General features: G+C 56.8%; 76 protein-coding genes and 1 non-coding gene across 77 annotated transcripts in view; 35 read left to right on the top strand and 42 right to left on the bottom strand.

Annotated features, from left to right (window-relative positions):
- GGS23DRAFT_88789 (A/B/D/E cyclin) overlaps positions 1–882 on the bottom strand; it is a 2,831-nt gene extending 1,949 nt beyond the window's left edge. The window contains exons 1-3 of the mRNA XM_051521374.1: positions 530–882; positions 236–324; positions 1–129 (exon numbers count right to left, since the gene is read on the bottom strand). The exon at positions 1–129 is cut by the window's left edge and continues 1,119 nt beyond it. Of these exons, the coding sequence (XP_051371418.1) occupies positions 1–129; positions 236–244 (138 nt within the window). The 5' untranslated portion in view covers positions 245–324; positions 530–882. The remainder of the gene's footprint in view (positions 130–235; positions 325–529) is intronic.
- A 1,267-nt stretch (positions 883–2,149) lies between these two features.
- GGS23DRAFT_88634 (ribosomal protein L2) lies at positions 2,150–3,743 on the top strand. Its single transcript, XM_051521372.1, has 3 exons — positions 2,150–3,385; positions 3,443–3,516; positions 3,578–3,743. The coding sequence occupies exons 1-3, from the start codon at positions 2,347–2,349 to the stop codon at positions 3,680–3,682; spliced, it is 1,218 nt and encodes a 405-aa protein (XP_051371417.1). The 5' UTR covers positions 2,150–2,346; the 3' UTR covers positions 3,683–3,743.
- An 854-nt stretch (positions 3,744–4,597) lies between these two features.
- Positions 4,598–6,755, bottom strand: GGS23DRAFT_88657 (glycoside hydrolase/deacetylase). The gene is made up of 4 exons (XM_051521373.1): positions 6,353–6,755; positions 6,119–6,289; positions 5,706–6,041; positions 4,598–5,626 (listed from the first exon to the last, which is right to left on the bottom strand). Exons 1-4 carry the CDS (start codon positions 6,541–6,543, stop codon positions 5,146–5,148), a joined length of 1,179 nt encoding a protein of 392 aa, XP_051371416.1. The 5' UTR covers positions 6,544–6,755; the 3' UTR covers positions 4,598–5,145.
- Positions 6,756–9,584: 2,829 nt separating this feature from the next.
- On the bottom strand, positions 9,585–10,640 carry GGS23DRAFT_88617 (uncharacterized protein). Its single transcript, XM_051521371.1, has one exon. It carries the CDS (start codon positions 10,275–10,277, stop codon positions 9,678–9,680), a length of 600 nt encoding a protein of 199 aa, XP_051371415.1. The 5' UTR covers positions 10,278–10,640; the 3' UTR covers positions 9,585–9,677.
- Positions 10,641–10,948: 308 nt separating this feature from the next.
- GGS23DRAFT_597487 (acid phosphatase/Vanadium-dependent haloperoxidase) lies at positions 10,949–12,331 on the top strand (the record flags this gene model as incomplete). Its single annotated transcript, XM_051518629.1, has 2 exons — positions 10,949–11,124; positions 11,206–12,331. 2 exons carry the CDS (start codon positions 10,949–10,951, stop codon positions 12,329–12,331), a joined length of 1,302 nt encoding a protein of 433 aa, XP_051371414.1.
- A 750-nt stretch (positions 12,332–13,081) lies between these two features.
- On the bottom strand, positions 13,082–15,818 carry GGS23DRAFT_571421 (casein kinase II, regulatory subunit). Its single transcript, XM_051516580.1, has 3 exons — positions 15,207–15,818; positions 14,336–14,581; positions 13,082–14,257 (listed from the first exon to the last, which is right to left on the bottom strand). Exons 1-3 carry the CDS (start codon positions 15,264–15,266, stop codon positions 13,781–13,783), a joined length of 783 nt encoding a protein of 260 aa, XP_051371413.1. The 5' UTR covers positions 15,267–15,818; the 3' UTR covers positions 13,082–13,780.
- A 370-nt stretch (positions 15,819–16,188) lies between these two features.
- Positions 16,189–20,308, bottom strand: GGS23DRAFT_571420 (RIC1-domain-containing protein). Its single transcript, XM_051516579.1, has 3 exons — positions 19,593–20,308; positions 17,361–19,532; positions 16,189–17,307 (listed from the first exon to the last, which is right to left on the bottom strand). Exons 1-3 carry the CDS (start codon positions 20,061–20,063, stop codon positions 16,609–16,611), a joined length of 3,342 nt encoding a protein of 1,113 aa, XP_051371412.1. The 5' UTR covers positions 20,064–20,308; the 3' UTR covers positions 16,189–16,608.
- Positions 20,309–20,825: 517 nt separating this feature from the next.
- Positions 20,826–23,187, top strand: GGS23DRAFT_571416 (WD40 repeat-like protein). The gene is made up of 6 exons (XM_051516578.1): positions 20,826–21,151; positions 21,265–21,338; positions 21,464–21,702; positions 21,762–22,131; positions 22,226–22,270; positions 22,341–23,187. The coding sequence occupies exons 1-6, from the start codon at positions 21,039–21,041 to the stop codon at positions 22,502–22,504; spliced, it is 1,005 nt and encodes a 334-aa protein (XP_051371411.1). The 5' UTR covers positions 20,826–21,038; the 3' UTR covers positions 22,505–23,187.
- An 841-nt stretch (positions 23,188–24,028) lies between these two features.
- GGS23DRAFT_571411 (uncharacterized protein) lies at positions 24,029–28,193 on the top strand. The gene is made up of 7 exons (XM_051516577.1): positions 24,029–25,043; positions 25,113–25,458; positions 25,518–25,595; positions 25,699–25,968; positions 26,027–26,690; positions 26,765–27,007; positions 27,072–28,193. Exons 1-7 carry the CDS (start codon positions 24,749–24,751, stop codon positions 27,765–27,767), a joined length of 2,592 nt encoding a protein of 863 aa, XP_051371410.1. The 5' UTR covers positions 24,029–24,748; the 3' UTR covers positions 27,768–28,193.
- A 3,008-nt stretch (positions 28,194–31,201) lies between these two features.
- Positions 31,202–34,244, top strand: GGS23DRAFT_571398 (uncharacterized protein). The gene is made up of 7 exons (XM_051516576.1): positions 31,202–31,916; positions 31,972–32,485; positions 32,748–32,848; positions 32,915–33,092; positions 33,158–33,238; positions 33,304–33,429; positions 33,509–34,244. The coding sequence occupies exons 1-7, from the start codon at positions 31,219–31,221 to the stop codon at positions 33,764–33,766; spliced, it is 1,956 nt and encodes a 651-aa protein (XP_051371409.1). The 5' UTR covers positions 31,202–31,218; the 3' UTR covers positions 33,767–34,244.
- A 4,984-nt stretch (positions 34,245–39,228) lies between these two features.
- GGS23DRAFT_88273 (acetate kinase) lies at positions 39,229–40,949 on the top strand. The gene has a single exon (XM_051521370.1). It carries the CDS (start codon positions 39,522–39,524, stop codon positions 40,860–40,862), a length of 1,341 nt encoding a protein of 446 aa, XP_051371408.1. The 5' UTR covers positions 39,229–39,521; the 3' UTR covers positions 40,863–40,949.
- Positions 40,950–41,243: 294 nt separating this feature from the next.
- GGS23DRAFT_88260 (uncharacterized protein) lies at positions 41,244–42,270 on the bottom strand. Its single transcript, XM_051521369.1, has one exon. It carries the CDS (start codon positions 42,153–42,155, stop codon positions 41,373–41,375), a length of 783 nt encoding a protein of 260 aa, XP_051371407.1. The 5' UTR covers positions 42,156–42,270; the 3' UTR covers positions 41,244–41,372.
- A 26-nt stretch (positions 42,271–42,296) lies between these two features.
- On the bottom strand, positions 42,297–43,098 carry GGS23DRAFT_571388 (uncharacterized protein). The gene has a single exon (XM_051516575.1). The coding sequence runs from the start codon at positions 43,066–43,068 to the stop codon at positions 42,592–42,594; it is 477 nt and encodes a 158-aa protein (XP_051371406.1). The 5' UTR covers positions 43,069–43,098; the 3' UTR covers positions 42,297–42,591.
- A 1,431-nt stretch (positions 43,099–44,529) lies between these two features.
- GGS23DRAFT_571387 (uncharacterized protein) lies at positions 44,530–44,897 on the top strand (the record flags this gene model as incomplete). The annotated part of the gene is made up of 1 exon (XM_051516574.1): positions 44,530–44,897. A coding segment is annotated over one exon (368 nt), but the record flags the coding sequence as incomplete, so codon positions are not given.
- Positions 44,898–45,438: 541 nt separating this feature from the next.
- On the bottom strand, positions 45,439–46,514 carry GGS23DRAFT_88248 (uncharacterized protein). The gene has a single exon (XM_051521368.1). The coding sequence runs from the start codon at positions 46,408–46,410 to the stop codon at positions 45,544–45,546; it is 867 nt and encodes a 288-aa protein (XP_051371404.1). The 5' UTR covers positions 46,411–46,514; the 3' UTR covers positions 45,439–45,543.
- A 4,911-nt stretch (positions 46,515–51,425) lies between these two features.
- Positions 51,426–52,430, bottom strand: GGS23DRAFT_571377 (uncharacterized protein). Its single transcript, XM_051516573.1, has one exon. The coding sequence runs from the start codon at positions 52,226–52,228 to the stop codon at positions 51,527–51,529; it is 702 nt and encodes a 233-aa protein (XP_051371403.1). The 5' UTR covers positions 52,229–52,430; the 3' UTR covers positions 51,426–51,526.
- Positions 52,431–60,428: 7,998 nt separating this feature from the next.
- Positions 60,429–61,263, top strand: GGS23DRAFT_571368 (uncharacterized protein). Its single transcript, XM_051516572.1, has one exon. The coding sequence runs from the start codon at positions 60,577–60,579 to the stop codon at positions 61,246–61,248; it is 672 nt and encodes a 223-aa protein (XP_051371402.1). The 5' UTR covers positions 60,429–60,576; the 3' UTR covers positions 61,249–61,263.
- Positions 61,221–64,144, bottom strand: GGS23DRAFT_571364 (pre-mRNA splicing factor). The gene is made up of 2 exons (XM_051516571.1): positions 63,488–64,144; positions 61,221–63,369 (listed from the first exon to the last, which is right to left on the bottom strand). Exons 1-2 carry the CDS (start codon positions 63,818–63,820, stop codon positions 61,843–61,845), a joined length of 1,860 nt encoding a protein of 619 aa, XP_051371401.1. The 5' UTR covers positions 63,821–64,144; the 3' UTR covers positions 61,221–61,842.
- Positions 64,145–65,197: 1,053 nt separating this feature from the next.
- Positions 65,198–67,631, top strand: GGS23DRAFT_88076 (cell cycle control protein). The gene has a single exon (XM_051521366.1). It carries the CDS (start codon positions 65,458–65,460, stop codon positions 67,498–67,500), a length of 2,043 nt encoding a protein of 680 aa, XP_051371400.1. The 5' UTR covers positions 65,198–65,457; the 3' UTR covers positions 67,501–67,631.
- GGS23DRAFT_88081 (uncharacterized protein) lies at positions 67,631–68,444 on the bottom strand. Its single transcript, XM_051521367.1, has one exon. The coding sequence runs from the start codon at positions 68,281–68,283 to the stop codon at positions 67,762–67,764; it is 522 nt and encodes a 173-aa protein (XP_051371399.1). The 5' UTR covers positions 68,284–68,444; the 3' UTR covers positions 67,631–67,761.
- Positions 68,445–69,450: 1,006 nt separating this feature from the next.
- GGS23DRAFT_571359 (uncharacterized protein) lies at positions 69,451–69,860 on the top strand. Its single transcript, XM_051516570.1, has one exon. It carries the CDS (start codon positions 69,541–69,543, stop codon positions 69,751–69,753), a length of 213 nt encoding a protein of 70 aa, XP_051371398.1. The 5' UTR covers positions 69,451–69,540; the 3' UTR covers positions 69,754–69,860.
- A 1,595-nt stretch (positions 69,861–71,455) lies between these two features.
- On the bottom strand, positions 71,456–74,710 carry GGS23DRAFT_571352 (uncharacterized protein). The gene has a single exon (XM_051516569.1). It carries the CDS (start codon positions 74,307–74,309, stop codon positions 72,186–72,188), a length of 2,124 nt encoding a protein of 707 aa, XP_051371397.1. The 5' UTR covers positions 74,310–74,710; the 3' UTR covers positions 71,456–72,185.
- A 1,634-nt stretch (positions 74,711–76,344) lies between these two features.
- On the bottom strand, positions 76,345–77,373 carry GGS23DRAFT_87949 (uncharacterized protein). The gene has a single exon (XM_051521365.1). The coding sequence runs from the start codon at positions 77,242–77,244 to the stop codon at positions 76,561–76,563; it is 684 nt and encodes a 227-aa protein (XP_051371396.1). The 5' UTR covers positions 77,245–77,373; the 3' UTR covers positions 76,345–76,560.
- Positions 77,374–80,862, bottom strand: GGS23DRAFT_87948 (uncharacterized protein). The gene is made up of 3 exons (XM_051521364.1): positions 79,099–80,862; positions 78,895–79,046; positions 77,374–78,834 (listed from the first exon to the last, which is right to left on the bottom strand). Exons 1-3 carry the CDS (start codon positions 80,261–80,263, stop codon positions 77,503–77,505), a joined length of 2,649 nt encoding a protein of 882 aa, XP_051371395.1. The 5' UTR covers positions 80,264–80,862; the 3' UTR covers positions 77,374–77,502.
- A 6,335-nt stretch (positions 80,863–87,197) lies between these two features.
- On the bottom strand, positions 87,198–88,424 carry GGS23DRAFT_605578 (SFT2-domain-containing protein; the record flags this gene model as incomplete). The annotated part of the gene is made up of 4 exons (XM_051519783.1): positions 87,198–87,350; positions 87,404–87,554; positions 87,865–87,985; positions 88,202–88,424. The coding sequence occupies 4 exons, from the start codon at positions 88,422–88,424 to the stop codon at positions 87,198–87,200; spliced, it is 648 nt and encodes a 215-aa protein (XP_051371394.1).
- A 7,156-nt stretch (positions 88,425–95,580) lies between these two features.
- GGS23DRAFT_87823 (uncharacterized protein) lies at positions 95,581–98,375 on the top strand. The gene is made up of 3 exons (XM_051521362.1): positions 95,581–95,604; positions 95,983–97,739; positions 98,284–98,375. Exon 2 carries the CDS (start codon positions 96,099–96,101, stop codon positions 97,722–97,724), a length of 1,626 nt encoding a protein of 541 aa, XP_051371393.1. The 5' UTR covers positions 95,581–95,604; positions 95,983–96,098; the 3' UTR covers positions 97,725–97,739; positions 98,284–98,375.
- Positions 98,376–98,848: 473 nt separating this feature from the next.
- GGS23DRAFT_605576 (nitrogen permease regulator of amino acid transport activity 3-domain-containing protein) lies at positions 98,849–101,682 on the bottom strand (the record flags this gene model as incomplete). Its single annotated transcript, XM_051519782.1, has 3 exons — positions 98,849–100,259; positions 100,372–100,768; positions 100,836–101,682. 3 exons carry the CDS (start codon positions 101,680–101,682, stop codon positions 98,849–98,851), a joined length of 2,655 nt encoding a protein of 884 aa, XP_051371392.1.
- Positions 101,683–103,634: 1,952 nt separating this feature from the next.
- Positions 103,635–104,910, bottom strand: GGS23DRAFT_87754 (uncharacterized protein). Its single transcript, XM_051521361.1, has 2 exons — positions 104,411–104,910; positions 103,635–104,258 (listed from the first exon to the last, which is right to left on the bottom strand). Exons 1-2 carry the CDS (start codon positions 104,683–104,685, stop codon positions 103,778–103,780), a joined length of 756 nt encoding a protein of 251 aa, XP_051371391.1. The 5' UTR covers positions 104,686–104,910; the 3' UTR covers positions 103,635–103,777.
- A 1,157-nt stretch (positions 104,911–106,067) lies between these two features.
- Positions 106,068–106,898, top strand: GGS23DRAFT_571319 (uncharacterized protein). The gene is made up of 3 exons (XM_051516568.1): positions 106,068–106,274; positions 106,345–106,379; positions 106,451–106,898. Exons 1-3 carry the CDS (start codon positions 106,222–106,224, stop codon positions 106,567–106,569), a joined length of 207 nt encoding a protein of 68 aa, XP_051371390.1. The 5' UTR covers positions 106,068–106,221; the 3' UTR covers positions 106,570–106,898.
- A 1,244-nt stretch (positions 106,899–108,142) lies between these two features.
- GGS23DRAFT_605573 (succinyl-CoA ligase alpha-chain) lies at positions 108,143–111,104 on the top strand (the record flags this gene model as incomplete). The annotated part of the gene is made up of 8 exons (XM_051519781.1): positions 108,143–108,386; positions 108,455–108,576; positions 108,819–108,962; positions 109,090–109,180; positions 109,284–109,358; positions 109,488–109,704; positions 109,778–110,786; positions 110,871–111,104. The coding sequence occupies 8 exons, from the start codon at positions 108,143–108,145 to the stop codon at positions 111,102–111,104; spliced, it is 2,136 nt and encodes a 711-aa protein (XP_051371389.1).
- A 260-nt stretch (positions 111,105–111,364) lies between these two features.
- GGS23DRAFT_605572 (MFS general substrate transporter) lies at positions 111,365–113,502 on the bottom strand (the record flags this gene model as incomplete). The annotated part of the gene is made up of 9 exons (XM_051519780.1): positions 111,365–111,561; positions 111,694–111,720; positions 111,750–111,836; positions 111,965–112,198; positions 112,277–112,776; positions 112,835–112,925; positions 113,062–113,158; positions 113,240–113,294; positions 113,378–113,502. The coding sequence occupies 9 exons, from the start codon at positions 113,500–113,502 to the stop codon at positions 111,365–111,367; spliced, it is 1,413 nt and encodes a 470-aa protein (XP_051371388.1).
- A 6,736-nt stretch (positions 113,503–120,238) lies between these two features.
- GGS23DRAFT_605571 (uncharacterized protein) lies at positions 120,239–123,004 on the top strand (the record flags this gene model as incomplete). The annotated part of the gene is made up of 2 exons (XM_051519779.1): positions 120,239–120,323; positions 120,435–123,004. The coding sequence occupies 2 exons, from the start codon at positions 120,239–120,241 to the stop codon at positions 123,002–123,004; spliced, it is 2,655 nt and encodes an 884-aa protein (XP_051371387.1).
- Positions 123,005–124,896: 1,892 nt separating this feature from the next.
- GGS23DRAFT_597466 (ubiquitin-like protein) lies at positions 124,897–125,326 on the bottom strand (the record flags this gene model as incomplete). The annotated part of the gene is made up of 2 exons (XM_051518628.1): positions 124,897–124,959; positions 125,084–125,326. 2 exons carry the CDS (start codon positions 125,324–125,326, stop codon positions 124,897–124,899), a joined length of 306 nt encoding a protein of 101 aa, XP_051371386.1.
- A 1,054-nt stretch (positions 125,327–126,380) lies between these two features.
- GGS23DRAFT_571214 (DUF1903-domain-containing protein) lies at positions 126,381–128,013 on the top strand. Its single transcript, XM_051516567.1, has 5 exons — positions 126,381–126,979; positions 127,051–127,098; positions 127,192–127,204; positions 127,273–127,534; positions 127,583–128,013. The coding sequence occupies exons 1-4, from the start codon at positions 126,977–126,979 to the stop codon at positions 127,449–127,451; spliced, it is 243 nt and encodes an 80-aa protein (XP_051371385.1). The 5' UTR covers positions 126,381–126,976; the 3' UTR covers positions 127,452–127,534; positions 127,583–128,013.
- GGS23DRAFT_571209 (nuclear pore protein 84/107) lies at positions 128,014–131,819 on the top strand. Its single transcript, XM_051516566.1, has 4 exons — positions 128,014–130,500; positions 130,565–130,835; positions 130,897–131,009; positions 131,060–131,819. Exons 1-4 carry the CDS (start codon positions 128,334–128,336, stop codon positions 131,386–131,388), a joined length of 2,880 nt encoding a protein of 959 aa, XP_051371384.1. The 5' UTR covers positions 128,014–128,333; the 3' UTR covers positions 131,389–131,819.
- On the top strand, positions 131,695–133,384 carry GGS23DRAFT_86726 (uncharacterized protein). The gene is made up of 2 exons (XM_051521358.1): positions 131,695–132,430; positions 132,615–133,384. The coding sequence occupies exons 1-2, from the start codon at positions 132,087–132,089 to the stop codon at positions 133,210–133,212; spliced, it is 942 nt and encodes a 313-aa protein (XP_051371383.1). The 5' UTR covers positions 131,695–132,086; the 3' UTR covers positions 133,213–133,384.
- Positions 133,385–137,205: 3,821 nt separating this feature from the next.
- GGS23DRAFT_605566 (uncharacterized protein) lies at positions 137,206–138,706 on the bottom strand (the record flags this gene model as incomplete). Its single annotated transcript, XM_051519777.1, has 3 exons — positions 137,206–137,396; positions 137,782–138,554; positions 138,621–138,706. The coding sequence occupies 3 exons, from the start codon at positions 138,704–138,706 to the stop codon at positions 137,206–137,208; spliced, it is 1,050 nt and encodes a 349-aa protein (XP_051371382.1).
- Positions 138,707–144,001: 5,295 nt separating this feature from the next.
- Positions 144,002–144,967, bottom strand: GGS23DRAFT_571190 (uncharacterized protein). The gene has a single exon (XM_051516565.1). It carries the CDS (start codon positions 144,596–144,598, stop codon positions 144,290–144,292), a length of 309 nt encoding a protein of 102 aa, XP_051371381.1. The 5' UTR covers positions 144,599–144,967; the 3' UTR covers positions 144,002–144,289.
- Positions 144,968–147,507: 2,540 nt separating this feature from the next.
- GGS23DRAFT_86572 (uncharacterized protein) lies at positions 147,508–149,573 on the top strand. The gene is made up of 2 exons (XM_051521357.1): positions 147,508–148,008; positions 148,085–149,573. Exons 1-2 carry the CDS (start codon positions 147,689–147,691, stop codon positions 149,352–149,354), a joined length of 1,590 nt encoding a protein of 529 aa, XP_051371380.1. The 5' UTR covers positions 147,508–147,688; the 3' UTR covers positions 149,355–149,573.
- Positions 149,574–150,845: 1,272 nt separating this feature from the next.
- On the bottom strand, positions 150,846–151,611 carry GGS23DRAFT_86521 (uncharacterized protein). The gene has a single exon (XM_051521355.1). The coding sequence runs from the start codon at positions 151,472–151,474 to the stop codon at positions 151,055–151,057; it is 420 nt and encodes a 139-aa protein (XP_051371379.1). The 5' UTR covers positions 151,475–151,611; the 3' UTR covers positions 150,846–151,054.
- GGS23DRAFT_86528 (uncharacterized protein) lies at positions 151,611–155,140 on the bottom strand. The gene is made up of 2 exons (XM_051521356.1): positions 154,844–155,140; positions 151,611–154,722 (listed from the first exon to the last, which is right to left on the bottom strand). Exons 1-2 carry the CDS (start codon positions 154,857–154,859, stop codon positions 151,748–151,750), a joined length of 2,991 nt encoding a protein of 996 aa, XP_051371378.1. The 5' UTR covers positions 154,860–155,140; the 3' UTR covers positions 151,611–151,747.
- A 1,896-nt stretch (positions 155,141–157,036) lies between these two features.
- GGS23DRAFT_86352 (ATPase, V1 complex, subunit C) lies at positions 157,037–158,745 on the top strand. Its single transcript, XM_051521354.1, has 5 exons — positions 157,037–157,457; positions 157,526–157,620; positions 157,699–157,790; positions 157,874–158,366; positions 158,495–158,745. Exons 1-5 carry the CDS (start codon positions 157,154–157,156, stop codon positions 158,699–158,701), a joined length of 1,191 nt encoding a protein of 396 aa, XP_051371377.1. The 5' UTR covers positions 157,037–157,153; the 3' UTR covers positions 158,702–158,745.
- A 434-nt stretch (positions 158,746–159,179) lies between these two features.
- On the bottom strand, positions 159,180–160,560 carry GGS23DRAFT_86337 (adenylylsulfate kinase). Its single transcript, XM_051521353.1, has 2 exons — positions 160,424–160,560; positions 159,180–159,913 (listed from the first exon to the last, which is right to left on the bottom strand). Exons 1-2 carry the CDS (start codon positions 160,429–160,431, stop codon positions 159,265–159,267), a joined length of 657 nt encoding a protein of 218 aa, XP_051371376.1. The 5' UTR covers positions 160,432–160,560; the 3' UTR covers positions 159,180–159,264.
- Positions 160,561–161,503: 943 nt separating this feature from the next.
- On the bottom strand, positions 161,504–162,761 carry GGS23DRAFT_571183 (Thioesterase/thiol ester dehydrase-isomerase). The gene is made up of 2 exons (XM_051516564.1): positions 162,526–162,761; positions 161,504–162,418 (listed from the first exon to the last, which is right to left on the bottom strand). Exons 1-2 carry the CDS (start codon positions 162,677–162,679, stop codon positions 161,538–161,540), a joined length of 1,035 nt encoding a protein of 344 aa, XP_051371375.1. The 5' UTR covers positions 162,680–162,761; the 3' UTR covers positions 161,504–161,537.
- A 4,257-nt stretch (positions 162,762–167,018) lies between these two features.
- On the top strand, positions 167,019–168,204 carry GGS23DRAFT_86257 (uncharacterized protein). The gene is made up of 3 exons (XM_051521352.1): positions 167,019–167,219; positions 167,320–167,443; positions 167,647–168,204. Exons 1-3 carry the CDS (start codon positions 167,217–167,219, stop codon positions 167,988–167,990), a joined length of 471 nt encoding a protein of 156 aa, XP_051371374.1. The 5' UTR covers positions 167,019–167,216; the 3' UTR covers positions 167,991–168,204.
- A 213-nt stretch (positions 168,205–168,417) lies between these two features.
- On the bottom strand, positions 168,418–171,634 carry GGS23DRAFT_605560 (CBF-domain-containing protein; the record flags this gene model as incomplete). Its single annotated transcript, XM_051519776.1, has 3 exons — positions 168,418–169,756; positions 169,817–170,958; positions 171,017–171,634. 3 exons carry the CDS (start codon positions 171,632–171,634, stop codon positions 168,418–168,420), a joined length of 3,099 nt encoding a protein of 1,032 aa, XP_051371373.1.
- Positions 171,635–172,404: 770 nt separating this feature from the next.
- GGS23DRAFT_605567 (prolyl-tRNA synthetase) lies at positions 172,405–174,579 on the top strand (the record flags this gene model as incomplete). Its single annotated transcript, XM_051519778.1, has 6 exons — positions 172,405–172,573; positions 172,629–172,669; positions 172,754–172,844; positions 172,909–172,991; positions 173,070–173,199; positions 173,249–174,579. The coding sequence occupies 6 exons, from the start codon at positions 172,405–172,407 to the stop codon at positions 174,577–174,579; spliced, it is 1,845 nt and encodes a 614-aa protein (XP_051371372.1).
- Positions 174,580–175,922: 1,343 nt separating this feature from the next.
- Positions 175,923–178,651, top strand: GGS23DRAFT_571167 (alpha/beta-hydrolase). The gene is made up of 4 exons (XM_051516563.1): positions 175,923–176,569; positions 176,641–176,775; positions 176,893–177,148; positions 177,248–178,651. Exons 1-4 carry the CDS (start codon positions 176,018–176,020, stop codon positions 178,012–178,014), a joined length of 1,710 nt encoding a protein of 569 aa, XP_051371371.1. The 5' UTR covers positions 175,923–176,017; the 3' UTR covers positions 178,015–178,651.
- A 115-nt stretch (positions 178,652–178,766) lies between these two features.
- Positions 178,767–185,896, top strand: GGS23DRAFT_571166 (ankyrin). Its single transcript, XM_051516562.1, has 10 exons — positions 178,767–179,953; positions 180,018–180,046; positions 180,105–180,654; positions 180,719–180,801; positions 180,856–180,984; positions 181,038–181,988; positions 182,084–182,302; positions 182,429–183,141; positions 183,205–184,220; positions 184,272–185,896. The coding sequence occupies exons 1-10, from the start codon at positions 179,305–179,307 to the stop codon at positions 185,372–185,374; spliced, it is 5,442 nt and encodes a 1,813-aa protein (XP_051371370.1). The 5' UTR covers positions 178,767–179,304; the 3' UTR covers positions 185,375–185,896.
- GGS23DRAFT_571157 (methylenetetrahydrofolate dehydrogenase) lies at positions 185,897–188,207 on the bottom strand. The gene is made up of 5 exons (XM_051516561.1): positions 187,963–188,207; positions 187,826–187,837; positions 187,397–187,632; positions 186,558–187,290; positions 185,897–186,434 (listed from the first exon to the last, which is right to left on the bottom strand). The coding sequence occupies exons 3-5, from the start codon at positions 187,597–187,599 to the stop codon at positions 186,342–186,344; spliced, it is 1,029 nt and encodes a 342-aa protein (XP_051371369.1). The 5' UTR covers positions 187,600–187,632; positions 187,826–187,837; positions 187,963–188,207; the 3' UTR covers positions 185,897–186,341.
- A 253-nt stretch (positions 188,208–188,460) lies between these two features.
- On the top strand, positions 188,461–193,005 carry GGS23DRAFT_571154 (Dos2-interacting transcription regulator of RNA-Pol-II-domain-containing protein). Its single transcript, XM_051516560.1, has 3 exons — positions 188,461–188,743; positions 188,833–191,324; positions 191,376–193,005. Exons 1-3 carry the CDS (start codon positions 188,650–188,652, stop codon positions 192,384–192,386), a joined length of 3,597 nt encoding a protein of 1,198 aa, XP_051371368.1. The 5' UTR covers positions 188,461–188,649; the 3' UTR covers positions 192,387–193,005.
- On the bottom strand, positions 193,006–194,085 carry GGS23DRAFT_571153 (microsomal signal peptidase 25 kDa subunit-domain-containing protein). Its single transcript, XM_051516559.1, has 3 exons — positions 193,826–194,085; positions 193,462–193,745; positions 193,006–193,398 (listed from the first exon to the last, which is right to left on the bottom strand). The coding sequence occupies exons 1-3, from the start codon at positions 193,863–193,865 to the stop codon at positions 193,057–193,059; spliced, it is 666 nt and encodes a 221-aa protein (XP_051371367.1). The 5' UTR covers positions 193,866–194,085; the 3' UTR covers positions 193,006–193,056.
- Positions 194,086–194,468: 383 nt separating this feature from the next.
- Positions 194,469–195,478, top strand: GGS23DRAFT_605554 (uncharacterized protein; the record flags this gene model as incomplete). The annotated part of the gene is made up of 4 exons (XM_051519775.1): positions 194,469–194,515; positions 194,568–194,601; positions 194,690–195,212; positions 195,297–195,478. The coding sequence occupies 4 exons, from the start codon at positions 194,469–194,471 to the stop codon at positions 195,476–195,478; spliced, it is 786 nt and encodes a 261-aa protein (XP_051371366.1).
- Positions 195,479–195,653: 175 nt separating this feature from the next.
- On the bottom strand, positions 195,654–196,786 carry GGS23DRAFT_597447 (RNA polymerase III subunit Rpc25-domain-containing protein; the record flags this gene model as incomplete). The annotated part of the gene is made up of 5 exons (XM_051518627.1): positions 195,654–195,879; positions 196,001–196,064; positions 196,189–196,275; positions 196,362–196,557; positions 196,775–196,786. 5 exons carry the CDS (start codon positions 196,784–196,786, stop codon positions 195,654–195,656), a joined length of 585 nt encoding a protein of 194 aa, XP_051371365.1.
- A 1,131-nt stretch (positions 196,787–197,917) lies between these two features.
- Positions 197,918–200,027, top strand: GGS23DRAFT_85800 (uncharacterized protein). The gene is made up of 3 exons (XM_051521351.1): positions 197,918–197,999; positions 198,148–199,013; positions 199,087–200,027. The coding sequence occupies exons 2-3, from the start codon at positions 198,223–198,225 to the stop codon at positions 199,937–199,939; spliced, it is 1,644 nt and encodes a 547-aa protein (XP_051371364.1). The 5' UTR covers positions 197,918–197,999; positions 198,148–198,222; the 3' UTR covers positions 199,940–200,027.
- A 1,468-nt stretch (positions 200,028–201,495) lies between these two features.
- GGS23DRAFT_605552 (ribosomal protein S8e) lies at positions 201,496–202,349 on the bottom strand (the record flags this gene model as incomplete). Its single annotated transcript, XM_051519774.1, has 2 exons — positions 201,496–202,278; positions 202,347–202,349. The coding sequence occupies 2 exons, from the start codon at positions 202,347–202,349 to the stop codon at positions 201,496–201,498; spliced, it is 786 nt and encodes a 261-aa protein (XP_051371363.1).
- A 419-nt stretch (positions 202,350–202,768) lies between these two features.
- GGS23DRAFT_85785 (uncharacterized protein) lies at positions 202,769–204,130 on the top strand. Its single transcript, XM_051521350.1, has one exon. The coding sequence runs from the start codon at positions 202,897–202,899 to the stop codon at positions 203,536–203,538; it is 642 nt and encodes a 213-aa protein (XP_051371362.1). The 5' UTR covers positions 202,769–202,896; the 3' UTR covers positions 203,539–204,130.
- Positions 204,131–205,059: 929 nt separating this feature from the next.
- GGS23DRAFT_605551 (kinase-like protein) lies at positions 205,060–207,943 on the bottom strand (the record flags this gene model as incomplete). The annotated part of the gene is made up of 2 exons (XM_051519773.1): positions 205,060–205,950; positions 206,051–207,943. 2 exons carry the CDS (start codon positions 207,941–207,943, stop codon positions 205,060–205,062), a joined length of 2,784 nt encoding a protein of 927 aa, XP_051371361.1.
- A 523-nt stretch (positions 207,944–208,466) lies between these two features.
- On the bottom strand, positions 208,467–210,003 carry GGS23DRAFT_571124 (60S acidic ribosomal protein P2). The gene is made up of 4 exons (XM_051516557.1): positions 209,783–210,003; positions 209,421–209,594; positions 209,195–209,333; positions 208,467–209,130 (listed from the first exon to the last, which is right to left on the bottom strand). Exons 2-4 carry the CDS (start codon positions 209,577–209,579, stop codon positions 209,084–209,086), a joined length of 345 nt encoding a protein of 114 aa, XP_051371360.1. The 5' UTR covers positions 209,580–209,594; positions 209,783–210,003; the 3' UTR covers positions 208,467–209,083.
- Positions 210,004–210,836: 833 nt separating this feature from the next.
- GGS23DRAFT_85685 (uncharacterized protein) lies at positions 210,837–212,344 on the top strand. The gene is made up of 2 exons (XM_051521349.1): positions 210,837–210,950; positions 211,025–212,344. The coding sequence occupies exons 1-2, from the start codon at positions 210,945–210,947 to the stop codon at positions 212,249–212,251; spliced, it is 1,233 nt and encodes a 410-aa protein (XP_051371359.1). The 5' UTR covers positions 210,837–210,944; the 3' UTR covers positions 212,252–212,344.
- Positions 212,345–213,223: 879 nt separating this feature from the next.
- Positions 213,224–215,540, bottom strand: GGS23DRAFT_597440 (PARP-domain-containing protein; the record flags this gene model as incomplete). Its single annotated transcript, XM_051518626.1, has 5 exons — positions 213,224–213,346; positions 213,523–213,675; positions 213,739–214,548; positions 214,667–214,879; positions 214,977–215,540. The coding sequence occupies 5 exons, from the start codon at positions 215,538–215,540 to the stop codon at positions 213,224–213,226; spliced, it is 1,863 nt and encodes a 620-aa protein (XP_051371358.1).
- A 691-nt stretch (positions 215,541–216,231) lies between these two features.
- Positions 216,232–218,943, bottom strand: GGS23DRAFT_571114 (asparagine synthase-domain-containing protein). The gene is made up of 4 exons (XM_051516556.1): positions 218,165–218,943; positions 217,678–218,097; positions 217,076–217,621; positions 216,232–217,016 (listed from the first exon to the last, which is right to left on the bottom strand). Exons 1-4 carry the CDS (start codon positions 218,825–218,827, stop codon positions 216,942–216,944), a joined length of 1,704 nt encoding a protein of 567 aa, XP_051371357.1. The 5' UTR covers positions 218,828–218,943; the 3' UTR covers positions 216,232–216,941.
- A 417-nt stretch (positions 218,944–219,360) lies between these two features.
- GGS23DRAFT_t57 lies at positions 219,361–219,432 on the bottom strand. The gene has a single exon. It is a non-coding gene; the product is annotated as a tRNA-Met (tRNA).
- Positions 219,433–220,382: 950 nt separating this feature from the next.
- Positions 220,383–222,674, bottom strand: GGS23DRAFT_605548 (sulfate transporter 4.1; the record flags this gene model as incomplete). The annotated part of the gene is made up of 3 exons (XM_051519772.1): positions 220,383–221,225; positions 221,373–222,268; positions 222,350–222,674. The coding sequence occupies 3 exons, from the start codon at positions 222,672–222,674 to the stop codon at positions 220,383–220,385; spliced, it is 2,064 nt and encodes a 687-aa protein (XP_051371356.1).
- A 908-nt stretch (positions 222,675–223,582) lies between these two features.
- Positions 223,583–225,114, top strand: GGS23DRAFT_571106 (uncharacterized protein; the record flags this gene model as incomplete). The annotated part of the gene is made up of 2 exons (XM_051516555.1): positions 223,583–224,738; positions 224,916–225,114. A coding segment is annotated over exon 1 (494 nt), but the record flags the coding sequence as incomplete, so codon positions are not given.
- Positions 225,115–226,982: 1,868 nt separating this feature from the next.
- GGS23DRAFT_571100 (Bicupin, oxalate decarboxylase/oxidase) lies at positions 226,983–229,462 on the bottom strand. Its single transcript, XM_051516554.1, has 3 exons — positions 228,446–229,462; positions 228,043–228,382; positions 226,983–227,930 (listed from the first exon to the last, which is right to left on the bottom strand). The coding sequence occupies exons 1-3, from the start codon at positions 228,833–228,835 to the stop codon at positions 227,239–227,241; spliced, it is 1,422 nt and encodes a 473-aa protein (XP_051371354.1). The 5' UTR covers positions 228,836–229,462; the 3' UTR covers positions 226,983–227,238.
- Positions 229,463–230,552: 1,090 nt separating this feature from the next.
- Positions 230,553–231,686, top strand: GGS23DRAFT_85501 (uncharacterized protein). Its single transcript, XM_051521347.1, has 2 exons — positions 230,553–230,945; positions 231,057–231,686. Exons 1-2 carry the CDS (start codon positions 230,669–230,671, stop codon positions 231,650–231,652), a joined length of 873 nt encoding a protein of 290 aa, XP_051371353.1. The 5' UTR covers positions 230,553–230,668; the 3' UTR covers positions 231,653–231,686.
- Positions 231,687–232,038: 352 nt separating this feature from the next.
- Positions 232,039–234,111, bottom strand: GGS23DRAFT_605545 (drug resistance protein; the record flags this gene model as incomplete). The annotated part of the gene is made up of 5 exons (XM_051519771.1): positions 232,039–232,077; positions 232,196–233,277; positions 233,371–233,461; positions 233,550–233,813; positions 233,905–234,111. 5 exons carry the CDS (start codon positions 234,109–234,111, stop codon positions 232,039–232,041), a joined length of 1,683 nt encoding a protein of 560 aa, XP_051371352.1.
- A 2,234-nt stretch (positions 234,112–236,345) lies between these two features.
- On the bottom strand, positions 236,346–237,923 carry GGS23DRAFT_571095 (Aristolochene synthase). The gene is made up of 2 exons (XM_051516553.1): positions 236,870–237,923; positions 236,346–236,814 (listed from the first exon to the last, which is right to left on the bottom strand). The coding sequence occupies exons 1-2, from the start codon at positions 237,436–237,438 to the stop codon at positions 236,481–236,483; spliced, it is 903 nt and encodes a 300-aa protein (XP_051371351.1). The 5' UTR covers positions 237,439–237,923; the 3' UTR covers positions 236,346–236,480.
- A 690-nt stretch (positions 237,924–238,613) lies between these two features.
- GGS23DRAFT_597433 (uncharacterized protein) lies at positions 238,614–242,261 on the bottom strand (the record flags this gene model as incomplete). The annotated part of the gene is made up of 4 exons (XM_051518625.1): positions 238,614–238,736; positions 238,802–239,669; positions 241,182–242,110; positions 242,217–242,261. 4 exons carry the CDS (start codon positions 242,259–242,261, stop codon positions 238,614–238,616), a joined length of 1,965 nt encoding a protein of 654 aa, XP_051371350.1.
- Positions 242,262–243,395: 1,134 nt separating this feature from the next.
- On the top strand, positions 243,396–245,011 carry GGS23DRAFT_85397 (uncharacterized protein). Its single transcript, XM_051521346.1, has 3 exons — positions 243,396–244,366; positions 244,445–244,603; positions 244,706–245,011. Exons 1-3 carry the CDS (start codon positions 243,989–243,991, stop codon positions 244,832–244,834), a joined length of 666 nt encoding a protein of 221 aa, XP_051371349.1. The 5' UTR covers positions 243,396–243,988; the 3' UTR covers positions 244,835–245,011.
- A 493-nt stretch (positions 245,012–245,504) lies between these two features.
- Positions 245,505–247,025, top strand: GGS23DRAFT_610352 (uncharacterized protein). The gene has a single exon (XM_051520327.1). It carries the CDS (start codon positions 245,708–245,710, stop codon positions 246,710–246,712), a length of 1,005 nt encoding a protein of 334 aa, XP_051371348.1. The 5' UTR covers positions 245,505–245,707; the 3' UTR covers positions 246,713–247,025.
- Positions 247,026–247,277: 252 nt separating this feature from the next.
- Positions 247,278–248,635, top strand: GGS23DRAFT_85381 (uncharacterized protein). Its single transcript, XM_051521345.1, has 2 exons — positions 247,278–247,560; positions 247,668–248,635. The coding sequence occupies exons 1-2, from the start codon at positions 247,509–247,511 to the stop codon at positions 248,531–248,533; spliced, it is 918 nt and encodes a 305-aa protein (XP_051371347.1). The 5' UTR covers positions 247,278–247,508; the 3' UTR covers positions 248,534–248,635.
- Positions 248,636–248,722: 87 nt separating this feature from the next.
- GGS23DRAFT_85377 (sphingoid long chain base kinase 4) lies at positions 248,723–250,712 on the bottom strand. Its single transcript, XM_051521344.1, has 3 exons — positions 250,488–250,712; positions 249,333–250,408; positions 248,723–249,262 (listed from the first exon to the last, which is right to left on the bottom strand). Exons 1-3 carry the CDS (start codon positions 250,606–250,608, stop codon positions 248,912–248,914), a joined length of 1,548 nt encoding a protein of 515 aa, XP_051371346.1. The 5' UTR covers positions 250,609–250,712; the 3' UTR covers positions 248,723–248,911.
- Positions 250,713–251,081: 369 nt separating this feature from the next.
- On the bottom strand, positions 251,082–252,660 carry GGS23DRAFT_85367 (thioesterase-like superfamily-domain-containing protein). Its single transcript, XM_051521343.1, has 3 exons — positions 252,522–252,660; positions 252,244–252,451; positions 251,082–252,151 (listed from the first exon to the last, which is right to left on the bottom strand). Exons 2-3 carry the CDS (start codon positions 252,335–252,337, stop codon positions 251,313–251,315), a joined length of 933 nt encoding a protein of 310 aa, XP_051371345.1. The 5' UTR covers positions 252,338–252,451; positions 252,522–252,660; the 3' UTR covers positions 251,082–251,312.
- Positions 252,661–253,984: 1,324 nt separating this feature from the next.
- Positions 253,985–255,225, top strand: GGS23DRAFT_571077 (uncharacterized protein). The gene is made up of 2 exons (XM_051516552.1): positions 253,985–254,744; positions 254,842–255,225. Exons 1-2 carry the CDS (start codon positions 254,668–254,670, stop codon positions 255,041–255,043), a joined length of 279 nt encoding a protein of 92 aa, XP_051371344.1. The 5' UTR covers positions 253,985–254,667; the 3' UTR covers positions 255,044–255,225.
- A 394-nt stretch (positions 255,226–255,619) lies between these two features.
- The window catches only part of GGS23DRAFT_597427 (uncharacterized protein), a gene marked incomplete at both ends in the record, with an annotated part of 1,162 nt that continues 1,159 nt past the window's right edge, over positions 255,620–255,622 (top strand). Inside the window, one exon of the mRNA XM_051518624.1 lies at positions 255,620–255,622. This exon is cut by the window's right edge and continues 409 nt beyond it. Coding sequence (XP_051371343.1) covers positions 255,620–255,622 — 3 coding nt within the window.

The raw sequence follows: 255,622 nt of genomic DNA, 5'->3' as shown, positions 1-255,622 counted from the left end.
AAGAGCCTGCTTCGCAGGCTGGGAAGTAACATCGACCTCTAGAGCAGCGGCCTTTGCACGCGTCATACGCGTAGAGTTGCTATTTTCATCATTCTCGTTGGAAATGACGCGCTGGCGAGCAGGACGTCCCTGTGGCCGCGACGTTAGCCGCTGTGGAACGACGCGTCGCGCCCAACTCGAAGTCGCGGATTTTCAAGGCAAGTAGGCCAAGACGGAGGCAGCATCATAAACTTACTGGAGGCATCTTGACGAGATGAATGAAGACGAGATTGTTGAAATGAACACAACGGAGCTTAACGAACACTAGGTCGAGAAGTTAAAGAGCTAGAAGGGGTTAGTTAGGTGCAGCCGGAGACGAGCATGCGAGGTATGAGAGGATGGTAGTGAAGGGGCCCTGTACTAGCCAAGTCGCGTCGTGGCATGTTACAGAAAGACGTGACATAGATAAGTAGGAAGGGGCTGGGGGCAGGCACAGTTGAAGCCGTAGATGGGAGCAAAACAAGGAACAACAACAACAATAACAACATACCTAGATCCTCTTCGGTTCTAGCTTGGATGATGAAATAAGACCTCTGCACGTCAATGAGCCGCTGGCTTGAGCATCAGCGGCTGGCCCGACCCGAGGCAGAGGCGACGCGACGACGCGAAGATGGGTATCACGAGAGACAGAGAAGGAAGCAAGAGGCGAGAAGGAGGGACGAGAAATGCAAGTGACGATGAAGGATAGGAGATAGAGGCAAGAGAGAACTGGAGAGAGAAGTAGAAGAGGTGGATTTCCCGGTGGAGGGACGGCGTAGGGACGGCGTATGTTTTGGAGAGCAGCAGGATGTTTAGATCGGGGTTTGGCAGCGGGCTTTTTGTGTTGAGAAGAAGGAAGTGGAGGCAGCATACCTTGAACGAGAGAGGGAACACCAGCAGAAACTGCTGCTGCTGTAAGGTACACGGTCCTGGACGCGAATTAGAGCCGACGAGGAAAGCCGACCCCTGTTGCGTGTCTCCCACTGCTTCTTTGGGTAAACCAGACCGGGTCGGGCGCTGGGTGTGCTGAGTATGCTGGGCTACCAGGGTGCTGGGGGGGGGGGGTTACTGGACGCTACACGATCCAGCAAGTCAGTGGGACGCGATTCGGCTCCAGCAGCTCGAGCCACCGCAGTCCAATGCTCCAGACAGGTTTTTATGTCGGTATGGAGACCTCGAGTGACGGATCTGACGAGGAGGATACGACGAGGAATGGTCGACAACAGGCTGCGCGGGCGAGACGTATATCAATTGGGGCCGATATACCGTTGGGGCGACGAGGGCGGGAAGAGACACGAAGAGGGATATAGGGAGGATGGGAATGCGAGGGAGGGGAATTGGAATTGGAAGAGAGGAGGGAAGAAAAAAAAGTAGAGGAGGTACGTAGGTATTTGTGCGGCAGTGGGAGGAACAGCAGTACAACAAGCCAGGGCAATGATTAGGTCGTGTATAAGACGCGATCTGGCTGACGAGCGGGCGCTACACGGTACGAGGCTACTTCAAAGCCCGCGACGCCAGGCACACAACACGCCTGCCACTTGACAGCGAGGACCCGCACTTGCCGGGGAACGTGACTGGCCCCACCCGACGCCCTCATCAACAGTGGCAACCGCGGGGCAACGGGCCTTCCATTGGCCATGCCGCGGCGGGCCCGGGGCGCCCTCTCTCTTCCGACCAATCCGCTGACGTGATCCCGCGTTTGCTGCTGCTGCGAGATCCATCGTGTGTGGCTTGAGCGTATCCGATTTATGTATGCATATATATCTGGTTGCCCCGATAACGTGCCCGCATTGTTGCCCGTGCATATCTCCTCAATAGAGAGACCTAGGCAGGAAACCAAAATTAGTGCAGAAACCTGCGCGAAACGAACCGTCATTGTTATCCGTCGCGGCGGGTTAGATTCTTGTCAAGCCACTTGGTATGTCTGTTTATGAAGCATACGAGCTGCCTAAACAGGCAAGGTACCTTAAGTCCATTGCCTGTTATACGCACGACCGGGTATGTGCGTACGCAGAACATGTATCAATCTGTGTTATGATGCAAAACGTGTGGACTACCTATGGCAGAAGGTCGGCCCGTAGCTTAGCTTAGCGTAGCGTAGTGTAGCTTAGGTCATAGAGAAACTGGCCCAATTGGAGTCGATCCCCCGGCTGCCCCTCAGCCGACATCCTTGCAAGACCTCAGAATAGCTTCTCTTTTTTTTTTTTGCCTGGGGAGCTTACCAGCTTACCGCCGTCGAACCTCACCACCCTCCGAGGCTGGGCTAGCTCTTCTCATTTGCTAACTGACCCGCCACGCCCCCCCTCCCCCTCGCCCCGAAATGACACGATGATACAACCGCGAATCTTCTCCGCCGCCGCCCGGAGGGCGCGGGCGGGCAGGGCGCTGACTATCTGCCAGCCCTCGCCCTCGTCCTCGAGCCTCCCCCTCCGGAGCTACGCGACAGTTCGCGAGGCCGCCCCACCTCCCGATCCCTCTCTCGGTCGCGCGCCCCGGGCTTCCAAAGGCGAGAAGGCCCCCCCGCGGCCTAGGAAAGAGTACAAACCGCCGTCCGCGTCCGGTAGCGACAAGGAGTCGACGGTGATCATGCGCACGTACAAGCCTATAAGTCCCGGCCTGCGACACCTGAGGCGGCCCATCAACGACCACCTATGGAAGGGCCGGGCCTTTCTTCCACTGACCTTCCCGAAGAAGGGCATGAGCAAGGGTGGGCGCAACAACACCGGCCGCATCACAGTCCGACATCACGGCGGTGGCGTGAAGCGAAGGATAAGAACGATAGATTTCCACCGCTGGATCGCTGGCCCACATACCGTCGAGCGTATCGAGCACGATCCGAACCGGAGCACGCATATTGCGCTGCTCAACGAGGAGGCTACCGGCAGGAAGTCGTACATCTTGGCATCCGAAGGCATGAGGGCTGGCGATGTGGTGCAGAGTTTTCGGTCTGGCATCCCTCAGGAGCTGATCGACAGCATGGGCGGAACTATCGATCCTGGTATCCTAGCCTCTAGAACGGCGCATCGAGGGAACTGCCTGCCGATGCATCTCATTCCCGTCGGCACGTCGGTGTTCAACGTCGGGTCCCATCCAAAGGGAGGCGGCGTCTTCTGCCGAAGCGCGGGCACTTTTGCCATCGTCGAGAGCAGAGACGAGGAGACGACGGACGATGGCGTCAGGGTCATGACCGGCAAATATGTTACCGTCAGGCTGCAGAGCGGGGAGGTTCGGAGAGTCAGCAAGGACGCCTGCGCAACCATAGGCGTTGCTAGCAACCCCCATCACCACTACCGACAGCTTGGCAAAGCCGGCCGGAGCCGGTGGCTGAACATCAGGCCGACCGTCCGCGGTGTGGCCATGAACAAAGGTGTGTGGCAGATGACGCATCGCTTTCCCTATGAAAATACTGACGAGTTCTTTCTAGTGGACCACCCCCACGGCGGTGGTCGTGGTAAGTCGAAGGGTAACCGACACCCTACCAGCCCTTGGGGCAGGCCGGTACGCTCTACCCACCTCTCCAGGACAATGTGGATATCCGAGTGCTAACCTGTTATGTTAGGCCAAAGGTGGTTACAAGACCCGTAGGACTAGCAACATCAACAAATGGGTTGTCATTCCTCGGACGCGGAACATGGGCAAGCGCAGGAACAAGTCGTCCGTATAAGAGAACGAACTACCCTCCTGCTAGCCGGACCCTGGCAGACGCTGTCCGTATGTATAACATACCTATATATACTGTCTCGGTGAGCAGGGCGAGACCCGATGATCAAGCTGTACTATATCCGATCAAGACCGGGCTTCAGCTTGTCCTTCTGCCGTTTCACGGCGTCCGTTAGGTTGTATGGCCCTATCCATCTGAATGGACGCGCTGTCTGTGTCGCGATCCAACCCACCGTCAAGTTCACCGCCTAGCAAGCGATATATACAAGCGCTACATCTTGATAGTACCGCGTGGGATTCCTGCTTCCCAGCCTGCCTTGCTAGAAGCATCGGGCCCCCCTTCCGCCATGCTTGGAAGTAATATACTATCATACCGACCCCTACTAGTAGAGTATATGTCGATTATAGTCCGAAGCTGAGACATAGCTATCTACAAGCCACCACGCGGATTCTATGTGGGCTAGAGACAGTGAGATACCTAGATCTGCAAGCAGACAACCGAGAAACCCGGCTACAGGGTATCGACAAGGCGTCTTGAGCCACAGCCAAGAAAGGAGAGTGCCATAGTGCATATATATACGCACATAGACCACTCTTTCTTCAGGTGATGTCTCACACTAAAGCGGCGCCCTGTCGCTCTTCGGATGCGCCTAGCTGCCTTCTAATATGTGTGTCTGACCCACACCAGAGAGCTCCTGAATACGGTATTCAGGGGTTGTGCACCCGCCCCCTATTGCGCGGCCTAAAATGACTGCTATTCGCGTCTAAAACGACTGTGCACCGCCCATCTCCACAATCCCTATTGGGATATGCTAGGGAACATGTTTAGGCGGGCAGGAATATTGACGACAGGGTTAGCCGGTTCCAGCTATGTGGGTAGGATATAATCTGTCCGGGAAAATAGGGATAAGAGGATGGACACTTGACATATCAAGTGGTGATTGGTAAGTAGAGATAGGTAGAAAAACAGTCCTTTTGGGGATTTCGGACCTCTACTCCTAGGTTCAATATACCACTGAGTACATACACGGACTCTCCCCCACCTTCTGCTATAGGTTTCAAGCCACAGCGGATTTCTTTTCTCCCACTTCCTTTTTTTCCTTCTTTTCTTTTTCGCTTTTCTAACCAGCTACATACATACCATTCGTCGTCGTCTATCTATATTTAACAGCGTCCTAGGGATCCTCCCAATGCTGGATATCTACCCGCCGGCTCATATATGCAAATGTCCCGGGACATGCAGTCATCCATAGAAGGACTACATACGTGTTTCCGGGGAAACAAGCCATCTTTATGTACGCAACAATGCAATCGTGACTCCGTCGCTGGGAAAACGTGGCGCAACTTATATATACGCATTATATGCCCACCCCTCTGCCTCCCTGTACCTTTTATAAGTCAGGGGGTTCCGGATGCGATGCCAGATGGGTTCCCGCCAGAGCGGAACCAGTCGGTCGGTTCGCCAACTTAGGCCGTCCTGTACCAGTTCGCGACGGGGTCCCCGAGGCACTCGCCGACAGTGACGGCGCGGTAGCCGCGGCTGTCGATGCCGCGGAGCATGTACTCCGTGAGGTTGCGGACGGTCTGCTCGTGGATGTCGTGGGCGATGGCGAGGGCGGAGCGCGGCAGCGACGTGCCCGCGAAGAACCTGTCGAACGCGTCCTTGGAGTTTTGGATCTGGTCCCGCGAGGAGTTGGACCAGTCCGCCGTGTCGAGGTCGAAGTAGATGACGTGATAGCGCAGCGCCGTCATGTCGCTCCAGCACCCGCTCCCCGATGTGCACGAGCTGTATGGCGGCCGCATGTACGTCGGCGCCATCCCGAGGATGTTGATCAGCGCCATCTCGTTCTTGACCATCTCGTCCCTCCGCCGCCACGCCGCGATGTTGCTAAGATCAGCGTGGGACCAGGAGTGCGAAGCGATCTGGTGGCCTTCGTCGTGCATGCGCCTGGGACAACAAAGGTGAGCTTGGATTCCAGTCTATCGATATTTTGAGCAGAGAGGGGCGAGCGCGGGTGGCTTCTTACCTGATCAAAGCCGGCCATACAAGACTACCATCGTCAATCTGCCCCTTACTGTTGGTGACACCATTGACAAAGAATGTAGCTTTGGCTTGGTATCTCGCTAGAAGGTCCAAGAGCTCTTCCGTATAACTGGCGGGGCCGTCATCGAATGTCAACGCGACAACGCCCGCAGTCTCACACTGATAGATGCCTTCGCCTCCGACGGAAACGTCACCTAGCCGGGGACGGCTCCAGGTCGACGTGTTGGTGCCGGAGGGTGTTTTGTTAGCGTCGCAAGCGGGCCCGTAGTCGAACAGGCAGTCCGGGGCAAAGCAGTGTTCCGGAGTGGTACCGCAGTACCTATTGGCGAGAGACGCGTCAGTGAGAGCCTCGGCAATGGAGGACGATCGGTACAAGATACTGCCGGTAAGGCTTACCCAGAGAGGGAGCAGCACTCTGTGCTACTACACACGGCACCCCCGAAGTCGGGACCACACCGCCCGTCGACGGTGCCCCCGCCGTCGCTGGTGCCATTCCCAGGCACACAGCTTCCAAAGGAGGCTTGGCAACCGGCATCGCAATAGTCGGATGAGCTTCCGCAGTATCCGCTAGACGTAGGGTTTCGCGGTCAGCTTCGTGAGAGCGCGACGATCGCATCTGGCTTCACTTACTATTGCGAGCAGCACAAGCCGGTCGGGCAGGTGTAGCCGTTTGTCCCAGCTCCTGTCCTTCCACACGTCATATCAGGAGAAACAACAGGGCCGTTAGCCTGGCGGGCTTGCCATCTCGACGGTGCCGAAGCACAAGCAGCTTGGAGCCCCGCCGCTGCTAACACGAAGAAGACCGGGCCGTGGGATCGCATCTTTGGAGTTGCTCCCAGAAGGGGGAGGGGGGTTCAACGGAAACGAATGAGGTTTGGTGTAAGTTGCTTTTCGTCGACACGTGTGGCCAGCTCGAAGAAAGCTTGGTGATCAGGAGATCCGTCGCTTAGTTGAGTGGTAGGCATAGACTTAAGCATATACGCAGTCAAGGCTGGACAAATCGCAGCCGGGTCGGGTTTATATACATTAGGTAGCTCTGGCGGTGTGCTGCAGAGGCGAAAAGGAAATCTATTCAGGACTTAAGAAAAGAGATCGTCTGATCGCGTATGTACACGGGTGAGAAAAAAAGGAAGGGGGAGAGGGAAAAAATAAGCCGACAGCTACGATGACCACTGAGCTCTCGCGCCGGCCACGACCGCCGACGCCAAACAAGCCCGCGAGCTCGTATTTCTGCATTGTCATTACCTAAATAGCAGTTGGATTACACTGAGACCAACGTGGTGGTGCCGGTGATGGAGTCGGCGCATGTACGTAGGGCAATATTTCGACGCCCCGGAGGAGAAGGCTTGAGAGTAGGGGACCGGGGGGGGGGTCGTCGACGGCCAGGTACGAGGTGACAACGAGCTCGGCTCGACCCCTACAAGAAGCCGAACATGCATACATACTACACACACATACTACCACACCTACATATCATGCCTACATACCATGCCTACAATACATAAACACTACTATAGCTGGCGGGCTCGTCTTCTTCGTCGCATGAGCAGCTAAAAAAAAAAGCGCGCGGGACTCTCTAGGACCCGACGCCTCTTAGCTCGCCCTGCTGGCCATCCCCATCGCCTCGAATCCAAACGACGCCTTAGCGACACATCCTGTCGTTGTTGTTTTTTTCCTCGTATTGAACCAACCAACAAATCAGCGTAGGTCGGAGACGTGTGGCGTGTGTGGGTGACCCGGTTCTGGGCGGGAGCTGAGTTGTCTCTCTGGGTTGCCAAGCAGCGCGCACGGCTGTCAAGACATGAGATTGTAACTGCAAACCGCGCTTCTTGTGTTCTTCCCTTCGCTCGCTCGCTCCCTGATCCTTCTCCCGCCCCCCATCTACTCGTATTCGCCCGTCCTTTGCCTCCCTCTGCCCTTCGACTCCTTCTTGTACCACGGGCAACCTTTTCCCCTTTCGAAGGTCCTGACGACAGACGTGAAAGTTGGGCCCATGGTTGTGACTGCGACTACTGCGTAGCGCGTACTACGTGTGGCTTGGCGTACGGACTTGGTGATCGCCTCGCCTTCCAGCCCCCAAGCCCGGAGGGGTTAGTTGGTCGGGGTAACTAGGCAAAAAGCTTCTCTTGTAGAGAAGGCCACGGAGGATCCACCGCCCTGTTGCTTATCATGGCTTGTCGGCGCCTGGGTATACCACGGTGGAAATTGCGCCCCCGCTTCCACGGTAGACATGAAAAGGTGAAGGCGAACGTACGGGTGGTCGAGGGCAGGTGTTGTCGACGCCTTAGGCTTGGGACTGGTATGTGTGGTGCCCTGGGGGCCCAGGGGTTATATATGCATACCTACATCTATGTATATACCTATATATAGACTTTAGCATCGATGGGTGATGCCCGGAAAGCGGCGCCGCTCTCTACGGACCCGACCCCAACGTCCACTGATCCCGGTTTCCGCGAGCGTCCGGGACCAATTTCCAACACCCCAAACAAGATTCCCGGCTTAGGTTAGGTAGGTACCTGAGTAAGGTGGTATTGGTATGTTTATGTGCCTAAGGCCGGACCTGTTGTCCGCCTATTGCAGAGCTGCGATAGCATGGGGGGGGATCGGGCTCATGAGCAGATCGCTGACGATGGCTAATATTCCGTGTCATCGGTGCCACTTCGATAGATCGTCGTGAAACCAGACGAGAGACGATGACCAGCATCGTCACGGCTGGACCCCGGCGATACACCACCGCGTAGACAGTACCTGCCGACCTAGGTAGCCTTTCACATATACCTATGTATATTGGTACAGGTATATGCCTGTATCCTGCACTATAGTCTGTGTGCATGCAAGTGGTTGAGTGGGTTCACGTAAGGAGGCCGAGGACCTCGAGATCTCCCAGAGGGGCTGGCGGCGCATGAAGAGGGGGGGCGGTTCCGAAGATCTTGGCACCGCGATGGCAGGCTATTCGTTTTACTTTAGAGTACACGTCGTACGGGCTAACAGGTACCTCCTCTGAGAAGTTAGGTTAGGAGGTACCTAATGTAAGGAGGCACCTCAACTGCCTGAAGTACTTAAGGTTATGGTAGATACCTCCTAGGTAGCGTGAGTAAGTGCAAGTACGTAACGTACGTGTGTCTACGTCCTAGGCACCTACCAGGTAGGTACCTACCTAGGTAGGTAGGTGGATACCTAAGGTATCGGTACGCACGTGAGCGCATAGAAACAAGTCTAGCCTAAGTATCCTGCCCAGACATGCTGTATGTGTCGAATGGTTTCGTATTAAAAAAACACGCCTACTTTAAGTGCCAAGTACATAGGTAAGTAGCCTACCCGGTATGTACCTACCTACCTCCTACAAAGTTGTCTCCTGCCTTAGGCAGGAGATACTTCCTACCTGTTTAGGGACCTACCAGGTACCTACCTAGGTAGTATCCGCAGGTTGAAATACGGTGTATTTTGGTCATTTTGGGTATGCACGACCGGAGTCGGGGCCACTTTCTAATGCAGTAGGTTGGTAGGCACGGTCTTGAAATCCAACCCTGCCAGAGCCGAGAAGATACCAAGGGAAATTTGTATGAGTATCTGTGGCATATCCCTCGTCCTCGTGCCATTATATGTAGGTCGTGCGCGCGCCCCGTGTGCCTGATATGCGTGCTTACTTACCTAGGTACCTAAAGGTAGCTGACGATTGACGCTGCCACGGAGCAGATCTTGCCAACCAAGCCCCAGCCACCATCTGCTGACGTACCCTCAGATCAGTAGGTTACTTAACGAAGGATAGGTTCGATTCCTAACAGCGCTACTTGGTAGTCTTCGCTACTTAGCTCATCTCCCTCCTCCTCTAGTCGGGCCATGTACCTGCTACCTATGTATTTTACGTAGTCCTTGTTTAGGTCAGGTAGCTTCACTGCCCAAGGTCGCCTGAAGCCCATGCGCCAATCTGCCGCAAGGGGGCGTCTACCTAACCCTAACATACCTGATGTAATGAGTACATGAGTACATCTTCATATAGGTACCTATATGGTAGGAATCTACGCGGCAGGCGCACCAGCCACACCTGTAACCCTAGGAAGGTGCCTGATGGATAGCATCTTGAAGTGCCCGAAAAAAAAAAGGGAACGCCATGACTAGTTGAAATCCGTTTCTTCCCCCAAAACCGCGAGCACCATCCGCCCTTCACCACCCGGCCTATTCCCTGTCCTCTCTGGAGGCAGATGATGATGCGCTGGCGCGTCTCGGTATTGTAATGTCTGACAGTTCTGAGTCGACTGGCTGCTGTGCTCTGCATGCGATTTCTACCATTGCCGCTGTCCCGGCGTGCCGCTTTGCCGCTGACAGGCATGAGCCCCGGGTTTAGCAAGTCATTCTCGGCTGCATAGCCTCTCTCTTGTCGAATGAGAGAGACACGGACAAAGAGAGACCTAGGGGAGAAAGGGGGGCCCTTGATTATACCTACGATGATCGCTAACCTGGCCACCCCCCCTGGAGCCCTGTTGCCCGCCCAGCGCCAGGAGAGATCGGACGGATTTAGGTACGTAAAGTGGTCGATATTCGGTTGGCATAGCATCGCCCGCCGGGGTACTCTTCTTATGCCGTCTCCCTTCGCATCCTCGCGCCCACTGGTTTGCTCCCTTCGATCCCTTCTTTTAGGCAAATAAAGCGAGAGAGGAATCACGATCGTCTCCAGCCACCGACGATCCGGTCTCCTAGGTGCCGCGCTGGCGTCCGCACTGCCACATTGGTCGTCGTTATTTGACGTGCCTGACTCCCCCCCTCCCGGTGCCGCGCGGCTTTCCCGTCGATTCTACCTATATGTACATGTACCTACTACTCCCTATGTAGCAGGAGACCACGACGTCGAGACACCACCGCCAAGAATCACCCCCTCGGGACCCACGCGACCCATTCCCTCATCGGGTTCCATTGGCCGTCTCGAGGATTCTCAACGCTCAGGACAACTCGCATACTGCTGGGGCCGTCCAAGTACTGTGGAAAAGCAGGGAACCCGGCGGCGAGAGAGGGGAGAAAGAAAGAGTAGATAGCGCCCGCTCCTGTTCTAAGTTCGGGCACTCCTTTCTCTCTAATCCTTGGCTCTTGGCCCTCTTCTTTCCCCGTATTTCATTTGCGCTTACGTCGAGGGGAGGTGGCCGACACCTCGTTGAAATGCTGGACGACGACCGCGCCAATCCGGCGCTCACTACTCCCATCTCTCCTCTCCTTTCCCATCCCTATACCAAAATGCCCGATCACGGTTTCTCGAGGCCGCAGGGCCGCAAGAAGAAGATTACCCCCGTCGTCATCCTCTCTTATGTTCTCGACTGGTTGATCCTCGTCGGCGTCGGCGTCTTGGGTCTGTTCCTCGGCGAGGTTACCCCCAACAAGCGCCACTTCAGTTTGCAAGACCCTAATATCTCGTACGTACTATGGGCACTATGGCACGCGGTGGCCCCTCCCGATTCCCCAACCCGGATCGCGAGCTGACTCTGTCCCTGTAGCTTCCCCTTTACCGTCAGGGAGACCGTCAATTCCACCCTGCTTATGATCTGCAACTCTATCATCCCTATCGGCGTCGTCCTCATCGTTGTCCTCCTCTTCGTTCCGGGACCAACCGTCCCTAAGGGCACACCGAAGTCTCTCATTTGGAAGCGGAAGCTGTGGGAACTCCATACGGGATGGCTAGGTTTGGCGCTCTCGCTCGTGTCGGCCTGGATCATTACGCAGGGCATGAAGAACCTTTTCGGAAAACCGCGACCCGATCTGCTGTCCAGGTGCCAGCCCGACCTCACCGACGTTGCTAAGTACATCGTCGGATTCAAGACCCTCGCCGATGACGGTTCCCTTGACGGCCCTTATAACGGCCAGTTAGTCAGCGCAGACATCTGCAAAAACCCCGATCACGCTTTGCTCGACGACGGCTTCCGTAGTTACCCCTCGGGTCACGCCAGCTCCGCCGCCGCCGGCCTCATCTACCTCTCGTTCTTCCTAGCTAGCAAGTTCGCCATCACGATTCCGTTTGTTCCTCGAGATCCGCAGTCGAGCGACTCGATCGCGGTCACGGCCTTCCCGTCGCGCCTGCGCGCCAGCGGCCCGAGCCGAGCTTACGAAGCCGTACGATCGGCTAATTTTGGCGATCGCGTCGATTCCGCCACGGTTAAGGAGATTGGCGCTCACAATTCTGCCGTGCAGGCTATTCGCACACAGGCCGCCGCCCCGCCGCTCTACCTCCTCTTCATAACCGTCCTCCCTTTCTTCACGTCCATATTCATCGCTAGCTCGCGCTGGTTCGACTTCCGACACCACGGATTCGATATCCTCTTCGGCTTCATAATAGGAACGATCACGGCCTGGTTCTCCTTCCGATATTACCACCTCCCCGTCCGATCCGGCGCCGGGTGGGCGTGGGGCCCGCGCAGCCACGACAAGGCCTTCTGGGCCGGCCTGGGCTCGTGGAGTTACGCGACAGACAAGAATCACTGGGACCGACCCGGCGACGAAGAGGAGACGTTCGCGGGCCATCACCACGACGACATTGAGTTGGGCGTGCGATATAGGCCCAAGGCTGAGGACCCGCCGCGCGGGGAGGGCGCCGAGGCGGCCGGTATGAGAAGCGTCGCGCTCTGAGGAGAGCGAGGTGACCACATTCTCGGGGTGGCATGACAGGACTGTTGAGTATCGCTGGCGATCCGTTCGGCGTACGAGGTTTTAGGACAGCTTATTTTTATGTACTTTGCGCATCTATTGTGCATGTAGTGAGGAGTGTGCGTGCGTGCGTGCGTGCGTGCGTACATATATAGATAGCAGAGATCTAGGATGGCTAGATCTTGGCTCTCTTATCGGCGGAATACCAGAAGAACATATCCCCCCCCCCTCTCCTTATCTCAACTCCCTAGTTCTAGTGTTGAGACGACTCTGTTTGTCCTCGCCGGATCGCATCCAGTAAGTAAAAGCAGGATAGGCCGGGGAAGAGGGCGTTTAGCTCCGCGAGTGGTCTAAAAGTAGTAACGGATGATATGTACAGCGCCGGCAATTCTGCGGCTGGGGATAGGAATCCCCGATTCCCGCGCGATACTGGCCGATATCAGGTCCCCGCGCGCTCCCTTCCTCCCCCGGGCGGGATCCGATCTATTCCTGACTACTTTCGGTCCCCGCCTCGCCACCCGGGGTCGGCCCTGTCGCTAGGGAGGTCAAGCGCGACGACGAGACTCGGGACTTGTCACATGTATTTTTCTCATCCTCAGCGAGGCCCCGTCGGTTACCTCTTCGGGTCGGCGGATGACGCGGATAAAGCCATACACGGCTTTATAATAGCTGTAGGTGCTCATACATACACGCTCTGCCACGCGCCCCGATGGCACTAACCCCCCCCCCCCCCGGCGAACCGACTTTACACACTGAGACAACTTTGCCGACCCCCCGTTACCCTTGTCCGCTGTCCTCGAAGTTCGCTGCCCACCCGTCCACTCCATCCGATAGGCCACCCCCCCCCCACCAACAGCCGCGGGTGATGACACCCCGAGATAGGGAGCAGGAGCCAGTGGTCTCAGTCTCTCCCCGTCCCGTTCCCTTCTCGTCCTATAGGTATATATGTAGAACCCCGTCCTTTCAAACCATCCATCTAGTTCGACTCGACCTAACCTGGCCCAATCCGTCTTGAATTTACCCCGCATACCCCCTCCGTGAAGTAGAATTAAAATCGAGTTCGTATTGATCCGACTAGAAGAAACGAGAACTTCCAAAAAAAAAGACACCACGTGGAGCCTTAGCGAGAGGAAACAAAGAAAAAAGAGAAGAGGGAGGGAGGCATCATGGTATCAATCAAGTTTTGTTTGCGTCGTACTCGTATTGTTGTCTCCTTTCGAGTTGTGGAAGGGGGGATGTTAGATTAGCTTTGCTGTCGCCGTCATTCGGTATAGAGGTCCAGGTATATGCACTCGTGATGGCGACACACATACCCTTCGGTCCCTTTCAATTCAAACTTCCACTCTTCTTCCTCTTTTTCTCTCGGCCTTGGCCCCTTCACTTCTTTCCTTCCACCCCTTCGCCACTTCTTTTCGTCCATGGGGCTGCGGCTTAGCCCACGACGTGCATAGCGTCTCCCTCCATGGCCTCTGGGTCGACGTCCTCCTCGTCTTCCTCTTCATCGTCGAGGTCCTCGTCGCCAGCGTCCTCCTTAAAGCCGCTCTCGATCTCGAGCTTCCGCAGCCGACGAAGCATGTCGACACGCTGCGTGTTCTGCCAGCGGATAAGGGCTGCTGACGCATGCACCTTGAAGCCGTAGACGCGCGGGATGTATCGTTCTACGCTCTTAGGCGGCACAAGTGCCGGGTAGACCTGAAACATGATGTTGTGGAATGAAGTACCGAAGTAGGCGCCGTCGATGGCTGCGTGTCGCGATGACTTGGGGTTGTACACGTCCTCGCACCGCACACAGTAAAGCTTCACCGGCTTCTGGTGAGGGACGTCGGTCTGACCCATTGGCAGCAGCGGGTGGGAGTGGCAGAAGACACGGGGACACTTGCCGAAGTCGGCCTTCTTGTATTTTTCAAGCTATAGAAAAGGGGGGGTTAAAAACACTTCCGGCTAGCTCACAGTGGGACTGTTGAGAATTGTCAGCATTCCACTCACCATCTTAGCGAGGCCGCGCGTAGTGACGATGTAGCGGGCGTGGATGAGGCCATACAGGTGGCGGGCCGACTTCTCAATAGTCTCTCTCATCTCATCGTCGCAGTCGAGTTCGAAGACGTCGGTGATGAGGTCGAGAGCATATTGATAGTATTGGACCTCAGTATTGAGGCCCGTCAAATTAAAGCGGTCGGTGAGGTAATCCTCGTCTATCTCGCAAAAGTACTCGTTCCCACGAGATGAGATGAACTAGGAGGGCGGGGAGTTAGCATAGGGCTAGGAATTGACGATGACATGTTTAAACAGAGTATCCGAACAGTCTTGGGCCGGGATCCCATCGCGGGACCGTTTCTGGCGGCCACAGTGAAGCGGGACCGCGACAATATGCTTAAATCCTCCCAATCTAACTCCCTCCCTCAACGTAGCTGTGCTCAATAGACGAAAAGGTTATAGATTGCCACTCTGAAAAAAATTTTTTTTTTTTTTCATCTCGATTGGCGTTCGTCGGCGCCGAATCGCCCACGGTGAAACAGTTAATGGCGCGGATTGAGGACAACACAGGCCCTCCCATAGAAATCGAGGACTCGTAATGTTTCTCTAGAGGCAGCATGTCTCTGCATTGCACATTGAGAGGCCAACTGAGGGGTAGGGTCTCTCAACCTGGGGGCATTCGGAGAGTAGCCAGGAAGGAGCCGTGTTTATAGGGGAAACATCCTTAGGCATGGCACCCTGGCGTGTGCTTCTTTGTATCCCCTTCTTTTGGGGTATTCGCTGGAATTGGACAGCCGACCGACAGGCGAATATCGGATTCGCCAGCCAGCCAGCCCGGCCGAACTCGAAAGAGGGGAGCGTGGGGGAAACTATTTGCACTTACCCAATCTCGCCAATAGCTGGTGTAGTCGCTATCGGATTCTGACGCGAACTCGTCCATCATGGTTGCCTACGGGAGGATGAGGAGGGGGGGGAGAAAGAGGAGGCGGGAGAAGACACAGGAGAGAGAGGCAAGCCGGAGCGACGGGCGGACTGTCGTCTTGCCCGCCAGGTGACCGGGCGGCGCTGTATGTATGTCTCGTGGCGCGGGTGCGGATTCCTGCGACGGCAGGAGAAGGACAACAAAAGGCAGAGAGAGAGGGGAAGACGAGCCCCGGGACAAAGCGAGACGGACTAGTCGAACCCGACAGGCCGCGCAGGGAACAGAAGCAGGCCAAGGGAGCGGATGGTCTGGCCGGGGCACGGGGAGACGTCGTGGTTCGGATTCGGGCGCAAACAGAATGGCAGGTCAGTGAGACTTTCGAGGTTGACGAAATGCCGTCGACCTGGATCCCGTTTCAGTGGACTAGTGGGGCCCCGTTCTAACAACCGCCCCCACCAGAAATCATGGGCGGGTCCTCGGCAGAGCCTCGGCAGTCTCGAGTTGTCCCTTTCCTAGCCGTTGGCAAGGTTCTACGGGATCAAGGAATGCGCAACTCTATCTTGGGTGCCTTCCCGTACATTCTTTGTACATACGTCAGGTACGCACGCAAGCACGCGCATACGGTACCCTTGACGTACATCGGAACCTATAGGCAAGTTACGTATTGGTGCCTTAGATGCCCGGATAAGGTACACCCTATCAATCTTGACCTGACGATCGACGCGGAATGTACAGACCTGCATACCTACCCAGGTACCTACCTAGGTACCTCTACCTACCCAGGTAGGTACCCACCTAACCTTGTAGCGTATTACCATTACCTGGAAGGCTCAAGGCTCAAAGGATTCGGCGTACCCTAAGCAGGTACAATGCAGATAGGTACATACATACACGATACCTCGGGTATCTGTCTCCTCGTAAGGAAGGGTTGTTAGATATACCTACCTACCTAGGTACCTAGGTATCTTCTGCTACAAGACAAGATGTGTACGGAAACAGATTTAAAAGGGCCTCGGCGGTAGGTAGGCAGGTGATAACAGCTTGAATCATCTGTATTGAGGTCAGGCGTGTCGATTGTGAGGACACGGCGGGATATCGCCGCCGTCTGTATTGCTATACACACAGGTGAGGGATGCCTAGAGCGAAATCACCTGTATATGTGTGTATATATATATATATATAAGCAGGCGCGTCATCCCTCACTATCGTCGAATACGTATCGCCGACAATCCAAGGCTGCCGTACAACTCTTCTTCCCCAATCATCATGCGGGTAGTGCAACATCAAAAGAAGAGGGAAAAAGACGAACGCCTTCCAGCCCGGCCACACCTGTATCATATCCTAAACCGCCACCGCACTGTTGCTATATCGGGCTCGCGGTGCTGATACTGCTCATGTCGCTGCCCGATTGCATGTCAGAGCTGACATCCGAGTTCTGTCGCGTTAGACGCAAACTGCCGTTAGCTTTCCGCGTCGGAACCTCGAGTCTCATCATCACGTCGCCGTCGTCCGACTCTTGCTTGACGCGCACGTTCACCAACTCCATAGCCCCCTTGAGCGTCTCCCCGCTTTCGTCCATCGCCGCCAGAAACCGAGCCAACTCCTTGCATAGCTCCCAATCCTCTTCACGAATCGCTCGCGAGAATAGTCGCACCGATTGTTCCGATGCGGCGTCCAGCTCCTCGAACGTGTGTAGTATCAATAGGTAGCCTCCGGCCGTCTTCAGCGACCCGCGTTGGAGCGATTCCTCGAACAGCTCTTGCGGCGGGGGCAGGTACGCAAAGAGCGTCCGCCATGACCTGACTTCGGTTTTTCTCGTACACTGAACTACTATATCCAGGTATTGCTTGAACGAGGATAATAAGGAGAGCACCCTTGGCAGGATCGCAGCTTCTGGCTTCGGCGCCAAGTCAACCTCCTCGTCGAGAACGTGGTGGAGTAGCACTTCTAACCCGTGTGCGAAGTACTCGAGCGTCTCGTACTGCTGAGCTAGTTTGAGTGCCGCGGCGGCGTTGTTAGCCACGAGATGGAACCGCAATATCTCGGGAAGAAAAAGGTGAGTCTGTAGTCCGTTCGTTAGCGTCGTCTCCGAAACGGAAGAGCACCGTTACGAACCCGGATAGAGAAGCGGAAAAAGGAGAAGCTGATGTCTCTTCGCTGCACTAGTTCCGGCTCGACCCCTAGAATAATCCCTTTGCCCAAGAGGATAGAAAGGGGGTAGAAGTCTATCGGCATACAGACCGTAGGGGGCAACCCCCTTGCCGGCTCAACCGAGGTCGCCCGCAGAACTTCTTGCACATCGGGCCACACCTTTAATTCGTGGCCCTCATATACCCATAGTGAATTGCGAAGACTGCTCTCCTCGTTGCTAACCGGGGAGCGGGAGCTACCATCTTTCAACATGCTGACATATGACTGGTCTCTCATACTTGCGTAGAATTCCACGTTGTGAGATATGAGGCGCATGTCGTATTTGAGCTGTCCTTCGTGATTAAGCGACGGTTGGAGGAGGACGAGCTTCCCGTCCACAAGGAAAAGTACCGATGCAAATGCGACGTCTTGTGACGGGTCGCCGTCCGTCATCTGGCTCTCGGGTAGGATCCAACTCAGCCCCCTCACCCTCGCGGGCGACCTGACAATACCGTGGAAAGCGATCTGGCCCACTTGTATAGGTCGTATAGCGCCAGAAACCGGCGCAAAGACAAAATGGTAGAGGAGATTGTCGTAGGTATAAGCCAGCAAGGAGTCATCCCCTGAAGGAGTAATTAGAACGATAGGCGCTGGCATCTGCTGCGTGAACATCACCGTCGAACTTTCGAGCGCTGCTTCTCTCGAATACAGACGGAGTTCGTACGACCGGTTGGCCTCAACAGCGGCTACAAGGATATGCTGATACCAACACATCCCGCCCCTAACCTGAAACTCGTTCTCCATAGCCTCATTCGCAAACGTCTTCCACCGACCGCTATTCACGCTGTAGTGTGCGAGGCCCCTCTTCCCGGCAACCGCGACATACCTCCCGTCGGAGGATATGACGGTACACTTAATCGGCCATTGGTTTAAAAGATAATTCGAAGGTATCCTCGCATTGTGCCAAAGGAATGGCTCGGCAGATATGCTGGTGAGGTCCGGGAGATCATAACCGCGGTAAACCATGACGCTGGATGAGCTCTGCAATACGGTGCGGAAGAGATTCGGGGGGCTATAGCAGCCAGTCACAGCACTCCGCGCCATCTCAAGCAACCAGATAGCCTCGCTCTGGGGAACGACCATTAATATCTCGCAAGCCCCGCCGATCCAACAAGCTTCCGTTATACCGTCCAACCACCCTTCCCGATTGGCAAAGCTAATCGAAGGGTTGGCGCTGAAGCTATGACTAGCCGTCTTGCCAAACACACTCCACGTCGCCCACCCGTTTTCGTAGCCGGCAAAGAGGCAATATCCATCAGGTGAATAGCTCAGAGTGGTAAGGGGACCTGAGGCTTCCGGGGAGACCGGGAGTCGATGGACGTGGGAAGAGGGGATATTGCCGGCATAATCCCGGGCGGAATATACGCGGATGCTCCCGTCAGCACAGCCAACGGCAATCAGTGAAAACCGAGCGTTGACGACGGCTTTCGTAGCGTGGTCTCCGCCCCTCTGTGGAGAATGGAAGCAGTAACCTTTGAATAACTTCTTAGGATCGAACTCGGCATTATCCTCGGCTTGACGGGCCGAGATTCGTTGGACCGCGTAGGCTTTGCCGTCGCTCGTGACCCAAGTAGAGAGGTTCATGGGCCGATCATGGGTCATTTCTTTGATCGACACCTTCTTCTCTAACCAGCCCATCCGACTGACAAGCTCGGTGCTGGTTTGATTGCCGGTGCTGTCCGGGGTCCACCGAATACATTGCACAGCGGCCGGCTTCTTGGTCGCCACGACCAGCTCGTCATCGAGGGCGATAGCACACTGAATACCAGCATCGACTTTGATAACCCTCCGAAAGCGGACGCTAATATCGCGGACCCCAACCCCTTCGCCCGGTCCTAATAAGATCTGGTCGGGGGCGTTGTTACCGGGACCTCCGAAGTGGCTTTGCCGCCGCCTTTGTATATTGCTGTGATCTGAGAAGTGGGGTTTGTACACGCGGGATTCGGCATCGGTCGCGAGCGAATACGTTATCAAATACCCCAGGCTAGTCTGGACTACGAAGATAACAGAATCGGGTCTGAGTAGAAGCGCTACGTTGGTGCCGTAGGATTTGACGGATGCTTCGGATCGGACGACAACGGCCTGGATTACGGTCGGCTGCGAGTAGGTATGCCGATTAGCATGTCAAGTGACGGCAGTATCGCGCAGGACACCGACCTTGGTCTGCCATATTGTCATGGTAGTGGCCGTAATAACGGCGAATAGGTGGCCTGTCCTAGATACCTTCAGCGCAACGACAGGATCCGAAGCTGGGATGCTGGCGACCGGCCCAGACGACGGAAGAAACTGCTGAAAGCCTTGCCAGCCCCCATCGTGATAGGTATCATGCTCTACGGAATTTACGGCTGGCGTAGCTGGGGTTCTGAGGCCTGGCGTGATGGGTGGCGCGAGGGTGTCTGGCGCAATTCTGTCGGGCAGGTTTCGGTCTGGTATGCTGCTTCGATCCGGTTCATCGTGTATTATAGGAGGCGGAGGCTCGATACTGGACAAAGATTTGCTGGACAGCGATTCATTGTCGGCGGCGGAACCGGAGGCGATGCCATCGTGAGATAGGATAGGATTCGAGGTCGAGGTGGGAGCTTGGGTGGTTGTCGCATACACTCTAGGGGTTCCGATAGGCCAATACATGGCTAATCAAGGCTGTTGGGACCTTCATCCGCATGCCCAATTGTCGGGATATCATAGGCAGGGAGGGACAGCGAGGATTCTGGCAGCCAATTAAGCTGCTATCTCAAGGCTTCGTCTGCCCGCAACATGGCGAGACGTAAAGATGGACGGCGCGTTCTGGAGAGGGCTGGCCTACAAAGAGGTAGGTAGGTAGGTAAGAGGTAGGTAAGTAGAAGGAACTGGAGGTGTTAAATGCATGTATGATGTATTAATGTACACATACCTGAGGTTCTGGGTTGACCTGCAATTGATGTCAATCCGCGGGAAGACCGACCAATCAATTGTGCCTGTCATGAGGAGTGGATCTGGGATGAGTAAGTACATAAATACCTACCTAGGTAGGTAGGTAGGTACCTTAGGTAGGTATCTGCTTACCTCAGGTGCTTTAGATACCCAGGTACTTACCTCTACATACCTGCCTCATCATGCTTTGTTGTTGTGTGATTTATTCTACAGGCTTTGGAATTTTATTAGGTTCCTACTTCCCTAACTCTCCATGTGTTATTAGGTAAATGGGCTACCTCCAGGAGGCAGGTACCTACCTAGGTACCTACCTTGTAGGTTATGGGCACTGCTTAACTTGTTTTAAGACATATTTCCGAGATATAGCATTAAAACCCTATATTATTTACGTATATATCCATAGAAGACCTGGCAGCCCTACATTATTTAGTTATGCAGTATGATGCAGCGCCCAGCAGCACTTGAAGTAGCAGTTGGAAATACAAACATTACCTTACCTACCTACATACGCGGCCATACCAAAACTGAATCAGAGGGGCAATATCGCCTTAACTTCCCTGTCTATATATTCTCTGCTTCTCCCAGCTAGTAATTCTTCTCCGTTAACAGCTCTAGGATGAAGAGTTATTGAACCCGTCACGCCGAAAGCTAGACTTGCAGCTGTCTTTGTCTCCAATCGTCAAGGGCTAAGAGATGGCGCGCCTACAACCCAAGACGTCTGTTGCGCCTGAGAGGCTCAAGACTCTCTTGCCTTCTCTGAAGCCGACCATTTACCACGACCCAAGCGCGAAACAAGTTGCAAATAAGTAGGCTGACCCTTTTCTTATCTGCCCGTTAGCTTATGCCGTGGACTTGGATTCCACTGCCCAGTATTGAAACCGAATAGGATTCCATTAACTGACCCACTCTCTTTGTGCAGCATCCGCACCATCGCCTGGAATCCCTTAGGGACGTACATCGCTACAGGCTGTTTAGACAAAACTCTGCGCGTCTGTATGCTACTCCTTCTCTCCATGGGTGTTTTCCAAGGCCCTCTGGGCCTGCCGTTCTGTTCTGCACACGGGCCCTGTGCAATTTATCGAAGGCCTGGGTTGCTGATTTATATCTGCTGGTTTTAGGGAATGTGGACAAGCCCAATGTCCGCCAAACAACGGAGCTGAAGGGCCACGCGGCGTCAATCGAAAAAGTGGCCTTCAATCCTGTGAAGGAGCATGAGCTGTGTAGCGTAAGTAGTGACGGTGTGGTTAGATTTTGGGATGTGAAGATGAAGCAAGTCTTGAATGAGGTTAAAGGTTTAGGAGAGACCTTTACCCTGGCTTGGGCACCTCATGGCGAATACGTCGTTGTCGGAAACAAGGTAGGCACTTCCCCACCTGGTTCGGCTTCAAGACTGACTCCCTCTACTCTGGGCTGTAGGAAGATAAATTGTTTGTCATTTCGCCGTCTCAGGACTCGCCAATCTCTTCACACCAGCAGCCTGTGCAGACGAACAACATCGTATTCTGTTGGAGTGGCCAGAGGGTTTTCGCCACTACCGGTGATGGAAAGACAAGAATCCTCTCATTTCCCGATTTCGAGCCCGCATATCAATTCAGCTATAAGGAAGGATCAGAGGCCGAGTTCATGTTAGCTGGGCATACCTCATCTTGCATAGCGGTTGAGCTCCATCCATTCAATCGCTATTTAGCTACGGGTGGGACGGACTCCCTCATCTCACTCTGGGAAACAGCGGAATGGAACTGTGTTAGGACGGCTACTAAAATGACCGGCCCAGTTCGAAGCCTGAGTATGTGACAGAAGTTGAGGATCAACAGCCCTGCTGTTCCTTCCGACCCGTCTCCCTCTTCCTCTCACTTAACATTATTGACACTATGGCGTAGGTTTCTCTTGGGATGGCCTCTACATCGTAGGTGGAAGCGATGAAGGTCAGTTCTAAACCCCAACCTATGTGTTTACCAAGGTATTGGCTAATATTCCCAAACCTGTTGTTTGTAGGATCTGGCCTAGAGGTTTTCAACTCAGAAACGGGTGAGCATCTTTGCACATACAAGACCACCACGCCTTCTCCAATCGTCGCCTGGGCACCGAATCGATATGCGCTCGCGTTTGCGGATTCTGGAAGTCTTCGCGTAATAGGAGCCAGCGCTGGGGGGAAGTAGGATATCCCCGAGGTCAGCCTTTACGACATTTCGGACGAAAGCATATGAAGCTTTCTAGGGCAATGACGCAGCACGAACCACGGCTAGGATTCCATTCATCTACAGGGCAAGTTGCGGGGCAGTTAGATTCAAGCACGGAACACTCTCGTCTTCGTTTCGCGTTGCTGCTGTGGCTTTGGAATTCTTCAGAGCCATCCGGTGGGATAGCTTGGGGTTGATGTGGCCAGCATTGGCGCTCAGCCCGTTTTGGACTCTTCGACCGTCCCGGCCACTTATTCTCCGCGATAGGAACTTCTTCTCCTGCAACCGAGACACGATCATCATCCGAGCCGCGGCCCCAGGTGAATATATCACGCTTAGAAACGTCGAGGCATGGTGTATGATGAGCTTATGGGTCTAGAGGGGTGTGTGTGACCCCCATACCTGTGTATTTAACTAGGCCTGCGAGGCAGAGGGCGTATCACATGAACATGTCAGCTCTGTGAGGTCAACCGAGTGATTGGCGCAATTAGGTGCCCTTTGACGTTTTCAGCAGGTAGGCTCTACGACGTAGGTACTGGTATCTGGCATGGGCCATGCATCAGCCCCAGGATTCGTTCAACTCGTCGCATACACGGCATTTTAGGAGGTGTGCCTCCATTTAGGTGGCTGCCTTAGGAGACAAATCGCATCCCGTCAACACAGCAGGTATATACCTACCTACCTACCTCTGTTCGTGATGGAGGACAATGCATGTATAGGTAAGGGTGGTGTAGTAATTCCGCAACTACGGGCTGTGAGGCCGTCGCGGCCTCCACCGCCTACGCTAGGTTGCATGCATCCATTTGTCAGAGGAGGAGTCGGAGTCGTGAGGAGTTTTAAGGTTGGGTGGTATCAACTCGCTTAAACGGCCTTGATATGGCTTCCACATGGTGGATGGTACCTACATTAGGCATGTACATAGGAGGTACCTGTGTGGTAGATATATGCGCTTAAGGTACCTGTCCTCGCCATGTCCCCGAGCGGTAGCATTATGTACCTACCTAAAGGCAGACGTTATCCGAGTTGCTTAGAAGAGGTATCTAGGTACCTAGGTACGCATACACATATTACCTCTTAGGTACCACCGGCCCTGTCAGCCCTAAGGCATTAACTCAACATAAGCCCCCTTGGGTAGGTACCTAGGTAGGTGGGTATGAGTACGTATTTTCCATGCAGAGCGTCAATTCATGGCCCGGAGCTAAGCACCATTACCATTACTAAGCATATCCGTCTCGTCCCTTCGTTCCCGCGCCTGATTGGCGGGTGTCCCGCTCCCACATCTGTCCATCCGTTACCCTAGGAAGGCAAGTCCTGGCTTCCCCAGTTGTTGCATTCGCGTCCGGGCCCTCTCGTCCTGCTGCCTGTTGTTTCAACTGTCGCGCCTGCTCCCAGGACTTCCTGACCCGGTGGATGACGGAGCTGATAAGCATCGGTTGAAGCTGCATGCGTTAGGTAGGTTATGTCGACATATACCATATATGAGTATATATATATATATATATGCGTGCATAAAACCAGAATACAGCTCCATCATAAGCAGTAGCCTGTGGCTGTGACCCCATTTTCTTGATTCGTGATAACATAGGCCCGGTCCCCTTCCCTTTTCCTTGCTGGGTCTTCTTTTCCTCTTCTCCGTTTCCAAACCTGCCGTCGTGGTTCTTTCGCTCGTGATCTGGCGTTGACCATGAATTGAATTAAGCATAGAATCCAATCGTGGCGGCCCTTCAGCCTTAATTGCTTGGCACTTGACCAGCGTCTTCTTGGTGACGGTACCGGCTCTTTATCCCACTCCCCGCCTTGCCGGATTGAATCGACGGCCCCTTCGCGGCCTTCCTCGCGCTTCTACTTCTCTCTTACGCTAGATTTCGTCGGATCACAACACCGTGTCGGACTTCTCACCGTAATATTTAGGCCGTCTCACCACGCAGATTAAACCGCCGATGCGAAAACGTGGAAACTGAGCACCGGAGCAGGCAGAGAGTAGAGGAGAGAGAGCGAGAGCGAGATTAGACTAGTTAAAGGCACGCTCTCTTCCAATTTTTCCCATATTCGATATCCCCTTTTTGGCATTACCGACTCGGTAGCGGCGCGATCAAGCCGGTAGAGTGACTTGCGGCCGAAGCCCGTCTCGCAACACGCCTCCCCGATCCAGACTCTCCCCTACCCTACCGGCGGCAACACCTTAGCCACTCTGCGCGCTTGCCTTAGTTGCGCTTCTGAACAATGTCTGCTTTACCTCGCGACGATGGCAAAGCGCCACCAAACGATGCTGGCTCCCAAGATCCCAGCAACAGTCCCACTGCCGACGGCCCTTCTCAATCTCAGAACAACAACAACAACGTTCCCAGGCCCAAGCGACTCGCGTGTATGATATGCCGGAAGCGCAAGCTTAGGTGCGATGGGATCAAGCCCAGCTGCAGCACCTGCAAGAGGCTGGGGCACGCCTGTGCGTATGACGAAGTGAGGCGGAAGAGTGGCCCGAAAAGGGGCTATGTGAAGGCGCTGGAAGAGAGGCTTAGTGAGTATCAAGATGCCTGCCTATTCGAGTCGGGAGGTTGAGAGGCTAAGTCTTTTTATTTGCACACAGAGCAAGTTGAGACGCTTCTGAACAAATCCCAGGAGTCGACATTCAATGTCGGGTCTGATGTGAACAATACGCCGAATGTCGCCTTTGAGCAGAATCGCAACCAACGGCCCGCTGCGACGCCTAGCTTCGCCGTTACGAATCCTCCAATCGGCATCTCCAATGACCGTGACCTGGACCGGTGGCAGTTTAACGGAGAATCACCACAAGCTGGCAATGGTCTCGACGACTTCAACTTTAACGGGAACGTGCCGCTGGGCATCGGCGGCATGGACAACAGCTTCACGTGGGAGATGATCGGTCTGGGATTAGAGGAACCTCTTCCCCCTCAGGAGACGATCGATGACTTGTAAGCGGCCGTACGCTGCCGCGCAACGCACTGGGAAACCACTAACGGCCGATTCTTAGACATCAGATCTATTTCGACAAGATTCACCCTTCCTTACCTATGATTCACAAATTCCGGTATCTAACGGCGATGAATTTGTACGATACCCTCGCCTCGCCCGTCTTGCTCCATCTTTACTCTTCTCCTATCTCTTTTCCTTCTTGGCACCGGCTGACCTTTCATGCTCGTCTGTTCGCCTAGAGCACCGAATCATAGGCCGCCTGTCGCGCTTCGATACGCGATCTGGACGCAGGCTTGCGCAATAACCGACAAGTATGCAGATTTGAGGGACCTGTTTTACCAGCGCGCTCGCAAATATATAGAGACGGATTATATCAAGGGCTATGGCGAACACATGATCTCTGTAGCCCACGCCCAGACTCACATATTACTCGCCTCGTACGAATTCAAGATGATGTACTTCCCTCGAGCGTGGATGAGCACCGGTGCTTCCGTGCGCTTATGCCAGATGTAGGTCGCGAGGGTTGGACCTGGCTTATAGATACGCCCATGCTTACGCAGTGTTTAGGATCGGGCTGCACAGGATTGATGGAGCCGGCCTTGATGTAAAGCAGTGTCTCCCCCCCGCTCGCGATTGGACGGAGAAGGAAGAGAGACGGCGGACGTTTTGGATGGCCTTCTGCCAGGACCGATACGCGAGTATTGGAACGGGTTGGCCTATGACGATCGACGAGCGGGATATCATGACAAATCTGCCTTCTTCTGAGGACGCGTTCGAGAACAGCCGGCCGGAGCAGACCCAGTCGCTTGCCGACTCGATGAGCCCTGCTGGAGCTGCCAAGCTCGCGTCCTTTGGGGGGGTCGTGTTGATGGCGTGCCTGTTCGGTCGCAATCTCATCCACCTACACCGTCCCGACGCCGATGATAGAGACCACGATCTCAACGGGGAATTCTGGAAACGACACAGGAATATGGACAACATCCTCCTCAATACTTCTCTCTGTCTGCCGAACCACTTGAAGCTTCCCACCGGCCTTTGTAACCCCAACATCGTGTTCACCAATATGAACATCCATACTTCAACCATCTGCCTCCACCAAGCAGCGATTTTCAAGGCGGACAGGAACAAATTGCCGCCGTCCGTCGGCGCCGAAAGCAAGGTTCGTTGCATCACGGCCGCGAACGAGATTGCTAGCATCATGAGAATGGTGTCACATCTAGACTTGTGCGCAGTAAGTGCCCCTTGCGTAAACCAAAATAGGAGGTTGGTGCCCTCTCAGATATACGAATGTCTAACGCGAAGCAGATGAACCCATTCATATCTTTTTGTCTTTATGTCGCTGCGCGAGTATTCGTCCAATACCTAAAGAGCCGGCCGGACGATAGCCAGTCGGCGGACTCGCTCCGATTTCTTCTAGCTGCGATGAATGCCCTCAAGAGGAAGAACCCATTGACCGAATCATTTTTGGTACAATTGGACGTCGATCTAGAAGCGTTGGGGGCGAGGATACCCAAACTCAAATCGGCCTTCCCTAAGAGTGCGGATAGTGTAAGTCTCTGGCTGGATGACAGCCTTGCCACGCCCACCGGCCGTGTTTGCTAATAGCTCGTAGCCTGGTTCGGGGTTCAAAATGCCTAAGATGCATGGTGCTGACGCGGGATGCGAGACCCATGAGTCCGGCGGCGGTATTCTTGCATTTAACAATGCGAAGATGGTGAACGACGATCCCCCAAGCGTTCCCATCATTGCGCAGCCCGGGGGCCACACTTCGATGCCGACTAGGCAAAGGGCAGACGACTATAATTCCGGCCACGGCTGGCTACCTCCGCGCGAGCCGAGCCCGGGCCCGGACCAGCGCAACCAAGGCATAATGTCGCCCATGATGTACACGTCGGGAATAGTAGACGGCCCAGGGAGCGAGTCGAACGAGACGGACGGGCCGTCGAGTGGACGGACACCGAACTCAAGTACCGGGTCAGACAATCGCCAGAGCACGACAGGCGCAAGCCACTTGGCCAACTCTAGCCGGACGTCCTTCGAGGCAAGCCCCATCGGATCTCACCAAAATCTCGGGCCGCCGACGGAAATTGGCGGCACGGCGGCGGCGGCGAGCTTTTTTCACGTATCGAACGCCGGTCCGAGTGTAACCCCTGGACCGGCTTTTGGCGCGACGAATACGTCAGGGAACGTCTTCACGATGCCGAACGCTTGGGGCGAGCAAACGGGAATGACGCCGGTAGCCGAGGGCGTTCTTCAACACCTCTTGGACATGCGCATGGATCTAGGGGGGTGGGAGCCGGGCCCGTGAAGCGCTCGGGTAGGCGAGATCGGCTGAGCGAGTGGGGGGAGAATCTGTCAAGGAGCGGAAATGTACGGGCGCGAAAAGAGGGGGGGCACTCATTTTGGCTGGCTTGTGGGTTAGGATACCCACCAACGAGCTCTTTGCTCCCTCGCGCGATCCTGTGGGCGTTCTTGGGGCTCGGATACCTACGGCGGAGGTGGAGGCAGACAACTTGTGTTGAGGTGTGCGTAGTTGTACACGAGGGCGATGCGGCTTGAGAGATGTATTACTATTATCGTTAGCATACATACGTACATAGATATATACGATCTGCCTGGGTTGGGCAGGGTCGGTACCTGAAGTAGTGTAGATAGCATGTTAGAGGTAGTAGGCATATTGCCGGTGGACAAGAAATCCCACCTGCCGCTCTGTATACCACGATGCACCACACCGACGTGCTCTCGCCAGCTATATCCATAATATACCTACCTAGATTGGGCGGAAGGCCAGCCATCCGTGCCGTACCGTACCGCGCCTCCCAAGGTCCACGTTTACCAGCATAATATAGGTTACCTACACCTCCGATATGCCCCCGAAACTGCTACATTCTGTCCGCTGGTATGCACCGAGTATGGGGAGGGAGGTTACCTGGGTTGCCCACCTCGGGCGCTTAGGGATGAATCACTTGACCGGCCTGTCAGCTTGCCGTTAGGCTGGGTGGTTAATAATAGCCAGTCTTATCAGCCACGCGATGTAGAATGGCACGTCAAGTCAAGTCAGGTAGGCAAGTAGGCTACTCGGTAGGTAGGTCGGCCGGACTGCCTTGTCTACTCCGTAGGTGGACACCTTGGAATCCATGCTGCAGCGCATGCCATCCCCCATAGCCTGCCTGCGTATCCCGGGCGACGACCCCATCTCGGTATCGCAACAGCTTCGTTACCAAAAGAAAAAGAAAAAAAAAAGGGACGTGATTGCGTGCCGGACGATGACCGGTCGTCCGTACAAATTATACCTGGCGTGCGTCTCGATGGACAGGGATGCAGACGGTCGTAGGTACGCCCGCTCGTAGGGAAGCGAGCGAGCGAGCGAGGGGTGTGCACGCGCGCGCATGTTTTGAGCGCGCGAGTGTGTGGGCGTGCGAGTGTAGTGGGTGCGTGAGCAAGTGACTAACTATATGTACGTGTAGATGCGCGTGGTATGCGTCCTCGTCGTCACCGAGAAGGGAGAAGAGGAGGGAAGATGTGTCGTGCTGTGAAGGCTCAACGTGTCTGTTAACCAGAGGCCTAGTGGAAAGGGAGGGGGGGGATCCAGGATCCGAGACGGAGAGGGGGGAGGCTAGAAGAGCGTGGAGAAGGTGAAGAATGGAAAGGTGGGGGGCGGGAAGCAGTTCGTTGGGGAATCGGGGGCCGGTCGGAGAAGGCAAGAGAATAAATACCCATGCTCCGTGCTTACATTGGCAAGATGGGAGGAGGTCGGTATGTAGGCAGGACGAAGCTGGCTCGCCCCCTTGCCTACATGGCGATAATGGACGAGAGATCTGGGATCGCCAGGGTCCAAAATTCGGCTGTCAGCGGTGGTGGCAGCAAGCGTGTGGCAGTGGGCGGCGGCGGTGGTTAAGGGGGCAGAGGGCGTGCGATTGGACCGCAGTAATAGGTGCTGGGTATTATACATGTCCTGGCCCCCCGTTGGGAGGTCTCAACGTTCGCTACGGACCGGATACCTTAGGGATTGCAGCAGGTGACTCGGTGGCCAATCTAGGCCGGCTGGCATCCGATTAATATATCTCTTGCCTATGGCCAGACACGCAAGGCACATACACGCCAACGGCCACATCTCGTCCCCGTCTGTACAATGTAGGTGCGTAATCGTGTATCTGATCTTCGGCGCCGGCGCCGGCCCATTGACCATGTTGTCCCGTAGCCGTAGGGAGTGAGTTGCTAGGAGGGGGGCGGCGTCGGCTTACCTAAACACACGTATAGGCGGGGTTCTAGCTTACCCCTAGGAAGTAGGTTAGGTACCTGGCGGCGGAGGGGTGCGGTGTCGCCTAGGTACCTACCTACCTCCTAGGTAGGTACGCAGCGACGACGCGGGTAGGCTGTATCTGAGACGGGCGCCGCACCCAAGCACGGGCGGCCGATGGGAGGCGGGTACACGAGGTCGCGGCGGGTGGAGGTACCTCGCTCGGTACCTGGCCAGGCATCGGACAGGTGTTCGTTTGCCGTTTCGGGGCTAGGCTGGGCCCTGGCGGATCTGACCCAGGGCAGAGTCGGGGGCGGCCAGGGTAGGCCAGGGCAGGCAGGGCCTCGGCCGCGCTGGACTGCTGGGATGGCCAGGAGCGAGAGAAGCCAAGGGAAACGAGCCAGGGCCAAGGCGGGGCAACCTCGCGAGCTGCAACTTTTCAGCTTCCATCGGCGCTTTTGGCCCTTTTTCATCTTGATACTCCCTCCGACCTTCACGTTCCCAGCCCAGCCCGGCCCCGTCCCAGTTCCCCTTCCTGCTACCATCACCACCTCCTCCTCCTACTGCTGCTGCTGCTGCTGCTGCTGCTTGCTGTTGTCGCGATACTGCTGCTTGCTGCTGCTGCTGCTGCTGCGGCTGCTGTTACGACCGCTCTCCTCCTCCTCTCCTCCTCTCCTCCTCTTCTCCTTCTCCCCCGTTCCCTCTCCCCAGCCCGCCTCAGCCTGCCCGCCTGTCCGCCTGCTCGACTACCTACCTACCTACCTATCTACCTACATAGGAACACGCATCCGTTCTCGCCCACGCCTCGACCGGGGAAGTAATATACACTACCTACATATACCCATCCATCCATCCTACCATCCATCCATCCGTCCATCCACCCACCCATCCATACCGTATCGACCTACATACGTACGCACGCACGCACACACGCACATACACACGCAACTTATACCTACACGCACGCCTATCTCTATACCTGGTATCTGCCTATCCATCCGTGCCTGGGTCCTACATACCTCCCCTACCTCTCTCCCCTCTCTCCAGCCCTAACTACCGTACCTATCTCTTACTTTATTTTTACCTCCCTCCTCCTCCTGCAGCTCCTCTTCTTCTCGACCCTACCCAACCCTACCCTACTCCGTACCTCCAGGGCACCACCTGGCTGCCCACCCCGTCTGCCGGTCTCGCCCCGATTCGATCTAATACGAGACTAAATCCGCCTGCCCTGGACCAAGAAGCCCACACACCCCCTTCCGCGTTGACCAGAGCCCGAATTATGACGGCGAAAACGCTTCGCCCACGACAACCGACCTGAGAATGGGGTAGAACAGGCTGGTGGGCTGCGCCGGATCTGTTCAGAGGCACCAAGCAGCAGCACCAGCAGCACCAGCACCGTCAGCAGCACCGGCAGCGGGCATCAGATACGCCACCACCCGCAACACCAACACCACTCTCCGCGTCCTCTCGCACGATCAGCAGCACCAACGATACCTGCCCGAGCAGCATTGTCAATATAATGGACCCCGCCTCTGTCCATTTCCCGCCGCCACCACCGCCGCCGCCGCCGCCGCCGCCGCTGCCTCCGCTTCCCCCTCGCTCCGCAGCGGCCGCGCCAGCACCAGAGGCGCCGCTCCCGCACGACATCCACCATCACGGCCACCACCCGCAACCGTCGCATCTCTTCCGCCTTCCCACCCTGCCGTCCCACCCCGGCCTCGACCTGACCACGCTCGACGCCCCCGATCCCACCCTCTTCCAACACCATCTCCAGCGCCTGCACAATGTACCCACCGTCCCCGTCGTCCAGGACGATTACGTCTCTCACGCCCAAGACGGCTTCGATCGCGAATCCAACTCGGCTCATATGCTCCAACATGTCCACAACCAATCGCCCACCGAGCTCCGGCACACCCCTCACCAACGCCACGCAGCTCTTCCGCCTCCGTCTTCGCAGTCTACGCCACCGGCACACGGCCAATTTGGTATCCTAACGCAGAGCGCCATACCCCAGGCGGGGGTCATACCCCAGCTTCAGCAAGAGCAGGATGTGTTCGCCCGTCAGGCCGCGCAAGCTGCTTCCGCCGCTGCCGAGACCTCTGAGCAGCGGCCGCATGGCCAATTGGTTAACAGGATAGTCGTCGACCCCCCCGATCTCCAGGTCTGGCGCGAGAAGCTGTTCAATGTCGACGACACCATCACCTTGACCAATGACCAGTAGGGAGCTGGATGCCCCCCTGGGACTGAATCCTTCACACTAATAATCCGCTAGATTCGAGACTTACTTCCCCCACATCGATAATGTCTACTCACATCGCTCGACGCAGAAGTACAAGCGCAAGCCTTTCATCTCGCACTACTGGGACTGCCGGATGAAGGGACGGCCGCCGGGAACGCCCAAATCGGACGACCCCTCCAAGAAGAAGCGCAAACGCCAGGCGCGCGAGAGGGACCTATGCGACGTCAAGATAAAGATCACCGAGTACTTCCCAGGTGCGACCATCGCCCAAGGCGACGGCGAAGCGAGCCACAACCTCTCCCAGCCGAGCACCTTCCCACCCTCGCAACCGCCCCTCTTCCACGACGGACTGCCGCAGCCTGCAGACGTTCGCCTTAACGGGGAAAAATTCTGGACGATCCAAAGAGTGAATGGCAATGGAGGGAACGGGAAGGGCGATGGCGTCGCCGGTCCTCACAAGCATAGCCTAGAGAAGAGCGACGAGATCAAGAAATCTACCGTGCAGAGGTATATCGCCGCGCAAGAGAAGGAAGCCAAGAAGACACAGGTGGGTTTCGCCTTGTATTATAGCCGTGCTGGCTCGCCTCCACGTCTGATTATATATATGGGGAAATCCTGTTGAGCTGGCCATCTTTACGGCATTTCGCCGTCTTACTCCAACATAGCGTGGGGGGGCTGAGGGAGGGAGAGGATACTTCATTAGAACCCGGAATACCCCCCCCCCCCCATCGCCTGACCACACCCTTCTCGCCAATACCTACTACATATGAACATGGAAACACCGTTGCTAACCGACCATGCTGACCCAGACTCAGAGGCCTTTACAGAGGAAAATTTCCGGCTCCGCGTCCGCAACGGCAAAACGGCACGCCAAGGAACATGAGCTCAAGCTCTACGCCGCCTGTTTCTGGTAAGTGCTAGCTCTGGAATGCACATCGCTCTCCTTTGTTGATGGTCGTCTTTTTTCTTTTACCAGCCCCTTTTCCCAACGAGTATGGATCGCACTGGAAGCGAAGGGCATGCAGTACCAATACTGCGAAACGGACCCATTCAAACGACCTACGCAACTCCTCGAGGCGAATCCTCGGGGGCTGGTCCCGGCCATCCGCGAAGGGGATTGGGCGAGCGGCGAGAGCACCATCATCCTGGAATATGTGAGTCGTCGGAACCATGCGACACGAGTAATCGAATCCGATCGTTGACTTGCTCCTCCTGCCAGCTCGAAGACCATGACCGAACTGTGCCCTTGTTCCCTACAGATCCGAGGCTGAAGGCGAATTGCAGGCTATGGATAGACCATGTAAGTCGTAGTCGACGACTGCCGCGAACGCGGTGATATGGGGACGTCGGCTAACCCCGTTTCAGATCAACGCAAAGATCGTGCCAGCGTTCTTCGCCCTAGCGAGAGCGACGGACTTCGCGAAGCAGGCCGAGTGCACGGATAGGCTTCAAAGCGAGATCGAGGCGCTGGTCCAAGCCGCCGACGAACGAGTGCGTCTTCTCCCCTCGAGTCGTCCGTAGTGCCGTAGAGAGAGGGTTACGGATAGATATATACTCACCGTTCCTCCAGGGCCCATACTTTCTCGGGGGAGACCTATGCCTCGTGGATATCCACTTCGCACCCTTCGTTCTGCGGCTGTCGCGTATACTGCGGGAGCTGCGCAACTGGCGTGACCCCATGCCGGGGTCGCGCTGGCAGCAATGGGCCGCCGCCCTTGAGCAGAACATCCACGTCCAGGCCACGACCAGTCAGGACGAGCTCTACGTCGAAACGTTGGATCTCTTCTTGAACAGCCGCCAGCCTTACGGTGACCCTCTAGCACGTTGACGCGTACGGGCTCTAGTAGATGATACTTACCGGCGGACACCCTCCGTCTCCTTCACTACTTATTTTTTTTCCTACTACATAATTAGTTGAAACCACGAATACGTATAGACGAGAGTTTGGGGGAGGGGGAGAAAGCGTTTGCATACAATATTATTCCCGTTTATTATTTACATTTATTATATATACATACACGTACCTTCATATCTATAATAGGACCAGCAAATTTTTGATACGGGCCGGGCATCCCTTCCTCCCCTCCCTCCCAGTGGCAGTTTAACCCGGAAATAGGAGGCGGAAAGTGCGGGAGGGTGGTTTGGGGGAATTTCGCAAATCAACACGGAAATTCTCTCGAGTTCTGGTTTCCAGTGCTCATGGCTGTAATACTAGCGAAAGAAGGATAATCATACTGCTCGCACATATATATATATACACATAAATATATATATGTGTGTGTGTGTGTGTGTGTGTGTGTGTGTGTCGAAATCTACACATATATACGCATGGCCGCCCGTCACGGTCGACAACGCCGTATCAGTGGAACAAAAAAAAGAAAGGAGGTTGAAAAGGACGTCCGAGGAATCCTATACATCTCGAGTACTTGATAATCCGTTTCCCGTAGGAAGCTATATATGCCGGTGTCTTTCTTGTGACATCCCTCCCTCCCCTCCTTTGCGTATCTATTACCGCATCTCTCGCGCTGTTCGTCAGTTCGCCGGAGCAGTACCAACGGTACCTGCCGGCTGCGAACCTGGCCCAGCCCGAGCCCCTGCGCTTTAGGCCTGCCAGAGAGTAGAGAGGGAGAGAAGGGAGAGAAGGGAGAGAAGGGAGAGAAGGGAGAGAAGGGAGAGAAGGGAGAGAAGGGAGAGAAGGGAGAGAAGGGAGAGAAGAGAGAGAAGAGAGAGAAGAGAGAGAAGAGAGAGAAGAGAGAGAAGAGAGAGAAGAGAGAGAAGAGACGGCGCGTTAGAATTCCTTAATCCGTAATGTCGCAGACGTACATACGTACACGACGCGGTTCTACCTCTCTGCCTTCTCTCCTCCCCCCCCCCCCCCACCCACGCACCCTCCAGTCCGGCGCGTCGCAACGGGACATCATCATCTCCTTCCGTCGGACGGGCGTGCCGCGCACGGCCAGGCGGCCATCGAGGAGGCGCCAGCGCCCCCCCCCTCCCCCGACAGATAGACAACCAACTCTTATCTCCTCCCGGCGGCGTCTGCGGATCGATCGATCGACACCTAGACCCCGCCCGCGGGGTGCCGAGATGCAGAATGTCGTCGGGGGCGCTGGCTCCCCGCGGCGGCACCCGAGAGGCGCGCAGGAGCAGGCGGCCGCGCTGCCGGGGCCGGCGGGCCGCGGCTAGGAGGGCGCCCCGAGCCCGTCGGCGGGAGCGAGCAGCCCGGGCAGCAGCGGCGGCGGCATTGTTTCTACCCGCTCTCGCTTCCGCTTCCGGCTTCCTTCGATGGAGGGTTCCGCACACGGGTTCGCCCGTGCTGGCGAGGTCTGGCGAGAAGAAGAAGAACAAGGCCGACATACCTACCTAGCAAACCGCTGGCCGTCGCCGCGCCCCGTGAGGTAGGGGCGGCGACTCGCCTCTGCGGAGCGGAGCACGCGCCCCACGGGACGTTCGCCGCTCCGGCCGGTCGGACGGGCGGCGGCCGGAGGGGGGGAGGGGCATCTGTCTTTCTAGGTTCTTCGAGATTGGCATCTGTACCTAGGTATCCTATAAAAGAATTCATCAAATATAGGTATAACCGTTACTATTTAGACCACTTTCCCTATCTCTTTCATATTCGGTTTCTTTATAGTAAGTCTCGGACGGGATAGCAGTCTGCATCGAGCTAGTATCTACTCAGAGGTATAATAGCACCGAGGCTAGAGGGCTATACAACCCCTATAGGCGTACCTATGTTCCCGTTCCCTAGTTGCCCGGCGTGTGAGCGAAGTCCTGCTTCTACGACGCCGGCGGCACAAAACATCACCAGTATCTACGCTTCACTTCCCAAAGGCATCTAGACTCTTACGCTCGGGGTAGCGGTTGTAGGAGTGCCAACGAGGGAGGGATGTTTACGCTACGATCCCGACGCCTGCCCAGCTCCTTAGTTATGGCATGTTGACCGCGAACAAACCGATATCTATAACAACCCTTTTCATCCCATACCCAACTGCTAGCAGCAACTACTCATAGCCCGACGCAGGCAGGCTATAGGAGAGCTACGACCGCTGAAGAAGACGACGCCAAGTTACGGTCTACCGGCACGGCGCGGCACGGCGCGACCCGCTTGTGCTGACTTATACTACTATGCCGACCTGCCCATCTGGGCTGGGTCGACCCGAAGATGCGAGCGGTATAAGACACGCAGCGAAATATTGGCCGACTCGCCGAGACCTGGGTGACATCTATGCAGAAATAAAGCCCTTGCGCAGGGGAGACCCTCAGACCTAGTGGCGCCTCATTTCTCGTACACAATCTTTTCGTCCAACACAATATACCTAGTCTCCGAGGCAGGTTCCGTGAACTTATTAGCCGGCACGGGAGATGTAGACGTCTTGACCGTTGCCCACCTAACAATAACGCCATGCTATCCAACCTGTATACCAGTATATGCCGGGCATAGGCAGCTATGCCAAAGCACTGCTAGCAATGCCCTGTTTCGAGGTCCTTCCCGATGTGTTCGGACTCAACGGACGAGAGGCACTTCTCCGAGGTAGGTATATGCACACACGTGTGCGCCGTGCTCTCCTATCATATACGGGCTGAACGAAAGTAGTAAAAGCAACGCGTCTGAGCATGATATCAGATTAGTTGCTTACATATCCCGAGAAGCCTCAACACGAGAAGGACTTGTATACAAGCTTCAACGGGACAACTCGTCAGGGAGGAGTGTGCGTCTACGACACAAAAAACTATAACCAATCCTAGGATAGCCAACCTATCTCGTAGACAACCGGGGTGAGAGTCACGAAATTACAGGATCCCCAGTAACTTCTTTTTTTTTTTCGCTGGGGCAGTGAATCATGACTTGCCTCTTACCGTTCACGAGACTAGATGACGGCTCCAGATACAACCGGCTACGAGTGATAGTCGTACCTACTTGGGTCTGGCAGTAACCAACCGTCCAGGACGACGGACGGGGGTTTGGGCGGGAGTCCCTCCGCTGTTAATACGGAGCGTCCCTTCTAGGCCATGCGCATTCGTAGTTCTTGGTCTAGGTCTGGGTGAGAAAAGCCGGCGCAATCACACATCGGCTCTACAGAGTCGTTTCCGACACGAGGACGTCAACGATAGGTCGGCCGCTTTCCGAAGATGACACCCCCCAAACAAGGTGGTGAAGCGAATTTGCGATATGGATTGTCGGCCAGGAACCTTTTTCTCGTCATCTGAGTCGGCCGGGCGAGCCGGGAAACTCCACCGTCAACTGGATCCCAGGTAAGGTCGCATTGCGGTCAGGTTATCGCCCCGGGGGGCGGATATAATGCGGGTTGACGGGGACGAGGAGGGAGGAGAGCTGGACTTGGACGACGGATCCTTACCCCGTTGACGATAGGCAGGTAGATCCTCGCAGGCAGGGCACGACCCTTGCCGGCTACCTATCCTGGGCCAGTCAGGTAGTGAGGAATAATACAGGTACGTCGGATGCGGCAGATATATAAAACATATATATGCATGCTCCGCACACGAAGATAAGTCGCATTTCCCATCCCATCGACCGAATTTGCCATATGCAGAAGAGAAAGAGAGGCCCGTACCCAACCAAGACGGTCGTCTGGTTTTCCCGCATCGCTTCTTTGGGTGGGAGGGGAGACCGGTCGAGAGAGAAGATTCGGGGTAGCGGCTGGACCAGACGTGTGACCCTCTCATTCATCTTCAATCTGGTTCCGTAGCAATGCAGAGAGCTGCTTGCAGCGGTTGGTGGCGAGACTGCTGTGATTTCGCATCCGATCGACAGATGGTAATTCTCGAGAATCCTATCAGGTCGAGATGCGAGATGAGAGGGAAAAGGAGGGAGGGACGGTGGCGAAAGGATGGGATGGATATGCAAGTCAGTAAGTAGTTAGCATCTCCATTCGCTCGTCGCTCCGCTTCATTCACCCATCCCCTCGACGGCCGCCGCCCTACGCATTCGAGCGCAGGAGGCCGCAGGAGGCGTCCGGCCGGTCTGCTGGACACACGTGTATGGGTTTGAATCGGGGATGGGCGCGCCACGGCTGTCCGGGAAGGGGGGGAAGACGGCGATTGGCTGCGGGCGGGAGTGCGGATTGCGTTGCGGGTGTATGTGGTATCGCTGGCGCGGCGTATGGTAGAGAGGCATGTGGATAGGTATGTAGGTAGGTAATAGGAGGTAGGTAGGGAGAGGAGGAGGAGGAGGAGGAGGAGGAGGAGGATGCGGGCGAGATTTGGGGGAGGGGGAGCGGGAGGAGGGGGGGGGGGGGCAGGAGGAGAAGGGAGAGGGGTGTAGGTAGGTTCGGGGTTGGTCAGGCCACGGGACGTCATGGGACGATCATGCCATGCACGTTATCCCGCCATTAAGTAATGCGACGGTAGGGCAAGTACAGGATACCTACCCAGAGCATGTACGCGGCGCCCGGGTAGGTTAGGTGCGTATGGTGGGCGGCCAGGGTGTCGGAGGTACCGAATACCTACATCCGGACGTACCTGTCGACATACGATGTGGTTGCGTAGTCTACAGGTATGGAAGCAACCGCCTGAGAGCAGCCGTTGCGAAAGCGAGGGAAGGACCGGCGGAGAGCGAAGAAGGCTATGCATCCAGGTCCCTTCGCATGTACATGCCTGCCTTCAATGTTAGGTGGTCTACACAGGTAGTGCGCAGGGCAGGGCAGGGCAGTTGCGTGTTGTAGGTAAGACGTGTTGTGAGAAGGCCCGTTTGCCGGTTAAACCCAATAATGGCCCTACCTTTATATAGGTACCTCTATAAGTATATACATGTATATATAGAGAGAAAGGGGAGAGAGGGGGGAGAGAGGACGAGAGAGAAGTCGAACGATACGGTGTACGCAACACTTGTAGGCATCACTTGTTGTAAGCACCGCTTCCACGCATTACTTACAGGCGGCGAGTTGGCGAGGAATAACAATCGGAAACCGACAAGTACCCGAAGAAGAAGGGGGGAAAAAAGAACGAGACAAGAGAGATACTCGCGAGGGGGCTGTTAACAATCGAGTCGTCACCATCGCCGCATACACTCACCCCTAATCCCGCCTATAACCACATATTCCACGTATATTTACGCAATACACACCTACCTGCGTTACCACCGACACGACAACCCAGCACATTCGCGCTTCGAGTACCTGTACACGTACCTGGGGCTAGGTACCTGACCACCGACACCTATACGTGTACCCAACGCGCACCTACACAAGCGGCACGCACCATCCCACGATACACCACAGCGACACACGGCGTCAGCGAGAACCTCGACCGGGCCAATCGAAGCGGCGCGAGGGAACCGACCACTCGAGGACACCGAACCCCTCGCTACCAGATCCGGATAGCACGTCCCACCGGGGTGGCAGCACCCTGACCGCCCGCTTCTACCCATCCCCCCCCCCCCCTCCATCACGCACACCTCGCACACACACACCACACCCGTGCACGCACTCCATATACGCACCCCATATACCCAAATCCATCCGACGCACCGTTTCGGAATACGCAGAGAGCGTTACACTCTGTAGATAACCTACCTCTCCTAGGCGACGTAGCTATCGAGGGCACATAAACGGTGGCCCCCCACCATGTCCGGTCCTGACCCCGCCCCCGCCCCCACCCTCGCCGAAGGGCAGGAGAAGATCATCCTCGCCATCAACGCCGGCTCGAGCTCCGTCAAGATCTCCGCCTACGCCGCCCGCCGCGGCCGCGAGCCCCGCCAGATCGCCGAGGCCCAGGTCAGCGGCCTCACCGCCCCGCCCGCCCGCCTCACCTACACCCGCGGCGGCAAGGGCGCCGGCGTCCGCGTCCGCGACGGCGAGGAGCTGCCCCCCTCCGACTCCGACCGCGGCGCCGTCACCTCCCAGGACGAGGCCTTCTCCCTCCTGCTCGCCGTCTTCGTCGACGACCCAGACCTGCCCGAGATAGGCTCCGCCGCCGACATCGCCATCGCCTGCCACCGCGTCGTCCACGGCGGCGACTACGCCCACGCCGTCACCATCACCCCCGACGCCCTGCACCGCCTCGAGCGCCTCACCGACCTCGCTCCGCTCCACAACGCCACCTCCCTACGCATCATCCGCGCCTGCACCGCCGCCCTGCCCGCCTCCGCCCACAACGTCGCCCACTTCGACTCCCAGTTCCACGCCAGCATCCCCCCCCACATCTGCACCTACCCGCTCGACCCGGAGATCGCCCGCAACAACCAGCTGCGCAAGTACGGCTTCCACGGCATCAGCTACGCCTTCCTCGTGCGGGCCGTGTCGCGCTTCCTCGGCAAGCCCGCCGACGCGCTCAACCTCATCGCCCTGCACCTCGGCAGCGGCGCCAGCGCGTGCGCCATCCGCGGCGGCCGCAGCTGGGACACCAGCATGGGCCTGACGCCGCTCGCCGGGCTCCCCGGCGCGACGCGCAGCGGCAGCGTCGACCCCAGCCTCGTGTTCCACTACGCGAGCGACGTCGGGCGGCTGTCGCCGGCGTCGACGCGCGAGCTGCACATCTCGGTCGCCGAGGAGATCCTTAACAAGCAGAGCGGGTGGCGCGCGCTGACGGGGACGACCGACTTCGGGCACATCGCCGCGGCGCGCGCGTCGGACCCGGCCTGCAGCCTCGCCTTCGACCTGTTCGCGAACCGCGTCTGCGGCTATGTCGGCTCGTACTACGTGGCGCTGGGTGGCGAGGTGGACGCGCTCGTGTTCGCCGGCGGCATCGGCGAGCACAGCGCCGCCCTGCGCGCCGCCGTGGCCGGCCAGGCCGCCTGCCTCGGCTTCGCGCTCGACGCGGCGCGCAACGAGGCCGGCCCCGCGGCCGGCGACGCCGTGACCGACGTGGGGGCCGAGGGCGCGCGGCACCGCACGCTCGTCTGCCAGACAGACGAGCAGTACGAGATGGCGTTCGGCTGCGCTGGGAACAGCGAGCTGTGGGCGTGATCGGGCTGCTGCAGGCCCGGGGTTGCTGCTTCGCCTGCTCTGGGCCTGTTCCCGCCTACATGCCTATAGCTGATAGTGACATATGGGCCGGGTCTAGGCCGGGTCAGGTTCGGTCAGACGGCGCATTGGTAGGTTGAGCGGTGTCGGTGGCGGGAGGCAAGGGAGATCATCAGCTTTACACGGGTGCCCGGGGTCGTTTACAGGGTTCAGGGGTCCCGGCAATGACATATGCATATACGTATATACGTCCATAGAAGCAGTAGAAGAAGAGGATATGTCAGTTTTACGTGCGGTATTTTAAGGGAGGAAAGGGAGGGGGGCGGATGAACTCTCGAGTTGGATGGACAGTAATGCGGAGTTTTTCTAAGGACTTAATAGAAAAAAGGGTCATGTAGGTATACAATCGAGTCGGGTAGTTATAAACGAGGTCATGCGACAATGCCATTGGCGAATTAGCATCTTCCCGTTTCCCTTGGAGAGGGGGGATTTTTGTTTCTTCGCTTTCTCCTTCTAGGACAGACCGAAGACGTGTCGGAGCGCATGGTAGGTAAGAAAAAGTAAAAAAAAGAAATTGAGGCAAAAAAAAAAGACAGGCCTACCTCCTATAAGCCTGTTGTCCTGGTTGGCCGCGCGAGGACATGATCGCCGCTTTACTTGCTCAAAAGACGGTCGGGATGGATCTTCCGGCATGGGGAGAGGGAGATGTAGGTAGAGGAGGGAGCGACAGGGAGGAGCTCGGTGGTGTAGGTGCGCGTCGCATTTGTCGAGCCGGAAGGGGGACAAAGCAGCAGAGCCAGGAGGGGACGAGTCGCGTCGGTCGAGTCGTGGCAGAGGCGACGAGTGGGCAGCTGCAGCGCGACGGGCTGGGCTGTGACGAGAGAGAGAGGGGAGGATGAGGAGGATCGCGGCGAATAATCCAGACTCCCGTCCCCTCCTCTTCGCTCGTTCACGTCGCTCCGCGGCCGCGTCGGGCGAGACGCAGTCAGCACGGCGCAGAGAGTCGAAGCAGCAGCACGCTGAACACACGACACACGCACTTATCGCCGCACTCTGCACGCGCCCAGCCGGCCAGCCAGGCTGCCCGCCAGACTGGTCGTCGGGTGTTCTGGTCGGTAGGTAGGTAGGTAGGTAGGTAGGTATGTGTGCGCAGGATGTCGACAACAATGCGCGCGCACGTGCACCCTCTCTTGTTGCCCTCCTCGGCCACACGCGGAGCGCATTTCCTGCGCCGTCGGCGACGCAGCCAGGCCGCGAGGGCGCGAGCGCCCAGATGTCTCCCATCCATCCATCCATCCATCAATCCCTCCATTCCGCCCCTCAGTCTAGAAGCAGCTGCCGTCGCATCGAGCGACCGCACCGCCCAAGCCCAAGCCTAAGCCCAAGCCTAAGCCCAAGCGCATGCCCCATGCCCCATGCCCCATGCCCCCATGCCCACGCCTGCTGCCCCGTCCGCACGCCCTCCTAACTCGGCCTACATATGTACGTAATCGCAGCCCACACAGCGCGCCTCCTCACTGGCCTGTGCCACCAAACCCGTTCGTCGCGAGGATCACTTCCCAACCCGAAAACTCCCATTTCCCATCTTCCCTCTTCCTTCGCCCCCCCGTACCTTGCCGTATCGTCGCATCGGTGGCGGCGGCGCCAGCGACTTGCAGGCGCGCACGTCCCTACGATACATGGTAGGGCACGTACATGATGTGTGGGTGAACGACATGTCACATCCGTGTGCTTACTTACCCTTACCTACCTCTCCCTCCCTCTGTGTGTCTCTTCCTTCACTCTCCCACCGGGGAGCGGAGTAAACTCCGCAGGAGCTGGCGAGGCTGGCTGTTGGGGTTCGGTCGGAGAGGGGACAGAAGCCAAGGGGGGAGGAGGAGGGGGAGGCGGGAAGCTCTAAGCGACCGCTGAGCGCATTGCGCCGCTGCACACCACGATACGTACTTGGCGGGAAGGGAAGGAAGGCTAAGAAGAAGAAGAAGGAGAAGAAGAAAAGCGGCAAGACGGCAGAGACAACGGGGGCAGATAGGAGGGTAAAAGGGGTAAAGACCCCGATGCGGGCGCGAGGGAAGGGATCGTTAGGGGACATGGGACGCTGACCGGCTTCGCGAGCTGAATAAAAGGAAGAAAAAAAGAAAGAAAAAAGACGAGGGAAATAGGCAGGAGACTGAGAGCGAGAGACAGAGCTAGAGACGAGAACCAGAAACATAGACAGAGGCAGAGACAGATAATTATTGCCTATCTATTACTCTACTCATCCCGCCGCGCAGTAACGATGACGATACGCCGCTGCAGAATGACGTCGGAGCTGAGGCGAACGCGCCCGCACAGCACGCACCTTCCTGCCTGCCTACCTACCTACCTACCTGCCTACCTACCTACCTCTACCTCTTTTACACGTACGTAGGCGGTACCCCAGGTACCTCACCTTGCCTTACGGTGCCTTCCTCGCATCAGCACCACCGCCAGGGGCCCTCGAAGGCGGCTGGAGACGGCAAGAGCAAATCGCCACGGGAGAGCAAGAGCAGAGAGAGAGACACACACACAGAGAGAGCGACAGAGAGAGGAGACACGGAGAGAGTGCGTCAGGGTCCGTGGAACCATAGGGGCACCAACCGGAGCCCTCCCCACTGGGGCTCCCTTTTCCCATCCCCCTCCCTCACGTTCTCCCCTAGTCCCAACGATGGGATTCACTTACACATACCTATCTGTCTACCCACACATATCCGTATATGGGGTGTGCGCGTACGTGTGTGTATACACCTACGTGTACACGTCCACACGCAACCCCATTCGAACCCTTCCCTTCTCTGCGTCTTCGAGTCCCGATTCCGTGCTCCAGGCCGGGTACTACTCCACCGCGCGTACCTACCACGTTCCACGCCTAGTAGTAGGTACCTACCTAGCCTACGAGGTATGTACGCATGTCCGTACGCGGACAAGCAGACCCCAGGTGAGTGAGTTGCCGGCCAGTAGCAACACGAGCCGGGGAGGGGGAGAAGGGAGGAGGGGGAGGGGAGGGGAGAGGCTTCGTCCGGTCTATCCCCCTGGCTCCTCCTCCTCTGCCCTCTCTTCCTTCCCCCCTCCCCCTCAAATGCTAGACCCCTGGTTCGACGGGAGAGGAGAGGACGGCAAAACCCGAGCAGACAAGAGAAGAATATGGAGAGACTGAGAGAGAGTGTGTGTGTGATGTGTATGTGTGGTGTGTGTGTGTGTGTGTGTGTGTGGGTGCGATGCTACTCATATGCTATGCTTGCCCTCCCCATCGCCGTGGTACCGAAACGGAGTGGTCCCCGGTCGTACAGCATTGGCTGCCACGCGGTGTATGTGCTTTATGGCTAGGAGTGCCCCCCCTCCCCCCCTCCTCCTCCCCCTGCTCCCCCCGGTGTTTCCCTCTGCAGTGTCGTCGTTACCGTCGCGTACCACGTGAGACCTGTGCCATACACCCTCCCCTCCCCTCGACGGCCCCCTTCTCTCTCGTATAGACGCCCATGTCACCCTAGAGGGAACGGAGAGCGGGACAGTGAAGAGGGAGGGCGGATACTAAAAGGAAGAGGGTGAGGAAGAGGGCGGGAAGCGCTCAAAGACATCAATAGTCACGACCAAGGCCGCCGTGAGGATCATCAGGGTCCTCTGCCAAGATCAGGGGCAATCGCGTAGCCCCTGATCCATGATGGTCCGCCGCCCCGTCCGACAAGCTCCCCCAAGTCCGTCTAGCACATACTCATACACACTCATCCTCCACCTTGTCAGCCTCTGGAGGCCTGACGCCGCCGCGAAAGCTCCCTCGGCTAGCTTACTGATCACTACCTCGATTACGGGCGGATCTGCTGCACAGGATGCCTGTTATTCCCTTGTCGGGTTGTTGGTCGGCCGTCGGGAGGCTGGTCACACCATTCGAAATACGCAAAAACATTTACATAGTACCACTGTTAGTGGTAGGCGAAAAAAAGGCTCCTTTTGTATCATTAAACATTGCGTCTCATTTTTTCGTATGCCACCCGCCATTCTCTTTTCCGGGCGGACGTTGGTATCTAATGCCTAACCCCCCCCACCCCCCCCCAACTTCACGTATATATATGTATATATATATATATACTTGATCAAGTAGAGAAATTGCCGCCCTGCGCGGCGTCGTTACAGACTCCCGATGACGAGTCTCCGGCGCCGATCCGTATGCGCCTGCGAATTAGTACGTGTGAAGGTACACGTATACCCGCCCTTATTGTTGTTTAAACAGTCGCACCGTCCTTTTCCTGAACGAGAAGTGAAAGAAAGAAAGGAAACAAGGAAAAGCCGGCGAGGTCCAGGGTGATGAACGGATCCGCCCCAGCCCACCGCGCCATGAGAAGGAGAAGAGGTGCGACAAAGTAAAACCGGGCTTCTCGATTACTTGCCCCCGCCGCCGTTCGAATATGCAAATTTGGGTAGGTGCGCCATCGTATGCTTGCCACCCGTGGTATCCGTACTGTCATTCGTAGAATCAAAACGCCTCTCCAGACCCAAGGAAAACCAAAACGCCGGCCAGATCGGGACCTGTCGTCCGTTCATAGACCCCCGCAACACGAAAGACAAAACCGTTTATCACCTTCCCGTTTCGTAGGCGATAGGTCCCCACTCGGCATCAGGCCTGTGCCACGCCGTCCCCTCCGCCTCTAGACTGAAAACGTCGAGGCCGACCACGTCAAGCACCTTCTTGACAGGCGATTGCCGCGAGAGCGTCCAGACCGCTGCTGGTTCTCACAGCGACCGGACGACCCATAAGAGGGATGTTGAGGCCGCGCATATCCCAAGCACCGCCTGGAGACGGGAGCGGTTGGACCTCAGCCCCGTACGGGTCCGACTCCCACATCTGGACTTCTCGCGACGGCACGCTGCTGTGGGGAGACGACGACGACGACGACGACGACGACGACTTCGAAGACACCGAGCTGCGCTTCGAAGTCGAAGAGAGAGACGAGCTCTTAGATTTCGTCGAACTACCGGATCTCGACTTGTCCTTGAAGTGGGTCTCGAGATGCTGCTTCATGTTGTCTGCCCGGGTGAACTTCTTGTGGCAGCCGGGGTAGGTGCACTGAACTGCCTTCTCGGCAGTGTGAATCTTGGAGTGGCGAGATGCGTGGCCCGACGTGGTGAAGGTCTTCTCGCAGCCGTGGCTCTCGCGGTACCGGCAGGGATACCGCTTGCCGACCTTCTCGGGGGCGGCAGAGCTAGCCGAGCTGTCGTCTTCGTACGAGTTGGACCGGCTGGTAACGACGTAGGCGGGCCGCTTCATGGGAACCTGGTGATCCGCGGGAAGATAGTCTTCGTATAGCTGCCGCGCCGAGTAGTCATATAGTCCCTGAGGGGTCACGGGCGAGTAGGCGTCATAGCTGGCGTTGGAATCGTACGAATCTGAACGCAGAAGCTCTGGCGTGTGGGGCGGCGGCGATTGGTCGCATGCACTCGGGTAATGGCTAGGCATGTGGTACGACTGGTGACTGGCGTAGGGATCATCGTTCAGAAGGGAGACCTGGCGGCCGGTGGCGTCTCGGGCTTGCATGGTGTGCATTGTGAGTTGTGCGTTTTTGGGTTTCTTTGCTTTTCTTAAGCGCCCAAGAGACCTGGGGTGAAGATTTTAATTGCTAGATCGAGGCTGCCTGCGTCGTGTTGGCAGCCAGGCGTCTCAATTCGGCCAATTCCTAGCAGGCAGGCTTCGTCGAGAATGCCGAAGCTCACACCGCTACGATTGAGCAGGTGACAGGGGAGAGCACGTTGAGATGCGGGTGGGCTCAACTCTGCTCGGGGTACGCGGGCACACTCAATTAAGCAGGCCCCGAACACATGGAAAGCTTTCGCGTCTGGGGCGGATAGCCAACGTGGCAGACACGTATATCGGGGACGCGGGAGAGAAGAGGGGAGGGGGGGTGAGGGAGAGGGAGAGGTGGAACGATGCTCGGCTGCGTCTGGCTGCCGGGTTTGCCTCTCTCTCCGGACGGAGGCGACAGGAGGGGGTGCTGGTGATGGTGCTGGTGGTGCTGGTGGTGGTATTGGTAGTGGTGCGATGCGGGCAACTAAGCTCAAGGCTAAGTAGTAGACGGGCGGAGATTAGCTCGTGCGGTTGAAGAGCGACGACAATTGTGCCGGATATTGTCAGGTGGGATGGGAGGAGGTGTTGGGCGGAGCGTTGAGATAGTATTTGGTGTAGGGGAAGATTGAGAAGATGGGAAGGGAGGGCAGAGAGAGTGAAGCAGCTTTTCGAGAGTCAGATAGGCTGGGGAAGTGTGTTGGTTAAAAAGAAACATGGGAAAGGCATGAATCCCATCGAGTTCCAGTTTCCTCCACACCCGCCAATGTGTGGTGCGGGCAGGAACGTGTACTTGGACAGATGTATGTGCGGTAGGTGGGTGTGGGCGTACAGGAGGTACCATGTAGACGTACCCATGTAGCTGTACCGTGTTCCATGTACCACGGTATCTGTGGGTGGGGCGGATGCCCCAAGACTTGGGACCCACCCTGACCTCTAGAAACCTAGACTAAAAAAGGCACGTACTGCATGGACCGATCCACTGCCTTAGGTAGGTATAGTGTACCTGATGTGTTACGATGGACCGACGGTACGTACCTGGCCGGGCGAACATACAGCATGCCTGCCTGTGTGCGTGCGCACATGTGTACACACATAGGTACCTGCCGATACTCGGTATATTGATTGCACAGGGATGCATGTTGGAGGAGGAGCCCTGGAGAGGGGAGAAGAGAGGAGACCGGTACGAGTGTACATGACCGAGGAGGGGCAATGCTGCCGTGCAGCGCAGCTAACACCTAACATGCCTACCGTGCCCGTGCTACCTAACCTCATCACCTCCCACATCATATACCTATATACACACACACACACACACGTATACCTACCTCCTAGCCAACCTACGTACAGGCGGGACCTAGGACAAGGCGTAAACCTCTCAGGGACCCCACGCAGGGGCCGAGGTAGCTTAAGGAGAGAGCACCGTCCGATCACGACAGGCAGCGGTACATATAATCTCTAGAGTGTGTCAAGACAACATACTATATGTATACGTGTGTGGTGGTGGTGGTGGTGGTGTATACCTACTCATACAAGGTAGGTAGGTATCTTGGGTGCCTACTTTATGTCTGTACGTATCTAGGTATATACCTATACTACCAGACATACACACAAGTCTGGTCGCAGGGGGTGGTTCTGGGCTGACAGGGGTCGGGGTTGCTGCTAACGTAACAAATGGTTCCGAAAAAGCAGAAGAAGCGGGGGCGGTTGCAGATGCATGGGACTCGATGTGTGTGTAGGGTACGGATCTGTACCTGACCGAGTATCTCGCAAGTACCCTTCCCGCATTACCGCCCCCAGCCCGCCCTCACTAATACCGCCAATTCCTGAACGTAGGTATTCGGTAATAATGTGGGTGCGGGTGAGGTACCTCTCGTATAGGTGCCCGCCTAGGTAGGTACATCCACGCCCCCTCCCCTTCTCTACCTACCTAGGTACTTACCTCCCTACCTACCTACTTACCTACCTCATGTATGAGTTAAGTGCATGCCTGCCTAAGGTATGCCTGAAAGAAAGAAAGTCCATGCTCGCAGCTTCTTTCTAATGCTTACCGCATGGAGGGAGGGTGGCGTCTGTGTGGTACTGCTAGGCTAAGTGGGGGGGGGGGGGATGGGATGGGTCACGTACTGAGGTATCTCGGGCGGCCAAGACATCACGCCTAGCTCCCACCCATAACAAACTGGGTACATACGTATACCTTAACCTTGTCAGTATTTATATACGCCAGCGTATGTAATGTAAGATGTAATTAATATCCGCGGGCATGTCAGATGTGGCATTGGTACCTACTAGCATGCTTTGCCTGCGTAGATGTAGGGTCGGTACGTGTTCTCCTGTGTACGTGTATCTTGTTATGAGGTAGGTAGGCTGGCAGGCTATGAGTAGGTGTGTGCATGCAACGTAGGCAAGCGATTTGTGACAACCAGGACGAGAACGGATCACTTGTCAGCAGGTGGGTATTCTAGAACGTCGCCAGGACCTCTGGATCCTCGGCTATCTCGAATCTCCCACCCAGTCCTCGTATACGAAAACCATGATAGGACGTCTGTCATCGAGATGATGCCGAGATGGGCAACGAGTTCGGTCGAGAGGCACGATAACGTTCGCTCTAGCAACTCGGACGCGACAGGAGAACGGGCAGCCTGACTTGGGTGCTGAGGAGAGACTTTGCAAACTGTGCTCGCCGGGTCGAACTCAATTCCCTCTTGCTTGGACCCTCCTCGGGAGGAGGACGAAAGTGGAACTGACTCGCCGTACCGTAGCGTTCCGGGATAATGGTTGCCGGAAAGCTGTACCTAGCTGTCCCTTGGGGTGGCCTCAGCTCCCTTCTCCCCTCTCTCGCCCTGGCCGTCCTGGTTGATCCGTCCCATGCGAGCACGTCAAGCTTCCAACAACAGCATCGATGCCACCCTATTGCACCGTACCTAACCTACCCCCGCTAACCTGACCTAAATACCTACCTACCTACCTACCTACCTCCTACTACTAGGTAGGTAGGCAGGCAGGCAGGCAGGCAGGCAGGCAGGCAGGCAGGTAAGTACACCCGCCTACACCGATGGCATCCCGCCTACCTACTCATACCTCTCGAAGATGTGTCAGGTCGGGTACCCGAGGCGTCGGACGAATGGCACGGCCGGGCCGCGTAGGCGTCGTCCTTGTCGGCTCTGGTACGTAAGCGACCTGCCGGCTTCTTTGCGGCCGGGTACGTACTGGTGATCAACAGGCACGTTTACATGTTGCATTGCTCGGATCTGCTTGCTAGCATATCTCGCTTGGCCTTGGGGTGCGGCGTGTCTGCTGTTGCTGGGGGGTTTGGGATGCCAGCGTTAGATCGATCGTCGGGACCCCTGAACAGCATTCCGCGCATGCTCCCGTCCGCGGCTGGGCAGCCCGTGCCGTCTTCTCTTCGAAGCCCGCGTACGGGGAGAAACAAGACTCCTCGGGCAGGCTGCCAGACAGCTGTTGGTTGGGACGACCCGGGCAGGCCAGCTCGGTAGCTAATCAGGCAGGGCGCAGACCACGACGCCGCTTTGCGAAGAAAGATTGCAGGTACCTACCCAGGTAAGCCAACGTTAGGTAGCTGACATGACCACGGGCGAGAGGAGGCAGGAGGAGGTACCTCAGCTCCAAGTCCGGTAGGGGTAAACGCACCTAGAAAACGTACATACCTGCCCCCTACGTGCCTATATGTAGGGTATTGCGCCAACGTCTACGTGACGTAGGTGGCCGGTGAGGCTACGGGCAGGTACCTTCAGATCGGTTTACCTATGACTGTACTTGCGAGCAGGAATGCGCTACATGCGTGCCTTTCCTTTTGAGGACACCGGACTACCTACGTCGAGGTACCTTGCCTAGGTTAGGTAGGAAGTAGGTACTGAACCCGGGTAGGGTTGGCTTGTATACCTAGGTATTACATGCCCAGGCTGGCAGGGGAAGCACCTCGAATCCCACTATAGACATCAGACATGCACATAGAGAGCCTCTTCGATCCCGTCAAGGGTTCTCTCCTCTGCTGGAAACTCTCCACCCTGAATTCGCCGTATACCTACCTAAGGTATCTACCTACGTATATGGGGAGGTACCTTGCCTGCTTTACTATTCCGGCCAGGGCTGCGAGGCACATCGAGTAAAAGGTACCTACTTCAGGGACCGGTATTAGCGTAACAAACTCTGGGCTGAATAAACGGAGCAGCGCTCAGACACCGGGGAGCAAGACAAAGATGCGTACCTGTAAAGTAGTCGTCCCGACTCGTCCCCAGGCACGCTACCTCGAGGTACTCGTCTGTCTACCCACACCGGCCTGTCGCAAACGGCACACCCAGGTACCTGTTGGGTGGGGGGCTTGGAGAGATCTGTTGAGGGGTCCTCCTAGCGGCGCCGCCCTATTCTCTTCGTTTCTTTGTTCTGGCGCCCCGATCTGGGCTTCCGCCCTTCTCCCCCTTCTCCTCTTCTTGCCTCTATTCAGTTCTACGTTCGAATGCTGAAGATCCCGCCCACCCAGGGGCGGACCGGTGAGCACTGCATACGACCACCTCGACGTATACGGGGCGAGAAGAGTAGAGGTGATTAGAGGAGGCAGCTCTCTCTCTGTGTGCAGGATTCGCTCAGCGGCGCCAAGCAAGGCTGCTGCGTTACGCACGAGATGTACATACATGGCCGGGGTACATGGGGCGTCTGGCACGGGTACATGGCGGAGAGAGCTTGGGTGACACGCGAACCGTTTATGGCATTCTTCTCTTTGCAATGCTGCTTTTTCAGAATTCGATGCTTCGCCGTCCCCCTCCATCCACTCACCCACCACCATCTCGATCGCGAGACATCCTGTTCCCCTACGTGTGGACACAGAGCAGATAGCGCACATTAGCCAGCTTTACGTTCGGGTCTTACAGGACGCCAGCTCGGCAAGTCCATCGATGCAACCTAGGTGTTGCCAGTCGTCGACTCTGTTAAGGGTTCCCCTCCGGCCCCCTCCCGTCCTTCTTCCCTCCCTCCCCCCCCTACCTGTACCAGACCCGACAACGTGGTGACACGAAGCGTATGCGTCGGAGTCGAGCGTCGGGTCCTGACAGAGCGTAAGGAAGGAAGGGAAAGAATTAATGAATCAAAAAAAAAAAAGGAAAAAAGACAAAAGATGCGTATCTGGCCGAGAGGCGGGCCAGTGATGCCGGGCCGGGGGATCGGCGCGTGTAAAAGAAACGGGACGAAACAGGGAGAAGGTAATGATGTCATGCGGATGGAAAGTAGGAAAATAAGAAAAACAACGATGCCATCTCGAACGGATCCAGGGTGTGTAAAGCCAGCAGGGAAGATCGGGAGAGGAGGGGAGGGCAGGGGGGCGCGGGTCTACCAGACCGGATACCAAATCGCGGCGGCGAGCGGCGGCGAGTGCGGGTGCAAAACGTGCGTGGATAATGCGTGTATATGTGTATACATAGGTATGTATGTGTGTGTGTATGTGTATGTGTAGATGGGTAGGTCTGTGTATGTCTGTGTGTGTGTATGTGTGTGATGTGTGTGTGAATATAGGAGGTATGCCTGCATGGGTTTCGGTTGAGAGTAGCAATTGCTGTCTTGATGGCCCCCGAGCATTCTGAGGCGGGATCGAGATTTCGCAAGCGATCGAACATCGACCACCACCACCGCCGGTGCCCGCCTTGCTGGAGGGCCGCAGCGAGAGACCCGCCTTAGAGTGCTGTGGATCCCCCGGGCAAGGGGCCGAGCTGGAGCTACCTCCATGGTACCTCTCCCACTCCCAACGCAGAGCACAAGGCCCCACATGGGATGGGCATACGACGTAGTACATGCTCGGTACCTAACCATGGATACTAGGGAACGGCAACGCCTTCGCTTGGAGCCTCCCGCCCGTCCCTCACGCGGTGCTGCTTGTCCTTCCTCTCTCCTTTCCGCAGGCGGGCCCCGGCCAGGGGGACAGCTTAGGTAAAGAAGAAGAAGAAGAAGAAGAAGAAGAAGAAGAAGAAGAAGAAGAAGAAGAAGAAGAAGAAGAAGAAGAAGAAGAAGAAGAAGGGAAGAGACTTCTTCACGAAAAATTTTAAATAAATAAATAAAAATTAATAAAAATTAATAAAAATTAATAAAAATTAATAAAAATTAATAAAAATTAATAAAAATTAATAAAAATTAAAAGACGGAAAAGAACCGGGAAAAAAAGTCCTGACGCAACGACAGAGAACAGGCTCCGGGCAAGCCGTTACGGCATCCACGGACTTGCATTCTCTCTCCTCTAATCCGGATCCAGGCTAGGCGCGCCAGAAACCCAGCCTGATTCCATCACCGCAGACACCACGGGGCTGTCAGATTACATAACAAGCCAGCACTACTTACGTAGCACGCCCACGCCGTCGCAGAGGAGAGGAGAGAGAGGACAGTACGCAAAACGGACGAGCCGCACAGAGCGGGGTGGACATCTTGGTGCGATCCCACGGTGCGTAGACACGTCCCGGGACTGTGCTGTGCCGGTATCAGCAAAACTCCCGCCATCAACTGACCAAAATTCAGGGTTCTTCAAGCACGCGCTAACGAGCCCCCCTTGACCCTGCTGATACCGAGCAACAGCCCTGGTCGCGATCCTTCTACACATTCTTCATTTTTTTTTTCCCTTCTATTTTCCCCCTGGAAAATCGGTATTATCTCGCAATCCGGCGGGCGTGGCCGGGCGTGGCCGGGCGTGGGTATGGCATGGGTACGGCATGGTTACGGCAATCCGACCAGTTGGCCTCGACTACGTGCTTAGCAGGTTGTCGGCGCTACTACCTAGCAGGAAACAGGAGGAAGCGAGAGGGCCCGGATCCGTGCATCGCTCCCAAACCCGACAGAGCCAGAGAGAGATTCGATAAGTACGACGGCCCGGAATGGCCTGCATGCACCCAGATCAATCAGATGAGGCGAGATCAAATGAAATGGGACAGATAGAATCCACGATCCCTCCAATCGCGCCAACGACCAATATTCCAATCTGCCAGTGGCAGCGGCCTTCCTGGTCTTCCTCGAGTTCTCGATCCGGCCACTAGCGACACAAAGATCGAAACAATGTTGGGCAATCGTCGATGGCCGGCCGATCGTCAGCACATTGGTGGGCACCTCACAGGAACACCCCTCTGGCGGCGCTTGGCGTTGGCTTCGTATCGCGCGCAGGGCTGGCCCATCACTTATCTCTCTCGACTCGGAGAGCGAGCGGCCAGGGGTTAGAAGGGCGGAGGGCCATGCATGCTCCCCTATGAGTAGATGCGACTTTCATTACATTCCTTCTTTTTTTGGTCTATCGATGATCGGAATTCTCATGGCATCTGGCGGTCTGAAAATACTACCTACCTCTCGCTCCCATCGTCGGGCCAATCGATGGGTATCTCCACGCCTCTCCCCTACCCATATAATAGTGCGGGACCCTGGGACGATCGGAGGTTTTTCTCCACGCGCCCAGCCAACCCCGGCAACCTCCTCTCGAAACGAAAAGACCGAAAAGAAGAGGATAAAAAACAATTTTAAAAAAAACTGAAAAAAAAGGGAAGAGGAGGGAGATGATGCTAGTTGAGAGAGGAACTAACTATTTGGGTAGTTCCAGACATTTGTCTCGTTAGGCCATGTCGCTACAGGCACCACTTACCTGCTACCAATGACAGCTTCTAGGCATGTTCGCAAATGCCGCCGAGACAAAAGAAACCATCATCCCAGAGGCAGCCCGAGAAAAAAATATTCGGCATGTCATCGTAATCTAGTTGGTCCGCCTCCGTCCTGGTGACCAGAGTAAATATTTATTTGCACCTATCGCATGTGACAACCTCTACATACATACATACACGCACACACATAAACGCATACAGCGAACACATAGCCAAACTCGACTACAGAGATTTGGCTGTGCGGTGGTGTAAGCCGCTAGAGATAAAAGAGCGCAATTTAATGCCTGGCGATACCGCGACGTGGGTAAGGACGCTGGCGAGGGTCGACAGGTGCGCTTAGCAGCCGGAGGGAAGCACATATGCCATACGCGCGCGCACGCATGCACACACACACACGCCGACGGGTTCTAGAGAGACCACGATGACGCAAATGAAATTTGGGAAACCCTGCTTGGACTGGTGACGAAGGAGGCGGAGAGAAGAGAGGGAGAAGGGGGGGGGGGAACAACCGGAGCTTTCGATGGTCAACTACATCGTACACTTATCGGCCGAGGCTCCGAACGTCCGCATCCTTGGACGTTCATCCACGCCCGTGGCTGAGGTTTTGCTGGGCTGCCTTGTTTCCGGCTCGGCGGCCTTGGCCAAGGCAGTTGGCGATTCACACGCCCCGAGGTCATCGTAACGAGTCTTGGAAAAGGCTTGGTTTTAGGGGCCCAGGCCGATTCTTCTCGATGCGGTCTGGTCCGTTTGCGTCGCCTATTCTCTCACCCCCCTCACCCCCCCCCCCCCCCCCCTCTCTTCTTCCCTCAATACGTCCTGGTGCATCGCCAGAGTCTGGATCGATCTTGTTGCCTGACAAGTCGCCCGTTTCGGGGATTACCTCTCGAACCAGTCAGGCCACGAGGTTGGACCCGGATGGAAGAACCCCGTTCAATACCGAGCAAAAGGCGGCTTGCGCTGCCCAGCCAGGAGTTCCAACCCTGCTCGTTCCTATGCACACAGCCTAGACTCTCGTCGAAGGGGGGGAGGGGACCGTCGAAGGCTATGCGAAACGTTCGAGCATCAGTCGATAAGGAAAACGAGCGGAAAAGTCGTCGCAAGCGAGGAGTTATCGTGATCTGAATCCCATCTTATCCCCACACCATCCTACTACGACAGCTTTTTTTTTGGTTTGTTTTTTTTCTCCCGATGGTCTTTAGAAACTGCATGCTACCTCACACCCCTTGCCAGGTTCTTTGATACCCTACCGTACATGCCCTACTTGCGTACATATGTATGTACAAACGGAACACCGCCGTCTTACCTTACCGGATCTCGCTGCCTCGGACGATCGCCTACATACTGAATCAGGTGTACGTTATCTATGCTGCCCATCCATTATCGCACAGGATGACTCGCGTTACAGGGAAGTTTGACCAGGGTACGCGCACGCAACCTCTTCTCCGGGTCTTACATGGTATATAACTAAAGAAGGGTTATACGTGCGTGGGCGCGATAGGGTGGATGTTCTAGATGGGTAGATACAACCCACTTAGCACATATTCAAGATTCCGTTAGGGCACAGAGACGCACATATCCACGAAGAATAATCGAAAGAGAGCAAGATATACAGGAGGAGAGAAGATGAGAGAAGCGCAAAGAAAACGACGAGCCATTAAGAAGTGGGTAAAAGGTGGTGGTGTTCGTAGGGATCACCACGATACGATGCAATAAGACAGGCAGACGACCGAGGCCAATAGGAACCGATCCAAATCCGCCCAACGAGCGAGCCGCGAGGTAGGTACTGCAACGATGGGACTGGCATACACATACATATACGCACGCACGCACGTACACGTACATACGCATACGCATACGCACATCTACGCGTCTACGCAGACATGCTGGTTGCTCTGTGGGTATAGGTAGTAGGGATCTCGCCTTCGCCCGCTCTCCCTCCCTTTGCCGCGCCCTTTTCGGGTTCCTACGCTACTACCGGTTCCAGTCCGAACTGCGAGTCCGAACCGCTCGACGTATGCAGGTCGGCAAGGCAAGCCTAGCCCAGGGAGAGGTCGTCGGCAAGCCAGGACAGGATAGAGGGGGCGGATGGGATGATGATGAATCAAATGTTTTTTTTTTCCTCTGCCTTTTCGCCCCCTACCCTGGCTCGAGCCGACATCGGTCGATCCGGAGGCGTCCGTGACGCTGGGTGAGTGGGAAGTCCCGGAGCTCCGCGGCCGTGTCGACCCGATTGACGATATGCGCGACAGCCGGCCGTCCCGCAGGGGCACCGCACGGCAGGGGGGTATGGTAAGGCGGCACAGTAGCACCCGTAGTGTGCGTTGCGTAGCGGGCGGTGGCAGTGGTGGCAGTGGTGGCAGTGGTGGATAGGGATGTAATAGTCAGCAGGTAGGCAGCCGGCCAGCCAGCCAGCCAGCCAGCCAGCGATACCCGACCAGACGCGAGGCCATACCGGTCTGGGGATAATGCGTGGCGGGCTTCTTTCGGTTCTATTTGCGTCCCGCTCTACCGGGTATGGCTCGTATTCAGCGGGAGCTGAAAAGGAAGAAAAGCAGCCCTACGGGCGGCCCCCCCCCTTCCCTTCCCTTCATCCTCCTCTCGTCCCCCATCCCCCTTTCGGCGAGTGCAGTTCTGTGCGTGGCTCAGGCGAGTGCCTGTCGAGATGGCCTCGGTAGAACGAAAGTGCACAGGCGAGTAGAGATCGTGGGGGGCGAGACGTGGGCAAACTAACCGACGAACGGATATTACCTACATTACACCCTGTCCTCCACCTTGCCCTACTCAGTTCCGTCCGTCTGGTCTATCCCGTCAACCGGCCGGGACTCGGCATGGAGGGTCCGTTGGGAACTCCGTCTCGTCTCGTCCTGCTGTGTACCTACCTACTATACACTTAGCTGCCTCTTGCCGAAGGCTAGGGCGAGGTATAGACCCTCGTCGAGACTCCGTCGATCCGGAAGAAGCCAAATCCAAAGCCAACGAACCGGCCTCGGCGTCCCATAGGCGCGCATATATGTAGGTAGACACACACACAACACACACACACACACACACACACACACCCGCAGACGTCGACGCACACACACTAATTACATAGTGGCTATGTAGCTTAGCTGTAATCCTGTAATCCGTCTGCGATGCAGCCCGGCGAACTAACTGACTCGACAACAGCTAACCGACCCAGACGAGTCTGTCCCGGGCGACGGTCTTTCGAGCCGGCCGGACCCAGGTGAGAGAGGTGTAAAAAAGCCCTGGTTTTAATACTACGCCGTAGAGTTACGTTGGGTAAAGTCATGATATGATGGCGACGCACGCACACACGCACGCACGGCCGAACGTACGAAACGAGTAGCGACCTAATACCCCGCGCGAAGCCACCACCTTCGCGCTGCTCTCCATACTCCTTACTCGCCTACCTTTTGCTTCACCTTTGCTGTGCCGTGCTTTGCCGGCCTGGGCGCTTGGCCTCGTTGCCTCCCTCCTTGCAAAAGGACCAGCCCCAGCTGCGGTCCACCGACAGCCAAGCTACCCCTCCACGTATGGGAGGCCGTCGGATCAACCGCTGCCTCGCGAACCCCCCCTCCCCCGTTCCCTTCCCTCCCGTCTAACGAAGCACCTCATCTCTCGTGCTTGTCTGCTGAGAAGCACCCTACCTCTCTTGGCAGGTGTCGCAAGTTGTTTGAAAAAGATTGAAAAAAATTGAAAAGGTGTCGTACGTCATAAGGCGAGACAAGATGGGATGAGGAGGGGAGGGGAGGGGAGGGGAAGGGAAGGGGGCGATCACCGTTCCGCATGTTTAAGCAAAAGAGGGTAGGCTACTTGAACCGCGTACGAACCAGCTCGGCGGGTGCGCCGGGGATGCATGCACAGGTGAACGACTGAATGGAGGGGTCTCGAGTGAGGGAGAACCCCGACGTTAGACTAGCATCGCGGTCTCGAAGTAGACCTCCGTAGAGGCGTGACACCGTTATACCTACCCACCTACCTACCCATCGTGCACCTACCCGTCGTACGTTTCTTCCCGCGGGCAGACCTGCACCCTGCGTGTAGGTAAAGCCGATAGGGGACGCCCCAAGAACATTGGCGAATGGATGCGGCACATATCGGCCGGGAAAGGGGGGGGGCATACCCCTGAACCCTATAACAACCACGTCCCCTATTTACCGCTGGTACCACCTATTACCACGGCTGCTATTGCTATTAATATTATTAGTATTATCACTGTCGCTATTGCTATCATGACTACGGTCGTCATCAAGGCCAGGCCGCGCATCCTACGCGTAGTTAAAATATGCCTCGGTAGATAGGCAGGGTAGATATGGAGGCAAGATAGATAGAGGCGGCCGCAATCAGCCGACGGTGAGCCGCGCCGGCCGCATGCCGCCATCGCATGTACGCATGCTGGCTTCCCATGCGCGAGCAGCGATAGTCTCGTCCTCCCCAACAGAGCAACACACTTGCGCCTCGGTCCGGCAGCCGCCTCTCGATCGAGAGACGCCTCCGCCGCCCAACAAGACACCGCTCTACCCAGGCGGGCAGCGCGGAGGTCCTCCGGCGACACACGCAGACGCCGAGACAGCCACGCAATGTACGAGCACTCCCGCATCGGGACGCGCGCATATACGCGCGCATCACGGGACGGCATCCCCAAGCGGTCCGCACATTGTCCCGCGGCACAGCGCGAGACTGAGTTCGCATCGCGTCTCGACACACACACACATACGCCCACCCACACACACGCACCTACACACGTCCCCCCCCCCCTCCTCTCCGGCGTCTACGAACAGAATACCGGAACCGCGCCCTCGCGCGGCCTTCTTCGACCGTCGGGACCCAGGGACCAAGGGGCCAAGGGCCAGATTCGCCCACCACGACGCCCGGATCGCCCAGATCGGCGTCTCCGCCGCCGCCGATCGGCCGCCCCCCCCCCCCCCCTGCTCCCCCTTTTCACCCTTTTCACTTAACAACGCCCGCACACACACCACATACCTAGGCAGGCAGGCATATACATACCATACCTAGGTATGTACACTTTACAAACACGCTCGCACTCCTTCTTACCCACCCACCCACGCATATGCCGCCTGCGCGCGCGCGCGCGCAGGCACGTCGGCGAGCACGGCCTGGGTCCCACGGCGCGACGCTCCGCTCGCACCCCCTTTCCCAGCCGCCCATCTCTTGCCCACGCCTCCCCTACCTGCCTGCGTGTGCTCAGCGGCCTAGCCTCGCCGTGCAACCTCGCACGACGTACGGGGGGCCGCGGCGCCGACGAACGCTAGGACCAGGGGCCAGGGGCCAGGGGCTGGGGCCAGGCCAGTCCGTCCGACGCGGGCTGGCCACCCTGTCGCCGTGTTGTTTCCGCCTCTGCTTCTTCTGCTGCTGCTGCTGCTTCGTCTAGGCCCTCGCGCTTACCTACCCCCCACCCCAACCCGGCTCTCTCTCTTCCCCCCCTTTTTTTTTTTGCCGAGAGGCGAGAGAGGGAAGGGGATTTGGGGGCGAGGGATATATATGCCTGCCGCGGCCTAGACCTAGATAGCCGCCTACGCGTGGGCGCGCGTTTCTGCGGCGCTTCTATTACGCGGGGGGGGGGGGGGGTCGTGTGGTAGAGGACGAGGAAAAAGGGGCAAAGGGGGGGGGGGGGAGGAGGTAGAAGTGCGAACATCGTGCCTCGCGTGAGACCGCACCGCACCGCGCCGCGCCACGCCGCGCCACGTTGCGCGTGCCGGGACGAACGAGCGGGCGAGAAGAGAAGAGAAAGAGGCGGCGACGGCGGCGGCGATGATGACGACGATATGCGCCGCGGCATCGAGATCTGTGCGAGCCTCCGCCGTCGTTGAATGTGGTACGGATGGGGAGAGGGGAGCCGGGGGGGGGGGGGGGTTATTTATGAGTATGTACGCCCTGACGGTCAGCACGCAGAGGGGAGGGAGGCTTAAAAAACCGCCCCAAAACACTTTTGTGTCTGTCTGCTGTGTCTGGGATGCGTGGAACGGCGCACCGCGCGCGCGCATAGGTCTCAGACACGAAGGCTATCTTGAAAAAAAAAAAAAAAAAAAGTGAGAAAGAAGAACGTGAAAAAGAAAGAGAAGAAGAGAAGAAAAAAAAAAAGAAGTACCGCGGTAAGAAACCACGCGTCCTCCTCCAGCTCCCCCCCCATACCTATCCTATCCATCTATGAGTACGTCTACATCTACATCTACACAATCACAAGCTCGCGCGCGGCCGCCCAAAACCCCCCAAGACCGCGGTATCGGATCAGATCGGATCGGATCGGACAGGCAGCGCCGCGCAGCGCTCGTGCCTCTCCCTGGCCCTCGCCCTGGCCGCCGCCGCCCGCGGGTTCCGGCTCCGCATTCTCCCCCCTCGCCCCTGCAGCCGAGCGACCGCGCGCGCACGTGAGAGAGAGAGAAGGGGGGGGGAGGAGAGAGAGAGAGAGAGAGAGAGAGAGAAGGCCCGACCCGTCAGGAGCGACGGGCGACGCGTCACTACCTGGGGACGCGCGCGCGCAAGACGGGCGATGAACGAGCAAGGAGGAGGAGGAGGAAGAAGAAGAAGCAGGGCGGCGCGGGCCCGCGGACCGTCCGAGGCAGCGCCTCGGCGCCGACGCGCTGCGCGTACGCGTAACATGCTCCACACGCAAGCCTACCTAAGCTTAACCTGCCTGCCTGCCTGCCTTTGCCTGCCGGCCGGCACTACGCAGGGGGCGTGGGGAAAAAAAAAAAAAAAGGGGTTTTTCGTCTACGCAGTCTGCCCGCTGCGCGCGCGCGCTACGGGTAAGAAAAGGGGGACCTCTGCTTCCCTGCGTCCTCCCCCGTGCCTCCGAGGGTCTACCTATATGTACCTCGGCATGTCTGGATGGCGAGGCGTGCGGAGACAGGCAGACAGACAAGTAGACGAGACTGTAACCAAGGTAGTCGACAGGCTCGCGGACCCCGGCCGTCGGCCCTACGCGGCATTCGCAGTAGGCTATGTGTGTGTACCTTTTTTGCGCACACAGGTGGGCTCACGGGGTCGTGTTAGCCGAGGCGAACACGTGCCGCGTTGCCGTTTCGTTGTGCTGATGCCGTCGTCGTCGCCGTCGGAGGCAGGTGTTGGGGATGCGGGCGGTTTGGGTCTTGGGTCTTGCGGGGGACGAAGGGTGGAGGGGGGAGGAGGGGGGCAAGTAGACAGACAGGCTATAGGCAGATGAGCAGATAATAGACGGAAAACCGCGAGAGCAAGGGAGAGAGATAGGTCCAGACCCCAAAGACGCGGACCAAGATGTAACTGAGCTGCTACGGCAGAGAAGCTAACGTGACCCTTCGAGACGCATGTCCGCCCAGTTCGCAAAGCAGACGCCCTTCTCTTCCCCCCTCCTGCCCGTCCGAGAAACGCCGTGACCATGCGACCTGCGATCCCTCCTATGCTGCGCGAAACCAAGACGGAAATAGATTGGTGACTGACCGAACCCTTCTCCCCTCCCCCTCCCTCTCACCCCTCCTCTATCTTGTCCCGGCCTCATCTCCGCCCCTGTCAGACGCCATGCGTACCTTGGGTTGTGACATGCGACTGGTGACCTGCTGCAACCTGCCACCTGCAAGTCTACATTCACACCACCACCACCACCACCATCACCGCTACTACCGCTACCACATCAAACAACTTCTTTTTTTTCTCTCTCTCTCCCTTCTTCCTTTTTTTTTTCTTTTTTTTACACCGAGTTACATCCCCCCCCCCCCCCGGCCCCAAGGCCAAGGCGCGAGAAGTGGGCGGTACGTCTCGGCTACCTCGAAGACAGCTCTACTTACTTCGTACCCGGCAGCGACGGGGGTCCCATCTTACCGGCACCGGTGTCGATCTTCTTGCTGGGGGGCTGCTCCGGCACCCTGAATCCTCCTCCATTGGCGCCGCTGCTGCTAGCGGCGCCACTCCCACCCACCTGGGTAAAAGTACCGCCCTTAAACCAGCGATCCTCCTCCGCTTTTCTCTTACGATTCAGGTCCGCCTGGACCTTGGGGTCGACGAGCTCGAGTCCCTGGACCGGGGTGAAGGCCAGAGACGAGGCCGTCCCCGCACCCCCTCCTATCGTGGATCCCACCCCTGACGTGCGGAGACCCTTGCCGCGAAGGTCGATGTTGCTGCCTGATTGGCCGAAGCCGCGTATCGACGAAGCTGAGCCACCGATCGGCGTAGCCCCTCCCCATCCTTTGTGCTTCTGGCTGAGCTTCGCCCGTGTCCGGTTGTCGATCTGCATGCCTCGAATGCGCCCGTCGTTGGTCTGCCCGATCATCCCCATCCCCGTCGTAGAGTCTCCCGTGCCGTAGCCCGTCTCCTTCTCCTCCTTGCCGAACGCCATGCGGTTCTGCGCCTTTCGCAGGTCTGTCATCGCCGTCGCCTCCTTTGCCTTGCGTGCCCGGCGGCCGCCTCGCTTCCGCGACGGCTTGTCGTCCGGGGCTGGCAGCGCTCGCTGGCCCTTGTTCGGCGGCGGTTCCGTCATCTTGTCCAACCGCTCCAGGCATTGGCCCCTGAGCTCCTCGCCGTACGAGCCGTCGGGGTTCGCGTGGCCCGTGTCGGCGCGCGCGGCGAGGACCAGCTTCGCTGCTACCGCCTTCATCGCCTTCTTCTTGAGGTCGGTCGGGATGCCGCGGATGATCGGCGAGTGGTATAGATAGCCCTGCTGCCGTATGGCCACGTTGGTGGCGAAAGCCGTGTTTCCCTGCCGCTTCGAGCCCCAGGCGGGCAGGTTGCAGGCAGGCGTCCGCGAGAGGTTGGTGAGGCCGCCGGCAGAGTTGATCAATTGCGCAGCCGTCAGCGAGCCCACTATGGCAGTCAAGTTGGGCGCGAATATGTTCATGCGAGACTGCACGTAGTCTGTAAGTGTCTTCTTGGCCTTGTCCATCTTGATCATCATGTGGCAGGCCTTCAGGATGCGCTCGAGCTCCTCCTGGCTTATCTCCTGCCCTTTGGTCGTCGTAGCTTCGACCGTGACGATCATGAGCGAAGGGCCATCGAGGACCGACTTGAGCGATTCGCCGAGGGCGTTGTCGGCCGAGCTCTGGAGGGCTCGGATGCTGTCCGAATCCATCGGTCCGTTTCCGAGGATGGCCACGACTTTAGCATACTCGATGGGATTCTGCACGAGGGTCTCCAGTTCGGGAAACCGGGCCGAGTAATGGTCTCGGATGAACTTGTGGACCTTCATGATCTCGCCGTCGATCTGGGTGGAGAGAGTGTTGGATTCAGTGAGGATCTTATACTCGGGGTTGTCCTCGATGTTACCTATATTCGTCGTCTGTGGGGCGAGAGGTTTCGATTGGTAGTAGGCGATGTCCTGCAAAGTGGTAACCAGTCCGTCAGGTCTATTGCGCAAGCCGCAAGATGTAAACACTTGATCACCGTTCGCAGTGTGTAGCAAAAAGGGAGGGGGGAGGGGGAGCGTGTGGACTAACCCTGAGAAGAGGCTCCAGCCTGTCCATGACCGTGGTGACCTTCCGAATATCCTGGATCCGGGCCAACGACGTCTTCTCGACCCTAGCCCTCGTCACCTCCTCGTCCTCGATCTCGTTGATGGCGCCGCCGTTCATGCCCCCCATCTCCTCGTCGGCGTCTTCGTCAGGCTCTTCTTCCTCGTCGCCGTCGAGCATCATATCGCCGTTGTCGTGGCTCGACGGGGGGCCAACAGCCGGGCCGTCGAGGTCGAGGCCGGCATCATTCTGATCGTCGCCATTCTCGGACCCGGAGTCCTCGAAATCCTGCAGCAGCTCTTCGGCTAGGGTCGACATGACGCCGGAGTCGACGGTCGCTGCACGCGACGGGCAGGTAAACACGACAGGATACGCTCGAACAGGGGGGAGATGCGAAATTGGGACAGGCTCGAGCCGAGTCGAATGTGTGTTGATTATCTGGGTCGGTAATCCTAGGCACCCAGGTATGCAGGGGGACTATGTGCGATGAATAGACGGATGGCCGGCTGCGACGGCGAGATGGGACGTGAAAGATTTGGGCGTAAAAAAATAGCAGCTCCAGACGGGGTCTTGCGTCGCAACTTCTTCGGGATCGCGATGGCAATTTAATGTGGGGCTCGTTTGTCTTTCCTCACCTAGGTGACCGATGTCGGGGAATCCATTCTTCCGAGCGCTCTCGAATGTTATCCTATCCGGAGGATAGTTATAATACGCATAACCCCCTGTCATGCTGATTAATTGCGGGGTTAAATACCCCTGTAAATAGCCCTGTAAATAACCCTGTAAATAACCCTGTAAATAACCCTGTAAAGGGGTTATTTAGGGGAAACTCTGTTTTTACTGGCTAAAAAACGCGCTATGGGTCCCTAAAAATACGTGCACCCAATAAAAACGGCGGGATAAATGGAGTCTTATAATTTGAAATCCTTACGTATATTTACTGACGCGTTTTCTACCCCTATTTCCTGACCTTTTCTGACGCGTTTTCTACCCTTATTTCCTGACCTTTCCTAACCTATTTTGCCGTGACCTTTCCTGACTTTTCCTGACCTTTCCTGACCTGTTTTGCAATGACCTTTCCTGATCTTTCCTGACCTTTCCTGACCTGTTTTACAGTGACCTTTCCTGACCTTTCCTGACCTGTTTTGCAGTAACCTTTCCTGACTTTTCCTGACCTTTCTTAACCTGTTTTGCAGTAACCTTTCCTGATCTTTCCTAATCTTTCCTGACCTGTTTTGCAGTAACCTTTCCTAATCTTTCCTAACCTGTTTTGCAGTAACCTTTCCTGATCTTTCTTAATCTTTCTTAATCTTTCCTAATCTTAGATTTTAATCCCGTTAAAAATTATATATAATTTCTTACGTTTTCTATGTTTTTTATTATAAATAAGGTTCGTAAACGTAAAAATGGTTATTAAATAAACTAAGTATATTTATATAAGTTTTCTATATATAATTTTTTACGCTTTCTATATTTTTATTATAAATAAAGTTCGTAGCTCTAAAAATCGTTATTAAATAAACTAAGTATACTTCCTATATCTCTCTATCCTCCGGATAGGTTATTATTTTTAGCGTAAATGCTAAAAATAAGCCCGAATTATTCTGCGAAGCAGAATAATTCGGGTCTTATTTTATAAGCCAAATCCTGACTTCAGTAAAGGTCTATTTCCTCCCGCTTAGGTAATCTCTAGCCGGAATATACTCGTACAATTTGTGGGGCACAGCAACACTCATGTTTTCCAACGTCTGTAGGTATTAATTTCGATCGCGACCAGGCTAGCTCTTCAGCCTCGCCCGTTTCTTGGACGAATCAACATTCGACTGACGACTGACGACTGACTTTCCTTTGCGACATCGTATCTACACTACCGCCGCAGCTCCGCTTCCGGAACGCTTTCCATCCCGCGCTGCGATTCTAGTACGAGAAGAACGCCCGCCTCGCGCCCCGTCGAGATGGAGTCCTCGCGCGGCCCCCCGCGGGTCAAGAACAAGGCGGCGGCGCCGGTGCAGATCTCGGCCGAGCAGCTGCTGCGGGAGGCGGTGGACCGGCAGGAGACGTCGCTGCAGGCGCCGACGCAGCGGTTCGGCGACCTCGAGGAGCTGCACGAGTTCCAGGGCCGGAAGCGGCGCGAGTTCGAGGACTACGTCCGCCGCAACCGCGTCAACATGAACAACTGGATGCGCTACGCCGCCTGGGAGCTCGAGCAGAAGGAGTTCAAGCGCGCCCGCTCCATCTTCGAGCGCGCCCTCGACGTCGAGCCCACCTCCGTCGTCCTCTGGATCCGCTACGTCGAGGCCGAGATGAAGAACCGCAACATCAACCACTCCCGCAACCTCCTCGACCGCGCCGTCACCCTCCTCCCCCGCGTCGACAAGCTCTGGTACAAGTACGTCTACATGGAGGAGATGCTCGGCAACATCCCCGGCACCCGCCAGGTCTTCGAGCGGTGGATGTCTTGGGAGCCCGACGAGGCCGCCTGGGGCGCCTACATCAAGCTCGAGAAGCGGTACGGCGAATACCAGCGAGCGAGGGACATATTCGCCCGCTTCACCCTGGTGCATCCCGAGCCGCGCAACTGGATCAAGTGGGCCAGGTTCGAGGAGGAGTACGGCACGAGCGACCTGGTCAGGGAGGTGTTCGGCGGTGCCGTCGAGGCGCTGGGCGACGAATTCGTCGACGAGAGGCTCTTCATCGCCTACGCCCGGTTCGAGACGAAGCTTAAGGAACTCGAGCGTGCCCGGGCCATCTACAAATATGCGTTGGATCGCCTGCCCCGGTCCAAGTCTATGGGTCTGCACAAGGCTTACACGACCTTTGAGAAGCAGTACGGCGACAGGGACGGCGTCGAAGATGTCATCCTGTCGAAGAGGAGGCGGCTCTACGAAGACCAGATCAAGGAGAACCCCAAGAACTACGAGATATGGTTTGATTTTGCTAGGCTAGAGGAGGCCTCGGGCGACCTCGACCGGGTTAGGGACGTGTACGAGCGAGCGGTGGCGCAGATCCCGCCCACCCAGGAAAAGAGGCATTGGCGCCGGTATATCTATCTGTGGATATTCTACGCCATCTGGGAGGAGATGGAGGCCAAGGACATCGACCGGGCACGGCAAATCTACAAGTTGTGCCTCGAGCTGATCCCCCACAAGAAGTTCACGTTCGCCAAGATCTGGCTGCTTAGGGCGCAGTTCGAGATTCGGCAGGGCGAGCTGAGCGCGGCGCGCAAGATACTCGGCCAAGCCATCGGCATGTGCCCGAAGGACAAGCTATTCAAGGGCTACATCGAGCTAGAACTAAAGCTGTTCGAATTTGTGCGATGTAGAACCCTGTACGAGAAGCACATCGAGTGGAATCCGGCCAACTGCCAGACCTGGATCAAGTTCGCCGAGCTCGAGAGAGGGCTGGACGACCTGGACAGGACCCGGGCCATCTTCGAGCTCGCCATCCGCCAGCCGGTCCTGGACATGCCGGAGCTGCTGTGGAAGGCGTACATCGACTTCGAGGAGGAGGAGGGCGAGTACGACAAGACGCGCGACCTGTACGAGAGGCTGCTGGAGAAGACGGACCACGTCAAGGTCTGGATCAGCTACGCGCACTTCGAGATCAACATCCCGGAAGATGAGGAGGAGGCGGCGGCGGTTGGCGAGGGAGAGGAGGAGCGGCCGGTCAGCGAGGAGGCCAAGGCGAGGGCGCGCAGCGTGTTCGAGCGCGCCCACAAGCACATGAAGGACAAGGACCTCAAGGAGGAGAGGGTGTCGCTGCTCAACGCGTGGTTGTCGTTCGAGCGCACGCACGGGTCGGCGGAGGAGGTGGACAAGGTGCAGAAGCAGATGCCGCGGCGGACGAAGCGCCGGCGCAAGCTCGAGGACGACACGTACGAGGAGTACATCGACTACGTCTTCCCCGCCGACGACGAGCAGAAGCAGGATTTATCCAAGATGCTGGCCATGGCGCAGGCCTGGAAGCAGGGCGGCGGGTTGGTCGGCGGATCCAACTGATCGCGTTTTACTGCCCTCGCTGCCACCGCTACTTATCGTTGCTATTGCTACCGTGTGTATAGTACTGGGGGTAGCGGAAGGGGCCGATATGTGTCGATGATTCGATGCTGTGCCGTATATGGAAAAAAGAAGAAGGAATAGGCTAGGTAGGCTAGGCTAATTTGCTGATAGACAAGCGGGAGCTAATCGAATCCGGCAACGCGCTGGCAGGATATAAAATTGCCCGATTTGACGTGTACTATCAATCACACCTCGGTGTATCTAGGGGGGCCATTCCCCCTTCTCTCCCTCCTCACCTGTAGATGTCCTCCCCGCAGGAGTCGCGGGTCTTCTACAGCGCAGTTGACCAGCTGTGGCCGAGGACGACGAGCTGAACCGATGCCCTCCGGCCAGAAAATAGTCGCCACCAAATTGTCTGTGGCGTACATGAGCGACGGGACGGCCCTCTCGTAAACTCCTGCCGGCAAGACTCGAAGGGACTTGTCCTGAAGCTCTGCCCCCGCTCGTTCCTGGGAAGATCCCGGCGCCGCGGGAGAAGTTCGGGTCCATTTCCCTCTTTTTTTCCCCCTTCCTTCTCTCTCCGGCAGTAGATACGGCATTAAGCAAGGTCATATACAGGTCCAGGGGCTGTCGACTGCGCAGGGCGGCACAGCAACCGGAGTATTCGTTCCTCAGTCGACTGTGTTGGTTCTTCCTCTGGGACCAGGAAGTGGGTCGGAGGAGGAGGAGGAGGATGAGTAAAGGCAGCGCTAGGTCGGGAGATATACCTAGGCCGGCGGCCATCGGTCCTCGCAACAAACTGCCCTACCGCGCGAGCCGACAGGCAGACCGACAGGCAGGGCGAAAGGATGGGCGTGCAGCGAGACGGGCAGACGAAGACCCTGGCGATCCCTGGTAGTAGGAATGGCGGACCCGATGCCATACGTACTGTAGTATTATAGATGGCCCCTCTCCCCTGGCCATCGCATTAACCGGCATGGGTGGGATTCCTTCCTTCGCTCCCAACCCGAAGACACGGCGTCGGTGGTTTGGGTCTGGCGCTAAGGACGACAAGCCTGAACCACGGGACTCGGTCTGGGACGCAGCTGAGCAATCCGCACCCAGCCATGGCATCATATCACGTCGGTGGCGCGGCATCATCATACTCCCTCCTATCTCCATCCTTACCCCCTCGCCCGGCCGGGTTAGGGTCCAAGGCCAGAGGGCTAGGGTCCAAGGTCAGACCTTTCCTCTCCTGGGGGAGGGGTGTGGAGGATCGGGGAGGGCCACGTACCACGACGTAGCAGGCAACCTGGGTAGTCGGGATGGCTCTCGTAGGATTTGGGATCGCACACCTGGCAACCCCGCGGTCCCAAGGGGGAGGTCGACGGGTCTGAGCTTGGGGCGGTACGATAGGGGAATGAGGGCCAGGCAGGGGGGGGGGATCGGCTTTCTGGGGGTTGGGACCGTAGGCGGAGTTGGGAGAGGAGGCTTCTATCGAGACGTAAGCAGGTAAGGCAGGGGGATGTGTGGATGTATGAGTAGGTACACCTTAGAGGTAGGTAGTAAATGCCTACTCATAAGTCCCTGTACCCAGTGAAGGATGAGCCTGCCTGCCTACCTTACTAGGTACCTGGCTACCATCTCCTTACCTCTTATCCTAGCTTCCTTACACGCCCCCCTAACCTTTGGGCAGTACCTACCCACCTACCTACCTATATTACTAGGGCAGGTATGTACCTCTACTAGGCGCCACTGGGCAGTGGGTACCTACACCTAGGCACCTTCCTCGTAGCAGAGCGGTCAGCGATGATGACATCACGCCGCAGCGCCCGGGTCCAGGGGGAAGGTTACACAACGCCCCCCCTTAGCCCCGTTTTTGTACGACGTAACCACGGTTGGGCAAGTACCTCTCTCCGCGCGCCCAAGTATCTCCAAGGTACCTACTGCTTAGGGTGTCTGTCCGCGCGAGTTGCTGCTCACAGTTAGGGGGGCCTACCCACACCCAACTGGCACCTTGGGCACGCCTCGGGAGCAGATGCTAGGTGCTAGGATGCCGTGATGCCACTGCTTACTTGCCTGGCTTTTACCTCTCTCACTCGCCTCTTCCCCTTACTAACAACAACTTATAGACGTCCTGATCCGTGTCGGTGTCTGGGCCGACGTTACGCGCCTCGAGGAGCAGACCGCCCTGCGTCGACGTGGTCAAAAAGTGCGTGCTTTACCGCTTGCAGATCTACCAGCCTGCCTGCCTACCCGCCTACCAACGCATGAGGTTCCTTTTATTTAGGTACCTACTTACACACACACACACACACACATGTGTATATATATATATATATATGTATGGGCGTAGGGATAGGGATAGGGATAGGCACAGGTAGGTATATATATCCATACGTAGGTGTGTATTCGTCTTTATGAGTATATGTGTGCGGGTTTGAGAACCCGTAGGTATTAGAAAACGGTGGCGATAAGTAGACAAGCCCCCTGAGCCAGCTTACCCATGACAATACACACATCTGCAGATCTGACCGTGTCCTCGTAGAATACAGTAAAAACAACTAGGCAAAGCGTAGAAACCCGTACGGATTCGTAGACAGATTGCCGCCGTGTGTGTGCTAATACGTATCTCCTTTGCCTGCCCGCCTGCCTGGTCGGCCGGCCTGCCGCTGGGTATCTACCTACCTATATCTTCCCCAGAACCGTGTAATTCCTCAATCTAAACGGGCTTGTCAGTTCCCTTGCCTTACCTGCCTTACCTCTTTCTCGGCTTAAATAACTCCATCACGCTTGTCTCTCTGTCCAACCGGTTGTCCGACCTAAATCGACCCCCCCCCCCCCCTTTCCTGTGTTCGCAAGAAAATCTAAGAATACCAGCATTATCAGGTATATCAGCGCCAAACGTTTCCCGCTCGGTAGGTCAGCACAGATATGCTAGCAGAGAGTGGGCCGTAGTAATAGCAGCAGCAGTGGGAGGACAGGAGCAACCAGGTTGTCTGGGGGAGGGAACGTAGCGAGAACAAATCGGCCATTCTACCTTATAGTAGCAATACGTACATCTGCATGTGCGACAACCAGCATGTCTAACCCGACTCGTATCGATAAACCCAGACGAATATGAAAATCAAGACGCAAGGAAGGAGACGCAAAAAAAAAACCCCCCTCATGTACGTCATCCAACCACCGAAAGAAAAAAAGATCCCTCTTCGCGCGTCATCGTCATCATCATCGTTGTCGTCATCGTCATGAATCATCACCGGCAACTCGCCGCTGCCTAGTGGGACAAGCAAAGCTGAGCTGGCCATGTCGAAAAATGAACAAACAACAATGATATGCCCTTCCCCTCCCACATATTAAATCCCCCTTCGGCATCTCCCCCATCTGTACCAAATTTTTGCCCTGCCGCCGCCCTCCTCTTCCTCCGCCAAACAGGTATATCGACAGGTACGCAGTAGGTATAGCAGGACTGAGCGAGCACACAACGACGAAAAGATCGACAAATCCGCCGCACCCCATTCGCCGCGTCACCAATCCCCTCCTGCGCGCCTGTCTGTCTGTCTGTCTCACCTTATCCGACGTGTCTCTCTATATACGTGTATGTGTATGTGCCACGCACCCTCCCCTAACCGTCAGTCCTCGGTCCGAAGGGCCCTCCAGTTCCGCCAAAAGCCGCGTACCCAGCCTCCGATGCCACGTAAACACAGCAGAAAGGGTGACCACAAAACCAATCCCTGAAGACTATATACCCTTCCATCCTCCGCTCGCACCTAAGCGGTCATCCATCTGCCCTACCGCCGTTTGGCCCTCGATGTCTAGATTTGCGCCGAGGCCGGGCGAGGAAAGACGGGACGAGGGAGATCCCGAACGAGAAAGGTAAAACAAAAAAAAAGGACGAGTTTCGTCCAGATATCCGACGATTAGTGGTAGACCAAAAGGAGAAGAGGAGAAGAGGAGGGGGGGTCGCCGGGGGGGGCACACGAGCTAAGCCCGCCACGTTCCCGGCAGTGAGATCTCTTCGCTGTCGTGCGCCTGCCCGCGGTGTATATCTATCCCGCACCCCCTATATCGGCCAACCGGGTGCCTTCGCTCGTACACCGTGCCGCCCTTGCATGGGGTCCCACCCCGGTGTGTTGCCGCTGCGGTAGTCCTCTCGTGAAATCCTGTAAATACCTACCGTCTCCGTCGCACAAGAGACTCCTCTCGCCTCCTCCAATCGCGATATCCGAACCGGCTAGGTGCATTAGTGGTCGTGGTGGCGGCGGTGGCGCCCATCTGTTACCAGTTGAAGACGCATTAGTGAGAAATTCTAGCTTATGGGAATGTATCGTCATATATCTGATACACCGTTGGAAATTAACAATGAAAAAGGAGATTCCGATGAGTAAGATTCTGCTTCTACATCTCAAGACGACGATGGGGTCCCAGAATCAAGGCAGTCTGCGTCCCAATCCAGATTCAAAACGCCCACTCGTATTCCAGTCCTGTACCGTCCAGAGCAGAATCGTAGCAGAGGAAAAATTCATAAGCTTCATAAAAGGCCGTAAGGCGGGAGGGGAACAAGGTAGGCGTGTATGCGTGAGCGGGCCGTCGGCAGTGGTTGATCTCGGTTAGAGAGGGCCGACAGCGATCGGCACAGGGGACTGGCGCGTCATGACGGAACCCTCAAGATGGGTAACGCGAGGTGGATCCGTCACCCTTACCCATCACCGCCTATCATAGCCGACGGGAGGCGCGGGTAGAGTGGCAGAGTAAGGGTTCCCGTCGGTGTAACGAGGCCCCTCGTCGTACCGGCTCTCCCGCGGCGGAGCTGAGGCGTACCGCTTCTCGGCCCCCGACCTGCCGCTGGGGCTGCGGTGGGCCCGCACGAGTCGCTCCATCCGCCTCTCGTGGCGTCTCTTCTTCTCTTCTTTCCACTCGTCGACGGCCTTGACCTGTTCTCGGGCATCCTTGAGCTCCGAGATGGCGCCCTTGACGCCCAGGGCGGCAATTCCGATCGAGGCCGCGTCTTGCAGCAAGGCCTTGGTCTTCAATTTCCGGGCCTCCTCGGGCGACAGACGGCCCTCCTTGACCGCCTTGTGCCTCGCGTTGCGCTGCCCCACGCTGCCGTACACGTTATGGGCAGCGTGGATGGTGGCCACGGTTGCCAAGCCCGCCGTGATCAGCTGCTTACGCCGCATCTTCGACGTCGTCTTCTTGTCCTCATCGGAATCTCCAAGATCACTACTAGAAACAGAACTAGACCTACCTCGTGAACGGGACGAGCTCCTGGCTCGGCCGCCAGTAGACCTCTCCTCGGCGTCGTAATCGTCGTCATCGTCTTTAGACGCGGGCCCCCGGCCGCCCCTCATGTAGCTACGGGACTTGTAATCGTCGTCGTCGTCGTAGCGGTCGTCGGACGGACTCCGGTGACGACTCCGGCGGGTGGGGGACCGACCGCTATCTTCGTCGTCGGGGCCGTTGCCGATGCCGATCTTAGCGAGGCTGCGCCGCGCCCCGTCCACGATGCTGCGGCTGCGGCTGCGGTGTTTCGGCGGCGGCGAGCGGTCCCGACTATCTAGGGAGTCAAAGCTTCCCCGGCGAGAGCGGGACCGGCTGCGGCTTCGGCTTTCGACGAGTTTCTTGGCGCCCAGTGCGCCCAAGCCAGCGGTGGCCAGTGCTGCGAGTCCGACGCCGCTCTTACCGCCTTCGGAGCGGGCGCGGGAGCGGGATCGGCTCCGACCTGTTCGTCGGTCCTCCTCGATGTCCTTCCTCGAGCCATTCAGCATGCGGTTCCCGACGAGACCGCCGATGACAGCCTCCATGAGGTGGCGCTTGCTGTCTTTGGAAGGGTCGTGAGCGGCGTCGATGGTGGCAGCACCAGCGGCCGCGGTGAGAACTCGCTTCATCTTCTCTCCCTTCCAGCCGCCCGGCTCCTTAGCAACGCGGAAGGCTTCGGCCGCGCCGGCGACGAGAGAGGCCTTGGCGGCTCTCTGCATGCGCTTCGAGGGATCGTCGCGCGAACGACCGCTGTCGCGCGAGCGGTAGGAATCCGGGCTCCCGCGACGGCTTCCGTGACGGCTCTTGGTGTCGCCGTCGGAGCCGGCGCCGGTCAGGGCCTTGATGGCGCCTCCGAGACCGGCGGCAGCCAGGGCATTCTCGAGAAAGGACTTGTTGCCCTTCCGATTCTTGGGGTCTTCGTCGTCATCGTCTGAGTAGTACTCGATGACGCGACCGTCACGACCCTTGTGGGCGATATAGGTCGACTTCTTGTCTTCTTTGCTGGCGTGCTTGTTGTAGAAATCGGCTCCCTGGTACCCAGCCAAAGCGCCGGCAGCGCCGAGGGCAGCCGAGGCAGCGACGTTGCGGTGAACGTCGGTACCGTCCTTCTCAGCCTCGTGGCGGTCCCAGAGCTCCTTGGCACCGGCGGCGAGCAGACCGCCAGCGACGGCGGCGATGATCTTCTCCTGCTTGCTTAGGATACGTCTGCGCGCGCGCTCCTCTTCCTCGTAGTAGGCGCTGCCGGGCTTCGCACGGTAACGGCGGTCCCGGTCGTGGGAGCGGCGCGAGTCATAGTAGTCATCGTAGCCGGGCTCGGCCGACCGAGCCCTGCCATCTCGAGAGTAGCCGGGGGGCGGGAAGTCCCGGTGGACTTCTTCGACGGAGAGGTCACTGTCCTCGCGGGTCCTGGGGACGAGGGCGGTTCTGCTAGAGCTAGAGGGATTTACGCGGTAGTAGGTTTCCTGGGTCTCGGCATAGCGAGGGCCAGCAGCTCTCTCGCGGCGTTCTTCCTGGTAGTACCGGCGGGAATGCTCGCGCGGTGGCGGATCGTACGGGTCGTAAGCCGACATGGCAGACGCTCTCCTAGTGCCGAGCGGGAAATAGTAAAGCGAATAGGACGGACAACGGGACAGACGGTGGATGAATCAGTCCAACTTAAAATGCTGGTAGTTCCCAGCTGGCGCGGTGTCAGACGAGTGTGTGGTGGGGAGAGAGTTTAAAGCGAGCAGTGACAAGCTGTGGAGGGGGGGTGGAGGGGCTAAAGTAGGAGAAAGCAGGTGACGAAGTCGCAATGTCAGCAAGCGATGGGTTGTCCGAGTGGCTCTCGAATAATTTTGTATCCGCGGCGGCGAAGAACCGGTAGAAAGTAGTCGGTAACAGGCTTTACTCGATGGGGGGAGTTGTCGTAAGGTGCTAGCGCCGGCGAAGGGGGAGAGAGAGAGGGGGGGGGGAGGGAAGAGAGAAAAAAAAACCCCAGCTTGGGGCGGAAGGGTTAGGGGGACGAAAGGAGGGGGAGGCGAAGTGGGCCATCGGATCTAGATTTAAACGAGACCCAATAGAAGGGTTAGTGTAGGCTGACGTCACAACTCTTGTAAGCGAGTCACAACCCCCCGCTAGGAGCACATAGGTACCTACCTAGGTAGGCTACTGCTAGTGCCGGGAGAGGGACTACGATGCGCAGACGAGGCGCGAGAGGAACAGCAGGAATACGAGAATAGCAAAAATTGAGAATAATCACAGCTACGCAAACACGCCGATAATCCCGCCCCTAAGACCTAGGGCAATTCTGGCGGGAGAGACAAACAAACAGGCAGACGGGACGGAGGTCCCAAATCGAGGCACGATGCCGTTTGCCCCGCGCAGAGCACAGCACACGCATACGCGCATACACGCATACCTGCATACGCAACTAAACCCAACCAACATCCGACTGACTGCGCCTCGCGGCGAGGGCGGTCCGCGACGAGTGAGGTGGCAGTGACGTCCCTCGTCGCCGTCGGCCACGCCCGAACGCATGACGCACCTGGCTGGGCCTGACGAGACGGCGCGCCTGCCTTACCTACCTACCTACCTAGCGCAGCAGCAGCGACAGTCGAGAGAAAGGGCGGGGGCTGGCGCCTCGATAGCTTCATAATACCTGGTCGCTTGCCGAGCTGCCCGCCGGGGGTAGGTAAGGTAGGCAGGTACGTACTTAGGACCGAGGCAGGCCCCTCGGGGTCCTTGAGGCCCGCCTTCCCGACAACACACGATGTAGGCGTAACCAGCGAAGCCCTCTCTCTCCCTTCTAGGACTTTACGAGGTACCTACCTCCTAGCGGAGAGTAACCCTGCGGATACGGTGTGCTACCTGGATACCCTAACCTACGTACCTCGCCGCAGCCTCAGCATCTGATCGATCGGTCGGTCGTTCTCTCGCCCAGCCGCAACGCAAGGACGTAAGCGTAGGTACCTACCTAGGTAATACCTAATAGTACGTACCTATGCGTTTACAAGGCGTTCGCAGCAGCCGGCGTATCCCGCGTCAAGTGCGCATCTGCAACGGCATCACGACCCAGGCAGGCATCCCGTCGTCACCGAGTCCTGCCCACGTGGCACCGAGCGCTCCTCGCCGACTCCAGGCCGGCCGGCCGCCCTGTGGCTGACCCAGTCGCCCCTCCCGCAAGGAGTCCGCGAGCGAGGGATGCAGAGCCGGAGACGCGCACGCTTTCCCGCCAGCCAGCCGCCGCGCCGGGCAAGTTGCGTAGGTTGGGTATCTACACCTAAGGTAAGAGGTAAGTAGGAGGTAGGTAGGTAGGTCACGTACCTAACCGGGCCACTAACCACCACCAACGAATACCCCCCCAAGGTACCGTAGCTAGCCCTTCCGGAACAGGCGGAGACGAATGAAGCATTGCCCTTCAGAGGGCGGACCTCCCAATTTAGAGCACCAACACTGCACCGGCATCATCACACACGTCCACGCGGTCGATGGCCCATCCCACCGCAACAATGACATTTCCTTCTTCTTCGTAGTATTGACATACGCGTGACTTTACTCGAATAACGGCATTGGGTTGCGTCTTAGTCTTGTAGCTGCTACTCATACACGAATATAAAACTCCCTAAGCATGATCCATTTTTTGTTTCTCCTTTTTATGACAACGACGTCGTCTAATTGCAAGGATTCCTTGTCCCCCTTGAAGCCGCCTTCATGCGAATAGTCCACGCCTCGAATGCAATTGCGAAACAGAGAAATGAATAAGAAAAAAAAAAGAGGAGAAACAAACATCATTGCCCCAGACTTTTTTTTTCTAACAAAATCATGTCAAAAGTCCGCGAGCGATTAGAGCCCGACACCCGCCAAATATGCGTAGGGGGGGAGCACGTAGGCGCAGGACCGACCTACATCGACAAGACACCTCACCGAGCGTACATCTGCGACCAGCTTGGCCATTGACGCTCGGTAGGTTCCCCGTCCTACCACCATGACAGAGCCTTCATGGCCTTGGTCTCCATCTTCTGCGAGTGCTGCCACCATTCTTCGTGGTCGACAATGTTCCGACCAATAGTCTCTGGAAGGAAAATAGCGGTGGTCCCCAGTCTCTAATGACCAGGCCCACCGCTGTGGGTTCCGAGGCAAAGACGGCTGACATCTTCGTGCCGCCGCGCCTGCTTCCGTGTGTGCCGCAACCATACTACCAAGTAGTCCGGCTGGCGGGAGCGGACCCTGTAGTAGGGCAGGGTACAGGACCGTCGAGCCTCGGCGTACGTGCGGCTTCCATCTCGCCGCTGTACTACTTTGCTTTCTGTCAAAGTTTCTCCTCTTTCTCCCCTCTAATGTGTGTGCTGTATTGTTGCCAACATGGCGAGTTTCGTCAGCCTCAAGCCCAGGATTCAGAGAGGCTCGTGGCATATTTCGTTTCGAGCCTGATGTATCCAGGAGACTTGGCCATTGAGAGTAGTCGGCCATCACGAATGGGAGGATGTTCGTCCCGTGACCGTACCAAAAGAAAATTCTCCTTCTCATCTTCGTGTACCGCCGCTTGATTCGTCGAACCGCAAACCGAGACTAGAAACCATTATAGGGGTTCTCAACAATTCAAGACACCGAAAGCATCAACTCCACTCTCCCAGTCCCCGGTTTCCCTTCATTAAAGACTCGTTGCGCTACTGAGGTCGAAGCAAAACTTCAAGTAGCTCGTGGAAACGATGGATTTGTGCTATCGGCACTCAAGATTTCCCACCAAGTCCCACTGTCCATTTAGAGAGAGCAAGCGGAGCCGAGTTAGTAGCCCTCTGTCGTGTGGCTGCTGGCGACTCCGTTCGTAGACGGCGCGTCACCGAGGGCAGCTTGCTCCACGTTACCGGGCAGATGAGGGCCGTTCGGTAGGCCCGCTGCCTGATCCGGAGGAGATGGGGTAGCAGTCTTCTTACCGGTGCTTCCCGACCTGGGTTCGTTGCCGACAGCATCTTGCGGGACCGCCATTTGCTGGCTCGCAAAGTTCATACTGGGGTTTCCGGTAGGGGAGAATTCCGGTACTGCCGCAGAGAGCTGCGACTCCGAGGAGCGGGGGTGACCGTTGGCGCCGTTGAGTGTGGCGTATGTTGAGCGGTTCGCACCATTCACGTAAGGAGCGAAGTTGGAATCCGTCGCGATTTGCGGAAAGGCCGGGGCCGTCTCGCCCCCGTACGGCATGATCGGGGGATAATACGCCATCTGGCTGCTGAATGGGTGCCAACTCGATGGTCCGTCGTTCTGAGCGGTAGGGTGTCTCTCCGACATTTCAAGAACCCACGGCTCCCACTTGTCTCGACGGCGTACTTTGTCTTGCCCATCATCCGTCCAGACAAATTCAATGTGTGGAGAGTGCTCGCAGGCAATGCGAACGATCTGGTAGTCCTGCGCTATCTCCTGCATCCTCTTGAATGAAGCGATGACACTCAAGGGAACAAAGCCTTGAGAGTCCATGTACTTCCTCAAGTACCAATCCTTGCAAAGATTGTTGATGGAGAAGTAATACTCCACCTGTGACAGCACCACCTGTAGTATGTGTCCGGGGTCGTTATAGCCAGGGTACGCGCCGTTGCCGTGGGCGTACATCGCAGGGTCGAATCCCGTACCTGGCATGGGGAAAGGTGTCGCCCTCGAAGAACGATGTCCCCCGTTACCCTGAGGACGGTTGCTCCCCGAGCTGGGCCGGCTGCGGTGATGATTTCCAGCCGTCTGTGGGGGGAAAGCGCCGCCATATGACATCGGCGGGTACCCGGCGCCGGTGTATGCGTGGCTGGCTTGCCTCTGGGATGCGCCGCTCGGGTAGCTGAATCCATTGACACTCTGGCCATATTGGGTCTGCGGGTGAGCGGCTCCGTTCATAGCGGGGTGACCCCCTCGACCACGGGAGCCTCTTGTGCGGTCATTGCGGTTTACATTATTTTGCGCCTGGCCATTGGCATCTTTCGTGCCTTGGAACCCATTCTCTCTCGCTGGCTGCGGCGCTCTCGTAGCCTCGTCAGCTTTCTGGCTCAAGCCCAAAGCGCGGGCGGAAAGACTCTGGCTTGTTGTTCCATTGACCAGGTCAGCCTGGCTCTGCTTCGAAGCATCTGTCTTCGGAGCCGCCTACGTGTTTAATCAGAATCAATGTCTACTTGTCAACCTCGCAACCGGCCTGAAACTTACAGATAGATTCTCTCCGGACGCTTTCCCGGATCCCATCGGAGCCTGGAGCCTTCGGGAATCTCGAGATGTGTTCACATCGGCCGAGACGCGCTTGGAGGTGGGCGCTGCCGGTGTTGCCCCAGAGGATGCCGTCGCAGGATCTACAGCGCGGTCTTGGGAGACTGTTAGAGAATCCGTCGCGATTTAGATGCCGGATGTACATACCACTCGAGCCTGGGGTGCCAGTTCCATGGCCTCCTCTCGTCGCGGAATCTCGCCCGCCTCTGGTGCCACCGGCCCGGCCGCCTCGCGAGCTTCTCGTCGGTATAGGCGTTTCAAAATTAACGCTCGGTACAAAGAGAATTTGCACCCACTTCTCCTTCTGTCGAGGCTTGCTCGGGCCGGCCTCCTCCTTGTCATCCTTCTCAGGTTTCTCGGGTTGAGTCTTGGTCTTGAGGCCGTTAACCGCTGTCTCAGGTGTCGGCCATGACGATGTGTTATTTACGACAGAACCCAAGGCCTCAAACGCGGGTCGATCCTCTCCACCATGTGCCTTGGCATTCCGGGGGTTGGTCCTACGGGAAGTTTGATTGCTGTTGCCGCGCGACTGATCAAAATCTTTCCTCGAGGGCTTTACACCACTAGGCAAGGACCCATTTTGAGCTGTGGTAACATCGGCCCCGTCGTTCTGAGGCGCCTTCTGCTTCTGATCTGCGAAGGTTGTATTTGACGAACCATCGTGCTGCCCTCTTGCAGTGTGGTTTGAACTGCGTGGCGGGGTGGCTGGTAAAGGCGCTGCTTTAGCCTTGGCAGCTCTGGCCTCCTTTCTCTGCGTCCATATGTTCACGGCCGGCACCGGAGCCTCGGACAATTCCGCCTTCGGGACGATGTTCTCGTTCTTGTCATCATCCTGGACTTCGTCTGCGTCCTTCTCGGCTGCCTTGCCCTTCTTGCCTTTCCGAATCTTTTTGCCATCATTGCCATCCGTCGCCTGCGAACTGGGATTTGGCGCTCGCCCTCGCCGTTCGACGCCTTTCGGTACGAGGTCCTCCGGCGTCTTCTCGGAAACGTTCCGGGTCTCGCTGGGAGAGGATGATTCGATCACCTTCTCGGTGGCTGGGGCGCTGCCCGTGTCGGTGTGGACCAAACTCGAGCGTTCCCGCTTCGTAGACGAACTTCGAGTACCTAGGGGGCCGTCAAGCTCATTCGAGGTTGTCGAAACCGCGACAGAGGGGGTGCGCGTACTAGGGGTGGCCACAGCATCTCGGCTCTGTGTGCTTGTTACGGATGGCGCTTGGCTCTGAGCCACGCTCGACTGGGATCCAACGGACTGGGCCGTTGACTGGCCTTTCGCGGCCTGGGCATACGAAAACGTCGTCGGGTTTGACATGGTCTCTAGACGCAACTCTGCAACGCTTAGGAGCAGGTTTGTGACTGGGTCGGTTCGTAGGTATGCGCAACAGGGCGGCCGCAAAGTGGCGATCTGTTGCGTACCTCTAGTAAACGAGAGGGTGGTTCATTCAAGTCTACCGATAGGCCAGACGCTCGACCCGCCCCGGAAAACTTTGCCTGCGAAAAAGAATTACCCCAAGCAGACGCCAACACGGTCGGTTGAGCTCCCAGGGATGGATAGGGTCCCAGATGGAAAGGGCGCGCAAAGAGGGGATACCGAGAGGGGATGTTGGGATACGAAGGTGTCGGCGGGAGGGAAATGGAATTATGTGCCGGAAGCAGCCGGCGAAAAGTTTGAAGTAACGATTCTTGCCAGGAGAAACGACGCAGGCAAAGAATTTCTGTGAGAACGAGCCGATCGTACGGGGCCAATCACTAGCGATGTCCGAACGAGAAATGCGAATGCGGGGTGGGATCGAGAACCCCCTCCCCCCAGATGCAGATGCAGCAGCTCGACTAAGGAACACGACGATACCGGCGAGCCCCTAGGAATCCGCGTGAAGCAGGGGCAGAGGAGAAGTAGCCGAAGAACCACACACCCGCTGGGAAAAGAAAAATTGGTTCGACTTTGGCGGAGTGGACGAATTGGTCGATTTGGCGTGCGAGGAAAAGAAGGAATTTGCCGTCGTGGAGGTTGGAGGAGACGAACGAGGGGTGGAAGAAGAAGAGGGGGAGAATTTTTATTGAGGAGGAAAACGTGACACTTATCCGAAAGGCGACCGTGTGCGCGCCGCAGCGTCAGGTGTGCGGTGCAGCAGTGTGCTATGCTGTGGTGGTGCCGTGCCGTGCTGGGGGTGAGCCGGATTTTGGCTCAGGGAGTAAAACCGATGTGGCCTGACAAACTCCGACCTGCTCAGTTAGAAAATCCCATGAATCAACTTTCGTGTTGGTCCGGGTCAGTCATCGAACGCTGACCGAGGGGTGAATGGAGGGGGAAACCAGATGAGGAGGGGAAGGGGGGGAAATGGTAGGGAGCTGGACGGAGGACGGCTCGGACCGCGAAAATATCGGCGGCACTTTTTGTGCGTGCTGGACGCTGCTGGAGCTTCGCTTGGTAGGCGGTACAGCTGGCCAGAGGAGGCCGCTGTCGTACTGTATGCACCGTAGACGAGGTCCAGCTAGGTATCTTGCTAGGTATGTACCGTACGCGTAAAGTAGTGTGTGGTGCTGCCGCCGGCGGTGATGGCGAGATTCAGGACCCAGAAGGAGCTAAAGGCAGCGGATGGAGGGGAGGGGAAGGGGGGGCAGAGAGGGAAAACAAAGGCTGCTGGCGTAGAAGATGCGCGAGATGCCTCGTTTATGCGAATCGTTTGCCCGTCCTTCGACGGAGGGTCATCAGAATACGCAACGCACTCTGGACGGAGGCTCGGGTGGGTTTTTGAATGCTGAGACCGAGAGGAGCAGGAGGAGTAAGAGAGGGAGAAGGGGAGAGGGAGCGGGTTTACGATTGGGAGGGAATTTTGTGCCTGTGTATTAGTCTGTGGGTATTAGGTGGTGGGGTGGTGGGTGACCGGGCAAGGGAAAAAAAAATTTATATCATTTTTCTCACGTCTTCCTTCTGGCTTCCGGCTAGGTAAGGGAATTGGATGAGACGTTTATTAAATGGGGAAAAAAAAGAGGCAGAGAGAGCGCAAAACTAACGCCGCCCGGGTAGCCGGTTGTTGTATGGGTTCTAGGTTAGTCCGCACTAAAACGGCACGCCGCGGTATATTCTATTTTATTTTTACCTATTCCCCCTCCCCCGGCCAAGTGGGTGCTTCAACAAACTGCGCAGCGCCGACTTGGAAGCGCGTGCAGGCCGGAGGGATATTCGCCGCTACATAGCCTGGTTTGGCTTGGACCGCCCTTCTGAGCGGCAGTTCCCCAGGCTCCCCAGAGCCGGAGCGATGACTGGCTTTCATAGGAGATCGGTATGTTCTGCATAGGAGGTACTGTAGGTTCTGGAGGGGATGGATTGGTCGTGCCGGCCGCCGAGCACTGTGCCTTAGGTACCTAGGTTAAGTACCTAGAGAGTCGCTACCTAACCCCGCGGGCCCTCATTTTACCTATATTGATACGGTAGTAGGTACCTCTCCAATTATCGTTGAGCGGCGGCTTATGGTAGGTACCCGCGCGCTGGAAGCTCAATAGAATCATCTTTCCTCCACTTCGCCCCTTGCCCTGCTCATCCTTCCTATCCTTCTCCCACCCTGCCTACCTGTCCTGATCATGCTGGTGCCGCTGCCCCCGCTCGACCCCGCTACGGGATTACCATCGCCATCTCCCACTGCTTGCGCCAGATCTTCTCCCCCCCTCCCCATCCAGGCAGCCTGTCGTAACTCTCTGCCTTCGCCATCCGCCCCGAGCTGTGGCTTGTCGAGGCGCCCATCCATCTCCATGTTCTATGGGGAGTTTGTTCTGTTCTAGATTCGCCCGGAAACAAACACCACGGCGTGACTCGTTTTAGGGTAAGACCGACACGTACAACGATCTGAGTCCTCTGCAGGGCGGTCATGAGAGTGCTCTAGCTAGACTAGTTCCGTAAGCTGTAGAGAATGGGACAGTCGTCGGGGAGAGAGACGATGCGCTGGCCCAAGCTGGCCGCAAGACCCATCGACGAGGCGGCAAACCCTCTCGGCCGATGCAAACTCGAGTGCCCGGTGTCCTAGACGCCCTCGGGAACACTCTTACGCCGTTTCGCAGCATCGCCCACAAAGCGTGGGGAAGTGCCCGCGAAGAGAGAGAGAGAGAGAGAGAGAGGCGGGCTGGCATGCCGACTTAGGTATACCTATGAACACGCCTGCACAATGGGTGATATCGAAGGGTTCCCGTGCTTAATTCTAGGAGCGGCCCTCTTTCGGGACTGAGCATGCCCTGTACTTTATATATCCGGTTATCCTGACCCACCCCCTTCGGCGGTGATGCATTTGTCTTGCTGGGCAGACAGGTACATTGAAGGTGCCTCCTGAGTGGGATGTTTTCCGCGCGCGTCCACGTGAACGCCTATGTGGGTAGGTATCTAGGTACCTAAGTATAGGAAGCGACAGGAGGCAATGAGAACAAGCTCAGGCGCTAGTACTAACCCTAAGCACTTCTTCTTCCGCATCTAGGTAAAGTGCCTGTGTAGGTACCTGGGCATGACTCAAGGTAGGTAGTAAATAGCGCACATACGAGGCAGGTACTTGAGGCACATACCTACCTTAGGTAGGCACATACCTAGGTACCTACCCACCACATGTTACATAATGTAGGTACATGAACACTCTGCAGGTAGCAGGGCTTCAGGGTTCCGTAATGGCTACCTAGAGGTAGGGGACCTCGGTTGAGCTTCGAACCGGTATGAGGTTAGGTATCTACCTATCTATCCCACATCGCAGATAGAAATCTCCAATACATGCTGGCCTTTAGTTAAGTAAGTACTCTAAAGTAGAAGAAGAAGAAGTATATTTAACGTCACGCATTCTATCTACCTAGGTGCTCTGAGGTAGTGTGTGATACGTAACGCGTAGGTCTAGGTACCTAGGTATTAGTGGGTAGTGCAGTATACGGTAGGTACATCCCACTCTGGCCTCGCTCGGCACGCGGACGAGGGAAGTTACCTACCTACCTAAGAAGGTAGGTAGGTAGGCAAATAAATAGCCCAGGCAGGTTCTCCTCCACGGCTCTTGCTCGGCTCCAGTCGCAGGCTGCTAAAGCTGGCGGAGCGGGTGCACAACCCGGCTCGGAGGAGCACGAGCGAGCAAATTACCTAAGTATTAAGTATCAGGTATCAAGTACCTAAGGTAGGTACTATGTACGTGTATGAGTGCAATCCTACCAAAGCGAGAGTGGGAAGGAAACGGGAGGGACCGGAGGCGGCGGGATAGCCAGCGCGAGGGCGTGCGAGGGCGTGCGAGGGCGCTATTACTACTACGGTACACCTTAGGTACTCACCACTCACTAGCGTAGACGCGCCGTTGGCCGGCGGTCCATCGTATGCACATACGGACAGATATCTGCCTACATGATACATCTACCTACATAACCTAACTAACTAATGTATGCATGCGATAACACAGAGCGGAGAGGACCTGTAAGGAGGCGGATATATATACCTAATGAGCCTGCATATACATGTACTTGCCGTCCAGATATGTATATCCCATCGAATTAAGATGTAAGGTATATCAGGTAGAGGAGGTAAGGCCTTGGCATGTGGGTACACAAATACCTACATACATACAGACGGCCTATGAGTCTGAAGAAAAAAAATGGGGGAGGGGTTCACCGTCGTCCTCGGCAGGTGCACGAGGTGGACCCCAGCAGCACCTTAGGGATACATCCTTAGGTAGCCGTGCCGTCACGCAGAACACGCAGAGTAATAGGCTATGTAGGCGAGGTAGACGTCGAGCTCGCACTTTGGAGTCGCCCCGACTACTCATACACAGGCGCCCGAGGACGTAGGGATGGATATAGGTAGGTAGGTATGCCAGAGGTGAATCGCCGACACGAGTCGAGGCGCGCAAACAGGTTTTCGCGAATCGAACCGGTGCTGGCAACTTATGCGCACCTATATGTATGGCTGTCTCGCGTTTCGTCGTGTTTAATTATCTTGTCGCCTATCGTTTTCACACTGCCGCAGAACGGTCTAACGTCGCTCACCACCCGGGATCCGATAACCCGTATGTCTCTCCCCCCCTCAAGCCAGGGTCCCCCCAGGGTCCCACATGGATGTAATAGATTGCTGTGAAGCACCCAGGACGGCAAGGGAAAAGGGAGGCAGGCATACCACGCGTAACTTAGGTATAGCTCTGCGCAAGCAACTAGGAGGTAGTAAGGGTGATACCAGGTGGTCGTTTGCCAATGCCTGTGAATCCGCAGCGGCTTAGGTAAGATAGCAAAGCTCGGAGAAATCGGCTGGGATGAACAAGCGTCTTCCTGGTCGGCATCGGGAGATCCTGTCACGGGCCGTAGATGTGGACATATTGCCCAGCGCGTCCACGCATTGTATTGCCCCCTGCGTTATCTTGTGCGTGTGCCTTGGCAGACGGTGGAAGTGAAGTTAGCTAAGTTCGTCCTTATATGGATGTGATAGTATCCTCCGTCCGTCCTGACGGAGAGACCCGTCGGTTTACCACATCAGGTATATTGGATGCCTGCCTACCTGCATACCCTCCGTTAGGGAACCCACCTCCTGTTAATTGCCTACGGGTAGCCTGTGAGCTGGCTAGCTATTGTATCCAACCTTAGGCACTCTATCTCCTGTATATACATTTACCACGGCGTTGGCGTGCGTTTGCGTATGTATCCATAGATTATATATATCTGATGCCTTTCTCTTTTTTCCGCCGTTCTAGACCCCGTGCCACGGAGACAGCGAAGACGGCGGCGGAGAAGAGCATAGATGCCCGCCAATCCGCCACCCCTCTTCATCTCTCCCTTCTACGCTCTCCTGGCTCTCCTGTCTCGTGCGGGGGGACAGATCTTGATTTCTCTTCTCTGCAGCATTTGGGGTCTTCTCTGTGCGAAATGACACAGCCACTGGTGCTGGGTATCATTCGTTCATCCGTCTCCTCCTTCGCCTTTGCGTGGGGGTGAGACAGAAGTGATTAGAAACCGCCACTCCGCGTAATAACTCGAGGCCAGGCGTACGAGTAGGTACCTTGGGTATCGGGATGGAAAGGTTCCATTTTTAGCACACCGAGAGTGTCGATGGTCCAGTGTTATATGCCTACGTACATATACGAGGAGTTCTTTACCTGGTCAGCCACCTCCGATCCCGCGTTATCTGCCCAGGCAGGCAACTAATACGCGGCAACAACACGCGCGCCACGCCAGCGCCAGCCAGCCAGGCCGAATCGGATTACCTGGCTTTTTTACACATAGTGCCCTACATATGTGCCCTACGCATGTGTATTCTCCCGGCTCATCCTCTTGGCTACCTCTACTCTCCGTGGTTGTTCAGTGTCCCTGCCAGTCCTCGATCCCTCGGCAGCGTAGTACGGCAAACTGTTTACTACCCCTGGACCCCGTTCGTCACCCACCTTGCCCGTGCCACGTCGAGAGCCAGCCGTGATTGTGGTCGTGCCCGTGATTTCTTCTTGTTCCGTTTATCCATTCGGCCAACATCCGCCCGTTGTATGCCCCTACCTGCCTACCGATCTACGCGACGTAGGAAGTACCTTAGGTACCCCTCAGAGACACCTAACTTGATACCTCTCTAAGGTATGTCTCATGCACTATGCTCGAGTGCTGTATAGAGGCGTTCCGGACGGAACCTGTTCGACGCTTTCTGCCCCGTGTTCTAGATTCTACCCGTCTTGCAGATTCCCCCTCCACCATTCCGACGGAGGGCCTCCGATTTGTCACTAGGCGGCGGCTACAGCAAGTTAGATTGCGTACACGACCAGGAAGTGTTGGTCAAAAAAAACTCCCTTATTTTGGGGGCTGATACTCCTGTCTATGCCTGTTTCCTTGGGTGGGTTTTGTTAGGGGGTGCGGGAGGGGGCGTTCAAATACACTCTTATCGCCTTCTCCCTTTGGTCGTAAACCTAGCACGGACACTAGTTACTGCAGGACCAAGGAGGTCAAAAGACGAAGCCAATGTATCCTGGCTGATTTACTCCCAACTCTGGTTTTGACGACCCGGTCTGGGCAGGTTGGGGGTCAAGTTCGAAGCTTTGCTAGATGCCCGGGCGCCTTTCTTGCTCATTATCTACAGCCCAAGTCTTTCAAAGAACACACGAAAATCGAGACACATGATCCTTACTAAGGTTTGGCCCTTTCCCTGAATCATGTGCTATGAGGACCCTCTTCGATCTGCCACGATGGATTAAGTGGTGGTGGCCAGGAAGCGACGCCAAGAAATATCGGACCTCAGCACGACGCAAGCACGCTGCAATGTCCAAAAATATCTAGCCCGTCATCCAAGATGCTGCCCTCCGTGCCCCAAAGCTGGTGGCGAGACGGAGGCTGCTTGAGCCCATCGGGAAATAGCTGACCAGGTACCAAAGAAGACATACGATTTGGACAATAGCCGCCAGCAGAGTCAAAATCGTGTTGTGAAGCTACAACAAGTCAGCCTCCGACGCCGACCTCTAGAGACATACCCAGCACTCACCCCGACGGAAAAATATATCGTCAACGCGATAGAGCCGAAGTAGGCTGCCGTGAAGGGCAGGCGCGAACCAGAGGTCAGGTGCTGAACATACGCCATGGGGCCCATCATAGCCGCGAAGGAAGAGAGGAATAGAACCGATCCGAAGGACCATCTAGGAGAGGGTAGATTGTCAGCATACCGTCCGTAAGCGGATGTCTGTAGGTGCTGCTCAGGTGCGGCAACGATAAAGATTGCACAAGGGGTAGTAGGAAGAAGGTTAGATCCACCGGCTGATCACCCGTGTCGGCATGCAAGATTGATACATATGCAATAGCGGCTGGTTGCAGAGATCTTCGCCTTAACCCAAAGCCGTCAGGGAGGGGGCTTGCCATGTCTAGCCACGAGGACAGGTGGACAGGGGGGGACGGGTGAGTGGACAGGAACTTGGGGGGGGGGGGGGGCTTAGAAAGACTCGGCCTTACAGAATGACAAATTTGCGAGGCGTGGCCATCAGGACTGGCCATAGGACGAAGCACAGAATAAAGCAGGCGAGCGCGCCGAGATTGCAGGCGCCAAAGATCAGCATTCGATCCCAGCGACTCACTAGGTATATGGGATACAGAGATTTCAAATCAGCTTCTACACAGTCGTAGTGGGTCGACTCGTCCATGCGCAACGGTGAAACATAGCTCGCGGAAGATGCATACGTTGTTACTCGGTCGAAGCAGGCCGCAAGACGGAAACTAGGTAGAGACGGGGACGGGGACGGAGACGAAGGGCAAGGACAAGGACAAGGAGGAGGGGCAAGACGGGACTTACAGGCAAACCACCCTTCTTCCTCGTCGCGGCGGTTGCTGGCCGGCAAGGGAGCGCCAGCGCTCTCGGTGGTAGGGAGTTGCACATATCCACGGTCGCCAAACGGGTTCAGCGACTGGATCGAGGACAGGAGACCCGATCGCTGCGACGTGTTGACAGGGGAGTCTCGATCGCGACGCGACCAGCCCAGCGAGTTCATCGATTCCCGAAAGGACGCCGAAGCCATCGCGTCCGAAAATATTCGCACCGCTCAGGAAACTCGCCACTCCAAGTCGGGTTCGATAGATTTCCAAGCAGCCCAGGCGGCGCGGTGGGAGAGGAAGAAAGGGAGGAGGTATTCGCGCTCGGGTCTCGGTGTGTGCGAGTGCGGATGGGCCGCTCGGTGGCTGCTGGGTAGTACTCGAACGAATGAGGTATGGGGTCGGTCGAGCGAGAAGGGCTACTTCGTAATGGATGCGGCCGGGTGTGTCGAGTGACCCCCCTTCTTGGTGGTGCAGTCGTTGGGCGTCGCTGGTCGGGGACGGGATGCTGTGGGTTTATGGGAAGAGGTGTTCTGCGGTGATGTCGCGGTTAGGGAACGCTAAAAATGGGTGTGGTACGTGTGGAGTTGCGTAAGAAGCCAGGGGGAGGGGGAAGAAGGAGGAGGGCATCAGCCAGAGGGCAATCAGCCACACGAGGTCAGGCTTGGGTGTGGTCTGTGCGAGTGGGGGGGGGGGGGGGAGAGAGTGTTAGTCTGATGGTTAGTGTACGTCATTGGCAGGCTGGTCTCGCATGTGGCTTTCGACAGATCCCGGCTGATGTCCCACTAAAACGGGGCCGGCTCGCGGCCGTGAGTGCCACTTTTCCCATCCAGATATATGTATAAACTACGAGGTACTATACCCGCTACGCACGTACATAGACTACATCCCTGATCCGGCTCTGTCTTAGTACCTCCGTATGTGCCTCACGGCGCCTACCCGAGGAGGCACGTTTAGACATACCTACCTCCTAGGAGGCGCGCGTGTCCCAAGGCCCCAAGTTAGGTACGTACGTGTAGGTGCCTACCTAGGTACCTACTTAGGTACACAACCTGACCTAGGCACCTAGGTAGGCGCCCAATACGAGGGTTGAGTGGGAGAATGCGTACCTAGGTAGGTACATGTAATTAGGCACAGAAGGTACCCAACCTTGCCTACCTCTTCTAGAGGTAAGTATTACGGACCCTGCCAATGCAGGTAAGAGAGGTAGGTTCAAGGCAGGGGGCTTGCCTCATACGTGTACTACTATGTACGTTAGGTATCTGTATGAGAGGTAATAGGTCGTATGTAAGAGGTATGTAGGTACCTACCTAGGTATCCATGTGTACATGTAGTGCACCCATGCCTGTCTCATCCTAAACATCGAACCTCTCCACCTGCCTGCATACGCCTGCCTGCATACATCGATGATACATACAAATGTACATACATCGCGCGTAGTTGGGCTGGGCGCCCAGCGTGGGTAGGTACCTAATGTAAGGACCGCGTGTATGTAGTCGGCAGGTCTCAAGTTGGGTAGATCTAGCGGACGAGTCTGTCTACGTACGCAGTCGATCGGTCTCCTCTAGCTAAAGTCTTGACTGAGCTGACTCTCAGACACTCCCGCTGGACGCGTTCTCATCACTGCCTACACAGAGATGGGAGAGGAGGGAGAGGAGGGAGAGGGAGGACTGTTTCCTCGAATGTCGATGCCGTCCACCCGAGGGGCGTGGCGAGGCAGAACGCGCAACGTTGTGCTATATTCATCGCGGTCCTCTGCCTGCTCGCGCAAGCCAAGCCAAGCCAAGACGAGTCGACGCGACCCACACCCGCCTTGGTTCGGTCCCCTTCGTCGACGCCCCCCTCGTCGACGCCCCCTCCAGAGAAATCCGGGTTCTGGTCCCTACGTATCCGCTCCACGACTCCACGGCCCCCCGTGGGTGTGGAGGGGCAATTGTCAAGCAGACCACTCTATCTTCATGCAGCTCCGACGCAAGTTCCGACGATCGCATAGATTCTGACAGTTGCATGCCCCTTATCCCTCGACCGGGGACACACCGGCACCCGCAGCTACCTATCTCAGACATAAGTTATCACTTGGGTGTGTCGGAACGGTGGCCGCTGATTGGTTCGCTGGCGGGGGGATGATGTATCAACAGTCGATGTTGGAGATAGTTATCCATGCCGCGCTCTCTGATGGTTGCAGGATTGCTTGACTGTCGACTTTGAAGGGGGAAAAAGAAGGATTGATGGTGCGGCGGCGAGCGCGCTTGCTCTCGAGCCGGAGCGATCTCTCCAGCAACGGGAACGTTACGCGCAGCGCCCGGCCTTGAGCCCGGTGAACCGGTATTTTGAAGCCATGTACGTGTAGGTAGAGAGGTACCCCCTGCGCCATCGACATGGCGAGATGGATGCCTCCCAGCGGGCCCTCTCTCACCAAGCTTCGTCCTACGCGTGGACGTCTCGAGTCTCAGAGGCGTGCATATGCATGTAGGTGCTATCTTAAGTGGCACATATGGGTGTGCGCATTCTGGTTAAACAGGCGGATGTGCTCGGTGCCATCCCATCCCCGCTGGCAACCGTCCGAAGTCCCGGGCGCGCGACGAGAACGATTGGCCCTCTGCCGTCGACGCTGGGAGGCAGAAGCTGTGGATCGTCATGGGGAAAGCCACGGTCGTCTTGTCGAGAACCTGCAGGCTTGCGTTACATCGGAGCAATCGCCGGCCGGTGGAAGCTCTTTGACCTGCTCTAGCTCCCGCCCGCATCAACCTATTATCTACCATCACACGGATTCCAAGATCTACCCCTCCATTGCCGACAGATCATGCCACGTTCGACGCGAATAGTTTTTCCCTGCCCTCTCGGCGGCCATGACCTCACTGTTCACTGTCTGAGCCAAGGCAGGCCGCCGAAATTACCTACCTCCAGCGAGAGACCACCGCTGCGCAGACGCCGGCACGCGCGTCTGCCGGCTAACCTCTCCCCTCCCTCCCTTCCGGGCTCCCTGCCGCTGCCGCTGCGGGCGTTTTATGCGTGAAATCTCCGACGCTTTTATCTACGACCGAGTGGAGTTCTGTCAGCCTAGCACGCCGCGCTTTCTCCCCTCTTCCGGTCCTGACAGGGGCCCGAATAATAAGCAGCCTGCCAGGGAAGAAGGGGAGGGGGGTAGCAGAGGGGCAGAGGGGGGGGCAGAGGGATGGGATGGATAGAGAGGGACAGAGGAGGGAAAAAGAGGGGAGAGCGTTTCCCAGTTGCTACCCAAGCACGTAGGTAGATGTAGGCACAATGCATGCACGAACTCCCTAGGTAGGTTAGGCAGGCAGGCAGGCAGGTTTCGGTGGGAAGGGTGCGTGTCAAGCTGCTGCCACCTCTCCCGCTATCCTAGATCCCTCTGGAATGGAAATGGAATATGGGTGCGCTTCTAAAGTCGGGCGGGTGCCTCACCCTACCACTCCGCCTCGCACGAGGCGCCAGACTTTGGCCGCCTTCGACCAACAGGACTCGCCGGCTCAGCACACGGCCGCGGACTTGTGAGTCAGTGAAGGACAGCCGTGCGATCATGTTCTTGCCCATCGTCCCGAATCCCATCTCCCTGACCACGCTTTCCCTATAGCCACTGGCTATCGCCAGCTACGCGCAGAGAGGGTGGCATCGTGTCTCACCTAGGTGGGTGGGTTGGCTGACTTGGGTCGGGTCACGAGTCGAAGTGCCGCCCACCCAACCCTTTTCCGTGCTTCGCGACCAATGCCCCTCTTAATTACGGCACCCCGGCGATAAGATAACGCTGACAAGCGCGTACGTGGGCGGGATCGCGCTTCGCAGAGGAGGACGGAGAGGGGGGACGGCAGGCACAGTATGTATAGGGGGCAGGGAGGGCATGTGTCTATGAGGTAGGTAGGTATAGTCTCGCCGGTCTGGTGAGAGTCAAGACAGACAGGGCATCTCCTTCGACCACTCCCCCTACACACCATCACGCCGGGACTTGTTCCCAGGTCTCCAGAGTCATCAGACGCACCAAGAACTTGATGGGGCAGAAACGAAACGCGGCCTGCCGGTTCGTCATCTCGCTGGAGTTATCCGTATTTTTAGACGGTTATGCAGATATTCGAATATAAAAGCGATGCACCCCACGGCCGCAACCCAATAAGCGGATTGTTTCCCTCGCCTCGCCGTTTGCGAAAACACCGACGAACCCGACAGGACCTAGTGGTATTACGCCTCTCTCTCTCTGCTTACCAAGAGACGTTGGCGACAGCGCCACCGCGAACCATCATCCGACTTGTCGTCAGTACTAATTATAATCCTAATAATCACTACCTACAACAACCATAACAACAACAACGACCACAACGTACCCTTGACAGTAGCTATATGTGCCCGGATAGCGCTCCAACCGTCGAGGATTGTTTGGTCGACTTGGACTCGCAGCCCGTCCGGAGATCTGAGCCTGGGATTCGAGCATCGTGCCACGGAATCCGGCCAGGTATACAACTCACTCCCCCCAGACGGCGACAGGCGATTTACATGGACGGCCCCGCCCGCGCGCACTGGACAGTCTCAACTTCATCGCCGGCGCGGCAGCAGGATATTTGCAGGCAGACATTGAGGCCGGACATCTGGTCGGCTTGGCTCGAGCGGTATCTTGGAACAGCACGGAAGCTCCGGCAGGGTACGATCTCGCTTTGCCAGCTCGTCTTCTCGTCACTGCGACACCTAGCTCTGCGGAAAGGTGGTCAGCTTAGACCCTAGGTTTGGTCTCGCAGCTCGGGCGGATCCAGATCGGGAGTCGGAACCGCGACGGGTGTTGTAGGCGTGGACAGGCTGCCAGCTTTTGGCTAACTACTTACGCAACCGGCCAAGGGCACGTCGTCGCGCTAAGCCGCACCGGGTCCCTCGAAGGTCCCAGACAGGTACTCCCCTCGGTACCTCTCCCACCCGCCCAACCTACATACGCCGGGGCGGCACTCGCACGGCTATCCAACCGAGCTTTGGTTTCTGTCGGAAGGATACCTGGTAGGTACCTGTCTATCCTTGCTTATTTCCTACAGTCAGTCAGCTCCTTCAACTCGCGCCTGTCCCTCTTCGTCCCCTCTGTCCCTCCGTCCCTCTCACTCTCACTCTCTCTCTCGCTACCTCTCGCTACCTCTCGTGTCCGCCGGAGGCTCGGCGCAACACCACGCACCAGAGAAAAAGTACGTACAGGATCCGCTCTAGGGTTTGATCCTAAGTTTAGCGGGCAGCCGATCGCTTGGCGGACTTCCTTGGGAAGGTGCGCAAGCGGTGCCGCTTGCCTTTGGCTCCTCAGTGGGGTGTCTGGGTACCTGGGTACGTCTAGTGCAGGTACGTAGGTACCTACCTGACCTGAGGTATCCGTGCCGCACAGCTCGAGCGAGCCCACTGCCCTCGCATCCGTCGCTGTCCCCATCCATGCCATCCCATTCCGTCCGCTTTACTCACCTTCGCCTTGCCCTATCTCGACGCCGCATTCTCCCACTTGCCTTGTTCCACCTGGATCCTCGGCGTGGCACAGGCTGCTCGCTGTCTCTACCCCGGAAGTCCTTTTCGCAATCGCCTATCGTCTTTTCCAGCTTGAGGCCGTCTGCGTGCTGAGCCCAGTCTCACCACGCTTCCCTCGGTCGCATCTTCTCGGCTCGGTCTTGTCGAACCTGATTTATTATAGTATGTTCGACGCTGCACACCATACTGCAACCCGCGGACGTCTATGGCCGGATGCGCACGTTGATATGCACACCTACCCACCCACCCACACATGCGCTCTCTCTCTCACACACACATACACACACACTGCACACACATACATGTCGTCGTATCAGGCCAGACCAGCGCCGCGGCCCCCTCTGAACCCCGGCGTGCTCGGCTCGGGCTGCGCCTACAGGCTGCACCCTCTCGATCTGGACTCGACCGGGTTCCCCCCCCCCTCCTCCTCGTCCCTCTGCCTCGCCCAACCTTTTCCGCGCTGCCTGGCACCTGTCATCGCCCCCGGGAACCTGCCTGCCTACACCAGCCAGTGGGTAGGTACCTAGTTACCTACCTCTTAGGTACCTCTTACTCGCCTGAGGGTACTGCACGATACATACCTCTGTACCTCAGGTACCTACCGCTGCACTCTACGCAACCCGCTATACAGCTCGTTTATTACCCTACCCAGGCTAGGCGGCCTGCAACCTTCCCTCGAGTCCAGGTCTTGTCTGGTCCTTTCCCTTCAGCCTTTACCGCCTCTACTAATGGTGCTTTCTCCATCCCCCCCCTCCTCTCCCTCGCGCGAGCGCGCTCTCTCCCGCATCTGCCCTGCGACTCTCGCTCCCATCCTGTAAACCCTTGTCATTTCCCTGCCCTCTCTCCTCTCGCTCTCTTACTTACCATTGCTCATATAGGTGGATTCTTCTTCGAGCCCAGGGTTCCCAATCCAAACCTGCCCGCATTCCTCTAACCCTCTCTCCGTCACCGAGTCCTCCGATCCATAACCGTGGACGATCCGACTGCACAGACGCTCTAACGCCTCGACTTATTCCGAGATACGACCCGTCAATCCGTGTGCGACCGGCAGCGTCTAAGGACCGAATAAACCCGAAATCGCCTCTCGGCTTGCTGACGATCTGACGAGTCCCGTCGCTTTTGGCAGCGTGTGTGGTCCATTCCTGCGCAGTGCGACGTACCCTGCATTTGGACCACTCTTCTGCCTCTCCTCTGAGGTCAGAGTCGCCGTCATCAAGAGCCACCAACCTTGGCTTGGCAGCTGGTCACATCTTACCGGCGTAGGGATTCTAGCAATACCGCCTTTCAGATCCGGCGGAGCGCACACAGCTCTTTTCCGCGCAGCCAGCCCCGAGACGACTCAAACCCGTCCTTTTTTTTTTCCCTCCTTCTTCTGATCCCCCCCCCGGAACATTGTTCTCTGCCAGACTCGCTCTCGCACGCTCTCCCCCGTTGGCCAATAAATTATCACGACATTTATCATTGGTTGCGCCCGCGCATTTCGAACCCACGTTACCGTACCTACATACGTGCATTCATACCTTACTAGCCCTCGGCCTACCTGGCCTGTACGTATGTTTCCACCCCCCCCCTCGGCCGCCAAACCCTCTGCACTTCGGGCTACTTTGCATCGAGTTCAGCACAACCAGGTGCAAAAGCAAAAGGAGGGAAGAAGAAAAAAATTGAGGCCGAACGGGAGATGCAGATTCGGACCCAACCTTCGTCGCAGATCTTTCTAATTCCCGACTTTCTCCAGATGCGATTCCTTCTTACTATCTCATAGCTATCGACGCAGTCTTTTTTTGAACCCGCCTCTTTTACGTTTAGCGGAAACGACATCCCCGCGACATCCTTTCCTACCTGCATGACTACGTAATCAGCAGTCTACCTACTCACCAGCCCTCGAAGCAGGTACGGTACCCATAACCTCTCCTTTCTTCTCTTTTTCCGGTTCTTTATTTTCCCCTTTTTCTTTTCGTCGACTTCGCTTCGGTTCTCAGTGGTCTTTATTGTTGCGGTCGCATACAACAGATCGGGATCCTACGGCGTGTCCACCTAGGCGTGCTTACCGAATCCCCCTCTCTTGTCGCTCCCACCGCCCGACCGAACCGTTTCTGTCTCCGTGGATGATCGTCAATAACCCTCAGTTCTCCTCCCACTTACTACCCCACATCACTCACTACTCTTCCCCCCCCATTATCCACCTAGCCAACCAAGGTGCGGGGCCTACTCGCCCGGCCCTCGACACTTATTAGAGCAATCTGAGACATATATCGTCGCTGGCTGCAGCTAATACCTTCAACCACTGTAGATACCCAGCAGCCAACCACAACCGGGATTTACTACGTACTCGTCATCCCCCGTATCCAAGTCCTCGTGCACCGCTCTTAGGAAACCTCGACGAGATGGCCCATCACGGCTTTGCCCAGTTTGGCAGCGGCCAGAGTCACGGGAGCGTTGGTGCCAGCGTGGACCCGAACGACTTGGCCATGTCCGGAACCTATGGGCCTTCGTACTCGAACAACTTCAACGGGAACAACAACACCTCTAACTTCTTCGGCGATGACGAGCTGCTCGACACGCTCGGCAGTCCAACCGATCCCCCCCCCAACCAACCTGGCATGCACAACCAAGGCCAGGACTTTGGGATGAATGACATGAACATGGGCTTTTCGCAAGGCATGTACGCACCGCACCAAGGAAGCCACGGCTTGCCCATGGATGGATCGCACATCAACGGCTTCTCCAGTACCCCAGATGGCGACCCGATCCAGAGTCCATTTGTGCACAGCTTCAATCAAGCCCAGTTCCACCAGATGCAGCAGCACCAGCAACCATTCGGCAACTCGCTTCAATCGCCGATATCCTATTCCGGCTCGCCCCTTGCCGGCTCCGATTTGAACAACGATGGTAACGATCCCAACTACCTCAACGCCAAGTCTCGCCCTCAGCTGTCGCACACGATGCAGCGCAAGGCGTCTAACACGAGGAGCCCTCTCACACCCAAGACGGCTGGCGCGCTGTCCAGCCTACCAGTCAACTCTCGAGATTCGTCGGCATTTGGCGCCCAACCGATCCGGACCCAGAACGGCCATCACGAGAAGTCGCCGTCGGGCCAGTGGATGCATACCCCCAATAGCCTCTCCTCGTTCCCAGGCTCCGGCTTCCCCTCGCCCATGCAGCATGTCGGTATGCAGAACCCGCAGATTACGGATGTGCTATTGAAGGGCGGTACATCCATGCCTGCTAAGCTTAGCGCTCCGCCGAATGCCGTATCGTCCCAGGAGATGAAGAGGAAGCGACGCCGAGAATCTCACAACCTCGTTGAGCGTCGCCGTCGTGACAATATCAACGAGAGAATACAGGACCTCAGCAAGCTAGTGCCCACCCACCGCCTAGAGGACGAGAAAATTCGCAAGCTCATTCAGAACGGCACCCCTGTGTCTCCTAGCCTCACCGGAATCTCGCATCCGGCGCAGGCCACGTCCGGGCTCGCCGGCCCAGGAGCCAAGCGGGCCACCGGGGTCGGCAACATTACGACCGGCCTCCCCCTCGAGGAGAAGGACAAGGGTCCTAACAAGGGGGACATACTCAACGGGGCAGTAAGCTGGACCCGTGACTTGATGTGGATGTTGCATCTCAAGCTCCAGCAGCAGGAGGAGCTCATCAACACCATCGCGGATCTCGGTGGCAGCGTACCCCTCGAGATGACAGAGGATGAGAAACGGATGCAGACGGAGCTGATGGAGGCTATAGCGAAGAACAACCCACACAGCTTCTCGTACTCCCGCTTTTCTGGCTCGGGCCTCCGAGTACCCCACCATACCGACTACAGGGGTGAGTCGCTCAACGGGTCAGACACCGCTACGGCTGGACCTTCGGTGAGTCCCGAGGGCCCAGGCGGATCAGATCTAGCCGGAGATTTGGGTGACGCTGGCCAATTTTGGAACGATCCGGACGACAACGGCAGCGGTACCCCATCACTGAACTTCAAGGAGGAGGATGAATTCGGCATGGACCTCTCGCATTAAAGCCCGACGGCCTCGGCTTTTTTTTCCCCTGCGTTACAGCAGCATTTTCTGGCGTTTCGTGTGCCTTAACAATAACTCTCGCGTCATTTTGTCATGTTTCGTCCGACTATCATCACATCCTCCGTTCCTTTCGGGTACTCGAGCCAAGGTCATATCTGCTGCATAAGAGGGGAGGGGCCTTTTCTTAAGGGGGACCGGACCGGCGTTTTGCTTCGTATCGACCGCTTGAGAATATTTGGTAACGACAAGATGGCCGGGGTGGCTGATGTGTGCATGATTCACGTTTGCCATTTCGGTATGGACTTTGTCATTGGCCCTCTACCTCTCCCTCTCTCTTCTCTCGACTTTTCCTATATATCATCTCACCCTGCCATTCTCTCTCCATTTCTCGTTGTCCATTCACGGTAGGGTTTGTCTTTTCCCCAATGATACCTCGAGGATAACGGAGTTTTGGAAGGCGCGACTTCTCGAGCAGTTGATTTGTTCTTTTTTTTCTTCCGCATTTGCATCGTCATCATCATACCATTGGCTGGGTGGGTTTTCCATTTTTATTCTCATTTTTTTTTTTCCCCAATTTCTGCATGTAGCCTGTTCAACTCTTAGGATGAGGGTTTGGGCATCATATATGTATGTCGTTGCGTAACAAAAGAAACTGGGCTGAGGGCTGAGAGGGGGATTTTGCAGCCTTTCGTGGGTCATACACGCGCCCACGGACAGTATCTTTGGAGTAATAATCGAACTACAACCTTTAACCAACTATGGTGTTGCTGTGCCGTATGAGTATCTCTTGTTGCCGTAAGTGGCTCGCCCAATCGGTTTTCCATCTCAGCTATAGTACTCGCTACTTGTTGTGATACCTAATTCTTGGCCTCTACTTGGTCTAGGGTACGTCTGGATACAGAGAGCCTCTTTCTCTTCCCATCTATCTCTCTGCGTATCCATCAGTCTCTCGGTCCGACTATTTGGCGTTCCCGCCTCCATCTCTTACCCTAGCCTCCAACTCGCCTAAGACTAATCAACCAGGCAGCCACTCACTCTCTCTCTCTCGCCTCACGCCGCGCCCTCCTACTTACGCCTACTCTCTGTCTCTCTTTCTCTCTCCGCGCCCGTCGGCGCCCCAGTCATCACCAGTGGCGGACGCAGAGCAGGTGCTCGCTCATGGCGGCGAGGAGGGCCCAGGCGTCGCGGCGGCGCAGGTCCTCGTGCAGCGCGACGCGCTCGAGCGCGCTGCGGCCGTCGAAGTACTTCCAGAAGACGGGCCAGGCGGCGGCCGGGTCGAGGGCGGCGTGGCGCGGGGGGGCGCGCGGGCGCGCCGGGGTCGCCGCGGTGGTGGTGGTGGTGGTGGTGGCGGTGGTGGGCGTAGGGGCCGGAGCGGGGATCGGGGAAGGGCCCCCCGCCGCCGCTGCGCCCGTGTTGGGGGTCGCGGTCGTAGCGTCTGCGGCCGCAGCGGGGCCACCTGCACTCGTCGTAGTAGCAGTAGCAGTAGTAGCGGTAGCAGTAGCGGCGCCGTCGGCGCGGGCCCGCAGCCGCTTCCCGATCGCCGACAGGTAGTGCGAGTCGCGGCCGGCGGCGCGGCCGGCGTCGACGATGACGTAGGGCGACAGGTGCGCGAGGTGCGGGGCGTCGTTGGTCGAGGGGTGCGGCGTCGCGCGCGGCACGGGGCGCCGCGCGTGGTGCGCCGCCTTCTCGGCCGCCTTGCGGTGCGCCCGCGTGGCGATGCGCTCGAGCCGCGCCTGCTCCGCCGCGCGCTGGCCCGTCGTCGTCGTCGTCGTCGTCGCGGCCGACGGGGAGGGTGAGGGTACCGGCGAGGGGGCTGTCGCTGGCGTCGTCGTCGTCGTCGTCGTCGTCGTTGTTGCCGTCGTCGCAGATCCAGCAGCAGCGCTGATGCTGATCGCCGGGCTGCCGGCACTGTCCGCGCCGGCTTCGGGGCCCAGGGACATGGGGGAATGCGCGTGGACCTCGGGGGAGGAGAGGGGGCCGGGCGAGGAGGAGGAGGCGGCGGCGCGGGAGGCGGAGCGGTCGTCGTCGGCGGCGGCGCCGGAAGACGAGGACGAGGCGGCGACGTCTTCCTCGTCCCGCAGCTCGTCGTCCTCGGCGTCCCCGCGGTGGCGGGCGGCGGCGGCGCGCAGCTCGTCGGCCTCAAGCTCGTAGTCGACCTCGTAGCGGATCTCGGGCCAGACGACGACGTAGGCGAAGGTGCAGAGCTGGGTGACCCAGCCGCCGCGCATGAGCCAGGCGAGCATGGCGAGGTAGGCCGGCCGGTGGTTCTTGCTCGGCGCGAAGAGCTTGTAGGGGCGCGGGGCGGCCGACAGGACGGCGAGGAACTCGGGCAGCGGCGGCGCCAGCGGGAACGCCCGCGCCCACGCCTGGCTCGCGCGCGGCAGCCGGCTCGTGTCGCTGTTGGGCGAGAGCACGTACACGTCCCGCGCGTGCAGCGGCGGGATCGCGATCGCCCGCCGCCAGAAGATGAAGTGCTGCGCGTACCTGCGCACCTGCGCCGGCGACAGGGCGGTGCCCTGGCTGATCTGGTAGAACCTGTGCGGTGGCGGAGGAGTGTGTCAGGAGTGCCCCATGCTGCGAAATAGATATTTGGGGGAAGAAGGGGGGAGGGGAAGGTGGGTTGTTGGCGATAGGATAGGCAACTTACGAGGTAGTCGGCTTCGAGAGCCGCACGAACTCGATCATGGCGGCTGTGGTCTCGTCGGGGTCGGCCTGGAGCTCGGCGACGATCTTCTTCTCGTCGCTCATGAGGAGCAGGGCGAAGTTCTTGTCGAGGAAGGCGGGGTCGTTGAGGTTGTCGCCCTCGATGAAGGAGTTCGCGGTCGTGATCCACAGCCCCTTGGACCCGCTCTCCTCCTCGGGAGGCAGGTCGGCGAGGTAGAAGGGCACCGGGATCTGGACCGAGTGGGTGATGCTGCCTTCGGCTGTCTCGAGCTGCAGCGCGGCGATCTTGTTGTGGGAGACGGCCTCGTAGACGTCCTGTATAGACGCGGCCAGGGAGGAAACGTCCAGGATCTCCCTCCAGAGGGTGCTCATCCTGGTCTCTGCATCGGGCTCGTTAGTTTGACGGCTTATCATAGCGATATATGTCACATGGCTGCATCGGCGTACTTGCTTCGCGCCCCTTGTCCTTCAGGGTTAATATGCGCTTCGACTCTTTCCAGACGAAGTCGCTCTTCTGCTGGCTGTACTTGTACGGCTTGTTGATTTTCTTTATGATGTGGAGGTAGAGATTCTCGGCCAGCTCCCTGGCTTCGTGCTTCTTGGGGTTGAGGATGAAGACGAGGTTGAACATGGTCATCCCACTCTTCTTCTCGTCGGTCTCGACGTCGGGGGCGCCGCTCCCGGCGGCAGCAGCACCGGCGCCGTCCTCGGCCATGTCTCGGGTCTCGATCTGGAGCACGTCGCTCGCAAGAATGGTGGAGTCGGCCATCTTACTGGCGGCGTCCGGGTTCTCGGGCGACTTGGGCGGTTGGTACCTGGGCTGCTTCTTCTTCTTCTTCCGCCAGACGCCGTTCTCCGGAACGTAGATGGGGTGGGACACAAAGCAGAGCTGCTCGAGGGAGACCTGGAAGAGCCTCTTGTGGAAGGCACGGCTGGGCGTGAGGAGGCTCTCGAGGTCCTTGGTGGGGTAGCCGGCGACGTGCTCCCAGGGTACTATCTGGGAGCCGTTGTCGGTCTCGAGGTGGTCGTCGTGATCCCAGTTCTGCAGGTCGACGGGATTCGGCAGCGAGCCGGGGGTCGGGGCCGCGAAGGCCGGGCGAAACGTCTGGCTCAGTAAGGGGTCGTCGTCGTCGTCGAGCTCATCCCGCGGCGCGTCGCCGGGCGCGACCGAGGCGCACGGCTGCAGGATGCGCGGCGGGTAGTGGAAGACGAACAGCGGCCCATCGCGCAGCCGGTTGACCACCAGCGCAACGCCTAGGAAGTTGGACGTGTTTGGCAGAATGGGCGAAGCCATGGCTATCCAAAGTAAGGGGGAGAGAGAGGAAGCGGAAAACAGACAATAGAGGGACGAGAACCACTACCGTTGGGTGGCGTCACAAGCCTTACTTAGGTAGAGCGTGCCTATCTGAACAGCCAACATGTCAACACGGCCCCTTTCCCTCTCCCAGGCTATCTACATAGACATCTGTGTGTGTAGTGTATACACGGCCTATTCAGGATATCAGTTAGCTATGTTACGGGGGCGTCACACGGGAACTAAGGGATCTAGGTAAGGGATCCATGCAGGTAGGTATTTACTCGCCCTCGTTGAACCGTCCGATCAAGTGCACCATCGACCACCTGCGGCTAGAGACTCGTTTTTGCAGCGCAACCGGAATAGTTCCATCTCATAGGCCCTGTTTCGAGAACGGGACGTTTTCCATTCTCCTCGTCTGTTGCCGGGGATAATCTTAAGGCTAGAGACGTTGTCGAGACGAGGATGACGGGGATGCCTGGAAAGGTAAAGAACAGACGGTACGTACCTCGAAGCTGTTTTCTCTTTTATGTAAGTAACCACGATTTGATCCTGGCCCCGTAAAATGCATATGTGTCCTGCTACTAATACAGGCAAGTCTTCGCCTGGGCCAAGCAGGAGGTTTACGCCATATAAATGCTTCACGTTCACTCATCAGCATCGAAATTTATACAAGAGGTTAGGTAGTGATAGATCTCAGTTAGAAAGTCGTTCCGCTATAGCATCTATCTATCTAAGGTGTGTAAGCGTATGATGTGTATGTATATATACTCATGCTGAGTGCAAGAAAGATCACTGCGTAGCTGGTTATGCCTGGCCGGCTCATTTCTTGCTCTCCTTGCTCTTCTTGCAAGTCTTGGGCTCGGGGGCAGGGCCGTACTCGTAGCGCGTCAGGAAGCAGGCACTGCATCTGGTGTGAGTGCAGCCTATGCGCGGACACGCGAACGTATGGTACAGCATGTCATTGTTGGTCCTGCAGTCGCAGCAGTTCCAGGTGATGATGGTCTTCCCAGCCTCAGGCATCTTGTTTAGTGGTGGCGTGTGGTTGCTGTTGTTATCGGAATACAATGCAAACGCTTGTGTATCTGCGCAAGCCTTACCTTTCTCGAAAGTAGCAGCTATTACTATTCTAGACCAGGAAGGTGAATAGAGTGGTGGTTTGAGAGTTGTTGGTGTTGTTGGTGATGGTGATGGATTGGAATTGGACCAGATCGAGGCCGAGTCTCCGGTCTATATACACCTTCGGATCCCCTCTCCTCGCCTTACGTGCCGCCGAGCTTTGCTTACTTTCTCGGGACTTGCAAAGAAACAGTTAGCAACAAGCGCATTATCCAGCTCGCACCCCGGCTAGATTGTAAGACACCGTTCGATGCGCCGTCCCTGAAGAGAGTCCAGTATAATCGACCCGTTTCATGTCCAGGCTTGGTTCTTTGTGGGAGGTAAAAGAAGGCGTTTGAGATCTCCTTCTCTGGCGCTCTGTCGTCAGCGTGGGTGCTTCGAGTTGTAGTACGCGAACTCTCAATACGCCGACTCTCAAAGAAAACGTATCACAAATACTGCAGGCGAGAAAGCGGTCAAGGTGACTGTAGTAAGCGTCCTTACGGACAGTACGTCGTGTGTATAGAATGCCGGTTTGATATCATTTTTGCCTTTGTTCATGTCGCTCGATCCCTTTGAAACCGGCGTCCACCGCGAAAACCAGATCAGGAAAAAATCTACCCACACCACAACCAACCCTTGGGAGCCTCAAAACACTAACCATGAATAGGAGGAACAGGGGGGGAAAAAGGGGGGGGGATGGTTTCTTCATCCGTAACAGTCATATGTGCAACCCTCACAGAATCCTACGCCAGAGGAAAGGGGGAAAGTCGTATCTATAAACGCCAACCAGCCGGGAATATACACATGCATTCAGGGAAAGGTGGTGAGGGGGCATGACACTCATAACGTCGTTCGATCTGGGGGTAGGATCGCCGGGGTGTGAATATGCATGTGCGCTAGCAAGTAGCGCGGGACGGGAATCAGTCGGTGTGAGCCTGATCGGCCGGCCCAAGGCCGGCCCGATGACAGGTCTACCCAGCCTCTCTCTCTCCTCTCAGAAGTAGTCGCGGGCGACTAAGCCGACTCCGGCTACGACGCCAGCCACACAGGCCGCCGCCGCCGCCGCCGCGGTCGGGCGCGGGGCGCCGTTGTCGCCGTCACCGATTATGAAGCCGGAAGCCGAGGCGACAGCGGCGCACTGGGAGCTCTGCAGGCCGTAGCAGGCGCGGGACGAGAGGCTCGAGCATACGGAGGTGGCGGTGGGCGCCGGGAGGGCAGCGTTGGTGGCGGCGACGGTCGTGCCGCCGCCGCCGGGCACGATGATGGTGACGCCGTAGACGCCGCCCGCGGCGCTGCTACCGCCCGACAGCCCCGACACGCACGCGGCGTAGTTCCGCGAGCACTGGCTTACCGCGGACGTGCAGGCCACCTGGTTCGAAAACGACGTGGGGATGTACGGGAACTGGAAGTACGTGTTACTGACGAAGGACGGCGTCGGCGTCGACCCCGTCGGTGCCACTCCGGTACAGGTAGCTCTGAAGATCCGGCCCGCCAGGTTGGGGAGGCGGTCGCGTTAGCCTTGGGAGTACATGGAAAATCGATCCTTTCTTTTTGTTTCTTTTTGGGGGGAGGGGGGTGAAGGAAAGGCACACATGGAACGAGAGGATCAACCAAAATAAAGACATACGTGGTGGGGCAGCAGGCGGCTTGGTCTTGCGCGTCGAGGGCGCAGAGCTGGCCGTTCCCGCAGCAGGTGCCGGCGAAGGCCGGGCCGCGGTCCTCGCAGCTGAAGTAGCCAGCGGGACAGTTGAGCTGGCGGCGCTGGACGGGCGAGAAGTTGGCAAGCTCGGTGTACCCGAGCGGGTCGACGACGGCGACGGGGTCTTCGGCGAGGGCGGACGTGGCAGCGACAGCTACCGAGACCAGGGCCGCCGCAGCATGATGATTGGACTTCAACCGCATCTTTCTCTCTCTCTTCCTTGCCGTAGGAATTCGCGCCGACGCACCAGGCTTGGGCGCGATGATTAGTTTTTGGCCGATCAATGCCTTGGACAACTATACTGATAGGCGAGGTGTGGTGGTGGCAGCAGCAGCAGCGGTAGCAGGGATGAGGAAAGCTGCGTGTCGTCGAGGCGTCTCTCTATATAAGCCTTTGCACGGCACCCTCGTCCGTAGATGCGTCTGCACGTAGGCGTGGCTTGGGGTATTATGCCCGGACCAGGTGCTGCACGCGGCACTTCTTCTATTCTAGTTCACCGCCGGCTTATGGCGCTGCAGACACGAGGTGAAAAGAACAGACGGGTAGCGGTTCGCTACTGGTAGGGGACAATACTGCTCGGCGGTAAGTAGGTGTTGCGTGTTGTTCCCGTACGTATCGACCGAGTCGACGATGAGAGAGTAGAAAGACACACAGGCAGGAAAGGAGGAAGAGGAAGAGAAAGACGCAATATACACATACATATGCCTAAGATCCGGTCTTGAGGTGAAGCTGGGCGATGACGGGGTTACGGGGGGTGAAAAGGGCCTAAAACAGGCTTTGCTACCAAATAAATGGAAACCGATACGAGCTTCTCGATCGGCTGGCCGGAGAGAGGGAGGCGGACATAGATACAGACCCTACATGTTGTGCAGGGCGGAAATCCATTAGATAATCGGCGTGGGCGGCGTGCGAATCAGTTGGCTGCTGGCCAGCATCGCGGGAGGTGGTGTCAAGCCAATGGGTGCCAGATCTTGTTCGCCGAGCAACGGCTAGCCGCGACCAGGGTTTGGGTACCCAGCAGGCCACTCTAGGCGCTTAAGATACCTGAGGGGACCAGCGCCGAGCCGCCGCGGGTCTGCCTCCGCTTCTCAGGTACCTTCTGCACCTAGGTAAGGTGCATCAGGTACGTGGACCTATGCGGGGTGGAGGGGTCAATCTGAGGTGTTGTATACCTTGCCATCCTCCTACGTACATTAAGTACCTAAGGTACCTGCCTAGGTGTACCTGTCCCTGCCCTTCCCGCTTGCCTGAAGGTCACTTTTCCGACTACAGGAACACTAGGTATGTACGGATACATACATAAGTACCTGCCCAGGGTAGGTACTTGTCGTAATAGCCTATGTAGGCAGGTACCTACCTACGCAGCGAATCCTAACCTGAGGAGGTGCTACGTGAAGTAGGTGCCCCTTCTTAGGGCAGCCACTAGGTGCCCGGATATACCTTAGGTACTTACGCTAGGTATTACCTAGGTGGGCACTTGTCCCCGACACGCAGTGGCTTCATGGCTCTATCTTACCTCCCATTCATACCATTCCACATGCTAGCTTTTCTACGCCACAAGACGACGACGACGACGACGACGACGACAAGGCACCATATACACAGAAGAGCGTCCTCTCTGGCCCCAGCGTATTCGTTCCCGAGCCCTACCCTAATCCACCAGCTAGCTAGCCGATAAGTGCGCTGCGTCGTGATACTCTCGCTGCTCGTACCAAGCACACCGAAGCCGGTCGCCTCTCATGAGCTCCTTCGGCAGCCCGGGCGCGGGTCCCTATACCGGGAAGCCCATCCCGTGCGCCTCCCCCTTTCCTCCCCTCGCCGGCGAGCATCTGCCTTACTGACCCGGCCTCCCCCATGCCCAGGCCAGAGCGCGGCAGCTTCCCCTTAGATCACGATGGTCAGTCGGCCAGCAGGAAATGCTCATCCACGTCCCCTGTGTTGACACCTGATGGGTTGCGCCCACGCCAGGCGAATGCACGGCCATAATGACACAGTACCTGTCGTGCATCAAGAAGGTCAAGGGCATCAACGACCAGGAGTGCCGCAACATCGCTAAATCCTATCTATCGTGCCGCATGGACCGGTAAGTCATCTCCCCGATTCGCCCACCCACCAACCGGTACGCACCTATCGGCTCCTAGGAGGCCTGTCCACAAGCGCTTGGCTCACTGTGCAGGAATCTGATGGCGAGGGACGACTTCAAGAATCTCGGCTTCGCGGATACGCCCCCGCCGGATTCGGAGTCTCGGGAGCAGCCACGGCAGTAGCACGACGGCAGCTAGGGCGCAACATCAGCCCGTCGCGGGTTCGAGTCTGCAAGTCCGACAGCGGGGAGCGCGTTAGGGGCAGCTTCGAATACCCCCTTCTGGTGCGCGTCTGTGTATGCGACTATTTGTTGCCGCACAAAGTCCAGCTTGTGAGATGCGATCCCATCTCCCCCGGAAATTAGGAGGTATCACCACCCTAACTAGAGCCTCAGATCATGACAGCTCTCCGTAGCGACGAACGGCGAGTATATATATGTATATATACGTTATATATTTTGTGTTCAAGTATCGGAAGATATCGAACCGTTCCCCCTTCTCTCCGTCATGGTCAATGTAGCCGGCTCTGCCTCTCTCTGCGCCACCCGCACGTCCATCGGCTGCCTCGATAGCTAAATGAATAGCATCCTCACAATGGGATCACACATGGGCATCGGCCGTCGAAACCTGGGCAAAACTGGTCCGTTTCGATGCCAAGAGCTGAATCGATTGTTGGTGTTACCTAGCACTCAGCCAGTCTTTGATTTCGTTACCTGGGCGTTACAACCACTTATTAGCTACCGGTATCGGTTGTATTATCGAGCACCAAGTGACACTAAACTATTGTCGAAAGGGGGCAGGAAAAAGAAAAAAACAAGACACGCAGAGGGTGGAAGACGGGAGAGGAAGGGAACATACAACCCGGTATGCCCGGTTGGTTCCCATCGTCTCTTTTTACTTGTGGTTTTCATTTACCTCCATCACACCCCAAAAGCGCCCGCCCACACGCACACGGATACATACACATACTGAAGTAAGGAGGTAGCCAGGCTCGTCGATGCCGCTTGGCCGGCCGCTTCGCTACCGCGCCGGGACAATTGGAGCCGGTTGGGCCGGACCAGACTGGGACTGGCGCCCTCGAGAAAACCGGCAGAGAAGAAACCGGTCCATCCGCCTATACCGATACGACTTAACCGTCTCTGAGTGCCCCCCTCCGCGCATCCCCTTGCTTTTTCCTAACTGAAGTACGTCTAAGTCTGTACGCATGCATGTACCGAGGCCGAGTTGGTCGAATACTCCTTTCCCACTTATTTCCTGTCCTTGTTGCTTGTTGTTAACTTCCTCTCCCTCTCTTCTTCTTCTCCTCCTTACTATTTCCCTGCTGTTGCTCTCCTCCTCGCCACGCATGCATATATATATATATATATATATATATATATAAGTAGACACACATACACCTGGAGATATTTGCACGCATCTTCGCGTATGCCCGTCAGTGCCCCTCCCCCCTCCCTTCCGGCTCTCATCGCGACAGTCCGGCTCCGCGCCTGAAGACCCACGACCAACCGCCTGCTATTTAAATAGGGCTGCTAGACCTTTGTGCTCAAATTGGCTAGATAGGAAACCCAAAGCAACTATGCTCCGCAGCATCAACCGCAGCAGCAGTCGTAGCGCCGGTATCGGCGCCGTCGTGTTCCGGGTCCGGAGGCGGCCCCCGGGCTCCCCACCGAGCGGACAACGCGCCGCCCTCCGCCTCGACGCCGCCCTAATCACGCTCCGTCGCCACTATTCATCATCGCCGGGCGACAGCGCCTACGACTCGACGCTGGAGAACCTGCGGGTCGGCAGCCACACGCGCGTCATATTCCAGGGGTTCACCGGTTTGTCACGCCCTCAACTCTCCGCACGTTATCGCGCGCCCACGTGCTTACCTCCTCCCCGAAAATAGGAAAGCAGGCGACGGCCAACGCCCGCGAGTCCCTCGCCTGGGGCACCCGCATCGTCGGCGGCGTCACCCCCGGCCGCGAGGGCGAGCACCTCGGTCTGCCCGTCCTGCCGAGCGTCCGTAAGGTGCGTGCGCGACGTTTTCATATTCGTTTCTTTCTTATATATGGCTTCTTACAACTACACATGCCTGTCTACCAGATATGCACGTCGTTGGCTCTTATTATGGTAGTCTTGCACGGTCACGTTGGTAGGATAGGGGGAAAAAAAGGAGGGGGGCATTAGAAGAAGATTCTAAAGACCGAGGTTTCAAGATTTAGAAAGCGGGAGCGGACACAGTAAAACAGAGACCTGACCCCTACCGACAGGCCGTCGAGACCCTCAAGCCCGACGCCACCGGCATCTATGTGGCGGCGCCCTACGCCGCCGCCGCCATCGAGGAGGCCATCGCGGCCGAGGTCCCGCTCCTCGTCGCCGTCGCGGAGCACATCCCCCTGCACGATATGCTTCGGGTAAGTCCTCTTTTGATGCGGTTCTGCCATCTCCCTTCTCCCTCGTCAAAGTACATTGGAATGGGTACATAGATATATACTACATCAGCATACTCTACGAGTAGCGTACACTAACCAATATACATAGATTCACGCCATCCTCAAGACCCAGTCCCGGTCTCGACTAGTCGGCGCGAACTCGCCAGGCCTCATATCGGCCGTGGGAAAGTGCAGAATCGGTCAGCGGCAAGTTGTTGTGTGCATGATCAGGGGCTACCCCCGCCCCTCTTCGCTGACCAGACCCTCTTTTGTGCTCACCCGCCTTTCTTCTCTCCTACGCAGGTTTCCAACCCCTGCCGTGCTTCGAACCCGGGCGCATAGGCATCATCGCGAGGTCGGGGACACTGAGTTACGAGAGTACGTCTATTCGGTTTCTTTGCTCCTTTTCGTCCCGGGTATCCATGACTATACCCCATTCCCATCATGCAAAACACACATTTCTATGTGAAAACTTGGTATACATATAATTAACTCCCCAACTCCCAGCGGCCGCCTCGACCCTCAGGGCTGGTCTCGGCCAGAGCATGTGCATAGGCATCGGGGGGGACATCCTCCCGGGTACAAGTCTGAGAGAAGGCCTGCAGGTCCTCGCGGAGGACGCCGACACCGAGGGAATCGCGCTGATTGGGGAGATCGGAGGGGAAGCGGAACTCGAAGCCGCCGACTGGATCAGGGAGTACCGTTCTCGGACTCTAAACCCGAAGTAAGTGTATCTACGTAGATCCCGAGAGAAGGAAGCACGCCCTTTAGTGCTGGGTCTGACAACGATGGAATAGGCCCATCGCCGCCCTCATCGGAGGCATCCACGCCGTCGCCGGCCGTATCATGGGCCACTCGGGCGCGTTTGCCCTCCCGGGCGAGCCCTCTGCGCTAGACAAAGTGAAAGCCCTCGAAGCGGCCGGGGCCGTCATCGTAAATCATCCGTCGCGGTTCGGGCCGGTTCTGAAATCCATCCTAGGTAACTCGGCGCCCGGCACCGGCCCTAGCGGAGCCACTGCCGCCTCTCAGCACAGGGGCATGCACACGGCAGCCGCCCGTCGGCCTATGCTGACTCGACAGGCATCATCGCACCTGAATCCCAGGACTCAGGGACGAAGCGTGCATCTAACCCAGAGCACCGCCTTCGACATGCTACGCCAGCGTGGCATCCCCATCGTCGAGAACGCGGGCTCTCGTCCTGGGAAGCTTCTCGCAGTCACCGTCAATAGGTCCACCAAGAGCCCCTGCGTGGTCGCTTCACCGACTGATGACGTGTCCGAGGCCAAGAGATTCGACTTCGCCTGCGGCACGACAGGCGCGCAGGACATTCCCGTGGCAGACATAGCGCAGCACCTCAGAATTGGCGCTGGCGCCGCTGAGTCTCTCGGGCGGGTGATCAGCAGGCTAGCCGCGCTCTTCGTCGAGAAGGAGGCCTTCCTCCTCGAGACCCGGATCGTGACCGGTGCTGACGGCACGGCAGTCGGGGTTGCCGCGGCGCCGCGCTTCGGGTTCGACGACGCGGCCTTCCGCAGCGGCAGGCGGCAGGCGGATGTGCAGGCGCTGCGCGACATGAGCGCCGAGGACCCAGCCGAGGTCGGCGTCGAGGGCGATGGCATCGTCTACATCAAGCTGCCCGAGGGAAACATCGGCACGCTGGTCAACGGCGCCGGCCTAGCCATGAACACGGTCGACGCGCTCGCGGACGCCGGCGGCCACGCCGCCAACTTCCTCGACACTGGCGGCAAGGCCACGAGCGAGACAGTCAAGCGGAGCTTCGAAGTCATCCTGACGGATCCGCGGGTCAAGGTACGTCTGTCTTCTCGCCTCCCCGCCCCATCAGAACGGCAAGTACACTTAACTAAGCGCCCGCCCCGGTTGGTCGCCTCGTAGTGCATATTCGTGAATATCTTCGGCGGGCTGACGCGCGGCGACATGATCGCCCGCGGGGTCGTGATGGCGTTCCGCGACCTGCAGATGTCGGTGCCGGTCGTGGTGCGCATCCGCGGGACGAATGAGGAGGAGGGCCAGAAGATCGTCGCCGAGAGCGGGCTGTCGCTGTTCGCCTACGACGACTTCGACGAGGCCGCCGCCAAGGCCATCGAGCTGGCGAACGGGGAGCCGTAAATGGCTTGACTGAACCTCCCCCCTAACCTTCGTCGTGTCTGATCGACTTATATATTTATAGATATAAACGTCATGTAAATACCTTGTACGTTGTCTCGACAAGTTGGTACGAGACAGCAATAAACGACGCGCACGGCTTATTTATCCTCGATAGATATACTAGCATAGAAAAGGAGCGGCCCGAACGTGAGCATACGAAGCCAACAAGGTCGCGTATTAAATTGTTGTAGTAAGAACTCGTTAACCAGACGTTACGGCGTTTATACACGTACAATAGCCCATAGGCCCCGAAAGACTGCTCGCCTCCGCTCGGCGGAAGTAGGTTTCTGGTTGGCGGCCTGCGGTCCGTGTTCTAACGACGCCACCACGCCGTCGTCGCGGGTGGCCAGTTCCCGCTGTTCCTTGGTGAGTTGCGCTTCGCCGAGTTCCCCGACCTTCCAAGCTCTCAGGGCCCAACCTGTGCGCGTCAGCCGAGAAGCCCAGCCAGGCAGGGGGGAGAGATGAGAAGTCGTTGCCTTGGGTGGTAGTAGTAACAGAACAGGAGTGTGCTGGCGTATGTGGGGGACTAGGAAGGATGGTCGCAACTTACCAAAGACGAATGCGCCGATGTACATTGCTGCGGTGAAGATTTGGACGTCGAGATACCCCCGGGCCCGGGCCGCCGGAGCGCCACGGCGCTAGCCTCGGCGAACGTCGCCGGCAGGAAGAGGACGAGCCAGGTGACGGAGAGCGCTTCTCGGAGTTAGCAGTCGCACGGATGGGAAAGGATAGGCAGATGGAGAGAGGATGACTGAAACAGTTTTGTGAATTTCATCCAGGTGCTGGGGGGGGGGGGGAATGTCGAGAGGGACAGAACGAACCGGAAGGGATGACGGCGATGCCGACGATCTCGGCGCATAGCGGGGCGGCGGTGGCCCATATGACGCCAGCGACGCTGCCGCTCAGCACGGCGAAGACCATGCAAGCTGCCAGGCCCTTGGCGGCGAAAGTCCAAAAGAACATGCAGATCAGGCCGCAGAACAGGGTGCAGATGTTGGCAATATTCAGACGGCCGACGGCGTCACTCGACAGTCCTATGAGGGGCCGGCCAATTCCTTGGAACACTGCAGTACTCACCCCTAGTCAGCCCGTGCAACCTCGACCCCGACCCCTATCCGGAAGGCGGAACTCACGGTTGAACAATGCGGCCGCCAGGGAGGCCTGGGAGGCGGACAGGCCGACGGATTGGCAGTAGTCGACGATGCTGTAGACGAGGATGACATAGGCGATGAGGGAGAGGAATGCCCAAGCCTGGAACAGGAGGAAGGGGAGGCGTTTGAAGAGCCTCCAATCGAAGGCCACGTGGACGGAGCCGATGGCCTTGTTGCGGTCCCTGATGAAGTAGCTAGCGGCGCTGTTCACCACGAAGCACACGATGGCCAGGATGCGGAAGGTCCAGGGGAGGCCGACCCGAGAGATCATGGCGTTCGTGGCCAGCGAGTAGCACAGGCCGCCGAACCCGGACCCAGAGGCGGTGATGGCGCTGGCGAACGACCGGCGCTTTACGAACCACTGCGGGGGGACGGCCGCGGACGGGACGAAGCACATGCCCAAGCCTACGCCGAAAGACAGGCCCTGGCTGAGCAGGATGTGCCATAACTCGGTAGCGAAAGAGGAGCCGACAAACGCGATCCTAGGGGATGTCAGCGGCCGGCCGGCCGACGCCCCGGAACGATCCAACGACAACTCACGTCTCAAATACGGCCCCGATGAATATGGTGAGCCGCGTGCCACATCGCCCCCACCCCATAAGGACAGTCGCCAACGGGGCAACCAAAAGGGCTGCAACGTGGTTAGCGACAGCGACGAGCCATAGTCGGGCTTTCGATGTACGGTATGTGGATGTGAGATGGGCCAACAACCAACCGAGCCGAACAATGCGCATGAGGAAGAAGGGGAAGCGGGGGGGAGACTCTACAAATAGAAATGGATAACCCTCCAACGAAGGCGTACCCGAGCTGGCTGTCTCCAAAGACGCCAGTCCTCAGATAGTGGGCGAGAAACACGGCATAACTCTGCGAAGGGAAGGGCCACGAGGCGGTTGGTTAGCAGGTTGTTGCCGAGGCGGTGTCGCTGTTTGAGGAGGGCCTCCATACAGAGTTGAGACCCCACGTATGGGCGTTCAACATGAACACGGCGAAGACAACGACCCTAGAACCGCAAGGCCGTCGGTGTCAACTCGACATTATCCTGCCCGTATTGCGGGTTGTCAATTTCGGTAAAGGGGCACTGACCAGCCATAGCCACCTTCTTTGAAGTCGTCTTCCTGGCGCTGAGGACCTAGCTCTACCGTAGGATTCTCCGTACACGAGTTGTCGCCGGTTCCCCTGCTTGCATGTCGTTTGTCGGATCCGGCCATGATGGCAATCTAATAATATTATAAGCAATGCTAGGGTTTGTGTATGTATCGGCACCGGCACCAGACGCGTCGATCGCTACAGGCAATAGGTAAATATCTCCGGCGGGACGCGTCTAGCTCTAGGAAGAATCCCTCCTGCTCTCCACCTAACTCGACAAACAGTGGCAACACTCACAAAAGCCGCCCTCGCTCCTCTTTAAAATAGACCTGGGGTTGGGCTCACGTAACACAGAAAAATGGTATCCCAGAGGGGGCACACATACGAGGTTTATGGATGGCCCTGTCTGTCATCGCCGTAAAGCCGGCCGGGAATAAGAGCGAAAGGAAAAAAAACATAGGCCTGCCCTACTTGCGCTGTTACCTACCGACGTAGCGGGCAAAGCACAGCACAGCAAGCTACGCCCGGACTGGACGCCCCGCGGGGCGCGGTGGCTCCAATTAGGTAAAATCCGTAGGGGGCCTCTCGGGATACTTGGCCGGGATCTCTGCTGGAGGAGCAAGCAGCTTTTCCATAGCGAGAGTGGCTCACCCCCTTGTCTGCGCACATACGTGTACATATACGTGCTTGTCCCTGTCCTTTGCAGTCGCTCGTAGCGTAACCCATGAACCGATGTCGACGCCGCGCGCGCGAGAGAGAGAGAGAGACTAAGGGGGGGATAAGGAGAAAGGGGGGGAGCTCGCGGTGTCGGTAGCACGCTGAGATATATACATGCCGATCGCGCATAGGGAGCATAATCTCGAGCTTGGATGGACCCGGCCCGTGGAGGCGACCCCCCCCCCCCTCCCCCCTACACCGCAAAGGTCGGGAGTGGGAAAACCTGGCAAGCCCGGGCCAAGCTGCGTATTTCTAATATTGGAGTGCAAATGGACGCCGAAGCGAAGATCAGGCTGTCGAGCGGGTCCGACGCAGGCATGCGCCGCGCATCGTGCGAATCGGCCGATATCGAAGGGGGGGGAGGGGGAAGAGAGTTCGCAACTCGCCAGCTTCCCAGTAGACGAGAGAGAGAGAGAAAGAGAGAGAGAGAGAGACGTGTGCGCGCTTCGCGAGCCGGACAGGTGTCAGACCGGCGAGGGAGGGGGGGGGGGGGACGACGAGAGGCTCTCGATCCTGTTCGAATGATTGGGCTGAGTACCTACATAATCGTAACTGTGCCGGTGCCGGCCTTGCGGCCACGAGGGTTTGCTGTCGAAGCCTAATGCATCCCATCGGGGGAGACAACAACGTCGACCCTTTTGTCGTCCCCCCCTCTTCCTGGCTATCTGGCTATCTGGCTGGCTGGCTGGCTCGCTCGCTCGCTCACTTCCCCTTCTCTCGCATTGCGGGTCTGCGGCTCTTGGGAGAGCAGGGAGCTAGCTAAGGAGAGAGCAAGATAGATAGATAGGGGGGAACCAGGGAAAGGGGAGGGATAATAATGTCTATGTGTAGGTAGGTCGACGGATGAGTGCACGTGTTGTGTGGCGTCTGCAGGCACCGGGTGGTATCGTGGTGTGTGCGCGTGGAAATGTGGTGTTGCGTCCGGTCGGCCTGAGGAATCTAAATACGTGTATTGAAGCATGGAGATATGCATAACGGAAATACTTTAGGTAGTTAGATAGGCAGGGCCACCGCTGCGTTAGCTATGCATAAAAGGGTATTAGGTGGATGCATACATAATAGTATAGCTACACTTATGCGTGTTGTGTTAGGTACCATACAGGGAGGGGGGGGTCTATTGACATTATGTCAGCAATCCTTTCTATGACTGGATATAGTATCTGCCTCGTAATAAGAGTAAGTTAAACTCTGGGCTAACATTATTACCATTTCCCGACATAGTTACCATCCGGATATAATGTCTTTATTTTTAAAAAAGGTATATTCCATAGGATTACCCGGTTACCTCTAGGTTACTAAGTACGTACCTTTATACCTTTATATCTTTTACGTCTATTACCTACCTCTCTTCCATAGGTTCGAAGATAGATTTAAAGATAGATAAATTCTACGTACGCGAACTAACTCCATAGGTTCGAAGATAGATAAATTCCACGTACGCGAACTAGCTCCTATAGGTTTAAAGATAAATAGATAGATTCCACGCGCGAATTAGCTTCTATAGGTTTAAAGATAGATAGATTCCATACGCCTGAACTAGCTTCCATAGGTTCGAAGATAGATAGATTCTATACGCCTGAACTAGCTTCCATAGGTTCGTAGATAGGTTCGTAGATAGGTTCGAAGATAGGTTCGCAGATAGGTTCGAAGATAGGTTCGTAGATAGGTTCGAAGATAGGTTCGTAAATAGGTTCGAAGATAGCGCGAACTAGCTCCTATAGGTTCGAAGATAAATAGATTCTACGCGCGAACTAGCTCCTATAGATTCTACGTACGCGAACTAGCTTTTATAGGTTCGAAGATAGATAGATTCCATACGCCTAAACTAGCTCCTATAGGTTCGTAGATAGGTTCGTAGATAGATAGATTCTACGTACGCGAACTAGCTCCCATATATTCGAAGATAGATAGATTCCATACGCCTAAACTAGCTCTTATAGGTTCGAAGATAGGTTTAAAGATAGATAGATAGATTCTACGCGCGAACTAGCTCCCATAGGTTCGTAGATAGATAGATTCCACGTACGCGAACTAGCTCCCATAGGTTCGAAGATAGATAGATAGATTCTACGCGCCCGAACTAGCTCCCATAGGTTCGTAGATAGGTTCGTAGATAGGTTCGTAGATAGGTTCGTAGATAAGTTCGTAGATAGGTTCGTAGATAGGTTCGTAGATAGGTTCGTAGATAGGTTCGTAGATAGGTTCGTAGATAGGTTCGAAGATAGTGTAGTGGTGCGGTGGATCTAGGCCACGTAGCCTTTTCGATGTGTATTTATATGGGTCGCGCACTCATATTTTCATCAGTCAGACTTAGACCGGTAGACATCACGACCTACAGCTATTCACTCGTTTCTTGCCATGCCTTTCTAGCTATCCTCGTCTTTGCCTTTCCAGTCTCCTTTCCCAGCTGCCGTTTTCAGCTGGCCGATCAACCGATTACAGCTGTTTACAGCTGTGATCTTGGTTGATCGGCACTGGGCCAGTTGTTGGCAGTTGGGCAGTCCTTGTTTCGTGCCTCCGTCAGCGTGCCCACGCTGCTCCTGTTCAATAGGTAGTAGATCATGGTATTTATAGAAAAAAGATAAAGATAATAGGTCTAGGTAGGTAGGTCTAGGTAGGTAGGTCTAGGTAGGTAGGTAGGTAGGTAGGTAGGTAGGTAGGTACCTATGGAATATATAGACATTATATCCGTCTAGACATTATTATATCCGTCTGGACATTAGTTCCTACGTAGTTATAAAAACTATCCTGAAATTATAAGAAGGAAAGGTAATAAGGTCGGTACCGTAACCCTTGCTGTAATTCTTTTAGCTCCTCTAAAAGAATAACTAGCTAAGGTAACCCTTACTAGATTTAGTTACCGTATCCGTACCCCGACTCTATTGCTGACATACTGTCCATAGACCCCCCCCTCCCTGTATGGTAGGTAGGTAGGTATCTTAGGTACCCGCGTCTACTATATATATCTACACGCACACATTAGGCAAGGTATGGAAGAGGGTCCTGTATCCGTCGAGGCACCGCTACCACTACGAATCCATCCGTGGATCAGCGGGCAGAAACGGTATTGAGTATGAGTAGATGAGGCAAGGGAGGATGTAGATGTATGCACGTATTATGTACATAACGTAGGAGCTCGAATCGGCAGATGTAATATTGGCAGCGCTCTCTCTCTTCTCTGGGTTGAGATGGGGAAAACAGGTGGACCGATCCTGGATGTGCTGGTGAGTGGTTCGTGCTAGGATAAGGTGGCCCCATGCATGTCCACCCTCGCCGTCGTTGTCGTCGTCGATAGAACTCCTAAAGGAAACAGGAGGCGAGTGCAATCTGGGCACCCTTGTACTCGTGCGGGCGCTTGGTGCCGCAAGGGCCTGCGGAGATTCCCGCGCCGCTTTAAGCAAGGAGTCCGACGTTGTTCGCATACCTAGGTAGCGAAGGGCACGTTGAGAATATCATGGATCCAACCCGTAGTCTGCTGCGCGATGACGAATGCCCGGTAGCGGAATGCCTACTATGTAGGCATAGTAGGTATTAAGGCTCCGCTAGCTCTAGGACTCCCCGAACACGTTAGCGATAGGAAAATGAGCAGGAATAATAGAGCACGAAGCTTGTGAGCCATTGCCGGCCGAGACGCCAAGGCTCACTAGGAAGTACCCATTCCGCGTTCTAGATAGTAGGACCGGTTGCGATCACAGGGTATGTACTTCGAAAGACAATGTATGCGAGAGGGGCTAGATGGCACCGTACTCCCGCGCCGGGCCGCGAGTTTCGGCACTGTTGTTTTTACGTCGGCCCTCACGATGTCACGAATCTGACGACAGAGCCTCGCCATCCCACCGGGGGGCCACATCTAAGCTGTCTATCAATACCGTGAGCACAACGCTCGCTGCTATATCTCCTCCGAACTCGTCCGGACACGCTCCAACCTTGGGATGTCGCGTATCCTATCGTCGCAGATCCCGGATGCTTTCCTGGAGTCTCTGAGTGCTCCCGGCTTCCCAGGGACGTTGGCGTGTTGGGAGAGAGGGCTAGGGCCACGAGCAGTTGACGTAGGTGCCGAGACCGGTCCGGTTCCCTCTCAGCCTGGGCTACGTGGGAGGCCGGTCGCGGCCGGCCAGTCATCCGAGTCTTTCCCGACGGCCCTCATCCGACCACTCGGCCGAATCACCGGCTACGCTGGGCTCTACCCGACACGCGATGGTCTGGACAGCCGGATTCTGCGAGAGGCGGAAGAACTACTCCTAGGACGAGTAGCAACGATATTTGATAACACCTTGCAGCGCTATGAGTGCACTACGGTATCATAATGCCGTGTCGCACAGATGCAACGCTACATATACATGTACTAGGTAAGTCTTGTTTCTGAGCCGCATCCAGGCCACGTGACGAATACGCCGAGGAGCGAGAGCCGGGTCTCAATAAAAGCAGCAACGGCCGCTAAGCCAGACGCGTCCGTGGTAGAAAAAACCCCCGCCAAACGACCAGAACCTTCCATCCGGGTTCCGTAGATCGGGCGGTACCTGATGTACATTACAACATGTGATATCTTAGGTTAGGTACCTACCTCAGGTACCTACCCCCCCTATATCTTATATGCGCGTATGGACTGAGGTGGTTTCTGCTGAGGTGGCTGCTGTCCAGTCCATTCCTGGGACGGACCCTGCTTGTCTTGCGCGGGCTGCAGATGACTCTTCGGAGGAGCTTGGTGGGCGCTGCTGGGCGCTGCTAACAACACGTTAGGCGGCCAGCCGAACAAGCTGAAGTGTGCCCCGGTATCTTGAGCTGTCTGCCCTTGTGGGATGTTTCAGGGCGCGCTCGCCCACCTGTCTTAAGTACCTCCTCTCTACTCCGACACGTGAATAAAGTACATACCTCCTAATTGCACGTGCCCGACAGACCGTAGATGCCGTATCGTAGATGGTACCTGAATGAAAGGCCAGTGCCTTAGGTATATCGGTACCTCTGGCGGCAAAGCTGTGTTGATAAGATACCTACCTCCAAGCGTATGAGCAGATGCTATCCGCTGGGCAGGATTGTATCCATATTACCTAATGTACATACGCAGCGGCGTACCCAGTACCTACATCCAACCTAACATAGGTAGTACCTGGGGCAGGAGCGGGGGACCGGCAGGGCCAGCTGTCATACCCTAGTCACCTACCCGGCTGCCCTGGCAACGACGTGCGAGGAGAGGTGGGAGCAAAACATTGGCTGGCCTATTTCCCCCCTCTCCCTCGAATGGAGCCCTACTTGGGTATTAAAAGAATCCCAGCCAGGGGTGGGACACCTCATCATGCGTTGCTCTTTGTTCTCTTTCTTTTTTTCCCTCTCTTCGCGAGATATCCACATGCCAACCCTTACCTTACTTACTTACAACTACTACCACTACTACCACTACCAACCCTACGTGCATCGTCGGTCCTGACCCTTCGGACAACTTAGAGACCAAGACACCCTACCCAACATCCGAAGTGTACCCGTACATATCCTCCCAAACACTCACACGTCCGAAACGCCAGCGACTCATATCTGTGTGTATGTAAGTGTGTGTATTGTGTTGTGTGTGTGTGTGTGTGTCAATGTATGTGTGTGATATAATACCCGTCAGGTAGGTTACTACGACGTATACACACCCATGTCCATGCTTGAATACCCGTATCACAAGCATACCGCATGCCTCGCTCACCAGCCTTTGACTCACTCGCCCGCCTCCCCCTAGCAACCGAAACCCCTCCCCTCACACACATGCCTAGATAACATATCAACAACAACAACACATCGTCTGTATGCCGTCAACCTCTTGGAATAAAATGACTGATCCCATCGCAACCAGCCGCCAATAACTTATAGCACCAATTCCGTCCGTTTCCATCCAGCCGCTCTCCCCCTCCTTCCCCTACAAAAAACCAGCATCGCAGAAGAGACACGGATATCCCTCCTTATCGTCAGGAAATCGGCCTGCCAAGCTTGAACCACCTCCCCCTTTCTCCAAAAAAAAAGTTACCTCTGCCGTTGGCCCATAAATATATAAAGATAAATGCGCTAGCAACTTCTCCGGCCGAGCCAACAACCACAAGAGAGAGAGACACACACGCGCGCGCACACATCGCTCCGCTTCCCACGCCTTGTTCGCCACGGGCAATGCTGCGAAACAAGTCCAAAGAGCGGTCCTCACCTAGGAAGGTGACGCCGCCGTCGCCGTCATATATGAGCAGTGAACAATTCGGTTCGCATCACCCCGCCCCTTCCTCCTCTCCAGAATGGCTCTCCCTGTCGCATCGGGTCTATATGTCTAGGTGCAGGTCTCGACGCTAACTTCCGTCCCTACGTCGTGCAGCGACCTACCTGGCGGGCCTCCGTGATAATCGAGTCAACCGTCCCGGGGGGGCCCGGCCCCCGCCACCCTCCATGAAATTGCGCCGCGAGTCCATAGGCCGTCTCTCGCTCGGAGCCACCACCTCGGTTCTATCCGAGGCATCGACCAACCACCAGAAGGCCCAGTCAGACGAAATCCCGAAACCAAAACCGCGGGGCAGTCGCCCGAGCATGGCCGGCAGCGTGCTCTCTCGCTACTCCACCACAGCATCCGCCGGCAAGGACTACCACCCAGAAAACTCGTCTTACATCGCCCCTCTGAAACCGGGCGAGGTCGTTCCCAGCGCCACTTACATTGAGCGTGGCCAACGATGGATGGAGAGAAAAGAAGCCATCTCGCTCCGCGAGGCCATCGACGTTATGGACGCCATGGACTCTTTGGATCTTGGGGCAGAAAAAAAGCATAAGGAGAGGGATAAGGACAAGGCAAAGGATAAGAAGAGTAAAGACGAGGGAGTTGAGCAGCATGAGGAAGAGGATGACGAATCCCGACTCTATGATGCGGCCCTTAACGAGGCAGCCGAGTTGGTCTGGCAGCATCAGCATGGTGTGAAGGTGCCCGAGGCTGGCACCCCCTATCGCTATAAGTCGCATATGCGCCAGAACAGCTACGCCCGTGCTCGCGCGGCTAGCGCCGGTCGACGCAACGAGGATGTCGGTAATTCTGGCCTCTCTAAAGAGTCCGTCCCCTCTCTTTCGGGCAGTGTATCCAACAGTGAGCGAGGTTCCTCGCAAGGAAGCCCCCGTACGAGCCTCGAGCAGCAGCATACGCACTCCGTTGGATCAAACAAAACGAAATCGTACGGTGCGCTCAGCGGCACGACACGCGCAGACCCTAGCACCGGTCGCCGGAGCAGCATGAAGCGCAATATTAGCGGCGAAATCGAGAAGCCGTTCTCGGGCGACCAGATCTGGGAGGAGCCGGAGGGCAGCACGGTCAAGCGGACCGCGAGACCATCTCGCGCCGCGGTGAGCAGGCGACCCATCGGGCTCAAGGCTAGAGGCGTCCCCAACAGGGTGCAGTTCGCCTCCGCCTCATCTGATTCCGACGACGACACCGAAGCGCAGACGGCGGCAAAGCCTGTATCCCGATACGAGATCCACAAGAACCCGCCGTCGCAGTCGCGCAACCCCGCGTACACGACGAACAACCCGGCGGGTGCGCCGCGCACGTCTCAGGAGGTGCCGACTAAGAATGGCATGGAAATTCGTAGCGATGACATTCGGCAGGCGACCAGCATGCGGCTCAAGGACCGCAGCGTAAAGTTGCCCACTCCGTCCGCGGTCAGTGACAACCCGGGACGCCCCATCGTAAGCTTTGACCGAAACTGGCAGCCCCCGGAAGAGGCAACTGATTCCAAGCCAGAAGAGTCCAGCGGCGGCGGCAGCAACAGCCGAGTCCCTGTCGTCGGGGTCGTCAAGGAGCGTGCGGGCTCGCAACAAATTCCGCCTCGTCAACAGCCTCCCCCTGCTATCGCAGTTACGCCGGATGCTCCGGTCCCGGTGGCGTCGTCCGGGCGCGCCCTCCCCTCCACGCCGAGCATCCCAAGTATTCAGGTAAACGATAAGGGTAGCGGTAGCGGCCCGCAGGTGCCAACTATTTCCATCTCGAGCGACCGCCCGGTCATACCCAGCATTGTTCTCCCTGGCGACGATAACGATAACAGCACCAAACCACCCACCAGCAGCATCCCCGCCATAATCACGCCCGACGACAATAATGACGGCAGAAGGCCCTCAGCAAGGCCCCTGCCGGACCCCAAGGCAGTGCAGCGAAGTTACGACCCGCTACGAGACCCCCCGCGGAGCCACTGGTCGCCGGCCCCCAGCGGAGTCGGACCCGCCGGTCGGCGCGCAACCGCAACCTGCCACGAATGCGGGCTAGCGATCGAGGGCCGGTTCGTAGGGCTCGCCGGAACTTCGGAGCGGTTTCACCCGCAGTGTTTCCGATGTTACGCGTGTGGGACGGCGCTAGAGGCGATGGAAATCAGCCCGGAGCCGGACACCTCGCGAGCAGAGCGGCTGGAGCGGATCCGGCGGCGGGCGGCGGGCGAGGTCCTCGAGGAGGTGCCGGGAAAGACGATGGCCGAGGACGGGGACACGCGACTGCGCTTCTTCTGCCACCTCGACTGGCACGAGCAGTTCGCGCCACGGTGCCGACACTGCAAGACCCCTATCCTCGGGGAGCATGTGGTGGCGCTGGGAGCACACTGGCACTACGGTCACTTCTTCTGCGCCGAGTGCGGAGACCCGTTCGAGCGGGGCGATACGCACATCGAAAAGGACGGGTACGCCTGGTGCGTCGGCTGCCAAACAAAACGGACCGAACGACGGGCGCCAAAGTGTCGCGGTTGCCGGCTCGCAGTTGTCGGCCAGTACGTGCGCGCGCTCGGAGGAGAGTGGCACGACACCTGTTTCCGCTGTTCGTCTTGCGGAGGTGGCTTCGAGGACGGGCAGATCTTCCCGATGCGCGAGCGCGGCGAAGGAGTAGTCTTGTGCACGCGCTGCCGGGCAGCGGAGCTCAAGATGTGAGGAAGACAGACGGACCGGGGAGTGGGGAACGGGGAAGAGCATACGCGAGCACGACAAGACAGTGTAGAGGGAACAGAAACAGGCAAAGAGAAGGAAAAAAGAACGCATCGCTACGACGACGCCCAAGCGACGCGAGAGACGCCTCAGCTCGGCCGATCAAGTCGATCATAGGCTCGTGGAACTAACTCAGGTTTGGCTCGCCCCCCTCCCCCCTCTCTTTCTCTCTCCTGTTCCCCCTGTCTTCTCTCCCCCCTACATGTCGAGTTGGCGTCGGAAATTGGGGAACAAGGAGAAAAGGCATTGCGAATGGCCGGGCGGCCGGGTTGGCACGGATCGATCATAATACGGTGTTTGTGTCTTTTTTCCCCCTGTTACTTCCTGCCTTGCTTTTTGATCTTATTCCGGGTTCAATCTAGTATGGTGTGGCTCGCGGTAATGGGTGTTTTTTTATGCGTTTCCGCATGCTGCGTCTTGTCCTGCGTTCCCACCATCGGCGGCATAACCACATTCATCATCGAGGCGTGTGTGCGGGTTTGCGTTTTTTTTTTCTTTTGCAACTTTAGGCTTTGTGTGTTCGCGCGCAATTCGGAAGCAAGTAGAGAGAGGCACAGGGCGAACAAGGACGGACGGACAGCAGGAGACCGGGGGAGGGAGAGACCAACTAGCTAGGCGAGTCGGCCGGGTACGGAGCAAGTGTTCGAGTAATTGATTAATCGGTATCTGTCTTTCTACCAAGACGAATCCTTCGTGCCTCGAAGCGTGACCGCGAGTGGCCGGCTGATCTGGACCGAACAGATGCCGGACAGAGACACGCAGAAATGATGGTAAGGGAGGAGACGTGAGGTGAGGATCACAATACATACAGATATATATACCCACCTGTGCAGGTAAAACACCTCCCTCCCCTCATCCCACTCTCGCCTTCCTGAGTCTCGTAAGTCAGTAGTCATCACCGGCTAGGTACATGTATGCTGCATTGGCCGTTTACCTCCTGCCTAGGGTACCTGATACGCCTTACACACCCCCCCAAGGCGGTAGTAGGTATTTACACGTATCTCAAGGTACTTACGCCTTTCCCTACCCCGACTTCCGTACCGTCATCCAATATCCCGATGTTAAATAACGGGTCCCTACCTAAGCAAGACGGCCTCGCCCTGTAATCCGACGATAACAGGAGCAACGGGCTCGAGATTGGCCCTGTTATTTTTCTTTGATGCGGGTACTACTCATAGGAATAGTTCAAATTCTGTACGGTGTTTTAAGTCAAACGAGCTGCTCAGGGCCTTGCCGTATGCAAATATCGAGAATCGGAGTGGCCTCGTGAAAGTAGACGACGATGGCGCGAGGCTGTCTAGCCTAACAACATTTACTAGACGCAGACAGAGTTAGGTGCAGGTAGCCAGAAACAACCATCGGCTATCCTCGTCAGCCATCCCTCCTCGGCTCTCCCGAGCGGGAGAACAGCAGACGGGAGAAGATTGATGTTCGAAGGACCAATCGATAGCGGCTAGCGAATAGCCGGAAGGGTAAAATGAAGTGCCCGTAAGGCAGACAGGACGCAGCAGGTAGGGACGCGGGTGCGGCAATAAAAGCGGCCTTGGTGCGGGATGGGCATCCATCTCGATTAATAGCATAAAGTACTTATCAAAGATTCGTAGAGTAAGAATCTAGCATGGTGGGATCCTCAACTAAGGTCAGAGAGTACGAGGAGCAGCAAATCCCCTCGGAGGCTGATAGCGGCAACGTCGGGGTCCTCCTAAGATTCCACTGGAATGCGATTTAACTCGAATACATCGCGATAACCCTCTCCGCACCGAACCCTACGATCCATCCAAGCTTCCGTGTGTAAGGTGGTATCGGCCCACCAACTAGGCTGGAGCCGGTCGGTCGCATCAGCAGGCGCCTCCCACCTGCTCCTGGTGGACCTCGAGCGTGTCGCCGTCTTGCATCTCAAGCTTGAGGACGGGAGGATTGAAATTAGCAAGCAGAGAGAGAGAGAGAGAGAGAGAAGGACGGGGGGGGGATGAGAGGCGGTAGAAGGGCTGCAATGGCGCGGGTCGGTGTGTCGTGTCTGCTTACCGAGTCGGGGGTGTCACTCTTCTGAACCCGCTGGCCTTCGAAGAGAAACCTAACCGCCTCAACACTCTTCCCCTGCCGCTCGCAGAAGGCGGTCATCAACTTTTCCAGTTTCGTCGAGCGCTTAATTTTGAAAAAGACTTCATTGTTGTTATCTGTGACCTTAATGTTTAAGTGCTCGCTGGCACCAGCAGGCGCCTCCTGGCGTTCGGCCGTAGGGCTTCCGCTATCGTTCTCTCGGGACATTTTTGGTTGTAGGGCTGTGTGTGCTTGCTCCGAGGGACGGTTGGGCGGGTGGTTGTTGGCTTCTATCGCAGGGCTGACTGTCTAGACGCCTAGGTGTTACTCGTCAGAACGCGATCGATGCAGGCGTATGGCGTGTAAAAGGCGCGTAGGCTGCAAGACAGATAGATGGGCAGATAGATGGTGCGCAAGCCGCAGGTGCCTGGGGGGAGGGAGGGGGTGGTAGGGAGCGAGCAGTGTGTTTTACGACGATGGCAACGGGATCTCGTGGGTAGACTCACAGATCAAAGGAGCCTCTTAAGGTACGACGTTCGGGATTCGCGCAGGGATGCAGGTCTAGGGGGGTTATGAACGAGACCGTGGACGAGAGCGCCTGGGGAAATAATGGTGGGAAAAAGAATGGGGGAAGGAGAAGAAGAAAAGTGAGGAAGGGTGATGCGATGGTGGTGGTGGTGGTGGTGAGGTCTGGAATCAACGCGAAGGGATTCCTGGAGGCGCCGCAAGTGGGAAATAAGGACTGTGATCGCTGCTATATAAAGGCGGGGCAGTCGCTTGAATACAAAGGCGTCTCGCACCTTCCTAGCGATCACTTTCCTAGGTGGGCTGCATACATACAGCCTTAAGAGGTACATTAGGTACCTAAGGTGCCCTCCAGTAGGGTAGCAGGTATTGTACCTACGGCGCCTATGTCCGCTAGGACTTTAGGGAACACGGGTATATTCGGGTGGGTATCTTTACCTCGTCGAAGAAAATGAATACTTTTTTAAAAAAAAAAAAAAAAAAGAGCAGTTCCAGAGAGCCCTGCACTGTAATCAGGGACTGGAGGTACCTAGGTAAGTAAGATGGATGTCTTCTGATGAGGCTAGGTACCTCCTATAGGTACTCATAGGCACCCACCTCTGTAATAATTAATTACCTAAGGTAGGTAGGGACCTAGGTAGGTATCTCCTAACAAGGTTCGTTTCCAGTCGACGGCGCGGCCAGCCGGAATACGCATATGTACTGTACACCCCTTACTACCTACGAAGCAGGCGTCTGCTCTCACGCTGTAAATCTACGATACGATAGCTCGGACAACCCCCAGAGTTTTCCGCAAGGCTCCCCGGAGGCTATCCTAATCTCATACTTGAGAAGGGTGTGTCCACTAACGTAAACCTGAGTTTCTTGCCCTGGAATTGCCCGTCGTAGATACCAGCCTACCCTTCGAAAAGACGTATGTACGTAGGACCTGGGTCCGAGGCATAGGGCTCGGGATCTCGCTCCGGCTTTGATAGGAGAGAGAGAGTTGAGGTTATCCTCAACTACCACCCGGAGACCCGATTGGGTCGCCTTTGCGTCTACCACAGAACCAACTAACCGGCCGGTCCATATCGTATGGATTTGATCAACTCAAAGCATACCTACTACACAGTGTATCTATCTACACGTGTGCGCGCGCGTGCAGATAGAGATACTACGTGGTAGGTATACGCATCCGAAGTGGCAATTCAGAGTCGAAGCAACCAATCAGGCCCAGCAGCTCCAAGAGTCCATCCTGTCTTTGCTGAATGCCGTACAGACATTGCTATAATTTCCCCTCTACAATACTCCCTAATCAAAATACATCACATTCCCCTACCGACCCGTTGAGACCAACCTGGCGAGACTCAAAAGATGGTAAGCTGGCATTTCAACAATTTGATGCTAGCGGCTCGCTATGCATGCAATTGACACTGCTACTGCTCTAGGTGTCTAAGGAGGATCTCGGGTCAAACCCCCCATGCCATCCTCGTGCGGTAAGTTTTTGAGGTGCGTTCTGAGGCGATCCTATCCAAGCACTGGCAACGATATGCGAGAGACGTCGTCTAATGGACCACATACGCCCTCAGTGTGCTATACAAGGTAGGCGAAATCCAGCCATCCCAGATCGACGAGCACCCGCAGCGCGAGACTGGACCTAACCTAAGCAGACTGCCTCGAAAGGAACGGGTATAACGAGGCCAAGTGCTCTCTTCTCATCGACGCCCTGTACGAATGCTGCGACGCCTTCTACCGGAAACACGGCGATGATGCAACCAGTGCCAGCTGCCCGAAGGCGAGCCTCCTACGGTTGAAAGTGAAGCAGCGGCTGGCCGAGCGGAACAAGTGAGCGAGGACTCTGTTGTTAGGGTTCTAGGTATATGGGGCCGGTCGGCACTACCATCTCCGAGTACTATACGTCGTCCTCTACAGGTGTGTGCGGCATGTTCTACATCTCCCTGCCCACGTTGACCCGAATAGAGGTAAATATCAGGCAACAATAATGAAGAGTAGAGGTCGTTCTAGGCGATCATTGAGCGCGCGAGAGATCCGCAGGGGACCTGGATAAGCATGGAAGCAAATAGGTGGCTTATCCCGAGACTCTAATATGAATGCCGATGACATTGATGAAGAAGGAAAAAAAGAGATTTTTTTTTTCTTTTCCTGTGCACGATGATTTTAGGCATGTAGGTACGTTGTACTTGGTACTCTTACCAAGCCACAGTGAATCCCGACACTAGTGGCTGCGCCCCTTGCTCTGCGTGGCTGGTGAGGACTACTAAGGGCTGACGTTGATTGGCCAACATCTTACGTACCCCTGACGCGCACAATGGCCAAGTACCTTTTGCCTATTTACCCAACTAGAGAGGTACCTTATCTCTGCAATTCCGGCCCATCGCGTATGGTCTGGATGATTTATCCAACCTCGAGAGCTCGCATCGGCAGCTCCCATCATCAAAGAAAACAAGTACAATACATCAACCACCTCTCAGCACCTCGACGCCCACATCCACACCGGCATACCCATTTCGCCATCTCGCAAGATAGCCAGTGCCGCAAACTGTAGCCAGCCACTCCGCGATCTTGTCGCTACCGCCCTTTCGTTGCGTTCGTACAAGTACCAGCGAGTCGGAGGATGCTGGCTTCCGACCAGCTCCTCCTCAGTCGACGATAGTAGCAACAAACCCTTGCACCAACTGTCACCCCTCGATCCCCGCCGACACCCGACACGATGCCGCCGCAGAGGTCCCAGAACGTTTCCGGGCTGCAGTTTGGCATGCCGCCGGCTTCTCCCGACTCGATTGGGCAAAGTACACCACCGCTGCCATCTGTTGAATCCGACGAGTCGTTTCGGACTGACTCTGACGCTCCCACAGTGCCCTACGACGACGTTGAGGAAGAGTTCTTGCGCGATGCTGAGGAGTTCGCTAGAGGCCTCGATTCCTTGACCTTCGCTAGGACCGCCCCTGCCGATAAACGCGCCGAAATATTCAGGCTCGTGGATACGTATTACCGGTATGCCGCCAACAAAGTCCACGCTCTGCGCGAGTCTAGAGTGCAGCAGTCCAAGACCGCTCTTCGCCGCTTAGATGAGGCGTCGAGCCAGGACTCGATGGACCTTGACGATGTAGACAACCGGCCGGAGTCGCCAGCCGAAACCGAGAAGCTGAAGAGTTGGGAGCTAGAGGCCCAAACTTGGGACCTGCTACGGCGCCTCCTACCGTTGCGATACCCGAACACCAAGGACGCCTTCGAGCCGACGCACCACGGCCTGTCGAGGCTTCAGTCATGCTCGGAACTGTGGGGCGACTTCTTACGGGCGGACCCCACAGCGCGGGAACGCAAAGCCATTCTCGAATGCCTGCAGACGAGCGCCGACGAATCGCGCGTGGACATCGACGAATTGGTCCGAGATTACCAGCAACGCGCAGAAAGGGGTGATATAATTGCCTACGGGTGGCTCCACACACGTTCTGCCATTAAAATGCAGAAGAAGGTTAACGGCTGGTCCGGCGCACTAGATCCCAACGCCTCCGACGTTAGCCAAATCCTTCGAAATGGATCGAACCCTCTAGTCACCCAGCTCGACCCCGATGTGGCGACGAGGCAGGGCCGGAAACTGCTGCCAGAAGACGAGTACTTCGAAAGAGCTATCTGGCTCGGGTGCTACGAATTGTTGCGGAGGGGGCGAAGTATGGCCGAGATTCGAGATTGGTGTATCGAGAGGACGGAAGTCTGGAGAGCCGTCAGCATGTCGGCCATGCCGCTGTCCAAAGACGGGAGTGGAGACAGTTTCAAGTGCGGCCCTCTCTCCATGCTCCTCTGGCGACGTACCTGTTTTGCGTTGGCGCGGCAGGGCGGCACCGACGACTTCGAGCGCGCCGTCTACGGTATACTCTCTGGCGACATTCCCAGCGTCGAGAAGATCTGCGAGGACTGGGACGACTTCGTCTACGCTCATTTCAACGCCCTGCTACGAACGCAGTTCGATGCTTACTTAACGAAGCGATCGCCGCCGGATGCAACCGCTGCTATCACGCAAACCTTGCCCGCTTTCAACGCTGTCCAGTTCCACGGTGACGCCGCTTCGGTTGGGGAACGTCTGGTCAAATCCCTGGAAACGAATCCCAAGACATCAGCAGAAGCGAGAACGCCTATGAAAACCCTTCAAGCAGCCATCATCTCCAACGGCCTCGATCAGTACGCATACGAACTTGGCCTGGCCCTCAGGAAGTCGGCAAACTCCGGGGACACTTCGGTATTGATACCGAGCTCCGGGCAACCTGACGGGCACATCGACGAAGACCAGTTTATCAAGCTTACCGATCATAATAGTTTGCGTATCCTAGTGCACGTCTATCTGATCCTGTCAAGCTTGGAAGGGCTCGAAAACGGGGCTCACCTACAGACCGGGGAGCGTCGCGAAGTCCAGGAGAGCGTGATCTCGGCCTACGTCAGTACGCTTCGGCTGACCGGCCTTACGGATCTAATGCCGCTGTACTGCCATCAGCTGCAGGGAGAGAAGGCTCTCTTCACGCTCAGCCGGAATGTGACCGGTGTGACCAACCAAGAGGACCGAGAGATCCTGCTGAGGCTCATGGAGAAGCTCGGCATGGACATTGCGGAATTCGTCCAATTCCAACCACGCTCTCTTCTGCAGCGGCACCCCGACACCGAGGAGCGCATATCACCGCTTGGCAGATTGTCCATCTTATCAGCCGACCCGTCTACTCTGAAATACGGTCGGCCCCTAAAACCCGATTTCTTCGGGGAAATTCCGGAGAAGCTCAACCCTACTGACGAAGAACTCATCCAGTCTCTGGAATGGTTCCTCCTCATCGACGGCCTCTGGCACGAAATGTTCCAAGCCGGGGCCGCCATCTATAAGCGATTCCTCAGTAAGACGCCATTTTTCACCCCCTATCTGCCGTGGTCACCACCACACACTAACGCCGTACCCAGAGCAATTCAATTTGCATGCTGCACGTGCCTTGTCCGAACGAGTCCGTTGCTCGGAGATATTCATCAAAAAGGCGGGCATTTCTGTGCCCGACGATTCAGACGTGGCATGGTTCGGGGAAATCCGCGCGAACGCTGCGGCTGGCTTGCTGGAGGACAATGGACTCGGTGACGAAGAGGTCGCGGCAGCGCAGAATTTCTTCGAGATGGAGTGCCTGATTCGGGCGCTAGATGCGATGGAGACCATCGCATCCAGCGAATTCCTGGCCCAAGAGTATGTTCCCGTCGCCATCCGCCTCCCTGTCCCGACGCGGTGAAGCTAATCTGCCATCTAGCCCGGGAGAAGCGGTAGTACGGGATTTCTGGTCTAATCTAGGCCGCGAGGTGAAGGTGGTGAAGAGCCTAATGGGTCCCATCCTAGGTCATTGGCTGCTGGAGAGTGCCGAGGGTATGTTTGTCCCGATTGTCGAGAGAGAGCATTTCTAACCGGGTGACAAGGCGACGTCGAAGACTTTACCTACCTTCGAGATGCGTATCTGCCTGAGACAATCATAGGATATGTGAGCGTGCTGCACTTCGCGGGAACGACACTGACTCGAGACAACCTTCTCGAATGTATGGAGCTCGCTTCCGTAATCGCCAAAAAGGACTCGGATGTGGCGCCGGTGCTCATGAGATCGGGGCGAATGAAGGAGCTCGTCGAAGGCTTCGCGAACTGCAGCAAAGCGCTCGCAGTAAATAGCAACGACAAGAAGGGCCCCGGCGGTAGCAGCAAGAGGATGCGGGAGATGGGGTGGACGAGAGAGTTGTGGTCGGTAAAAAAATGAGAGAAAAATAAGGGGAGGAAGGGATTTATTTTTTTAGAGGCCCCCCCCCTAGGTGGGTTTCTGAAGCGGCACATCTAAGACTCTTGAGTCCGCTGGCGTTAGAGGCTCTCGGGGAATCAGACGACAACATCGGTGACGGCTGTCGGACTAGGCACGAGGGCGTTACAAGGTCATGTAATAGTGCGTCCGCAGTGTATAGCAGGGCCAAGCTAGGCTAGTGGACTAAACAGCATCGAGAAACGTTTTGCTACTGCCTCGCGATAGGATTTTGCCGATCCGTGAAAAGAGGAGTGAGTTCATACGCCCCGTAGACTTCATCAGGGGAAAAGGGGTCTGTTTTGCCCCTATTGAACCTAGCTAAAGTGGGGGAGGTTGATAAGATAAGACGAGCAATAGGATGAAATGGGCTAGGTGAATGCCTAATTAGGCACACCCACCGCGAACGTCAACGTCAACGTCAACATCGCCCTACTTACCTACTCAGAACAACATCACAACCTCACAGTCACTACTACGCTACAGTCACTACTACGCTTTGGGTAGCAGGGGAATTCGTAAGAGCGAGCAAGTGAGCGAGCCCACTACACAGACCGACCGACGGGCGGAACCGAGTTCTTCCCGGCTGTAGAGAACCCCCGAAAGAGAAAGAGGCAGGGAGTCGGAGGAAGAGTTGGAGGCACAGGTAGACGGACGGAGATATGTACAGCCCGCCACCTGTCCCGCCGCCCAAGCCGAGCAGCCACGATGCCAGCCGCCTGGGCACGCCGTCCGCGAGTTCTTCCTCTCTGGCGCGGCCGCTGCCACCGGACGATCTCGCTTACTCCTCCGCCTCCTCCTCCTACCAGGACGAGGGCAAGGCCAAGGCCACTCCCGCCACAGCTGCTATGACGACGACAACAGATGCGTCGGGCCTGATACCCGCCCCGACGGCGGAGAGTGGTGGTGCCGATTTTGCGGCTGGCGGCGGTGCTACGGAGAGAGCGCAGCCGCCGCCGGAGGATCCCGGCGATGGCTGGTTGCCGAAAATTCTCGAGGATAAATCGTACGTGGTGGTGCTTTCGCAGATGTGTCTACCTGCTACTAGCCTTCCATTACCCTCATCTCCGTTACTTCACCTATACAACTTCTCTCCCACCTTGGGTGTGCCCGTCAGCCCCCTCCTAGCCAGTCCCCACCGCCTACCCGGTCACTAGGCTGCCCACGCGCTAACACTCGACCCCTCACAGGAAGCAGGACCTGGCCGAGATCCTGGGCAACCCAGCGGCGCTAGACGCGCTGACCCACGCGCCGTCGGCGACCCACCCGTCGCTAGCGGCTTCGAGGGACGCCCTGCTAGCCGCGCTTGCCGACAACACGGCGCTCGCGGGCCGGCTCACCGAACTCGAGGCGCGGCTCGCCTCCCGCCGCGCCGCCGCCCAGGCCCAGCTGCTCGCAACCCACGCGCTCGAGCGCCAGTGGCGCCAGAAGCAGGCCGAGATGGACGCCGCGCTCGCGCCGTTCGCGCCCGCCGCCCTGTACGCACGCCTCGGACAGGCCCTCGCCGAGCAGGAGGCCGTGTGCCGCGCGCTCGAGGAGAGCTTCCTGGAGGGCGGGGGAGGGGGAAGTGGTGGCGCGGGCGGCGGCGCGGGTGTCGGCGGCAGCGGCGGCGGTGCGGGAGAGAGGGGAGGGGCGGCCGGTGGAGGGAGAAGAGAAGGCGGAGAGGTCGCGACGGAGAGGGAAACGCTTGATTGGGTCCGTCGGTACCGCGACGCGAAGAAGCTTTATCATCTCCGCCACGAGCGCCGCGAGAGGTGGAACGAGCACCGCGTCGGGGGGTGGCGGTGAGGGGCCTCGCGTTTACTTTTATATGTTGCTGTCCAGGTGCGACACCGATACGTTCAGGTCGCGGAGACTTTTCTCGCGATCCCCGCCCTGTCGAGAAGATACTTCCCTGTCTCAACAACTTAATTACTATTAAATCATCCCTAGAATTCTCTTGACACGCCCAAGCGCAGCTACCGTCAACAATACCATCTACGGACAGGTTCCAACCCTCCAAGGCCTACGGCTCGGATCCCGAAAACCGTTTGAATAACCGAAGCTTCTGTCTTCGGTCATCGCTACTGATGCGCCGTATTCATCTTACGGGATTGTGTCTCACACCATCGGTTTACGTGTGTATGGTATCATGGGAAAGTCCCTTTCCAGGAATTCCTGCTCAATCCGCCTGCGGAAGCGAGCGGCTTTGTTTACCGGCGCTCGAGGACTAGCGAGAAGAAGCCGAGCAGCCATGCTGGCGCTCATACTAGGCGCCGGGCCGGGTGGACAAGAAGAACGCAGACGCGGAGACTAGATAGCAGGGTGGGCTCGGCAACTCGAAGGCGTCGGAGTCGGAGCCGGTCAGCAACCGGCCCGGCTACGGGTAATTACCTCGTCTTCCCACGACAGATTTGGCCACGGTGCATTCGGCGACTTGGCAAAGCCCCCAAGCTCGGGTCTCAGCCGCTCAACCTCATCCTTCATCCTGGGGGGGCTAGAATGCGACATACAGCATATACCTATATATATATATATATATATATATCCATAGGTGCATAGTTAGATACGGCTGGTGCGGAAATCATCTAGTCATTCGGTCCAGAGCTGAGCGTGCGCATTTACCCCCGAAGGAATCAATCGACCGCCTGAAGCAATCCGTACTGTACCTGCGGGTAACTGGCAGGCAGGCGGACAGGCGTACGCAGGTCGCATAAGCCAGCGGGACATTGCCATGGCGTAGCCTAGATGGCACGCGGGAGTGTCGGAACGTAGCAGATCGCATAGTATTGCCTCCCCCCAGCCCGGACGCAGCACACGGACACGTCGTGACGCCCGCGTACGAATGCGCAGTAGCTCGACGTAGGTATAGTTACCTGGGTATATGCCTACGGCTTATACCCACGCGGCGCGTACATGCCCCTGCACATAAGGCGACGGCGCATAGCTAGCTACGTAGTGTAGCCTCCTCCTCTCGTCGCCGACGGAGCCGAGGGTCTGGATACATGGTGCACACACACACACACACACACACACATAGACAGACAAACTCCGCCGGCTAGGTACGTTATGTCGTTCGCATAGCTAGCTAGTGAGTTTTTTTTTTTTCTGGGCTCAGTCGCCGCCAAGCCGGTCGCGAGTCGAGCTGAGGCGAGTCCAGCTGGGCCGGGGTGCGAGCGAGAAGACGAGAGAGGAGACCGCCAGAGGGGAGAGAGAGGTGGTTGGGAGGAGCCAGCAGCAGAGGGAAATCTCGGGGGGACCCATAGCCATTCGGACCGATGAGCCCCCCCCCCCCCCCAGCAAGCGCCCAGGTAGATACGTGTGTAGACAGACAGACAGCCTGGCTCCGTATCCGTACGCACGCGTATGCGGTAGGAGTGCGTGCATTACGCGCACGTATGCACGCAACCTGTGCGCGCGGGCGCGGTACGCGAGGGTGTAGGTAGGCGTCTTCCTTACCTACCTACCTACCCTATCGAACGGACCTCGCGCGCCGCCCCGACGGCAAGGGACGAGGTCTAGACGTAGGTAGGTAGGTAGAGTACATGCGAGCGCGCTGCCCTGCACTGGCCCGCGTCGGTAGGGGCCGCGATGCGACCCGCGGCCCCCTTCCGAGCCGGGGGGGGTAGGCTTGCTTACTTACTCTGCCTGTCTTACTCGCTGGCTCGCACTCGCGCTCCACGCGCCCGCACGTGGCCGTCCGCCGTTCGACGCCGGCGGGCTTTAAGGAGGGGGGCGAGGGCGGCCACGAGGCGTGGCGTGGTCCTGAGACGACAGCGGGCGGCCGAACGCGCGGAGTTGCCTATTCGAGGGGGGCGCTCGGCCGCGGATAGGATGTGATAGGATAGGGAGCGGTTGTCGGCGAGGCGAGGCGGAGGGGAGGGCGGAGTTGTGCGTGGGAGGGAGGGTGCGTGGCGCGAGCAGCGATGACGATGGCGGCGGCAGCGGCAGACGCACGCCAGACGTCCCACGCATGGCGCTGGACGGGGTGTGGAGGGGAGGCGAACGCGCCGGCCTGTCTAGACACGGCCGCGCTCGCTCGCACGCTCGCTCAACTAGCTTACTAGCCAGTCGGCTGGCTAGCTGGATAGCTCGAGGGGCGGAGCGGCCTAGCCGGGTCTGTCTCAGAGACCAAGCTAGCTTCGGCCTGTCTGTCCCGCCCGTTCGTCTGGCGAGCCAGCGGAGCCACGCCTTCTATCTGCCCGAAGAGCGAGCGAGCGTGGGGGGTCGGGGGGGGCTAGGGGGGCGCGGCTGGGACGCCTACACACACGCCTGGCGTATTGTTGACGCACGTACGCTCATAATGACACGCGGCGAGTCTCTTCTGGAAAGCGAGGGGGGGACGGGGGAAGGACAACTTTGGCGAGACGAAGATGTCCTGATGCTCGTGTCCGGGTGAGCTGATCTGAACAATTGCCTCTCTCTATCGTGCAGACACGCGTGGCTAGGACAAGCGGACGATGCCCGAACAGGCAAGCAGGCGGCGGACAAGGAGACAGCTGTGTGTGCGTGTGTGTGAGATAGAGAGAGTGAGAGAGTGAGAGAGAGAGGGCGAGAGAGATAACGCAGGACATAGGGCATGCGTTCACACGCCCGCGCGCGCACAACTCACGCTCCCACCCATCCCACCGGGCCGAATACGCCCTGCCTGCCTGTCTACCTCCCGACGTCTCCTCTCCCCTACGCACCCAGCTGGGCACGGCATACGCACACACCCTCCACGCGAGGTCCCAGCCGTCTTACCCGGCATTTCCGTCTTCGGATAGGCGCCTACATACCTACCTCCTCGACACGAAGGCACCGGAGGCGTAGACGGCCTTGCTCCTTATTCCCTCACCCCTTACCCCTTTACCTCCTTTCCGCCCCTCCGCCCTGCACCGGCCCCGTGCTCCTTTGCGTTCCTCAGTAGCCACGAGTAGCTCAAAGGCTAAGCAAGACGGCGTAGAAGGTAGATAGTATCTGCGCCTGGCGGAGAGGTAAGGTGGTAGTAGCCGGGCAGGGAGAGCACGTTCGGTATGTGTGCGGGCGGACAGGGTATCTATTTACGTATGCGTGCATGTATGCGTAGCTATGCGTGTGTAGGCCAAGCTAGGAGAGCCTACGTTTCCCCCCTTCTCCCTCCTACCCCTGCGTAGGATGCGCGCGCGTACAATGGACAGCGAACGGGGACAGAGGCAGAGGTAGAGACAGAAACATCTAGATGGGACCTCCTCCTCTCGCGTGTGGCCACACACATACACATATACATACATGCACATGTACATACATTCTAACACATCGTACCCACAACCCCCTTAGACAGCGCCCCCGGGACTGACGTGGCCTACACATGCAGTCAGTGAAACTCGCGCGCCGAGCCCTTGACCCATCTTTGCTCGCCCGCCCTGGGTTGCGAGCTGCGCACTTGTATTATCATTATACAGGGGCTAGCAGGACTGCTTTCTCTAGCTGCGGGGAGATGTTCCCGGTTCTCTTTTTCTCTTGGCCTTTTTTTTCCCTGCTCCCCTCTCCCGTTTCGTTTCTTGCTCCTCGCCTTACCGGAGTGGCGTGCTTCCTACGTATCTCGCTGCGTCTCTCATCCGTCGTTTAGGCGTGCTATCTGAATCGCTTTCCTGGCCGTACGTACATACATACATATAGGTATATATATATGTGTGTATGTATATATATACACCTACTAAGTATCTCCTCCAGTGTGCCCCTCCTCTCTTCACAGCAGCATCCCTATTCCACGGCTAGCACCGCACTGGGATAACAATGCGCTGTGTCCCGCGTGTGCGAGGGGTACGTACGCGCTATCCCTTACTTTAGGAAGCTAAACGGACTGGTCTTCATCTCGGGGCTGCGCGGGCTCATCGGCAGCGCGAACAGCTCGTCCTCCGTCTCTTTGCTCTGTATCTCGGGTGGCGGCGCCGACCCCTCCTGCTTCCCGGCCTCGCCCCTGGAACCGCTCCCGAGAACCGCGTCGAGCGACACGACGCCGGCGGCCCTCGCTGGCGGTTTCGGCGGCGGCACGGGAGCGCGGAGCTCGGGGGCGCCGTGGTGTTGCTGGAGTGCGAAGTGGGTGCCTAGGAGAAAACGACGCCGCCGACAACGACGTGAGTATTAACCGAAGCAGAGCGGGAAATGAGGTAAGCGGTTCGCCAGGGAGGGGGGAGGGGGATGGGGGGGTTAAGGTGTGAAGGAGGCGCCGTGTATGTGTTGCAGAGTTTTCTCGGATGCCTCCAAAAAGGGGGAGGTGCGGAGAGGGAAAAGGGGAGCCAGGCACGTTTGTTCAATTAAAAAAAAAAAAAGAAAGCAGAAAAAGAAAGCGAGGATAAGAAGAAAGCGGATTACGAGTGCTCGTCATAATGAAAAAAAAAAAAAAAAATCACCTACGTAGAGGATTTGCCAGTTCTGTCGGCGAAGTCGCCAACTTCAAGCCTTTCAGCTTCTCGCCTAAGCGGCCGCCGACGGGGGACCGCGGGCTCTGCGGTGAGACGGGGGGGCGCGGCTCCGCCTCCGACCGCGCGCGAGATGCAGCAGCGGCGCTGGCCTCGGCGAGCAGGTCGTCGAGCCCGAAGTGGTCGATGATCCACAGGCGCTCCTGGACCGCCATCTCGAGGCCGACACTCTCGCTGTTGTCCCGCAGCTCGCGCCGGATCTCGTCCTGCAGCTGCCCGGCCCGCAGCCGCGCCCAGGCCGTGTGCAGTACGCCCCGCCGCCCCGCGTCCCGCGTCCCGATGCCGAGGCCCGGCGCGAAGATGGCCGGCATCGACCGCGCCGTCAGCGCGCGGCCTGACGCCGCGTGCGTGATCGTCACCGCCGGCGGCACCGTGGCGCCCGACGGGAGCAGGAAGTAGATCCGTTGGCGTCGCTGCTGCTGGTGTCGACGCTTCCCCCCCTCGTCGTCGCCGTTGCTCTTCTTATTCGCTGCCCCGTTTTTGCTCCCGTTCTCGTCCCCGTCCGGCTCCACCCGCTCGCTGACGGGAAACGTGGCCCTTTTACCCTCCCATGTCACTACCCAACCATCCTCCGCCGTCGGCGCCGGGTCCCACTCGACCATCAGGATCTTGGACCCGTCGTTGCCGCGGCCGGCCTCGAATTCGAACCGTGCCAGGGCGTCAGGGGAGGCCGGTGACGTCGGCGAATCCACCACCTCGGCGACGTCGCTAAACTCGGGCGCATGTCCACTACCGGCGCTGGTGTTGGCGGCTCTGAAGCGTGGTGCTGATGACGGTGACGACGAGGGAACGACGTCTGAGGGCTTGGGAATCCGGAGGGACCCGGACCCGGACCCGGTAGCGCTAGGTGTAGGTTCCATGTTTCACCCGCCCACCCGCGGCGTGTACCGTACGGGGCGGCGGCTCGCGGCGCGCGCGTAAGTATGAGGTGTACGAGTGTAAGTGACGGCGGGCGCGAGAGGAGGCCCGCTTTCGGCGGTGAGCGAGCGCGGGTGACCTTGCTCCGAGGCGTGCGTGTCAGTGGGAGGTAGGTATAAGCAGAGGAGGGACCAGCCGCCGCTTCGTCTACAGGCGCATCGAAACACCAATGGAGGCGGCTCAGTGCTCAGTGGGCGGGTTCGAAGGGGGAGAAAAGGGAGGGGGAGGTTCGGCTAGGAAACGAGCATTCCCGCGCGTCTGTCGCAAGAAAGGAAGGGGGGGGGGGTGCAGGAAGGGTGTGAGAGACCGAAGGTGAGCCAATCTCTCTCGGACCACGCGCCGCACGCATACACAGACACACACACCGACATGGACACACAGGCGCATGCACGAATCACCCGCCGATAGACTCAGCCGCGCTACGGCGGGGAGAAGGGGGGGGGAGGGGGGTGGGAAGAGACGTTGACTCGGGAAAATAAACTCAGGAGGACGGATGAATCTACTGGGTAATATCGGACGGCAGCGGGCTCAAGCAACAGAGATAGTGTATACATTTTGCCCCTGGTCCCTACCGCCGGGCATTATATAAGAGGAGACATCGGCAGTTGGGAGAGCAGCAGAGCAAAGTAACGAAATCGTGGTAGAGATAGAGAGGAGGGAGGGGGAGCCAAACCTGCACTGATTAAGAGGCGAGTGTGCTTCGGCGTAAATCGCGACGAAAGCTGTGATGTGTGAAACGTAGGGCGGGAATAAGACCTAGAAGGCAGGGTTTTGATGATGAGAGGAGCCCTCGAGGAGCCCTCGAGGAGCCCACGAGAAACAGAGATGGAGAAAAGAGAGAGAGAAAAGAGGTCTCCCGCGCGGTCTGTCCCGGATGGTGGCCGGTGGTGGATTACCGAATTTGGCAACCTGCCCAACCTTGGTCTCGTAATAAGACCTCGAGAAGGACGAGAGCGAGGGAGAAAGAGACAGGTCTAGACTCTCCCGCTGTTGTGCGTGCGTATATAGATGGGAAAGATAGGCGGGTAGGTAGGCGGGTAGATTAGACGAGGAACAGGCGCGCGGGGAAGAGAAAACGGGATAACTAGGACAAGGTGTGTGAGAAGGGACAGATGGCTCTCCGCTCTGCGCCTCCCCCCCTATCCCCTCTTAGTGACGATTACTCAGGGTGGGAAAAGGGAATGCTCGACGTCTTGGCGGGCGACGACGACGATGGGTAACGTGGCAAGGGACCCCGTCCGTCGAGGGTTCGAGTGAGGCTGGGGACCATCTGACGCGATTTGTCCTGGCCTGTCCGATTTCCCAGTCCCTGCTCCGTCTCGATCGATTTACATATCAGTAGAGCCCGCAAGCACTGTCTGACTAACTATCCAACACTTTCTATCTACAGTGAGGTAAAAGTAGCCATCGGCGATGGAGGTGAGAGAGAGAGAAAAAAAAAAGGAACCAGGCAGAGCGAGGGAAATCCAGGCCCATCCCAGCCCACGCCCAGCCCATGCTCATGTGGTTGCTAAAAATAGACCGACGCGAGCAAGCCGTTGGCTCGGGGCATCTCGCTTTGCTTGTCCGTCACCGTCATCGATCTATGCCAAGGGGCCACCTGAAATAGGTGCATGCACATAACACATACATGCCACACACACATGCGTATGTATGTATGTATGTATGTATGTAGTGTCGATAGCTGCTAGGTAGGTGGTTTGGCGTGCGTATGAGCTCTCTCACTCTCTTGCCTTCTTCGTCCAAGACCCTATGTGGGCAAGCAGATATGCGTACCTATTGGCGAGAGGGGCGGGGCATGGCGCTTTATCCCCTTCATAAGGGACTTCGCTGGTCTATCCTAGACCCATCCTCTCTCTCTCCCTTTCCCTCCTTCTTCCTCGCCCTGCTTACTGACTTACTAGGAGCGCATGCCTAGCATATGTAGGTGTACGGGACTCACCCTTGACCTCCCCTCGGCCGGGTGCTTGGCTCATGATACCGCTCAGGAAAGGAAGAGAACCGACCGTTCAAAATCACGAGAGTAGGCTACCACACGGGCTCGCATTTCGCGCCAGTGACTCGTCGACGTAGACGAGGCCTTGGTCGGATCGGATATGTTAATATTGGGTCTGGATCAGACTTTGCGAAGCTGATTGATTTTGCGATAGGGACGACCCTTTCAGACAGAGGGAAAAACGCCTTTCGCGTCGTCGGTTCTACTGTCGCTGGTTTGGTTTCGGGAGATCCTCTCTCTTTCCAACGCGGATACTAGTAAGCCAACGTCACCGTGTGTGTGAGAAACGCAGTTTCGCCATTGGGCTCAGAGAGCCGAAGACTGAAAAAAAAAAAAAGAAGAAAAAACCCCGCGGCGCCGGGGGCTTCGGTTGGATCAGCTAAGTGCATCGGATACCTCTTGAAAGGAGGGGGTGGAGGGGTGAGAAACAGGATCCTGCCGGAAAAATATCGGCCGGGAGAGGTGAACGGAACAGGCAGATGTGAAGGCTGTTCTGTCCCGATATCACTCATGACACGATTCCTTGCACCAACCCGCGACATGGGCGACGTGCTCCCCTTGCGCCACAAGGAGATTGGATAGCCTGATCCTGTCTCGGATCTCAATCTGGGGTTCGTGGCCCAACCCCCCAACGGGTTCGGTGGGTGTGCGAGTGGGCGAGTAGGTGGGTGGGTGTGCGTGAGAGAGTACGGAGTGTGAATTATCGGCGCGAGTGGGTGTGTATACCGACGCCCCTGATAGCCAAAAGAGACAAGCGACGCGCACACGAAGAGGCCTCACAGTCAGGCGAGCGGTAGTATCGATCTAATATATTAAAACATACCATGGTAAGCTGCAAGCGACAGCCCACTCAAGCGAGGGACTGGGCCTGGGCCGGCTTCTAGGGGGTGGCTTTCGTAACGACTCGCGCCCAGCTCCGGAGATTGCTGTCTAGGTGTTACTGTGACCAAGTCGTCGAGCTTAGGGGCGAAGAGGGCCGTGTAGGACCGCGCAGACTCCGCGGCCCGAGGACAGCCTCGCGTTCGAAAGCATACCGCACGTAGCTCGAAATCAGGAAGTGTTACACGATCGGGTCGCAGGATAGAGAGAGGGTTGGAGCCGGGCCCTCGCTTCGACGTCTCCCGCCGGAGTCCAAACGTTTGCGCCTGCTCGGTCCAATTACTTTCCACAGGTCATCGCCGTCGTCGGTATGGGTTTGACCGAGCGAGTAGATCATCGGTACTGTGCGACCTGCCAGTCAGTCAAGAACCACTACATTTACCGACGGGGCTCTGTCCGACCGGTCGAGCCATGGCGGCATGTTGCCATCGCTCGAGCGGAGTGGGCACATCACCATTAGGCATCGGTCGTCTCGGAGGCCCGACTCCTATGGCATATGATACTCTAGGTTTTAACGCCTTGATCCGACGAGGAGGTCCTCGTTTTGCCCGCTATCAGAAGCATGACACAAATATCACGTTGCACTCGCGTAAACTAGTTGTGTCCGCACTCCTCAAAAGCCGGCGTGTCTCGTCACCGAGCACTGAGGGGCGAAGCCGAAATCGAACTGCGGCTACTCTGTACCTATCTACTGCCGCGCCTAGCTTGGTAGGGGACGTGTTCCACTCGGGCTGATTCGAGGTCGTGTCTTGACAAAGGGTTTTTTTTTAAAAAAAAAAAAAAAAACCCCCCCCTCCCTATGAATTCCCCCCTTCGAGGAGAGATATTATGTGTCAGCGTAGGCAGGTAGAGCGGTAAGGTAGGTTATCGTTCGTCGCTGTGTGAGACATGACACAGGGCCTGGATCTCGTTTGCCATAAATAAGAGAGAGGTAGAGGTGGAGACAGGGCGCGGCGGACGAGCGCGAGAAAAGAGACAGGCCTGGTTCTCGTCTGGAAAGATAGGCTGCGTGTGAAGGGGGATTGACGGTGACAGTGACCAATGAGAAAGAGGGCGTGCCGTAGCCAGGAGGAACTGAAGAACGACCGCGGTAGGGCCGTTGATCCACATGGGTAGCCTTTCCTTTTGACGAGCGACGGCTCAACCACGGGGAATTCCCACGCCCTTGTCTCTCCCGGTTCGCTGACAGTAGTGGCGGCTTGCTAGTAGGTACATTACATCGCAAACGGCGTCCCTGTCGAAATCAGGCGTTGTAGGTATGTAGGTATGCCGTTGGAAAATGACATACGACACGGCCATCGCCTGGAGGATGACGGGTGCTGAATCAGACGCCAAACAAATGCTCCGCTACAGGAAGGAATAACAATCCGCGAACCCGCCGCTACTCGGCCGGCTTTATCGCCGTAGAGACGGTAGGCGACGAGAGAGGACGAGACGATTGATTATGTATCCCGGATAAATTACGTGGGCTGACAGGAACACCTCAATACCAGGAGGGTTCCGAAGAAACAATTGTTCATGATGAGAGGACAAGCCGCTCCCTAACGCGCTTCACAGGCGAATAGTTGTGTGTGCTGTACCGTATCTTCCCGTAGGGTTTATTTGACTCTCCCGTTGCCGTCAATGAGACTTGACGATTCGGACAGAAGGCGGTGGTCATGTGTGCAATGTGTACATGGTGAAGGGTAGCGGACGGGTGGTAACTTGGGTTGTGTGTCCCGTATGCATCCACCGCATCATCGTAGGGTACGAAAAAGGGGCTCCTGACCCCATTGGGAAAGAAAGAAGAAGAAAAAAAAGGGTGCCTAGGTGGCATGTAACATTGCGAGGCCGAAATGAGAAAAGCAACGAGAAGTGCCGAAATCAATGCAGATCTTTCCCGAATCGCGCTCAGATCGCTGCCGTTGGCGAATCGTGAGATTGAGAGCAATGACCCCCCTTCTGCCCCCGTTTACCTGCTTCCTCGACGGACTGGCTCTGCAGCCGTCCAGCGTGATGCTGGGTATCCCGCATATACCGTTTGTGGTCGAAGGCGATGTGTCGTGTCGCGCACGCGCGACCGGAGGCCCGTCTGGTCTGCTTCTCGCTCGACCTCGACGTCTCGGTCCAAGGAGGAGAGAAGACGAGAGAGTCCCAAGTTCAGACAGACGCTCGGCCAAATCCCGCATATGCCAAGTGTGTTACGGCCGTGCCGATGGCCAGGGAAGGGAACAAATCGTGACCCAGTTACGCACACGTCTCACATAGGTACCGTATCTCCTCCAGACCCTGCGAGCCTTGGCCGGGAATCAAATCGGTGCTTTTCTCGGTACTGGCCGCATTTACCTATTGGGAGCTTCCCCCTCCCCCTCCCCCCCCGGCCCCCCAGACGACACGACCGGAAATCACGAGGCTTCGAGAGGGCGACTCTGTCTAACCCGATGTTATGACAATCTGCAAGCTGCAGCCGACCTTGCCATAGGCTAAATAAGGGGTGGGAGAAGGGGACGTAGGCCTGCTCGTCGTGCCTCGTAGCCAGTACTTCTAAGCAAGGCAGGGTTGTTGCCAACGGCCAATCTATGGTTTGCGCCGGCTCTACGCGTAGAGGAGCGTCGGCGTTAGGGGTCAGCTATCAGAAATGAAGCCATCCAGACGCGGATAGGCAGACATGCTATGTAGGCATATATGGATGATATGTGGTGTGGATGGAGGGATGGAGGGGACTAGGGGAAAGCAAGAGGGAGACGGAGAGGGGCCAGTATACGGGCGGAGGCATTGGTGAAGGTCGAGAGGAGGAGGAGGAGGAGGTAGGGGTTAGACAGGAGGCTCTCAGTGGACGACCGAGAAGTGTATACGACATTTGCGGGCCGATAGGTGGGTGGCATCGCGAGGGACTCCGGCAGGATGTAAGCAGCCAGATCAATGCGGAGTGGGCCAACCAAAGCGCTGAGACGATGGGATACCGCATGGAGACTGCCATGCAGGTATGACTCGGCGCGAAAGGGCGAGTTATGGCCGTCTATGGCCGTACGACGGGGGCCGAGTCGCGGAGCCGATCTAACTTGACGACTACATGGCTGTGTATGTAGTGTGGTGTGGTGTAAGTGTACTGCAGTGCAGCGTTGTAGTGTAGAGTGCACAGCGCAGGCAGATGGGCAGGCTGTGTGGGTGGTTTTGGGGTTATAGAGGGTAGGAGAGAAGGGAAAAAGGGAGAAGCAGCTGAGGACGATGACGACAGCGACGACGACGATGACGACGACGGCGGCGGCGACATTGGTTCTTCGCGGGCGAGTCCTAATCTATCGCGGTCACCGCCATTATCATTGTCATTGTGATCATCGCCGTGTGCCGTCACCATCCCCTTCCCCATCGCCATCCACTTCCCCATCCCCTTCCCCATCACCATACCATCACCATCCCCGTTGTCACGACCATGGATCGGGTCGGTGGGTTTGGTCGTCTGTGCTCCAGAGGCGTATGAATCGGGTACACGACATGACGGTCAGTATTTATGCCGCAGAGGAGGGTGCTTTTCACGTCAGTAGGTAGCGTTATGTAGTAGAAGTGCGCAGGGACGCCGGGAGGTGGGATGGGCTTGGGCACGCTGTCAGTCTTCGTGGATACTATGCGGATGGACGGTAATAGTGGGAGAAGATGTGGGGAGACAAGGCGAGAATCGGTAGAAATATCGAAATAATGGGTGTGCGCATACACACGTACGTACGTCACATCGCCGAAATAGGTACCTGATGTACGCCCGTCTGTCCCTCTACCCGAGCCACCGACCGGCTACCAGAAGAAGAAGGGGAGTACCAAATTGAAGGGGACGGATAGGGTACCTACAGCGCCTACAGCGCGCAGAGAGGGCACCTATAGTACCTACAGGTGCAGCACTTACAGTACCTATCACGGCACCTGGGAGTACAGAAAGGAAGTACCGAGGGGCCTGCCGCAGCGGAATTATGGGAAGAGGGAATGCTTGGACAGATCGGGCTCGACGTGAGAGTTGCTCTGATGATAAGGCGCATAACAGAGCGGCATAACGACATATCACTCGCTGGCCATAGGTCGGCACCACTCCACTATTTGACCGGGCAAATCGCCGCCAGTAGTGCTTAAAAGGGTAAACCCTCACCCGGGGGGGGGGGGAGGGGTAGGGGTACTAGGGGGTACGGAGAGAGGAGACCCTTATTGTATCTTTTAGCTCACGCCACGCCACGCCTCCCTTTCCCCGCGGCCGCAACCCCCCGAAAGAGAGAGAGAGAGAGAGAGAGATAGAGAGAGGTGTATATATAGAGGATGTATATAGAGAGATAGATCGAGAGAGAGGGAGAGGAGGAGGATTTAGGTGGTCTCTGCGTAATCACCACCAGAGGTACCTAAGCTACCTAGGTACCTACCTAATGCTGTGCACGGCGTGGGGGAACCTGCTAACCGGCCCGGCAGAGGGTACCTGACAGGTTAGGTAGGCGTCTGTAAATGAATACCTTAGGTACTTGCTCTAGGCCCGTAATCGCGTGCTGAGCAGGTACGTGGAGATGTCATATGGAGAACAGGCTACGCTGTCGAGGGCGAAGGCGATGTATCTAATATACCTGGTGGGAGGTGGGTGGGGACCTACCTACCTAGGTACCTAGGTACCTGGGCAATACCGCAGAGGTGGAAAAGGGCACCGGGACTAATTTCCCCACATGCAACCCGCCTCGTCGCCCAGGGAGGTACCTCGCGGTACCTCTGCTGGTCTGCCGCGGGCGGCTTGGCAGGGAACCTTTCCTGCGGCAGGCCCTGCAGCCCTCCCGATGCCATCTCTCTCTCTCGGTAGTACCTCCGATGTACCCTGGCTTTTCCCGCCGTTTTTCCCAGCCAGGCCCACTCCCGTCATCTCCCCGTGAATCCACCCTCAATCCATGTACTCTCCCTATGTACTGTACATATGTACATGGTCCCATGTTCCCATGCCGCGCCCTTCTTCCCTCTCTCTCCCTCTCCTCTCCCTCTCTCCAGACGACCTCCCAAGACTCAAGAGTCCCCATTCCCTCCACTCCCTTTCTCCCCCCCCCCAGAAGTCCCATAGTCCGCACAACTCGCGAACTAGTTCCAACTTGGGATCTCCGCCACCTTCACGTTCTCGGCCTCATTCTTCCCTCCCCAACCATACTACCATTCCTACCACTCCGCTTCCTCTGTTCGCGTGGTCGACTATATGGGTCTTTCTTGTTCCTTAGCATAGACCCTATGTAGGCCCTTTAACACCCATGCGACCTTGATCTCTTCTGTTCACCTCTGCCCCCATCCTCTCTTTATCTTCGTTTGTCACCTTTTCGAGACACCATCCTTATTCCTTATTACTCCATACTTGGACGCTTCCCGCATCTTGGCCTACGAACCGCAAGTTGCGCCTCGTCTCTTAGCCCTCACCCCCTCACCTCTTCCCGTCCCGACGGTGACTACACCCCCATCGGATTGTCGGTCGATGCTCTTCTAATCCCGTCACGATAGTTCTTCCCCTCGAGCTGTCCGTTCCCGCCGCATCCGCCATAATACCCAGCGCGGGCACGGGGTCTGCGACGACCGTCCACCAGCGTTGTGTGACCGCATCGTCCTCGACCAGAGAGACCCGACGCTCCAATTCCGCCCCGACGATCGAGACTGGACCAACCGGATCGGCGTGGAAACCAGACGATAGGTGCAGAGCGCTTGGTCGTCATTGCTATCCCCCCCTTCCATACATCCGACGTCGCTCGCTTTTCGCGCTTTAATTGCTGTAATTTCTCAACCCGTCGTTCATTTACCTATCCTCCTCTGGCCTCGGCTCGGGCGTTACCCCATCGTGGCCCTCGACTCGAATTCTTGCCGGCGACGGATTCCGGTCTCCTTGAAAAGCGCATAGCCCTCCCGACGCTCTCCGATGTCTCAACATGTTTGATATGCGACTGACTATCGTCGATACCATCGAGCTCGCCGTCGCCCTGCTTGTGCCTGCCTTATAGAGGACAAGCGTGCGTTACGGGCATCGCCTGTCCTCCCATTCCGTCCCGGTGTACCCGCGCAATACCCGGGAACTTCTCACATGATGGACCCCCCACATATGACCGAGTTTGCTTCGCGAAAATACTTCGACAAGCTCAAGCAGCTCAGCGAATCTAAGGACCACGCTCATGCTCACGACGATGCTGTTATCCCGCTGGATGGCCCTGCCGTAACCGAATCCTCAACATTCATTCTACCTATCGGGGGAGCAAAGCCGATAGATCGCGCCCTGCATGATGTTCAGAAGGCAGAGAAGGAGAAGCGCCGCGCCAATTTCAGCCTTAGAACTATTCTGCCGTCACGCAGTTCTACCGATCACGAGCATCGGAGACAGTCTAGTGATCCCCCCCCAAGGAAAAGGTGAGCCCGTCTAGCCGCTGACGATGCCGAGTCGGCACTGCCCGCCCTCCCTTCTCTGCTAACTTTTCACCCTCAGCGTTCCCTTCGACCAATTATTCTTGGCGCTTCCCAACGAGTTGAAGATCCAGATTATCGCGTCCTTACCTTTGTCAGACATACTGAGTCTTCGCCTGGCATCGCGATCGTGGCATGCTATGATCACGATCAACGAACTTCCGATCGCGCGGTACCACCTAGTACATCACGTCCCGGCCTATGCGAAACGGTTATATCCGGCACCCGATCCGACCGCGATCCGACTCCACTACCTCTGCGGAATCTGGCACCGATTACACGTCGCTGCTAAACTCTCGTACTTGATATGCGAGAGGGTGACGAAGGAGATGTTTCTCAGGACCACCGAGGCCCAATTCCTCGAATTCAAACCACAATACGAACGAATGCGACGCCGATTGATCCCGCTACTCTTCACCATCTTTCATTTCTTCGAGATGTACCGGAAACTGCATGTCGAGTACATCAAGGAGCACGGGCACGGGCTATTGCGGGATCCCTATACTCTCAACCCTATCGAGCTGAAAATAATGAGCATGTACGATGACCAGACCTTACTACGCGTTCACCAGGTGTTTCCGCTGGTTGTATCCTCGTTCTGCCGGCGCCTCCGGCCTCCTTCTTATGTCGGCCGCTTCGAACGATCCCTGAGGGGTTACATGAAGGATCCGCCTGCCGACGAGGTCTACGTGGCTGCCTTGTGCGTGGGCGGGCTACGGCAGGTGGAGCGGTTCTGGGAGGTCAAGGGGTACAACTCTAGGAGAGGGGTGGTTGAATCATGGTATAATTCGGTTACGAAGGAACCTGCGGATACGACGACGCCGAAACAACGACGGGGTTTCGGGCGCCTCTCTAGGAAGAAATCGAGTACGAACGACCCCGATTTCTCGAAGTCTACCGGGGAGGCACACGGGTTCAACCGTGTGCGGCACGGGTTCGATTACGACCGACGGGGGAGTGAAGTATCGGCAACCGACTTTCCGGAAAGCTTTGTGTTCAGCACCAGCATGGCGCAGGGTATGCCGATGGGTCCGCTCTCACGGGAGCACCTCAAGGCGGTGCTTCCCGACCTGCCGACGCTGCACCAGATCTGGTTGCCCACCGCCGAGGCCCTGATACTGGAGAGGAAGATTGTCGAGCGGCCGCAAGACATCAAGCGAAACGCGCAGGTCATGCTGGACCTGATCCGCGAAGATGGTGCTGCCGAAGAGGACGAGTGGTGGTACGGGCGATCGGCGCCCGAGTCGGTACGGCCACCCCTCGAGGCCATCGAAGAGGATCCCGTCGAATAAGAGCATTTTTCCACGCCAGCGAATCGGGTTTTGCGTTTTTCCACGGTCGGTTTGATGAGACTTATTAGCATCGGCGCTTTAGAGAAGGATATATATCCGGGAGGTCTGGGCTGTGCGCGCGCGCGCGTCTAGCCGTGTCGTATTCATCGTCATCGTCGTCATATCAGCATTTACAGGGCGTTTTTGTTTTGCGTACGTCATAAGGGTCGGGAAACAAGAAGTCCTACTTTTTTTTTTTTACTTCTTTTTCGGTCCATCTATCGATACTCTGCGACATAGCTGAGGAGAGGAGGCGATGAATATCTAAATTACCCGGGATTGCTTTTTTTTATTTTGTCCTCAACCAAATTCTTTTCTCGTTTTCTTTGTCGACTTGCCGTCTCCCGGGACGTTATATATATTTATGGCTTGGAAAGAAGCATTGGATAACTCGGCGCATGTGTGTATGCTCGTGCGCACGCGAGAGCATTGCGAGCTTCTGTTTCCTTGACTCTGTCACCATCGCAAGGGGGTGTGGAGAGAGGGGGGAGGGAGAGGACACCGTCTTTACATTAGGAGAGGGAGGTACTCAAGGCGGGGAAGTGGAAGCCGGAAGATGGGGCCAAGGGAGAGAGCGAAAAAAAAGGGGGGGGAGATGGGAGGCCGACGGGGAACGCAGCGAGGAACGGGGAGATTTGCCAAGGCGGAAGGGGGAGAGAGAGAGAGAGAGGGAGATAAAGGGGGTACCTTCCACCTGTGTTCGGTTGTCGAGAGTGGATTTTTTTTTTATATATTACTATTGCCAGTTCCACCATTGCAAGTTGTCGTGAATAACAAAAAGGTTCCCTCACGCTGCGTCTTCTGCCTGCCTACGGTTTGGTGCTGCTCTGGTGCTGTGAAAAGCCCGAGAAAGGGGGGATACGGAGGTAAGTAAGTAGTAAGGCGAGCGGACCCGCCGTGGCGAGGCGCGAGAGATCGACGCGTCTTGCTGAGCCGGGCCCCGCCCGACTCGGCGCCGTCGCTAGCTCCCGCTTCCGCGCCGGGCTTGCCGGCTGGCATCTCCTTGCCACGCCAGGGAGCTGCCCCGAGCGCCTGCCCGCCGCAACGCGAGGCGGCGCAGGTCCCGCGAGGCATTGTGTGCGCGTCGGGCTGTGAGTGAGAGGGTAGCGGCACCATATATATGTGGAGTTGGGATAGAAGATATGTATCTATATATATATAATATATATATGTATGTGTGTGTTTGTGTGTGTGTGTGTGTGTGGGCGTGGTGTATATCTCATCCATCATTAAATACTACTACTTACTACTCGTCGACAATCGTTAACGTGACGCTCCTGATATAACCCACGTGTATATGCGTACTCTCTCTCTCCCCCTCTGTCTCTCGCGGTCTTCTCTGGATATCCCCGAAACCCACGCACTCTCCCCTCTTCTCTCTCTCACCCACACTATAGAAATCCTCTGCAGCTGAGGCCTCTCTTCAGCCTCTTCTCCCCCCCCCACCCCCCCCTCGCGCCCCCTTTTTTGCACTTACCTAGCCTGCCCGTTATAAGCCCGGCCGAGTGGACTCCGTTCCCCGTTCCCGTCTCGCCCCCCTTCCGATCCCGACCCATCTCAACTTCTCCCCTCTTGCCTTCCGAAGTGGTGAGTATTCCCCAAGACGTCCAATCGCCGTCGCTGTTCATCACCGCTGTCGCCGTCAACGTCACCCAGGTAAATCACCTTTTCGTTCTCTTTTCGCTTTTCTCCTTTCTTTTTTTCTTAAAAAAAAAGAAGGAAAGAAAATAGGAACCGGCGACGCAAATGGTATATTGAAAACACACACGGAGAGAGAGAGAGAGAAAGAGAGGAGCAGCAACAATACCAGCCAACCAAAAAAACCCGTGAGACGCGTCCCGCGAAAAAAAAAAATCGAAACTCCCGCTCTTCTTGGTCCACGCGATTCCCCGTCTCGCTTCCTCGCTTCCCATCCCTCTCTTTCCTAGCTCCCTAACACCGAACGCGATTCGAGAAAGTGAAAACGGCAAGAAATGAGAGAGAGAAATGATGACGTTTTGATACCTTTCGACGTTGTCCCGCCCATCGAGCCTGAAATGAACACCTACTGTCCCGATTTGATGTGCCCTCCATTCATTCATGAGAAACGAGTCGGCTCCTGTCCCTTTCCTATCCCGTATGAGTATATCTGTCGTGAAACATATAAAGCCCAAGCATAAACAAACGGGCCTCCCTTAAGCTTTCGCTTCCTTTCATATCTCAATCCGCTTGCAAGAACGCCATCTTAGATTTTTTTTTCGTCCATTCCTCAAAAAAATAAAATAAAAATAAAACGCCACGTTCCGTCATGTATCATACGTCAATCAGATTATAGCGGCCCTTTATTTCCTACGTGTCCCCGTCCCGGGACCGAATCACGACTGCCACCTGTTTTGAGCGGCGCGGCCGACATTGGAAGAAGAGAGATAGGTACTAGTCATACCTGCCGCCGAGGAATAGAGAGAGGCAGCGCCGGAGCTCGTCGTTCGCTGCTGTGAAGGCATGCCGCTGCCACCGAGCCCGTACGAGCCGGCGCCGAGGCCTAGCCCACCGTGGGTACCACCTGGCTCTAGGCTTTGCATATCTAGAAAGGTGGAATCGTAGGGCGCGAAACTCGCCATCGTGGTATGCGGCGTGCTGTGGGTCGTCGTAGGAGGCTGCCGCGCGCCAAAGTGAGGGGAATGGTTCGAGACGTTGTGACTCGCGGTGCTGGTTGTGCGGTAATTATTATCGAGTGGCGAGGCCGAAGGCGTCCGTCGCGGCGGATACCCAGTATTGCTATGAACCAGCGATGGCGACCCTCGGTAGCTCGAAGTGTCCCCTTGCATGAGAGGCGAGTTGGACTGGGCGCCAAACTGAGGGGAATTGGACATGTGTTGCACGAGGCCGGCGTTGGGAGACCCGGTAGCCATGTGCTGAGGCTGGCGCTGACTCGTGGAATACGTGGTGGCCTGTGTGTTGTACGAGGAGCCGAGGCCTTGTGTTGGGGGATAGTAACTTTGCGACGTCCTAGTCTGCTGGTGTGAGCCTAGAGAAGAGGGCAATTGCGGCGTCTTTGAAGCCTGCGACGGCAGAGGCGACGCGCCTTGAGCGGCGTGTTGCTGTATCTGCTGGCGATTGGCAGTCTGTTGTCTCACATTGTCTTGCTGGGGTTGGAGACTGGTAAATCGTTCAAAGTGAGCCTCCAGGCCCTCAGCATGGTGAGAAGGTATGTTGCTCCCGATCGGCATAGTAGTCGACTGGTGTTGTTGCTTCTGGGCGCGGCTAGAATGTTGTGTCGGGCCGTTGCGGTTATGTGGTGTAGATAAACTATCGTAAAATGCATCAAGCCCCTCGGTTACCGGAGGGTTTCGCGATGTGGCTGAGGCTTGACCGGATTGCCGGGGTTGATCCAGCGAAGCCGCAGTGGATTCAAGGGGGTTCTTCGACACCATGCTATTCGGTGTCGGCCGCTTTATTGCTTGCAATGTGCCCGACTCTTGAACCTTGCGGGGGCGTTTTGCCGCGGGGGGAACGTTGCTTCCAAGTGCAAACTGTTGGGCGGGCTGGCCGGCCGAGGAGTGTACTTGAGACATCGAGGTTGGAACCGCCTGGGAGACGCTAGGCTGTGTCTGCTGGGAGAGTGAGCCTCCCGCTGCGGTCCCAGAAGTCCCATCCACTTGAGGATTTGCAATACTAGCGGGGGCAGACTGGCGCTTCCGCTTTTTTCCTGTTATTGATGACTCCTTGACTTGAGGAGTCGGAGTTAGGTTGCTAGACGTAGTGGTTGCTAGAGTGGCGAAAGACTCGGGAGGCGGAGGGGGCAGCGTTCGTTTGTCCTTCTGAGAAGAGATGCCATCGCTGATAGTAGGCAGATTGCTGTCACCCGAATACAACGAGGTCGCCCCCCCCCCTAACTGGGCGGAGTGCTGGTCAGTGTGATTCGACGGACCCGGCGGCTGCTGCTGCGATGTGGATATATTTCGGCTTGCCGAGTCATTGGCAACCTTCGGTTTGTTTTTCGAACCTTTTGGCCGCCCGGCGTTGGCCTTCTTTTTGGACTGTTCACCGAGCATGGGGACCGGCACTGGCACGGGAGTTACTTTCGGTGGCGGCACCGACGAATTATCGGTCGGATTAGGCGTACTCGAGTGGGTGACGGTAGATTCTATCGCCTGGCCCGGCTGCGGCAGATTAGAGCCGTCTTTAGGCCGATTCTTAGACCCTTTCGGTCGACCACGCCGTTTCGCGCTCGACCCAGGGACCGTCGCGGCATCGTTGATAGACTTGAAACCACCGGCCGAACCGGGTGCGGGCGTATTGTTGAACGGCTCCCCTTCGGGAGCGCGGGGGGGTGTGCCCGGGCCATTCCCCGGTGGCCCGCCAAGCTCAACTATGCTATCTCCATTTATTTCGTGAATACTGTCGTCCGCCTCAACATCAATCCAGCCGCTATCATCCTGGGGCTCTTGGGCCCGATAAGCAGTTCCTTTGCTGCCTTTTTTGATTCCCTTGTCGCTTCGTGATTTGCTAGCTTTGCTCCCCTTGGGTCTTCCCCTCGGCCGTCGCTGGTTGACGGGCTGGGTAGGCTGGGGTAGAGGCGCAACTTGTCTTCGGGACTCGCCGAGATTGGGAAATATCTCAGCGATCCATCCGACAAATAAGGAACCCGAACCGTTGGCTTCGGCGCTCTCGGGGAATTTGCCGTCAGCGGGGGGTGGGGCAGCGGGTATACCGCCGAAGAATGCGAGCGCCTTACATAACTGGTCGACGACGGTGTTGGGAGGGAGAGTCCTGAGTAAGGTGAGCAGTCGAGCCTGTTCCGTCTTGGTCTCCGCGATGCTGAGCGGCCGATTCAGGTCGGCATCAACGGCTGCGGGTTCGGCCGAAGTAGATTTCCCCGGAGAGGTGAATTGTTTTAGGCCTGGCGGCCGCGGGTAATTTGCCCTGCGTTGATGGGAGACGTAGCTGTCCGTCTGCGCCAGCTTGGCCTGTAGAGCGGTGCTTTCGCTGGTCCGCTTCGCGGCGGCATCGCGACCCTCACTGGCACGGTGACTTGCGACGTCCATATGCATGACGCTGAAGTTCCCTTTCATCTGTTCATTGACATCCTTCAGCTTGCTCGGGACCGGGTTCCTCAGGCGCCCGTCTCGAGGATATAGCCTTAAGTCAGTGTGCACTGAGCCGTCATTCGAGACGGTGGTAGTAGGTAGGAGCCCATTGGTGCCCCCATTGGTCGTAGAAGCAGCCAGAGATGGGGACGGCACAGTCAGACCGGGCGTGGGAGATTCAGAAAGCGGTTGTCCGTTAGAGCTCGTGGCCCTGGCGGAGATGGAGGTTGAATTTTTTGCCAAGTTGGCGGGTTGTTGGCCTGCGATATTCGGTCAGTCAGCCGAGGAAAGAAAAACACCTTTACTATACAATGGGGGGGGGGTAGATGACAGAGGAAAGAGAAGGGGATTTTTATTCTTATAAAAACGAGGGAAACTTACTGGACGTGGTAGCCATTTGATTTAGACAATGGCAACCATGACAAGAGACGAGTAGCGCAGCCTGGATCGGGTTCGTCGACTAGGACACGGCGAAGACTCGGCTTATCTCTAGTTGTTGGATGTAGGCGAGTTGGGGGGATTCCATGCTCATCGGCGGCATACGACTGGGTGCAGAGATCACCAGCGCGTCATGGCGAGAAGTCGGTGCGACGTCGTCGAGAGTCGGATCGAGTCGGGGAAATGAAGGCAATGCGCCGAGAGGGTGTGAATAGACGGGCGATTCTACAGTTGAGGAGGTTGGCAAGGGCAACAAGAAGGCGGAGGTAGGTGGTAGTGAGGTAACGAGGCAGGGAGGTTTACCTAAGACCGGAGCGATATAGAAAGGGCGGCGACCCGTCTATCGTAGACGGGGTTCGAATGGCAGTCTTCCCACTGCGGTAGCGGGCGGAGCAAATGGAGGCGGTCGGATCTCGAGCAGGATAGTGACAGGTGGTCGGGCTTCATAGGACTGGCTGCTTGCTGATGCTGGTGTAACGACGACAGGGCGAGGGGAGCGAGGGACGAAGACGGACGACACGGCGATAAGTACACACAACACGGACGGATGTGAGACAAGGCACGAGCGGGCGGGCAGACCAGCTAGACGGCCAGAGAGCGAGAGCGAGAGGAGGCGAGGAGCAGGAAGGGAAGGGCGACGGCGGCGGGAGCTATCTGTCTATCGATCTCGAGATGAAAAGACGGACAGAGAGGAGGCGGGCGAGGTAGGGCGGGCTTATGTGCGCGTATATGTGTGTGTAGGTGTGGGTGGTCGGCGTGTGCATGCGTGGGCGTGCCGTGTGGGCGCAGGTGGGTAGGGAGGCAGGTAGGTAGGTGTGTAGGTTATGTGTAGGTACCTAAGATATGTGTATGTGTAGGTAGGTGTGTGAAGGCGTGCATGTGTATGCGCGGCTGTCTGTCTGTCTATCTGTCGATGCCTCCGGGACTGGCGATGTTTTTGGTGAGAATATACGGATTCTCGTGTCCCGGCGGTTAGTGGATTTGCACGTCGACGGCTGTAAGGCTCTCGGGATGTGCTATGGGGGTTTCAAATCGTGGTAATCTGCATTCGTAAGAAATGGGGTTCGCCTGGCAGAGAGGTAGGTTAAAGCGGAGAAGAGTCGTCGCGAAAGATGGGATTGTTTGGCGGATTGATTCGACGACAGGCTTGGAAAGGGGACGGCCGGCGTGGGATGGGGCGAGGAGCAGGGATGCATGTATGCAGGTATGCAGGTAAGGAGGTAGGTAGGTGTGTCACTGTGTGTAGGTATATAGGTACCTACCTGTTGTGTGTGAAAAAAAAAAAAAAAAGTGAATATACCTATGCAGGTAGGGGTGTATATGCAGCTAGGCAGTTATGGAGGAGGTGCCTGCGGTTCGTGAGAATGACAGGGTTCGGTTGGCAGACGTGGCGGTGGGCTTGTGTGCGGGACTTGTGTGTGTGTGTGGGCGCGCGCGCCTACGTCAGGCACCGAAACCCGCCCACCTTGCAATTAGGTGCCTTCTGTATCTGCATAATATACCTACCTGCTTATTGCCATGTAGCTGGTATACGCATATATTTATAAATGGAGGTTTCTGCGAGCCTGGCAGCAAACTCATGGCTACAAAGTTATAGAACCCCCCTACCCCCCCTGCTGGCATCCCTCACTCTAACTGGAGGTCCGTTAGGTACTGCTAACCTACCTATGAGACCGCTAGGTACATCATCCTCGACTTCTTACCAGAGGTACATGCGTCGGTGTGGACTTGCGGGCAGCTCCAACAGGTACCTAGGTATCTAACCCAGGGTGCTAATACCTTACTTACCTGACAGGTACCTCTGCTAAACCCGGAGCAACAACATGGAAGCCAGCCGGCATTGCTTTCACCTATACTATACCTACCTCTACCTACCACCTACCTACCTTAGGTGCCTCTGGTATCCTCCCACCGATGAAATACAGCATCACCTACGTACCTCCCATCTCCATACGAGCCCGTATCACAAATATTTACCCACCACGTACGGGACATATATGTACGTAGTAGTTCCATAGATGTGTTCGCCATCGCCCGGTCTTCTCTGCGTATACCCCAGGGCTTGCTGGCCAACTCGACCCCAAACCGTCCATCCTTGAGAAATCCTCTCCTGCGTCTCGAGCTCCGTCCCAGACGAGCTCTCTTCTCGACCCGACCCCAGCCAGCCAGCCAGCCGCCCCTCGGCTTAGGACGCATTCCACGGAAGCCCGAATAGAACATACCCACCCAACCGATCCCGCCTGCTCTGCCGCTATGGCTCCGACCCCGACGAAGTACATCCTCTTGTCGCTGCCTCTCAGCACCTTCGACACGGGCGACCGGCGAGAGGCTCTCGAATCCCTCAAAGCGACGATTAACCCCGAGAACGGGACCATCTTGCCATTCGCTGTCCCCGATCTTAAGATAGGGTCCCTAGACGCCTTGGTACAGCAAGCCGATGATCTGGCGAAGCTCGGCAACGCCTGCGACGGAGTGGTGAACAAGGTCGGGGAATCGTTACGTGCCCTTTACGGAGGCAACGACGACATGGCCTCCCAGCAGAAGATGGTCAACGACAGTCCGTGCCTCCTCTCTCTCCGACCCCCGGCTCCTGACGTGCTAGCATATTAACGGGGAGTTCCCCAGAGCCAACCGACCAGTACCTCCGCACCTTCAGGTGGAACAAAGTCCGCTACCGGGCCGACCGGCCCGTTGGCGAGCTCGTGGATATCTTGCAGAAGGTACTACTCCGCTCGGCTTGGGATCGCTCCCATCGAGCTCGTCGGCAGCTATGCTAACTGGGGGACGCGCCCCGGCAGGAATTGGCGACGATCGACAACGATGTCAAGGGCAAGTTCAATCAGTACAATCAAGTCAAGACGAATCTCGCCGCCCTGCAAAGGAAACAAACGTAATGCGCCTCGAGAACACCCAGCTTCGATCAACCCCCCTCCCGCCTCCAGCACATGTACTGACGTTACTTGATGGCCTCAGGGGCAACCTCGCGACCAAATCGCTTACGCCGATCGTCAACCCCTCCTTGCTAGTAAAGGACTCTGAATACCTCGAAACCCACCTCGTGGCCGTCCCCACGAACCTGAAGAAGGAATTCTTGAGAAGCTACGAGACGCTGTCGCCTATGGTGGTCCCTCGCTCGTCCACGCAGGTCGCGCAAGACGACGAATTCGTCCTGTTTGCCGTCACCACGTTCAAGAAGCACAGCGCCGAGTTCCAGCAGAAGTGCCGGGACCAGAAGTGGACGCCCCGCCCGTACAAGTACGTCGAGGGCGGCAAGGAAGAGGAGCGGAAGGAGCTAGACCGCGTCGAGCGGGACGAGAAGAAGCTCTGGGGCGAGGCGCTGCGGCTCACTCGCACGGGGTGGAGCGAGAGCGTCATGATATGGGCCCACGTCCTAGCCCTCCGCGTCTTCGTCGAATCGGTGCTGCGGTACGGCTTGCCATTGGAGTTCGTATCGGCTATCGTACTAGTATGTTCACCCGCCGCATAACCTCTGCCCCTCCCCCCTTTTCCCCCCCTTGATCTCCTGAGGGGAGGATATGTCGTATCTGTGCTGACTCGGGGACCTTTTTTTTTTCTTCTCCCCCACGCGAGCAGACCAACGCAAAGCTAGCTAAGAAGGTCAGGACGGCGCTCGACGCGTCGTACTCATACCTAGGCGGGAACGCCTTCGGCCGGGACAAGCGGGGACGGATCACCAAGGACGACGCAGCCCTGACGTCCGAGATGGCGGCGGCCGGACTCGGCCACGCCGCCGAGGGCCACGAGTACACGGCGTACGTGTATTACGAGTTCGAGCTATAGACGGGGCGTGATCGCAGCGGCGGACGCCAGCTGTCTAGGCGTCGGGTGGATTATATATATATATACGAAGTCATTTGCCATGTCATGTCAGGCTAGCCAGCATCTACTCCTACCGAGGAGGGGGGAAAGCAAGGAGCGGGGCATCGGGTGATCGATTGCCGTTAGCAAAGGGGGAGTGGCGCACGCGTGTATGGGGGGGAAAGAGTTGGTGAGGTTGGTGAGGCCTTTCTGTGTATATTCCTCATCATCATCATCGCGGGAGGCGAGACAGTCAGATATAACCTGTCCATAACAACTCATGCATGCTATCGAAATGTCCCACCTCCCCGTCCGTCCTTTGCCAACGCTGCCGCCGACGTGGTGCTTAGGCGATGAGATATTCCAGTTTAGCATACAGAAAAACTAAACCACCACCCGCTCTCATCTTTTTTTCCCCTTCTTTTTCCTACCCTCCTTTCCCCCTTCTTCCGCACCATCGCTACTAACGCCCAACCCTACGGGGCGACATTGCCCCGCGGCTAGCTAGCTAGCTAGCCAACCGGCCCCCGCCGGGGGGGGCCGGCTTAGGGGGCGGGCGGGACGTCGGCGACGGGGGTCTTGCCGGCGGGGATGAGGCCGCGGTCCTCGAGCCAGCGGACGACCTGGGCGACGCAGTCCTCGACGGAGGCCTGGTCGGTGCGGAGGACGATGTCGGGGTTCTCGGGGGGCTCGTAGGGGGAGTCGATGCCGGTGAAGTGCTTGACCTCGCCGGCGCGGGCGCGGCGGTAGAGGCCCTTGGGGTCGCGGGCCTCGGCGACGGCGAGGGGCACGTCGACGAAGACCTCGACGAAGGGGAGCGGGCCGTCGGCGTCGTGCTCGTGGCTCGCGTGCAGCGCGCGGGCGAGCTCGCGGTCCGCGCGGAACGGCGAGATGAAGGACGCGATGGCCACCACCGCCGCGTCCGCGAACAGCCGCGCCACCTCGGCCACCCGCCGGATGTTCTCCGCCCGGTCCCCGTCCGAGAACCCCAGGTCCTTGTTCAGCCCGAACCGCACGTTGTCCCCGTCCAGCCGGTACGCCGCCACCCCCAGGTGCAGCAGGTGCTGCTCCAGCGCCACCGCCACCGTCGACTTCCCCGACGCCGACAGCCCCGTGAACCACAGCGTCAGCCCCCGCTGCCCCCGGTAGGCGGCGCGCTCGCTGCGCGACAGCGACGGGTGCCAGGTTATGTTGCTGCGGCGGCGGAGAGGTTAGTTAGTCTAGGCTGGGTGGTGTGCGTTTTTGCTCCCGGCTTGTAAGCTGCGGTGGGGGGAGGGCCTGTCTCTCTAGGCTTTGTTTTATCCGAACCCTTATTTTCATTTTTGATCTTGCCTTTTTTTTGTCTTCTGGTCCCGTCTCTACTTGTCGAGTGGCGCGCGGGTTGCCCCTCTGCCTACCCTCGACAGAGTATCTCTACCCGTCCGTGTATCGGCATCTGTTCTCCGGTGCCGTGGCCGACGCAGGTACCGTCTGCAGAGCGAACCGGGTTGGTCGGCCAGGGCACCGGCTGGTGGGCTGGGAGGGAGAAGGAGGATGGCGAGGGAATGAATGGATGGATGGGTTGGCGGGGGAGGGGCAGAGCGGGAATCGTGATTCGCGCCGGATGCGAGGGAGGGGGGGGGGGGAGAGACTGTGTAAGTGGAGGGGGAGAGGGAATAAGGAAAAAAAAAGAGCGGTACAACGTCGGAATCAGGAACCACTTACGTTGCCATTGTGCCGGTTTTTGATGTTTTAATTTATATGTTAATCGCTCTCCGGCGGGGTCAACAACGGTAGATCAAAGATGCTGGTTTCTTCTGGGTGTTCGAGGAGGCGAAGATGGAAATGGTGGAGGGAGATGGGAGAGGAGAGAGGGAGAGAGGCAGAGGCGCCCAAGGTATAAATGCGCCCCAACCTAGAAATGTCGAAGCTCGCGCGTGTCGAATTCCATCACCGACAGAGGCGCCAACTACGCCTTAAACTGCAATTCTTATGCTATCCCGAGCGGCCACAGCCAGACGCCTACAGCCAGATAGCCAGGTCGGCCAGCGGCATGATGTCTTTCCAAGCTGCCGTTCACCATCTCGGCACTCGGATGACGTGCTTCCACCGTCCTCCGATTCGCCCGCCGCCCATCTTGGAAATTCGACGTCCCCACCTTCGCCTTAGCCAGCCCGTCTATCGCGGCCTGTATAGCAGTGGAAATACCGCCCCCAGGGCCCCTAAGGATGGCCCCGAACTAAGGATGGCCCCGGGGATGGCCCCTATAACGACTAGGGCTAGCTAACCTAGGCACATACCCACCTCAGTATTGCTAGGCAACACTTAGGTGCGCGCTGCGTACCTCCGGAGTAAAACAGCTTTCATCAATTCTCCGTCTTGGACTTGCGTGCTAGAGTCGATCGACACCTATGTGTATCCACCCCGAAGACCACTCGATAGGTACATGCCCGGTACGCACCCCCGTGCTTTTCGAAGGGTGTCTGGGGAGCCAGTTCGGCGAAATCGTCGGTATCCTAGCGCACCGCGTTAGGGGCGCTTGGGGTTGGACACGATACACTGGTCCTGGCATCTGAGCCCAACTAAACCGCCGTTGCTAACACCAGAGCGCCTCACGTCGAACTCTCGCAGAGCTACAACCCAGCAGTCACCCGAATCCCGTAGAACCAGAAACACGCAAACCCATGCCCGACCCAAGCTGTAACTCCTCGCCGGGCGTAAAGTCTGCCCTGAATCCTATGTTGGTTGTCTAATGAAATCAAGTCTATATGCTCATCTGTGCGCTACCGTCTCGCAATCACGATGTGGGGTACACGTTCAACATCATCTGCGAGACCAGTCAGCAAGTTCCGACCCGTTGGTAAGCTACGGCGTAGGTGGGTTCGGGAGGATGGGTAGGACGGCTGGACCAGGTGGGTGATACATAGAATGCGGGGAGGGGGGGGTAGTCACTACTCACCGCGGCCTGCTTCGGTGAGACGAACAGGGCCGTCGCCTCAGCGAGGACTACCGGCTGTTCGCCCTCGCCGACCAGCGTCTCGATGCGGCCCTCGACCCAGGCCTTGCGGCCCTCGACCTTGGTCGTCTTCGCGCGGAGCACTACGTACGAGCCTGCCTGCGCCGGGGCACGGTAGTTGATCGAGAGGTTGGCCGTGAGGCCGACCTTGTGGGGCAGCGCGGCGAAGCAGCAGCGCGCGAGGCCCTCGTCTAGCATCGTGGCGAGGAAGCCGCCGTGCACGATGCCTGGGTGGCCGCAGAGCTCGTCGCCGATGTACGAGATCGACACCAGCGAGCGCCCGCCGCGCTCCGCGAACGTCACCGGCGGCACCACCACGCGCCCGGGCCCCATCAGCGTGCCGCCCGTCAGGTTGTAGCCGCGGAACGGCTGCGGGATCTTGAGGTGTGGCCGCGACTCCGAGAATTCTGCCCGGCTCCGCAGCTCTCGCGTCAGCGGGTGGTTGTCGATGAACTCCTCCACCTCGCGCTCCTGGTCGTGCTCCGGCACGAACATGGCGAGCGTCTCCTCGTCCGTTGGCGGGTTCAGCACCCCCTTAATCGTCGGAATCGCCGGTGCTATGCTCATCGCGAACCCGATCGAGGTGCAGACAATGCCGATGACTAAGACGGTGGCAGCGCGGCGCTTGAGCGAGGGTTTCTGGTGTTGGTGCGGTTGCGGTAACGGTTTTGGTGGTGAGTACGTCGTCGACGGATCTCGAGCCGCTACTGTCTCTCTCCCCCCTCTCTCTCCGTTAGCCCAGCAAGAGAGGGTTGTGAGGGCGATATCCGGTTTCGGGGACCGTGTATGCTTGGGGGATAGCGTGACGCACCTGGAGAAGAGGATGTGCTGCTGGCCAGACAAGCAGACAGCGGGCGGCCCGGGCGCAGAGGCAGCCGCATATTTATACCCGGATAGGACGGGAGCTGGCGCCAGCGCGCCCCAGCGCGCAGGACCTGGGACGGCATTGGCATTCGAGGGACCATGTTTGTGTTGCGGATGCACGACAGCGAATGCGAGGCCGGGCGGTGGGGGAGGGGGGGGGACACTTCCGTAACCGGTTGCGCTAGATCTGGGTAATGCTAAGACGACTCCCTCGTCGACATATTCGCGACGATTCGTCGTCGTCTTACAGTCAGAGGCCGAGGCACGGGAGGGTGGGTGGTGTAGAGACAAGTTGTTGAGGGCGACCAAAACGCCGGGGTGCTCTTAGCTCCGGTGGGCGGGTGTGGGTTCGTTGCACATGCTCTGCCCATCGACGCCCCTTTTCCTTCCTATCGATAGCATCGCGATAAGCGCAAGACAACGTCTAGACGGGTAGTGCCCCCTGCTATGCACCGGTGGCACACGCATACTATGCAATATACCTACGTGATTACCATGATTACCAGCCTATGCAGCTATAGAGTATGGGTATAGGTAGTTGGCGCCCGGATAATGGCACCCTCACCGAGGCGTCTTGCCGACGACGCATACGTAGCACTGCCTATGTATTTCGTCGTGAACGGGTGAAGATGCATGCCTGCTACGTAGTACCTATATCTCTGCCTGCTTACAAGGTGGCCGAGTTCAACAAATAGGTAGGTAGGTAGGCATTACTAGACTAAGCGGTCTACCTTAGTCTTATACGCGGCCTTATCCGGCTCGCATAGTCTCTGTCTTTACCCATAAAAGGTCCCAACTTCTTCCCTCTGCCCGTCCGTGTTGGGGCTGATTAGGTAGGGATCCCTTCTGCTAAGCTCGGGGAGGAAATGCCTCGGCACATCTAGCCCGGTCGACGGGTGTTCAGTAGGTAGAGGTAGGGATGTCGAGCACCATGAGGTGTACCCCTTTTATCACATCAGTTGGCAATCTCAGGCCTCGGCGAGCTCCACGGTTGGTTTGGGACGTGGCGGCGCTCGATTCAACAAGACTAACTCCGATTCTCCCTACATCCAGAGTCCGATAGGAGCGCTGCCTAAGACATCTACGCACAAGGCCAACAAGAGCTGATCGATTTCTAATAATAGGAGGCGGCTACTCCATCCGCACTTGTGACTCTGTAGGGAGTTGCCTAGTTCGAATCGCCTGTTCGGCTTTACGTGGTTACCAACTTGTTCGTAGGCCAGCGCAAGAGACATACCATCTATCACATGACCACGGGCCACCCCCCCGCGGGCCACCCCTCAATACACCAAAAAACGCTAAAACAGGCCCTTTTATAAATTAAATAGCTTACCTAAATAAATTCGAAAAATTATAAAAACTAAACCAGATTAATACCCGTTACTTAATTAATCCCTAAAGCGCGCCGGAGCCCTAATTACGCGCGGTAATCGGACGCGTTATAGTAATTAAATATCTTACTTATCCTCGCTTAGTAGGCTTACAGCCTCTTCCTAAGCTACCGTTACTACTACCTTTTCTTATTACTATTATTACTCGATTACGGCTTCTAACGTAATATTAAGTAGCTATTAGCTATCCTAATCGTTCGCTAATATTTCGCAAAGGGATTAGAAGTGCTTATTTAGGTTAGGAATAGCCCTCCTTCTCGGCTAGCTTTTTAGCTCTAATTAAGCCATTAACGAAGAGATTTAGTAATCTGTCACGGAGTAGTTGAACTAGCCTATATAAGCCTACATATTAAGGAGGAGCAGAGCGTACGCGATGCTAGAGACCCGGATAGGTTTACTCGAAAGTACATTCTATCGAAGACTACAGTACGTACGATGGTCCAAAATAAATGAAACTAGTACCGCTATACTAATCGAGAGATAAGGAATTTAATGTAGTTATCGTATCTTAGCTATGCCCCTTAGTTATAGAGATATAATAATCGCTAGCCCGAAGGCATAAGAGGTAAGGAAAGAAAAGAGGTAAAACGTAAAAGTTACTTATTCGGCTATAGCGATACGACGAAGTAACTTAAGCGCCTATAATTAAAATAAATATACTAATCGGAAAACGACGAATCTAATAATAAAAACGAATCTTTAATTAAGGTAAAAATAATAAAGATAGTAATCTAGCTAGGTAATAAACTAAATAATAAGTATGGTATAGCCCGTACTTACGGGAGCTATAGTTACTTTATATAGGCATAAGGCCTATCGTAGCGTATTACGTAATGCATTAAGAGGGCATGTCTTACCGTACTACTATAATACCGCAAAGCGTAAATGTAGGCGTCTACGTTTTACGCGATATAATCTTTAAAAGCTAGCTTCGTATAAAAATCGTAATAATCGTTAGTAACGTTTTTAAGCGTTACGCGAATATTGAGGAGGAGTAGAGCGTACGCGATGCTGGAGACCCGGATAGGTTTACTCGAAAGTACACTCTATCGAAGACTATAGTACGTACGATGGTCCAAGATGGATGAAACTAATGTCGCTATACTAATTAAAAGGCAAGGAATTTAATGTAGTTATCGTATCTTAGCTATGCCCCTTAGTCGTAGGGATATAGTAGTCGCTAGCCCGAAGGTATAAGAGGTAAGGGGAAAAAGTAGTAAAAACACAAAAGTTACTTATTCGGCTATAGCGGTACGACGAAGTAACTTAAGCGCCTATAATTAAGATAAATATACTAATCGGAGAACGACGAATCTAATAATAAAAACGAATCTTTAATTAAGGTAAAAATGGTAAAGATAGTAATCTAGTTAGGTAATGAACTAGATAATAAGCATAGCATCTCCCGTACTTACGGGTACTATAGTTACTCTATATAGGTATAAGGCCTATCGTAGCGTATCACGTAATACATTAAGAGGGCATGTCTTACCGTACTACTATAATATATAAAGATCGATTAACGGCGAATTTCCTAGCCTTATTAATCGCGTTTAACGTCGAGACCTATACCTCTAAGCTCTCCTTTTTAAGGTTCTTTCGTTAGCTCGTTTTAGCTATATCTTTTTCCTATTAAAGCTTGAGGTATACTAATACCTTATTACGGCTTATTAACTAGTTCTTAATTACCCTAAAGCCGGTATAAACGTTTTTCTCGGTAAAGGTATCGATTCTCGCCGCGTATAAATAACATAAGAAGTTTAGCTTATTAATCGGCGCGGTACTCGTTAAGAAGTATAACTAATGTAGTGGTGCAGTGGATCTAGGCCACGTAGCCTTTTCGATGTGTATTTATATGGGTCGCACACTCATATTTTCATCAGTTAGACTTAGACCTGTAGACATCACGACCTACAGCCATTCACTCGTTTCTTACCATGCCTTTTCTCGCGATCCTCGTTGCCCTTTTCTAGTTCCCTTTCCCAGCTGCCGTTTTCAGCTGGCCGATCAACCGATTACAGCTGTTTACAGCTGTGATCTTGGTTGATCGGCACTGGGCCAGTTGTTGGCAGTTGGGTAGCCCTTTTCGTGCCTCCATCACAGCGTGCCCACGCTGCTCCTGTTCAATAGACATCGAAAAGGCTACGTAGCCTAGATCCACCGCACCACTACAATAGCTATATAATTCTATTTACTGCTGTTTTTAGCTAATAATACCTCCGGTAATACGTATCTGATTTAATCCGAAAAAACGCTAGATTAATAATAAAGCTCCATACGAATCATATTTATAGTATTTCCTAAATAACTTCAAAACTAATGGGAAGCGGTATAATCCAAAATGGCCTGTTTTAGCGTTTTTTAGTATATTAAGGGGTGGCCCGCGGAGGGGTGGCCCGTGGTCATGTGATAGATGGTATATGAAGCCGCTACCGACCTGGTGAACTAAGGGAGATGTGTCTAGGTATGTAGGCAAAGAGCCGGATGGCATCTCACTGATCGTCTACAGGCATCACTTCCGTTGGTAGGCAAGTGGTGGGTGGTTTGTATTGGTGGCAGTGGTGTTAGAATTAGTAGAGGTAGCTATCTAAATGTAGGTATTCGGCCTGCCTCTATGTATCTCAAGACTATAAGGCCGGTATTGTATATGCCTTCCCGCTGTCTCTATCCCGTCTCTTACCTGGCTAGGTATAAGTAGGTAAGTCAGGTCTCCCATGCCTATCCTGACAGGCAGGCAATTCTGTGTATGTAACCGGCAATGGTCACTACGGCGGACCGTAGGATCGGCCTACTGCCTCCAGCGCCTGACACACGACGCGGACGCCGGCGCTCGCCAGATCGGGAACGCATGATCTCATGGCGCCGTCATGACCATCACGTCTAACCGGCTACTTGGGGAAAACCTGCGCCAGCGACGAATCCAGCGTCTTTTCCTGCCATCCTTCCTTTCCCCATTCCCGAGTCGATTCTGGGATACCCTCACCTCACACCACTCTCGCGCGACCTCTAGGTCGAGTAGGCATTATTTGAACCTGCCCGCCCCCAGCACAGCCAGATCAGTACTTGGCCTTCGGACAGAAGCGCATCTCTGCAACTAACCGCAGCACCGTTTCTAAGCTCACCACCATTCGAATACTATCTTCGACTTCCCCGTCTACGATTCGCAACCCGCCAATCTTCCTCGCCAGACACTACCCGCCTCCAATCTGGGCATACGTACAGTGGTAGACGAGAGACCGCCACCATCATGGTTAGTAGCGACGCCAAACCTCCATCCCGCGCTCGGAATTGCCGAGGATAGTAAGGCATCGTCATCATCCCCCGCTGACACCACCCCCGCGCTCGCGCAGGCCACCGCCGAGACCGTCGAGCTGGGCGAGCCCCACGCTCCCCGGGAGGAATCCATCAAAGTGTTCAACGAGATCGAAGCCGACCTCAAGAAGACGCTGCTGCACATGAAGCACACCTATCTCAGTAAGCATCCCCCCCCCTCCCCTCCCTCTCTCTCGCCACCCCACCCCGCCGTTCCCCGCCGACTCCGGCGTCAGCGCGGGGGCGCAAAGGCCGAGAATGCGCCCGCACGTCGCAGAAACGAGAAATACAAAGAACGAAAAAAGAATGAAGCCACAATCGGCAAGGCCATCTCCAACCACTCCGCTCCCGCTAACCTCCGCCAGAGCACGAGCCCGAGTACTTCGCGGCGGTGCAGTCGCTGCCGGACGCGGCGCTGACGGGCTTCGGGGCCGTGGACCTGGAGCAAGTGCGGGTGGGCGCGTCGGCGTACGGCGTGCACCTGTTCGGCAAGGTGCGCATCCCCGCCGCCGGCGACCCGCCCGCCTACCTGCACTTCCGCGCCTTCGTCGGCGGCGACGGCCACGACCGCCCCGGCGTCGCCACCCTCCACGCCATCCACACCGAGGAGCGCCTCGTCCCCGCCGACGGCGACGGCGACGCCCCCGCCGACCGCCGCTACCGCGCCGTCTTCACCCGTGACGACCCCCTCGAGTGGTTCGATACCTAGCCTGCTGCGCCGGAACGGGGACCGGTTGCGAGGGGGAGGAAAGGCGTGGTTAGGTTAGATATTAGGTAGTGAGGGAAGGGAGAGGGAGAGGGGGAGATGAGAAAGTACCTACAACACGAAGAGAAAAAAAAACAGATATTGCTCAGCTTACACTGGGTTCTTCCCCTCCATAACCTAACGCGAGGCCCATTTAGTAAAGAAGCGCATCGGGTATCTTTTTATTTATCATTGCTGCAAGCTACCTGCCATCTCCCCATCCCTTGCTACTGCGAAAGGCAGAACGAGCAAACGGAGGAATTATGAGAAAAAAAAGCGCCCCTCCGTGACTATTTGCCATAAATGTTACCTACCCCTTTTACGACGGATATTCGCCACGCTATGTAATTTACGCCAATGGCGGCACGCGACCACCGCTCTAGGGGTCCTCCTAGTCCTCCTCCTCCTGCGCCAGCAACTCCGCGTAGTCGTCGACGGACGCGAAGGTCGGCAGGTTCTTGAGAGCCTTCCTGCGGGCGCTGCGCTCTGATAAGGGTTTCTTTTTCTCCTGCTCCCCCGCCCCCTCGTCCGCCGGCTCTCCGTCGTCGTCGTCGTCCTCCTCCTCCTGGGAGTCGTCCCAGAACTCGACGCCCCCGTCGTCTTCCGATTCTTCCCCGTCCTCCGCCATCGCCGCGCGCTCGTCCTCCTCCGAGTCGTCGAGCCCCATGAGGTCGTCGAAGTCGGCGTCGTCGCTGTCCGACTCCCCTCCCACCTCCGGGCGCGACAACACGAGCGCGTCCCAGATCTCGTCCTCTCCCACCTCCCCCAACCCCTCCCCCTCTCCTTCTGCGCCGTCCGCGGCCGCCTTCTTGCCCGCCTCGAGCTTCTTCTTGCGCTCCGCCTGCTCCGACTTGCCCACCCGCGTGAAGTACTCGTGGAAGAAGACGTCCTCGGCGGCCACATCCCCACTCTTCTTGTTCCAGAACTCCGCCGAGTTCAGCGACGGTCCCGCCGTCTTCGTCGATGCCCGGCTCGACAGGAGGATGTCGCCCTGGCCGCCGGCCGCGGCCGGCTGCATGATCGATACGCCCTTCGCTGCGTCGCCGGCCTTGGCGTTGCGGTAGACGAACTTGTCTAGGAACGCGATAAGCGTGTGGCTGGCTAGCTCCGGTTTCTGGGCGGCTTTCTGCCCGTTTAGTAGATTTGACGCGTAGATGCCCACCGAGGGGTGAAAATGTTTGAGGAATGGCAGCAGCTCCCACAGACAGCTGCGATGCGCGTTGCTGTACTCTGGGTCCCTCTTCCGCCCATCGTACGCGTTCGCACTCTTCGTAAACTGGGGTCCGAGTCCGTCAGTCTTATCCTCCGCCGGCGCATCCGAAGCTGGAGCCGGCGCGACCTCGTCCTCGTCTTGTTCCTCCGGCTCGTTCGTCAGCGTTTTCAGGTCCGGGAACGTTGCGGTGAGGTCGATTATGAGATAAAGAATACCGCAGACGAACGACGGTTGGTGCAAATTCAGGACCTGGAGCATTCTCTTGACGAATGCCTTTACGCGACGAACATCTACGTCAGACTTCAGGCTCTTGTACAGGAGATTGATATACAAGGCTTGCTTAGATGAGGTGAGAACGCGCGGGTCGAGTAGAGATTCGTAAAGGGTGCGGTAGAACCTGTCCGTGGCGAGATGTCGGTTGACTGCAAGTTGCTGGATGAGCATGAGAGCCTGGATGCTGGTATTGAAATTGGACGAATGCGTGATGCGGAACAATGTATCAAGATGAGACTCGAGTCTGGCAGCCGTTAGTAGTAGGTCTACGAAGTTGGTGGATATTGGGACTTATGATACTTACGTCGACTGCTCTGTTTGAGAGAACGGCACAGCCCGATTTACACCGGTGAGGATTGCTGACACGAGCTTTTCCGCAGACTCACGCTCGGGCGAATTGGCGGTATCCTTGTCGATAGGCTTCTTCGACGCCTTGCTCTTCAAGCCGCGTCTGTGCCTGTCTCCCTTAGAAGGTTCGGGGTCCATATCCTGCTGGCTGAGCTCTCCGTTCTTGAGCAAAGAGACGAAAAGACCGAAGTAGATATTGAGAAGAGAGTCCGCCGTCTGCGGTTCTTTGGCGCTCAGTATGGTTTGATTTAGAGTGTTTATGGCGTAGTATTTGGCGCGGATTTGCTGTCCGGGCCGAAATATGACGTCCTGCTCGATGTTGCGTATGACCACCTGCTTCATCCCAGGATGGGTATTCAAGAGCTGGAGAAGTAGGTACGAGGCCCTCGAGGCGATCTTGCGCTCGCGGTCGCCAAGCTTGTTCACAAGAAGGCGGAGGAGATTGGATTCTTGCTCGGGCTTATCTCGTAGCAAGGCGTACACCAGGTCGATAGCTTTGGTGCGGGCGTAATCGACTTCGTCGTCGCACCATACCTCCAGATTCTGGATTACCTTGAAATACGCCTCTTTCAGCCAGTCCTCAAAAATCCACGAGATCAAGTGCTCTTTGGTGATTCTGCCTGGAAGTTCCCGGCCGACCGACCAAGTTCTCAGGCCCTGCTTCTGTAGAGTCCCAATGAGGCCCAACTGCGAAGGGAAGGGGCGTAACCGCCTGTCTGACGGCAGGATCATCCCGGGCCCGAGAAGGTCGACTAGGGCGGAAAGGGCGGAAATAGCCTGTCCGCGACTCCTTTTTGCTGCTAACCCCATCAAAGTCTCTAGGGCCTTGATGTTATGAACTGGTGATTCCTGGATGGCTAAGGTTAGGGCAGAGACTTTATCTGACATGGTACCGGAGGACATGATGGTAGACATGAATTTGTGCGACGAGGATGCGGATAAAGTCTTGTTATACGCAGTGCTATCTTCCTCCAAGACGGACTTGGCGTATGCCTTCAACCCGGCTATCGCGGCTGCATACGGCGTTACGTCGTCAGAAGCCGGCGTTGGGAGCGTTCTTAAACCGGCAGCATGCCAGTCAGGGCGGGGCTCGAAGGCCTTTAGGAAAATTAGTCGAGCCCGGGCAGAATTCGAATCTCGAGAGACGCTTACTGACCGTCTTCCTTTTCGGGTCTCTCAGGGGCATTTTGTCCGGGTTCGGTTCCGGCGTGGCTGACTGTCGATCCTCGCCGCCACCATCGTCCACGTCGTCGGGGGCGTCCATGTTATCATCAGACTCTTCAGTCTCCGACTCCGGGTTCACGTTCTCGAAGCCAAGGCCGGCAGCAAATTTGGCTAGCTCGGCCTGTAAACTCTTGTCGGTATCTTTCTTTCCCTTGTCATTGCGGAGCTCTTCATCGTCAGAGTCTACATCCCCCACCAGCTTCAAGTCGTCCTCATCTCCACCTAGGGCTCTGATCTCATCCAGGAAGGCATTGGATGTGGCTTTCGCGGGAGCGGCGTTCGGCTTGTGGCTCTTTGCTTTTGGAGCATTCTTGTGGGTGTTTTTAGCCTTATCGGGATTCGAGGTATTCGTTCTCTTATTCGGCCGGGCCTGAGACGAATCGACTGTCGGATCGCGTTTCCTCTTGCCGTGGTCCTTCTTGCCGTGGTCCTTCTTGCCTGGGTCCTTCTTGCCTGGGTCCTTCTTGCCTGGGGGCTTTGTAGGTACAGCAAGCCTGCTGTCGATCTTGGCGGTCAATTTCGCTAGGCTTGCTTCGTCAAAAGTGGCCATTGGAACGGAGGGCGTGAGTCCGGGGTGGTCGGTTAGTTGGCGTAGCAATAATGATGGGAGACCCGGGTCGGAGGTTCGGGTGGGCGTGATTTAGGAAATAATCATGCCCGGCGCGCGCACCATCAAGCCTGAGGTGAAAGCTGTATGCGTTCCAATACGAGCGAGTCTGGGAAATTTAGACTGTTGCTAGGAAGGGGAAAAAAAAAAAAAACCTTGGAGGGGCGAGGCTGACTTGTCACGACTAGGCCGACATTGACCAATAGGAGCGGATTCTCTACCAACATCCTAATGCAAGGCTTTGAGAATTGCCCCATAGTAATAATTTCGGCGTTGTTGGCTGTGAAGATGTCTCACCTAACCCAGCGTATTATGTCAGCGCGAAAAAAAATACTTCGGTACCTAGGTACCTACCTACCTGTACTCTTGAGAAGGGTCATGGAAGTACCAAAGTACCACTCTAGGTACCTAAGGTACCTAGATACCCAAGTATGTTTTTTTTTTTACTTAGGTAGGTACAACTTTCCTGTATGTGGGCTTCGAAAGCTCCCAATGTCTCGAAGTTTTTCATATCGAGACTCGTAATTTTCTCATAAATAGGCCAGGTGACGGACGTGCTTCGCTAGAGTGCCTCTTTTATAACCAAATCTTTCACGCATCTTATATCCGAAGGATCGTGCGGCACTCGCGATACCTAGGTAACTTAGTTGCATCTCGCCTCGACTAGGAATCTCTTTACTTGGCCTGGTACTGCTAGCGATGCGAGGACCGAGATGATGCGCCTGTCACGTATCCGAGGGAGACGACATCCCCCCATATTCCAGCTTCTGAGAGCCGAGAGCACGCTGGCCCCGGAGTTTGACGGGCCAACAACCTCTCCATTCACTCGCCGGTCCCGGTTCTGGACACCTGTGGTGGGGATGGCTTGCCCTAAAGATGAGGGCATGTGCTTTCTGTTCCTGTGATACTCGGGCGTCCGTCCTAATTTTCAATCCAGATTTTCATAGTCTGTTAATTCGCGCCGGCTACCTTCGTCAGGTGGGTGTCCAGAACCGCTGGTCGCTTTGCTCTGCGTCTCTTTGCTCCGCGTCGCTTAGTAGAATCTAACTGGCCGTGTCAAAGTCCCAATCGGGGATATTCCATATGCTGCCTCTAGGCCTGAGGGTAGAGAAAAAGCTAGAACGGTTGATAGACAAACATATGGCGATGATCGGTGAGACTTGCTTGGCCCGAGTCCGACACGTTCCTTATTACTTACCGTCTCTGTCGGTTGCAAGGTGCGAGCAAGATTTCCCTATCGTCGATCTCATCCCAAGCACTATGGGAAACAACGGGTCGACTCGAAGGCTATGGTCCGGAGGTACTTATGCCCTACCCGATCCTCGAGAAATGCCTCCATCTGCAGATATATCGCTGATGTATTATGACATCTACCTAGTTATTTCGGTTTACCGACAGGAAAAATTACCCCTACTTACTTGCACCCACCCACGAGGAAGAGATTACTGCGCTTGTAGCGAAGACCGTTCAATCCTATAAGGATCTCCCCTTGAAGCTCTACCAGATCGGCAAGCAACCTTGAAACCCCTACCTCGGATTTTAAGCTTACTTTGCCAGGTCGCAAGTACCGCGACGAGATCCGCCCGCGCTACGGGCTGCTGCGGTCTAGGGAGTTCGTCATGAAGGATCTTTACACCTTTGACTATTCCGTCAAAACCGCCCTCAGGACGTATGCAGAGGTGGGAGCCGCGTATTCTCGACTCTTCCGAGAGTTAAAGCTGCCCGTCTTAGTTGCCGAGGCGAGTTCCGGTGATATCGGGGGGGATCTGAGCCACGAGTATCACCTCCCCACTGCGATCGGGGACGATGCCGTAGTGAGTTGTAGCAGCTGCGACTATGTTGCCAACGAGGAGCTCGCTACTACGCGCCCACTGCCCCCCCTGTCCGCTTCTTCTGTGAACCCATCGCTAGACCTCTCATCCGCCTATGTTTGGCGCGGCATCTCCAAGGACAGGTCGATCTTGGTGAATGTCTGGTGTCCCGCGTCGTTCTCATGTGATGACGTTAATATGTACGCCATCAAGTCAGTTCTTCCCGAACTCGACTCTAGCCTCAACGACTCGGTGTCATTCTGGCATTCTGACGGCTACAAAACCAAGACCTCCGGCTCGAGAATGCCAGTAAAACTGGTCAACCTTGTGGACCACAGATTCGGCTCCCGTTTCGCCGATATCGTCATGGACGGTTCGAATCGAAAATCGCTACTACCGGAAAGCAGCGATCTCGACACCGACTCCCTCACTGTCGAGTGCATAACCTCGACGGCCCAAGGCAGGCCTCTCAATCTTATCCGCATCCGCGACGACGACTACTGCCCGCGCTGCGATTTCGGGAAGCTTAGGATCCAGAAGGCAATCGAGCTCGGGCACACGTTCCACCTGGGGACGCGGTACTCGGCGCAGCTCGAGGCACTGACACGGCTGCCGAGTGACCTTGTCAAGGAGAAGGGCAGCCACCGCGGTTCGACGATGATGCCGCTGGAGATGGGATGCTACGGGATCGGGCTGTCGCGCATCGTCGGGGCGGCGGCGGACTACCTGGCAGATGAGAGGGGGCTCAATTGGCCGCGGGCGATCGCGCCGTTCGAGGCGGTCGTGATCGCGACGCCGGAAAACGAGGGGGACGCAGCCACTGTCGCGCAGACCCTGGCCGCGGGCCTGGGCGGTCGGCACCCTCTCATCGACGTCTTGCTCGATGACCGCCATGAAACGATTCCCTGGAGACTCAACGACGCGGACATCATCGGCTACCCCGTCGTCGTCGTTCTCGGCAGGAACTGGGTCAAGGGGCGCGTCTGCGAGGTCCAGTGCCGCAGGCTCGACCGCAAGGAGGACGTCCCGGTCACTGACGTGCCCGCCCACGTCACTAGGCTCCTCGCTCACCTATAAGGAGGAGGAGGAGGAGATGGACACCCGACCCCTCCACACTCTCTCGTAGGATGTTCGCGTCCTGCTGTGCCCGAATACTAAGGGCGCGGAAAGGAATCTAGTGTAGAACCGAATCCGAGGTCCCGCAACTCGCGCCTGTATTATACCCCGAACCGCGTGCGTCCCTTTATTGACGTGCGTGAGACTGTGTTTTATAGATAATTGCAGATGGGGCAATGCGCCTCGTAGAATACCTCGTAGAGCCAACTTTCTACATATATATCTCCACGGCTCAACCGAGCCAAGTTTGGATAAACTAGAACTGTGCGTCCAGACTCCTTCTCCATCACGACATATATGTATCTAGCCGCCACCCCTGAACAAGATAAATATATGTAACAGTACGAGGTGTCTCAAGTATCGCGAGATCGCCTCGCTTTTGTCTCTGCATCTGTCTCAATCTATCGTTGGTGTGATAGATGGTCTGCATAAATGTACCGGCATCCCTTGCAATCAGTCTTCAGCAAGTCGATCTTAAGAACCCAGGAGGGTATCAATCAACGGATCGCACCTTAGGCCAAAGTGTTGATGGCTGCTAAATAAGTCAAGTATATTACCTATACCTAATAGTGCAAGCTTCGTATCTAGTCGTCATGGTGCACACCCACGTTTGTGCAGGCCTATACGTTAGCATATTCGGACTGGTCGATAGGTTATTGTTACTACTCGGTAGACAAAGAAACGGAATGGAGTGTCTGCAATGTATGAGGTGGCCGGCACAACGCGACACGATGTCTTATGAAGATGCATGGGTCCCTGTCAGTCTAAGCGAGCGCCCGTTACCGACTCGGCCCCCCGCGGCCACCACCTCTATATATCTACTTCCGCATCCAAATTAGCCCGCTCGCTCGCGGTCGGGGGTTTGGGCGGGGGACGCGCTCGGCGAGCATACCGACGGGTGGCCTAACAGAGGGAGGAGAGAGAGGGGGAGAGGAGAAGACGAGGGGAGGGGGTGGCCGTGGCTCTCCCGCTTTCAGTCTGGCGTGCTTCAATAGCACGAATGTTGGCATCCACGCAGATACGACCTTCCTCGGTAATCCGCGGTGAATCTCGGAAGATAGAGAGAGAAGGGCGAAGGAGGGGGCTATATAGGTGCAGGCATATATCATCTGGTGGTAATGTTGGCTAACATCGATCGAGGATTCGGTTGGCCGATATAGGGGGGCGATACTTGAATGGCCGATGGCCGAAAGCGTCGAGTGGGTTGTGTAGGATTGACTTGGCTGCGAGAAATTGCGCGAGCTCCTCGACAATCCCAAGAATCGTGCAGCTGGCGGTTTTGGCCTCCAGCTTTACCTCTTCGCATTGCGCATGGCGGTCCTTGAGGTTTCTATCCCCGCATTCTCCTCACCAATATATGTCGAGATTGCTGACAAGCCACCTGCCTTTATAGGGCGACATGCTGATGGCTCCCTCGAAGATTCTTAAGAACCTGCTGGCGGCGGTCTTATACCGCGAAGTAGTGGCCGTAACAGCACTCCCGAGGGCGAACCCCGTCGTTTCGGTGCTGAACGGTAGCTACGAAGGACTATACCTCCCCGGCTTTAACCAGGAGGCGTTCCTCGGCGTGCCCTATGCCCAGGACACAGGCGGTTGGAACCGCTTTCGGATCCCGCAATCCTTGGATGAGACGTGGTACGGTACACGAGACGCTAAGACCTATGGTGATGCGTGCCCGGACTACAGGCCGCGAAATGATGCCTATGGCATGAGCGAGAACTGTCTCAGTATCAACATTGTGCGGCCGGCCGGCCTCGAAAATAACACTGCCCGGCTTCCCGTCATGCTGTGGATCCATGGCGGTGGATACCAGTACGGAAGCAGCGGGCTTCCAGCGTATAACCTCACATACCTGGTGCAGAAATCGGTAGAGATCGGCCTGCCCGTCATCGGGGCCAGTATAAACTACAGGAAAGGAGGCTGGGGGAACTTGTATTCCATTGAGATCCAGGTGAGCGGGTTCAACGCCCCGCGAGGCTCAGCTGTGCGGGAAAGAACTGTTTCGCTGACCGGAGCGTGAAGGGATCCGGAAACACCAACCTGGCGGTGCGAGATATGCGCAAAGCGTTAGCCTGGGTTCAAGAAAACATCGAGAGTTTCGGTGGCGACGCCTCGTCGGTGACCATTTGGGGGCAGTCGGCTGGGTCATTCGCTGTGGTACGTTCAAAGTAGCTCGTTCTCGTGAGAGGATGGCCCTGGGAGCAGACTATACGCTCGTAGGTGAGAGGCCGGGTCTGCGAGACGGTGAGCTGACGTGCAGTCCCTTCGGTATAGGGTCAGCTCTTGATAAGCTATGGAGGGAAAACCGACGGACTTTTCCACCGGTCCATCCAGCAAAGTGGCAGCGCGACGACTGCGTGGTGCAATGGGTCGGACTGGTACCAGCCGATCTACAACAACATCGTCAACCAGGTCAACTGCAACTTGGCGCCAGATACACTAGAATGCTTGCGGACGGTCGACTACGAGACCCTGTACCCTTTCCTGAACTCGTCGGCCGTTCCCGGCCCCGGCTTCTATCCTACGGTCGGTGGGTTACCCAGCAATCCCCCCCCCTTACACCCCCCTAGCTGCAGATCGAGGGGCAATGATCTGGAGGCGAGCGCGTCCATGCTGACGCATAGAAAAGATGGCGATGTCCTCCCGAATTATCCTTCAGAGCTCCTGCGAGCCGGGCGCTTCGCACGTGTTCCGCACATATACGGCATCACCACGGACGAAGGGACCGACAATGCGCCTGTAGGTGTCATCAATACCGATACTGACTTGCGGAAATACCTGCTCCACGGTGTAGGGTTTGATTTCCCGTCCACAACCGTCGACCACATCCTGGAGTTGTATCCGGACGACCCAGCGCAGGGCATTCCAGCCGATACGGGCGCGGAACGCTTCGCAGACCTGGGGTGGCAGTACAAGCGCATTGCGGCTATCGTGGGCGACATCTTCTATCACGCGCCGCGGAGATACGATGTGCGTAAATACACATCCTGGGGCAACCCGACGTATTCATACAGGTTCAACACGCGGCCGTGGCGTGAGAACACCACGTCCACAGCACCCGATAGCAATGCTACCGGGGGACTTGCTCCCGCGTCGGAGGGTGTCGCGCACTTCAGCGAAGTTGCTTTTGTCTTTGCGAATCCGACGACGGTAGGACCCTGGCCGGCGTATCGGAGGCTGAGCGACCAGCTAAGCAGCCAATGGATTCGTTTCGCGCACACCGGGAATCCGAACGGACCAGGACTGCCGAAATGGCCGCGATACGACGAGAAGGAGGTCGGACTCAACCTGGTGCTGCAGACAGAGACCCAGGGCGGGACATATGTCGAGGAGGACACGTACCGGCTCGCAGGCCGCGAGTACCTGACGCACTGGGCAAGGAGGAGACATGTATAAGGAGCAGGAGAGCTAGTTCGAAAGCACAGAGAAACAAAAATGCCCCTTCTGTCACGTCGGGCATCCGTACGGTGTCTACGCTGTCGCAACTTGACACACGATCTTGTGGGGTTAGCTGGTTGACGGCAGTGGTGGACGTAGATAGACGTTCTCAGCGGCAGGCAGACGACGATCCGACCGCCGCCTAAGGAGGCCCTGCACCTTAACCAGCCGTTAGTGAAGCCGTCATTCTATACGAAACCGTCGATACGGTGTAAATCGGAGAGGATCGAAGGGAAAGCGCAGGCAACAGCACCCAATGTGAAATCAGCATTGCCGTAAAGAGGAAAAGCTCGACTCGTTGATGGAGTGGCTCGTGTTGGGCTTGATACGACGGTTGGAGGTTGCGCTAGGAACAGAAGATGACGGTCGAGAGATGCTAGGTACCTAACGTAGGTGATGGTGCTGGTTATCGGTGCCGCTACTATAAGAGGTAGTAGGATAGGTAGGTACCCAGAAAGTACCCGACCCGACGAAGTACCTACCTGACGAAGCACCTGAGGCGGGCGGAATATATGAGTGGAGCTGGAGCATATGAAAGTTCCAGGCGGGTATTGTTGACTGCAAGAGGTACCTGAGCCAAGACACCAAGTCACAGGACCTCGCGACCGCTTCCAGGCGCCCCCCCGCATCTGCCCGCTGTTACCCCTGTAGATGCAGTGAAAGCCCCCTGTGGGCGACTGCATGCCGCGCATTTCTCTAGGCTACCGTGGCGCCAGGCAGCTCCGGCCCCTCGACGGTGCGTTCAGCTACTCAACAACCCGTCCAGAACCGCCAATGTTAGCGCAACCTCTCGTCTCCTCCCTCTGCTACGCCATCAATACCATGGCGCCACATCGTTTCCCGCTTCCCGTCCTCCCTTCAGCCCTCCAGGCAGGTCTGCCTGATCTGCCTGATCTGCCTGGTCGTCGTGACACGTTCTCTCCTCGATCACTCGCTCCTGCGTCTCTGTGCCCTCGTTCGTCCCGTCGAGATCGATGGTCTCTACCCTCTATAAATGAAGAGGCATCGCCCAGCTCGTCCCATTCTGTTGACGTAAATGCCCTTCGTTGAAGCTGCTCGCCTCTGTTCTGTGCCCGGACTTATACCATCGCTGCTACGTTCTGCTATGCCCACATCCTACTCCCGTGCTGGAATTTATCTTGAATACACACGCGCGCATATAGATTGATTCCCTTCCCATCCCTATTATCATTCTCCCTCTGCTATTTGAATCCCGAGCTGAGCCGAGCCGAGCTCAAGCCGCTCATCATGACTGCTACCGTCCTCCCCAAGCTACCCGTGGCTCACGATGAGCTGGTCAATTATATTGCCAGCCACCCTGAGGTCCCCGTGAGGCAGCTGATGGAGCCCTATCGCCAGTTCGAAGCCAAACTGCGTGAGGTCTACGCTCAGGAACGCACCAACCCCATCCTCGACGACCCCTACCTCAATATCTTGCCCGTTTTCAACGAGAACACGCTCAATATCAAGACGCGTGCCCGCAATCCCGAGGCCGAGCCTCCCGCTGAGAGGAACCGGTACATCATGGTTCTGCCTGACGATAAGCGCCGCAAGAACGGCTCGCCCGCGGTCGTCGAGTCTCTCCGCGAGTTCCGTGACAACTTTAGCGTCTTCTCCGAGTCGTCGCTCGCCGATATGGACTGGAGTAACATCGTTGCCGCCGGCTCCTCTGTTGTCAACTGCCTGCTCCCCGTCCCCGTGGAGTATAAGAAATCCAAGAGAGCTCTACGCCAGTACTACCATGAGAAGTTCTGCCCAGCTTCCGATGTGGATCTGTTCTTGTATGGCCTCACTGAGGAGCAGGCCATCGAGAAGATCAAGGATATCGAAGCCCGCGTTCGTGACGCGATCCTCTCCGAGGTCACCGTGGTGAGAACCAAGAATGCCATCACGATTTGTAAGTTGGCCGCCGTCCTTGCCTGCGTCATGGTGATGACCTAATACTAGTCGCCAAACAATAGGCAGTCAATATCCCACCCGCCACATCCAGGTACGGATCTTCCTACGTCGCGATGCTCTTTGATCGTAGCTGACAGCTCTCCTTTCAGATTGTCCTTCGAGTGTACAAATCTGTCTCGGAAATTCTCACAGGCTTTGACATTGACTGTTCCGGTGCCGCCTATGACGGGGAGCAAGTTTACTGTACTCCTCGAGCTCTGGCTTCGTACATTACCCAGATCAATCCGATCGATCTCAGCCGGCGAAGCCCGTCCTACGAGAACCGTCTGTCCAAGTACAGCCATCGGAATTTCGAGGTGTACTGGCAAGAGCTTGATCGGTCTCGTATTGACCCTACCATCTACGAGCGCAGCTTCCAGAGGACGCTGGGGCTTGCCCGCCTACTCATCCTGGAGCGTTTGCCAACCACGAGCGCCAGGGAGGAATACCTCAGGAAGCGACGAGAGGAACGTGGAAGGCCAGGAATGGGCTACCGCTACTATCACCGCCTCGCAGGAAATATCAAGGACAATCATGAAGACGAAGTCGCCGACTGGGTGGACGAGGAAGAGGTCTCCAACTACCATACCTTCACCGTCCCTTACGGCGCTAAGTTCCACGCCAAGAAGATCGAAAAGCTCTGCTATACTAAAGATCTGCGTGAGTGCCACCGCTCCTTCTCCTACCATATTCCATGGCCCCGGTGGCTCTAACCATGACGTAGTTCTAAATGCCGAATGGAATCAGCCCAAGGAAAGGGAGATCTACCTCCATAGACACCCTGCATTCTTTGGACGAGTTAAAGATGTAAGTCATCGCGGCACGGCGTCTTGATACGAAGCCGATTCTGACAGGCACAAGGTCATCGAGGACTGCTGCGGAACCTGCCCAAAGGCAAAGACTCCCGAAGAGGTTGAGCTAGCCGAGAAGGAAAGCGAGATTTATGTGTCGGGGAGGGTCTCTTTTCGCATTGACGATCCGGGTAGACAGGTTAGCGACCCTTACGACCAGACGCTGTCTCGCAATACTAACCACATCCGCAGCAAATCGGCTCATTCAACCCGCTTACAGAAGACGACTGGACGGAGATGGCATACGTGGGCAATACAGCTCGCCTATGCCAGGCTATCGTTGACGAGGACCTCGAACATGTTGAGGATTGGCTTTCCCAAGAGGGTGCCGATCCCAACAGGAGAGATTACACTGGCCGAACCCCGTTGCATCTCGCCGTCATGAGCTCCACGCCCGAGATCGTTAAATGCCTGGTTGATCATGGTGCACGTCTCATTGCTCGCCTGGCCGACGGTCGCACCGCGCTTCACCTGGCTGCGGGACGCGGGAACGTCGAAATAGTCAAGGTTCTCCTGGAGAAGAGTGCCGCAAACGAGGAAGAAGAAGAGGAAAAGCGGGATCAGCGCCGCAAGGCCCTCTACGCAGCACATAAGGAGGCCCAGGAAGACAATCCGGAAGAGGTGCTGGGCGTTACAAGTCCCAATCGCGATTCTGACCACGAGGACTCTGATGGGGAGATGGTAAGCATAGCGGCGTCCGACGATGACGTACAGACGATCACCACAGCATCGTTCGTCAAAGTCGACAAAGACGACGCTGCGGCGGGGGGTGCCGAGCCAGCAGCTCTCGACGACCAGGGAGAACCGGATTTCTACAAGATCGATGTTGTTGCTTGGGATTCGCACTGCAGCCCCCTACACCTTGCCATCCTCGGCGGTCACTGCGAAACCGTCAAGCTTCTGTGCCAGGAGTTTGGCGCCGACGTCCTGCTTCCCATTAAATTTGGTGAAGGGACGTGGGACCATCCCCACGTCGTGATCCTCTCCATGGTTTTGGCCTTGGCACTCTCGGTTGATAAAGCCATACGTATGACCGAGACTTTATTGAGCTTGGGCGCGACGTCTTCGCAGGCCGACATGTATGGTGTAACTGCGTTCCATCGGTTTGTCCACAACGGAGTGCCCGAACTGATCGAGAAACTGGTATGTCATCTCTATACTGATATCCATCCCTCGTGTGTCTTTCCTAGAGCCTATGGTACTACTCGTGAATCTTCACTGACATTGGCTTGTCCTAGTGGGAGAACGATAAGATCGGCGTCAAGGCAGCCCTCAATCACCTTGCCGTTCAGGGAACGTACTATAGTAATGGCCCTTGCGCCAGCCCGTTGCTGTCGGCTATAGAAAATGGCGACGCAATCCTAGTTCTGAAATTACTTGACGCAGGAGCGAAGCCCCAAATAGAGTATGACTCGTGGCTCAGGGGTGCCAAGCAGGTCTTTGAGAGGGATCTCCGAGTAAGTTTATATACTCTTCGCCGCCGTTTCGCTTTGGCACGCACGCGTCGTTAAAAAATGCATGAGAAGGCCATTCACTTCCCATTGACCCCGACACGTAAACACCTACTTACTAGAAACCAACAGGACTACGGCTCGAATCTTAAGCTCTTCCGCAAGAGTGCTGACCAACCCCTGATAGTGGCAATTAGGTCACCAAATCCGTCTGTCGCTATCGATTTACTAGAGAGGGGAGCAGATCCCAATGCTCTCACCAAGGTTGGCCATCGTGCCTTGCTGGATTCATGGGCTTATGCGCAGAACAAAGGCGAATCTGCGCTCGATGTCACTCGCAATTTGCTGGACAAATTTCGCGAGTATGCAGATGAGCTCTCTGGGTTGGAACAAACGTCTGAGCCCGGGAAGCCACCTGCTTTCTACAGCACCGTATTGGGTAAAGAGTTAATACCACCACTGGAACCTTTGGGAGCTCCGGAGTTCCTAGCTAAGTTCACCGAGGGGACATACCAGCATTGGTTGGTCTCCAGGGATATCGCCAAGGCACATGACACCTACAAACAGGAGTTGGAGACGTTCGGTAAGCAGAGAGCAAAAGCTCTCAGTGGAGGGGGGTTGAAGATGAAGTTGGAAGCCGTTGAGGATATTATTTCTCAACTTGAAAGGGTTGAGAAGGCCCTCGAGGTGAATGGAGCAAAGACTTTCAAGGAACTACATCCTCAGATCCAAGGGCCGATCACAGGCACGCCTCAACATCTCGAGCAGAAGCCCTATTCTCTAGAGTTTACGTTTGGCAACGTCGTAGACATCACAGACGCACGAAAGGCTGCCTATATCAAGCTGTAAGCCCACCCCGACGGTATTCTCTTGTTTTCGTCCTACTAATGTGTTTTTCTTTTATTCAGCTTCGAAGCGGCGTGGGCTGGCGATCTCGAAACGATCAAGTCTCTAACCCTCGCTTCATGGGACGCAGACCAGCAGGAGCCGCCCTTAAAGGTGGCTGTGTGGGATAATAGTCATAACAATCCCGTCTCACTAGCGTTTCTTAGGGGACATTATGCGGTCGCGAAAGCGATACTAGAAATCGCACAAGCACAATGGGCACCGGCGGATGAGAAGACGACTCGCTTCACGATGAATGGGGACCCTGAGGGGGAATCGGATGGAGATTCGTACAACTCTGATTGCGACTCCAACGAAGACGGACTCGGAGTACGTGAGAAGGTCATCGAAGATCAATTCACAATCGAGAACGTTGGCCAAGTGTCCATGAAGGTAAAGAGTCAGACCCTTGCGAGCGCCGTCCTCACTTGGGCAACCCCAACCTTCACACTGCGTGACGGCGTACTGAAAAACACGGACCACCGGGAGAACCTAATTACCTTCGCCATACGTGAGAACGACGTGGAAGCGTTCAAATTCTTAATCAACCTAAGCATCCAGCTCGCCAGAGAAGAGCCTGTTACTGATAACGAGTCGAGCCGATTCTACACGCTTCCTCGGAGCGATTTCGACTATGCCGTGCGCCTTGGCCGAATAGAAATGCTTGCGGAGGCTATCAGGCGAACTGGTGCTGGCATCCCTCTAGAGGACTTGGTGAAGAAGACGGGCACAGAATTAAAGGTAAAGCCGCGCTATTACCAAGGTTTGAACGTGTACGGGAAAAAGAGGGCGGATTGGGCCAATGCTGGCCGCAACCTCATGCATAGGCCTAGAGGCGGCAACGAGGCCCCGCCGTTGCTCACTGCCGCGGCTGAAGGCTCTCTAGAATCCGCGGAATGGTTTATCAGCGACGCGCCGATGAGGCACTACGCAGAATTCGGCAAGTCGAAGGTTGCTAAGGAGGACCCCCGTCTTAAACATCTCAACGAGGCGCGCGGGGGGTTTGACAGAGCTATCGCTAAATGGCTTGGTGTCCAAAGTGAGTCTGGATTCTCTTGTCATGCTTTCTCTTCCCTCTAACACTCGCTAGATGATCTTGCCATCCACTGCGTGGTAATAAGGGCCAAGGAAGGGGATGCCAATAGAGTCCTCGAGTACCTGATCAGGGTGTGCCCGGCTTCCTTGGAGGCCAAATCCGCCCAGGGATATACTCCCTTGTTCCTAGCCTGCCGCCTCGGGAGAGTCGAATTCGTAAAGGCGCTCATCGATGCTGGCGCAGACCAGTCCGTTAAAGACAAGGAGCTGAATACCATCGTCCATGCCGCTCTAAGGAACAGGCCGCATCTGATTAAGCTACGGGAGCTCTTAAACCTCCTTGATCCTGATCTGAGGTCTCACATGTTCCTTCAGCGAAACACCCTCTCTTCTGGTGGCAATACACCCCTGCACTACTGGCTTCGGGAAGCCAATCCACTCATTTACACGTGGGACTACAGCGCATATTCGAGTCCGAATAGATGCCTCGACCGTGAGAAGGCAGAAAACGTTGAGGTTTTGCGCCTGATACTCGAGTTTTCGGGTGGAGCTGAACTCGATATCTTAAACGGTTCTGGTGATACCATTCTGCATACTGCCGTAATTCTTCACCTCCCAGAACACATTCGGGTGATATTGGCGCAGAATTTCAACCTCATATATCGCGAAAACGCAGTCGGCCGTACTCCGAGCGAGATCGCCTACGACATCTGGATCAACTCTCGGGTAGAGACGGCGGAAAAAGTCGTGGCCAGCAGCGACGACGGGACTGAAATCACGCGGCTAAAGAAGAGATGCCCTAGGGACTTCCTTGAGAATGGGTCGAAGGGGGCAAAGAAGCCTAGGCCGGACCGCAAGAAGCTCACGTGGGATCTCTTCGAGGAACATCTTGCCAAAGGAAGCGCCAAGCGCCGTCTCGTCAGTCTGAACGAGGCAAACGACGTGGCCAAGAGGCTGGGCGAGCGCTATGCGTCGCAGCGATACTTCTGGAAGGGGCCAAAGACCGAGGAGGAGGACGACGAAGAGCCGAAGCCCCAGCAGGAGGAGGAGCAGGTGGCGGATTATGTCCAAAAGAACTACGCGGATTCGTCAGCATGGCACTACCCCGTGGAGAAGCCCGATGCTTATTACTGTTTCGATTGCGAAACATACCACTAGTTGGATCTCTCTCTCTGCCTCCCCCCCCCCCTCTCTTCTCTTTGTCATGGACTTGATTTTAGATCGGCAGCCAACCAGTATGGCAAATCGTAGACGCTCGAGGCCGTGTCACTTGCGGACGGCTTCGAGAAGTACCAACGAGATGGACCAGGGATGAGCGGAACGGGAGGGTCGCATTCCTTGACATGGTTTACGATTGGGGTCTCGCGTGTTTCTATCTCTCTACCCAGATTACCAAATTGGAAATTCAACTTGGTCACTATCTTCCTCCCTAATTGTAACCCTCGCGCGTAACTGGCCCGCCTTTGGCGACGCACCCGCGACTTGATGGTTGAGGGAACATGGGAGGGGGGATACTGATTCAACCCAACTCCTCCATAACAGGAAGGACTGCGGGCTTCAGCCAACATGGTATCTCACTACTAAGAATAGCGTACAAGAGAAATAGTTGCCTAGCTAATATAGCTATACTTAGGACCGACTTTCATTCATATCAGGAAGCGAGAGGCCATAGAGGGAATAGGTTTGGTGAAGTGCCACGGCCGGAGGCTCAGATTTATAGGCCAAATATATATCTAAAAGGACCCCATGTCTAGTTTCTACGCACATAAGAAACCCGGGTAGTCATAATGCTACCCTCGCCCAGCCTCCAAGCCGGAGTGATCCCTATATCCCTCTCAACGAGCGCAAGAAGCGAGGACACATCGATAAGCCAAGCTACTCTCTATGTTTATTCCCCTCCTAAGTTTTTTTTTTCCCTTTTCTGTAACCAAATCCAACGCGTTTACCAAACGCCAAAAGTTCTACACAACTTCCTTCCCACATTCCCCTATCTCTATTGCGTTCCCTTCCACAAGGAAAAGAAGAAAGGAGGCGTGAAAAAGAAAAGAACTAGGAAAATCTATAGGTACGGAGGACGAGAGTGGGGCAAAGGGTGGGTATTAGCTACTTTCGGGTTTCTCTCGCCTTAACCGTCGACGAACGCCTCGTTCTTAGCCTTCTGCGTGGTCTCGTCGGCGCTCCCGTCCTGGTTTGTCGAAGGGCGGTTCGCGATTAGACGCTGGTGTTGGGCGGGGATTGCGACTGTCAGCGCTTGCTTCTCTAGGGGAAGATAACAGAGCAAGATGACGATAGGAGGGGAAAAAAAAACAAGGAAAATGGGAAGATGGAGAACGGGACGTACCACGAGGTTTCTCAGCAGGACGGCGATGGTGACCTTGCCGACGGAGGGGACGTAGATGGCGGCACGCTCCTTGACGGCGGGGCCGTCGAAGTTGCGGAAGGAGGAGAAGTTGATGCAGACGGCGCCGTCGCGGAGGAGGTCGACGGGGACCTTGTAGGACTCGGCGGGGACGCCGGCGACGACGACGTCGCTGAGGGGGAGGCAGTCGGCGAGGGACCAGCCGGGCTTGTCCTCGACCTGGTGGCGGGGGTGGCGGATGCCGCGGCCGCGGGTGAAGAGCTGGACACCGGTGAGGTCGACCGAGTAGACGGCGGCGCCGTCGTTGGCGAGCAGGGCGGCGAGCGGGCGGCCGTTGACCTCGGAGCGGTTGATGACGGTGACGGTGCGGCCGAAGAGGCGGTTGCCGGGCGGCAGGATGGGGTTGTAGACGCGCAGGTGCTCGAGGATCTTGACGACGGCCAGGGGGGTGCACGGGAGCAGGGACTTGCGCCGGCAGGCCGGCGGATCGAGGAAGCGCACGTTGTGGTACATGTTGTAGATGTGCTGGTGGCAGAGGCCCTCGACGTCCTTGGCCAGCGCCACTGTCTCCTGCACGTACCGGTCGTGCGCCGGGTTGCCCGGGAAGATGGGGTAGTAGACAATGATGCCGTCGACGCGGCCGTCCTCGTTCGCGCCCACGATCTCCTCCTCGAGCCGCTCCTTGTCAACCCGCCGCAGGTCGAAGTTGAAGCCGCTAGGAAGGGCGGTCTGGTCAGCGACATGACGGCAGTAGTCTTGGTTTTTTTTCTTCCTCCAACGAGATATGGCTATACAAGCCAGGTGAGGGGGGCGTTCCCTACTTCTCCTCGCAGGTCTTCTTAGACCACTCGGCGTACTTAACCGCGGCCGGGTCGTCGTTGGCGAGGAAGGCGACCAGCGTCGGCGGGCCCTCGCTGCCCTTCTGGATGGACCTCAGCGTGTCCTTGACCTCGGCGAGGAGGCCCTTCGCGATGGTCTCGGCCAGGATGACCTTACAGGTCTTGGGCACCTCTTGCGCAGCCATCGCGGGTGGACGAGATGGGCGTGACCGGCGGGACTAAGGCGTGTGACTGAGTCAGTGAGTCGGTCCCAGGTCCGCAGCGGAGAGGAGGGCAGGGCGAGAGGATTTAAATATGCATAGGCTATGGGTAGGTGATGCGGCCAAGGGCAGGGGAGGGAGATGGTGTGGCAGGGGTGGTTAACTATGATGCATCGCGGGTATATGCGAATAGGTAGGGGCCGCTATGTACCTATCGAGCGTGCTAAAGTGGCTATATTAGGTACCTAACAGGCTATATGATATAAGGGAGGGCGTGCTATGCTATTCTAGAGAACACATGCGAATACCGAGAACCCAGGAGGACGCGAAGTCGAGATGAAAACCCACCTGCCCCACTACCGGTATAGCTGCATCGGCCCCTCGAAGGGAAGACGGCGATAGCGCGTGAACGCTAAGGTAAGCGGGATGTTGCCGCAGGGAACGCGTCAAACGAGAGCGGAATTGTTGGCGCAACAAACCAGAGGGGTCTGGAGGACCGAATCGAGAATGCGCGGTTAGCAATTGAGGACTGACGAGAGGTATGAGCCTCATTCTTACACAATATATGTGTAGGTCATCAGTAGGGGATTTTTTTATTTAAAATTTTTTTTTTGGCCTGTGAGATCTTACCCCTCCATAGTAAGTACCTAAGTGAAAAGGCGGGGGGTGACCCTGGAAATTTTCATTACCCCTCCTACTGTTTACAGCATAGATCCGCAGGGTGGTCCGTACCTGCGGGACGAGGTCAAGTAGGTGCATGCCCTAAGTACCTAGGTACCTGTAATCTATGAGTACTCTTGCATTACCTACCTAGGTACCTACCTCACCAGCTCTGCGTTCCTATATCGGCGAATATCCTCCGCCCAATTCACCGCAAACCTACCGCCTGCTCGTCGAGAAACTTCTTGCCGACACGGGAATCGCAGAGAGTCATAGGTAGCAGAGAGAGGCCACGGCATCTCGTCACTCACTGGGCCCGGCAACGCCGAATTCGACTGGGCTGGGTCGGATACCGTCAACCGGACCAGGCCTAAAATGGCACATCCCAGATTCGAAGATCTCGCCCTGCAGTATGTTCTCGCCGATGAGCCCAGCCGGGAACTGGCTATAGCCGAGAAAGCCGCCACAGGTACGCTGAGCCTTCATATCCATCTGCCAAAACAAAGGGAAAAAAAGGAAGACAATAAGACATACTGACACCAGTGCCGCCGTACAAAGCAATCGAAGAATCCACAAATAGCCGAATCGCTGTAGGCCAGTGGGTGGCTTCTATCAACCGTTGGATTCAACCAAGCGACGACCCAGGCGATGACAACCTTATCTCTCGCGCCAAGGCCCTGGAGTTCCTGGCCAGCACTCTCGGCGTCCTCGAGAAGAGGGAATCCTCCTTGAAAGCCGACCAAATCGCCCTCCTCGTCACTTTCTTCGGCTCCCTCTTCTCGAGCGACCACCGCGGCGGTATCACGGCTTCAGCTGGGGCCCTGAGGCACCTGGTTAGCATGAAGTCCTTCCAGCCGACTTCGGCGACAGACATAATTGCGAATGTATGCAAGCTAGGGGACGACTTCAAGTTGCAGACGCCCGCCACGCGGCTCGAGGTCTACCAGCTATTCCTCGGCCTCCTCCGCGACCCTGCGGTGGCCAACGATCTGGAATATCGGCATGGCAGCGCTTGCGGATTCATAGCCAATGTGCTAGATCTGTGCAAAAATGAGAGAGACCCGCAAAATCTTCTCAAGTGGTTTGAAACTCTCCAGATCTTTCTGCAAAGCTTCTCCCCTTCCGCAGACGTCACATCAGAAGTCTTTAAGACCTTTTCCGCCTATTTCCCCATCTCCCTCCGAGCCTCGGCCACGCCGTCAGGCATCACGGCCGAGGACCTCAAGAGTGCCGTGCGCTCGTGTTTCTCCGCCCATTATCGCCTCGCCGGTCACGCGATACCGTATCTGCTGAATAAGCTCGATCAAGGAGAGGCTGTGTCTGTTTCCGTCAAGGTTGACATCTTACAGACACTTGACGCTTGCTTGGTGCAGTACGAGCATCCCCAGCAAAGCGTCGTCCCGTTCGTCAACCAGATATGGGGCTCGCTCAAGTACGAGGTCCGCAACGGTGAGGTCACGGACACCATCAAAGCCACCTTGAAGGTGATAGGGTCTCTGACCAAGCGGCTGGACGATGCTGAACTTCTCTCGTTCCTCTCTAACGCCTGGGGAGATTTGGTCGAGGACATATCTAATGCGACATATACCGCCCAAGCTGGTCGTCTGTTAATTGCAATCGCCGGAGCCAGCGCTCGGTCGTTCGCTGCCCTCACTCCTAAAGTTTTATCCCATATCAAAGCCACAGTTAAACAGACCCAGTCAACATCGCACAAGCGAGACCTTATCACCTTATTGAATTCAATTCTCATCGTACGATCCCATCTAATTGACAATTTGGAGAACGATGCGAGTTCTGAAAGGGAGTTGGCCCCCCTGAAAGACGAACTCTTCGGCGATACCCTCTTTTTCGAATTCTACCTCCCTATGTGGGAGGAGAGCTCAGATGGCCGAGCGGCTACGGAACGAGTTGGGGCACTAAAGAAAGTTATGGAAGGACTTGCTGTTCTCGTGGGCCAACGTTCCAGCGTGCCCGATTCTTCTCACCAACTATGTTCGGTGGCAACCTGCGAGAAGATCTTCAGCTGGCTCGCAGGGCCGTCCGTTATCCGCCCCTTACAAGGCAATCGGTCCGTTGGGTCAGTCGCTAACAACGATACGGCCCAAGACATTCGAGATGCCGCAGTAGCAGCGTTAAGGGATGCCGTGCCCCTATACCCTCCTGCATTTCAACTCCTGCTCCAACAGTACCTTTTGTCAATTAAGGCGGCGTATCAAGAACAGGTTGCAGCACACGACCTCCCTCTAGAGATTAAACTTGTGGCGGTAGCTTTATGTGAGATTGGTTGCTCAAATACCCCGGATCCGAACCGGGCTGTTGCGTTGTCGAATCCGATATCCCTAATCAGCGTCTTGTTGAAGGGTCTACTGTGGATGCTCTCGGAAAAGGCGCCGCCGCGGTACTGGACAGCGTTTATCTGTTCGATTCATTATTCTGTTCTACAACTTTTATCCCCTCGGTCGAGCAAGCACCCCAGCTCCCAACATACTAATTCGCAACACCTCATCACCAAGGAGTGGCTTATACAGTGCACTAAACAACTGGAAGAGGCCGGGTCCCCCCAACCTGATTTAGATAGTGCCGTGAATCCTAACTTGACAGTTAAAACACCCGGAAATCTGGATACAGGCGGAATTGGTGTTTACCAACAACTTTTAGCATATTCGTTCTTGGTCGTGAGACAGCTATATCGTCGTTTTACCACAGTCCACTCTCAAGCCGATGGGCTTAATGATGGTCAACCGCGGGTCGGATTGAGCCAAGATTTCGAGCAAGGGCGTGATCTCGTCATCGAACAGGATATATGCCTCCATCAACTGGGCCTTCTAGCTGCGTCCGTTGTTCGAGCGTTAAGCCAGGAGGAGCAGAAAGCCTTAGGGCTGGGCACCGATATGTTCACTCTCTTCCACAACTCTGATCTCGATGGTATTTATACTCAGGGAGAACTCATCCCTGCAATATTTAATGTCAGCTCTCTGGATAATTTCCGCACAGCGCCGCTCTCCATGGGTATATTACAGGGTCTCTATCCTGGGGTGATGGATTCACAGGTGAGAAAGAATTTCCGCCCGAAACTGACGCTTTGCTAACCTTCTTTCAAGCATCATATCGCGGCTTTAAACAATCTTTGCGCTGTTCTCACATCAACCCCGGCGCCCTATTCCGATACCACAAGAGCTGCGTTGGACATCATACTGACAACGCTGTCAAATAAATTGCGTACTCGAGATGGCGAACATGGCGAGAAGTATCTACAACTTCAATATGATCTAATCGATACCTTAACCACGACCTGGGACATGCCTTCAGTGCCCGGCCAAGATTTCTCCACGACGATTCGCGTTTTCCGTAGCGTCCTCCACTTCTTGGCTGGCGATGTGGCGCGATTCCAGTCCAGCCCTAGCAACCGGAACCCGCTCCTCAAGATGATATGCGACAGGGCCCCCTCGCAACCAGTGATCGGCCGACAGCTGGCGCGGAGCTTCGAGGTTCTCGCGAGCCCGAAGGAGTGTCTCGACAAGGAGAACCACGCGATCCGGAAGCCGCTGAGCGGCGAGTGGCTGTACTTCACAGCTGTGCGGCCGTACCTGAAGGACTGCTTCCCGAGTCCGGGAGGCGGCGGCGACATCGACGCGGCCGTGGCCACCAACCGTACTGCGGCTACGTTTGCGATCCTCAAGCACCTCACGTATGAGCAGTACGCAAGCGACGTCGGGGAGGTCGTCCGCGTCGCGATCCGGGCGCTCTCCACGTCCGAGAGAGACGGCGACGCTGCCGCCGAGACGGCCGCCTGCCTTGGCGTGTTGCTGCGGGTCCTGGAACACGAGCCCGCCGCTCTCCGTGAGCACCTCGCCGGCCTCATCACCGGCGCGGCCACGGCGTACGAGCGGGCGGTAGCAGGCGAGGTAGCCGCCGGGGCGAGGGATCGCATCCTCTGCCGCAAGTTCGCGCTCGAGTTCCTCTGCCGGCTGCCGCCGTCGTACGCGGCACAGCACCTCGTGCCGCACCGCCGCCAGCTCCTGCGCCCCTTGTCGGTCGCGTGCGGCGACCCGGTCCGCGAGATACGGCGCGTGGCGCTGGCGGCGAGGAGGGCGTGGGAGGGACTGGGCTAAGTAGCAGAGCGCGCGCGTGTAGGTGCGGATATATATGTAGCATTACTTATGCGTGTCGCTTTCTTGCTAGTCGTGGCGCTCCGAAACGAGGCACCGGACAAGCAAAACCAAAAGAGTACCCTCTCTCCGCGCTGGCTCGCGTGCTAACGCAGTCGCTGGGTTCTGGAGGGATCTATAAGTGTGTAACATAAGTACAAGTAACATTTGTTCCTGTACACAACACCATTTAGTGCGGTGGGCTGCGCGACAGTATGTTTCGGTCGTCGCCGTGCGAGGGTAGATGGTGCCGACCGCAACTCGGGCCAGGTGACCTTGGCACCGTGGACCTAACAGGTGGTACAGCGGTCGTGGCATGCGGGCCATTCTAGGATAGGCCCGAGGAACAGAGGACACGATGTGATGAAACCAGACAAGACAGGAATATAGATTCGTCTGATATATAGGTAGCCAGTGGTATCATCATGTCATTATCTCAGTGGCGCCATTTTCCCTCCCCCTCTCTTTTCTGCTTTTTTTTTTCTACACGGACCGCTGTTAGACCTTATCCCGTCCCATCCACGGCTCTCGCAGCGACACGACTCGTGTGCCGCCGCGGAGACAGGCGAGGCCCCACCCCCTCCCCCTTTTCTTTCTTTCCCTGCCCCTCCTCCCCTTTTCCTCGCACAGGCTATCACGCCTTTCTCCGCTTCGAGGCGGACTTCTTGGGGCTCGCGGTCGTGGCGCCGGTAGAGGCGGAGGCGGAGGCGATGGCGTCGAGGAGCTCGGGGGCGAGGGCCTGGGCGGCGCGCTCGGGGTGGGCGGCGCCGATGAGCGGGACGCTGGACGCGAGCGCGGTCTGGAACGGCGGGGCGACGAAGCGGCCCTGCACGTCGAACCACTCGGCGAAGGAGCGGGCGAGCTCGAGGGTCTGGGGCGGCGGCCGGGGCGCCTGCGGGGAGGCCGGCGGCGGGGTCACGGTGATCTTGAGGTGGTACGTCGGGATGTTCTTCTGGGTCGAGGTCGCGATGGATATCTGGACGAGGTCAGGCGGCAGAAGGGAGGAGGGGGGGGTGAGGAGAGAGAGAGAGAGACGCACCTTGGAGCCGTCGCGGGCCCGGCCCTGGTAGACGACGCCGCGCTCGACGTAGGCGACCCAGTAGGTGAGCACGGCGTTGAGGAGGGCGTAGAGCCCGACGGCGGCGGCCGTGTAGCGCTTCGTGGCCTCGAACCCGAGCTGGTAGTCCCAGGCGAAGCAGGCGGCGGCGACGGCGAAGGCGCCGTACCCGAGCGCCAGGCGCGTGTCCACGAGCCGGTGGTCCTGCCGGAACCCCAGCGAGTTGAGGTAGTTGGGGATCGCGTCGTCCGAGGTGTTCTTCAGGTCTGCACGGGGGGAAGGGGGGGAGGGGTGTTAGTTGGTTCCCGGCAGTGGTGACGACGGAGGGAGAGAGAAGGTTACCTACCGGCGAGATTGTGAACGGAGATCCGTTCTTGGGAGGCCATTGCGGGTGAGCTTGGTGTCGTATGGAGCCTAGTGTCTTCGGCGACGAGGAGGGAGAGAAGTGGGAGAGTGAGGGATGCGTAGGTTGCATGTGACTTATGCGAATTGGGTGTTGAGAAGCGGCCTGGTGGTATAAGTGGTGATGCTGCTGGTGATGGCAAGCTTAGGTGGCTTCTTGGCTATTGGACGCTGGCTCAGGTGGGCTTATTCTGACGGTCCGACAGGGTCTGACAGCGAGCTGTGGGTACCTGAGGCTGTACCTAGGATTCTTAGCTACATCGGTAGTACCTTAAGTACAGGTAGGTACCTAGGATCCTTTCCGCCTGAGGTATGGGTTACATAAAGTACAACCCTCCTGTGCAATTTACGTGTAGAGTAGTAATGCTGCACAACAATTTATGCAGCCCGTGCAATTGGCCAGGTGCAGGTACCAACCAACCATTTATTCGCTTTGGTGGACTGAACAACTCTCACATAATACAACTCCGAGCCACAACAAGCAAGGCGCCGCCAACAACTTCTCACCACGCCTACGACCCGCGATCGTCTGGCCTTCCTCTTCGCTAGGTCTACGCGTAGAGGCCAGCGGCCCTATATACTTCGTCATGGCTCAATTAGCGCCGCAGACGATCCATCGGGATCCTCAGCTCTTGTAGGTGTCGTCAGCGAGCAGCCTCTCCAGAGATACTGACTGTGTATCAAAGCTACTGGATCCTGCTGCCTATTACGGCTGTCATGGTAAGCTCGTCGCCCTTCGCGTGTGCCGTTCCAGCCCCCGAGGAGATGGTGCGATAAGGGGAGAGGCTCGCGCTCAACTGGACCACAGATCCTGACCGGCGTTCTGCGACACTACGCCACCGTCCTCATGGCGACGACGCCTAAGAAGCTCGAACAGAAGGCCATGCGGGAGCAGCGGTCTCTGCTGCACGGCGTGGCCGTGCGCGGAAACTTCCACGTGCTGTCGGAGCCGTCGTTCCGCACGCGCCGTGACTACCTGATCAACGCCTACGAGAGCGGCGCGTTCCTCAAGGACCCGGACCGCCGGGGCCAGCCGCCGCCGAACCCGATGACCGACCCGGGCGCGATGGACGGCATGATGGGCATGATGAAGAACAACATGGCCATGATGATCCCCAACACCCTCATCATGAGCTGGATCAACGCCTTCTTCAGCGGCTTCGTCATCATCAAGCTCCCCTTCCCCATCACCATCAAGTTCAAGAGCATGCTGCAGGCCGGCGTCGCCACCAAGGAGATGGACCCCCGCTGGATGTCCAGCATCAGCTGGTACTTCCTGTGCTACTTCGGCCTGCAGTTCGTCTTCAACTTCCTGCTCGGCAGCGATAACGGTGAGTCCCCCCCGCCCCTCCCCCTGCGCGACGTCGTGGTGCCCGAAGAAGCAGGCAACGGGAAGCTGACGACGCAACGAATAGCCGCGAGCCAGATGGCGCAGCAGATGGCGGGCATGGGACCGCAGGCACCCGCCATGTTCGGGCCCGGCGTCGATCCCGACAAGCAGTTCAAGACGGAGGCCGAGAATCTCGCCGTGGTCGAGCATTACTCGGTGCTGGACGGTGTGGAAGATCGATTGCTCCAGGGTATCAGGTCTAAGTAGTCGAAATGCAAGAAGAGGAAGGAAAGGCTTTAGAGAAAGTAGCCCGGCAGCTAGATCTAATATGAGCTGCCGCAGCGATTTCCAAACTCCCATATATGCACGCGTCGGTGATGTCCGTTATCTTGCGATAGATTGATACCGGGCAAGACACAGCTAGCCGGTCTCGTCCGAGTCCTTAGCCGTCCCACCACAAACATACACCCAGGCCTTCCTTGAGCATGGTTCCTTGGATGCTATAGGGGGATAACTTCTTGGCCTTTTCGATAGCTTCCTGCTCCGTGCTCTCGGGCGTCTGGTCCTGCCACGCCTCGTCGACCACCTGGAAGCGCACCATCTCGTTCTTGTCGTACCACATCGCCTCGCCCTCGTAGATCCACGTCCAGGCTGCCTCGTTGTGGTCGCTGCGGAAGGGGTCAGATCGACCGAGTTGGGGCATGGGCGAGGATAGTGAAAGGGGGGAGAAGGAAAAGGAGGATGTTGCGGAGCCAGTTTCCCAATATGGTAGAGGAGACGGAGACTTACTACTGCGTGTTCTCGGGGAGTTCCTTGTAGGGCACGAAGATCTCCTCGAAGAACTCGGTTCGGACTGCGCACCGGGTTTCTTCTAGTTAGCTCAGCGCTCTCTCCCTCTCCTTTCCAGATCTGCCTTCGTCATCGGCGTCGCATACGGACGATTGAGAAAAAAAGGAAAAAAAGTCAGGGGCACGTACTGCTGATCCCGTGGATGGAGGAGCTGCTGATCCGGCCGAAGAGGGTCTCGCCCTTGAAGGGCCGGAACACGATCATACGGAACTCGACTGCTCGCAGGAGTCAGAAGCTAGGGAAGGAAGAAGAAGCGTGGTGGCGGCAGTGATGGGGGGGGGGGGGGGGGGGGGGAGAGTACCGTTGACGTTGACGACCCCGGTGCCGTGGCCGATGAGGCCGTCCGACGCGTCCAGCAGGTCGTACATGCAGACGCACAGGCCGATCCGCTGGATGACGCGGTTCGCGTACTTGGCGTTGATGCTGTCCTCGATCGAGACCCGGCTCGGCTTGCCGAACTTGTCGGGCGCTATCTGCACCAGGTCGGCGATCTTGGTCTGGCAACAGCACTTTGGTTAGCGCATGGGCGGGACTGGGGATTTTCTTTTTTTTTTCTTTTTCGTTTTCTTCCTCCCTTATCCCCTCCCCTCCCCCCTCTCCTCCTATCTCCTTGAGATCCAGCAAGACAACCCATCCGATCTATTCTTTATTCCCTTGCAAATACAAAATATAAAATGAGGAATCCGGGGTAGTCAATTGGGATTTATTACTGACCAAGATGAACATTATGGCAGGCGGTTGGCGAGATGACTGTGAAGGGGAAATCTCACGACTTGGGGGGAAGGGAGTTTGCCGTGCCTCGCCTATCTGTACATGGCAGGCGGTCCCTACAGGAAGTGGCACGGAGGATAAGTCGTTTGGAAGTGCTTTGGGTAGAGAATCTAAGTGTAAGTGGCCTTTTGGCTGCCGTTGCGAAGCGTATCTGGGTGTCATGTAGGTAGATAAAACTGCGTTACTGGATATGCCCCGACGTTTTCTAGAATATGCAATAACACAGTCTATTAATGCGGGTGGGACGGATCCGGGGTGTACCTTCGCTTCCTGCGGCTGAGATGCTGCTGGCCATTTTATGCACTGGTGAACTAGCATGCATATTATCAGCCGCGGGCTTCTGTTGATGAATGCCTACTACATATACATTGGGTACTTAGGGGTACTTGGGCACCTATCTAACCTAGCGTAAAACCCGATTTATATGTACCTCTCTATAGCGGTGTGGTAGGGAAGATACCTACTTGCGTAGCCTCTTAAGGTAAGTCTGTACGTACCCACCTATTATATATTGTACCTGACCTAGGTGCCCCCTCTACCTCCTATTGGATGGACTTCGCTATTCTGCATAACCCAAGCAGTACGTAGGTACCTACACTGCTGCAATGGTCCGTGCTGCGGGTAGGTGCAAGTGCCTAAAGGTGGTCCATGTCACCTCCTCGCGCTGCCCATTTCAAAAATATTTCCATTCCCACACAAATCCGTCTCCCCATCCCATCCCATCCCATCCACCCCTTCATCAACACAGCTTCAACAACCAGCTTCAACCAACTCCATCCATCCTGCCGTAGTCCACCAGTCGCATCGCCCCGTCACGCCGCCATCGTCCCGTCTCCCACTCGACACGCCCGCTCCACTGAGCACCCTTACTCGAACCTCTTATTCCCCCGTCTCTCTCTCTCTCTCTCGTCTCGCGTCGTTGCGTCATTGCGTCCTGTCTGGGTCTCCTTGTCGACTCGACTCGACTCGACCGGTCCAGCACGGCCTTGCCTTACCCAGTCTCTACACAGCCTAGCTGCCGCGTCGTTCGTCCATTTCACCACCTGCGTGCTTTGGCCGGCTTCATCCCCACCTGCCTGGTTCAACACCGTCTGTTCTGACCTTCCCCCGTACTCCAAAGTCCTTGTCGCCCTACAGCAGCTCTCCTGCGATTTGGGCACAATCACCAGTTAGTGCTAGCTCTCCTACCCCTGCCGATACTCTGTTGGCTCTGCCCCGGCCCCCTTCTCCCTCTTCAGACTGCGGCAGGATGCCTCTTTTGGCCTCCTTACCCGCACGCTCTACCGTGGGACGCTTGCTAATACGTTCCGCCGTAGGGTTTGATCCGTCTCATTATAAGTTCGCCGTCACTTTCAGAGCTATACGACGGACGGGTTTGCCCAGTCGACAAAATGAGCAACTATCCATATGCCCCCCCTCCCCCTCCCCCAGCGCCGTCGTCTGCTCCTCCTCCTAGTACCTATGGTAGACCGCATCACGGCCACCACCAGGGACCCAGCCGCGGCGAGTATGGCTCGTCTTACTACCAGCAGCAAGACTACTCCTCCCAGAGAGGCGCGCCATACAGCGCCCCGCAGCCAGCTGGCTACTGGCAAGGAGCTCCGCCAACTGGCCATGGCCATCCCGCTGGCTCCTCGCTGCAGCCCGGCTATCATGCCAACTATCCGCCACAGCCATTTCACCCACAACCAGGCCAGCCCTATCAGCCCCCCTACCCAAACCAATCTTCTCGTCCCACGTATGGGCCGCCGTTCGGCCAACTGCCGAATGAATATCCCCAGCCCCCTCAGCGTATGGGATACGAGCAAGCTTATCCCGCTGCACACCAGCCCGCCCCTTATCAGCAGCCGCCCTACGGCTACCCTCCTGCCTCCGCACCGTCATTCGCAGGAGCTCCCCAGTCGCAGTACGGCTCTAGTTACAAAGGTCATGGTCGCGGTGGCTTCCCTCACGCTAGCAGAGGAGCCCATGCACCAGCCGGCGACCGTGGCGACAAGTTTCGCCATCGTGACCAGAAACCCCATCACCAGGTGTTCAACAATCAGAAGTCTGATCCTGCTGCCGCGAAGAAAAAGAAGCGTAAGACCAACACGCTCGGACTGACCCCTGGGGATGACGATTCAGATGCGGGTGTTGACGAGGAGAAACGCCTCGAGGAGTTGCTCGGCGCTGACGCCCCAAGGTGAACCTAGACATCCCCCCCCCCTCCCCGCCCCCTATTTGCCCGATCTGTGCTGACGTTCTTCGCTGTGTAGCGTCCCCGATGGTGATATAGCTAAGTGGCTAGCGGCACGCAAGGAGAATTTTCCGACCAGAGCCCGCATCGCAGCTAAAAAGGAGGCTGGGCTGATCCCCAAGCCCGAGGCCGACACCAACACGACCAAGGAGGCTGTCACCGTTCAAGTTGATCCGGTAGAGAAGGAAGCCGATCGCCTGCGGAAGAGGCTGGCTAAACTTGATCGCAAGATAGAGAAGCGTAAGCGAGCGCCTAACGACGAGGGTGATGATATGCGCTCCGAGTCCTCGGACTCGTCATCTGATGACGACCAACCCGAAGCGCTCCCCACTAACAAGTCGTCTGCGGGCTTCTTACCCTCTTCCAACGCCCGAGCTGACCCCTCGAACCACTGCAAGTACTACTCTACTGGCGGTACCTGTGGTAAGAAGGGCAAGTGCCGTTTTGTTCACGACCCGGCTGTTCGCGAAGCTGCGCTCCAGGAACGAACTAGGAATGGTGGGCGCATGACGTTGAAGCAGCGCCTCCTTCTTAACGACAAGGACCAGGATGACATGGATTTGATCAAGGAGATCGTGAATATGCGCTCCAATGGACGTCTGCACGATCCTCAGAACCCGCACATTCACGCAGAGCGCCAAGCTAGGGAGCAGGCCGCCATCGCTGCCGTTTCTACGCTCCCTACCGCCCCTGGCGCCGCCAGCCTACCCCCTAACCCTTACGCACACCTCAAGAACGGGGATGGTGCTGCCCGGTATCGCAAGCCTAAGAGGCACAATGATTGGTCGTCTGCCGTCAAGTACCAGGGCTGGCCTAAGCTCGTCGGTTACGGAGGGGCAGGCGTGCCACCTAAGCAGATGTCCCAATCCTAGTTTTGTTGGGAGAGCGCAAGCTTGACCACTCTTCTCGAATTCTCTTTCAACACGCAGTGCTGTCGCCGGTCGCATAGAAGCTCCCATCAACGTGGTGGGGCGACCGAACCGAAGTGTCACCATGTGGCACGGGGCAAATTCTAGACTGCGTCTTTCGGATTAGTATCCAACGAGGATGAGGGCGAGGCCCAAGTTGTTGGTCTTTCGACACGTCCTACGTCGTCAGTGGAGAGAAGCCATGCATCTCGGCGCTTATCTGGCAATTTCACGCCGTCCGTTTATTCATTGGTCAACAATTGTTTTTAGATTCTCTTTTCTATTCTTCACCCTTTCTTTCTACAGGAGATGTTGGCTACGCAGTCCAATAGCCCCCATTTGTGTTGATAGTTGCTCGGTATTATTTCGTCGTACCAGTCTACGGAGCCAGTCTTGGGAATTCTGTGTTCGTGTTCAAATGTCCACGATCGCAATTCACTCAGCGTTTGCGGTACAATTCAGCGTCAACGAGGGTGCGTGCGTAAGCCTTTCTAGTCGGAAAACTTTGGGATGGACGAGTGGTTATAGGCAGATCGGAAAGGGTGGGCGGGCAGGCGGACGGATAGATCATGATAGAAAGGCTGCTGGGTTTATAGGCTGTTTGTAGGAGTATAATAGGCTCATTGGTGTTCGCGTGTCTCGTCGACTTGTGTCGCATGCGTGTTTTTATCTATGGTGCCAGTAACGAAGCCTTGATCCGTCGCTACGTGACGTGGCCAATAATATCGCTATGAATCACGAACTTAGCATTCGCGGGATAAAATATAGAGGATACACGTCGTTTCGGAGTTTCTTGGGCGAACGGTGACATGAGAAGCCTTGCTATTTTCTAGTTCCGTATACCTCGCCGGCTGCAGCCAGGCGAAGAACAGCAACAGCGATAGATCAACAAGAACTGCGCGAAGTTGTATGAAATACAGGTATCTATCTCAAATACGTTCACATCTAGTCTATTTTGCGTCCCACACCAACGGGCAGCCCATTATCCGCCGCGGCCTGACATGCTTCCAATACGCACCGGACCTCACCGCTCGACCGCCGTTCCCGTATTTCCGCCCTCTCGTAGCGGTCCATGTTCCCGGACGCCTGACGCCGTAAAATGCATTCGTTCCCGTCGTCGTGGCGACGAGAGTCTACCCCGGAAAGTGTCCCCCCTTGCTCATCTCCTTTCCCGTCTGTGGTGATGTACGTGTTGCGCGCGTGTGTTTGGCTATAGAATCCCTCCTGCGTGCGTTCGTGCTTCGCTTCCCGTCCACGCCACCCCCCCTTCTACGCGAGTGCATCTCGGCCCGCAGTAGTCCGCGCCCCACGGCTGGCCAACGCCTCCGTGCTTTGTCTGCTTTCCGGCCGAGCTCGTGTGTGCTCGGAGCCGCGGACGAAAAAGAAGTCGGGAACCCGAGCCGGAGGGGGGGAAGGCGGGAGATAGCTGGGCCGACGGGAGCCGTGGCCACTGTGCATGCCAAGGGGATGCTGGTTGCGTTGTTCTCTCTCGGCCGGAAGAGTGCCGGAGGGTGGGTGAATCAGACGAGCAGGACGGCGTTGACGCAGCCGTCGTTCTCGCAGTTGTTGGTGATCTGGGCGTAGCGGCCCCAGGCGACCTTGCCGCCGGCGGTGACGAGGCCGAGCTCGGAGACGTTGACCTCGAGGATGGTGCCCTTGCTGAGGACGCCGAGCTGGGTGTAGAGGGGCTGCTGGGGGTTCTTCTTGACGCTGAGGATGGGGAGCTGGACGGTGACGCCGAGCTCGGGGTGGGTGACGTTGGCCTTCTTGTAGCGCAGGCCCATGGGGCGGATGAAGCGCTCGTACTTGACCGGGCGGCGGGTGAAGTCGGGGCCGACGAAGGTCGGCTTCGTCACCATGCGCTTCCAGCTCTTCTTGGCCGTCTTCTTGCCCGTCGCCACCACCTTGAACATCTCCTCCTCGCTGATGCCGCGCACCTTGGGCAGCGGCACGGCGAACTTGGCCGCCTTCTCCGCGCGCTTGTTCTTCACCGCCGAGCTGAGCGCCTTGGCCTGCGTCGGGTTCGCCCGGTCGAGCAGGTAGTTGGGCAGCGGCGTCTTCGGGTCCTGGTCCGCCGGCGCCGACCGCACGTTGCGCTCCTCGTGCGCGCGGATCGCCTTGCGCATCTGGATCTTCTCCTTGCGCCGCTTCTCCTGGTACAGCTTCGCGCGCAGCCCGCGCAGGTTCTGCGCGTCCTTGCTCGCCTTGTGGCCCTCGCGCGCCTCGCGCTTGCGGTGCCGCTCCTCGTGGTCGAGACGCCGGCCGTGCGTCTTGCGGAAGCGCTCCATGTACTCATTTTGAGGCTGTCGTCCGCCCGCGGTCAGCCTGCTTCTCTGGGAATGCTGGGAGGGATGCTGGGGGGTAGCCGTACCATGATGGGTGGGATTCGCCCTCGAGAGGGACTTGGAAGGTTGACTACGTGATGGGCTTTCTCCTCGGCCGGGTGAGTTACAGGAAGTTATACTGTAATTTGGGTTGACGGAGAAGAATGCCGATAGGATGCCGGTGTCGTCGATGTAGGCGGTTGGTGGCATCGATGGGGGAAAAAAAGACTGGAGTCCCTTATCGATTGAGGACGTGTGCTACTGCTTATCGATAGCTCCAGCCACACATTTTTTCTTTTGTAATTAACCGTACTTATGCATATATGTAGGTATACGACCATCGCACAGCCACACAGCTGAGAGTTGTTGCAAGTTCCGCCACTACCTGCAACTTTTCTTCCTCAACCACCAAAACCTGACTAGCTGGAGAATCGCAAGATTGGGAGAGATTGGAGGGAGCTCTCCCAGTCAGTCGGTCGACCGGTCCACTCCTATGACTTCGTCAATTGGATTTCTGTGGACGAGTACACTTCCATAAGCATACCCGGAAGTATCTACGATACACAAAGGAGGAAAAGAGGGGGGACGAAAGAGAAAATGAGCCGACTACTCCTCCGCTCTCTGCGGGAGCTGGGCGCGACCACCACAAGGCTTCCGCCTACCTTTCTCCTCCCCATACACGCGAGGGGCCTCGCGACAACGACTCCGACGACGCCACCGACCGGAAGCTCAGCGCAGACTGGTGCCCCGCCTATAGCGTCCTCAGAGCCTGCTCAGCCGCCTTCGCCCTCGCCATCTCCTCCATTGTCGCGACTGCCGACGGCGCCCACGGCGCCGGCAAAAACCGGGGCGACATCGACCTCGGTAGCGGAGATGTACCCGTTACTGTTCGCGCAGCCGCGACACTACATCACGGTGCTGATCCACGGGCGGCCGTACCTCGTGACGGAGGGAGACAGCATCCGCCTGCCGTTCCTGATGCCGGACGTGCTGCCGGGCGACGTGCTGCGGCTGGACCGGGCGTCGACGCTGGGCTCGCGCGACTTCACGCTGCTCGGCGCCCCGCACATCGACCCCTCGCTGTTCGAGTGCCGCGCCGTCGTCCTCGGCGTCGAGACCGAGCCCCTGCGCATCAAGTTCAAGACGAAGCGCCGGCAGCGCCACGTCCAGCGCGTCAAGAGCAAGCACCGCTTCACCATCCTCAGGATCAGCGAACTGAAGCTGCTGCCGCCTCCCTAGGGGCCTACAAGCGGTAGCGGCGGGGCACAGAGAAGGTGGGGTGGAGATGAGTGCCCGAACTCTCTTGGTTGCAGACTCGAACCCTCCTGTTAGGGTTGGCCAGGCCGTGCATGGTAGAAGAATGGACACTCGTAATATCTGGGGTCAGAGGGGTCACAGGTATTCGATCTCTTCTAAATGTTAAGTCAACTCGTGGCGACAGAAAGGTGCTGCGTTAGGAGATAGAGCGTCAGGACAGCCGAGGCATATGTGTATACTCATGGCATGCTAACGATAATTGTACATACGATGGGCAAGCGAGTCACATAAAAGCCGGGTTAGGACGAGGAAGAGTACGCGCGAAGCTAAGAGCGTATACAGAAGAAGAAAAGCTCCAAACAACTGTACTATACATCGCCAATTCGGCGGGTTTTATGTCCGCTTCGTTATTGTCACGGCCATGATCGTAATTTTGTACATCGTAGGCATTCGGAACCTTAGCTATTGAGGAGACAGGTATCTTCGAGCGAAGAGCAAGAACGACAGTAGGGTATTTCAAAGCATCAAGAATAAAGTAACAAGGTCACCCCCTTTCCCTCCCTCCTTTTTGGTTCTCCCCCCTCCTCGTCTCCAAGCAGGATGGAAGAGAACGAAAGGAAATAAGAAAACACCACAACACCACCGCTACCGCCGGCATTATATACCAGTTGCGACGGCCGCAACAAGCTCGTACTTGGTATTCCAACATGGGCGGACAGACGGATGGACAGCCACCCCGTTTGCCGGGGGGCGGGGCGTCTCTCCTTCCCGCCATCGTCTCGCGTCTTTATAGAAATAGGTAAGAAAAAAAAAAGGTACATATCGAGCTAGGCCAACAGGAGAAAACAAGTAGAATATAATAAAAAGGGGGCGCGGAGAAAAGTAACCCCCCGGTCCCCCCCCTCCCCCCCGTGGTCCCGAACACCGGAGCTGAGATGTGACAGGAAGTGAGAAGCAGAACGGTGCCGTGGCAGTATATACAGCTGGATCCAGACGCCATGTCGGGGGGGTATTGCCCGGGGAGTTGGCCGTGGTGGGTGATGGTGAGGGAGTAGGGGACAGAGATGACTTTATTGGAGGCATCGTCTCTCTTCTCGTCCCTTCTCTTCTTTTTGTGTTGCTCTTGTCGAAATCGAGGGCGGAGCCGGACCGACCCGAAACTCAAAGCATATGCTGTCTTTCTTCGTTTTACGCTTCTCTGCTTCCGCCTCTCTCTCTCTTCTCCATATCCCCCTCCTGGCCCCCGTCACTCTTCCCCTCCTTTTCTCTCGCTCCGTAGTTGGCCGTTTTCGACGGCTTGGATACCGCAATCGGGCTCGGGACAATCGTGTAGCCTTGGTCTCTAGACGAGTGTCCCCTCCTCCCATCCCTCCGCACCCTCTCTCCTTTTATTCGTCGTCGTAAGCCACACGTACTCGTCAACCTCCTCTCTTCATTCAGTTCCCGACCGATGGTTTGTCTTAATTCGTTCCTCTTCGCATTAATATTCACTCGCACACGAAACTACCTTCCGGCGCCGTCTGTGGGACCCGCCCGCGACGACGGCGGAGCTGCGCCGCCCACCCCCTCACGGCCGACGGCCTTCATGATGCTGGCCCAGTAGGCCTGGGGCCAGACGCCGAGCGCCTCGGCCTCGGTGGGCATGCGCTCGCGGCAGCGCGCCACGACGCTCTGCACGATGCGCCCGAGCAGGTCCTCGGTTACGGGGAGGCCGAGGCCCCCGTCGGGCGCCTCGGCCGGGTGCAGGAACGGGTCGGCGCGCGAGAGGAGCTCCGCGCACGTCGGCCGCGCGTGCTGGTCGCGGCTGAGGCACCGCCGCATCGTGCGCAGCAGCGACGGCGGCACCGGCTGCCCGCCGGCGCCCCGGTCCCGGAACTCGATCTCGTACTGCCAGTTGATGATGGCGTGGCACCGCGCCATCGGGTTCGCGATGTGGCCGAACGGCGGCGTCCCGTACACCATCTGGTACAGGATACATCCGAGGCTCCAGATGTCGCTCGGCTTGCCGAGCTTCATGAGCTTCGGGCGCGCGAGGCTTCCTGCGCCCGCGCCGATCCGGTGGTGGCGCGGGTCCGCCGCGTTCGAGTCGATCAGGCTCTCGGGGCTCATGTAGTTGGGCGTGCCGATCTGCGTCTCGCGGTGCACGTTCACCGTCTCGTCTGTCTGGATCGCGTTCGCGATGCCGAAGTCGATGAGCTTCAGCCGCCCCTGCACGAGCACGAAGTTGGCCGGCTTCAGGTCCGAGTGCACGATGTCGTGCGCGTGCACCGCCGCCAGGCACTCGAGCATCTCCTGCCAGTAGTACCGCACGAACACTGGGTCGAACCGCGCGTTCTCCGGCGACAGCCGCAACCGTAGGAGGGTGTTAAGGTCTAGCTCGCCCATTTCCATAAGCTATACGTAGGAAACGGAGAACACCGCCACGGTTAGCCAGGTGCGACGTCTTCGTCAAACTAAAGGGGTTGGGTTTCGTCTCATGCCACGCTTCACTTACCAGACTGAGGACTTGCTTCTCCTCGTTCATCTCATAGTCGTACAGGGTGATGACCCGCTCGACGTTGTTTAGCTTCTTGAGCAGGTCGATCTCGCCCTTGTAGCCGCGAACCGTGTTCTCGTCGGCGCCCTCGAGTGAGACACGCTTTAGTGCGAACATCTTGCCGTTGTCCGCTGCCACCCGGTACACCTTGCCGCTGCCGCCTCGCCCGAGCGAGTCGAGTCGGGTGTAGCATTTGCCGTTAACCTTCATATAGTTCCGCCGCTTCCCCGCCGTGGCCGCTCCCGCTGCCGACGTAGCCGCGTCGAGGATCGACATCTTGGGCGGCGGTGGCGGTGCCGCCCTACGCGGTGTGTTTTGGTTCAGCGAGCCGAGCGCCTTCCGCTCAGGTGATGTCGGCCGCAACGCGCCTACGTCCGCGCCCAGGGGCCGGGGGGGCGGTGCCTTGGGGATTTCCCTCTCGAGAAGGGAGCTCGTGGACGGTTTAGGTCTCCTAAAGGTCGGTGGGGCTTCGTTTTCCTGGTCGTTTCGCGCCGGCATCTCCGGCCGCGGCGGAGGGATTCGGTAGTGCGGGATGGGAATCTCGTCGTGGTCGGGCGACGCCTGCCGCGATTGTGGAACCCGCGCGTCATCTACGGCCGTGGATGGTTCTCTCCGATGCGATGGTCGCGTAGAACTCCTAGAACTGACGGGACTGCCTGAGGCTAGACGATCCGGTACGTAGTATGACGAGGCGAGGTTGTCACCCAGTTCGTAGTCCGCGGGGTCCCGAGGTTGCTGACCGTCGGCGTCCTGGCCAGAGTGTAACGGCTCGCGCTCGTTCTCGGCGTCTTCCTCGCTCTGCCTTCTCCGTCCTCGACGCGCCGGCCCGCTGAGGAAGCTGCCGGGAACTTTCCCTACTCTCTTGACACGCATCGCGCTCTGAACACCTTGACTTTCGTCGATTCGACTTCTGGCACCGTTTGAGCCCATCCTAGAGGCACTCCCTGGATTCGAAGACCCCTTGTCTCGGGGCATGGTCTGAGGAGCTTCCGGTGCGCCGTCCTCATCGGCCTGCCCGGCGTGGGAGAGGAACGAGGCCGAGTCTGCGTGTCGCGAAGAGGATAGCGCCGACGAGCCGGACGAGCGAACCCTACTCCCCGACGAACTCATGGCGATCCTGACAACACGTCCCTGCTGGGCGGGCGTGTTGATGTCCTTATCCTTGATCTCTGAAGCATTGGCCATATCTTCCGCGACGCTGTCTCGGCTCGGTGGGCGATTCCTACTCTGCGAATGGGAGAGCGACGTCGATGTGGACCTCCTCTTCGCGGGTTTGGCTTGAGCAGCTGTAGCAGCAGTGGCGATCGTCCCGGACGTGGAGCTCAGTCGAACCACTCGCTTCCTAACGGGGCTGCTCTCCCTACTAGGCTGGCTCTTCACGGGCGAGGTCGGTCGCGACGATGTCTGGGCGCTGCTGGCGCGGGTATGTTGTCTCCTCTCCTCGCCCACCGACGTGGACGAGCTCAACACGCTGCGTCTCTTTATCGGCTTCTCCGGCTCTGCGTGCGCGGGCGAAGGGGGGCGGTGGCCTCGTGCTCGGGTCCTGACACGATCGTGTTCCCGCTCGGGCTCGGCGCCCTCGTCGTTGAGGAGCGCCTTGGTGAGAGCGCTGAGCTTCATAGGCACGGGGATCTCATCGTCGGAGCTGTCATTCACCGCGTACTGCGACTTGGACCCATGGGCGGACGGTAACGGGTTCGACTCGGCGCGCTCGAGCTGAGATCGTGACGGGGCCCTCCTCAATCCGGACGATCGTAACGAGGACTTCCGGGTCAGGACAGCAGCCGCTGCTGGGTGGTAGTAACTATTACTGCTTGACCCTGCGGGGGTCGGGGATGCGGCAGAGGCCATCTGTATGCCTGCGGTGCGAGCCAGCTGCTGATCTTGGGGGAAAGAGAAGAGACCGACCGGCCTAGGGGGCGGAATTGGGAAGCAAGCACAAGCAAGGCCAAAAGCGGGTTTCTGCGGAGGGAGCGCGTCGAATTGGCGGTTAGTATTTTTCGTGTTTCGTGGATTTAATGGATGTTTTACGTGTCGGGGCAAGTCATGGTCCAAAACATTGCAATCTGGTAAGGAGACGGGAGGAACGGGGCGTGTGGGATGGGTGGTGATGGACGACGGGATTGTTGAGGGACGTCGACCGGCCACCGAGCTTGGTTCAATTTCCCCCCCAAGTTTCCCTCCCCCAAGTTTTTTTCCCTCTTTTTTGCCGCTACTGTTATGTTGTCAGGGGCAACGGAGACATTCCGAGGCTGGTAACCAATCAGGGCGCCCCGACGGTCGTGGTTGTTGACAGCTGGCAGGTTTATGAACAACAACGCGCGGTGAATAATGTGCACAACATGCATAATGCACACCCCCGCGCACAAGTGTGCGTGAGCGGGCCTATGAGCGTTCAAGCCTGATGCTCTGCATAAGGATACGGCCCATAATTCATCCCTCCCTTCTCATGCCATGCATCCCACGATGCCCCTCCATATCGAGATGGATGGATCTAGCCTGGCTGCATGCGCGTCCGATTGGGATTTAACCGATGCTTAACTCAGGCGCATATCGCACCTCGATTTTCTGTTCGGTAGGCGTGTATGTGTGTACGTGGGTGGTCAGCAGGAAGTATCATGTTTACCACAATCTCTACGGCTTAGCGGATCCAGTTGACAAAAGCGCATCGTCAAGTTGACAACCTGCCCACGTCACAACGTCGACTAGAGAGAGATACGTGGGTTGGGGGAATTCAAAGCGCAATGTGCGTCACGTCACATCCTTTGCGGGCCACCATCGATTCGGATAGGTGCGAGAAGGAGAAGCAGGACTGAATTGGCCGAACCGTCTCTAGATAGCCTAGTCGAACCCGATCCTTCGGGGGCTCATCAAACGAAGAACCATCCACGCCGGATATCACGCAAGACCGCCACAGCCAGTATTTCCGCCGCTCCTCCGAACCCACATTGCTTCCTTTTCTTCGTTGTCGTAAGCACATATGATGGGCGTCTAGTCGAACAGACCGAAGCCCATGTCGTCGTCCGACTCTTCCTTCTCTGCAGGACATTGGGTCAGCATTACCGGTCAGAGGGGAAAGGGAGAAACCGGGCTCTGCCGTACCCTCTTCCTTCTTCTCCTCTGCCTTCTCCTCGTCAGCAGCAGCAGCGCCGCCAGCGGCGGCAGCACCACCGGCAGGGGCGGCACCGCCGCCGCCGCCGGAGGGAACCGACGCGAGCTTGGTAGTGCCCTCAGCGATCAGCTATAGTGCCATGTTAGCCGGGAGCCCCAATATTCTTATATACACAGGTTTGTCGGTGGTTCGAGATTTTCGCAAGGGGAGTCGAACCTCGTTGAGGTCCTTGCCATTGAGCTCGGAGATGAGAGTGTTGAGGCGGTCTTCGTCGGCCTCGATACCGACGGAGTCGAGGACTTCCTTGATGTCCGAGGCAGAGGGGGAGTTGTTGCCAGCGAGGCCGAGGAGGAGGTAAGCGGCAAGGTGCTTCATCGTTGCGGATGTGGTCTGTCCTAGGGGTGCGCACAGGTAGCGGTTCGGTTAGAATGATATTCTGATCTCTCCGTTCATGGCCGAGCGCACTTTTTGCGATCAGGGCAGCGGGAGGGAGGGGTGGATTCTTGGTTGGGACCGCAGCATGGTCGAAGGGCGTGGAGGGAGACAAAAAGGGAATATGGCGTGAATCGGCGACTTACGGAGACGGGAAGAACACGAGAAATCAATCAATTTAACCGCGAAGTTGGGGCGGAGACTGAGCCTTCGAGTTCTGTGGGATGTTCGGTGACGAAGATGAAGGGAGGAAGAGGTATCGATGTCCTTGTCGAGGAAGAAATCCGGGCGGAGGGGGAGATAAAAAAGTTCCCTTCCATTTCAGGTGCGCACGGCGACTGTGGGCGACGACCGGGCGGGTCCCTTTTCGGTTATCACCTGATTAGGGCCACCTCCCGACATCCAGCCTCGATTGACATGTACCCAGGTATATTCGTATATCCGTGGCTTGCGTGTAGGTTAGGTACCTTGTGCATGTACTGCGTTAGGTACCAAGGTACCTCCTCTAGGGGTGTCTATCGCGGTCAGCTCGCCTGTTGCATGTACCCAGGTACGCAGGTATACAGTGCCCGCCCATACTTTGTTACTATAGCGGGAGAGGGGTGGGTCACCAAGGCAAGGAGGTTGCAGCATATACCCATATTTCCACATGTGAGTACGTACCGTGGAGCTAACGGACCTAACCTAGCCCCAGACAGCAAGTCCCTACCGACAACTGAAATGTGGCTGGAATCGCCACCCGCCGGCCAGCTGGCGCTGCCCGATGGCGAGTGGTTGACACGGGATGACGTAGCTCAGCCACGCTTGGCTAGCGCTAACTACCAGCTGCAACCGCCCAACCAGCAGCCAGCCAGCCCAGCGCCATACGAGTTATGAGTAGGTATACATGCATGTACCGTATATACATAGGTACCTAACTCGGTACGATTGAATTTCTACTGGAGAGCGGAACAGCACGAGACTTTCTTTCTACCAAACCTCTTATCACCACCACCGCACCCGCTTCGACGCCATTTCCCGCCGTCTCCTCGCCTCTTTGTGTACATAATAGTCCGCCGCATCCGTTAATACCCCCCCAGATCCATCTTTGAAACGCCCTCTGGCCTTTCCTGCGACGTGCGAGATCAATCCGACCAGACTTCACCTTCGTTTCCTGGTCGCATCGGGTCTTGAGACGAGAGTCATCGCATATATGACAGAGCCTGCTGATTTATGACGCCTCGGGTACTGCCACACGTTCCTGACGGCAATCCGGCAGCGATCTAGAGACGCCCTTCCGTGGTAGTTCGGTCCACCAGTCTTATCATCATGCCCGTACGTCGTCCACTCCCCCCGTCCGCCCGTTTTAGTGATGACCTGATATCTAACCACATGTCCTGTGCAACTAGATCGGTGACCTCCTTGCCGAGATCAGCGGTGGCCAGTCATTTCCTGCGCCGCCCGAGAAGACCTCGACGTCGTTAGGCATCAAGCGCAAGGCGGAAGGTGATCCGCCCAATACAGCCTCGGCCAAGTACAACAAAGCACGACAGCACGATGTGCCTTCTTCGGCAAGCAGGGTCGCTCGCGATGTGAAAAAAGATGACGCCGACCGCCCCAGGACTGCGGCCTCCGTTCCCGCCAGATCGTCGACCCTGCCTCATCGGACACATTCGCCGTCGACAAATGGCCGCCCCTATCAACCTCCTACGCCAAATGGACAGCGTATAACCGCCTCCTCAAATGGCAGGCCTTCGTCTGGGCCGGTTTCCAGCACTTCCCAGCCGAAGCAGCCTTTGATTCCCGCTTCCCGGCCGTCGAAGCTCAACACGGCGTCTCAGCCTCTTTCTAAACCACCCCCGGCGAAACCCTCGCCTACCACCCCAACTCCCTCGGACCCATCCAAGGCGCCGAAGAAGGGCTCTTTCCAGGAGATAATGGAGCGTGCCAAAAAGGCCCAGGCAACGATGAACAAGGCCGGCATGATTCAACACAAGCCTATGGACAGACGAGACCGAGGCTCCGGAAAGGCGGAGCCGAAACCCAACATCGTGAAGGGGAAGAGTGGAAAGGCGTACGCTGGAAATGGCCGGACACCTGCTAATCCTTCCCGTGACGGTGCACGGCCCGCCGCGGGAGGTCGCGAAGGAGGCCGGAACGGTACCACCAAGGACGCCAAGGTAGATAGCAAGCAGGCACGTGGCTCCCCAGCAGGTGAAGTGCCGGAGAAGAAGGTCAAGAAATCAGCAACTGCCACTACGGGCTACACTGGAACCGCGCGCCCTCGACCCGGCGCGTCGTCGGACAAACCGTCTTCTAGGAAACAGGTATCATCTTACCGTGGGGGTGGGCTCCTGGCACCACCTAGCCGTCGGGATCGGTACGAAAACGAGTACGACGATGATATGGACGACTTTATCGAGTATGACGACGACGACGAGCCCGACCCCAGAGGTAACGGGTACGGCTACGAATCCGACGGCTCTAGCGATATGGAAGCTGGCTTATCCGACATCGACGTAGAGGAGCGAAGGGCGGAGATACTAGCACGCGAGGAGGACAGACGCGAGCAGGCCCTCGAGGAGAAGCTGAAGCGAGAGAAGGAAGAGCGAAGGCGACGACTCGCTCAGGGCTGATAGGGGTGCCCGGCCGCCGATGATGAGATCTTACGACAACGGCCTCATCTGTGAATACGGGCCTTTTTTTTTCAAGTCTTCCACAGATCCGCTTTACCTCCCCGTAGCGGCAGCTTTAGAGAACCGGATTTCCGAGGTTTACGTTTAGACGGGGGAAAAAACTGCATGGAAGACGGCGTTTTGTGATGAATTATTCTCTTTTCGGTCTTCTTCGTCCCGCTTCCCACATATATTCGAGGCCGAGAAAAAACACCGTACATGGGACAGCAGCGGCGTTGGTCATCATCATTCCTCAATCATCTTTCGGCATACCCCCTTCCGAGCGTTCCTGGGCCAGACGACAGCAGATGAGGGTTAAAGAGACGATGTTCGTTTTTTTTCCTTTTTTTCCTTTTCTCCATTCTCGTTTTCGTGTGCGCCTCCTTTGTGTTACTTTAATATCTCTGCATCACAGGCGGACTGGATAAGAAGGAGGACGACCTTCTAATGTCGTAACATCTATAGGAGGGCAATTTCTAGGACTACCTCTTCCTTCTAGGACTACCTCTTCCCACCGTACTGTCTCCCTACCTTACAACAATTACTGTATATTGTTCTCCCTTCCCCTGACTGCTCCTCGCCTCGCCTTCTTGGCGGTCGTATCCTGTCTTCGGCGTGATGGATTTTCTCTTCACATATCTAAAAGCCTTTGCGTCATTCCGTATATACACACGTGCGTGTAGCTGGGGGGCTACTTGTATGCCGTCTAGTCGATTGGTTGCCCGGGGAACTACGAGACGCGTCGTGCGCCACTGGGTGATGAGTGTAGAAGAATTGTTGATTACGTCTCACGGGTATACATCTCAGAGCAAGCCAACACGAAGACGAGTTAACGCAACGTTGGATGAGTAGGTAGGTACGAGTTCAATCTCATAGTATCATGTTTTTTTTCCTCCAGCATCGTCGACTGCGGCCGTTCTAACCTAGAGTTCCCTAGACTCGGATCCTGAACAGGTAACGCACTCTGACCTGGGCCTCGTTGTAGCACACGTACTCGCTGTACTCGAATTGGTTTCTTTCCCAGTGATCGTTTGTGAACGGCTGGTCCATATTAGGCTGCGGAGAGAGAGAGACTGGGTTAGCGAGGAAGACTCTATCAAGAAGCTCAAGGTTGGGAGGGGTAGGTGGGATATAGGGAGAAGGGCTCGTGCTGGCGTTACCATTTGGACTCCCTGCAGGGATGGGTGAATGCAACCGGCGTCTTTCCATGATGTTACGCGTCGGCATCCAACCCCATGGACGGCGAGGCAGCCCCGCTGTCGAGCCTCCTGGGCCGCGTTGGGCCTCGGACCCAGGTATCTGAGTATCGGGTTTCCCAGCTCGGCCTCGCATAGGAGCAAGACCCCGTGCCCGTTGCAAGCTAGTGCCGAGCTGTATAGGGCCGACTATCCGCGTAAACACTGTGAGCTTCTCCTCCTTTTCCTCTCATCTGAGCGAGAGCTACTCACCTTGCTAGACGCCTCGGCCAGATATATACCCTTATCAAACATGTGGCCCGACACCAGGGCTTCGGGGGGCGCAATACGCAGTCCTTGGGTGAGAATACCGCGGATATTGACGCAGCGCGAGCCGTGCCACAGCAGGCGCCTGTTCTGAGGCAGCCCGTAGGTGCGGTTGATCTTGTCGCCCTCCCCTCGGATCTGGACTCGGAAGATCTGCGAGACCTGGTAAGCGAAGGCGTGGGTTGGGCCGCGCGTGGACCGTAGGAGGGCCTTGAGCTCCTCAAACTCTTGGCTTCCCGCGTCGAGCGGCGTCATCACCTCGAGGCCTAGGCTCTCGAAGTTCAGTCTCAGCTCTTGCATGGCCACGTTTTCCCTCTCGAGCCTACGCCTGTGCCGGGCCTCCATCTCCCGCCGCATCGCGCCGAGTTCTCGTTCCTCTGCCGCGACCTCTGTAAGGTTCGCGAGATTCTGCAACGGACTCTGTTCCGAATTGACCGGAACCAGGGTGTAGTACAAGTTGGCCAGCTCGGTAACGACCGCGTCTGGAGTGGCTTGGTACATCGAGGTGGCCAAGGTGTTGTCTTCTAACACCCGTCGTATGTATCCCAGGATCCGGGACCCCTGCTCGAAGGCGATGTGGTTGAGCTGCCCCAGGGGGAACGTCCCGTCCGTCACCCGGTACCGGTCTGTCGCGCCCGTGACATACTGCTGTTTGAAAATGAGCTCTGTAAGCTCCTTGGCCGCCACCGGAAAATCCTCAGCCTTGGTTACGCCGGGTGCCACGGCGTCGAAGTCCTCGTAATCAGGATCATAGTACTGTGTCGGCCGTTAGTCAGCCATCGCTATCGCCGAAGATGACTCGGGGGAGAAGGGGGCAAGGAGGGTGAGATAGGATGGACACGACAACGGAAAAGAGGAAACAGGCGAAACTCACGATCCTCTCGACCAATACATGCTTTCCAGTAATCGAATAGCTGTGCCGGTCGCTCCAGTCCAGGCCGGTCCAGGCCTGGAATTGATTTCTGAATATATTCAAGGCGGGCTGGGGCTCCAGATATCTCGGGGAGTAGCTCCAGCTCCCCGTGCTTCCCACCCGGCCGTGTCGGCTCCAAACGGTGAACTCCCCCGTTACGATTCTCCGCAATAACTAGAAGCACCGGTCAATACGTCTCGTAGAAGGCGGCGTTTAAGGGAGGAGGGGATAGGGGAGAGGAGAGAGAGGTCGAGGAGAAGAAAATTCTCACCTGGAGTCGGACATACGTGTTCCAAGATTGAAGCACGTCCACTCTTCTCAGTAGCACGTCATACACGACGCGGTCCTCGTCGATGTATACCTCGAACCCGAACAAGTTCTCGGGGACGCCTTCGTCGACGACGACGAGCTTGTCGATGGACGGGGCGTCCCGGACGAGAGCCACGGGGAGGAGTTCGGCGCGCAAGATTGTGGAAAGAGGGAGGGCGAGGCGCGGCTTGAAGTTTTCCTCGGGTATACGTGCAGACCTGAGCAGGCACTCCTCGAGCCACTGCAGCGTTACCAGGGGCCGGCCACTGGCTTTCGCCTGGTCGACCTTGTGCTTGCGGGGACCCTCGTAGAAGCCGGGCCCCTCGAGGACCACGATGTGGGTGGTAGAGGGACCGATCGAGCTCTGGTGGGTGGCGCCCAGGGGGTTCAGGAGTCGCTGCTCGATTTCGGCGTAGTCCTGGCCGGGCCAGATGCCGCAGAGCACTATATTGCAGTCGCTGAGCGGCGGGCCGAGGGGCCGGCCCAGAGGGCCCGTGTAGCCCATGAACGCCTGGGGGGCCGGCATCCTGGACGGGAGAATCGAATAACAATGACGACAACGAGAGTGGCTGAAAGAGGAGGAGGAAGACGAAGAGGAGGAAGAGGAGGAAGAAGAAGAGGAGGAGGAGAAAGAAGAGGTGGCCCATTTGAAAATTTAGCACAGAATTGTGAGATGGCGATGCTGAAGTCGCCTGTAGATACTACTATTGCTGATGAGGTGACTGGTCTTTCAGGAGGATGTGAGGAGGCGGCGTTGTTCAAGCCGCCTTTGGGTACTATTGCTGCTAATGAGGTGGCTGTCTTTCAGGGCGAAATTGTGAGTTGGCGTTCACGTTATAAGCCAACTCTTGAGATGTTGCTACAGCTGAAGAGGAGTTGGACATGGGCTGTCTAGGGAGGCAGCAGTTGAAATTCGATCAACTCTATAGAGCAGCGCGTAACCAAGTATGTATTATATCGAGATAGGTAGATACAAATTTACATTAGGTCAATTGTGTGTCAGAGAATGAGCCGACCTAATTCAGAGCTGGTTAAGTGTATGCCTATTATATAACAATGAAGGCTCGACTCTATAAACGAAACGAGGTAGTTAAATCTATACAGCAACTAGAGCAAGAAGCTATCCCTCTTATTAGATGCTTATCCGTAGATCTTCTGTATATTTTTGTCATCTCAATCGAGGATTAAGAAGAACATTCGAAGTATAGAGGCAGTTAATGAGTCAAGGTATTGTTATTATGCACTATGTTGTACTGTATAAAAATTATATAGATATATAGCGTAACCGGTTAGGTAGGTCTTTGCCCCGTAATCGGATGAGCAGCTCACGGAGCAAACAGTTCCTATATGGGGGAACGCATCGTGAAAACTTTTTCGTTGTGTATCTCCGAGAGGGGATGTGCCTTCTCTCCGTAGTTATGGGTAGTTGACTAGGCTGATCCCCTGACCCAATCCCCTCCGATCAAGCGAAGCAAGAGAAAAGAGAGCGAAGTGTGCTTCTAGCTGCCCTCTATTCTCCTTCCGAGAAGACACCGCTGATGCCATTAGGGAGGATATTGTATGGGTAGACTCGAGTCCTGTATTCGTGCCGCGAGCTGATTGTCCTTCCACCACGCGTCGTATCCCCGATTAGGTACTGACACGATGCAGTACCGGTCTCCGCAGAAACGCTGTACAAACAGAAAGACATGACCATATCGTATAATAAGTAAGGGGTAGACTGGCTCAGACATGCCTTTTCGACGTCATCGCTGGTAATGGGCCGTGATACGAGGATCCCAAGAGGGTTGCTACGAACGTAGGAACGCACAGGTGGGTCAACTCGACGGGATTATTGGAGACCAACTCGGAAGTATCTGATGTATCATCATCGCCAGTCCCTTCAACATCACGTGGCGTATTGCAGGCCACTAGCCGGGATCGGGTCTCAACTGATCAGCGCTGTGCCCCGAAGCCTACCCGTGTGGCTTTCCATCTTGGCTGTCCTCGAGCCGAACTGGATCTGCGTAACCGTCAGCGGCAGGTCGATTGCTTGTTGTATGACGCGAACTCCCGTCTTACCGCCCTCTTCTTTTCTCTAGCCACCCCGGGGATGCCGAGCTTATCGGCGAGGACCCTCAAGATTCGCTTGGCCGGATCGATGACAGCGGGGTGGGATGGATTCTGGAAATCGCACTTCTCCCATACGGGAGAGCTGATAGCAAACCTAACGAGTTCTTCGTCGAGGTATGGGAACCGCACCTCCTTGCCCCAATGGGCCATGACCCGGTCGTCACGACCTAGATTCCTCTGGCCGATGCGACTGATATCCAGCTTCAGCTCGTCGATGACTCGGGCATACCCACCTGCCTTGAACGCTGCCTCGTGTCGCGCGTAGCCGCCGAAGAGTTCGTCCGCCCCGAGACCGGATAGGAGTACCCTCGACGGTGTAGCTACGACCGGCGGGGTTGGCTCCCAATCGGGCTTGTCAACGTAGCAATGTCCTATTCCCCGGGCAGAAAAGTAGAGGGCGAAGGCGATGGAAAGATCCATCTCCGTGTTATGAGGATGCATAAGGGAAACAATCCTTGGCTTGTGGCTCATGGCTTCTTCAAATGGGACGTTGACCTGTTTATGCGGCTTAGCTGGCCGTCAGGGACGGCACGAGTGGATCGAGGACACACTGCAATGAAACGCCAGCGTCGGTCTGGGCAGACCGATTTCAGCTCGGCAAAAGCCTTCCGGCCTGTGGCCCTGTCCGGGCAAGCTTCGTAGATATCGCCCGCCTCTCGGTGCGCCAGGGTCTTATTGATCGCCACTTGGCGGGGGTTTTCGAAAGCAACATTGATCAGGTCTATCTCCTGACTGCAGGGGACAAACTCGTGGGCCAGCCTTGCCAGGACCGTGCAGTCGAGACCCCCAGAGAATAATACAGCGACGCGGACGTCCAAGCCGGACAACGGGTTTGGTGGTTCTGAGATATCTAATACGCGCAACTTGAGAGACTCGCAGAGCCAGTGCCGGAGCATCTCGGACGCCGAGTTGAGGTCTGGTTCCTGGCCGGGCCGAGGCAGCGCTGTGTTGAAATGTCCAATGCTCGATACCTGCGAATATGAGTTTATAGCAGAGGTCGCATGCGCACACCTGTACTTGCGACAATGTAGAGCTTACCATGTCTTCTCCTCCTGATCGTATCCACGCGTGCTTCGTGACCCGGGTGTCTAATATCAGTCCTTGAGGCGTAGCAAGACGCGTGCTGAGATCTAATGAGTATATCCCACTTGCTTCCACTTCCTTCCAGCTAGCAGCAGGTACGTCGGCAACACTGGAAAATGATATCGAGCTGCCATGCTCGGCTGCGTGGACGAGAAGCGACCGTCGCCCTAAACGATCTCGCCCAAAATAAAGACGTCGGATCTGAGCATCATAAAATAAGAAGGCGAAGGGGCCATCGACACTGCGCAAAACATTCAAGATGTGCGACTCTCGCGATGAAGCCGTGGGCACGTCGATGGCATCGAGGATTCCTAGGAGGAGCTCGCCGTCGTTTTGGCTACGGATGGATTGGCCGTTGACCCTCCAAGCCTCCCCGTTCCAGCAGAGGACAGACGCGCTGACGGCAGACTCCAGCGGCTGCCTTGCCAGGTGGTCTCCCCGCAAGGCCAGGACCGTCGAGGTGAACTCGAGAGAGATCTCTGAGTCATCCTTTGCGAAAGGAAGCGCGCGGCGAACCTGACCGAAATGATCGGGACCACGGTGCGAAAGGAGACTTTTCAGCTCGACAGGCAGAGCTGGAATGGGAGCGGAAGAAATGACGGCGTGGATACCACACATGATGCCCGGACCCTGCGAGAAGGCGGCGGCCGTCCGGGCCGTTGATAGGATGAAGCCAGGAAAGACGGTCGAGAAGAGGGATGAATAGAGGTAAGTAGCTAAATGTGGATAAAGATAGACGGAGATGGGAGGAAAAAGCGGCTCGGAAATATTCCTACATAGATAAGAGCTAAGGGACCGCGGCGCGTTGCGCTAAGCAATGCACAGCCTCATACAGCCACATCTTACTACCCTTGGTTTTTTTCTTTCTTTCTTTTGTTGAATTTTTTCCTATTGGAAAGTACTTGGGTATCGCATGGAGTTACAGACACCAGGAATGGCATAGGATGGATAATGGGTGCTTGGGAGATATTGTGTGAGGTTCGGCACTAAGGAGGGGGGAAAAGAGAGGAACCTAGGATTAAGTACCTATTCCCTAAAATAAAAAGACACTGTACAGAGCAAATCGAAGAGAATGTCCGGAAACTCACCACCGTAAAAGTGAAATAGTAACACAAGAAAAAAATGAAAATAGTGAATAGCTACATTAGAACTAGCACCTCTCCGTTTCGATCGGAGGACCTCCGGGTTATGAGCCCGGCGCGCTTCCACTGCGCCAAGGTGCTTTTTTTCTGAGTTCTCTCATGTCAGGGGTTGTATTATTCTCCCATATATGCCTTGCAACCCTTATACCTAAATCCCACCAATCAAGTACCGTTGTAAAGCTGTAGGCACGTCGAGTCCAGCACTTTAGAGTACTTCGGTAATTCACGAGCCCCTACAAAATGTCGCCAACGCCGTGAAGCGAAACCTCACCAGAGGTTGCAGAGCCATTGCCACTATTCGCTCTCTTCGTCTTTTCGTTCTCGCTTTAACCATCAAAGCAGGTGTCAAGCAGCTTTTTTTGTTCCTATGCGAAATAGTGTCATGGCTTAATTGACTGTGGCAGTATCTTGTCCGGTCAGGGCAACCATTGATGGATACCTATGCGAGAACTGCACTTATTCCCTCTCTACATACCTATGTTCGCGTTGATAGGCATACCTCGGTTTAGTCGTGCTAACAACTCCTGATCTTTGCAAAAGTTCGTGTCCCCTTTCCAGACCCGTTTGTGTTGAAAGAGTCTGATACAGCTTGTCTAGTTGCAAGCGCCATAACGTCCCCCTATTCAGGACAGAAACCAGACCTCCTAGTTCAACATGCGAAGAGGGGGGTTGACCATTGTTTTAGTATCTCATCCGTGGCAGGCTAGGCAAGCCTCTAACCCTCCGCAGGATTTCCTTTCTACAAACCACACCCAAATTCGATTCATCAATCCGGATTCTTATTTGAGACGGACCTTGGAAAGGACTGTAATAATATACGTAGAGGGGGGGCTTCTCGCCCACTCCCTCGTCTTTGCCTCCCGCCTCCCTATCCGCACCCCAGGCTACCCAAACTGGAGCAAGAGCCAATACCCAAGCACGAAACCTCAACCATGTCCCATATTATGCCTGCCCTTTTGCTCCTTGGCTGCCTGTGCCCGACCTTGAAAAGTGACCTGACCCCTTTACCCTGAGAAACGCCGCCCCGGAATTCAAGTCTTCTCCGTAACCACGCCCCTCAAGCTGCTGTCGCTCTCCCTCTCGTCCCAAACGGCTCTCTCGAGCGAGGGATAGACCCACTCGACGTCGCCCGCCTCTCCTCCCGCCGCCGGCGGCGGCGCCGCCTCCTCCGCGTCGACGTCGAGCAGGCGCCAGCCGGCGCGCGCGAAGCGGCGGCGGACGGCGGGCACCATGCCGACGACGCGGATGCGGATGCTGGCGCCGAGCTGGCGGCGCACGTCGTCGCGCAGCTCGGCGAGGGCGGTGAGGCCGGTGGCGTCGACGAAGGGCACGGCGGTGAAGTCCCAGACGCAGACGGCGAGGGGCATCTGGCGCAGGGCGACGCCGCGCGCGGCCCGCAGCCGCGCGAGCCGCTGCTCCGCCGCCACGCTCCACGACCGCTGCCGCTCCACGCCGTAGTGCCGGTTCCCCACCGACGGGAAGGCCACCTGCATGGCCTCGAGCGCCCGCACCTTCGCCCGGTTCGCGTTCGGGAAGAACAGCGCGTCCGCGAACCGCACCACTACCGTGTCCTCGGGGATCGACACCGCCGACGGCAGCCCGCCGCCCGCGCCCGCGCCCGCGCCCGTCGCTCCGCCGCCGCCGCCGCTCGTCACCGACCCTGACTCGCTGGTGAGCACTGTCGGCGTGACAAAGGCCGTGCGCAGCAGCGTCCATACGATGCTCCACGCCGTCGCCGCGCCGATGCCGATCTCCGCCGACACGAAGATGGTGACCCAGAACGCGACCATGCACGCGACGAAGTCGGCGAGCGAGACGCGCCAGTACCGCCAGATCAGCGACAGTGGGCCGAAGAGGTGGATGACTGCCATGATCTATTGTCCCAGATTTAGTAGTTAGCGGGTGAATAGACTTCTCTTTTAGGCGGACAAAAAATAGGGACGTCTCTTTCTGAATTTGCAAGCGAAAAGAGAGGGAAAAGGCGGGAGAGGAGAGATAGAGAGACAGAGAAAGATACTCACAATAATAGCGGAGAGTGTCGCTTTAGGTAGCCAGTATAGCGCGGGCGAGAAGACGTACAGGGTGAGGATGATGAAGCCGGCCGTGATGGCGCCGTTGAGGGGGCTGCGGACGCCGCACTCGGAGTTGACGGCGGTGCGGGAGATGGCGCCGCCGACGGGCATGGAGCCGAAGAAGGAGTTGACGATGTTGGTGACGCCGAGGTAGTTGAACTCCTGGGTCTGGTCGACGGCGTAGTGGTTGCGGCGGCCGAAGGCGCGGCCGACGGCCTGGTGCTCGAGCGTGCAGGCGACGAGGGGCGCGATCGAGCGGGCGGCGACGCGCGCCAGCAGCACGGCGCCGGGCGCGCGCGGGGTCTCGATGCCGTGGGTGGACACCTCGCTGATGCTCCAGAGGTAGGCGCCGTGGTCGCGGCCGCGGTTGGCGAGGTAGGAGATGAGGGTGAAGACGACCATGACGACGATGGCGCGGCTGCTGGCGAGGTAGCGGATGGCGAAGTGGCGGCCGCCCCAGCGGCGGCCGACGTGCTGCAGCGCGAGCAGGACGAGCGCGGTGCCGAAGCCGATCCCGCACGTCGGCCCGTCCCACCGCGGCAGCCGCCGCAGGATGTTGGCGAGCTGGTTGAAGGCGCCGTCGGGCACGTTGCTGAGCCCCACCAGCGAGCCCACCTGGCCCATCCCGATGACGAACGCCGTCGCCGAGATGAACCCCGTCAGCACCGGGATCGACACGTAGTCGAGCAGGAAGCCGAGCCCGAGCAGCCCGATGAGCAGGGACCAGATCCCCACCATCATCGCCACCGCCGCCGAGATGTCGACCCGCGGGAACTCGTCCTTGAGGTCGGCGATGATTTGCGCCGTCAGGAGACCTAAGATCGATGTTGGTCCCGTCGATAAATCTGCGCAGGGGGGGGGGGGAGTTAGCGTCAATTCTCAACGCTAGCCGTATTCGCGTCTAGTCCCCCCTATTCTCGACTCGCCTTTCGACGTCCCCATGAACACCATGACGGCGGCGGGGACCCAGCAGGAGTACAGGCCGTTCTCGATCGGGATCGTCGCGATCTTGGCGTACGCGAGGCCCTGGGGGATGAGCAGGACGCCGACGGTGAGGCCGGCCATGAAATCCTGGGGCAGCCACGACAGCGAGTAGCGCGGGAGCCACTGGACGATGGGGAGCTTGTCGGCGAGGTACTGCTTCGCGGCCGGCGGGAACTTCTTGGGCGCGACGCGGGCGAACTTGACGACCCTGTTCAGGGTGACGTCGGTCCGCAACTCCTCCTTGAGGGCGGTGACTGTCTTCTCCATGGCGCTGGTCTTTCGAGAAGTTTACTTGCGCTAGACTAGGGGGAAAGAGGAGAAGAGGAGAAGAAGAAGAGAAAAGTTCCCCGACTGCTCAAGCAACGAGCATATAGTCTAACCTACCCTAGTTCATGAGGCTGAGATCGCTACGGGCCTTATTATAGATCGAGGTCCAGCCTACGGGAAATCAGTTCTCACCTCGTTGCACAAGATTCTGGTGCTTCTCCAAACAGAAGGTCCCACGGTTGGGCGCTGGGTGGTAGCGGTGGGTGTCCTGCGCATGTGAGGACGATCGCGCACCGAGGCGGCGATGCCCTCGACCCGGGTCGCTTGTCGCAGAGCCAGTTACGATCACACCTACCCTCGGAATATTCTCGCCGCTCTGTCGGCATCAACGGGGCTCTCTACGAGGGATCTTGAGGGTCATTTCTTGTTCTCACATGTGCGAACCCTCACGAAGAGAGGAACGCGGCGCGGAATCACACGTTCAGGGGCACAGCACGATAGAAGGGCCGGCTCGTAGGTACGTAGAATTCTCGGCCTTGAGCCTCGAGCAGGTGAAGAGACTTGCTTTCCCTCCCCCCCTCCTCTCTCCCTCTTCGCTCGGTGGGCTCCTCGGGGCTGGTTACTGTATGCTGCTTTCGATGCGAACAGCGGCTCATATTACGGGCGTATCTGGGTCCTACCCGGGATCAGGCGCCTGTCTGATGCCCAAAATGTGACTCCGTACCGGGCACGCTGGTCAATCATCGTCTCGACGTGACAGATTCGTCCGTGATGTGATCGTCAGGCGCGGGGTAAGACGTGAGTTGACGGCAGCCATTTGTGGGATGTGGGAGGGACGTGGACAGGGTGCGTAGCGAGTGCATATTAGCATAGACAAGGCAGTGAGGGCGTCCTGCTGGGAGAGAGGCGGTAGACGGCTTGGATCCGGGGCGGCGTAATCTATTCCAGACAGGCTATCAGCTTGCCCCGTGCGCCTGTCTCGCCAGATCATGTAGGTTCTGCCTCCATCGCTTTGTTGCCGCCATCGTGCTACGTAATCCTGAGTGCGTATACATATTTGCATATTCATATGCCTACGTGTGTCCGGCAAATACCGTGTATTAATTATTAGCTGCTTTCTGTATCTTCACAACCCTTCCAAACCCCTTCCAGGCCTCTTCGGTACATATATTAAGAGCCAACACCATTAGCATAGTAAATAGCTTCTCACCTAGTCGTTAAGTACAAGTTAATTAACTACCCACCTACCTTGAGCGCCCTGTCAACGATGCCCTCCCTAGTAAGACATCCCCCATCAGGTGAGAGGAGGAGGAGGCGCAGCATAGCATAGCTTCCGTGCGCCCTGTAATAAGATCTCGACGGTGCTTACAGTCATTGCAGTTCCTGGTTGTTGTCAGCATCGGATGTAATAGTAGATTTGCAGGTCTATACCGAGTCTTGGCTCGGAGGTCTTGGCGGTCTATAGGACATCGGAGCCCATCCCTAAATCTCCGGGTCACAACCGCGGTTATGTGCGGTGCCTGTATGTGGGTATATGTGTGTGTATTATGTGTGTATGCGTATGCCGGCAGGCATCACAACGCCTACGTACAGGGCGTCGTAGCGGTTATGTGGCGAGCTACGGGAGGAAGTCTGCTGGACGCCTGCGGTATTGCGCCATGTCCTCGCGCGAATGCATGTGTGCTACATCACAGGGAAATGTAGGCGCCTACACTTCCTTGTTTGGTGCTGTCGGACTCTACGGCTGCCCACGCGACAGCACTGCCAATATAATATTGCATGAGCCCAGTGGCGCCGCCCACATACACACAAGACTCGTTGTTCCATGGGTCTTCGATGTCGTCGTGGCCGTATACCCGGGCGATGTTTTTATTCCGCGCACGTCTGGGCACGATGACGCGGCCAAGCCGTGCCTGGGCACCGCGGGTTCGCAGCCAAGGACGAGAGAAAAGCTTGACACAATCCAGGCTCTGCGTGGGTGCGACGGTGACATCGCATGGGCAAGCCCTGCTGTGGCTACTCCCTCGGGCTGCGCATATGAGTAGCAAGTCATCGAAACGGCCCCTCTCGCTGTCATCAGTCGACCTTTGTCTTAATAGCTGCCCGTGTCTTATGATAGGGAGTCGAGGTTTGGTTCTGCGAGTTGCCGTCAAAGCAATCTCGGCGATCCAGGGGAATCGCGGGAATTCCCCTTCGTCGAGTTGGAGATAAGATTGCGGAAATGCAACCGGGGAGACTTACTATCTCGCACACAACATCTTCTGCAGCGTCCGCCGCATGCGCAGACGATGGACCGGCCGATGATTGCCTGCCAATCGCAACACATCAGCGCACTACCCTACTCCCTCCCCTGCCTCTCCTCATCTGCCGTGTCTGTCTACTCCCCAGCTGCTCCGCCGCGGGACGGGAAGAAAGAAGAAGAAAGCGAGGAAGAAGGAAACTTTTCCAAACAGGTTAAAAGACCACACAGACCGCTGTAACACGGCGGGGAACCCCACATGATCCATGCCTCATGTTTCCCACTACTGCCAGCGCTGGGGGTTAAATCAAGCGAGGCATCCGTAGCAGAGGACGGACATATGCCCCGATTCAGCGCCCCCAGTCGTCCAGGGGGGGCAGTTAACCGGGAAGACGAGTCTGGTTGGTCAGCGCAGGCTGCCGACGCGGCAGATACGGGAACCGAAGACGAAAGGAAACCTCGGCGGACCATCTTTTGTATTCGCGTAGCAGACAGTTCGGTATCGATTGGTTGACCCAGGGCCCTCTCTCCTTCGCTTGAGATTATGAACGTGTCGCCCAATGCTTCGGGGGGAAAGGGTGGAGGGGACGGTCGACCGCTGCGACCTCCTCTCGGGTTGCTGGCAGGGGGTTCGCTGCGATGCTGGATTACGGGGCGAATCTATACGTAGGGATGGGCTGGCGTTAACGCCATCCCCCAGTCCGCTCCCGATAACAGACCACTGATGGCCTTTTGCAGATGTAACCTTCGAGGCCGGGTAGCCCTCATCGCACAGTCCAGGTCCAGCGCGTGCATGTGCGTTGCTCGGTCTCCGAACGCCAAGGTACGTCGACATCAGCGCTCCCCGCAAGGTGAGCCGAGCCAAGTCGGATTTGCGGCTCCTACAGAGGGGAGCGCCGGATATCAGTCGCTGCCGTACTCACACTTCCCCAGAATGCCACAATCTAGATGTCGCGTGTTTTTACACAGGGCGAGGTGTACCGGGCCTTGATCGCAGTCGGACAAGGACGAGGAGAAGGCGGAATTGGAGTCAGCGATATGGTTGGCTAGACGTATTTTAGTGCTCGATATCGTCATGGTTTCACAACCCCCAACGTTGCAATCGCTAGGTGGGCAGGCAAGGCAGGGAGATATGAGGGTGGTGGGCAGGCTAGCGTAAACAAAGGTATTGAGATCGATGCTCGGTCCCCTTTACCGTTGCGGCCCAAGCGAAGAATGCAGCCTTTGCATCCTCATCGGGCTGACTCGCGAACCTGGTTAGCACCGGTTCTCCTCGGGCACGCGTCGAATCTAGAGGGGTCATCATGTCGGCATCGACAGATCGAGTCCTACGGGATCATAAACTCCCCTCTCCGAGTACGACCAGCGAGGCCCAGCTACAGCGTATACTCATAGGCCTACAAGGCCAGATAAGGAAGTGTAGGCGTCGAGATTTTTCTGTGACAAATCCCGACCGTTCCGAATAATACCTTCCGCTCTCAGTCGACGCACGCCTCGAACATCGGGGGGGCCCTGGTACGCGTATCGAATATTACCGGGACGAGCCTGTCGTTTCGGAGATGGGCCTATAGGGCCTATACCGGTCGCCACCAGAGGGCACAGATGCAGTGTGCTCGATGAGGACGCCTCCCGCCTAGCTAGGCTCTGCCGACGGCAAAAAAAAAAAAGGTGGACATTGGCTAGCCAAGGATAAGCTAAGAGGATGCTGGTTATAATAATAGCTCAAGGAGGTGTCGATAGGCATTAATCGCAGGCGACCTCTGGATGAAAATGGTGGTATTAGTTATTGCCTGTTTTTCTCTGGACTATCGATATAGCGAAAGGAGGCGGATTACTCTAGTAGGGTTGGTATTATTAATATTATTTAGCAGAGGGGGTGCCTTGTGCGAAGACCTCAAATAACTAAGAATAGGTATTAATACATGACTGCTTCATTCCTGTGATAACAAGATTATCGTAAACCTCCTACGCACTCATAACTTGATAATACAATGGGTAGTTAATATATTATTACCTTCACATCGCCGCAGATAACAATATACTGAAGGATGTAATAACATCTTCTACGATGGAGAGATAAATGTTAATATACGGATAATATTATGATTTGACGTGAACGATACATTTTTACCAAAGGACTTTCTTAATATTGTAGAAACCACTATTTTGTATAAGCTCGTCGGGAATAATAACCAGTATTCAAATTCAACTTGTGATGCCACCGAAAGCAGTACGGATGTAACCTCATGCAATAGTCCTGTTTACGGTAGAAGGGAGAGAGAGTTATTATTACCCGAGCGCCCCCCCCTCCCGTATCGTATACTCTCACAACTCTCCCTGCTTGGCGTCCTCTTGGCCTGACCTTAGACGGGGCAGGGTAACTTCGTCCTTCTCGGCGCTCTTGACCCGGTTCCAGAAGATCTCGCCGTTGGCGGGGTCGTCCTGGAAGAGGTGGTCGACCACCATCTTCTTGGGTGTCTCGCCGAGCCACTGGAACAGCGAGAAGTCCTTGAACTCGTCGGAGCGGAAGACCTCGAGCATCTCGATTGGCTCGTCGCCGATGTTCTCGATGAAGTGGCCCATGTTCCTAGGGATGATGGCCACGTCGCCGGGCACGTAGTCGAAGGTCCGAGCGGTGCCCTCGGAGGCGAAGATAGTGACGCGCGCGCGCCCGCGGATGAAGAAGGACCACTCGTCGGCGTTGGGGTGCCAATGCATCTCGCGCAGCGCGCCGGGCTGGATGAGGACGTGCGCCGCGGCCACCGTCTTGGAGATGGGGAAGTTCTTGGAGTCGGCGATGCGGACCTCCCCGCCGCTGGTCAGATGAGGCTCTTGGTCGAGCATGCGGTGGACGAAGTTGTACTTGGACTTCTTGACGCCCTTGCCCGTCGGCTTCTCATCGTCGACGGAGCCCGGCAGGGATCCCTGGAATATGTACCTCTCCTTCTCGGGGATGTGGGCGAACACCTCGGGCGCGAGGTTGAAGTTCTTGGCGATCACCGACCTCGGCGTGTGCGCTGTGATTGACAGGTTAGCATCCTATGGGCCGGCCAAGTGCGCGCTTGTCCGGAGTGGCGTGGTGCCTGCAGGTGTTGTAGTAGCAGGAGGAGGAAGAGCATCATCACGTACCTAGCCAGTCGGACAGAATAAAGGTCGACTCCTCGGAAAAGTTGCCGTCGTCGAAGATGAGGAGAAATTCGGTGCCGTTCTTGCCGAGCCCCTGGAGGGAATGCGGCACGCCGCTCGGGAAGTACCAGAGGTCGCCCTTTTTGAGATCATCGATGAAATTCCCACCCTCGTAGTCGAGTGCCGTGACCCGAACCTCGCCATCCAGGATGAAGGCCCACTCGGCTTCCTTATGCCAGTGCAGCTCGCGAATGACGCCCTGGTCGAGACGCATGTTGACGGCGGCCAGCTCGACGCTGGTGCCCAGCTCGCGAACCGTGGTCTGGCGCGTCCAGCCCCCTTCCTACTGACGAGTTAGCACCTGGCTCCATCTCCCCTTTTTTTTTCCCCCTTGTCTTGAATGTACCTCTATGCGGACGTGAGAATCGGCGAAGCTCCAGCGCATGTTGTTCATATTGCCGTGATCCGTGCTTGGCGGGCGCACCAGATCTGGGCTCTGGCGAGACCGTTCACGGTTCCAGGGGCCGAGAACAGAGGCGCCCCATCCGTTCCGGTAGGGGAGCGGATCCAGCTTGTCGCCGACGGCATCTACAGCTCGGTCGTACGGATCCCTATAGTCGGGAGTGTAGGGAGACTTGGCGTTGGCGCTGTATTTGGCCGGGAGGTTGAGCCCGGCGAGGAGATACTGGCGCGGGCTGTCCTCGACGGGAAGAGCGAAGGCCGGGCCGCTCAAGGAGAGATAGGCCGCTAGGAGATTCCAGGCGGCAACACTGCCGCTCCCGCTCCCTAGCTGCATTTTGGAGTAGGTTTGGGAAGAGTTTCTTGGAAATGGATTGACTTGCGGGGTCGAGCCGAGTGTAAGTCAAGAATGAGAGAGTAAGCAAGGCAGGCTGGGATTTCCTACGCTGGTTCGTACTAGAAATGACGGCTTGTTGCTGCTCATGAGTAAACAAAGAGAAGTTTGTCAAACCAGCCAATAACATATATATATATACTTGTAGGTATATATATAGAGTGTATAATAGTATATAACTATGCGTAGAGGTAAATGGTCGCCAGCGCCAAGCACGTTGCAGAATGTGAAGACTTGCCGTCGCTGCCGATGCTCCCAACGCCGTAATCCTGTCTTCCTGTCTGGCGCCGACCCTCGTCGCTGTAGGCTTGCTGCCACTGGCGATATGACCGACCACTTACCTACACGATCGATCCCTCGTCGCCCATATCCATACGATGCCATGCACAACTCCGAGCGAACGGCGAATCCCGAGCCCAGCATCCACCCCCCGTCGCCAGTCCCTGATCGCCAGTCCCGGCCCTGGCCACGGCTAGCGATGGGTGACGATGTACCTACGTTTGGTCGCGAGAGCGGATGGTCGAGCACGCTGCATAGCATGGGGTGACGGGGTGATGGGAGCGGGGGGATCTCCTAGCAGCCGCCGGCGAGAGAAATGAAACCGGGGCCTATTATTACTTGCTACTAATACTCGTCACGTACCACCGAAAGCGCCGCCTTTGTCACCACACCACGCAGATATCCGACCCTACCACTGCATGCCAGCCAGGGATTTCTGTTTCGGTTTCTTTTCTTTCTTCTATCTTCTTCCCCGTTTCTTCCTTTCCTTGATTTTTTCCCTGATCGGTGGTATTCGAGACTACAAGTGCAACAACCCTTGCGTATAGCCCTGGGATGGCTTGTGAGATTGTAGGTAGGTACCTATGTATGCATGTAATTATCACCTACCTACCTCCTATATAGGCATGTTTAGGAGGTAGGTATTGTCTACCTCCTCTGCAGAATAGAGGTGTCTAGGTACATTGCCTACCTCTTATCTAGCTCCCTTTTCTGGTCACATAATTCTACCATCGACACACGTTAGGAGGTAAGTATTCACAACCCGTCTGGGATGGAATTCGTCAGGCATTCTCCTCTCCTTTTTCACGCTTACACCACCGCGTACGTGTAGGTTAGGGTGGGTTAGGTACTTATTCAGCTGTCTACGGCGTTGCCATCCTCCTCGCTCGGCGGCTGTTATAGGTACCTTAGGGGCCTCTTCAGCTACGTTGGGTACCGAGATAGTAGTGTACTTTTATACCGAAGTATGCTTCGTGTACCTGATGGATTAGCGGGTTAGGCTAGGTACCTAGGTACCTCCTATAAAGTCGCCCTCGATTCCAGCGAATCACCAAGAGCCCCGCCGTGGATTCCTCGACGGTTTAGGTACCTTTGCGGATTTTACTGCAGCATAGCGTAGTATATACAGGTACGCCTTAACCTGCGCAGGTACCTCAGGAGGTACCTGAGAGAACGACCTCAATTCAGCGCGATCCCTCCTCGATGACGGAGATATACTCATAGAGGCAGGTACGGTACCTACATTTCTCGATATACGGATATAAAGATATATAAATATATGCGAGGGCACCGTCTTTTATCCTACTTGTCCTCCCTTGCTTTTCTCCTCTTTCCCTTGCCTCCTTTCCTATCTCCCGTTGTGTGTCTGTCCGTCTGCCATTGGATTCTCCCGCCGGAGCGATTCGCATAGACGAACATAGCCAAGGTACCTACCGGGAAAAGGAGACAGGGAGAGCAAGTCGACTGCGTGCCGTGGCCGAGGCGAATCAACCCACGATGTCGCAATCGCCGATCACTGGGTACGGCACCTTGTCCAGCAACTCGCAGCCGGCCCCGGGCGTCGACGGCGACGATGGCGACGTGCAGCCGTTACTGCAGACTAGAAGGAGCGGTATCTGGGTGCCCTCCCGGCTGGAGAAGTGGCGGTCCAACATGATGGCCGACGTGCGGCGCGACTGGGCCGACTTGATCCTGCTGGCCTGTTACATTATCACCGGCCTGCTCGACAGCGCGTCGATATCCACCTGGGGATCCTTCGTATCCATGCAGACAGGTTAGTATACCTACCCACCTCCTTGATCTGCCTGGCCTGTAATATAGGGACGCAGAACGGCCCGTACCCCCCACGTTTAGAAGTGATCGCTGAGTGTCATTTGCCATGTAGGGAACACCGTGTACTTCGGCCTCGGCCTCGCTGCGCCACACGAGTCGACGCGTTGGATCAAGTCGGGGACGTCGCTGGGCTGCTTCTGCGTCGGCTCCGTCTTCTTCAGCGCCCTGCACCGCGTGCCCACCTCGTCGCCCAAACGGCGCTGGGTTCTTTGCGCCTCCTTCGTCGCCCAGGCCATCTTCATAACCGCCGCCGCTGCCATTCTCACCTTCGGGCCCCAGACTGACAGCGCGACGAGGAGGGAGGCTATCGACTGGACTGTCCTCGTGCCCATCGCGCTCGTCGCCTTTCAGAGCTGCGGACAGGCTGTCGCGAGCCGTGCCCTCAAGTACAACGCCCTTACGAGTGTCGTCCTCACCAGCATATACTGTGACCTCTTCTCCGACGCCGAGCTCCTCTCCCCCAAAAATCCCGAACGCAACCGCCGCGTCGCGGCGCCCCTACTGCTCCTCATTGGTGCTGTCCTCGGAGGCCTTCTCGCCCGCAGCCCCGTCGGCACTGCGGGCGTCCTATGGGTCGCCGCTGGCATGAAGATGATCGTCGTCTTTTCGTGGTTGCTCTGGCCCGCTGAGAAGGGGAATGACTGGTAGCCAGCTTCTCATCGTACCCGGTTGGCTACCTGTCCATGAAACCGGCATATATCGACAGATGGAGAGAGCTATCCACACGTAATAATGCCCCGATGCTTATTGAATACACCAGGGTCTTTTTCGCCGACTCTCACATGGGGGGTAGATGAACTGCGTCGACGACAAATACCGACACCGTAGGTACCTCTAGACGAAAGGGCCTCCGTCGATAGTGATGACGAAATATTTCCGAGCGACATGTAGCGCTATCATTGTCATATTGGGCACCGCGCCGTGTAGATGGGATACATATAGGTGCCGGCTAAGCTAGGGGTGGGTGGCGCGACGCCAAAACATCCGCTTGAGCATCTTATTACACGACTTAGGGTGGAAGAAATCGTATTGCTTTAAACGGGAACCCAGGTGACCTCGATCACACGTAAGCGCTTGCGTGCGTGGCAGCAGTAGATATATATACACGAGTAGCCCAGAATCTCACCTACCCACATCCCCTTCCCCCTTCCCGTCACGGTCAGGCTCAGGAGGCGTCGGGGCCGTCAGCACTGGGGACGACGGTGTCCGTTTCTCGATCTTGCCGATGATTCCGGTGCCGCGGAAGTAGATAGCGACGACGACGGCACAGCATAGGGCGAGGCCGACGTTGAACCACTGGCCGGCGCGTAGGCCGGCGAGAGAGGCGGGTTCCCAGGCGAGGATGCGGCCGACGTGCTCGACTTCCACGCCGCGGTCGCGGGCCATGATGGCGGTCTGGATCGCCGTGGTGATGGCTAGCCCGACGGCGCGGCCGATCTGGCCCATGGCGTTGACGAGGGCGCCGCCGAGCGCCTGGTCCTCGCGCGGCAGCGACTGCGAGGTGAAGAGGGTGAGGCAAGGCCAGGTGATGTCGGCACCGATGACGGCGAGGATGAAGGCGGGCAGGCCGAAGGCGAAGTAGGAGGTGTCGGCGGGGATGGGGATGGCGAAGAGCAGGCAGGCGGCGGCGACGCTGAGGCTGCCGAAGAGGAGGAGGAGCCAGGCGGGGACGCGCGAGATGAGGTGGCTGACGACGAAGGCGGTAGCGATGCCGCAGACGCCGGTGGGCACGAAGCGCAGCGTGGTCTGCAGCGGGTCGAGGCCCTGGAAGTCCTGGAAGAAGAAGGTAGCGGAGACGAGCAGGTCGTTGAAGGCGGCGAAGAAGAGCACCATGGCGAGCATCGCCGCGCTGAAGCGCGCGCTGCGGAACACGGACACCTTGACGAGCGGCCGCCGCGTCGTGTGCGTCTCCTGGTACCACTGCCACGCGACGAACGCGGCGAGCAGCAGGCCCGCGATCACGAGTAGCAGGTAGATCCAGACGGTGTCCCAGCCGACGGCGTTGCCCTCGGTGAGCGCGAACAGCAGCGCGAGGATCGCCACCGTCACAAGCACCCCGCCGGCCCAGTCCACCGTCTTCAGCACTGAGATGCCGCCGCTGGGGGCCCTCTCGTCCTCTCGGTGCGGCGGTGGCGGGATGACGAAGATGCCGGCGACGGTGACGGCGACGGCGAGCCCGCCCGTCGCCCCGAAGACCCAACGCCAGTTCGCGAACGAGGCGATGAACCCGCCGATCAAATTCCCGAAGACGCTGCCAAGGGGGGCGCCAGCGGCTGTCTCTCGCGGTTAGCAGACGGCCCAAGACACGCAGCGGGCAGTCAACAGCGCGCCCGAGAAGGAGGGGGGCGGGGGGGGAGGCTACAAACCATAGGCGCTAAAGGCGTAGTTCTTGGCCTTGCTGGGCGGGAACGTGACCCCGAGGATGCCGATGGCGGTGGGCACGTTGGCGGCAGCGCCCTAAACACACGATTCATGAGCATACACACGGCGCAGTACGATACGACCCTCCCTCCTCCCCTGGGTCTGGGACAAATGTGGCGCTTACTAGTCCCTGGAGGCCGCGGAACAGGTTGAACCCGATCTCGTTGGGGATGAAGGGGTTGGCGATCATGGTGGCGGCGACGAAGGCACTGCCGAGGATGAAGATGAGGCGCTTGCCGTAGATGTCGGCGATGCGGCCCCACAGGAGCAGGAAGCAGCCGAAGGTGAGCGCGTACGACGACACGACCCACTGCAGGCTGCTGTCCGGGATCCCGAGGTCCTGGCCGATCATGGGCAGGATGATGACGACCGACTGGATCGAGAGGATCTGTTCTCTGTCTGTTAGCTAGGGGTGAGCGATAGCGGCGGCGACATCGGCGCCCGGGAGCGGGAAAAGTGCTGAGCGTGTGGCGACGTACGTTCAGGAAGCTGGCGCCCGTGACCGTCGCGACCAGGGCGATGCATCTCGCCTTGGAGAAGGGCAGCGTCGGCTTGTCATCCTCGTCACTCTCGTCTCTGCCGTCGGCGCCCTGGTCCGGGGGCGGAGGCGGCTCGCCGAGCACTTGGCCGACCTCGACGTCTCGTTGGGACTCCTCGTCACCCGCTCCTGTCTCGCGGGGGGCCATGGTGCCGCTCGCGACGCCGACGCTGGGGTGGTGGTGCGATTTTTCTTCGGCCATCCTGGGACGACAGCGGTATGGATGGAAACCACGACACGTCAGCAGTCCAGCATGCGCCGAATTGTTGTTGGGAGGCTCCGCGCGGCGTTCCTTGCCGAGACGGGGATGGGACGTCGTCTTGGGTCGGCAGGCAGGCAGGCAGGCGGGTAGGTATTTATTCGATATTTCTCATACGCGCGCTTAGTCTATACTGCGCGGCATTACGGCCCCCGGACATGCCATATACATAGGTAGCCATGTACTATGTGGAGACGGGTAGGTTCCGTTGGAGGGAAGCAGAGAGACGAGACAATCTCAGCGGGAGAGAGTAAGGGAGAGGGGGCTGGATGACGAGCTTCACTTGAGACCAGCCAGTGGCCAAAGTTACCCAAGCTTCAACCCCCACCGTCCACCGGCCATGCAAATATGTCCCATTTCTGGGCCAATCACCACTACCACCGGTGACGAATAGGTCCCCTCATCAGGGGAGGGGCGAGATCCCTTGAGACAGGCGAGGGAAGATAAAAGACCGCCCATTCCGAAAACCGGTAGCGGTTTTGGTGGCCCGGTGATGGAGGCGGCAAAACTATGCGATTCATGGACCCTGCCCTGCCTATCATCGGCTAACAGTTTGCACGGGTCGGCTGGGCGCCCGGCATTAGATCGCGCGATGCCAAGCCGCCGTTAACAATATTTTTCATGGGAGGGGCCGTAGGGTTCAACGTCTAACGCTGTCAGGAAAACCGTCCGTCTACACCGGTTGGCAAGGGGTCTTGGCTTTTATTATGTACATATTCTCGCTCTCTATGTATATTCCGAGTGTATATTCCGAGCACGTATACAAGCGTGGAGACTGGCCGGAATTTGACGAGGTTCTCTTCTTGATAGCTACTATGGGGAGTTAAAGCGGTAAAACAAACGGACATAGTCGTTCGTCGTCGCCAGCAAAAGACCTAGTCAACTCTTCTGTCTATTTGTAAAGTTAAGAGAAGCGTAAATATATAGATCAGTTAAATAGTTTCCACAACCACTACTCAGGCTCAATTTAGCGCCTATTATTCATCAGGAGCACCCGCAACTCTTTCATTCGCAGGCATTCTCTAAGGTCTTGGTATAACATGTAGCGAGTTGAGGAACCGAGTAAGACTCTTTCCGTGCCTGGGGCCGAGACGGGAATTCGCGCGGCAAATTCCCAAACCCGGCCGCAGTCAGCCTTCCCCTCCCCCGCCCGCCCGCCCGGTTAAAGAAAAGCCGGCCCGGTGGCGCTGGGGCCGGACTGCCGGCGGAGGCCCATGTGGACTGTGTGCGCATGAATCGAGCGGCCCTAGGACTCGCCACGCTCTGAGGCTTCGCGAGCCGAGCCAGGGCGCCGGCCGGCCGGCCGGCCGGAGCCGAGTCGCGGATCGCGGAGACGCCCGAGACGGCAGAAAGGCCCCGGGTTGAGCTCTCTCGCGCGCGCCTGTGGCTCGCGGCAAGGCGAAATGGTGGTGTGGGTGCTGGGAGTGTGTTGGAGACGTGGTGTATAGGTAGGTATACAGGGCCATGCGGTACCCTGTGGCCGTGCGGTGCCCCGTGGCCTGGTGGTATCGAGCTATGAGAGTCACAGCAGTGCATCAATCGCCCTCAAGACGACTGGGTGGTGGCGCTGCCTTTTGTAGCAATAAGGGGCGGATAGGTGTGGCATTGTAGGTAGGTAGGTGGATAGGCTTGCCTACAGTTTGTTAGACGGGATGCCCCTTTTCAGCCTTTGGGGGTGTAAGAGTTAGGTTGGGGGTTTTGTCTCAATACGCAGCCGCTACCTAGCTCCCTCTACATACGAGTTCCTCGCAGGACGTCGGGGCGGGACCGGAGAGTGTTTCCTATCTCTCTTTAGTAACATGTTCGCGAAGTTATGGCGGCACTGAGGTAGAGAGGGATCTTATCTACCCAAGAACACCGCAGAGTTGTCTGTCCTCGGCGATCTTACCGTAGCACAGCCCCAACATCACTTCCGGCAGCGTTGTCAATTGTCATATTAGCTTCTTTGGCCATCTCATGTCACATCGGAAACGTTTCTAGTTATAGGAACATACTAAGGCTCGGCTCGCTGTCTACGCGGAGTTTCTATTCGGGCGATCATACGAGAGGCTAATGGGGACAGGTAAGTGAGTATTTTATATTTAGCAGTTAACGGCATGCAATAGTCTCCTTGTATTTCTGACCACCAAAGACTACCCATGCGCAAGTCTAGAGAGCCGTAGCTCTTTAGTAACCATTTGCCTTTACGGGTTAACTCCCCCATATCGACTTGAACTCTTGATAAACGTCATACTGCCACTCATGATATCCCCGAGGCCCTAAACGTAAGCTGGCATGTCCGGTGAGCTCCTCCCGCCTTGCAGAAACTCGGAAGTCAAATCACGATGTCTCTCCTCCCACTCCCGGCAGATGTGAGAAAGTACTCTCTTGCAAGCACTCGGCGGCAGGGATGTCTGGACTGACACGGCGTTGCACGGCGTTGCCCCCTCTGCATGGCTGTGCTGTGCACAGCGGACTTCCTTCTCGAAGCTCCAAATGTCATGGACTACGCTTATATGGTATCCACAGATGGTTTCTGCCTCCAGAGCCGCGGGGCTCTCGGCCGGCGTGACATGGAGACCCATGCTGAAACGCATGAGCGAGGTGAGGAGGCTGCCAGCGTGGTGTGAGAAGGAGAAGAGGAATATTATCCGGGTTGAGAGCTTACTAGTGTCCGCAGTCTATCATTCTATACGACAAGTACTGGCGGAGACTGGTCGTCTGGGCCCTTACTTCGTCTGTCTGCGACTGCAAGAACTGGGCAGTGGGCTCGAGCAGATCATCCGGTAACACGCGGTCGCAGGCTTGCATGCTTTCCATCACGTCGTAGGCGATGGACTCGACGGGGAGGGAGCGGTCCGGGCGCGCGTCACCGCGGAAGAGAGACATCAACCTCAGGTTAAAGGCGGCGCCGTCTCTAAACGACTTATAGTCGAGGATACCTGGGTTGTTGCGGTGAGCATAGCGCGTCTCTTCTGCATCCAAGGCTGGTGGGCTCAACTCACCGTCCGTAAGGAACAAGAGCGTGATCAGTTTGCACACGAGTTCGATCCGGTCGTCCCTTGCCTTGGGGTAGGTGATGCAGCACATTCGCGCGACCCCTTCGGCGGCGAATTTCCCGCGGCTCTTCTCGTCGGGGAAATCCCAGTGCTCAAGAAAGAAGTCTTGCACGTCTCGGACCACCTCGTCGGCCCGAGGGTGGCACTGGGAAAGCACCGACGGTTCTAGAGACTTCATAGCGTATTCAGACTTGACTTTATGAGGGAGTGCTTTGAGATGGAAAGAGGTAGAAAAGGGGTGGACGTGCTGATTTCTCCGAAAATTTATAGGCAGGAGGAGAGACTGCCGGAATTCATATCCGTGTCTTGGGCTAGCTAATGCTAATATGCATGTCTTCGGCGTGTTGCAGATACCGCTATACGCTCGCCATCGGCGATGACAGTAAATCGAGGCGCTTTTGCTCTCCGCTCCACTGCCTTTCGGGGACAATGGCCTCGTGAGTTATAAGTGGCTATAAGAGAAAAAGAGAGAGGCCTTAGCGAAAGGCAAGTCTATCGTCCTTTGTATAACCCTGTTTTCGGTCAGACTGCTGACATAGTTAACTACCAGTAAACGTCCTTGGTTGATGTCAGCTGGGGTAAAACACTACGGGATGGCATGAAGACATATACTTACGCTGCACAACATACCTACTTAATGTTTAACAGAGCTTCCATGCTCGGGGTTCGGGGAAGTATAAGTCCGGTATATTATAGCATAGCATAGCGCAGTAGGTACATAGAGCCGTCCTACATCTGCCATCAGATATATCGTTGAGCCGCAATCCGACCCGATCTGACCCGGGGCTCATTTCCTGATAGCAGCCAAATCCCCTTCTCGGTGACTCTCCCCTTTCTCTCGTCCTCCTTGCTCCTTGCTTTCGTCAGATACTCCAACAGAGCACGGGCGAATCATTCGCGTCCGAGGACGCCGAGTTATGTTGCCCTAGTACTAGGCCGGCGAAAAGTCTCGCACCAACCAACCGCAACCGCACCAACTCCAGTCTGTCTCGTAGCAGATCCGTGACGAGTGGCCGAGAAAAAGAAATAAGACGAAATGGGGGTATTGTGTCCAGGATCCGATATTAGGAATAACAAAAAAAAGCACGAGGCAAAGGTACCGACGGAGGATAATCCGTGGAAACGGCGAGAAATGCTGTCGCTTCGCATCGAGTGTGGGAATATACAGGGGGTCATTATATAGGAGGGTAAACAGTAAGATGGGACCGGCCTCGCGAAGCCATACTGTTCTGGCTCGCGATCGGCCATATGCAATTGAGGTTTCGCGCATAGCGTGGGGACTGGTAATTCCCGTTGTCGTATGCAATGTGATAGATGTTGAGATGTTGGCGACGGTGACGGTGGGTAGTCTTGCTACCGGTTGAACACCAGTGCGTTCACCACGTGGCCATTCTTCCAGCCCTGGCCCTGCAGCGACGTGTTCTCTTTCAGAATCTTGCCCATATAGGCTATGCGGACGCGCTTGGTTGACGGCAACTAAGTTATTGTTAGACCGGACGCTCACTGCTGACACCTTTGGCGATGTCGGTAGTTAAACTTACCCCGGACTCCTCGATAACCTTCCTGGCGACGCTCCTCACGCTTTCCTCGGGGGTGACGCTGATGATCACATCCGGCAGGTTATCGCTCAGTCGTGCGCGCACCTTGACCATGTCCCGGACGTCGGCGACCGCCTTGCCCTTCTCTTCTCTCCGTCGTATCGCCTCGTCCTCGTCCAGTTCCTCACCAGCAGTGTCCTCCTCATCGGTCATATCTTCGTCGTCCTTCCCGGCGGTACCGTCGTCGTCGCCATGGCTGTGCCTCTCCTTCGGCTTCCTCTTCGGTTCCTGGTGCTCCTGCACACCGACCCTCTCCTCGGGCACGTTCACGGGGTCGCTGACGATCCACTCGGGCAGGGCGTAGTAGTTACCTAACGAGTCGTATACGCCGTTCGATAGGTCGCCTGTCGGCAGCGTCACCTCGGCGGCCTTAAGTATGCTCTGTGCCGTAGCTAGTCCGCCGGCGCCGTCGTCGTCGCCCCCGATTTCCGTTCCGGGAGCTACGTCGGTAGTACGCCTCGCGTCGGCCTCCCACATGACCTCCAGCGCGGCATGTAGCACCTGCCACACCTCGGGGCGGCCGGTGACCCTGGTATCGAAGAAGTCGGCACGCTCCGTGTCGAGCTGGGCACGAGTCCAGAGGCGGTCGCGCGCGACCCACTCGTGCCGGCGCAAGGGCTTGTCTATGTGCTGAGACAGGGGGGCATGGTGGTGGTGGCGGTGCGAGTGCGAGTGAGAAGGCAGGTGGGAACGGGTCATGCCCCGCGAGGGAGGCGCACTATCGTCGGTGCCGTTGCCAGAGGGATGCTGATGGGGTGTGGCCAAGGGTGGCGGCGGCGAGTTGATGGCTCGCGCCGAGGGCGAGGCCGCGCTGCCCCCCGGGTATGGGGCATTGGGGCCAGCCGGCCGCGAGAAGCAACAGCCCTACATCGGAGGGAAACACTCACTGGTTAGTGGCAAGTCCGGGGAGAGAGGGGGAGTGGCTGGGGGGAGGAAGACGAGAGGGGAAAGAAGTAGAGTGGGAATGGTTGGTGTATTTTTCGGGACTATACCATTGTTTTTTTTTTCTTCTTCTTTTTTGCACTGTGAGGGAGAAGATCGGGGCCAACTCCAAGGAAGTGATTGGACACACCATCCAGCGTCGACGGGAGGTGTTCAGCGCATCGTTGACGAAAAAAGTCGTAGGTATGCTCGGCCCTGGCGATCGCTCTCCTTCTATTTGCCTGCTGCGGCCATTAAGCGGAGCAAGGGAGACCGGGACGGCTGTTCTGCTGCCTTTCCGGCGTGTCTCAGGGCGGTGGGTTTGGCTGTCTGGCGATGCCGATTTGTGCGTGTCGAAGTGGGCTAGATGGAGGGTAGGAAGTGGGAGGAGAGCAGCGAGATGAGGCTGAGGCGACGAATGATGGGGGGTCGATGGGAATGCCAGATGGGATCCAGATGGGAGGCGGGGACGTACCCAGTACTTATGTAGGTACTTGGTTAGATACTGCGCATGGACATACCGCGGCATGTACCGGTACGCGTGTGTGCGATGCTACGTCGGCGACCACTGGCGGGAAGCCCTAGGCGTGGCGCCGGCCGCGTGGGAGCGTGCGGGCGTACCTGTACATACCTATCGGTGGGGCAGGTTACCCCGTACCCAAACTGAACGAATGGAACCGGGTGTTTTAGTGGGTGGGGCTGGCAAAGTTAGAGGTACCTCCTCTTAACCTCGAAAGTACCAGCGTACCCAATCCTCCATCAGGTACCTCTACCTCCCATACAGGTACCCCCTACACAGAACCTCGACCACGGCCGCCAAGCTGCTCCTAGCTATCCTCACACGTTCCTGGGTAGCTAGAGTAGTATTCAGTTAACGCAACGTCTTCACATGCCACCCTGTTTTGCATCGTATTCCCTTCCCGCCCCGGCTCGGGGTGACGCGTAGCAGCGAACCGCGTAAGCAGGCCGCACAGGGCGAGCATGGCCAGTCCGGGCCGGGCCAATCGGGGAATCTCCTGCTGCTATCGGGGAACCTGGTTATGAGTCCCCTTGCTGGTATGGGGGTAGGGGGTAGGGGGAGGTATTTAGGACCTCACGTAGTTACGTACAAAGTATGGATTGGTTCGATGCCACCCGGCCCAAGCACCGGGCGTATACCGCCCATCAACCCATCCCACCCATCCACCCGTCCTACGCCTACCCTCGATGCGTAGGCGCTCTCTCAACCGTGTGCGGTGGGCTCTCTACATAGGCAGGCGTCACACATTGCCTCGTAGCACCGAATAGTGGGCGTAACGGCCTTCGTGCCCCGACGTGGCCCGCACACGCATATCTATATGCCTGGTTCTCTCTTCGCGTAAGACATCACCACAGATACCCCCGGCAGGACTTGCTGCCGCACAGGCAACGCGTCATGTCTTTCCGCTTCTCCGGGTCGAGCGCGTCCTTCTCCGAGTCGTCGATTCCGTCGACGTAGTCGAACGTCAGCTCCTCCCCCTTGGGCACGTCCCGGACTGCGAACAGGGCCAGGTCGTGTATGTGCTTGTCGGCGTGGTCGCCGACGCGGGCGAAGATGCGCAGGTTCGGCTCGCACGAGTGGTTGACGAACCGCGTCGGCCCCGACATGAACTCGCCGTCCACCTCGAGCGGCGCGCCGCGCAGCCGCTCGTCGAACGAGTCCGGGTCCGAGAACTTGTCGAGCGCGAACAGGTACACGTCCTTGCGCTGGGCGATGTGCGACTGGGCCCGCCGCCGGTTCGCCTCCTCCGCCGTGATGATCTCCCCCATGTACTTGTCGACGAACTGGCCCTTCTTGATGTCCGCCGTGCTCCTGACGCCCCACCCGCGGTTCGTCGTCCGGAAGATCTGCAGCGGCACCTTGCGGCCCCGCTCCACCACCCGGTTTGGGCAGTCCGGGCCGCACGCGCAGCTCTCGTGGCACTCGTAGATGGGGTGGCGCGACGTGAGTATCCCCGAACGCAGCCGGCCGGCCTTGGCGCCGTGCGAGTGGTAGGCGTAGGTCTTCTTGCGACCGCGCTCGGCGTAGGTGGGGTCGGAGTTCTCGTCCTCGTCGGAGCTGTCGCCGACGTCCTGCAGGCAATTGCAGGTGCTGTACTGGCAATCCTCTCCGTCGACACACTCGCAGCCGGTAAGGAACTCTCTCCTAGTTGGTTCCACACCCTTGCCCAGCACGGAATGTTCGACGAATCGGAAGTGAGGGTCGAGCACGGCTTCATCTTCGGTGTTGACGATGGTGACGGGAAAGCGAGCATGGGTTGCGAAGGCACGGATCTGGCAGAAATGGCAGTTCTGCTTCTCTCTAATGTGGCCCTATGGCGATCAGCGCCCGGCCGTTAGCATAGGTAGCACACATCAGCAGCGTCGGTGCGTAGCAGAGCACGTAGAGGTATCGTGGCGGGCACAAGGGGTGGCTAACCGGTTCGCTGTGGTGAAAAAAGTGCTGTCGCGTGGCCTCCTCCATCTCTCCGCTCGTTGTGCTTCGTCCTTCCTTGCCGGATGCAACGGAAATTGTCACCGCAAATTGAGTATCTGGAGCATCAGGTCAGGTAGCTCGCGGTGTTGAGGCCTCTGCGATGACGTTGCCAACGGGTAGATATGGGTTAGCGACAAGGAACCGTCGACGCGACTGGACGCGTCCCGGATCCACTAAAGCTAGCGGCGGGTTTCTCGTATCCTCTGGCTAAACTGTTTAACTGCAAACCCCCGTTATACACATATTAACTCATCCTGTAACATACCCTTCATGTAGACACGCAGATGTTAACTAGATGTATATACTTGTGTGTATACGGCATAAACAGTTCATGGTTTTTCGTCCAAATATATTCTGAGATAATCTAACATAGGTGGAGTAGTCTCTACTTTCTAAACATCCAAACCACCTACCTATTGTAAGAGTCCTTACAGCGGAGTTTGTTACGAGCGGCAGTCCTGACGTTTATTTGTAACTGTCCGCCAATATACGCGTTTATGTAACTCGCCGTCGACTGTTGCGAACGGCTGGATCAGAAGGGGCCAACGGAGGAGATAGACAACACCGGATAAATGGTTACCCGAATTAAGGAAGGGAGCTGAGACCAAATAAGAAAGGTGTCTCCCGACCGCGTAGGTCCCTATAGGTAGGTATAGGCCAGCTAACATACACAGACAGGTCCTTGGGCGGTCACTTAACCTATAAATACTCTCCTAACACAGTTCGGAGACCTAACCAAAAATGATGTCTATAAGGGATAGAAGCCCCATCCTTCTAAAATAGTCTCTTGTTGCTCAGTTATCAATCTAATACACAGTTCACTCTTTAGAGTCGCCTCATCCGGCTCTAAGGGAGATAATGAAGTGTGGGCACTGGGTCCTACGATCAGCGGACTTATTCCTTACTGTGACCTTCAAACCAAGCCTAATGTTAGGGATCAACACTACCCGGCGTACCCGTACCAAAACCCCTACCTAGGTACGCCCAAAAGAGGGGAAGAATAGTCACGTGCAATGCTACCTTCGTAGGTGTAACCACGTCCTGACTGTAGAGATATACCTAGTGTGTTTCACCTACGGCCACAGGGGCCGCCTGCGGACCAGAAGGGGAGCTGCGGCCCTCATAAGGAAGAAGGGGTATATATAGGGACAATTCCCCTCTGCATATAGTCACTCCTTAAGTTCTTCAGTTGTTAACCTAATAGGTACACAGCTCGCTCTTTAAAATCACCTTATCCGACTTCAGAAGATTGTGAAGTGTGAACTCTGAGTCCTACGATCAGAGAACTTATTCTTTGATGTTACTTTCAAACCAAGCCAAACCAAGCCAAACTAAGTTACTTCCCTTCTTCGGTACCAATAGAATTAGTAGATCGTAACATCGACTTGCAAGTTGGGCGTCTCTTTAGCTTAAAACCGGACCGACTCTCTTACGCACTCTAAGGGGACGGCCTCCTTTCCTCTATTATCTCCATCGGCAAGCCTAGGCTATTGTTGCACGTCTACTCCGCTCTCCGCAGCACCATAAAGATCCACTGTGCTCAGGCCACTCCCTCTCGCCGTCCCCGTCTCATATCACACGAGCTGATACCTGCGTAACCAGCTATCCGCCTCGCAGTCAGGTAGTACTCGACAGCTCTTCCTCATTATCACTCACCGTTGCCGCCACTTGCGCAGATCGTAGGGACGCTGCCCTGCGTCCGTTACCACTTCGCAATGCCTCGCACCCGGGACACACCTCAGTCCTTCGAGGATCGGGAATTCTTCCCCGCATTCCGCGACTGCCCAGCGGAGCACGAATGGGACGATCGATATTTCATAGATTCAGTGCCAGGCATAGGTGTTAACCGGAAGCATTGGTGTCTACTCGGAGAAATAATCCAGGCAGACACCCGGATCCGTCCTCGTATCGTGGCCAAAGATTACCGGGGCGAGGACTTTGTCGTAGCCCTCTACCCAGACGATGAAGACGACACGCCCCGCCTGCTGAGGCAATTCAAGGTCGGTAACACTATTGCCATCTTCTACGCCCTCACCCACGGGTTCCTCGATGGCACCATCGGCGTGAGAGTCGAGAGCACCGATGAATGCTTGGTAAGTGGCAGGTTTCCCATGCCTAGGAGGTGCAGAAGGCAGATATTATCGGCGTCGGCCTATTAACGGCCTCCATAGATCATCCCCCTAAATTTCAAGGATGTCCTCAAGATGAATAGCGAGTTGATCAAATACACGCCCGCCAACGGCACTCTACGAAAGTGTCACGGCTGCGAGGCGGCCGATGGGCAACTCAACAAGTGTGGGCAGTGCACATTATTCTTCTACTGCAATAGGGTACGTGAACCCTTCCAAAGTTCCATTCTGCCCATAGCGGCCACATAGTGATCCACCGGATGACGGCGAGGGAAAAGGAAAAGCTGACTCTGAGGGGGAAAGGAATGCCAAACTAAGGCCTGGACGGAGAAGAACCACAAGAAGCATTGCAAGGCACTCAAGGATAAAAATGTCCGCTTCATGCACTTCCTGGACTATGCAACTCATGACGGCAACATCTCTCTCTCCTGACACCTACCAACACAAATGCTGATTTGTGGGCGAGATGGCCGTGCTTTCGGTGGCGATGCAGACAAGATCTAGTGCCTATCAAAAGCCATGAAGATGGTATTGTCCTGCGACTCCACACCTTCAGAAACTTCTCATCTTACGGTAAAGAAGGGGTGTGTTGTGGTCTAGCCCTGGGAAGCCCAGGAGAATAAATACATACTTGTGTCACAAAGGGGATCTATGATAATTACGACTTGCAACATGTTCCTTCTCCAAGTGGCGGTGAACACGATATAATAAGGATTATGAACAAGTGCTCATAGCCCACTGCCACCAAGCCCGACGATTTGGTTTCTCAGCACATATCTACATTTCTAGCTCGATCTCAGTATTGTTATACAGCAACCTACGTAGTCGTCGCTGCCAGTTTTCTTTAAGCTACCTATGTAGAGATGGGACTGTATCCTTTCTACCTCGTAATATATCGTTTCTTCGAATTCAGTCAGGTCCTGCTTGCCTGGGTACTTAGGCCATTGGCTATCGAGACTAGTATAACCCACTTCTAAAGAGGAGTTGGTTTCCGGGAATACCACCAACCGAGAACTCCGAGCCGTATTAGACATTACGGGTTACATCCACGGGGGTGCCATGGAGTAAGACGTTAAGACGCTGCTATCTAGTTAGTGTCACAATCTCACCTCACCCGACTCTCCAATTGCATCATCGAGTCGGGCCAGAAGATAAGGAATGTAGGTAGGTATAAGGTGATTGCGGCTAATGAACGTACTTCGCCCATCAGCGCAGCTCACATTATCCGACCTGCTTATCTACTTACCCGCCTTTCCCTTCGCCTCGAGATAGGTATCGGCCCTCATCGCCTCGATAGCAAGGATAATGGCAGCGAAAACAGCAGGAGCAGCAGAAGTCAGGCCGGCCTCCGAGGGGACCGTCGACGGACTGGCGTCCTACGTCGGAGAGTTCGCCGCGACGCCGGGGCCGCTCTCGAAGCCGCTCGCGGACCTCCTCGCGACGTACAGCGGAATCCCACGCGACGCGCAGGCCGCGCACATCGTGCGCGTGCGCGACGAGGCCTACGCGCGGTTCCCGTACCCGTGCCTCGGCACCTTCCGGTTCCTCGACCTGGACCTCGCGGCGCACTTTGGGTACGCGGAGCACGTGCTGGCGCCGCTGCTGGCGCCGCGCGCCGTCGGCGCGGAGGAGGAGGAGGAGGAGGGTGAGGGCCCGCTGTTCCTCGACCTCGGTACCTGCTTCGGGCAGGACCTGCGGCGGCTGGCGCACGACGGCGTGGCCGCGGCGCGGCTCTGGGCGAGCGACATCGAGCCGGAGCTCGTCGAGCTCGGGTTCCGGCTGTTCGGGGACGCGGGACGGCTGGGTCGCGGGCGCTTCCTGTGCCCGGGGGATCTGCTCGCGGCGGCGGACGACGCCGGGGACCGGCTGCGCGAGCTCGACGGCCGCGTCACCATCCTGCACGCCACCGCCGTCTTCCACCTGTTCTCGCTCGACGAGCAGCGCCGCGCCGCCGACCGCTGCCTGCGGCTGCTGCGCCGCGACCCCGCCCGCCCCGCGCTCGTCATCGGCGCCCAGGTCGGCAGCCTCACCCCCGGCCCGTTCTCGCGCCGCAACCTCTCCGGCAACTACATCCACAAGTACCGCCACGACGCGCGCACCTGGCGCGACCTCTGGCGCGACGCCGCCGCCGCCCCGCCCTGGCGCGACCTCGTCGCCCGCGTCGACGTCGAGTCCCGGCTCCTGCGGCGCGTCCACGGCCAGGACGCCGACGGCGACGCCGTCACCACCTTTGTCGACGCCGACGCCGACACGCCCATCGTCTGGCAGATGTTTGAGGTCTGGGTTACGTTTGCAGAGCAGCCGAAATAGACGATAGGCAAGAGGAGAGACAAGTGGACGGAGATCCCAAGATAGGGGGCTAGAGTTATGAGTTACGACGGATACAATGTGTTGCCAGGAAGGGGTGTTCTTAGCTGCTTTTAGCACTGTGTTAGGTTGATAGGGAAGGAGGAATAGCAGTCGAGAGTTCCTCTGTAGTTGTGTGAGCAGACGAGGGCGGGTTGAGATTACCTAGATATAGCAACTCTTGCTAATGCTCAGAAACGGAGCCCAGCTCAACTAGTAGACTTCAAACACTCGCAAACGTGGCCCCACTGTGCCACACTATCTCATTTAATACTACTAATAGTACACCTAGTTGCCGTCGTCGTGAGTTGGGCAGTGCTACAACATGACTGCGTGGATGAACGACAGACGGCTTATGTACATATTCACGTCCGAGATGAACAGACCCCGCTAGTTGCAACACGTGCTTGCATAAAGTGGACACCTAAGGCTAGTGTGGAGACACCCAACATGGTTCCGCACCCCACCAAGGAGGCTTAGGGGCGTGTCTCAATATTTCGCTGCCCCGATAAGATAGGTAGATAGAACTAAACAATTCTTTTTATATTATTTTTTTATCTTGAGAATCGTCGAAGCTGCTTCCCATCCACTCCGAGCAGCCATCGCGGCGCCAGTCGATGCGAACACCCCGACACCAATATCCTACACGCTACAGTCTGAAACCCGCCGCGAAGACTTATCACGCCCGCATCTCCGAGACTGCGCGCGTGCGACGGCCCTGCTCGACATCCCCTCCCTCATCCTGCGCTCGCGTCTCGCAATGGCGGCCGACGAGAGGAACATGCCGTTCATAAAGAACCTCGCGTCGAGCGGTTCGTCTCTCCCCTCCTCCTTCTCACTTACCACCCCCCGGCCTATCCTCCACGTAATCCCCTCCCGCCGTCCCTCCTCAGACGTCCTAACCACGCAGCGCCCGCAGACCGCAAGATCCGGACCTCGGCGCTCTCGACCCTGCGCACCTTCCTGGCGGCGCCCGCGACGGCGGCGCGGCTCACCGAGCTCGACCACTTGAAGCTGTGGAAGGGACTGTTCTACAGCCTGTGGATGTGCGACCGGCCGGTCCCGCAGCAGAGCCTGTGCGCGGAGCTGGCCGCGCTCGTCGGCGTCCTGCCCACCGCCGCCGCCGGTAACGCGCCCGACGACGACGACGCCGTCGCCGTCGCCGTCGCCCCCTTCCTCCGCGCCTTCTGGGCCACGCTCGCCCGCGAGTGGACCGCCATCGACGTCCTGCGCATGGAGAAGTTCCTGCTGCTCGTGCGGCGCGTGCTCGGCGCGAGCCTCGCCTGGGCCGCTGATCCGCTGCCTCCGCCACCTCCAGCCAAGAGCCGCCGCAAGCAGCAGCAGCAGCCGCGGCCGCGGCCGCGGCCCTGGGCCGGCCCCCGCGCCGCCGCCACGCTCCGGCTCCTCGCCGAGTGGCCCCTCGACGCCGCCGGCGACCTCGCGCGCGTCCCCGTCGGCCTGCGCCTGCACGTCCTCGACATTTGGGTCGACGAGGTGGAGCGGCTCGGGCTGCTGCACCCCGCCGCCCGCCAAGACGATGATACCGACGCCGACGCCGACGCCGACGACGACGACGGGAGGGCCGAGTTCGTCGACGGCCTGCGGCGCCTCGTCGAGGTCCACACCCGCTCCGCGTGCAAGCCCGTGCGCCGCCGCGCCCAGGACTCGCTCGCCGACGACCGGCTGCCGTGGAACAGGCGAGAAGCCCGCGACGGCGACGTAGGCATGGTCGAGGCCGGCGAGGCGAGCAATGGCGGGGAGAGTTGGGACGGGTTTGAGGATTAAGCGGCGCTAATGGGTCGATGGAGGGGACGTTCTTGAATTGCCACGTCGAGTCTTTTGATGTTTTATCAGCCACAGGTGTCTGGCGTTGGGATGGGTGGATAGATATGATATCCGGTATTAAAATTAAGTGGTTTTAGACCCCTTTCTCTAGACGAGGTAAAAGCACAGGAACAGAACGCTACCTAAGCTCAAGGACGCTGTGGAATGCTAAATATACCCAAGTACGCTACAGCGAATGCTGTACCTATTCTACAGGGCCGCGAGCCTGCGTCTCCGCTTCGTCTATATGGGTATCTATGCAATTCATCGTCTACTTCGTGGCCCGTTCGATTACGACGACTGTCCCCATCTCCGGGCCCATACTCGTCCTCTTCGTACTCATACACCCGCCGTCTCCCAGCCCGGGGGCCCGGACTGCTCGTATATCCCCTGCTTCGATATCACCGTCCCTAGCCCCTGGTGAACCTCGACCTGGAAGGGTTCGAAGGGGAAATGCTCGCCGTCGATACTGATGTAGCCGCGCTCCTGATTGCGCGGGGTGAAGCGGTACGCCGCGACCTTCCGATATGACACGTGGGGCATGTCTATCAGTTTCCCGTGCTCTACCGAGCTCAGCAGCTTCAGATACTCGCTAGCGGATATGTCACCATTATTGAACACCACGTCCATAAGTCCGTCGTTGGGGCAGGCGGCGGTAAAGAAGTTGGCATCGGGCGCCATCCATGCCATCTGAGGTGTGTTAGCAAAGATCTTTTGTCAACAAACAGTAGCGCAAGTCGCAGTGGTGTGGCGTCCTTACATTTCCGCAGTAGAAATTTCCGAGCTTGTCGTGGGACGCCGTCTCCCAGTCGCCGGGAATCTTATCATTGATGGTCCCGAACTGCAGGGGCGGTAGCCCATCCCCGGCATCCGTCTCATCCTGCGTGGACTCTCCCAGAGACTCCGCCCCCGCGTTGTTCTCCCTCCTCGTCGTATAGTGCCTCTCGGCTCGCTCGCGTCTGTAGTGGGCTTTGATGTCCTCCTTCGCGGGGATGACGACCTTCATGGATATATCGCACGGGTATACCTTCTTACTAAAGATACGCATTGCCAAGCCGACATTAAAGCGTGCCGCACCCAACCAGCGCAGGTTCTCGGTGCCGAGGTCGCACTCGGCGATGATGCCTACCGACTGGCTTAGGAAGCTGAGAGTCCGCGTCGACCCTTGCGTGATACTCATGAGGTCCAGAGGCGTCCTCACGCCCTTGATAATAGCTATAGCGGCGAAGCCCGCCAGATGCGTGCTGTTTAGGTTACAGCTCATGGCGTTACCGCTCCCGCACGGTATGTGCGCGATAGCTACCTGGCGCAAGGCCTTGCGTGCGTCGGGACGCTTCCCTAGGCCGTTAATACACTCGTGCGGCAACCCGTCTCCGGAGCAAGGGACCACGATGTCAAAGGCGTCAATGTCGAGACCCTCGCAGATGCCGATTGCTTCGCCCGGGGCCTGGGTGCACACGACGTCCAGCGGCATACGCGCAGCCTCGAACAACGGCTTCACTTGATCCTTCCAAATCTTGTCGGCACCCCCTGGCCCCGCATGCGGGTTGATGAGTACCTTGGCCCGCTTGCAGCGTTGGGCCGTGCCGTATGCCTGCTCCAGTAGAGATTCGGCCCAGGTGCGTGTCGCGTCGGGAGAGAGCTCGCCCAGGGGGTAGGTGAGCTTCCCGGTGCGGATGTGTCTCGCAGGCGACTCATAGGCATAGTCGACGACCAGCGAGTCGTCGGCAACTTCGGCCCAGAGCACAGTGTACAGAGGAATCAGGAGCTGATTAGGCTCGGCGCCGACGGCGATGCCACAAAACTTGGTCCGGTGATACCGAGCCACGACCCTGTCTAGAAGAGCGCGAAGACGGGCAGGTTAGTTTCAGGCGATGTGGAAGCAGAAAGGCAGACAGGTTACTCCGTCACACACCTCTTACGATCAGGGTCTCGTCGTTTAGAGCGAGGGACACGCCTCTGCCGAATACAAGGACATTTTCGGCGGCTGGCGGGAGAGCCGGGGCAGCAACATCGACAGCGGGGGCTTCAGCCATGATGGTTGATGGGTTCTCGAGATGGGACAAGACCCAGTGAGCGACAGGAAGGAAAGCTACAGAAACGAGAGGCGGGCAAGAGAGACAGAAAGGGAAAAGGCAACCAGCGAAAAGCGGTATGAAGGGAATACGAAATATTATGAAATTATGGCATGGGCCTTTGCGGAAAACATAACGGCATGTTGATTGTGAAAAAGAGAGAGAGAGGATGGTGGTGGGACATAAAATGCGAAGTTCTCTAGAAAAAAAAAACCACGGTCAAGGCGCGCTGGTAGAGATGCACCTATCCAGTAAGCGCGTAGCTGTCGTATGTACACCCGTACCCCCTGAAGACTCGTCCTCTGATTGGACAATCCTGGCTTTATGCCCTTGCACAAGCTAGTAGGCGGGTAGAAGCCTCGGTTCGTTGCTAGCGCCCCTGTTTCTACCTACTACGTAGTATCCAATGTAACCAGGCAGGTCGAGGTCAATCATACGAGGAAGTATTGCATTGGGGGATACCTACCTGTATTATTATGCATATGACTGTATTATGATGCATATGAGTACACGTGTGAGTACGGGTATGAAATCTCCCTCTCCCCCTTCAGGTAAAACTGGAGACCCTCACTCTTCCCAACTCTTCACCGTCTGGCGCCCTCGCTCCCGATTCCTCGACAAGATGGCGAGCAGGTCACCAATGGGTCCAACCGGTAAGGCACGTCTCAGATCTTATTCTGGCCCACTCGCCGGGCCGCCAGATTCCGCTCCGGGCTCACGACGAGGACGACGTGGTGGCTGAGGGCGAGCACCTCGCCAGCCTGGTCCAAGATGACCACCTCGAGATCCATCCGCCCGTTCCGCAGGCATTTGGGCCGCACTCGCACGAACAGCCACTCCGCGCCCCCGGGTGGCAGCAGCCTCTTGATGTCCAAGTTGAGCAGCACCGTGGGGTGCCAGAAAGGCGGCGCGTCGCCCTCCTTGCCATTCAACCCGCAGCCCCATAGATCCGTGATGACCGACGGGAACATGTCCGACGCTAGGCCCAGGCTCTCGTTTGTGAACTTGTCGCCAGACTCGAGCCGCAGCCACTCGTCTACGATGCCCGGCATGACCTGCCCGCCGCGCGGCAGAAACGTGCGCACGCGGTTGCACACCTTGCGGGATTCGGCGAAAGGCCGGCTCGTCTCCTCAACCCAGTTCGCGTCGCCCGACGCTCCGGTCGTAGCGAGCGTGGCGAAGTCGGCCGGCAGCGGCGGCGGCGGCGGGTGCAGCGACCAACCAGTATGCAGGCTCAGCCCACTCTCGACGTCCATGTTGGAGTGTGTGGCGTGGGCGACCACCTCGTCGCGACCGTTCTGCGACAGCGCCACGTGGACGATGGACGTCTGGCGGCCGAGCTTAACTTCGCGGATGGTCAGCGTCGCCGGCCCACCCTGCGTGCGCCGCAGAAAGTCGACGTGCAGCGAGATCGTATGCGGCTGGTTCTGCGCGGCGAGCGTCGTGCGGAAGTGCGTCGTAGTGGCGCTCAGGATGGCTGATGTCACCATGCCGCCGTGGGGGACTGCGTAACGGCGAGCTGCTCGTTAGATCTGCGGCTCGATGGAGAAAGAAGAAAGAGAGACGTGTGATATTGGTGGTGTAGCATTTACGCACCTGAGCCCACGCACCATTCCGGATCGAAATCAACAGCGTAGGTATGCGAATCTATAGCCCTGACCGCCGTGGCCTCGGCAAGCGTCGGTACCATCCTCAGTGTGGCCGGTCACCTTCAAGTCTGCAGAGGACAATGCGAATTTTCCACGGCCCACGAGTCCACGCGAGTCTGCGAAATGTCTCTATATGTATACCTATAAAATCGCATCTGCGCACCTCCTCAGCACGTAGTCGGAGTTGGAGGAATTCAAGTACCCCCGTACGACAAGGCTACCTACCTACCTAGGCTCTATATGTCAGATACCAAGACATGCATACATCCACCCGTACTCCATTCCATCAGGGGGGTATACATTTATATGTGTACACTCATACCCAGGTATGTGCGACATGCAGGTGACAGACCTCGGTATTGCCCTATACCTAGGGGCGTATTCCCTGTGATTATCGCGGTCTCTACAGAGGCCTGCGATGCATCGATTCTGAATACGAATCTAAAGCGCATTCGGGCATGCGTAGGGGAATAACAGGAATGAGGGACAATACCGTCAAGCGACGCGGACCGAGCGACTCTATCGACCCATCGCACCCACCAATTCTCAACAACGAAGTCGCCGTTCAATACCCCAAAAAAGTCTCAGTAATGAATATCAACTTTCATCAATATTATTTCATGATAGGTTACCAACGCTACAACGAGAATTGCCCCAACCTGTGATCACTGGGAAGGAACCTGTTCTTAGCTCACGTGACTCGCGAGATTCCGTATCAAACGCGACAGATTTCCAAGCCTGGGCGTCTTGGTATCCCCATACTGACTCTCCTTGGACTCCTCGGCGGGGGGGGGGGAAGCCAAGTTTGTGCGGCAAACCACTAAATTTCTTGGCTCCGGGGTACCCAATGCTCAGGGAACGACGAGCCTCTCCTACCGGAATCAGGTCTTGTTATGAAGAAGAAAACTAGAATCAATAGGTATGCAATTTGCCTTTGATGATTATAGGAGGGTATAGGGAGTCGATCGACCGTCACTTACGTAAAGTATAAAGTCGTATAAAGTCCCGTGAATCTCCCATAATATTTGGGCTAGTTAGCGCCGTATTATACTTCCCGTCTTGGGTTCGTTTCGATATCGAGAGCATAATAGACTTAAGTCACCGCCTGTGCGTGCGTGTTAGGCTCTACTTTGATGTTATACGCTTCTCGTGAAACACACTTCCTCGGGAATTCCCATCATGAGTGTTTAGGCGATATAACCCTATAGAAATTCACAATCCCAGTATCACAGCATAGCTTCTATAAGTGAAATACTGCGTCCTCCCGAGCTACAGCCCGGACCAAGCTGCTGTTCCGGCGAGCGGCGGCTCCCGTGTTCATAGCCATGGCCTACTTCTTTTCAACCGTTTTACCTTCGTCCTTGGCCGCAAATATACCGTAAATGTCTGGAGCCATCGATAAGCAATCGACTCGAAATGAATTCCAAAGCCAATACGGTTTGAAAACTTATATTCAGCGGGTGCGGGAGCCGGCACGGGCATAGGGTCTGGAGCGGGAGCGGGAGCGAGGATCACAGAGTACTGCATTTTTTGGTTGCTGGTGGAGTGTCTAGCTCGTAATGATGCTTGAAGCCGAAGAGGGCTAGACGTGTCTGAGAATGAGATGTAGCCCGAGTAGTTTGGCCGGGTATATAGACTGGCGGTATTTCTCCATCAGCAGCGTCATCTTTCTTATTCACCATCCGCCCGTATCACTGTGGATTCCCGGTGGTGTCTGACACGCTGGCAGTCCAATAACTCCGGGGAGGATTCATTTTATCTATCTCCCTCCTCCTCAGCTTCCTATCTGGGCTCGCAACCCCCTCTCGAACGCATGGAGCAAGCGTTGGTGGCGTGGAGTAGATGTACCCACCTGTCTATCGCTCATCATTTCGTCGCTAGCAAGGCAATGGTTTCCCGGTTCCTCAACGCATTGCTTTCTGATCATTTACGAGGAAATAAATCCCGTCGGCCACAGACTTCGGATTATAAACCTTCGCTTGTCTAAGAACTATCCCTGTAGTAGTGGCTTCCGGATAAAAGATCGCGGAGCGTTTTTAGGGCATTAAATACAACTGGCTTGGAGATTCGAAGACTGTAACTTGGCCTCGAAAAGACATTATTCTTCCTAAGTTTTGGCCCTTTATCGCGGGGGCCTTGACGGGCATTATCATCTTCCTAGTTCTCTAGCTAGCTAACCCCGGAATATCGCAGAAAAGGCTTGCCGAAGAGGTTAAAGAGGAGTAATGGAATCGCTGCGGCTGCTCCAGCGTCGGCGCCGCGGCTCACGGATGCCTTATGGAGCCTAACTTCTAATACGGATGGTTTCCCGCTCGTTGCGTCTTCTAAGAGCTTATAGATAAATACCCCGTCCTCGACGACAGGCCGTGGTATGTCGATGAGAACTACACAGCCGGTATCCGTGGAAGAGCTGTGGCAAGGGAAACACGCTAAGATTTGGACGAAGAGGTGAGCTACACACACACGCCCCCCCTTTTTCCTTCGTTCCTCACACATTCCCAAAAGTCTCGCCATTATATTAGACACTAACATTCTGGGCATCTAGGATTCACGGCGAGCATTGCTTATACCAGTGGAGGAAGCTCTGGCATGGGATGGAGGATAGAAAGGAATTCCTAGACACCAAGACCTTCAGCGCCCATCACGCACAACATTGCGCTGACCAGCTATCGGAGGGTTGCGAGGGGGGAGATGACAAGACATGGGTGGAGTTGGGCTTCTACAAGTGCAAGAGGACAATTTGGTAGCGAGTTGTCTCTGTGGTCGCCGTATTTCCGGGACCATCGTTACATTCTTCGATCCAGCCTACGTAGATCCCCTGTCAATCTATGCATGCAACGTGAGCCAACCCCAAGGCTCGGCGGCCACATGAGAAACACATGGCAACCGTTAGTCAGATGATGCGATTCGGACGGTATCTAATTTACATAACCAGGCATGAGGAACCCAAGCCAGCTTATCGGCCTCCTCGATGGCCTTCCCCTATTGGCTCCGTACAGATGCAGTCAGGGTTATCATCGCGCGGATCTTCCTCCCTGCTCTACAACGTATGAAGAGATTGACCCTCCTGGAGTATAGAGCCAGTCATGAGGGGGTGAAACGGGATTCGGAAGATTTTGTCCTCGCCTACGTGGTGCTTCGGTCCCCTCATGTCACCGAGAGGACTACCTCCATACTCATGCACGTCCCCTCGAATGTCACACTTGCTTAGATGGATGGATCGGTGGCCTATTCCCCCAAACCGAACCCTTCTTCGCCAAGTCACCTAGATTCCTACGTCTTACCCCTCCCCGAGTACACCAGAGGGAACCTATGCCGAGCGTATG

The sequence above is a fragment of the Durotheca rogersii genome (genome assembly GCF_024521655.1).
Source record: "Durotheca rogersii strain YMJ 92031201 chromosome Unknown GGS23scaffold_12, whole genome shotgun sequence".
Lineage (NCBI taxonomy): Eukaryota > Fungi > Ascomycota > Sordariomycetes > Xylariales > Xylariaceae > Durotheca > Durotheca rogersii.
Note: the sequence above shows the minus strand (reverse complement) of the source record. Positions and strands in the feature narration are given on the sequence as shown.

Bases quoted from the DNA above. Each gene is read 5' to 3' on its own strand.
- GGS23DRAFT_88634 (XM_051521372.1), top strand. From the start codon at position 2,347: ATGATACAACCGCGAATCTTCTCCGCCGCCGCCCGGAGGGCGCGGGCG. The intron at 3,386-3,442 runs GTGTGTGGCAGA...AGTTCTTTCTAG, and splicing joins CGGTGTGGCCATGAACAAAG to TGGACCACCCCCACGGCGGT. The intron at 3,517-3,577 runs GTACGCTCTACC...CTGTTATGTTAG, and splicing joins CCAGCCCTTGGGGCAGGCCG to GCCAAAGGTGGTTACAAGAC.
- GGS23DRAFT_88657 (XM_051521373.1), bottom strand. From the start codon at position 6,543: ATGCGATCCCACGGCCCGGTCTTCTTCGTGTTAGCAGCGGCGGGGCTC. The intron at 6,290-6,352 runs GTAAGTGAAGCC...CCCTACGTCTAG, and splicing joins GGCTTGTGCTGCTCGCAATA to CGGATACTGCGGAAGCTCAT. The intron at 5,627-5,705 runs GTAAGAAGCCAC...TTGTTGTCCCAG, and splicing joins GTATGGCCGGCTTTGATCAG to GCGCATGCACGACGAAGGCC.
- GGS23DRAFT_88617 (XM_051521371.1), bottom strand. From the start codon at position 10,277: ATGCTATGCCAACCGAATATCGACCACTTTACGTACCTAAATCCGTCC.
- GGS23DRAFT_571421 (XM_051516580.1), bottom strand. From the start codon at position 15,266: ATGATGGACGAGTTCGCGTCAGAATCCGATAGCGACTACACCAGCTAT. The intron at 14,582-15,206 runs GTAAGTGCAAAT...CCGCCCTCCTAG, and splicing joins CCAGCTATTGGCGAGATTGG to TTCATCTCATCTCGTGGGAA. The intron at 14,258-14,335 runs GTGAGTGGAATG...CCTTTTCTATAG, and splicing joins CGCGCGGCCTCGCTAAGATG to CTTGAAAAATACAAGAAGGC.
- GGS23DRAFT_571420 (XM_051516579.1), bottom strand. From the start codon at position 20,063: ATGTATTGGCCTATCGGAACCCCTAGAGTGTATGCGACAACCACCCAA. The intron at 19,533-19,592 runs GTCGGTGTCCTG...ACCTACTCGCAG, and splicing joins TGACAATATGGCAGACCAAG to CCGACCGTAATCCAGGCCGT. The intron at 17,308-17,360 runs GTTCGTAACGGT...AACGGACTACAG, and splicing joins TTTTCCGCTTCTCTATCCGG to ACTCACCTTTTTCTTCCCGA.
- GGS23DRAFT_571416 (XM_051516578.1), top strand. From the start codon at position 21,039: ATGGCGCGCCTACAACCCAAGACGTCTGTTGCGCCTGAGAGGCTCAAG. The intron at 21,703-21,761 runs GTAGGCACTTCC...TCTGGGCTGTAG, and splicing joins ACGTCGTTGTCGGAAACAAG to GAAGATAAATTGTTTGTCAT. The intron at 22,271-22,340 runs GTCAGTTCTAAA...TGTTGTTTGTAG, and splicing joins CGTAGGTGGAAGCGATGAAG to GATCTGGCCTAGAGGTTTTC.
- GGS23DRAFT_571411 (XM_051516577.1), top strand. From the start codon at position 24,749: ATGTCTGCTTTACCTCGCGACGATGGCAAAGCGCCACCAAACGATGCT. The intron at 25,459-25,517 runs GTAAGCGGCCGT...GCCGATTCTTAG, and splicing joins CAGGAGACGATCGATGACTT to ACATCAGATCTATTTCGACA. The intron at 25,969-26,026 runs GTAGGTCGCGAG...CGCAGTGTTTAG, and splicing joins TCCGTGCGCTTATGCCAGAT to GATCGGGCTGCACAGGATTG.
- GGS23DRAFT_571398 (XM_051516576.1), top strand. From the start codon at position 31,219: ATGGACCCCGCCTCTGTCCATTTCCCGCCGCCACCACCGCCGCCGCCG. The intron at 32,849-32,914 runs GTAAGTGCTAGC...TTCTTTTACCAG, and splicing joins CTCTACGCCGCCTGTTTCTG to CCCCTTTTCCCAACGAGTAT. The intron at 33,430-33,508 runs GTGCGTCTTCTC...CCGTTCCTCCAG, and splicing joins TCCAAGCCGCCGACGAACGA to GGCCCATACTTTCTCGGGGG.
- GGS23DRAFT_88273 (XM_051521370.1), top strand. From the start codon at position 39,522: ATGTCCGGTCCTGACCCCGCCCCCGCCCCCACCCTCGCCGAAGGGCAG.
- GGS23DRAFT_88260 (XM_051521369.1), bottom strand. From the start codon at position 42,155: ATGGATGGATGGATGGGAGACATCTGGGCGCTCGCGCCCTCGCGGCCT.
- GGS23DRAFT_571388 (XM_051516575.1), bottom strand. From the start codon at position 43,068: ATGTTTCTGGTTCTCGTCTCTAGCTCTGTCTCTCGCTCTCAGTCTCCT.
- GGS23DRAFT_88248 (XM_051521368.1), bottom strand. From the start codon at position 46,410: ATGCACACCATGCAAGCCCGAGACGCCACCGGCCGCCAGGTCTCCCTT.
- GGS23DRAFT_571377 (XM_051516573.1), bottom strand. From the start codon at position 52,228: ATGTACTACGTCGTATGCCCATCCCATGTGGGGCCTTGTGCTCTGCGT.
- GGS23DRAFT_571368 (XM_051516572.1), top strand. From the start codon at position 60,577: ATGAACGAGCAAGGAGGAGGAGGAGGAAGAAGAAGAAGCAGGGCGGCG.
- GGS23DRAFT_571364 (XM_051516571.1), bottom strand. From the start codon at position 63,820: ATGTCGACCCTAGCCGAAGAGCTGCTGCAGGATTTCGAGGACTCCGGG. The intron at 63,370-63,487 runs GTTAGTCCACAC...ACCACTTTGCAG, and splicing joins GGCTGGAGCCTCTTCTCAGG to GACATCGCCTACTACCAATC.
- GGS23DRAFT_88076 (XM_051521366.1), top strand. From the start codon at position 65,458: ATGGAGTCCTCGCGCGGCCCCCCGCGGGTCAAGAACAAGGCGGCGGCG.
- GGS23DRAFT_88081 (XM_051521367.1), bottom strand. From the start codon at position 68,283: ATGGCCGCCGGCCTAGGTATATCTCCCGACCTAGCGCTGCCTTTACTC.
- GGS23DRAFT_571359 (XM_051516570.1), top strand. From the start codon at position 69,541: ATGCCACTGCTTACTTGCCTGGCTTTTACCTCTCTCACTCGCCTCTTC.
- GGS23DRAFT_571352 (XM_051516569.1), bottom strand. From the start codon at position 74,309: ATGTCGGCTTACGACCCGTACGATCCGCCACCGCGCGAGCATTCCCGC.
- GGS23DRAFT_87949 (XM_051521365.1), bottom strand. From the start codon at position 77,244: ATGAGAAGGAGAATTTTCTTTTGGTACGGTCACGGGACGAACATCCTC.
- GGS23DRAFT_87948 (XM_051521364.1), bottom strand. From the start codon at position 80,263: ATGTCAAACCCGACGACGTTTTCGTATGCCCAGGCCGCGAAAGGCCAG. The intron at 79,047-79,098 runs GTATGTACATCC...CAGTCTCCCAAG, and splicing joins TGGCACCCCAGGCTCGAGTG to ACCGCGCTGTAGATCCTGCG. The intron at 78,835-78,894 runs GTAAGTTTCAGG...TTAAACACGTAG, and splicing joins CGTCCGGAGAGAATCTATCT to GCGGCTCCGAAGACAGATGC.
- GGS23DRAFT_87823 (XM_051521362.1), top strand. From the start codon at position 96,099: ATGGCCCATCACGGCTTTGCCCAGTTTGGCAGCGGCCAGAGTCACGGG.
- GGS23DRAFT_87754 (XM_051521361.1), bottom strand. From the start codon at position 104,685: ATGCGGTTGAAGTCCAATCATCATGCTGCGGCGGCCCTGGTCTCGGTA. The intron at 104,259-104,410 runs GTATGTCTTTAT...CCGGATCTTCAG, and splicing joins GCCGCCTGCTGCCCCACCAC to AGCTACCTGTACCGGAGTGG.
- GGS23DRAFT_571319 (XM_051516568.1), top strand. From the start codon at position 106,222: ATGAGCTCCTTCGGCAGCCCGGGCGCGGGTCCCTATACCGGGAAGCCC. The intron at 106,275-106,344 runs GTGCGCCTCCCC...CCCCATGCCCAG, and splicing joins TATACCGGGAAGCCCATCCC to GCCAGAGCGCGGCAGCTTCC. The intron at 106,380-106,450 runs GTCAGTCGGCCA...CGCCCACGCCAG, and splicing joins CTTCCCCTTAGATCACGATG to GCGAATGCACGGCCATAATG.
- GGS23DRAFT_571209 (XM_051516566.1), top strand. From the start codon at position 128,334: ATGCCGCCGCAGAGGTCCCAGAACGTTTCCGGGCTGCAGTTTGGCATG. The intron at 130,501-130,564 runs GTAAGACGCCAT...CGCCGTACCCAG, and splicing joins CATCTATAAGCGATTCCTCA to AGCAATTCAATTTGCATGCT. The intron at 130,836-130,896 runs GTATGTTCCCGT...TCTGCCATCTAG, and splicing joins AGCGAATTCCTGGCCCAAGA to CCCGGGAGAAGCGGTAGTAC.
- GGS23DRAFT_86726 (XM_051521358.1), top strand. From the start codon at position 132,087: ATGTACAGCCCGCCACCTGTCCCGCCGCCCAAGCCGAGCAGCCACGAT. The intron at 132,431-132,614 runs GTACGTGGTGGT...GACCCCTCACAG, and splicing joins AAAATTCTCGAGGATAAATC to GAAGCAGGACCTGGCCGAGA.
- GGS23DRAFT_571190 (XM_051516565.1), bottom strand. From the start codon at position 144,598: ATGGCAGTCTCCATGCGGTATCCCATCGTCTCAGCGCTTTGGTTGGCC.
- GGS23DRAFT_86572 (XM_051521357.1), top strand. From the start codon at position 147,689: ATGATGGACCCCCCACATATGACCGAGTTTGCTTCGCGAAAATACTTC. The intron at 148,009-148,084 runs GTGAGCCCGTCT...TTTCACCCTCAG, and splicing joins GATCCCCCCCCAAGGAAAAG to CGTTCCCTTCGACCAATTAT.
- GGS23DRAFT_86521 (XM_051521355.1), bottom strand. From the start codon at position 151,474: ATGAATGAATGGAGGGCACATCAAATCGGGACAGTAGGTGTTCATTTC.
- GGS23DRAFT_86352 (XM_051521354.1), top strand. From the start codon at position 157,154: ATGGCTCCGACCCCGACGAAGTACATCCTCTTGTCGCTGCCTCTCAGC. The intron at 157,621-157,698 runs GTACTACTCCGC...GCGCCCCGGCAG, and splicing joins TCGTGGATATCTTGCAGAAG to GAATTGGCGACGATCGACAA. The intron at 157,791-157,873 runs GTAATGCGCCTC...TGATGGCCTCAG, and splicing joins GCCCTGCAAAGGAAACAAAC to GGGCAACCTCGCGACCAAAT.
- GGS23DRAFT_571183 (XM_051516564.1), bottom strand. From the start codon at position 162,679: ATGGTCCCTCGAATGCCAATGCCGTCCCAGGTCCTGCGCGCTGGGGCG. The intron at 162,419-162,525 runs GTGCGTCACGCT...GAGAGACAGTAG, and splicing joins CAGCACATCCTCTTCTCCAG to CGGCTCGAGATCCGTCGACG.
- GGS23DRAFT_86257 (XM_051521352.1), top strand. The intron at 167,444-167,646 runs GTAAGCATCCCC...AACCTCCGCCAG, and splicing joins CATGAAGCACACCTATCTCA to AGCACGAGCCCGAGTACTTC.
- GGS23DRAFT_571167 (XM_051516563.1), top strand. From the start codon at position 176,018: ATGCTGATGGCTCCCTCGAAGATTCTTAAGAACCTGCTGGCGGCGGTC. The intron at 176,570-176,640 runs GTGAGCGGGTTC...CGGAGCGTGAAG, and splicing joins TGTATTCCATTGAGATCCAG to GGATCCGGAAACACCAACCT. The intron at 176,776-176,892 runs GTACGTTCAAAG...CCTTCGGTATAG, and splicing joins CGGCTGGGTCATTCGCTGTG to GGTCAGCTCTTGATAAGCTA.
- GGS23DRAFT_571166 (XM_051516562.1), top strand. From the start codon at position 179,305: ATGACTGCTACCGTCCTCCCCAAGCTACCCGTGGCTCACGATGAGCTG. The intron at 180,655-180,718 runs GTGAGTGCCACC...ACCATGACGTAG, and splicing joins CTGCTATACTAAAGATCTGC to TTCTAAATGCCGAATGGAAT. The intron at 180,985-181,037 runs GTTAGCGACCCT...CCACATCCGCAG, and splicing joins TTGACGATCCGGGTAGACAG to CAAATCGGCTCATTCAACCC.
- GGS23DRAFT_571157 (XM_051516561.1), bottom strand. From the start codon at position 187,599: ATGGCTGCGCAAGAGGTGCCCAAGACCTGTAAGGTCATCCTGGCCGAG. The intron at 187,291-187,396 runs GTAGGGAACGCC...CGCCCTTCCTAG, and splicing joins AAGAAGACCTGCGAGGAGAA to CGGCTTCAACTTCGACCTGC. The intron at 186,435-186,557 runs GTACGTCCCGTT...GCCCAACACCAG, and splicing joins TCCTGCTGAGAAACCTCGTG to CGTCTAATCGCGAACCGCCC.
- GGS23DRAFT_571154 (XM_051516560.1), top strand. From the start codon at position 188,650: ATGGCACATCCCAGATTCGAAGATCTCGCCCTGCAGTATGTTCTCGCC. The intron at 188,744-188,832 runs GTACGCTGAGCC...CGCCGTACAAAG, and splicing joins AGCCGAGAAAGCCGCCACAG to CAATCGAAGAATCCACAAAT. The intron at 191,325-191,375 runs GTGAGAAAGAAT...CCTTCTTTCAAG, and splicing joins CTGGGGTGATGGATTCACAG to CATCATATCGCGGCTTTAAA.
- GGS23DRAFT_571153 (XM_051516559.1), bottom strand. From the start codon at position 193,865: ATGGCCTCCCAAGAACGGATCTCCGTTCACAATCTCGCCG. The intron at 193,746-193,825 runs GTAGGTAACCTT...CCCCCCGTGCAG, and splicing joins CTCCGTTCACAATCTCGCCG to ACCTGAAGAACACCTCGGAC. The intron at 193,399-193,461 runs GTGCGTCTCTCT...GACCTCGTCCAG, and splicing joins GGGCCCGCGACGGCTCCAAG to ATATCCATCGCGACCTCGAC.
- GGS23DRAFT_85800 (XM_051521351.1), top strand. From the start codon at position 198,223: ATGAGCAACTATCCATATGCCCCCCCTCCCCCTCCCCCAGCGCCGTCG. The intron at 199,014-199,086 runs GTGAACCTAGAC...TTCGCTGTGTAG, and splicing joins CTCGGCGCTGACGCCCCAAG to CGTCCCCGATGGTGATATAG.
- GGS23DRAFT_85785 (XM_051521350.1), top strand. From the start codon at position 202,897: ATGAGCCGACTACTCCTCCGCTCTCTGCGGGAGCTGGGCGCGACCACC.
- GGS23DRAFT_571124 (XM_051516557.1), bottom strand. From the start codon at position 209,579: ATGAAGCACCTTGCCGCTTACCTCCTCCTCGGCCTCGCTGGCAACAAC. The intron at 209,334-209,420 runs GTTCGACTCCCC...ATGGCACTATAG, and splicing joins ATGGCAAGGACCTCAACGAG to CTGATCGCTGAGGGCACTAC. The intron at 209,131-209,194 runs GTACGGCAGAGC...AATGTCCTGCAG, and splicing joins AGAGGAGAAGAAGGAAGAGG to AGAAGGAAGAGTCGGACGAC.
- GGS23DRAFT_571114 (XM_051516556.1), bottom strand. From the start codon at position 218,827: ATGTGTGGTATCCACGCCGTCATTTCTTCCGCTCCCATTCCAGCTCTG. The intron at 217,622-217,677 runs GTGTGTCCTCGA...CCGCATAAACAG, and splicing joins GACGCTGGCGTTTCATTGCA to GTCAACGTCCCATTTGAAGA. The intron at 217,017-217,075 runs GTAAGACGGGAG...ACGGTTACGCAG, and splicing joins CTAGAGAAAAGAAGAGGGCG to ATCCAGTTCGGCTCGAGGAC.
- GGS23DRAFT_571100 (XM_051516554.1), bottom strand. From the start codon at position 228,835: ATGCAGCTAGGGAGCGGGAGCGGCAGTGTTGCCGCCTGGAATCTCCTA. The intron at 228,383-228,445 runs GTACATTCAAGA...ACTCGTCAGTAG, and splicing joins ATTCTCACGTCCGCATAGAG to GAAGGGGGCTGGACGCGCCA. The intron at 227,931-228,042 runs GTACGTGATGAT...TGTCAATCACAG, and splicing joins TATTCTGTCCGACTGGCTAG to CGCACACGCCGAGGTCGGTG.
- GGS23DRAFT_85501 (XM_051521347.1), top strand. From the start codon at position 230,669: ATGTCGCAATCGCCGATCACTGGGTACGGCACCTTGTCCAGCAACTCG. The intron at 230,946-231,056 runs GTTAGTATACCT...TTTGCCATGTAG, and splicing joins CTTCGTATCCATGCAGACAG to GGAACACCGTGTACTTCGGC.
- GGS23DRAFT_571095 (XM_051516553.1), bottom strand. From the start codon at position 237,438: ATGAAGTCTCTAGAACCGTCGGTGCTTTCCCAGTGCCACCCTCGGGCC. The intron at 236,815-236,869 runs GTAAGCTCTCAA...CCACGCTGGCAG, and splicing joins ATGATAGACTGCGGACACTA to CCTCCTCACCTCGCTCATGC.
- GGS23DRAFT_85397 (XM_051521346.1), top strand. From the start codon at position 243,989: ATGCCTCGCACCCGGGACACACCTCAGTCCTTCGAGGATCGGGAATTC. The intron at 244,367-244,444 runs GTAAGTGGCAGG...CGGCCTCCATAG, and splicing joins AGAGCACCGATGAATGCTTG to ATCATCCCCCTAAATTTCAA. The intron at 244,604-244,705 runs GTACGTGAACCC...TGAGGGGGAAAG, and splicing joins TATTCTTCTACTGCAATAGG to GAATGCCAAACTAAGGCCTG.
- GGS23DRAFT_610352 (XM_051520327.1), top strand. From the start codon at position 245,708: ATGGCAGCGAAAACAGCAGGAGCAGCAGAAGTCAGGCCGGCCTCCGAG.
- GGS23DRAFT_85381 (XM_051521345.1), top strand. From the start codon at position 247,509: ATGGCGGCCGACGAGAGGAACATGCCGTTCATAAAGAACCTCGCGTCG. The intron at 247,561-247,667 runs GTTCGTCTCTCC...CAGCGCCCGCAG, and splicing joins AAAGAACCTCGCGTCGAGCG to ACCGCAAGATCCGGACCTCG.
- GGS23DRAFT_85377 (XM_051521344.1), bottom strand. From the start codon at position 250,608: ATGGCTGAAGCCCCCGCTGTCGATGTTGCTGCCCCGGCTCTCCCGCCA. The intron at 250,409-250,487 runs GTGTGTGACGGA...GCGCTCTTCTAG, and splicing joins CGAGACCCTGATCGTAAGAG to ACAGGGTCGTGGCTCGGTAT. The intron at 249,263-249,332 runs GTAAGGACGCCA...AACACACCTCAG, and splicing joins GAAATTTCTACTGCGGAAAT to ATGGCATGGATGGCGCCCGA.
- GGS23DRAFT_85367 (XM_051521343.1), bottom strand. From the start codon at position 252,337: ATGGTACCGACGCTTGCCGAGGCCACGGCGGTCAGGGCTATAGATTCG. The intron at 252,152-252,243 runs GTGCGTAAATGC...GCCGTTACGCAG, and splicing joins GGAATGGTGCGTGGGCTCAG to TCCCCCACGGCGGCATGGTG.
- GGS23DRAFT_571077 (XM_051516552.1), top strand. From the start codon at position 254,668: ATGTCGATGAGAACTACACAGCCGGTATCCGTGGAAGAGCTGTGGCAA. The intron at 254,745-254,841 runs GTGAGCTACACA...CTGGGCATCTAG, and splicing joins GCTAAGATTTGGACGAAGAG to GATTCACGGCGAGCATTGCT.